This window comes from Leuciscus leuciscus, assembly GCF_965113295.1.
Source record: "Leuciscus leuciscus genome assembly, chromosome: 24".
Classification (NCBI taxonomy): Eukaryota; Metazoa; Chordata; class Actinopteri; order Cypriniformes; family Leuciscidae; genus Leuciscus; species Leuciscus leuciscus.
In genome coordinates this window covers 19,877,646-20,166,003 of record NC_138723.1, presented here as the reverse complement: position 1 = coordinate 20,166,003, position 288,358 = coordinate 19,877,646, and the positions used below count along the sequence as shown (strand labels likewise).

Here is a 288,358-nt window from a genome sequence, read left to right as displayed (position 1 = left end):
TGGCGTTGCTGTTTGAGAAGTGTGAGCAAGCAACACAGGGCTCAGAATGCATCACCTCCGCCAGCTTTGACGTCGACATCGAGAACTTCGTCCACCAGCAAGAGCAGGACCACAAGCCTTTCTTCAGTGAGGACCCTGAACTAGACAACCTGGTAAACACTTATGTCTCTCGTTGCTTTATTTGTGTCAAGTTCAGCTGTTTACCTGCTCTTAAAAACTTGTTTACTTCCTGTACTTAAATGTCATATTTGCACTGCCCTCTGCTGGCATATTTGTACTGTATACTTTAAATTCTGAGGTAGTTTGTTGCTTACAATATCATTAAAACGACTAGGAATAAACAATGTTTTATTGAAAAAAGAGGTGTTAGTCACAATGACACTCGCTCACCTCTAGTCCGTAGCTCTTTTTTCCCCTCTATTGTTCTCGTTTCCTCTAACTCTCTCCCTCATATTCATCATCTCTTCTCTTCTGTGCCCTGCAAGACAGTTAACAGTAATTAGAAATTAAGGGAAGGAGGAAGAAAAAGGTCACTGTTCATCATTACCGGGGCACTCGGCCGACTAGCGCTGCTCAGTCAATTAACTCTGCATCTGTGTGCTTTACGACACACTGGTCACACACACGAGTCTTCCGTTCACTAACTCTTCACCACGACAGTTATAGCGCCCGCGCTGCGCTTCGTTCTCGCCTCAGAGAGATGGCACTGAGCCCTGATTAAACGAGCTGCAGTAATTGGCAGATTTATCTCCTCCTTGGCAAAGCATTTTTTAGCCCATTTGGTCGTCCTTGAGTTCTGACTTTGGGCGGTGACTATTTGAATGTCGGGTAGTTGGAACTGAAAGTTCAGTCCCGTCCAACTGTATCAGCAGAACTCGAAAGTGTTTGTAGCATTAAGCAACGCAACCAGGCAAGCAGTGGCAGGGAGGCCTGGCTAGCTATATATATATATACATATATACATACATATATATATATATATATATATATATATATATATATATATATATATATATATATATTAAAGGTTATGTAAATAATTCCCTTAATAAATGAAATTCCTTTATTATTTACTTATCTTTTTTTTCCAGAATGTCATAGCTGCTCTTTTTATTTATTTATTTTTATATAAATAAAAAAAATCACTATAAAGTATAAAAAGTGACCCATAATAGTGCAAAATTGTTTGAGCTGCTTTAAAACAATCTGTAAAAAGCGCTATATAAATAAATTTGACTTGACTTGACAATACTGTGTATTCAAAGTATCCTGAATTCCTATTATAGCTTAGTTTGAGGAACATATGCTACTTCAAGTTCAAAATCCTCCCTTTGGTATTTAAATGAATGAATAAATAAATACAATTATTTATTTATTTATTTCAGGTTGTATCATCTCCTTTTGGCTGTTTGATGCTGTATCTTAAATTTCGTTTTCAGTACTGGCATCTTGCTAAATTAAATTAATTAAATATAAACATTTGATTAAAAACTGAAATGTTGAGGTTGAAACTAAAGAACTAAAACTGAAATAATTATAAATTATAGCTAAATATAATAAAAAACTAATAAAAAGTAAAAGAATGTAAGCTAAAACTTAAATTAAATTTAAAATGAAAACTGAAAATATTAAATTAAAAGCTAATTTAAAATAGTCTTAAATAAATACTATAGTAGTATGTACTGTATATACGTAAATATCAGTAAAATACCTGTAACACCTTTGTAAACTGCTTCCTGTATCATTTGTTGTGTGTTGACATAGCAATGTTGGGGAAAGTTACTTTTAAAGGTAATGTGTTACAATAGTGTGTGTTACTCCCTAAAAAAGTAACTAATTGCATTACTTAGTTACTTTTTATGGAAAGAAATGCGTTGCGTTACTTTTGCGTTACTTTTTCAAACCTGGGATTGGCTTGGTTGTTTGTTTTTTAATAACACAAAAAAAGTTCTGTTTTTGGCAAATATAAAGGCCCCTCATTAGAAAAAGTGAAATGAATACACATCAGGCTGAAGAAAAAGCAAAATTACGCCTGTACAGTAGAGGGTGCAGCTCAAACAAACCTTTAAAACAAATGCAGAAGAAAATTCAACACTCTTACTTCAGCCATAAAAACAAAAAAAATTGAACACAAATGTGATGTTAAACTAAAGTCAATTTCATATTGTTGAATTGGATCATCGAAGGTCAGCTGCAAAGACATTGGTTAATAAAGTGAGATTAAATCCATAAAGTATATTTGTATTACCTAACAAAATTATTGCAGTTTTGTGTTATATCCTGAATTTGCATTTCAGTTTTTATTTATTTTGAGAAATACTGAATATGTTTTTGTGCAAGTGAGATGAGTAAATGCTCACATTTAGTCTAGAACTACAATAACCCTTATGTTTACGAAGCGCACACAACATTTCTCTCAAAACAAGGACTTTACTAATTACTTGAGTAACAGTAATCTGATTACATAACTCACGTTACTTGTAATGCGTTACCCCCAACACTGTGACACAGATGGTGAAGGCGATCCAGGTGTTGCGGATCCACCTGCTGGAGCTGGAGAAGGTGAACGAGCTCTGTAAAGACTTCTGCAACCGTTACATCACCTGCCTCAAGACCAAGATGCACAGTGACAATCTGCTACGGAACGACCTGGGCGGCCCGTATTCACCATCACAGACCAACCTCGGTCTGCAGCAGGTGACTGACAGACCTTCAGTCTAAAGGCTAAAGGTTGTTTCTAACACATAAACACAGTGTCATATGAATGCACACACTCTCACAGCAGTAACATTTACACTTGCACGAACACAAGCTCTTCTCCCGGGGATGCAAAAGGTCACATCTGGCTTGCCCTTGCTGCTCCTGCTGAACTTTGCTGACCTCTGCGTGAGAAGACTTAAAGCACACACTTTTGGATGTTTTATCTAGGACTGTCAATCAATTATAACGGAATTAAAATGGCAATCAAATGATCAGATTAATCGGAATTAATCACATATGCACTACTGTTCAAAAGTTTGGGGTCAGTGATTAAAAAAAGAAAGAAATGAATACTTTTATTTAGCAAGGATACATTAAACTGATTGAAAGACAATAGCATTGAAGACATTTATAATGTTACAAAAGATTTCTATTTCAAATAAATGCTGTTCTTTTGAACGTCTATTCATCATAGAATCCTGAAAAAATTATATTAAAACAATATTAAGCAGCACAACAGTTTTCATAATTGATGTTAATAAGGAATGTTTCTTAAGCACGAAACTTCATCTAGAATCTAGAATAATAGTGCGTGCTTATCTGTCACTTTAAATGCTCCAGCTCGTTACAGCAGGATGGATTCTGATTGGCTGTTAATGTTTTTATCGTTCATCAGCTAGATAAAATCATTCTGAAAGTGTTTCCAACGATATCGTTTCTCTGTGCCGTTATCGTTATAGCTGTTGGGTTGGACTGTGGATAATCTTTCAAATTTAGAACGTTTTTTAGAACTATATCTTTATAGTTATCATCCTTGGTGTGAACGCGCCTTTAGTTTCCTTGTTTTAATTAATCTCCTTGTTTTAGTAAATCCCGGCCATATTGAACTAATTTGTTCCCTCGTTTTGACTGAACTATAAAAAGGGAACAAATTATTAGAACATGGCCGAGATTTAGTAAAACAAGGGAATTAATTATTATATTGTGTGCATGATTTACTTAAAACGAGGGAAATAATTAGTAAAACGTGCTGACGTATTAGTAATTTGTGGGAACAAACTGTTAATTCATGGCCACGATGTCATGTGCAGGGTTCTGTATAATAGAGAGACTTTTTTCAGAAACATTAATATCAATCTTACCCTCTTACAGAAAAGCCCCCAAATGAAGATAATTTAGGCCATTATATTTTGTTTGTTTTATTTCCATGTTATATCATTGATACCTTATTATGGAATTTACAGGCATAATTATTGTGTGTTAATTTATATTGGGTTCATTTAAATAATATTTAAATAATAAATAACATTATAATGACACATATTAAATAATATTATGTTTACAATGTTCACAACATTTCTTACAAAGTCATATTCCCCAAGAAATTCACACGTGGACACTAATTTCTATTTCCTCCTCCTCTTACAGGACCTGCTTCAAAACTCATCCCCATCCCTCACCTCTGTCTCCAGCACGATAAACCCCTCTGGGATCGTAGTCCCTGCCGGTTCGCTGCAACAGAACAACGTTGCCATGACCACTATCAACTCTCAGGTGGTCTCAGGTGAGGAGGCCAATCATCAGTCCCTTTGCTCGCTCCAAAGTCAGACATCTCAGCATTCGGAACAGCTTTCCTTTCCAAATTCGTGAAAGTAATGCACATTATCTTCATTTGTATAGCTTTTTCTGACTAATTTGACTCCCATTGTGAGTACAGAATGTCTAATTACTGTGAAATCGAGCTAATTAGCAGTAAAACAAGAACTCCTTGTTCTCTTCTTGATCCGTTCCGAGTACACTTTTGTTTTATTTGGCGCAGTGAACAGGAGGTGAATTGGCATTACAGTATTTCAACAACAGGCAGGTAGAGTCTGTAATAACCTCAGTCCTGTGTCTGTGACTGATTCCCACAGGTGGGACGCTGTATCAACCGGTGGCAATGCTTACCTCACAGGGGCAGGTGTTAACCCAGGGGTTACCACAGGGAACCATCCAAATCCAAAACAATCAGGTGAGGGAAACCGCTTGACAGACAACACTTGCTGTTCTGCTTTGATGCAGAGAAACTGCAGGGCTGTATATTCACAACTAATTCTGGTGAATTATTTCTAGACCACAACACCATGTCTACACGGAATCACTGCTGTTGCAAAGAAGCATTCTATAGCCTGAGGCTTTCAGTTTACGGACGCCCTGTTTTTTTTACATTCTACTCCATCCACTTTTTTTCTGTCTATATGAAATATTACTAAATTATTTACAAATGTACACATAAATATTATTTGTTATGCATTTACATGGCTTCAGACAGTTGCAGTGGCATATTTTGATCATTTTTGATGTCTGCTTATGATGTCTATGGCCTACTAATTTAAATTTAACATTGGCCCTTATTCATAAAACACAAGCAGAACAAATTTCGGTGTAAATAATTAATAACTCCATTCATACATTCAACCCCATTGAAGTGGATGCAATTTATAAATTGTTTTACATAATTGTTTTACATAAGTTTATGCAGATTTTTTGTTGTCCTTTCTCTTCACAAATAAGACACAGAGGGGGAGGGGGGGGGATTTATTAATGTAAAACTTATTTGTCAAACATTATTTAATTATTAATTAAAATAAACATTTTATTTAAAAATGTATATATATATATAGATTTTTTTTTTTATTATATACAGTACATGTATGTATGTATGTATGTATATATATATATATATACATTTTTATACATTATCTATATTTTTATATTTTATATTAATGTATATATACAGTATATATATATTTTTTTAAATTATAATATATATATATATATATATATATATATATATACATACATACATACACTGTATATAATGAAAAAAAAATCATTTTTAAATAAATCAGAGTAATCAAATTAACCATAATTAATTACTAATATATATATATATATATATATATATATATTGCAATTAATTATATAATTTATATATTTATCCCACAATGTAAATTAATAATGGACTTTGCATGATTTTTTTTATTTTGAATTAATGTTATTTTAATTTAACTGTTGCCTTAGTCAGAGCTAAACCTGATTGGTCCATTTGTTAGCAAAACCCCTAAGGTGACGTGTCACATTAATGCTCATAGATAACCTCATGATGCATTGGTTGCTTCAAGTATAGACATGATGCAGTTTATTTAGCAAATCTAGAGCTGTTAGTTAGTATTTTCTTTGCTGTCAAGTATGAGTCAGGTTAGTCAGGGTTTGACAGACAGCTGGAGTCTGTGCGGATCCCCAACATTGGGCCGAGGTGCTTCACTACACGCAAGCTGGGAATAGAGTTCTGCCCGTAGCTACTTCTCCGACAAGCTTTCAGTAATAATACCCCTGCATGAAGCCTCCAATTAATTCACCCTGCTTCCTGAATCACACACTCTCCCCCAATGTGTGTGTGTGTGTGTGTGTGTGTGTGTGTGTGTGTGTGTGTGTGTATTTTGAGTAGAGGAATGGGGAAAGAACCACATGACACCCAGCTGCAAATGTAATGAGGAGGTTGTTTTTAGAGCTTGATTATTATTTATTTATTTAAAAAATTTTAAATCAGTGGGGAGCTGCTGCTTTTTATGGCTTTCAGTGGCAATGGTAGCATGAAATTAATTATCCCTATTTTCAAAGTGGAAATGTTAATTTTTCCTTTTCTTCTTTTATTAATTTATTTATTCGCACACAGAGCTCTCGTAGATTATGCATCTTAAACGTCTCTGAAATGTTAATGTGCCAGTCTCAGAATGCCGTAAACCAAAGGAAAATAAATAGTTAATTTAGCACGCATCCTTTAAATAGTCACTCTCGAACTCTTGCATTTTCGCTCGCCTTACATTAATCGTACTTCATAAGTTTGATGAAAAAAAATAAAAAAAATTGACGACGTTTTCTGCAGCTCTTTGAGTTGATGAAAGGCTTCTGTAAATGCACCCTCCTTGGCTTTAATTTTAGGTATCATTACCCATTGCGTTGCTATGGTGACTGAAGGCATTCCTGCCCTTGCCAAAGAAATGGTGACTGGCGACTCTCTTTGTTTCCGTGGCAACTATCCCTTTCTCTCCCCCACTCACTTTCTCGTCTCTCTTCTCTCTTTCTTCCAAGGTGAACCTGGACTTGTCCTCACTCTTGGACGCCGATGACAAGAAATCAAAAAACAAACGAGGCGTCCTTCCCAAACATGCCACAAACATTATGCGTTCCTGGCTCTTCCAGCATCTCATGGTGAGAAAAAGGAAGTTCTCCTCTCCCATTATTGCCCTACAAGCCAAAGAGGAGTTTAAAATGCATTGCATTTCAATCATATCTGGTTCTTGATTTCATGATCTCACTCCAATGAGATAAAGACTAACATATACAGTTACCTCAGAAGACTAAAAATAAAGGCACACCATTTAAATAATACCTTATAACATTTTTGTATCCCAATTTTGTTTTCCAGCATCCTTATCCTACAGAAGATGAGAAAAGACAAATCGCAGCACAAACAAATCTTACCTTATTACAGGTGAACAACTGGTAAGAATGACTAGTTTGTTGCATTAGTGTAATCCACAGCAAAATGGCGCCATCTAATGGTCACGAACAAAATCACAAACCTTGTTTATGATTAGCAAATAGTATCTAATAAAAATCCTGGTATATGTCTTATATCAGTGTCCTTTTTCTCTCTCTCTCTCTCTCTCTCTCTCTCTCTCTCTTTGAAAGGTTTATCAATGCTCGCAGGCGTATACTGCAACCCATGTTGGATGCCAGTAATCCTGACCCTGCCCCCAAAGCCAAGAAGATGAAATCTCAGCACAGACCCACACAGCGCTTCTGGCCCGACTCCATTGTAGCTGGAGTCCTGCAGACACACGGATCCCACTCGGCAAACAATTCAGACAGTCAGTAATATCAACATATTATCTCATGGCAGATATTATGAACATTCTAGATATTATATATACTGAACTGAATACTAAACATTAAAAATGACAAAATATGAATCATTAAAGGACTAATTTAGTGATTTTACAAAATTAGTTTATTATATTTCTGTCTGAGTTGAATATATCCTCAGACTTAAAATCCCCACTGTGTCCCACTGCAGCTATATAAATGGAAATGATATATATATATATATATATGAAGAGTTCAGATGCAAAAGCCTCTAAGTGCCATCTGAAATTTTCTTCTTGAATGATCATTTTTATCAAGCTTGTATATTTAAGTTCAATAATTTCACTTAAATGGCAATGAAAATTACCTATTAATTGTCATTTAAGTGAAATTACTTAACTTAAATATACAAGCTTTATAAAAATGATCATTCTAGAAGAAAATTTCAGATGGCACTTAGAGGCTTTTGCATCTGAACTCTTCATATATATATATATAAATCTTTGTATTTTGTATAATTTATCATATATGTATATGTGAAGAGTTCAGATGCAAAAGCCTCTAAATGCCATCTGAAATTTTCTTCTAGAATGATCATTTTTATCAAGCTCGTATATTTAAGTTCAATAATTTCACTTAAATGGCAATGCAAATTACCTATTAATTGTCATTTAAGTGAAATTACTGAACTTAAATATACAAGCTTTATAAAAATGATCATTCTAGAAGAAAATTTCAGACGGCACTTAGAGGCTTTTGCATCTGAACTCTTCATACATATATATATATATATATATATATATATATATATATATATATAACAACAAGGATGCATTAAATTGATCAAAAGTGACAGTAAAGTTAAAGATATTTATCATTTCTATTTCATTTCTAATTGTGTTTATAATGCCTTTATTATAAAAAAAATGTTTTAAATGCTGTTCTTTAAAACTTTCTATTCATCAAATAATCCTGACAAAAAATAGGACTCTTTCCACAAAAATATTAAGCAGCACAACTGTTTCAACACTGATAATTATAACAAATGTTTGAGTACCAAATCATCATATTAGAATAATTTCTGAAGGATCATGTGATTTCTAAAGGATCAGCTTTGCCTTATTTTAAATACATTTAAAAAATCTTACCGATCCCAAACTTTTGAACAGTTGTATATATATGGAAGTGTGTTGCTGACAATTGATGTTTTTGCATATGTTACTATAACAACGGCCCGGTTTCACAGACAGGGTTTAGATTATGCCAGGATTAGGCCTTAGTTCAATTAGGACATTTAAGTAGTTTTTTATAAACGTTCATCAGAAAAAAATATTACATATTACATATTTTATTAACATTTATTGACATATTAAAACAGATCAGTTTTAAATCAGACTAACTTAAGCCTTGTCTGTGAAACTGGAGCTATATGTAATACGTTTTTGCAATTGACTCTTTGTGTTTCTACATGTGTTTGTTAGATTCTCTGGGCATGGACGGCCTGCAGCCTCTGTCCTCTGATTCCGCCACACTGGCGATGCAGCAAGCCATGCTGGGAGGAACTGACGACTCCATGGACGGCACGGAAGAGGACGACGAAGAAGAGGAGGAAGAAGAGGGAATCGATGAGGAGGAAGATGAAGAAGAAGATGACGAAAGCGAGGGAGGCAGACAGATGGTTCGGAGAGATCTGGGCCTCAATCACAACGAAGGACTCGAATAAAGGATCAGATCGACGAAAATGACATAATTGACTTAACTCTTACTCATCCCCATGGCAACACATCTCAACACTGCCTGAATGGTTTCCAGTGGACACTAAGTGCCATGGATCGTCCAATCAGAATGAAGAGGAGGGGCCTGCTATGGACTTGATGAATAGCTAAAATTCATGTTAAAGTGAGAATTTGAAGGAGGACAGAACATTGTGCAAAGAACGTACTGTACATTGGGCCGTCAAGCAACTGGTCATGCTACTCACATTCATATAATGCATTTAAGCCTTACTTTGTTTATTATGTCTCTTTGGTTCTCAGGTGTCTTAGCATGACATAATGTCTACCCTCTTACAGTCATATTGATAACCATGCAATGAGTGGATGTTTTAGGCATGTTCTTTTTTTTTTCCTTTTCCTTTTTGTAGATTTAACAAAATATTCAATCTTTGAGGTTTTAAAAAAAGAAACAAACAATCTAAATGCCTGACAGCACAATGTATGTACATTTGATAGTGATGCATTTTACCCGGACACTTCATATTTATTTTATAAACTGTCAAAAGGCAGTGGCACAATCAACAAGGATGCTGTCCGCTGGATTCACCGGCTGAGCAAATAAACATCAGCCTTGTTTAAGACAAACGCATGTTGAAAGACTCGACCAGTGCCAAGCATCTCTTCCACGCAAGGAACAAAACTCTCGTGCCCTTCTGAAACCGTATAGGACCTACAAATGAAGTTTACTGAAGAACACTGCAGGAAAAAAAAGACTTATTTACAGGTGCGTATCACACCCTGAAACGCCCCTCTTTATTTTATGTGAAGGACGAAACAAAAAACTGTGAAGATATTTCTGAGCTTTTCAGCTAACTGTGTCTACAGATTTAATCACCTGTGTCTGATGTGATGTTTAGAAAAGACAGAGGATGTTTCTGAATGTTATTGCAGTTGGTCTTTGTGAAGTACATGTTTCTCATTATTCTTTTCTTGTTTTTTTTGTTTTTTTTATTGTTCTTCCAGAGCAAGTGATGATAGGGGAGCTTTTTAATTATTTGTTTGTATACATTGTTGTCATAATCTATTGTGTTTCAGTAGACCATTTTTGATAATTAAAAACTATGACTCGACTGGACCTGGGTGTCATTTTGCAACCGAATGTATTACTAGTACAAATGAATACACACAAATTATTGCTAAATTATAATATTCACCATTTTGTTGGGTTGTTATTGTGAACTAAAGCTAGACATATTAAAACATGTTGGTAACACTTTACAATAAGGTGACTTCTACAGCATGTATTATTCTTTGTTCTTACATGAGCAAACAGTGAACAGCTGTATTTTTATTAACTAACATTAGCAAAGAATAATAAATACTGTAACAAATGTATTGATGTAGTTATTTCATGTTAGTTAATACATTACCTAATGTTAACAAGTAAGACCTTATTGTAAAGTGTTACCAACATTTTTGTTAACTGAAATAAACTAGAAATATTAGACAAACTTAAACAAAAAGAAAATGATAAATGTTTCCTTGGCAAGTTGAATCACTAAATTACTAACTGGAAATAAAAAATAAAATTTAAAAAACTGGTAAAATAAATAAATAGGATAGGCTATTTACAAATATTGATATCAAAAGCACATAAAAAATTAAATAAAAAGCGAATTGAAAATATTAATAAAAACTATAAACGTGAAAATACTCATTTGTTGTGACAATATTTTTTTTACAAAAGATAAACAGTCCCACAGTAGGATTGTATTGCTTGGAACTATTTATTTCTGGAAATGCTTACTGTTATGTTTAATTTAAGCATCATAATGTTCATAAATAATAAAGTGTATTTTTGGTCTGTAGAAGTAATACAAAGATTTCAGCTTTAAGACCTCCTGTAAAGTTCCTCAAATCGCTATGTTTTTGTAACCTAAATAACTATAACCTAAAAGGCAAAGTTAGGCTTTATAAAAATCTCTAGCTGCCAAACAAGGACTAAAAATAAAACCTCATGATTTCCTGCAAGGATTTTTTTTTATAACCCATTCATGGCCACTGGAAAATACAGCTATCTTATTTCAATGGTGAATATTTTTAGCTGACTTGAGATGTTATTAAACACCTTCCATATCATGCGTAGACAACTTACTGGATTCTGTCCTTAATTCATGTTGCCATTTCAGAATGTTTACTCAGATTTCCAACTCCTCAATCTCAATCTTCACAATCATCGAAATCTTTGTTTATACTAAGTTCCACTTAAAAGCTGTACAGTGTGTTCAATTTAATGTTATTGGGCATGAATGGGTTAAACAGCCTTCCAGTGAGCTCTAAACTTCGTGAAGGTCTGTATGCATCTGAAATAGCAGTGTTTGTGACAGTCCAGTACGCACTCTTGAGCATGGCTGCACAGGCAGGGCTGTTCAGGGCCGGAGAGTATTAATAACCTGGGAAATGACAGAGGCAAGAAAAACCACATAGCCGGGTGCATTTGAAGTGGATTGGTGCCACTGGGCTGATGAGCATGTTAGGGAATTCAGTAAACCTGCAGGCCATCTCCACCCTCTCTCTCTGCTTTTACCCCAGCACAGCAGGCTCAAAAGGTCCTCTCGGGCTCTTTTAATTATCCAGTAACCCAGCCCAGTACAGCCTCTCATTTTGCTCAGACCTCCTCCAGTATTTAAGATCCACGCCAGCATCCCTCTCCTCTCCAGTCTCAGGACCAGTTTACCGTTGGATTGATCCACATTCCTCTACTGGACAAGAACTCATAAGGTACTGTAAGAGCAACTGTACACAAATAAGGGCTTTTCACACTTCATTTTTTTAAAACCCAGGTCATTCTAAAGCATTAATACTGAGTTAGAAATTAATCAGGTTTCACACTGTACATTTAACAGGTTAATGTTCTTATTTGCATATTATGTTTCACATTTCACAAGTCGTGTCTGTATCATTGATAGGTCGAAAAAGTGACGCTACCCGTTTAACGTTCGTATTCGAGACATCGGTGTCATTTGCGCTAATACAGCACGTGACTTGTTTAAATAACTGCGTGTCTCGCTCTTGTTGCGTTTATATTCCTGTAAGTAGCCTACCATAACATTTTTCTACTGAATAGACCTTTCGGACCACAAAAATAAAAATACAACTCTTCTTCACTCAAATTAACTTGTGTTCCGTTAGTTTTTTCCCCCCCTCAAACGATCAACCACGAAATAAGGCACGTGACATTTTTTGTGACTACAAAGCTCATCACTATTTACTGAGTTAGGCTACACGCTATTTCCGCTTATGATTGGTTGTTTATTGCTATTTTTCTTATCCCAGGACTAAAAACGGCGCTTAACCTGGGTTAAAACGTGTTTAAAAAGTCGACAACGCTGGGTTGTGCGCTAACAGCCCAATCTAATAATCGTTAACACTTGTGTGTTAAAGTGGCAGTGCATCAAAGGTTTTGGTTAATAAGAACTAGGATAGCTGCTAACGAATTTAATGGAAGACATAATTACTGTTTAATGGAATAATTTCATGGAAGGCTTAATTTGATACATTATCATGCAAGTAGGCTAAGGCTCATCATGTGTTCTTGTATCACATTTGCTATTAAACCACATCATCAAAGTCAAAGTGCGTCTTGATAACTTAAGTTGTCCCTTATGCATTAATATTGATGTTAATAGACTTGTTTTGTGTCAATATGAATGAAAGCACATTAAACCAAGAAATTGCTTACCAGAAATATCCTTTTGATTTTCTGTTGTCGTCCACAGTTGGCAGGATGTCTATAGCCAACACGGCCGCCCAAGCGATGCTCTCTGATGCCCTGCTGAGGGATAATAATGGGGACAGTCGCATCCGACACCTGGAGCTGGATTTGCCATTGGATAAAGTCATCAAGTTCATTTCTGTGGGCCTGCCGCTCCTTCTGGTGTCCATGGCTTTTGCCAGAGAGATTTCTATTGGTTAGCAGCTCTTTTTCTCTCCCTAGTGTTCCGTGCGCAAATCACAGGACATCAGAGCGACACTGGCACTGCAGTAATTTCCCAGACCCTTGAGTTAATTGACTGACCATTAGCTTGAGGGCTGGGCTGATGGAACTCTGGATGTAATTAGTGTTCATCTGAGGTGACAGCGCTATCTGCACTGCTCGGGAAGGGAAACTGGTGAAATATGAGAATTAAGCATCTGCTAATGATTATTATCAATTTATATGACATTGCAAACCAACTGGAATTGCTTTCAGGGGAGATATCTTTAGTGACTTGAACGGTATGGGTGCCAATTGCTGGCTGTAAATGCCACCAACTTGAGTTTTCCTGCCAACAGTGCTTTGGAGAGAACTGTCTGTTTTGTGTAGGCAGTTGACTTTGAGGTTGCAATCAGTTCCTCTGGAGCTGGTCTGCAATCAGCTCACACAGATGTTAATTGGCATGAGGATGATTAAGAGAGACGCGTAGAGATGACAAGGGCCTGTAATTACAGTCAGTCTGCTCTTTCCCAGCTCTCTATTTCAGACTAACGAGAAGATATGCTAATTAAACTGAGACGTGCAAGGCAAGCAGACTGATTCTCTCTGGCTCTGAACGTGGTCTGACAACACTCAGGTTATTTGGTTAGGATACATCAACACAAACTTTACAGTCGAAAGAAAATTACATCACATGCCGGTTGCAAAAAAGAATGCAGGAATATATATATACACAAAAGTCAAAAGTTTTGGACAGTAATATTGTGAAATATTATATATAAAAAAAAAATCTATGTGAATATATAGTAAAGTGTAATTTATTCCTGTGATCAAAGCTGAATTTTCAGCTTCATTACTCCAGTCTTCAGTGTCACATGATCCTTCAGAAATCACTCCTAATATGCTGATTTGATGCTCAGGAAACATTTCTTATTATTATCAATGTTGAAAACAGTTATTTACATTTTATTTCAGGATTTTTTAATGGATAGAAAGTTCAATAGAACAGCATTTATCTGAAATAGAAAGCTTTTGAAACATTAAACGCTACCGTTCAAAAGTTTGGGGGCAGTAAGAATTTGTATTACATTTTTTGGGGGAAATAAAAGAAATCAATACTTTTATTCATCAAAGATGAATTAAATTATTCAAAAGTTAAAGTAAAGACATTTATAATGTTACAAAAGATTCTATTTAAAATAAATTCTTTTGAACTTTCTATTCATCAAAGAATCCTGTTTTCAACATTGATAATAATAATGAATGTTTTTGGAGCATCATATCCACATATTAGAATGATTTCTGAAGGATCATGTGACACTGAACACTGGAGTAATGATGCTGAAAATTCAGCTTTGATCACAGGAATAAATTACATTTTAGAATATATTAAAATAGAAAACAGTTATTTGAAATTGTCATAATATTTATCTATTTATTTTTTACATTTTTTTTTTATATTTAATCAAATAAATGCAGCCTTGGTGAGCAGAAAAGACTTCTTTTAAAAACATAAAAAATCTTACCGATCCAAAACTTTTGAATGGCAGTGTATATCTACATAAATAGATTAAGATTGGAACTTTTAGGAAACTCAGATGTCTATTAATATCTCTCCTGGTTTGAAGAACTTTGGTATCATATAATTTGCAGAGATGTTCTGTGGAGCTCAGTTATCCATAATAGCCGTGGCCCGTGGGTGTGGGGCATGTTGTGTTCAGTCAGTAAATTGGAGGTTGACTGTAGGTTTTGGAGAGTGACACAGATGTTTAAGTGGTCCATATAAAGTAGGCCTCCTCTCAGTAGCTGGGTCACACCCTCTCACCCAGGCAGCAAAACTCCCCGCAGAAGGGTGTTTCCTGGCAGCCTCGGTGGTTTCACCATCTGTGTCCCTGGACAAGATCTAGCATTATAACAGACATGCCACCCAGCTCTTGCCCAGCCTCTCCACTTACACAGCAACAAGTGATGCTTCTGTAGAACACTGTCATTTATATCTCAGCATGTTCATTTCTCTGTTTTCCCTCCCAGGCCCACAGATTAGCTGCTTTCCTCCCAACAACTTCACAGTAAAGCAGGCAGCATATGTGGATACGTACTGCTGGGACTCTCTCATGCACCATGAGTTTGACACAGATGGGAACTTTGAAGAACGTTCACTGTGGGTGCATAAAGTGAGTAAAAACATTCCGAAAGTACATCACAAATGAGACCTCTTTAATATCTTAGTACATCACAAATGAGACCTCTTTAGTACATCACAAATGAGACCCACAAACGTCATATAAAATTCAGAGCAAATAGAAACATTTTCTCAAGTCTCTTGCTTTTTCTCCAAGAGACGAGTGATTTTATATGGAGTTACAGAAGATATCTCATTGTCTCAAACAAAAGCACTGATTTTCCTAAATGTACTTTATAGATCTGATATTTACTTGTCAACAATTTTATTTTGTGTCCATTCTATTATAAATTTGAGAGAATTTATTTTTTAATAAATAAATGCATTATTTTTCTTAAAGGTGCATTAAGCAACTTTTTCATGTTAAAAATACCCGTTTTCTAACCCATACATGCTTAAACAATTGCCTGATGGGCTGAATGAGCCCTTCTCTGATCACTGAGATTGTCTCTATAATCCTGTAAAGTAAAATAAATAAGAGGGATTCGGGCCGGAATTTTAGACTGGGCGTGACGTCATGCGCGTTCACGGCACGCTCACCTGGCTGTCTGGCAGGTTTGTGTATTCGCCGCCATTCTCCGTAGAAGATGGATTCTAAGAGACCGGCGTGTAGTTCATTTCAAACACCAACGCAAACTCCACGTAAGATAAAAAAAAAAGAAAACTTTTGTCCGTGAGCGTGCACACTTCTGGCTGCAGTTTCGCTTGCCGCCAGAGGGGGCATAGTTCTGCAAAAACTCAGAGACTTGCGCAATGCACCTTTAAATAAGTAAATAAAATGCATAAGTACAATAAGTAAATACATATTATTATTACAAATAAATTAATGGATGACAGACAGACAGACAGACATATAGATAGATAGACACATAGACAGACAGGCAGATTTTAGATAGATAGATAGATAGATAGATAGATAGATACTACTGTACTCAATTGTTCTCTTGCTTGTGCAGATGTTTCCATACTCCTTATTGGTCATGGCCATGATGATGTACCTGCCAGCTGTGATCTGGCGGTATCTAGCCGTGCCCAGTCTGATCTCTGACCTGTTTTTCATCATCGACGAACTGGACAAGTCTTACAACCGCTCTGTCCGCCTGGCCCAGAGCATCCTGGACCTAAAAGAACAATCAGAAAACCCACTGCAGTTTCAGGCTGAGCTTGAGAGGTAATGCACAGCAAGTGTGCAATTTCCACTTTTTTTTTTTTGTGCTGTTGTTGGTGTTTCCAAACATGAAACCAAAAAATCATTTTATTTTTGTCTTTTTAGAGCCAAGCGCAAGCGGTACTTTGAGTATCCCCTGCTGGAGAGATACATGCAGTGCAAGCATGGCTCCTACTTCCTGGTCAGCATGCTCTTCCTGCGAGGCTTCCTGCTCCTGACCTTCATGTCCGCCTCGTGCCTGTACCTAATCTACTTCCACCTCTCCGCCTTTCTGCAAGACGAATTCAGTTGCTACGTGCGCACCGGCCTCCTCCGTGACCAGCCCTGGGTGCCTGAGCTAGTTCAGTGTAAAATGACTGGCCTACTTGTGTTCCAGGTCATTAGTGTAGCTAACGGTGCCGTGTATGTGCTGCTAGCTCCTATTGTTCTCTTTAGCCTGCTGCGTTTGTTCTGCTGGGACACAACCTTCCTCTCCCTTTACGAGGTGCTGCCCGGATTGGGGCTCATGAGCGGTCAGAAACTGGGCTGCCCACTGAACGATCTCAACGTGCTGCTCCTCTTTCTACGCGCCAACGTAGCTCATCTGCACTCGTACGGCCGCCTGAGGGCTGTGTGCTCCCTCGCGCCTCCTCGGTTAAAGGGGTCTAAGGGTGGGCTGACAGAGGAGCAGGCGGAGGAGGTGGCGGAGGCCAGAGAGGAGCTCGAGGAGGAGATGAGAGAGGCCAGAGAGGAGGGAAAGCTCAATCTTGTAGACATCATGACTGTGCTGGGAGCAGCCAGAGGAAACGCAGTGAACTGTCCAGAGCAGCGCCCTCTTGTGGAACAAGACATGACGCTTGGTACAGTCACTCTCATCTATATCCTTAAACGCATCGTGCTCGTTGGCATTTTCGTGGCTGTCATATGGGACGTTCAGAAATTCATCAAAGTGACATAAATATGTTATATAGGATGTTGGACACCGAACATTTGCGTGTCTACGAACATCATTATATTTTGTGTGAACTGAAGATAATGTGGTAAAAAAAAATGACACAATGTGACATTTCTTGAAAATATATAGTATATTTTGATTTAAAATCAGTGAAAAAAAGTCCATCTGGGCCTAATACATACCACTTTCTTGAAAGTCTATTACAAAAATTGTACTTATGAAACTATTTTATTCGTTCTAAAGGAGGCTTTAATGAAAAACGTCTCGGTTACGTATGTAACCCTCGTTCCCTGAGTAGGGAACGGAGACGTTACGTCGGATGACGACGAATGGGGTTTCGCTTAGAAATCCTATCATCTTCGAGTATTAAAACACGAGCCAATGGCAAAGAAATGCCATGGGTCTGCGGAATTTGCATAGCGTAACTCCGCCCCACCCTGGGGGTATATAAGGAAGTACGCTGCAACATGCAGATATGTCTTCGCTGAGGAGCCGAGACTGAACTCAGGCGTTCCAGCGGTACAGCGGAAGTGGCAGGGAGACGTAACGTCTCCGTTCCCTACTCAGGGAACGAGGGTTACATACGTAACCGAGACGTTCCCTTTCGTTGTCACTCCGAGTTACGTCGGATGACGACGAATGGGGTTCCCGTATAATCACGCCACCTCTCGACTGTCTTCCAGTGCCCTGCGTAAGTCTGAGCTCCCTGTCGTGAGACTAGCACGGACGAAGGAGTCCTACTTAACACAGGAATACCAAGGTACACTGGGAAGCATATCCAGTGGAAATATGCAATCATGCCCAACCCGAAGGGGGGGACTTGGAATACACATATGACCCCGAAGGGCTGCATACGGAGTAACACTGGGGTGTCCAGCCGCAGGTGGAATATTTCAACCCCAGGGGTGGCAAGGCGGCTTGCCAAGGGAAAGACACATGCTCAAAGAGGCTTACAGTGGAATACACATGTGGGGGTCGCCCGAAGGGAACCATGCACATGGTGGCACCTAGCCAAGCGCGAAAGCTGCCCGTGGCATAACTCTGGCGATGACATCGTTAGTGCTGGAGGAGACTCAGGGCTTATGAGGCTCACCTGAGGAATAATCGCACGTATCCCATCCGAGGAGAGGAATGGCGAGCAAGCGAAGACACCTGAGCAGAATCTATTACCGGCTAGTTGAAGCGAGTACATGAGAAGAAACTGGCTCTACTCGGAGATTGTAAAATCTCGCAAATGTGTTAGGTGTCGCCCAGCCTGCAGCTCTGCAGATGTCTGTTAGCGAGGCGCCATGCGCTAGAGCCCAAGAGGATGCCACACTCCGAGTGGAGTGGGCCGTCACACCAAGGGGGCACGGTCGACCTTGCTGCTGGTAAGCCAAAGCAATGGCGTCCACTATCCAGTGAGACAACCTTTGTTTGGAGAGAGCCTTTCCCTTCAGCTTCCCACCATGACAGACAAAGAGCTGGTCTGAGGTCCTGAAACACTGCGTTCTGTCTACGTAAGCACGAAGGGCGCGTACTGGACAGAGCAGTGCCAAGGCTGGGTCTGCCTCCTCCAAGGGCAGCGCTTGCAGGTTCACTACCTGATCGAAAGGGTGTGGTAGGAACCTTGGGCACATATCCAAGCCGGGGTCTCAGGATCACGTGAGAGTTAGCCGGCCCGAATTCCAGGCACGCTTCATCAACCGAAAATGCCTGCAGGTCCCCTACCCTCTTGATGGAGGCCAATGCAACCAGGAGCGCTGTCTTCATTGACAGGAACTTAAGCTCCACTGATTGCAAAGGCTCAAATGGAGCCCTCTGCAGGGCAGTCAGAACCACTGCGAGGTCCCAAGAGGGTACGAGGGGAGGGCGAGGAGGATTTAGTCTCCTCGCTCCCCTCAGGAACCTGATGATCAGGTCATGCTTCCCCAGAGACTTACCTTCAACTGCATCGTGATGTGCGGCAATGGCGGCAACATACACTTTCAGGGTGGAGGGAGACAGCCTTCGCTCCAACCCTTCTTGCAGGAAGGAAAGCACGACACTGATCGGGCATTTCGTGGGTTCTTGCTGTTTAGAAGAACACCAGTTGACGAAGAGGTTCCACTTCAACGCATAGACATGTCTCGTGGACGATGCTCTAGCGGAAGTGATGGTAGCCACCACCGCTGGTGGTAGGGTACTCAAACCTGCCTCGTCCCGTCCAGAAGCCACACGTGGAGGTTCCAAAGACCGGGACGAGGGTGCCAAAGGGTGCCCCGTCCCTGAGAAAGGAGGTCCTTCCTCAGAGGAATTGGCCAGGGAGGTGCTGTCGCAAGGAGTATGAGTTCTGAGAACCAGGTGTGGCTGGGCCAGTATGGGGCAACCAATATAACCTGCTCCTTGTCCTCCCTGATCTTGCGCAGGGTCCGCGCAAGAAGGCTCACTGGGGGAAACGCATACTTGCGTAGGCCCCTCGGCCAGCTGTGCGCCAGTGCATCCGTGCCGAGCGTGCCCTCGGTCAGGGAATAAAACAGGTCGCAATGGGACGAGTCGTGGGAGGCAAACAGGTCTACCTGTGCGTCGCCGAACTGATCCCAAATCAGCTGAACCGACCGGGGATGGAGACGCCATTCTCCAGCGAGAGGCTGAACTCGAGACAGCTCGTCGGCCGCCTGGTTCAGGTGTCCCGGGATATAAATGGCTCGAAGCGACCTCAGATGCTTCTGACTCCATATAAGGAGGTGGCGGGCGAGTTGCGACATACGGCGGGAGCGTAGACCACCTTGATGGTTGATGTACGCTACTGTTGCGGTATTGTCTGATCGGACTAGTACGTGCTGACCCCTGAGCAACGCATGGAAACGGTGCAGGGCGAGACGTACAGCCAGCAACTCGAGGCAATTGACATGCCAAAGGCGCTGGGGTCCTGTCCAGGAGCCCGCGGCAGCATGACCATTGCACATGGCGCCCCAGCCCGTGGTGGAGGCATCTGTTGTGACAACAACATGCCGAGAAACTCGTTCTAAGGGCACTCCGGCCCGTAGAAAGCTGAGGTTCGACCACGGGGTGAAGGTCTGACGGCAGGCCGGAGTCACTGGGACCCGGAGCTTGCCGTGTTGCCATGCCCACCTCGGGACTCGATCGCGAAGCCAAAGCTGAAGCGGTCTCATATGAAGCAATCCGAGCGGCGTTACTGCGGCTGCGGATGCCATATGCCCCAGGAGCCTCTGAAAAAGTTTCAGTGGGACCGCACTCTTGCCCTCGAACTGGCGAAGACAAGTCAGCAGTGACTGCGCGCGCTCGCTCGTAAGCTGCGCGCACATGGCGACCGAGTCGATTTCCATACCGAGAAAAGAGATCCTCTGCACTGGGCAGAGTTTGCTCTTCTCCCAGTTGACCCGAAGGCCCAGACGAGCTAGGTGCCGGAGCACAAGATCCCTGTGTTCGCAAACCTGGTCTCGAGAGTGAGCTAGGATCAGCCAGTCGTCGAGATAGTTCAGGATGCGAACCCCGTGTTCCCGGAGGGGAACAAGGGCTGCCTCGACGACCTTCGTAAAGACGCGAGGAGACAGGGCTAGCCCGAAAGGGAGAACCGCGTACTGGTATGCCCGCCCCTCGAAAGCAAACCGTAGAAACGGTCTGTGTCGAGGTAAAATGGAGACATGGAAGTAGGCGTCCTTCAGGTCGATCGCTGCAAACCAATCCTGTGGCCGCACACACTCGAAAATGCGTTTGGCCGTGAGCATCTTGAACGGCAGCCTGTGGAGGGAGCGGTTCAGGACGCGCAGGTCCAGGATCGGTCGTAACCCACCCGATTTCTTCGGAACAATGAAGTAAGGGCTGTAGAAGCCGGACCTCATTTCGGCTGGAGGGACAATCTCGATCGCACCCTTCGCCAGTAGGGTGGCGACCTCCGCTCTCATGACAGGGGCATTGCCACCGACCATAGTGAAGCGGACTCCGCTGTAGCGGGGAGGAGATCGCGCGAACTGAATCGCGTAGCCGAGCCTGATGGTTCTCGCGACCCAGCGGGACAATCTGGGAAGCTCTAGCCAGGCTTCCAGAAAGTGCACCAGCGGGGTCATACGAACCACAGACGTTCCGTCGGGGGTGCAGCGAGGCGGAATGACCGGCCCAGGCGTGGGTGGCATAGCGGCCCAGTGCGGGGGCACGGTCATAAGCCGCGTCCTGCCAGAGGAGGCCAGGGGAGGACCAGCGTCCCACAGGGGCGTGCTCTGGCAGGGGTCTGGCGACAGAGGGGGACGAGAGGAGCGTGGCCCGTGGGCGGCGCGTGCTCTCATCCGCACACTCCGTGTGCTCAGAGATGGGGTAGTGAGTTCTTTCTTTAACCATTTTAGGGTGCTGCCCGTCGTGGGACGAGCAGCGGGAATGGGAAAACCAAGGATTCTCCCCCGGCCCTCCACCGGGGGAAGGAGCGGCCCTGCAACCGGCTCCTGAACAGAACTCAACGCCATCTCTGAGCAGCCCGTCTCAGGAGCGCCGCTTAGCCTGGCGTTTAGCGGGGCACGGGGCGGGAGAGGGCTGTGGCGCCTTCCTACGGCTTCCTCTCCGACGCGACCCGGAAGCAGCGGACTGCTGGGGCCGATCGGGAGGGGGGGGAACCGTAGGAGGGCGCCCTCGGCGGCGAGCGGGCTGAGGCACCTGTGCCGACGGCTGCGCCGCCGGAGCAGCGGGCCGCCGGGGCAGGACGTGTTTTAAAGCCTCAGTCTGCTTCTGGGCAGTCGAGAACTGCTGGGCGAAGTCCTCGACTGCACCGCCGAACAGGCCAGCCTGGGATATGGGGGTGTCGAGGAACCGGGTCCGCTCGGCCTCCCGCATATCAGCCAGGTTTAGCCATAGGTGTCGCTCCTGGACCACCGAAGTGGCCATCACCTGACCCAGCGAGCGTGCGGTCACCTTCGTCGCTCGGAGAGCAAGGTCGGTGGCGGCACGCAACTCATCAAAGAGTGCTGGGTCAGACCTCCCCTCGTGCATGTCACGCAACATCTGGGCCTGGTAGACCTGCAGAGTCGCCATGGCATGCAGTGAGGAGGCCGCCAGCCCCGCAGCTCTGTAGGCCTTCGCCACAAGGGTGGAGGAGAACCTACAGGCCTTGGAGGGGTGCTTTGGGTCCCCGCGGGAAGAAGCACTCTGAGGACACAACTGCATCGCAACAGAGCGTTCAACCTGGGGAACCCCAGTGTACCCTTTGGCGGCCGCCTGATCAAGGGGAGGCAAGGCGGAGGCGGTCGCCGAGCGATCACGGGAAGACAATGGTGCCTTCCAGGACCTCGTGACCTCCTCATGCACATCCGGGAAAAAAGGCATTGGGGTTGGCCGCCGACGCGGATCAGCAGCCGCACCCAAAAACCAATCGTCCAGCCGCGAACGAACCGGCCCAGGTGGCGGGGACCACTCAAGACCGATCGCCGCGGCTGCCCGGGAAAGCATGGCCGTCATCTCGGGATCAGACTCGGACAATGCTGGGACACCCGAGGGTGGCAGCACAGCCGAATCCTCACTTCCCGAGGACTCCTGCCCACCTTGTGATGCAGCGATCGACATTGAGTCTTCCTCTGGAGCGCCGAATGAAACTCGCGGCAAGTCAGAGGACTGTACAGCGGTTTCCACGCGGACACTCGCGGGTTGCACGGGAACAGAGGGAAGTGTGGAGCGTGGAATAGTCGGCGCTTTGTTCCACACTGTAACCCTCAGATCACCCTGGCCGCCAGCCGAAGTACCAGCCCTCTCGGGACCAGTAGATCGGGGTGCGGATGAGGGGACTCTCACATTAAGATCATTGAGTCTCGATCTCAACCGTGCGATGGGCATGTTCCCGCAGTGGGAACATGACTCATCCACAAACGCTGCCTTGGCGTGATCGACACCCAGACACACAAGACAGCGATTGTGCCCATCAGAGTCAGATACAAATAGACCGCAACCAGAAGTGCACGGGCGAGGCATCTTTAAAAAGACGTGCCGCGTGCAATGCTCTTTTGTGAAAGGAGATTTCTCCGCAGAGTGTTGAAGCGACCAGGGAGAGAACACACAAACTCTGGCAAATCACTGCACAGATCAGCAGGGAATGTGCACTCGCTGGAACTCGCTGTCACACCAACACCTGGAGAGAGGCTCGTCTCGAAGAGATAAAGAGATGAACTCAGGATTTGGCTGTGGAGTGAAGTAGATCAACTTGGCTCCGAAGCGAAAACATATCTGCATGTTGCAGCGTACTTCCTTATATACCCCCAGGGTGGGGCGGAGTTACGCTATGCAAATTCCGCAGACCCATGGCATTTCTTTGCCATTGGCTCGTGTTTTAATACTCGAAGATGATAGGATTTCTAAGCGAAACCCCATTCGTCGTCATCCGACGTAACTCGGAGTGACAACGAAAGGGAACTAAAGTTTTAGCATCCGCATTATGCACTTTATTTTAGACAAAAGATGTTTGGCACTTAACATCCCAAAATTGATGCCCCTAACAGCACTCTCTGTCTCTTTACAGAGCCTAACCACCAGGGGTACCATGAGTTGAAGGAGACTACAACATGTTGTTTTGCCTAAAGCACCAGCAATGGACTGAACCAGCACTGTCATATTCGAGCCCCTGTAGAACAGCTAAACCTTGCAAGAACTAAAACAGTGCAAGAACATCCAATAGTTACAGCTCCTCTTTTGTAGTCCATTAATATAATCCCTATGGATCTCTTAAACAAATCACCTCAGGAATAAAAACCCAAAGTCTGTATTGACAATTTGAAAAGCCTCCAATAGCTAGCCTTCATAAACTTGATTGTTATATCTTTATTTATTCTTTTCATTCTGATTATCTGATGTGAGTGCATTCTATACTTCTCTGAAAACTGGATTCTTTACTTGACTTTTTGTTTTCTTTTGTAAGTAGGTGAAATAAAAATTGTTTATATTTGTGTTTTCTTTGTTAATTTCTACATTATACACATACACAGATGTATAGACCAACATTCAAAAGTTTGATTTTTATTCAGCAGGGAAAAAATTTATCATGGTTTACACTAAAAAATTGCACTACTGGTAATCAACTGTTTTCAACATTGATAATAATATGACTGCTGAAAATGCAGCATTCCCTTTACAAAATAAATTACATTTTGAAAAATATTCAAATAGAAAACAGTTATTTTATATTGTAATTATATTTCACAATATCGCTGTTTTACAAAAAAATCTTACCGACCACCAGACTTTTAAATGGGAGCATATATTCTAGAATAATTGACTTTCATAAAATTAAATAAGACATTAAGAACTACATAAAGTGACCATATTTTAAGTGTTTATACCTGCAGAATAGTACAGCTTATCCTGTCCCTTAGAGAGAAATATCACCTCCTCCTATGAGAATTAACGTGTCCCATAATTGCCAGACTTTCTGAAGTTTCTGTTCCCATGAGAGCTATCAGTGGACCATAGCTCCGTATCTTATGTTTTAAAGATGTTACTTTCCCCCTACTTGAAGTTTTACAGTATCTACTTAAAGCTTCACACATCCAAGCACTGGAAATGATGGCCTGACATATTGGGAGCACTAAAATAAAACTATACATCCATCTACATAATAAGTTTGCGAGACATTCCAGTCAAGATTTTGGAGATATAGGACAACAGCATTTTTTTTTTTTTTTTTTTTAGAACAATATTTATAGCAAATCTCCATTATCCATTATTTTATAGTAAACATGACTGGGGCTAGTTGTCACACGGGTAAGCATTAAAACCACACTGATACACATTCAGACAGGAGTATAAAACAAAGGCAGATTTTAACCAAAATGCTGAACTTTGTCCTCAGGATGACGGTATTGTTAAAAAATGTCTGGTTGGGGTAAGTTATCACACTTAGGGTGGATTGCCCTAATGTGGGACACCTAAGCTTCAGTGGGTGTGGCTCTTCCCCAAACTAATGAATGTCACTGAAACTATGGGAAAGCCAAAGCTGTAGTGTCATGTGAACAAAATCATATAACCTTTGACCTGTCCAGTCATAAATTAGGGCGGGGCAATCATCAAACAGGAAGTACTTGCTGTGAAAGCTACAAGAAGGTCAGTGACGTACAATTTTGACCAAATTAGTGTTAAGGGTATAAATTAATCATTATCAAAATAATCATGCAACTTTTTATCTTAACGTGTTCATAAAATGTTTGTTCATTAAAAAATAGTATAGCATAGTATATATTTAAGCTATATATTTGTTTTTTAATACATTTTTCTATTGTCCCACTTTAGGACATGTAGTGTCCTAAAGTAGGACAGTATGATTAGCCTAATTTGGGACAGTTGTAAAGCTACATGCCAGTCAAGAATGTGTGGTGAAGCATGGTTTATGCAGCAGTAATGGTTATTTACATGTTCTTAGTGATCTTTTGCAGTATTAAAATACTTTATTACTACAGATATTTAAGGGCAAGGGACATTTTTACTGCGGTTTGAGGGACATTTTTACTGCGGTGTGTGTGTGTGTGTGTGTGTGTGTGTGTGTGTGTGTGTGTGTGTGTGTGTGTGTGTGTGTGTGGGAGTAGGGAGTCCTAAAGAAAATAGCAGCAATAGCAACTCAATAAGGCATTTTATTCCATGAATATAGTGTTGACTTCTGCAGGCCATTTGTTATCTGCTGTTTTTTTCATCTGTTGTTGTTTGATATATTGTAATAAGCCTATGCAACATTTTATATATTTACCTTTAAATATAGGCTACTTCACGAGTTCATAATAAATGCATTTATAATAATAAGTTAATAATAAATTCATGCATGCAAATAATGTTGTTTTATTTGCTTGATGATGCTCAATTGTCCAACGTTCATCTTGGTTTTATGACAGGAACAACATTGCAAATGGTAAAATGACTGAACATAAAAATAAAGAATTAAAGAAATAGACAGAATTACTTATTGAGGACGTTTTACTATTATTCATGAATGAAGGTGCACCAGTTTAGACCTTTTAACATAGACTTTACAGTGTCCCACATTAGGCAAATGACTGTCCCACATTAGGAAGCTGCACATTTTCTCAGACAATTAGGCACTAAAAGCACTGATATCTGTATAATTTATTTTATGAATGTGTTATCTGCAATATCTCTTTTGATTTGATTAGAAAACCACCTGAGGATTCCAAAAAGGTATTGGATGTGGATTTAATGTATTGTCTTCACATCGTAATATTCTACAAAAGTCTGAAAAGCAAAAAATGTCCCACATTAGGGCAATCCACCCCTATATAGACACTGACTTCACAAAAATAGCCCTACTTATTCAGTGGAGAAAAGGCAGTGTCCCTCATATCATTTACTATCAACGGCCTCTTCCTGTTTTCTGTGGCTCATTGAAAGTCTGTTTGGAGAGATCCTACCTTGTTCCCATGCCCAGTCCATCTGCTGCCCTCTCTGCGTGAGATCCATTTGCTCAGCACCAATGTTTGATCTCAAAGACACTTTATTCTCACAGTATGGCCACAGACAGAACCCGAGGAGGGCAATAGGCAAAACAGTCTGGATCTTATTGAGCAAGTGAAAATTAGATGCTGGTCATTTAAATCTAATAAACAATTTCAACTCAACCATGAAAGGGGGTCACAGCTGTTCACATTTCCCTCACACTCAGTAGCATAAACAAGAGCTCCACACAATCATGTGTACCGACGACTTACATGATATGCTATTTTTGCAGCATCATATACTCGTACAACAATTTGAGGACTTGTTATTTACTGTGGTACCGACGGAGAGGAGGGGTCACTCAAGTAACACACCATCAATAGCATGTTTTGTGACACAAGCCGGTTTGCACTGTGATCAGGGTTGAGTTAATGAGCCTGCTAAAAGCCAGGAGAAACTCGATTAGTTTGATGGAGTACTGAAGCAGAGATCTGCCCAGAGGATTTCATAATGGTCTTCTCAGAGGTGAGGACGAAACTGCAAATAGTAAATCAGCTCTAAGAGAAGCCTGAAAGGGCAAAAATACAAAAACACTAACAGGAGAAAGCCATTATGCTGTAGCCTTTATGCTACAAGTATATATGTAGCCCACTCGTTAATATGAAACAGATAAGACTGGAAAGCATAAAAGACCTTGATTCATCAGACCTTGATAATTGATGCTGATATTATGTAGGCCTTTAGGCTTACTCTAAAAGGGATTTTAGGAGAAAACTCACTCGGCAATGTCACCCAGTAAAAGTAAAAACCATTTCGACTATGTCCACATGAGGGCAGAATTTAGTTATATATCAAATGAAGATTACCGGTTTCAAGGCAGAACCTATAGAGAAGAAATAGCTTATATGGAGAAGCATAGTGATTGCTTAGACATGGAAACATTTATTGCTTTAACTGTCATTGAATATGCATATCATCATTATCTAAAAACTATACTTTTTAAACATTGTTCATAAACTCTTTAAAGCCAGATGTAGGCCTAATACATTTTAGGCTATATAATGATAAAAGAACGTAAAAGAACGTTCTATTACAATCAATATGAATAATTTGGATTTGTGTATGTTTTATTCCATTTAAATAATAACTCATTAAAATCAATGTGTATATATATATATATATATATATATATATAATTCCACATAGGCTACTGTACAAAAGAAAAGATTGTCAGGGTCCAAGCCAAATTCCCTTTATTTCTTCATGAGAAGGACTAGCACGCCTTTTTGGAGAACAGTATACTTGGAAAAGAAGATTTGTAATATTTTTCAGGAATAGTTTTGATTGATGAATGGTTATGTACACTGCATTATTATTATTATTATTATTATTTTTACACTTTTATATTGTATATTATGTCCTATTGCAGTTTTGATCACTAGTTTTGACCCATAGAGGGCGCTGCTCGCGGCAGAAGCTTTAAGTCGTGTTATCATTCGTCTGCTCTAAAATGGATAACATTTTAGTGCATAACACTAGTTGTGTTATCGAAAGGCTAGTGAAGGTCTGCAGGTGCAAAGTCGTGGAGTCGTTAGGGGCTTCGGCTTAAAGGTAAGGTGCATATTAGTGCGTGCTGAAGACACTTTTTAGAAAATTCATCTGTTTTTAACGACTTAAAACGAAAAAGGAAAATGAGAGAATATGTTAAGTAAACTGTAGGCCTACATTAAGTAAACTGTACAAACTTTATTTAGTTTATTAAAAATGTTAATTATCGTTATTTTATTCATAATATCACGGATGTGAACACGGATATTTGATGCACCCTTTTGTCACAGTAGCAAGAAAGACTATAGGCCTAGATGCGTGAGTTTGGGTTGGTAGCCTACGCGTTTGTTGTTCATTCACTGGTAGATGTAGCCTACTAAAAACATAAAAACGTAAAACATATTATAATTGAACGTAGGCTACACTCTACATCAGTGTTATCAACATATTTTGTTGTTAACACTAAGGTAGAAGCACCCAACCCTGGTTTAAAGCCTACCCTTGTGAAAAAAAAGCACTTTAGTGTACTTTTATAAAGTGTACTTATTATACAAATAATATACTTTAAATGTATACACTTAAGTGTACTGTGTAACTCAAATGCAATGTTTTCACCGGTCTGAATGCACATTAAGTATAATTGATTTGAAATATATCACATATTAAGTTGAAATAAAATGCAATAAGTTGTCATTAAAGAGTGATTTTTTGGTACCACTTAAGTGGGACTTTAATACAACTTTATATTTACATTTACATTTACATTTAGTCATTTAGCAGACGCCTTTATCCAAAGCGACTTACAAATTAGGACAAAAATTCAGCGAGTCATCATAAAGAGGCAAAAACAACAACAACGCAAGAAGTGCTCAAAATACGAAGTTCAGGTATTATTTAGAGTAGCATAAGCCTGATAAGTGATGTTTCAAAGGGAAAGGATTTTTATTTTTTATTTTTTTATTTTTATTATTATTATTTTTTTTTTATATTTTTTATAAGGTTAAGTGCTCACGGAAGAGATGGGTTTTCAGCTGTCTTTTGAATGTTGTCAGGGATTCTCCATATTTACTTTCATAATTACTTCTAGTGTCTTTAAAATTGATTTAAAGTGCACTGCTCAATGCACTGACAAGCAATTAATGTGAACTAAAATGTACTTTAATGTCAGTTAACAATACATTTAAGTGTGAATTAAATGTAATGTTTTCACCACTTAAGTGCATTTTATTTGTATTTAATTGCAAATGTATCACAAATTAAGTTCATATTAAATGCAATTAGTTGAACTTTTGAATGCTTTTTTTAAACATAAATGGGACTTTAATACATATTTAATAAGTACTTTCAGTGTATTTAAAATATAGTTAAAGTGTAGTTTAATGAACTGACAAGCAATTCATGTGAGCTAAAATATACTTTAATGTCAGTTAACAATACACTTAAATGTGAATTAAGTGTAATGTTTTCGACAAACGTATTGCATGTAATTTATTTCAAATGTATCACAGATTAAGCTCAAATTAAATGCAATTAGTTGAAATTAAGAGTGCTTTTTTGGAACAACTTAAGTGGGACTTTAATACATTTTTATTTGAACTTTGAAATATGATAAAAGTGTACTTCCAAATATACTGACAAGCAATTAATGTGGACTAAAATATACTTTAATGTAATATACATGTACACTATTATATAATTAAATACATTTGTAATTAAATTGTTTTATTTATGTTTAAGTTGAAGTTGTTCAAACTCATTGTGTTGTTACACTCTGTAGCCTAAATTCACAAAACTTGACTCTTTCACCTAACAAAAAATCTATATTTTTGTTCAGTGTAGTGTAGTCTGATTACAATTAAATGTGTGTTTAATTGACTAAGAACAACATAATGATATTGAAAGTATTCTGTTCACAGTTGCAAAGTACAACACATTACTATTATGCTAAGACTCCTCTCATAAATTACATTTTATTGTCAAATATTATGTATAAAACAGACAAAAATGTCAACAATATGTTGTACTTGATTATAATGTACAAGCAAATGTATTGGAAAAATACATTTCAAGTGCATTAATGCACAAGTATATATTATAGACTAAACATATTTAAAATAAATTAAAGGGATAGTTCACTTTGAAATTAAATTTTGGTATGTTTTAGCTTACCTCAAGGGCATCCAAGATGTAGGTGTCTTTTTTTAAACAATTGTTTAATCGTCCAAATTAAACAATTCCCCATCGTAAGTACACATTGATGGCCCAAGACACGAAACGGGCGGGTATAGATATATACACTAGATGTCGCATTGGCTACTGCGAAACCGTAGCCAATGCGACATCTAGTGTACATATCTATACCCGCCCGCGCTCTCAGATCATTTGGACGCAGCTGTGTTCAAGAGGTAAAAACGATATAAATACTGTTCGTTTTCTCACACAAACCGCTCGTTTCGTGTCTTGGGCCATCAATGTGTACTTACGATGGGGAATTGTTTAATTTGGATGATGGGGAATTGTTTTAATTTGGACTCTGTGCATGCTCTTTGAGACAGTGACCATCGACCTGCATTATATGACTGACAGACAAGAACAGTTTGACCTAAAAATATCAAAATTGAAACTACTGCAGAAAAAAAGACACCTACATCTTGGATGCCCTTGAGGTAAGCTAAAACATACCAAAATTTAATTTCAAAGTGAACAATCCCTTTAACAAATTCTTTTTGGACAACACACCTGAGTTGTAATTAAAATAAATTATTTTCCATGTTTTCCATTAAAGTTCTTATTTTATTTAGTATATTAGTCAATACATCAAAATAAATTTCCTTTAATAACTTATAACTTTAACTTTAATAACTTTAAAACACTATAAAATCATAATTATTTAAAATGTTTAAGTAAAACTTAAGTAGACATTATTAAAAAGTGCATTTTTTAAAACATGCACTTAAGTATGTTTAGAAATATTATCATGAAAGTGTACTTTCTTTAAATAAAATTATTATAATGTGCATTTTTTTAAAAGTACACTTAAGTGTGTTTAGAAATATTGTGATGAAAGTGTACTTTCCTTAAGTAAAACTTAATTAGACATCATTACAAAGTGCATTTTTAAAAAGTACACTTAAGTGTGTTTAGAAATATTGTGAGGAAAGTGTACTTTCTTCAAGTAAAACTTAATTAGACTACAATGTGCATTTTTAAAAAGTACACTTAAGTGTGTTTATAAATATTGTCATGAAAGTGTACTTTAAGTTAAGCTTAATTAGATATTATTACAAAGTGCATTTGTAAAAAGTGCACTTAAGTGTGTTAAGAAATATTGTCATTAAAGTGTATTCCATTTAAGTACACTTAAGTGGTCTTTAATTTTAATTATATTATATTATCTGCAAGTGCACTTTTTAAAAAGTATACTTTTATTATTTTAAGCACACAAAAAGTACGCTTTCAATACAATTAAGTACACTTCTTTTTCACAAGGGTAAACTTGACATAAACTGTTAACTTGTCCCTTAAATCTGATTGGTTGATTGGAATGTTGTTCCAGGCTCATCACATATTTTTTTTTTATATATATATATTGAGATGTATAGGCGGCTTGTTGAGCTGCTCTGGTCAAACACTGAAATCCTCTGAACTCCCGATCACACCACATCCAATTTGGTTCACACCTACATCATCTGAAAGCTGAATAAGTAAGCTTTCCATTGATGTATGGTTTGTTAGGATAGGACAGTATTTAGCCAAGTGCAATGTATGCAACTATACAACTAAAGTCTGGAATCTGAGGGTACAACAAAATCGAAACATTGAGAAAGTCACCTTTAAAGGTTTCCATTTATGTTTGCGATTGTGCTGCGTTCACTGTTTTATATATTTACGATTGTAAATTTACAAAATATCTTCATGGAACATGATCTTTACTTAATATCCTAATGATTTTTGGCTTAAAAGAAAAATGTATTATTTTGACCCATACAATGTATTGTTGGCTATTGCCACAAATATACCTGTGCGACTTGTGACTGGTTTTGTGATCCAGGTTCACAGATAAGGTGTGAGTGAATCTGGACACTGAATGCACCAGAAGTACTGTGGACGCCATCTTTTGATGCTTCACAGGCTATTCTAGCGGCTATAGTGTTTGAGTGTACGCTCAGTTATACAGTTATATCAGTTATACGCTTGTTTTTGAGGTGCATTATGGGATGGATTGAGTGCACTCGATAATGTCAAGTGAGAATGAGAGTATATGGTGCAATTTTGGATACAGCCTTAAAGGGATACTTCACCTCTGGAAAGTGAATGTGTATTTAAAATGGGTCATTTATGTAGAAGAAATGTGAAATTATTTTTGAATTTGGTGCTTTCTAATGTATTTTGGGCTTATGTGGATGAAAGACAACAACTCCCAGAATGCACTTGCTTCGCTGCCCTAGGAGGCCACTCCCAAGCCACGCCTCCCGGTTAGAGAGCGCAGTTGAAAACAACAAGGCTAGGCTGCTAGTGAGACTCCGTGACTAGTTTGCCCGGGATTTCGAGATTGCCCAAAATGTCCGGCTTTTGCGTTCTACAGTCGCCATTCATTATGTTTACTGTGGCGAGAAGGATGAGACTGAGGGCCGTGGGAGAACGATGAGAGGCCGGTGGCATGATTACTGAGACGCACCGGTCTCGTATCTCTGACGGAGGAGCGGGGATTTTCTTAGCAATGTTAAAACGCACATCGACCAATCACTTGTTTAGCATTCATGTAAACACTACATTCATATTCACCAATCGGAATGCATTCATTCAATCAATGCGTTAGATTGAAACAAAAGGTGTGCATGTAAACAATGAATGGCATCTGCAGAAAGTAAAAGCCGAATCCCGGACATTTTGGACGATCTCGACGGCCGGACATGTCCGGGAAAAAGAGGATGGTAACCCCTACTACTCAGCTTTCTCCACAGAACAAGAGCTTGCTAGCTTAGCTTCCAAAGAAAGATGGCTGACACTATGTGTACATTCTGTGAGTGAGATCCCACCTCCTATGGGCGGGTTGAAAACATGCGGGACAGCCCCTACTACTGGCTGTAGTCTTCAGCCTCTGGCCAAAAAATGACGATTTTTGCGTCATCGGAGGATTTTTTCAAGACAAAAAATAAATAAATCTCTCGTCTCAGGGGGATATGAGGGTGGAAAGCACGGTAATTCGAAAATACTACAGGTTTTCTACTAATACAAAGCTTAAGGCGAGACACGGCAGGCAAAAACATCGTTTTTTTTTACTGGTCAATTTTGAGATTTTTGGATATTTGTCTTCAATAACATGTCTTCTTTCAGACTTGTGGTGAAAAAAAAGTCCGAAATACACATTAAGGTCTTTATTTTACTACACTTTGTCTGTTCGCGTCAGTAGATTTCTCATAAATTCAACAAAAGTTGGCGTTCTTAATCCTCGCGCTGCTCCGCGATCTCTGTCTGCTCTCTTTCATCACACGCACGGCTGGATAGCTCTCTCTCTCCTTTACAACGCTGTCGGATCCAAATATGGTCATTTCCTTTTTATCAGCAACCAATCGTGAAAGTAAAAGGGCTGAATGCGCAATCTCATTGGCTGATGATAAATCTTTAAAGCCCGTTTTCTCAAAATGATCTTTCTCTCATACTCCAAGTACGAAATCTCCACTTCAGTAGCACCTATATACACCAAACTTTCCAGTCTTGTACCTAGTTATATTATGAAGACATTTACAGAGGGATTTGTAAATATATTATTCCTAGCCTGATTTATATAACATTTTAATCCAAAAAACATGGCGAAAATCTTTTTTTTAAGGCTATTGACAGTATATTCTGATTTACAGGATAACAAAAGTAGATATCCATAAATCCCTCTGTAATTTTTTTTCCATCTAATATGTGAACACAATGAAAAAATCATTTTTAACCTGGCTTTATCCAATACTCAGATTTCGTTTTTTTTAATATATGCAAAATAGCACATATTTAATTAGATATTGCCTAATTTGCATATTTAAACATTAAATTATAGAAAACTTGTAATACATTTTTTTCCTCATCTTAATGTAGGTAATCAACTGGGAAAGTTTCATGGTGATATCTGCTAGTTAACAATTTTACCCTATTCACCTGTAGTGTCTCGCGCTAAATCCTGAAGTATCCCTTTAATTTTTCCTATTTGGTTTGGTGATGCTAGTGGTGTGGAAATGTAACGCTTAGCCTACTTAATGCGTGATAAATGATGAGGAACACTGTGACAATAGAATAGTACTGAGTATGTCACCTTTACTCTCTTTTTGTCAAACAGAAGACGAGTGACATCCCACCTCTAATTACACAGAATTTCTTAAGACTTGCAGTCATTTATCTGAAACCTTTCTTGAGTGATTCGTTCCCATTATCCAATTAAGGCCCGACACGTTATGGCTTTCAAATTCCCATCTTTCTTACTCCTTGCGTTTGTGGTCTACTGACATTAGTTTCAGTGATTTTTTTTTTTTCTCCTCTCCAGAGAGCTTGGTGAAAACAGACGGTGGGATGGAAAACGACAGCCAATTATTCCTCTCGTCAGCTCGTTTGTTTCCTGTATCTGTTGTTGTCGTTCTGAACCAAAGGTCGAGCGTTGCTAGTGATTTCTAGCTAATGTCCAATTAAGACTGATGTGGGCTTTTTGTGCCTGTATCAAGGGAAGTGAACTGGTGTGATGATGGATGCTGTGCATGCCATGTGGGATGAGCTGGAAGCCAGACTCTGTTTGCTTAGGCCCAACATGATTCGGTAATGGATCTCTAATCTTGTTGAGAGAGGAGAGCTGTGGAGGAAAAGAGACTGAGAGAAAAAACAATAAGCAAGGACCTTTGTCATGCTCTGCTGCTGCCTGGGAAACCTTGATTACTGCTGTTAAAAGCTGCTCGCCACAGCTGAAATAGAAGGTGAAAAGTAACTAGACCGTAGCACGATGCACATTATTGGGTCTCTGCATGAACTGATGACAAGATCGATAACTCAGACCTTGTTTTTAACAACTGCTGCTTGAAAGTGATAGTTCACCTAAAAATGAAAATTCTCTCATCAATTACTCCCCCTTATGTTGTTCCGAACTCATACGATTTTTGTTCATCTTCAAAACAAAAATGTCCCTCCATTGAAAGTCTATTCACCCAAAACGTTCCAAAGGAGATCACACACACACACACACACACACACACACACACACACACACACACACACACACACACACACACACACACACACACACACACACACACACACACACACACACACACACACACACACACACACACACACACACACACACACACACACACACACACACACACACACACACACACACACACACTCACACTCTCCCTATAAATATGCCCATAGCAAGTATCTTTTCAAGCATCTCAGTTCAGATGCCCTCATCAAAGCTTAAAAGTGTCTTTTCTAAAAGAAAAGTGAAAGAAAATAGCAGTTTAATTGAAACACAGACCCAGAAGTTAACGGTGTATTCCAGCCTCTGAGCTGTGACAGCGCAGAGAATGTGTGTTATCTGAGCGGTGTAATGTCAACCTGTATGGTGGGAGAAGCTGACCTTGCAGTCACTCAACAAAGCAGAAGGGAAGGTGAATGACAGGCTGCTTAGAGCTGTGTACAAGGTGAAGATATTCCCTGTTTATTCCCAGCGGCCTCACATCTGTGTGGAGGCTGATAATAGGCAGGGAAGAGGAGCACCTGTTCACATGAGTCACGTGAGAGCTAGAGGAAGGAGCAAGGTTGGGTCCAAAGTCAGTGTAGCATTGAACTGGTAAGCATTTAGAACTGCTGAAAATGCATAATCGGGGTCCCGGCAGACCCTGTTCAGTCTACAGCACAATATGATGTGGTATCAGTATACCATATTATGTCCATGTGACGTGATACTCATTTAATTGATAATAAAAAAAAATAAAAAAAAATTGTATATGTCCATGTTTTCAGTTCATGAATCAAAATTAGATTTTTTATGGGACATAAAGTGAAAGAAATGTGATATTTCTTAAAATATTAAATAGTGATTATATTTGTTTAAACAATAATACTTTTATAATAAAATTAATTTTCACTATTTATTATTTGTAATAAATGTTTTTAATTTATGCACCATAAAATATCAAAAATACATTTTACAGTTGAATATATACATTTTTAAGCTAAAATATTTTTGTTAGTATATATTATACAATGTTATACAGTATTGATGTAAAGCATTTGTTAATCTTTTTTAATTATCTACCTTGATTTCTATATAATTTTACCATTAAATGTAAGCATTTGCTAATATATATTATGAACTATCATAATTTTCATAATCATTAACCAAGATTAATAAATGTAAAAAAATGTTTTTAATGAACCATTTAATTAAATAAAAAAATAAACATATAGAACATTATTGCAAAATGCTTTTTGTCATTGACCCAATAAAATCACTGATATTCTCTACACTGTATTTTTTATTTATTTAAATTAAGTACAATAAACTTTGATGTTTAAGTCATTTAAACTTAAATTACATTAAACTGACTTAAAAAAATGACTTGAATCTTGTATAACTTAAATATTTCTTTTTGAAAATTGCTAGTCATTTTGATGTTAAAGCAATGTAAAAAAAAAAAAACACATTTTGTCATAACTTGTCATACATTTTTCTTTTGTGTAGCAGGTTTTGAGGTGTTATCTCAGAGATGGAAAGTATGTACAGTAAATGTCTGACCAATGATCTGAAAACAAAACACTATAGCAATACTCTTATTTTCCCAGGAACAAACTGTGCATTTGGATGTTAAGTTTACAGAAGTTTAATAAGAATACAATTCACTTTTATTGAACCATGAAGGTGTAGAATTATCATTTTTGACATTCAGCTGCAGACAATAAGCAGAACAGTTACATTTCCTCTTATCATTTTTCAAACCACACAGTTTTCAATGAAGTGAACCACATATTTTTAATGCTGTAATGTTTCTAAGTTGTCCTTGTTTGCCCTCCATCACTATTTCGCTGCAAACGCAGAACAGAAATGAAACTGACGACTTTGCAAGAGCTGCAGGATGTTGCTGTGATGCAGTGTGCATGTTGAGAGATTGGCCAAGTGCCCGACTCTCAGCAGTCACAATAGATCTCAAAGAGATTCTGCAAGTGTGTGCTAATGAGCGTGAATGTAAATATATATATATATATATATATATATATATATAAAAGCTGAATATTTATGTGGTCATATATCCAGAAGACACCTGGAAGAAAGCAGCTGCTCTGGGCTCAGAGGCATACACTTGTGATTTACAAAACACGTCTGCAAAACCTTGTGCTGTACAGCTGGGTAAAAAAACAACAAGTGGCGAACAGCTATCATCACCAAAAGCACTAACTCTGGAAGGTTCTGAGATTTCACAGAATTTAGTCTATATCATCTTTCCGGGATTAAAATACTGTCAAAACAATTTTTTTATTATTATTAACACTAGGGATGTAATGTCATGTCAGGATTCGATACATATCGCGATACTGAACTCACGATACGATATTATTGGGATTCTCATTTGGTAAAAGGTTAACCAAAAATGTACAGTTGATTAAAATGCTAAATTTGGTACATTGTGGGTGTAAATGAATAGGCTTGGACTTGGTGCTGATAACCCAATTCACAGGACAATGGTGACACCAGAATAAAAATATTCATGATTCTGAAGCTGAAAACAGAATTATTTTAGATGAATATGCTTGCACTCTGTCACTGACTAGATTTATTTAAAATAATGTTGGTCACTTTTTACTGGTAACATAAGAATTTGGCATTATCAGGACCCACAAATATTCCCCCATTGCATTATTATACATTACATTCAACATTGTATATATAGCAGTTTATTGTAGTACTGACACCAACTCTGTAAACTTAAATTTTTTCTCACAATAATTTTCATTTTCATAAGCAATATATACAGTATTGTCACTATCCACGATACATGTTGCATTTTTATATTGTGACGATATATTGTTACACCCCTGATTAACACAGATTTTTTTTTTCTTTTGTAGAAAAAAAACACGCATTGCTTGTTCATACTTTAATTGTAAATAGTTAGTATAATTATAATAGTAATATATAGTTATTAAATAATTATAGTAATTTTTTTGTGGAACACAAAAATAAATTCTTGAGAAATCTCATGCATTTAAATGGCCAATAAATGCAGTAAAATAGTAATATTGCGAAAAATTATTACAATTTAAAATAATTGTTTTCTATTTTAATATATTTTGTGATGACAAAAAGCTGACTTCAGCATCATTACTGCAGTCTTCAGTGTCACATGATCTGTCAGAAATCATTTGAATATGCTGATTTGGTGCTTAAGAAACATTTCTTATTATTGTCAATGTTAAAAAACAGCTGTGCTGCTTTTGAACAGAAAGTTCAAAAGACCATCAATTATCTGAAATAGAAATATTTTGAAACATTACAAATGTAATTTTATCAATTGAATGTGTCCTTGCTGAATTTTTGGAATGCCTTTCTTTCTTTCTTTTTTTCTTTCTTTCTTTCTAGAAACCTATTTAAGGACTGAATCCGCAATGCCAGTAAGCCCTTGAAGCAGTTACGCTTAAAAGTATTGGCCAGTCGACCACAGCAACTGCAGAAAAGCACCTGCATGTCATGCTTTGATGTCCTTTGATAATAATATTTCCCTAAAGTGGCATTTATAAATAAATGAATTTTCTCTCAAAAGTCAGAAATGGTTTTGGATAATGTCATTGAAAATTCAGTATATCAAGAAGTGAATGCATTTAAAGGATTACATTATTATGGCCTTAAACTGTTTACTGACTATCTACACACATTTCATAAATATAAATTTGAGTTTTGCTCCAAGCGGTAATCCCAGACTGGCCAAATGCAGTCAAGCGGGTCAAACGTGTCACACTCGTGTTAGATAAGGCTTGGCAATATACTTCTAGTGCCTGTAGAGTTGTGTGTGTGTGTGTGTGTGTGTGTGTGTGTGTGTGTGTGTCCGTAACTTAATGCTGATAAAAGAATAAAGATAGATAAAACTCGTCCACCTCAAACTATAGTGCTGTGAACACTAAAACAACACATGTTCACATTGGGTCACTCTTTAAATAGCTTATAAGGATAATCTTCACTTGTAGTACCAGAAATAGCCACCAGACAGAGCAGTTGCTCAAATTATAGTGTATTTGCTAAGACAGAACAAAGTGTTTTAGTATAAATAGTCGAAATAGTGGAAAAACTTGAATGGTTTATTAATTTGTAGATACAAGCTTTGAGTCTTATTTATTTGAGACCTTTCGCCCTCACAGTAAATACATCAAATCATTTAGAAAATAAAAAAGACGAGACAGAAAAAAACAGAATAACAAGTCTTTGGTACGTTAATTGCTCCCCAAAATACAATAGGATGTGGGTGTGCAGTCTCCTTGGTAACAGTGTGCAGACATTCTAGATGAGATCCATACTAGGAAAACAGGGAAAGTAAGTAGGTGAGACTGCAAAGCCGTGTCAGGTAGAACAGTGTAGCTATTGGATGACAATTCAAATTTATTCATAAATGCTGTCAGTCACAAGGTAGTTTTTTTAAATATTGTGTCAGTTTTGAATATATTATGATGAAACTGTGAGATATCAGGACCTAATATGACCATGATTGGCAAACAGGGTTTTTAGTTTGCTTTGGTAAACTAAAACAGAAATTACGACTCTAGGGCTGTCAAAAGATTTCAGTTATTTTTTAATTTACACATTCAGTTTAACACATTTTCAAGAAAGCAAAACAATAAAAGATGTGAAAGTGTTGGGTTCAGAAGTCAGGATAACACTTAGACATCTAATTTGCACTTCTCCACCACCATGGATTGTTCCCCCATTTATTTTAATCATCTCAGCCATTCAAATGTCAAACTTAATGCAGTTACAGTATATTACAGATTCTAAATTCCTCAATTTTCTTGAGTCTGATTGGAAGCTCCTTTGTAAGTCCTGCTTTTCTGTGTCTTTAGCTTTAATGTGATTAATGACAGTAATAGTATTAATGTGAGTTAACAGGAGCACATTTCTGATTTAGTGTTGATGAAAGGCTACTTGAGCCTTATTGATGAAATGGGTGGGGGTACATACGGCAAAAAAGGTTGGAAAAAACTTATGACTGAGTGTTAAATGTGTGAAATGTACAGCAGCTTGGAACTTCTCTGTAGTTAACATAAACACCAGACTGTGCTCAGTTGGGCAGAACAGAATGGGCTGATTCAATTTGTTTCTCAGTCAAATTTTTTTTGTGCCCAGACCTCTCAAGAAAATATTCCATAATCAATATAAATATGCACCGATTTTGTTCTGCTATGTGAAACGACAATAAGTAATAACAGCAAGAGCCAGCCGTGCGGTGTAATCTTTAATTAAGTGTTTTAACGAGCAAGAGGACAGAATGTTATGGTCATCAATAACAGTTTTACCTTGCGCTATGTACATGTTCTGTGCTGTGTGCTGTCCAAATTGTCTTGTGATGATTGAATAGGAATATATATATATATGTATATATATGTGTATATATATATATATATATATATATATATATATATATATATATATATATAAAAAAAAAAATATATATAAATATAATTATTTGTAAGGGGTTTTACAGTCAAAGACCCAGAACCAGATATGATGAATGAAGACCCGGAGTCAGAATTATAATATTAAATAAATATTTACTTAAAGCTACACTGTGTAGTATTTTCTCCCATCTAGCGGTGAAATTGTTTATGACTACCAACCGAATATTACTTTCTAGCCCCTCCCATTCCGAGGGCGTTTTAACTCTTAATGTGGCCGTATCCGCGAGTAATCTCCCCCTCGCATTCGTCACGGTGCCACTGAGTGTAAAAACGCGAAAGGCGAAGCTTGAATTTCCAGGCATGTCCCTCTTTGGCTAATGTATTTTCAAGATGGAGGCGCAACATGGCTGCCGCCATTCGAGCGACTCGCTCGTATGTATTCTAAATGGCAGATTCCATGCTTACGAGAGTACTTGATTAGTTGGTAGAAGTAATTACACATTAATGAGCACATATCATTTTGAAAGAACAAAGTGTTTTTTGCTAAGAATCAACTTAAAAAAATTACATAGTGTAGCTTTAATATAGTTTGTAGTGTCATCAGCAGAAGTCAGCTTCAAGACTCACACAGGAGTTCGTAGGCCATCCCGCTTACAGTTACAAAGATCACAGCAGTTATACCCTACACCAAGGTCTAAGCTACGTCCTTGCTTCAGGTTGCAGTTTCTGATTGGCTAAGAAATGGATAAACATAGTAATTTTCCACACATATGCAGATAGACTGAGGTCTGTCTCCATCGATTATACGGCTGACACTCAGACCCTGAAGTTAGGCACGTCGTGACCTTCCAGGTCGCAGATTTGGGTTGCCGGGCGCCAGTATGTCCAGAACAACAACTCAGTCAATCTCCAATAATGCCAGTGGTTCCTTAACCTGTAACCAAGAAGACCAAGACACACACACCAACACACAGCTTTTCCAAGGTTGGATTTAGCCAGGCTCTAACTATAAACAGGAGAGTCGTCTCAAAACATCAAGATAACACGTTCTTTCTCTCAAGCAGAGCTACACTTTAGTCTAACTGGAAAGTAAGGCTTTAATATAGAAATGGTCCCTTAAACTATTGGCTTAAATGACCCCTATACACTGTAAACAAATTCTAACCCTCCCAAATCAAAAATTTCAAGTGACCGATAACATCTACATTTTTCAATTGGCCCAAGTGAAATTCTTGTTGCAATAGTCTGTTAACATTGGCTCAATGAGAAATAATACGTCAGACTAATTGAAAAATTTTGATGTTATCGGTCACTTGAAATTTTTGACTTGGGGATGTATTTTTTTTTTACAGTGTATGTTTTAACACGTTGAAGACCTTTCTTAAACACAAAACAAGTCCCCGGGCTAAATAAGCAAGCACTGTTACTGCATTCAGATATCAAATACAGACATTAAAGAATACATGAACAAAGTAAAATCTCCAGAGAAGTCATTCAACTTGATATTTAGAAGGAAAAATATTGATTAATACCTTGGTTATAATCACTCATTACATATACATTGAAGCAGCAGTGGATTCCAGTCCACCCCCTTCAATATATATACCTCTAAGTCCATCTGACATGTTTTCTTTTAAATTAGATTTTTTTTTGTGTGTTTAGGTTCAAAGGGAAGTGGCGTCTAGCGGTTTCTGCAAACGAATCGGTATTTCATAATGGGATGACGCCAAGATTTAGCGGATTGGTAAGAGAGCATTTGATGAACGTATACTATGTGTGGAGAGCATTTTATCAATATAATTATCTCATTTTTGACTGAGGTGGGGTTTAGCGGCTTTTGCATCTGAACTCTTCATATAGGCTACAGACACCCACACATACATATATTATATACACATAAACTTTTATGTTAGATGTGATTAATCGATTTTCGGCCTTGGTGTGTTTTGTGGGGTTGTGGGCGAACTGTAAAATGCTGTGCAGTATCACAGATTAGTCTGTGAAATGCTTGTATTCCCCTGTTGTTGCTTTTTGACAGTTGGCATGCTTCTTGATGTTGTGGGCTTATTTTATTTGTGTCTGATTTTTTCTAACTGCAGGACTGTTAATCATTTTCTTTTCTTGTTTTGTTTTAGGAAGTGATTTCTGCTCAGGAGTGCCATTTTGCATGCTGTGAAACTTTCAGTTTGGGCTAATGATGAGCTGAGACTCTCTGATCTACCACCTGTAGTCTGCCATTTTACAAGGTAAGTCTGTGCCTTTTAATGTTGCTTTAATCTGTAAAATAACTGGTTATACCTGATCAATCCAAGCAGAATGCAAAACTTTGAAGTATTATTATATTGATTTATTCATAGTAACACCCTAGCAGCCCATCTGAACATCAAACACTTAGGCCCCATCCACACTACTGCGTTTTCGTTTAGAAACGGAGACCTTTTGCTACGTTTGCACCTCCCGTCCAGACTAAAACGGCAAAAACGAAGACCTAAAACGGAGAAGTTTAGAAACGCTGCTGACCCCGTTTTGCGTTTTGAATCTCCGGAGGGCGTTTTAGTGAAGACGGGTCAAAACGGAGGACTTTAGAAACGATGACACAGAGGCTCACGCTCGGCTCTATGATTGGGTGTCATCAGTCATGGAGTATACACAGGTAATATTCAGTACCAGTAAACTCCACCCGCTGGAACAGTTAATTCTTACAGTAAGAAAGTGAATGGAAAACGCGTGCATGCTAGAAATAGAACCAACACCTATTTTTCATGCGACACGCAAGCGTGTTGGAAGCGTTTCCAGGCAAAATAGATTAGGAAAATCTGTTTATATGTCATTTTGACACAAATACATATTAATAAATGACATTTTGATGTTTGAAAGTCTCTAGGTTTACACCGGCATGCGCATGCCCACTGTTGGTGAATGGTCACGTGATCCGCGTTTTCAGTCGTTTTAATGTGGACGTAGATCAATTCTAATACGCAGCTAAAACGCTGGTGTGGACGGAGATCGTATTCGTTTTAATTCTCAGTTTCTAAACTAAAACGCAGAAGTGTGGATGGGGCCTTAGAAACACCCTAGCAACCCCTAGATTACCATATAACTGCCTAGCAACCACCCAGAAGCGAGCTGCATGCACTTTTTGCTGATACTTTTGGGTGCTTTATTAAGCATTAAAGTGAGCCAAGATATTCTGCAATTGTATTGACTTCAACTCAACCAGATATTTATTAAATTATCTCCTTTTGAATTTTGCAGAAATAAGAAAATAATTCAAGTTTGGAACAACATAATGGAGAGTAATAGATTTTATTTTGGGGTGAACTATTCTATATGGATTGAAATATAGATTGAAAACATTACGCTGTTTTTTTACACATCCCAATCTGTAACGACTCAGCATTGGCTCAATTTAGTAGTCCAATTTGGTGTTGGTTATGGCACAGAAAATCCCACTTCAACTTCAAGATGGACTTAAGAGAAAAGAAAACAGTTGGCTTTAAATAGGTAAAACTCCCACTGACTATAGCATTCATAAAACAGTACGTCAGAAGCAGGGTGTCTTGTGATAATTCAAATGCCTCTTTAATTTACGCTAGCACCCTGGAAGACTTTTGGCTTGCTGAGCTGTTCATAAATCTGAGTCTTGAAAGTATTACAGATACTTTTGTGCTGGCCACAGGATAGAAATCTAACATTTTTAATGAGCAATTACCTTCTGTAATGGGTTGTTTTATGGTTCGTTCCCAAAAGTACTGGCATTAATTTAAATCAATATCTCATCTATGGGACTAACACATTCCTTGCTGTTTCTTTGACAGGAATGCTAATATCTGCCGAACATCCATTAAACTAAGTTTGCAAATTCACTTAGCATTTAAACTCTCTGCTGTGTGAAAGGGTCCAGTTTCTTAATGAAGTAGAAAAAACATAAAACAAGGCTAGTTGGAAAGCCCTTGTTTTAAAATTTTCTAAGCATCAGCATTATTGTGAGTTCTAAATGCAGGTGAAAACTAATCTGATGTACTCATAACCACACCTTTGCTGTGTCCCAATTCAGAGGCTGCATCCTTCGAAGGGCACATTCGAAGGCCGATTGCATCACAGCCAAACAAACAAAACAAGCCCTGAAAATGGATGAAAGAACACATATTACACAGACACTTGATATTTAATCTTATTAGATGATTAGTTAATTGCATTTGATAGCTTTTACTTTCAATAAAACATTTGCAATGAGTTTTTGTTGAATTTACACTTTTTTGACCAGCAGCGTGTGGTGTTTTGAACGTTTTGAATCATTCTGCGAAGCAGTTGGTTAAATTTATTAGAAGCTTTGAAAAGCTTAATTTCTCCCATCCCTAACAAAAACACAGTAAACAGAACAACCACTATTATGAGACGAGATCTGACAAAGAAAGTAACAAACAAAGGGCTATAAATACACAGGGAAACACTAGTAGGGACTAAACAAGAATGAACAAGACACAGGTGTAACACATGAGGGCAAATCAAAAACCATGGCAACTAAGACAAAGGAAACATGAACTAACACAGAAAACTGAACAAAATCAAACAAGAACACAACTCAAACCCAGATAAGACGTGACAAGCATCTGATTGGTCGAGATTATGTTGCTCTTCGCTTTCCTTGTGGACAGACTAGTTACAGTATGCCACTGCAAACTTGTTTATTGATGTGAACCTGATATTTGTATCATATATAATCCAGTGATTCTCAGCTTCATACCATCAATATCTCCTTGTCCGTATATGATGATTAAGTAATAATAAACATGAGCAACAGGATTTTGGTCCAGTGAGTCTTCAGTGTGGGCGGGGCTACCTAGCGTGGCATTGCAGAAATATAAGCAACTGACAAAATATGTTAACTTGTGTAAGGGTGTAGGGCATTTGTAGACATGTGCAACTTTTTCTTTGCTTTTGACTTACCTAAGCGTACAATGTTCCCCTGTGGCAAAAAGGCTCTGTAACTGCAGAGCAAGTATGGTACATTAGATATATCACAGCAGGAGTTTTCTACATAACACACGTTGAAAAATCTATTAGCAATACTGGTTTTAATGGGGGGTCTCTTGTGTGTGCTTGTGTGCTCATTGCTGCTTTTTGTAGCCTGGAACACATGATTATTCGAGTTGTCTTTACCCAAAGTGACATTCAGTGTAATCACGCCACATTCTGAGTTTTGCCTATTGTGCACTTAATTAGTAGGTTAGACACTGTTGATTATATCTGTCCAACCTGAAAGCGCAACGTCACATGTCTCTGTGCTGGTGTGCCATTGAACCTAGCCATTGAGGGTGGATCAAAGCGTATCACGTTTTACGCTTTTTTTTTCTTGCTTTTTTTTGCTAGCTCAAACTTTCAGATACTTCAACCAGAGGAAACTTCAGAGAAATTGAGTTTGTCACACTGCTCCAGCCTCCTACTTTGTTCTCCTCTCCAAAATTGGAGAATGGCTCAGCGCGTTCATGATTCATCCGAGGTAGCGCTGATTTGGAGAGACTTTGGGTGTGCTCAGGTGTCAATGAGCATGTGTGGCATGTCACCAAGCTCATCTGGAGAGAGTACGAGCAGATAGTGCCCCAAAACTGAAGGGCTGCACAACTGAGCAAATTTATTTGTGAATTATGCATATAAGAGGAAGTGTGCCACAAAAAACTGAATCCCAATCAGCCAGCTGTGCAGAAACTGAGAAAAGCATCCAATAATGCAATTTTGTTTTCCAACTTGGAATGGTTATACAATTTCCAATGCCTCTCAATGTATCTTGCTGCTTTTTCCTCCACCCGCCCCACTTAATTTAACGGAATTTCCTCAGTCACCCAGTAGCTGTAAAAAACAATGTTGAACACAAGTTATGCTGGGTGTCAGGATATTTTACACAGCAACAGACTGGAACCGCAACAGTATTGGGCCATTTTCTTTAACCAAGTTATTTATTTTTTTGTCGATATATGAGATTGGAAACAGAACCATTGTTTTTGATTAGTTAAAAAAAAGTTTTTGAAAGAAGTCTCTTATGCTCACCAAGGCTGCATTTATTTTCTCAAAAATACAGTAAAACAGTAATATTGAACTGCTCCGAGACACAAGGGTTGAGGATCCAGATGCAGTTTTAATGAAGGGCTATCCAAAAACATAATCCAAAGACAGGCAATAGGTCAAAACACAGGGTAAACAGTCCAAATAATAACAGGGTCAAAAGGCCACAGGCAAAAACAGAAATCCAATAATAACAGGCAGAAGACAAGATACAGGAATCCAGGGGAATGCTCAGAATTGCAGTATGACACAAGACTTCGTAGAGAATAACTGAATATACCAGGTATATATAGACAGAGTTATCCAGGGTAATGACACACACAAGTGGAAGTGATCAAACAATAATGAGTCCAGGCAGTGGGTTATGGGAAGTGTAGTTGTTGATTGAGTGGCAATAGTCTGGTGACTATCAAGGACACTCCAGCTGGTGATCGTGACAAAAAATTTGTAATATTACTTCAATTTTAAAATAGCAGATTTCTATTTTAAAATGTAATTTATTCCTGTGATCGGAACGCTTCAGTCTGTGTCAAATGAATTCAGAATTTATTTAATATGCTGATTTGGTGCTCAAGAAACATGTATTATTATCACAGTTAAATAACAATTGTATGGTTTGTTACCATATAATATTATTAACCATACAGTTGCTATTTATTGAATCATCCAATATGAGGATGGCATGCAAATAAATTATTTTTCACTATAAATAAATTCTGATATTTAAAAGGCAATTAATCATGAATATATTTGTCCTATTTTTGTTAAGCTCACCCTAAAGGGCAAAAGAGCATCTTGTTCAGCTCAGACATACAGCTTGTAATAATTTTCTTGTTTTCAGCTGCTGTTTTTTTCCCAGCTCCTTTTCTCCAGAGGACAAGCATCAGTTCTACCAATAAAACCTCTCTGTTAGTGTGAACCAACCTATAGCCATCTGAATTACATTTTCTGTTGTTCTTTTCCTGTTTCACATGTCCAGAAAATGAGGTGAGATTTCTCAAGAGAATGACAGTAGATGATATCTGGCAAAAATAGCGTTTATGTGTTTTGTTGGTCCTGGAAAATAGAAGTTGATTGTTTCACCTTTCACTGACACCGCAGCTTCATGTTTCCATGTTTGTGCCTTTAATAATAATGAAAATAATGTCATTATCAGTGTTACTGTTATTATTGTGACATGTTTTTCTGCTGTCATTTGTTATACGTCCTTGAACGCAAATGCTAATCAGTCTGTCAATCATGTACCAGCGTTAATGAAATGGTGACCTATTTTTTTAATGTTAACTTGCAGAGTTGATGTACGCTGACTTTTTAATGCAAAAACAAACTCTTGAAGTCAGGCATGTTAATTCAGGTTAAAGGATTGCAAATCTTGTGCAGACTAAATAACGCATATAAATCAGTTGTTTATGTTTCATGATCCCTGCGGGATTCATAATTCTTTAGTTTAGATCTCAACTCATTTTTACCTTGGAAAATAACAAGCTTTGATTGCAGGCATTTTTTGTTCCAGGCATGTTTCCTTGCATTGCACAGGTTCATAATTGTCAACACATTCTTGTTATAAAACACACGTTTTTGCAAAAAATGCTGTGAGGCAATTGAACCCTTTAAAAAATAAATGTGCAATTCTGACAAGTAAAAACGAAGAGGTTTGAATAAAAACTTCTCGAAAAAGGTCTGACTGTGCAGACAGATAAAAAATTCACAGCCTGAAGTTACAAGTTTCCATTTATCTAGACGACAAATTGTGTACCTGTCTGACACTTCGCCACATAGCCAAATGTTCTCGTCTATAATATTGTTTGGGACGATTACATATCCACAGCTTGATTTGTTAAACTTGATAATCTTTTCCGCATGTTCTTATAAAATAATTGTTCTACTCGGGATGTTCTTCTAAATTGGATGACAGCTTCCCCACCGGGTGGGCATGATGAACTCTTGCCAATAGGGAGCAAACTAAGCAAGCAGAAAATGTCATTAGAGCTCGATTCGAAAGCCTCATCTGTCTCCCTGTCAGCAGGCTTAGCTGCTCCTACCACAGAAACTTCAAATACCTGTAACAAGTTTAAAAAGTAATTTTCAATTTGTCTTTAAATTCCCAAATGATGTAATGTATTTGAAAAGGTTTGGGAGGCACAATGGTTTGATTTCGTTAGGCTCAATGTTGATTACAAATCATTAAGACTATTTTCTTGCTGAAGTTGGATTTTTTTGTAATTATAAACGGTGCAATTAAACTATTAGCCTATTTGATTGATTTTGCATCCTAAAACTATTGTGCTGAAAGTTATTGAAGCGAATCTTGCATTATGAAAGTCTCGTAAACAGAACAACAATAGGTCTGCCCTAACATTTTGTTATTCCAGGTCAATAAGTCTTGTTTTTCTGGAAAATTATGCTGGAAATTGTAGACTTTAGCCCTGACCTTCACATCACAGAGACATCGGATGGGTCTTATCTTTTGATCTAATATCTTGAGACAGCAGAAGGTCCACCTGAAGTTCAAAACCCAGTTAGGATCCTGAATCTGTTCCTTTGCAGCAAAACGTTAAACCTTTAGTTGGTGTAGACTTGACCTTTACTTGAGAACATAAGACTTCTGCTCTTGTGATTGTATGGATAATGGTGATAAGTTCTTTAACGTTTTTGATTAGCTCTTCCTATATGGCAGTAGTCTATAAATATATTGTAATACGTTTTATTTTAAGATCATACTATGGTACTCTGAGCAGTTTCTCTGGGCAAACAAAATCATACATTTTGAGGAAATCTCAAGTTTCACTCATTTGTGACCCAATATCTCCTTCAAAAAGAAGTGAGAGTGACATGCTGTCACAAAATGAAAAGAGTAAAAAAAGAAAGCAGAAAAGAGATTTAACAGAGACAGTGTTTGTGTCCCTCAAATTTGTGTATTTGTGAACACTATTCCCCCTTCTCCATTAAACTCAAAGTCAGTGGTCTGAATTCAAGGGACAAATGTGCTGTTGTCAAGACCCTGAAACTATTTCTGTCATTCTACATTAGGTCTACCCTTTCTTCTTAGATCAGCACACATGAAGAAATGTAAAAACATGGTTAGATATTTTTTTTGAGTATTGAAGGACTGTTCTGAATGGAGACAATCAATCATCTCATTAATGTAAGGCACTATATAGATCATAGAGACATTTTCGAAATGTTTTCTTTTCTTTAACTCAACATAGGAAAAATTCAGGGTTTCTGAGTACTAGATGAGTCATGCATACATATACAGGGCTTGGACAATGAAACTGAAACACTGGCCAATATAGTGTTGGAGATTTCATGCCTACATATGGATGGCTTGGTGGCCAATCTTCACTGATTTTACATTTCATCAGTAGGAACAGAGTCTGAAGGTTGAATTAGCTGAGCAATAGCACAGCTGTACATAAAATATTGCATTCCACACAACATAATAATAAAATAAAATCATAGTTCAAAAGAGGACAAATTGTTGGTGCGTGTCTTACTGGCTCATCTGTGACAAGGACAGCAATTCTTTGTGGTGTATCGAGAGCTATGGTATCTAGGGTAATATCGGCATACCTCCACAAAAGACAAACCACATCCAACAGGAATAACTGTCGATGCAAGTGGGAGCTGTCTGAAATGGATGTCCATGTACTAACCCTAAAACCACAGCTGCCCAACTAACATCAGAATTGAATGCACAATTCAACTCTTAATATTCATGGTCGGGCTGCTATAGCCAAAACTTTGGTCACTTGTTACAATGCCAAATACCGGTTTCAATGGTGCCAACAGTGCAAATCTTGGGCTGTGGACGATGTGAACGAGTCACGGGGGTGGATCAGTGATGGTTTGGGCTGCAATATCATTCATGGCATTCCCTACTGTGCTTGATGGGCGTCAGTGCCAAGAGCTACCGAACCATTCTATTCGAACCATTCACGTAACAGCTTCAAAAAATCACAAGTGATTTTTTTATTTTATTTATTTTTTATTTTTTTTAAGCTGTTATGTGAATGGTTCAAATAGAATGGTTCGGTAGTTCAGTTGGAAAACACTGATGTATTTTATGTCGTAGAATAAAACGTGAAAGTGTCTTGAGCTTGTGTTAACCAAGGACCTTATTTCAGCCATTTAAACTAAAATCCCATCAAAAAAACTCACTGACCTTGGAATTATGGAACCAGAAGTGCTAAAATGCTGTTTTAATGTTTTGGCCTACAAAGTGACTTCATACCTGCTCTTCTTTATTCCCACTCCCATTTACTTCAGTATATAGAGAGAGACGTGCGATCTGCACTACTGCGTCTCTCCTTTGCGCGCGTCCTGCAGCAGTCGCAATCAGCAGCTCGTTGACTCTTGATGGGCGTTTCTGTGTGTTTTTTTTTTCTTTAGAAAAAGTTTCCCCAGAAATACTTTCCTATCGAATTACATTTCTTCCTTACAAATTATATTATCAGCATAATTGAGTAAATGCTGTGTAAAAGGTACATTTACGTTTAAATTGTAGCACATTCAATGGAATGGAATTACAGTGTAGATCATGTTATGTGCATTAGGTGAGAGAACTCTATGATAATATTAGTTTCTCATTTCTTTATCACAAAATGCCCAAACTGGCACAGTTTTGGAGATAAATTGGCTCTTTTATCAATGTGTGCGATGCTGAACTCTCTGAGTTTCTAAAGGTTTTTGTATTCTTTGTACAGTTTTGAACATTGATATTATATGTGCAACAATAGCATGCTCAGGCTCAGTGGCCTTACAACTGATTCTAAATCTATTTTACTTACATTATGATTTAAATGGTGATGAGTGTCCTGAGAACACCTCTTTCATCTTTTCATCTCAGTAATAGTATTTCCGTGTTGTTTTGATGTTTTTTAAAAAGTTGGCGGTCAAAATTAAAACCGTTGGATGATAGATATTCTTCATTCTTTCTGACAAACAACAAAAGATAATGTGAATTACTGTATGTATACTTTTATACATTTTTGCATTGCAGTGTACAGTGTTTATTATAAGGGGTAGAATCCGCAGATCAGTACGCGCTACTCATGAGTACTTTTAAATAAGCTGCTTTTTTACTCTACTCACACTAAATTTTTGGGAAAGTAATGGTACTTTTACCTGAGTATATATATTTTTTCAGTACTCTTTCCACCCCTGGTATTAGGTGGTGTTTTTAATAAATAAAAAAGTGTAGCAATGAGAAATATAGCTGCAAACAGCAATTATCAGGGCCAAGCGCAAGCAGATGAAAAGACATGCCAACATGGCTTTGAGTGTCGGACCAACTGCAGCAAGGAGCAATTAAAGACATTTAAAGATGAATTTAGGCAAAATGGCTGAAAAATCACATATAGTAACTAAAAATATGATTTAATGGTTTATAACTTTCAACCAATTTCGCAGTTATGAAATCAGTGTGATGTGGTCAGAGTGAAGGGACAATGACACATACAAAGTTTGAAGTCAATATGTCAAGGCATTGCAGATATAAAGCCTGAATAGTTATTTTGGCATCATGCCTCAAATTTGCTGCTGTGGTTTACGAAAACGGTTTCGTCTATCAACACGAAATCCATAACTTTTACTCAGCTGGTCTGTAGATGATACGATTCGATTTTGGTGAAAAATGGACGAACGATCTAGGAGAAGTTTGAAAAAGTAGGTTTTAAAAGAAAATAAAGATGGTGGACGGGAAGTTTGGCTGACTATGGCAAAATCAGTATCTATGTTTTTGGCATTACCCAAGGAATGTATTAAGACCAGTGTCATTACAATTGGCACATGTATTCAAAAGTTATTAGCATTTTTGGAAATTGAATTATAACTTTTGACCAAAAGGTGGCACTGTCTCAATCTTTTGAGTACCTTCAGGGCATGGTGCTGATGGCACATACTGAGTTTCGTAATGTTACACCAATGCATTTAAGTATATCATTTTACATCACAATACTTTATTGAAGTCAATGGCAATTTCATGTTTTGTTTTAGCGCCAACAAGTGGCACAATCCTACAATTTTTTTATGTGTCCTCATAGTGAGCCCATACATTTGTGTGTCAAATTTGGTGAAAATATCTTATTTCATTTTGGAGTTATAGACATTTATATGTATAAACACACAAAAAAAGACCCACACCTGACTTTGCATTTTTATCCCACTTACTATTAATATTTTGACATTTTAGGCTTTAATATTTAGCCAACGACCTATGTTTCTAAACTTGTGATGGTGGTTTCGTCTTGATCGGTTTAACAGTTTAGAAGATATTGTCAAATGTTTTTTAAGCACTAAATCACAATGCTACACAAACCGTAAGGCGAAACCTTGCATGTTTGGTCTCGGCAAGGATTCAGGAACCTAATGAGATGACTCCCGTGAAAATCAGTCAAGCACACCCAGAGTTATAAGCATTTGAACATTTTATTTAACCACTAGGTGGTGCTGGTTCGAAACTTCTCAGGCTCTTTCAGGGCATCGTACTGATGACCCATACCGAGTTTCGTAACAATACGATCATGCGTTCATAAAATACAGCATTTTGGTATAAAATTCAAAATAGCCGACGCCTAAAATGGTCGATATTGAAAAATTGGATGTAAGTCGACTCGGCATGACGTCCTGAATCTAACGAGACCACTTTTAGGATTTTTGGACAAACTGTTCAGAAGTTATTTGCAAAACTAGCCATTTTTCGTATCTCCAGACCAGTAGGTGGCGCTGCGCCGAAACGCAGCATGTAGCCTCAGGTCATGCTTGTGATGACACATACCAAGTTTGGTCTGAATACGATAAAGCGTTGCGGAGATACAGCCTTACGTCTGTTTTCTCAAGCGTTACGTAAAATTAGTTGGCGCAGTATTCGAGATCGGTTTGACGAATCGACATGAATTCCATAACTTTTTGTCGGCATGGTCTGGAGATGATCTGGTTCAATTTTCGTGAAAATCGGAGCAACCGTCTAGGAATTCAAAATGGCGGAAAGAATTTTGTTTCTAATGATGTTTTATTAACAAGGTTCGGGAGGAACACGTTCTAATGATCAAGCAATCAAGTCATTCTAACCAGCTGTCATCAATCAGTAATCAACAGGTCCACTCAATCAGCATGAGTTAAACCTATAAATATACGCAGTCGACTCACCCATATTCCTCGACAGTTTTCAGCATCCCTCCACCACCCCATCTCCTCACACTTGCATGGTTATCATCCTAACCAGAGATGGGGGGAGTACTCTGGGTTTGGGCCCAATTTTCAGAACTCGGAGTCCTCCCCCCGGACAGCACGCCAAATACGCATAACCGTTTACTCTCTGATCATTCGTAAGTGTGAACTCGTGAAGCCTTTACGGTTCTAAAGTTATTAGCATAAACATGAGTGAAACTTTGGACAGTTGGTGGCGCTAGAGGGATTGAGTTAGAGACTCCAAATTTGCTATGGTGACTATTCAGACTGTCCTCTATCAGTATGCCAAATTTCCCGCAAGCGGTTCTATGGGCTGCCATAGACTTCCATGAAGAAGAAGAAGAAGGTCAGCGATTTCAAGAGGTGCCTACGCACTTTCAGTGCTTGGACCCTAATAATGCTGAAACAACAAGGCATTTCTCAACAGTTTCCGGTGCTGCTAATGAACAAGATGCTCTGTGCGTACATTAACACGGCATGACTGTCTGAGACAGCAGATGCCTTGTGCCACAGCTGAGGGCCGTGTGTGATGAGTGAGTGTGTGTGTTTGTGTGTGTGTGTGCGTGTGTCAAATGACACTCGAGTGGCGGCTCAGCAGAGAAATCTCTAAGCTGGATGAGACATCACATGTCAGTAATCAAAGAGAGGCAGAGAGATTGAGGGCGAGACTGAGAAATGATGGTACAGGCTTGGCGGGGGAAGGAGGGTGAAGTGAGGGATTGGGAGAGTGATGAGGGATGATGATGATGAAATGATAGGCTGGGGGTTTGGATGCTCAGATGGTTTAAAGCAGCCAGTCGGCCCCCCCAGAGAGGTGGGAGCCACGGTGGTGGTCGCGTCTCTGTTTGTACTGCTAAAGCATCGCGCACACACACCGCTCTGAACAGACTCCATATTTCACACAGGGACACCAAATTATTTTCAAATGATCATGTTTATCTCAAATGATCCAATCACAAGCTGTCAGTGCTAGGTATGAATGGTTCCGTTAAGAGTGTGTATATGTAATACAGTATATAAACTCAAACTTATTTATATCAGTTAGTTTCTACATTTTTAATTTTCATTTGTTTACGTTTTTCATCTAATAGTTATATTTTATTTTATTTCAGCTTTATTTTAATTACCAAAAGTGATTGTAAATAGTTTTATTACATGGCTTGGTTGAATTCTAATGTAGAATGCGGTCTGTTATTTCTTGATAACAGACCGCTGACACACCGTTGCCATGAAAAACAGAGCGTTGCTATGGACGCAGGATTCTAACCGTAGAGAAAGAACGGACTATTTTCTTTAGCGGAAGCAATACAATCCTTTTTAAATCAATATTTTGTGTCAAATTATTGATTTATTTGGTAGGTAGCCATGTAATAAGCACTTCGTGTCGGGGTCCTGATCAGCCTATCGGGGTTGTATTCGCTATAACAACCGCCTCACACTACATTATCCCTTACTTAGTTAACGATAACAACATTGGTTCAGACTGGTTTTGTGATCTATTGTGTGAATGGGGAGTATACAGTAATTGAGTTTGAGTTTTTATTTGACAAAAAAAGTCAAATGTATCAACTTTTTTTGTCAAGGATAACACAAAGTTAAGAAGTTTTTTTTCCATTGTGGTCCTTGATATGCAAAAACGACACTCCTGTCCACGGATAAACTGGCATTAGCAGCACAAATACAAATGATAAAACACTTGAGGTAACTACAGTATTCCATTCTTGTGCTACGGAGTACTCGAAAGACCTCTGGCCATACATGGTCATGAAACAAGTAAGTTCCAAGTAAACTATGCCATTCCAGACTTATTACCTCTCATTGATGATAATCTGAGTTACTGAAATAGTAAACCAGCTGTAAACGTCTATCTGTCTTGGTAGATTATTTGTGATCTGATGCCTATTTACAGCACAGATTCTGAAAAAACCGTATTGATTCTGGACCACTTTAACTAAGATCTGTGACAGTCTAACCTGAGCATACTTCTTGTACCCTGTGAGCAAATGTAGATTAGATGTAGTAGTGAATTATTGAAAACATAAATTAGATTTTATATTTCCTCGCTGAGGCTGGCGAGCAAATGTTCCCTCCCTTCTGCCCAGACTTGAATACACTAACTCCCAAAGCAATGTCTATCTCCCCGACACTATTCCCCACTTTTTTTCTCCCCTCACCCCCTCAGTTCACACCCATGATGCTTTGGATTTGCAGAGATTGACTGATTACTGAAGTGTAAGATAAAGATGGCTGTATCAAGCAGAATTTCATGAGCTGGCTTTTATTTCCCACAAGGACACACATCATTGTTTGGCTTGTTTTTATTATTTTACATTTGCCAGTGCTTTTCTTCATAATTTCCTTTTTAATCCTTCTGAAAATCTTAGATTAAGTTAATTAATTGTCCATCAAGGGATGCACCGAAATGAAAATTCTTGGCCGAAACCGAAAACCGAAAAAGAGGAAACTAAGGCCGAAAACCGAAACACCGAAATTTCGGTGATAAAAGTCTTTCGGCCGAAAACCGAAAATACACTTTTGGGCCATTTTCGGCCGAAAATTTTCGGTGGCCGAATATTCGGTGCATCCCTAGACAATTTATTCTTGCAGACTTTGTCTAGGTAAGAGTTTAAGAAATGTTCACCCAAAAATTTTATTCTACCATGCTGTTTTTGATTACAAATTTGGTTAAACTTTTATGCATTTCTTTTGATGCAACAACTGTTCATAGTGACCACACCTGGCAAGCTCTAAAAATGACTCCAAAACAAGTTACACAAAAGTAGTCCATATGACAGATTTTGAACACATTTTCTTTTTTAACTGGTTCATTCCAATCATTTTATCAGTGGAAAAAGCCATTGAACATATGTACTTATTTCTCTCACAACCTTATTTTCATTCCTGTCAAAAATTGTATTTGGTGTTGTTACCCTGCCTACGGTCTATGAGCCAATGGATTTCCAAATTAGACTGAACTTAAAGGTGCTCTAAGTGATGCCGGGAGTGTTGACATTCGAATTGTTGTCAAACAAAACGGAGGCTAGCTAGACCCTCCCTCCTCCTCATCCCGTCTCCTCCCTCCTCCCCTCCCTTCCGGCATAAAGGAAAGTCAAAGTAGTCACTAAAAACAAAGTTAAGTTTTACTGATACTTCATTCAATGTGTAATGTCACCAAGTTAGATAAATGCTTTTATATATTGCAGAACAGAATGCAGAAAAAGAGAAACATTGTCTTAAAATCGTTTTGCCACTGAGGTTATAACTATAGCTCCCATACAAGGACGCAATAATAGCAAGATAACGTAGCTTCGCGTTTCCCAGTGAGCATAAACAACGGCGGCGTCGTAAACAAATTTAGTCAAAGTTGTCAATAGCCTATAAATGAACATTCAAATCCATAACAAACCGTGGGTGAAAACAATAATTCACACAAATTGTCGCCCTACTGTGAATTTGCTTGACCATTTACAATAGAGATTGATCGCTAGCTGAAACATATATGTTGTATTCACCAAAGCTAACGCTGACTGCATAGTTCTAGCTAATTACATCCTTGTGTTGGTTTGGCGAACATGAACGTCAATTTAGAAAGAAAAATGGATTTACCTGTTCTGCAAAAACAGAGCAACTGAATGTCTGATTGGAAGCCCTTCTGCCGGCGGAGTTCTCGCCACATTTCGAGGGTTTTTCCGATGTAAATTCGGGACTTCGCGCGTTCCTTATCCTTGTCCCTCTTCTTTACAATTTGTTCATCAGAACGTCTTCCCTTTAATCGTGTGTCGGCCATAATTCAAACTTCCCTCTTCATGCTTCTCTCTCGTCTCTCCTCCACACCCCCTTCATGTCCACGCGCACTAACCCCCAAACCACACCCCTCAAATGCTTCTTGTCGGTGATTGGCTGGAGCACTGTTTGTTGTGTTTCGTGGTGCGGGTGAGCCCAGTTTGTTTTTGTTGCCGTTTGTGGAGCCTGTGGTGTCTAGAGAGACCGCGTTTTTTTACAGTGTGTTCAGGGGACAGGCAGCTAGCGGATAGTGAGGAGATGTTTGCTGTATGTGACAAAAAATGTTTTGGCCTAAAAAACGCGTGACATCACTTAGAGCACCTTTAAATAAATTAAACTCACTGATTTAATGATCTACTCACAGCAATTCTTGAATTTTCAATGTGTTCTTCATACGTTTATTTATTTATTAACTCCAACACCTCATTGTCATTAATGCTCCATAATTTACATGTATTTTGCATAATAAGAAACATTATGAAATGATTTTAAGGTGAGTAAACGATGATTGGTTGAAATATTCAAAAATAAGATACAAATAACAGTAAGATCCACTGAGGTAAAACAAGTGCACTCACCAGGCAGCAGCTTTTCTCCAGCTTGCAGTATAATTCATTTATTATTGCTTCATTCATTATTTTAAAGATGAGCTGTAAGTCGCTTTGAAAAGAAAGCGTTTGCTGAGAGCATAAATGTAAATGAGAGTTATAAAGAAATCCGAAGCTGGAATTTGGAATTATTTGACTCCGCCATCATGTGTAAACCCTTAGGGAGGAATCACACACTGTCACGGCAACAGACACATAAAGGTGTGTAAACAGAAGTAACATATCAGTCTACATCCTTTCAAACAACCATGTTGAAGTACGTGAGTTACTTTTTATGTAAATGTTTTGTGATCCTGTGGATGTTGTTTTTCTAGTTTTCTAGAGATTTTTTTTTTCATCTCGTGTCCCCAGTGGATTCATTTAGGTATTATGAGGGTGGCATCCGAGAGGTAAACATTAAAAATGATTTCCATGTCTGAATTAGTTTTTTAATAAAGCGAATGGTTCACATTGCGTAGGAGGATTACTGACAGCTGACAATACTTTAATAGATGTTAAGGATTTAGAGCAACATTAACTTACTTGGATATTCCTATTCAAGCAACTGCCGTCATCATTATGTAGTGTACGATTAAGGTTTCACATGTTAAAGAGATAACTGTTTTGAAATGAATCAAGGAATGGGAAGAATGTGAAAAAAAGATTTATTAACCATGGGAAAATATTAATTCTTCTAAGTTGTCTTTTTAGGCTGCCAAAACTATGCCTTTACAATTACATGTTCCATCTGCCTCTTCCTCTTGCCAAATTAATTTAGGCCACTTTTGCTTATTCAGATGACAAACTGGCAGCATAACCCGGCATGAAGAGGCTGCAGGAGAGAATAAAAAAAAAAACCAGACCCAGAGTTTGCCTTCGATTCGACCTTGTTGAGACTCTGTGTGATTTCAGCACAGGGATATTTAATGCTATATCTTAATCATCTGTTTGACAATAATTTAACATTTTATTTGAATGTTTTACTATGTCAAACATGATTAACATGCCAAATTGATAATTATTTTCAAAATATTTCATTTCTAAAAGATTTTTCTTCTGATTATAAAATGTACATTAGATGTACGTAGAAAGGCATAATGCCTTGCTTTTGTTCTTTGATCAGGGATTTTGGCTTTAAGAGACTATAGCAAAAAAAAAAAAAGTCCTTTCAATCCTTTATGCTGTTACTTTTTCTGTAAAACATATATATATCTTTTTTTTTTTTTTTAAAGATCTTTACGCTCATATGCTTATAGTTCATACTTGCGTCTTGTCAAGCGCAAAGGCCAAAAAAGGCACAAAAAAAATAGAAAAGGAAATAATAAAAGTAGTCTATATGGCTTTTGGGCTGTATTTGAAGTTTTCAAGTCATACAGTAGTTTTGTTTGAGTAACAAACATCTGTTACTATCTCTGAAAACAACCACAAGTAGCGTAGTTCATCACTTAAACAGGCATGACTGACAAAGTGCATTAATGTTATTCAGGGCACAAAAAAATACAAATCTTACCAGTAAATGTTTTCAGACATTTCCAAACAACATCAATACGTTTTGGTTGAGCTCTTGAAATTACAGCTTCCCTTTCCTATAAATCATTAGAAAGGTCTAAAGTTTAATTATGAAATAATAAATTATTATGATAAAAATCTGTGATGGTAATTTCTTAAATTACATTTGTCAGAAAAAACGTATGGATTTGCATACGTTTACTTAAAATTCGACTTCTTTCTAAAGAAATTTTTCAGATTTTTACCCAAAATAGGGTTATGTTTCATTCATGAAGCCTCTCCTCCATTGACATCCATTAAAAAAAAACAGCCTTTTGTCTCCTTCCACTTGTCTTTTACCCTGCGTACTGTAGCGTTTTCAGCTAAGGTTGCAGGCTTGCCTTCGAGTGGCTTTATGACTTATGACGTTCCAGGAAATCCCAGAGTAGCAGAATAAAATGCAGATAGAGACGTTTTGACTGAAACACGAAGACAAACAATAAACATACGATTGTGACAATACATGGTTTATCTGTGTTCTAGACATCTCGGGTATTTTCATCAGAATAAGAATAAATTTTAAAAGGAATGCTAATTGAAATATATAATCACTGTATAGAAAACTATAACATAAAATAACTTATGCCTTGTCCTGTGATATGAAGCCACGCCAGATCACAAAAGGAAGTTATTTCAAACATGTGAGTTTGGAGCAAAAATGTCATTAAATGTTCTCTTTCACTGGACAACATCAGGTTTGTAAATGCTTCTTGTTACAAGTTTTGAAAGATGTTTGGCGAGTGTTGATTTTTCTAATGCTTTTTCAAGTGACTTTAACTGCGAACCGATCGATACGCTCTGATCCCAGTGCTAAACTTTACCATGAAACGCGCCGCGCATATGCTAATTTGATTAAAACTTTGCCATTTTATATTTGCAATAAGCCAATCACGGTTTGTTTAATTCTGGTTATTCATGCAGCCCTAGATTAACCTCACAAACAAACAAGCTGCTCTGTCTCACACATGTGCAAAGCTGTATCGCACTATTCCTGGCTTTAACTTTTGGTCAAACTACAGAGTCTGCGATAATCATTCTGTCACTCTCTTTTTATCTGTATATGTTCTTTCTTCTCCTTCAGGGGTGATATGTGAATGGAGAGGCTAGAGCCATCTGTGTTACTGCTGGAGTGCAGAGTTAATAGCTCCGCAGTAGATCAAACACACATCGCTGAAGTCCTGAAGAGCTTGCACACATGACCATGTACACACATAGTCACATGCACACAAATATACAAATGCAGTGCTAGGTTGCCTTGATGGAAGCTGTTTACAATTTGTAACTTGAGCACGAAACTCACAGCATTGTCTGAGAGGATGATGGGAAATGTCTGTTTTGGGGTATTTTTTGAATGGTTTATTGTCTCATTTAACTGATGCAATATTAGATTTGAGAGGCAAGAGGCTAAAATGCATCTGAGAAGCAAAAATAAAAAAAATTATAATGTAAAAAATCATAGTGGTGCTTGGAATTATTTGAAAATCAGAACAAAGCAGTGGCTTTTCTATACAGTAGGACTGCACATTATAGAAAATTGTCAATCTCTGTGAAATAGGGTTAGGTATCCAAAAGTGTTGTAGTCTTCCTTGCTCTGAATTGAGAAATGCTGGTTTCATTTTGACTTGCTTCTTCAAAAATGTATGTAATGCAAGTGTAAAAATGTAAACGAGATAATGAAAATAAATACACATGTGAATAAAAAGGTATTGATACAAGTTTATCAAGTCATTGTTTTGCATGGGCCCAAAAGCTATTGTTTAGCCCTGTGATGAGATGTATATTGATATTTCATCAGCACAGTTGTATCGTTTCATCCTGGATACCTCAGGATATGGTAGATTGCTGAACTAATGAGTACACTAAAAAAAGGAATTGCTGCGAAAACGTAAAAATATATAACACAACCTGATTTTTATGTTATCTCAGCAATTGTCCTAAAAATGGTCAAGGCCTCATCCAGCCAAAACATTCACCAAGTCCAAGGCAACAATAAAATGATCTCTCATTTTGTTAGCCATATATATAGTTTTATAGGACACTTAAAATGTCAAGTCAACTATCTGAAGGCTAATAAATTATTGTGATTGCACTTTTCTGTCTATGTTTTTCTTCATAACTGTACGTAGTTTTAAGAAATGGTTATGGGTAGGTTTAGAGGTAAGAGTATAGGATTAGCGGCTCAAAATAACTTTTTAATGCTATATTGTTACTAAAATGATCCCTCCACTATATTTTATTCTTTTTATTCCGTATAAAATAGGTATGTTTAGGTTTGGGTGTAGGATTAGGGGATCTTACATTTATCTATAAAATGGTAAAAGAGAAATTATACAGATATCTTTGATATAAAAGATTCATAAATATTTAAGTTTTGTAGCTGTAAAAACGTAATAATGCTATATGTTTAAATGTTGCCGATACGTCTATATTGTAAATTTTAGCATCTATCCAAACGTACAAAAAGTAAGTTTTGTGTCTTTGAAAGTTAATAAATAATAAATATGTAGGCTACTAACAATGAGACCAGGCTGCACTTGGCACACTAACTTCAAAAAACTTAACTTGACAATCAACTACATGATTATATGATTGATGTAAAAAGATGACCTCACAACACAAAAAACATAATATAACTATAACAATAATGACAAAACATTTTTTGTACATGTAATACATGTTACTCCAGTGAAGGTGGAGTCATGTTATCAGAGTATTTGATATCCGTTCAAATAAAACAGCTGCTGGATTGTGGACACAGATGTTATTTATCCTAGGTCACAGCATGTAAACTGCTGTGTGTGTGTGTGTGTGTGTGTGTGTTTGGTCAACACAGAGTTGATTTTAAAGTCAAACCCTTCTCATCCCACAGATGTCTGTGATGGGTGTGCCATTTATTGAACAACAACAACTAATGTCATCTTTGATACGCCAGTGTTTTGACTGGGATTGGAGAAAAGCTATTGAATGCATAGACTTTCAAAGAATTTCAAAGATCGAACAGTTTTTAGGCTTTCATGTCAGGGACATTTTGAAAATATTTGGGGTTACTAGAGGGTTTAATTGTCTGTTTCAGTTAGATAAGTGATTACATGACTGAGAGAAAATGTCACTCAGTAGTCAAATAAGGTTTTTACTTGAACCTCCCGGGGCTCCTGAGTAACTTACATTTTCATGAAATTCCTAATTAATTTCCATCTTTCTAACTAATATGCTAAGAATTGTGTAATATATAATATATTTACAAAGAATATTTATTTGTTCATTTATTTGGGTCGGTGCAGTGGGGATATTTTTGGGGCCTATTGAAGTTCAAACATTACTTATAGGGTATTTTAAGTTATTTGAAGGGCAAATTAGTTCCTAATTTTATTTTAATCTCAAATAAATTCATCATAAATTTAATTACGTGTCATCAATATTATGATTCTATTGAGCAGTATTAATCATCCAAAAAGGCTTGTCTAAAGCTCTCAAAGAATATGTCCTTGTCAAATGTTAGTACTGCGAACATCAATTATGATTCATATCAGCGCTGCTAACGGGACACTGTGAAATGACAATCTAGTTTATCTGCGGAGTTCGGCTGGTGCTCTGTTACTCACAGAAATACACTCTTCTCTCAAAGAATGGAAAGGTTTGGTGGCATTTGCATCACATTTTGATATACATCAGTTTGATAAGCTCTTTATGAAATATGGACCAAATTTCCAGTGTGAGTTATTGTCATGGGTTGGCTTGTGATTGCACTATATTGTGGTTGGCCTCTTCGGGACACTGCACAGGTAGGGCAGATTTTGAATTAGCCTGACAGTTTCACCATTAAAAATGTGCAATTCAGTGACCTTGCCGGATTTGATTTAGTGTTTGGTTAATAGTACTTGCAGTGCAATTCAGACTTGTTAAGAGCTCGGGTAATATTTCGATTAAACCCTCTGCTTTTGCTCATTTTTAATTCATAACTTGACAGTAAGAGTGCAATTAATATTCAAGGAATTCATGACATTCTCTGGAAGTGAGATCACACTTCTGCTTTGAACGGAGTGCAGTGGAAGTGAGCATAAGAGATTGTCCAAAGGCATAAGTGTTGCAGCTCTTCAACTTATGAACCATAAACCCTGCAGCAGAACAGCAAAATATTTGTAACAAAATCATCTCGTCCTGGTGGAAAATCCTGCTTAGTACTTAGTGAATCAACTGCAAAGTAGTTTGTGAGGTCAGATGTTCCTTATGGAAAAGGTACTGTGGAAGTACTAGGGTACAGTCAGATGTTCTTTATTATCATATTCATATTCCATGGATTTTTTAATAGTATTCTACCCTACGCAGAGCCACATTTGTTATATTTGAAATTATAGTTATTGCTATAGTCTTTTGCTGCAGTCAAACAATCATTGATAGACTCACTCATCACACTTTGTGGCTTATATAACCTAGCCCCATATGGCTAAAGAGTACATCAAATATTTGAGTGTGAAGCCTTTATGATTGAGTTCTATCTTGGACTGCTCGCTAAACACAAGACTCCCTTTGAGTTGTCAGAGTTGTTACACTGTGGATTGTCCACATTCTTGTGGTACATAAAAAGCCACTGTTCTCTCACAGGACAAGTGTGATGCTCTGATCTCATTCCCCCTCTCTCTTTTTTTGCTGTTACTTTACAGCAGGGTTTCATGATTTGTTTCTTCAGCTGAACCTCTGTGACCTAAATTATATACTTAAAGGACTTCATGAAATTTTATGTTACTGTGCACAAAACAACTTGTGCATAATTGCAATAATTTGTATGTTAATTGCAAACAATTAAAGCTAACCGAATCATTTTATTAGATCCTGAAATGTTTTTTAAATGGTATGCTAGTAACACTCTACTACAATAAGGTCCTACAGTAGTAGTTAAGTTAAGCATTAACTAAAATGTACTAACAGTGAGCAATTCATTTGTTACAGTATTTATGGTTACACTATTTCGATGGTCCACTTTAGATATACTAACTAAAAGTAATTTCGCAAAGTAAACTCTCATTAGAGTATTAGTAGACTGTAGCAGACTGTTGCAGAGGTTAGTGTTCGGGTTAATAGAATAAGTTGACACGTAGTTGCAAAGTTACTAATAGTCAGTAGAAGGTCTGTTGGGGGAGTATCAAAATAGTCTTAGCTGATATTATGCATACACTACTAATACTCTAATGACTGGTAGTTGACGTAGTTGCAAAGTTACTTATCGTTAGTCTGTTGGGGACCATCAAAATAAAGTGTTTGCAGATATTAAGCAGACACTGCTAATACTCTACTGAGAGTTAGATGGCATGTTGCAAAGTTACTTAGTTAGTAGAATTTCTAAAGTTGACCAAGAAAGTGTTACCGTATTTATAAATCTTTGTTAATATAGTTAAAAATACAACTGTTATTTTAGCTCAGGTCCATTAATTAACAGATTAATTTAAGATGGCTTTAAAATTATTTTCATTGTTAGTTCATGTTAATTAATGCAGCTAACTAACATTAACAAACAGAACCTTATTGTAGTGTTACTGGATTTTTATTATACACACAAAATCATCTCTCACAAACCCCTTGTAATACTATTGGAGAGTTAATTGTCCGAATATAGCAGACTCGCGAGAGATGGATAAGTGATAACAGTGCTTTATTTGAGCAAATTCCTAACACAAGTAAGTAATAACACAGCAATGATCAAGGCCGGTATTAAACTTCAGTTTTTAGGATTGGCAAGTGAAGATAGTGATCGTGTCTTCAACGGGTGAATAAATGCACACACATGCTGCTGTTTATCAGGCTGAATAGTAATCAAAGTCTTTGTCTTACAGGTCTTGGGGGAATGCTGGAGAAGAAGAATCGACACATCAGCAAGGAGACAGGAATTTGGGAATCACAGGAGGTAATATTTGCAGGTGAGGAATACAGGTACCAGACAATGAGTGTGTTTGAGGTGTGTGATTATTTGCCAGAGGTGATGAGTGTGCTGATGAGGTGCAGGTGAGGAATAGGAAATGCACTGCTAAAGCTGGTGATGGGAGTTTGTGACATTAATAAGTATTTTTTTATAAATTATTTACACATTTTCCAGTTAAACAATTTTTAAATACATATTTGTCTGTTTGTTATGTGTCTTAAATATGAATGTATTATGTCTTACTGCACTGGCAGACTTGTGTTTTAAATAAAAAATAAAATAAAAAAATGCTAGTGTAGTAAGACAAAATACACTTATATTCAGGATACAATATATCAAAACATGTCCTAATAGCTTATTCAGTCCCAAGAAAATGTATCTTGATTGTTTTAAAGATATCTTTACTGTTAAAACAAATAACACAGATTTTTAATAGACCGTAGGCCTATTGGTTTTTCATTGTGCTTGACGTTGATCTTGTTTTGGTGGTCTAGGGAGTTACTATAGTGATTGATGTAATTTGAAATGAAATTAAGTGGTTCTCGGAGATTTATTTTTTCACCACAACATAATTGAACAATTATTAGATCTGTTTATGTTTATTCGGATGCATTTAGGATGGATGAGATGCACATTGTTAATCTTTGCCGCTAGAGGTTTACAGAAGCTGCCCAAGGTCACCTTGAGAGTTTTGTCGGAGTAGTGATGACTATCACATCGAAGGGACTTCAGCGTCTTGGCATGAACCCAATACTCAGTGTTGACAGCAGGCAATTACACAAATAAGAAAGGCATGATCTTTAAATAGAAGCAACATTATATAAGGGAACAGAGCAATTCCAGACGTGTCTATCAGTTTGTGGTGACAGACCAATATTAGGAGGCTTGCCGCCAGTTTTATTCAAGATGCTACTCGTCTCGTTCTCTCATCTTGCAGAGCTTTGCATTAGTGGTCCAGTCGAAGCATGAACCCCTTGCTGACAGGCAGCCAATAGTCCCGGCCAATGAGAGCTCAGAGGGGGCGGGGCGTTCCCTTCCGCCAGCCTGCTGAGCGCGGTCCTCTTATGAAAATAATCAATGGGAGCTCAGTCTCTCTGCCGCTTTAACTTGTGCTGGATTTAAATTGCCTCCACTCCACTCCATGCCTATCCAAGGGTGAAAATAAGCCGTTTTCTGCTGTAATTACCCGGTGATCAAAGAAACAGCTAACAGAACACAGGTGGTTGTGTTTCTGTGCAGAAAAGCAAAAAGGAAAGGAAGAAATACCAGCTGCTGCATCCAGAGAACAGTTTGAAGAATGTGCAATCCTGCCTGCTTTATCTTCATGGTGTGGCTGATTGCTTTGCTTGTGTATCCAGGTACTGTTATCATCCGTTTTATGCATGCTGAAGCTGGGAGATGATATTTCCTTAAATCTAAACTGGGATATGGGGGAGGGATGTTGTGTTTCAGTAAGTCAGCAAGTGTTCTCTAAGCATGGTGCATTTCAAATGTGATCAAAGTTGCAAGAAGTGTGCCGTGCAGAATTCCTGTGAGGTGGCAGTGGCATGCTTCAGAGGTTGCATGCAGCGTAAGGGTGTTTTTTAGCCGAGGGACATCCCAGAGGAATGTCGAAACTCACTTCAGGTAGACTAATCGAGAATGACAGTGGAGACAAACTGAACGGAGTAAGCACAAGACATCACGCAGACACCGTTTACTCGCTTCCATGAGTCATATCAGAGGACGAGGAGTGCTCTTTTGGCATTTTGATAAGCTTATATTGCAGATATTTTCTATGCATTATATTTCAAAGTCATTGCAGTCTGATTCCATGTGTTATTGAAGGTAAGAAAAAAGCTAGGCTATCTACAGGTTTACTTGAGGCAGAATATTGGGCTTTTAAGCTAGGGACATTTCAAGCATACAACTGCAACAAAAGAATAAAAAAATGCATGAATGTGAGTCATGGTCACAATAATTGAAATTTGAACCTGAGATTCTCTGTGACTCTGCATTCACACAGAAACACATACACAGATCAATATTCCATTTTGAAAGAAGTAAGGTTTCTCTCATTGCAGTAACCTCTTTTAGAATTGCAGTAGTGATTGCAACATTTAAAAAACGAACAAATAAAGTCACTAGGAGAAAAAAGTCCTCCTGTCAGGGTCGTTCTACTCCATTCACAAAGGTCACTCTGTACGTTCTGCGTCACATGATTTAATAAATTACCTTTTCCTTCTTCCAGGTTGCCTAATTAATAGACTCAGCTAGTGGTTTAGAGAGGTAAATACTTCAGGACTGGAGCCATCGGTTTGATACTTTTAATCACAGGTGGTTGTTTGCTTTGACTTAATTAGCAAACTGCTGAAATGTATTTGCCAACCATCAAAGGGCTGGCCCTGTTTGATCACAGTTAGGCCTTGAGCTGTGATTTAATTTCATAATCAGCGGGAACCAAAGAAACGATATAAATGTAATAATAATAATAAAAAATACACTTAGAGCATTACAAGTCACAATCAAGTCTTAAGTCTTAATTGACCCCTTTAGCCCAGTAAACTGCTAATGTATGAGTGTAATTTACTTATAATATTATTTATTTATTTATTTAGAATAATTATATTTTTAATAATATGTATTTATGGTCACACTTTAGATTAGGGTCCAATTCTCACTGTTAACTAACTATGACTTTTGCCTCAGTAAACTCCTAATTACTGCTTATTAATAGTTAGTAAGGTAGTTGTTAAGTTTAGGTATTGAGTTGGATTAAGGGATTTAGAATATGGCCATGCAGAATAAGGCATTAATATGTGCTTTATGAGTATTAATAAACAGCCAATATCCCAGTAATATGCATGCTAATGAGTAACTAAATAGTGAGAATTGGACTAACCTAAAGTAAAGTGTTACCGTATTAAAAAAAAATATATATATATATTTATGGTAACACATTAGTTTAGGGTCCAATTCTCACTAGTTGCTTATTAGCATGCATATACTAGAATATTGGCTGTTTATTGGCACTTAAAGCGCATATTAATGCCTTATTCTGCACGACCATAATTATACTAAATCCCTTAATTCTACCTTAAAAGGATGGAATGGACTTATTTTCTTTCTCTGCTGCCCTTGATGTCACAGCTCATGATAGTCACTAGTGATGTGAAGAAGTTTTTGGTGTGTTCTTGTGGTTTCATCAGCCAATCAGCACTGTCGTGATGTTATTGGGTGTGTTCGACCCCAGCTGTGACTGGCTTTTACCGATCGTGGGAATATTTGCCAAATACACAGACCATGGACCAGTTTCATAAACAGCCATTATGTTAAGACTGTATTATGAACTAGTCTGACCAACTAGCAGTTAGTTCGGGCTAATCTAAATCTTACAGTAAGTATAAAGTCGTACTTTTTGGTTTCAAATTAGACCAGTCTATGTTTTTATGTAACTGATTTAAAAAAAGTTATGAACAATGTTAAAGAAAAAAATTTGATGACTAACTTTTAAGACTAGTCTTAGTAGTTTATGCAACCAGCCACAGATCTTTTCATGTTGCAAAAAGAAACACTTTTCATTCAATTTTTAATGTACTGCTTAATACAACGTCTGTGTGTACAAGAATAAAGTTACATAAGCCTATGGGGTCTGTATTATTATTTTTTTGGGTGCATTTTTTTGCATTTTTATGACCATGACACAGTATTACATGAAAAGGCTTTTTACTGTTATAAAACGTTATATAACATGGATTTGTGAGCATTATCTGAACTGAAGGTGTCAGAATAAACACGCAACCAACGTCATCGTTGAAGCCGGCCAGTCGTGAAATAGCTGTCGTAAGATGTTTCTCGAATCGCTTTTGCTGTACTTTGATGGCATTCGCAGAGCCAAAACCGTGGAAAGACATTTTTAGTGACATCATAAGAAGATCTTTTTTCACCCCAATCCACGCTTTCAGAACACCTTGCGTCTGAAAGATTAGATTTGTCTGCTTAGTCTGCCTCTTTGAGCCATCTGTTCAAGTCACTCCACCATGATTAGTCAGGTCTGTGGTATTCTACAACTTTTGACTGAAGTTATATTTATATACCAGCATACATTCCTCAATAATTTAGACAGAATTTCGACCATCTGAAAACTAGTATCTGCCTGAAAATGATGGCACTTGAAGCATGACATTTTCAAAGCCTCAATATAAAACTTTAATGGCCCCCCATTAAAGTGTCATTTTTGAAAGTGTTACATCATCCATGTTGTAACTTTCAGACCAGTGAGATTGTTCCACCCACAGAAACAATAGATTTATTGTCAGCTGTAAACAATATAAGTAATTCATAATGATTGACAGCTCAGTGCTTCTGGAAACTTGTGTTTGCTCCCTCAGCCTTTGGAGGCATAATGAGCCTTGAAATAACATCATTCAGGCACTCAGAAACATCTTACAGAATCATTCTGATGGAGGCTGATGGTAATATATTTATGGAGTAAACAAAATGCAGATTACTGCTTCTCAACAATATCAAAGTCTGTGATAGCGCAGATAGCAAGACCTCGATCAGAACTTCAAATAAAATGTGATGCAGTTGGCATGCTACTTTTTTAACACTTGGTTTGATTGCTTGCCCATTTAGATTCAGAGTCTTATGCGTGGTCAAAACTTCGTTGAAAGTATGTGGCACTGATTGATCAAATGACTTTTCAATGACGCTGTACACTATGCTAAATATTTTGCAGCTGCTGCAGGGCTTCTCTTTGCAATTTTTGATTCTGTATTAATAGATCTATTAATCAAACTGGCAGCTAAAGGACACATGCATTCTTACTGTTCCAGTCACGACAGTTTTTTTTTATTTATTTTTTATCAATGACAGCCAAGTGAATAAATGTAAGAAGGTATGTGAGAGATCATGGATGCACTGTAAAATAAAAGCTTATAACTTGAAATAAAAGACTTGGAATGAGCATTGCACTCACACCATAGACTGTAAAAAAAGATGGATGATGTATTCACTTCTTTCCACTGTACTGAAAATGAAGCCAAAATATACCAGAAACGGTCGTTGCCGATTAAGTCATTCGGAGCCTGAGTCTGCGCAGTAATGATACTAAAGTGGAGCCGCGGTATGAAGGTCCGCTCCCGCAGACTCAATCGCAAGCAAAGCTGTCAATCATGACGTTACACCCCGTTTTTATAGCATCAAGTAACTAAATAAAACCAAAGTTGTTGGAAAAAACGAACACTTGAACATACATCAACGTGATAAGAACTATACCTAAAATGACAGACGACATTTTTTTTTTTTTTTTTTTTTTGAAGTGTAATTGGATTTTTTTAGTTTGGCTTGCATTCCATTTAATTGCATGGAGAGGGCAGGGTTTATGACCTATACTGCTGCCAGCCACCATGGGGGTGATCTAAACGTTTTGGCTTCACTTTTCAAGTGTGCACAATCCAAGAACCAGGAGGGCAAAAGAGGATGGAGATCCCCTAGTCATTTATTTTTAAAATCATTATATTATTTAAACACATTTGTTGTTAAAGCAGCCAGTTGACACCTTCATGACCTTGAACCTACGATGAATGGTTTAAAAAAACAAAAAAAAACAGATGCGACAATAGATATAGTTAGTAACGTCATATATTTGAGAGTGTGGTTTAGCATGTTGAAAGCAGATCCTGGTTACTACAGTTGATAGAATAGTAAATGCTATAAATCATAAATCACACACAATTGATTAGTCGATAATAGAAAATCGACTGCTGCAAAATCATAAGAGATGCCTATGAAATCACATGTTTGCAGCAGACTATATTTTGCAGATTTTATTACATGTAACATATGTAAATTCAGACTAGGAGTGTTTCCCACTGCAGTAAATAGCTCTAATATATGATGTATTGCTTACTGTAACTATGTTGCCACAGCTAAAATATGACGAATTATGTTAATAATAAAACACTAGAGGACAAGTTTGCTTCGGTAGATTAGTACTGGTTTAGTATTCAAAGCTGTGTTAGGAACACAGCTAGTTTAATTTTGTAATAATTAAAAACAACTAAAGCACAGTGCAGTTAAATTAAAAATGTTCTATTGTATGTGCTGGGTCTATCATGCGAGGACATCCTGGGGTAGTTGGTATGCTCTAAGAGTGTTATCTAATGCCCCTGTTCAACTGGGCTGTCATTTAAAATAATGTTTGTGTGACCTTGCCAGAGGTGGTGAGTGCCTCATGACAGATTCATTCCTTCCTTTTCTCTGACTCAACTCAGCATGTGCATGTATGTTTTATGTGCACATAAGTGGCAATTCGAAAAGCTCAGCAAAAAAAAAAAAAAAAAAAGCTATTGCCCCAGCCTCATACCTACTATAGACAGATAAACATTTGTTCACTCATCCTTGCACAGTCCGGGCCTGGAGGGGAGGGGGATGCAGGGGAGGCAAGCTGGCTTGCCGCAGAGCCTGGTGTCCATATGCCATCACGAGAGCCCTGTGCCCTTCAAGAGTGGCATGGTTTGTTGAGCTCTGGTCATTTGTTGCCCAATCTACTCAGTAGGCCACAGCTTGGGCTGGACAGTTTCTGCTCTTGTGGAGGTTAAAGCAATTTTGAAGAATTGTTTGCAGATAATGCACTCAGTGTGTGGCTGTCTGCCTTTCCAGATTTTCACAAGTTTAGCTCCATGCAGATAAGCCAATTCAACAGAAGGAAGTATAGTGGTAGACGCTTTAACACTGTATGGTCTTTAAGACATTATTATTGCTAATTATTTTTGATGTTTTGTTAATACTCATGAATCATATTTTGTTAATGCTCCTGAATCATGGCTAGTTATTAATATGAATATTTGTGTCGTATTTTGTTTATACTCCTGAATCATAGACATATGCGACCAATACAGAGAAATGCATATACTGTAGAACAAAATAAACATTAGCTCTACACTGCAAAAAGTATTTTTCAAGATACTGTATTTGTCTTATTTTCTAATAAAATAAATTGTTTTAAAAACAAGGTAATTTTTGCATAAGCTTTATTTCAGAGAATGTCTGCATATTTAATTGTATTTGTCTGACTTTCATGTTTTTATTTATTTAATCATAAATCTAACAAAAGAAGAAAAGAAAAAAACTTTTGATTAACAAAATGATTTTTGTTGGGAAAGTTTTCATTTGAAAACATCTGCTACACAGAATTCAAGGACAGCATAGGTCACTGGCACTGGAAAGAAGAAACCAGCGGTTGCCAGATTAAATACTTGCATGTGGCCTGCAAATACTTTTCAGCCATTTCTGTCAACTGATATTTCATCCACAAAAACTGTGCAAACATCTCTCTGTAAGTCCTATTAAAAATCGTATTAAACCACAACAATATAGACATGCTGATTAAAATCGTTGCATGGACAAAAACGCCATGAAAGTCACCTTGTTGTTGCTGATGTGTTTATTTCTCCTGGCATATTTCAATAAAATTCAATATGTTTTTGAAACCATTCATTTATTCCAATATTGAGGGTTGTTGAATTTGATGTTGAATTAATGTGTCTGGTTAATGCTTACAAGCTGTCCACACATGTAGCCCTCGGGCATTCGTTAGTTGCTGCTTTTCCATATGTTAACAAAAAGCTTCAGCTGGTTGTCCAGTGACATCTGAGATTTCTTTCGCTGCATACTTTCATATGATATATGTGAGCCGCGTAGTATGCCTGAATTCATAGTATTCATAAAACAGTAGGCCTATAAGACGAAAAGTACCCAGATGACCTATTACTTTCAGTAAGGTGTGTATTTCGATGGACAATTTACTATCCCATGACGCCATGGAATATGTGCGTCCATGCTCCTATAGTGTGTGGTGTCAGAGAATGTCTAATAGGAAGAGAATTGGCACTCTCTGGTTACTTCCGGTTTCTGGACTGGCTGCAGTAACACGTCTCTGTCCATGCGGGGCGCTCGCAGGCGAGTGCAGAATGAATGGTGGTCTATGGCGCTATACCCATCAAATTCCACTTTTCTCAGGATATGATTTTTTGTCTAGTAATTTGAATGTTGTATTCGAAAGGAGATGCAAAGAAATTACACATTGCTGGGTGTTTGATTTTTTAGAGTCACTTATTTGCTTTAAAAAGTCTTGTAAAATGTCTATGACGTCATACACATCGTACGACCAGAGATACTGCTTTACAGCAATCCTTCAGTCACTTTGGTGCTTTCGCGCTCTGCACTTTCTTTTCTCTCGAGGCATCGACAACACAGCTGACACAGGTAAATACACGTGCTAGAAGAGTTTTTGTTTTGTTTGTTTCTGGTCCCGCTTCGGATGCCACGATGCCATCAAGCGGCATCTCTGGTCGTAATCAGTCCTTCACTGACCAATCAGCGTTCATTAGCAGAATGCTAGCGTGTTATGGGCAACAACAACTCAACCTGTAAGAAATCGAAAGGACATAAGTACTCGTTCATTCAATTTTCGACCTATAACCCATGTTGAACTTGCAAAACCTACAATAAAATCTGAGATTTCTCAACGGCAATCGGGTGAAAGAGACAAATTTAGCCGTCTAGCCCCATAGACTCCCATTCAGTCTGCACTCGCCCGCGATCACCTCCAGTGGAATTCTAATGGAACTGCAACCAAGATCGATACAATGGGGCTAATAGGAAGTGCCAAGGCTCTCCGTAGACAGGCTCTGGTGGTGTGCCATGATGTGACAAAGACAGCACACCACACACGAACAGATTTTCAACCAGAGTCTCGACTGTGAACACAGGAAATCTCGCAAAAACTCGCGAGACTTCAGAATAAGCATGGAGGATGATATGCAGGAAGAAATTGCGATGATAGTGTTTGGAATGATTTTCACAGAAAATTCACGTGAAAAAACCCATTGTACCCACCATTATAACCTTTTATACAGAAATATATTCATTCTTGATTGTCTCTATTTATTCTTTAATGGATTTATTGTCTCTTTAGAAAAAGTTATTTAATCCCTCTATAGAACCTCACTGAACCCTTAACACTCAGCTTCCTGCAAGTGTGTGTGTGTGTGTGAGAATGACGTGTCTTCCATCATCTCGCTTTCTGATTGGATATTGTTTTGTTTCACGTGATAATCTCCAGAACGTGTGCGCGTTTGTCCACGGAGTTCCCCCCACACATTAGGATTTCTGATCGTAAATATTAAACATGTTGAATATTTACGATTCGCGATCGGGGCGGCTCCGACGTTCTTCCGAGCAGGTTTGGACACTCTTAACACACCAAGGGAAAATCTGATAAGATAATCTGTTGAACCATCAAGATACTCGGGACATAGCTAGGATTGTCGGAAGGGGGGAAATCGGCCCAAAATCAGCCCAATTATCTTTTGGTGTGTACCCAGCATAACACACTGAGAAAACTTAAGCCTGGAACACACCAAGCCGACGATCGGCCGTCGGGCAGTTTTTGTGCGTCGGCTGACTAAGTGTGTGGAAACTGACACAGTTTCTCAGTGTGTTCCGCACGGTTCCCCACCGTCGGCTACAATTGGTCCTCGACGGCATTTTTTCGGCCGATTCGACATGTTGAATCGGGGTCGGGCCGTCGGTGAAAGAGGGAACTCTGATTGGCTGTTCAGCTTAGTGAACGAGTTAGTGCACGAGAATAATAGCAAAACAGCGAGCAAAGAAGTCAAAACGGTACAGATAGAAGGCTGTTCTGTGTTATGTCATCTTATCTGAGTGTTCCTTGGCGAATATTTCAATATTAACACAAGCGGAGTGGAATAAAGAAAGTGTTAAGCAGGATTGATATTCAAAACGGTAAGCACACGCTGCTTTGTTTACGGTTTGTGTATCTGCAGCCTGCAGCATCGGTTTCCCTTTTTGAATGGCGAATATAGACGAATATATCTGCAGAAATAGACAGTTGTCTCATTCACACGCAGGTGCAGAACGCGCATCCTAGCTAACAGTCAGCAGTAGTTCTCTCTGTGTGTTCAAGAGCAGCTTTTTTGGCTTGGTGTGTTCCAGGCTTTAGTCGGCCGACGCACAAAAACTGCCCGACGGCCGACCGTCGGCTTGAGGCTTATGACTTTAAGTTTGGATAGGTTCGTTCGGTGATAAAAATGGCAATCTAAACGATAAACAGATAAGGACTAAATGTTTTTTTTTTTTTTTTTTTTTGGTCCGTGCCAAACAAATCAAGCGAACCGAACTACAAATGTGAATGCACCCTCAGTCTTGACTAGCCTGGTTAAAACCAGACCCTTCTCAGTTGAAACTGAGTGTAGGGTCTGGCGAAGCTATGTAGACAAATCATTTCCAAAGGGGCGTCACCAACCGACGTAGCTCAAATTCCTCTGGGTGCAATTGGATAGTCATAAAACCAATCAGATCGATGAAGGAGATGACGTATGCTTCGAGTGTTGTTCTTTGCTCCGGTTTAAACGAAAACGGTAAGTTTAAATCGCTCAAAACAGACGCGATAACTGATTCGTTTATATACGGTCTATGATTCGAACGAGTGATGTTCCACGGCGGCATCCATCTTTGTAATGAAATCTCCTTCAGCGTCGCTGCGCTGTCGTCATCATGTAAATCCCTCCCCAAACGTTTCTGATTGGTGCCGCGATTTCGGCAGCACAGAAATGAGTTTGAATGGGCTCTTCTCCAGACTATCCTGGAGAGAGAATTCAAATTCGCCGGAAGTAGTCTGGGTTTTCCCAGGCTAAGTCTTGACGGCTCTCATCAGATTTTGTGTGGTTTATGTAACTTTCTCACAGCACATACAATCTAAATGGCAGATGTTGTTAGGAGACGACAGCATGGAATAAAGCCACGCATACCAGCCTCCTACGTTTCTGCCACTGCCTCATAAAATGCAGCAGTCCAGCGCGGTGGCTATAGACATTGTCATGTTGTAAACAAGACAACATCTGCATTGCAAATCCCTCCATGTTGATGTTGTTGTTTTAGGTGTATACCTACCAACGCAACGTCATTACCATATCCCGGAAAACGAAAGAGCGGAATGGGACACACAAATCGGGTCTCAACAGTTGCTATACACAATGTATATTTTGGACTGACAGTGCGTCCGTTAATTAGTTAAATCAAATTACAAGACAAGAATATATAGCTTTGTTATACAATGTTATTAAATAAAAAAAACATTTGCTCATCAGATCAAAGTCAGTTTAAAATTTTAACATATCCATAAAATGTTCTAATTAAAAATGGTACAAACAATTGGTACAAATAATTTAGTTATTTTTCTTTCTCTTTTTATCTGCTTATATTCACCTTGTTTGTCGGTGTAGAATTTATGCAGATTATCTTTTACTTATTATATGTTAAACGTTGATGCTCAGGCTATTTGTTTGGTCCTGTTTGAATGCACTTGGGCAATCTCCATCATGCCTGCCCCTTTCAACCAAAACGTTTGTTTCTGTTGCTGTCATTAAGTGCATGGAAGCATGTTTTCTATAGTCTTGCTATTACGTGCACTGTTAAATGAATAAACGAAAAAGAGAGGTCAGTTTTCGCCCAATCAGTGAGTGCAGCTGATCCTTTATTCCTACAGCTGTCAGTTTGCGTTTAGTGTTTCATTGCTCTTGGGTATTCTGTCAGAGAGACTACACAAAAGGCCGTTGTGATTGGAGGAAAGCTATTTTTCCAGGGCAATCTGCACAACGTTTGATGTCATCGTTCTAAAAAGGAACATCTTCCAGTGGGCAATGTCATTGGGCTCCTTTTTGTTTGGGTTTGTTTTAGCCCTAAACAATCACTATATAATGAGGCACAAATGGAGTCATCTGTTGCATTGTCAGGGGATTGTTATAATGCTGTTTTCCTTTGTCTTGTTTATAGTTTATGAAATACAGCATGTAAAATGCTACTCATAATGTCCTACACTTAATTAAGATTCAACTCGTTCATTGCTTGATTTCACAGTCTAATCACAAGGGATGTAGGTCAGATTGTTGCCCCCAAATTTCACACGTTTTCTTTTAAAACAGTAATGTGTTAGGAATTATGAACAGTTATCTTCCTATTTCAAAGCATTGTTCAAGGATTCTTTCCTTCTTTTCCTTTTGTTTTCATTTTCATTGTCTTTCCTTTTTCGAATTTCCTTATCGTTTCCTGTTTTCTCTTTTTTCATTTTCCTACTTTTGTTTGTCTTTTGGATTATTTTCCCTTTTCTTTTTGATTTGCTTTTGTTTGGTTTCCTTTCCCCTATATTTTTATTTTTTTATTTTTTTATTTCCTTTTCCTTTGTCTAGTTTTTATTTCTTTTTTTCTGATTTCCTTTTTCCTCTACCTTTGTTTTTAATTTTCTATTTAATAATTTTTTTCCTGTTCCTTTATTGTTTTTTATCAAATTTTTTTGTTTAGATTTTCTTTTTCCTTCCCCTTTTCCTGTTTTTGTTTTCCTTTTCTGTATCCCTCTCTCTGTCATCCTTTTCCTTTTTCTATTTCCTGTATTTTCCCCCCTTTTCAATTTCCTTTCCTCTCTCCTATCTTATCAAGAGCATATGTGGATTAATTTTGCATTGCAACATTATAGCTGTACAGAATTAAACATTTTCCAAACTCCTAAATTCACCATATGATAATCAGACTAAGATCTTGTTAGCACCATCTGTATGCAGTGATGGAACTGTACAAATCTCTAACTCACAGGCGGATGCTGTTCAATTCCAAATTGAAGTGTAATTTTCACACCAACCTTTCAATCTGCAAACACGTTTCATTTGGTAACTGCCAACTAAGGGAATGATTTTTATCTCAAATTTGGAGCATCCAGATGTTCACCTAACTCTCAAACTGATCGTACTCATGTAAATAATGGTATAAGTAAATCATTGACTAAGGTTTTTTTCATGAAAAATGCTGCTGTAGAGAAAAACATAAATACACATAGAAACACACTTATATTGATCGACATACTGTCTTATGTCTGCAGGGAGGGTTAAAGAGGGGAATGAGCTATTAGGGTCACATGATCAGTGTCTACTGGAGAATCACTGTGAAGATGGAACCCAGTGCTCGGAAGGTCATTGATTTGATCTTCAGCGCTGGAGTGCTGACAGTGTTTAAATCAGCCGGTGAAGAGAGAAAAAAAAAAGTCCTCATACTAGTCTTCTGCCTTCAACAAAGTTCCTGACCCCTGTCTGCCCTACGGATGTTACAGAATAGCTGATTCTATCCACTAAATGCTCTGTTTGTATGTAAATGTCCATTTAAATAAAAAAATAAAAAAATGCATCCATACAAACTAATACAAACATAAATATCAGTGTTGTTCACCTTTAACAAACCTTGAAAATATGTACTCTTTTATGTGGCTGGAATAAAGCATGTGGAAAAGAAATGTTCAAGTAATCTGTATTTAAATTAGAATTTTAGACACACAAAGTGTTCAACTAAAGGTCTTCAGATCTCCTTTATTATTTCCATAGCTCAATATGCCTCGTGAATGCGTAACGAGGCAGAGGTGCTCAAGCAAAGGCAATTGCATTTTGCCTTTCTCTCGAATGCTCATTGAAATGTGGTAAAAACGTTTTACCATGCAATATTTGAGTAAGTGCAAAGTGATCTGTACTTTTTGAATTTATGTGGCCTTGTTCATCATTTCAAGCAGCAGGGAAACACATGCACCATGTCAGTCAGTTGCATCCCCTCGGGGAAGGAACAGGCGCTGTAGCTGGGGTGCGCTACTCGCTCTGAATCCGGATTTCTTTTAATTAATGTGAATTGGAAAAGTGAGTTTCTGTGACATAATGAGGCCATACATTTTCGATTTCAACGCCTCAGTTGCATTTGCAATACTCCAAAATGATCTCGATGCAGGTTGGGTTGTTTAAACTAAATGTTTAATCTTTAGAATTACATATAGTTGTATAGGTGTTGTCAATGGTTTGATTAATTATGCTGGACAGATACCTGCAAAGACCTCTGACTGAAGACCTTGCCCGACTCACATCAGGGTCACTGGTACTGCACCACCAGCTGTAGTGTGCTGCCAATGCTTTGGAAAAGCATTGATTCATTAGGCTGGACAAATAAAAAGAGACCTTCTAAAATTGCCTTAAGACTCGGTTGGAACAAGCAAAATGGCTTTGAGGAAGGACTGCCCGACCTCTGCCTTCATGTTCGCAGCTGTTTCTATCTCTGAGCTATAGCTAGATGTAACAGAAAAAAAAAGAATATGACTCAAAAAAGAATGTACTATGAGTGCATGGGAGGCACAGAGCATTCAGAATAGGATTCAAGTGGAATTTTAAATGTGCGCCACTCTTGGGAGTTATTGGAACTAGGGCTGCACGATTTGGGGAAAATGTCATATCGCGATTATTGAGGTCAATATTGCGATTGCGATAGCGATATAATAAACAAATGGTTTCATGAGTCAACTTGCTTGGTTCTCAAGTAAAATGCACACACAGATTAGTGATAATGCTGAAATGTGACCCTGGATCACAAAACCAGTCACAAGTAGCACGGGTATATTTGTGGCAAAAGCCAACAATACATTTTATGGGTCAAAATTATCGATTTTTCTTTTATGCCAAAAATTGTTAGGATATTAAGTAAAGATCATGTTCCATGAAAATATTTGGTCAATTTCCTACCGTAAATATATAAAACATTTAATTTTGTGAATGGATGCAGCACAATCGCCAACATAAATGGACAACTTTAAAGGCGATTTTCTCAATGTTTCAATATTTTTGCACCCTCAGATTCCAGATGTTCAAATAGTTGTATCTCGGCCAAATATTGTTTACATTTACATTTACATTTACATTTACATTTACATTTACATTTAGTCATTTAGCAGACGCCTTTATCCAAGGCGACTTACAAATTAGGACTAAATTCAGCGAGTCATCATAAAGAGGCAAGAGCAACAACAACGCAGGAAGTGCTCAAAATACGAAGTTCAGGTATTATTCAGAGTAGCATAAGCCTGATAAGTGGTGTTTCGATGTGTGGTGTTTTTTTTCTTTTTTTTTTTTTTTTTCTATAAGGTTAAGTGCTCACGGAAGAGATTGGTTTTCAGCTGTTTTTTGAATGTTGTCAGGGATTCTGCATTCCGGATGAGGGTGGGGAGAGCGTTCCACCAGCATGGAACTGTGAATGAGAATGTTCTGGAAAGTGATTTTGTGGTTTTCTGTGATGGAACCACGAGACGTCGCTCGTTGACCGATCGTAGGTGTCTGGTAGGGATGTAGACTCGTAGGAGTGAGTGAAAGTAGGAGGGAGCTGAGCCTGTGATAGTTCTGTAAGCAAGCGTCAGTGCCTTGAACTTGATGCGAGCAGCTAGAGGTAGCCAGTGCAGAGAGATGAACAGAGGAGTGACGTGGGCCCTCTTGGGCTCGTTGAAGACAAGACGAGCTGCAGCATTCTGGATCATCTGTAGGGGTTTGGTCGCACATGCTGGGAGTCCAGCCAGAAGGGCATTGCAGTAGTCAAGCCTAGAGATGACCAGGGCCTGGACGATAAGTTGTGTTGCATGCTCAGTTAGGAAAGGCCTGATCTTCCTGATGTTGTGCAGTGCAAACCTGCATGATATTGTTATATCCTAACAAACCATACATCAATGGAAAGCTTATTTATTCAGCTTTAAGAAGATGCATAAAGCTCAATTTCCAAAAATGTACCCATGTGACTGGTTTTGTGGTCCAGGGTCACAAATGTGTATTTCTCAACTCAAACAACTAAATGCACTTTTTTCAAATTAAAAGAATGTTTTTACAAAATTAAATATTGACATTTTGCATTACTGCAGACTTGTTATTTGTCTCAATAGTAGAATAGTAAAAAATGTCATATTTACCTGTGCCCTTACTGTCTAACAGGTAGGCCTAGGTTATCAGAAGTTATGTTATCAAAAAAAAATTTGGTAAAAAAACGTTTTACCATGCAATATTTGAGTAAGTGCAAAGTGATCTGTACTTATATATTTCCATCAGAAAACTCCGCTCAGTGCCGCTGGCAACGCTATAACGCCTCCGCTTTGGGGTGTGTCTGTTGTGAGTGTGTTTAATCTGGGGGTTTTTTCAACACACACAGTATAATCATCAGAGATGCATGCGATTACATTTGGAAATAGACAAGCTTTTTTTTAGAAATGAATGTTCCCAGCCAGTATAATCACAATGAAAACATCCTAAATGAAATATTTAACATATATATATTTAGCCTATATATAACAACTGCAAAGCGTCTTATTTGTAAACAAAATGACTTACGCACTAAATCCAGCATAAACTCCGGCACAATTTGCATATTTTTAAACTCTCAAGACAGACGTCACATCTCGAAGCTCACAGGAATTGCCTGCCGACCGCGTTTTTCGCTTGATATTTGCATAAAGTCGAACCTTTTGCCCTTATTTTGACGCTCTGGTTCGCTCTCAACGCTTTCTCCGGTCCGCTGTCAATCCCAAAATGCACTGCGCGAGCGTGAAGCTCGACTTCCATAGGAATAAATTGAAAACGTTCGCTCCACTCGCACCGTGCCAGTGGACACGCACCGTAAATCTTTACTGCCGCACGCACGCGCCTCAGGCTTTTGCTTGTCAGTCAAGGCCGCACACCCGCAACCAATGCCATTCATTCTCCACCATAGATATCATATAATAAAGGCTAGATAGATGTCTTAAGGCGGAGTCTCGGCATCACCGGCGGCCATCTTGTCAAAGGGAAGCTTTCTGGCGAGCTCTGTGGTATCTGAATTAAGGTGAGTGATCAGCACGCACACAAATCCTCTTATCTCGCTGAAATCTTGACGGATTTACAAACGGTTTGGTTTCTTAGAAACGTTATTAACGTGGCTATAATTCTTTCATATGGAAGTCCATTGTTATAATTATTCATACATCTCTGACATTTATAACAAACCAAACCGTTTGAAAATCGGTAGAAAATTGAGCAAGTTATGGTTATTTAAAAGTACATGCAGCATTAAAACACAATGTTACGAGTGAGCGAGCTCCCTGTGGCAAGATGGCCGCCGTGTGCGGACATCGACCTCCATTGGCCAGCAGCGCGGACGAGACATCCAGCCTTTATTATATGATATCTATGATCTCCACGCCACGGTAACTTAAACTCAATAGAAACAAGGATAAGAAAACAGAAATAGTACCACGCAAGCCAATAAGTGTGCACTCCAAACCAACAAACTAAGTATTAAAATGTATAAATAAAGCTTTGCAAATATGTCAAACAAAATCTGTGTAGGGTTTTTATTATACTTACCATACACCTTAAATCCTATTATAAACGATAGATAAAGAGGAAGAAAATAACTTTATCAGTATGTGAATGAATGTATAGTGGAATGTATGCGAGGGGAATGTATGCATCGTGAATGAATGAATGCGGGTTACTCTTATCAATGTGTGGCCACAGGTTTGGCCATCACAGTTAGCCACCATTTCAATCCCGCATGTAATGCAGCTCACTGTCACCGAACGTGTCATTGATTGATGATGTAAAACTCGTCTTGACTGTCGTACTCGTACAGTCTGACATTAATGACAACTGACATGGCTTACAGCGAGGATCGTGTTCGAACAGTCTGACAAGCAACAATCGTAAAGGACTATTATAAGCACAGTGTGCACCCGGTTGTACACATTCTGTTTACATATTCTTAGGCATATGTTCGGCCGTTGACAACAAAGAGAGATATGTAGCGTGCTTCTCCTTTTCGAAATTCGAAGAACCTCTTTTTGTGCCACGAGAAAGTGAGTTTGCATGAAATGTACCACAGACCACCTTTTCAGACCACTCTTATATCTTGTGGAAAAATAACATGTTTGTGAATCTGACAGTGAAAAGACGCTGAAGCTGTCGTTATGTTGTGTTTTGATAGCTGAGCTCAAGTCTGACAGATTACAAGACAACTGTAAAGTTGTTTTTGTGGAGACTAAGAGTCTTGAGAAAAAAACACCCTAGGTAAAATCCTGCGGCTAATGGTTTAAGACCTGGGCTGGTTGTGACCTTGAGCAAGACCCTAGTCTAAACCATCGACCCCTAATGCTTGCACTAAATTTGATTTCCACAAAAAAAAAAAAAAAAAAAATTTGCTAACTTTTTTAGTGGTTTCAAGCAGATGCTTTCAACTATTGGTATAGGTGCTTGTAAGCTAGTGGAAAAGATGGCTTCTCAGGATAGAGTGCACAGAATCAACCAGCACCAATTACATCCTCAAATTACACAGCGGGACAGAGTGCACGCAAATACCGCAAATACCTCTATCTGCCAAACCACCCATCTAATGAGTGGCTAACTCATGGACCACTGCACACATTCACACAGCACCCACCCACCGTGTGTGGCATCAACGAGGACGATTCAACTCCAGGTGGCTTGCATGTCTCATGCCATTTCAAATAATGATGTTATCTTTTCTCATCACTCTTGATGGCACCATACATAAAGTGATCACATTCTTCTGCTGCCAGGAGAGTGGAATGTGTCTCATCTGACCTGACTTATAGCTTGGCTCTCTGTCAGTAATCACTGTATATTATTTTAATCTAAACTTTTTATCAGAATACAGTTTACACAAACCAATATGCCATAATGGGTCAAAATTATTTTACTTTGCATTTTGTTTAGGGATCCACTCATACTAAATTAATTAAAATGGTTATTTTCATGTTATTGGCTGATAACTGATAAGTGGTGCTATTTTGTCTTAATAAATTAAAAATAAATATCTAAAATCAATGTTTTGTCAATAATCAATCATTTTAAATGCTACAAATGAGTTTAGACAATGTACAGGATGAAAACTGGAAATTAATTTTAAGATTTGTGAAAGATATAACAAATGTAACCTGTCCATGTTGGCATTTATAATAATAATTACAATTGTTACATTTTATATAGTGCTTTTCTGGTTACTCAAAGCGCTTTCACAAATGAAAGGGGGGAATCTCTTCAACCACCACTAATGTGCAGCATCCACCTGGATGATGTGACAGCAGCCGTATTGCACCAGAACGCCCTCCACACACCAGCTTACTGGTGGAGAGGAGACATTTGTCTCATTTGACTTGGTTCTACTAAGTTGCATATGAGTTTGCACCAAAATACAGCATAGTTATACAGCAATGTTGTTTGAATGGTTGCACTGCCTTTGATCAGCAACTAAAGATACAGAAAGTGTTTTTTCCACCTTTTTTCAAGTTGATAAGCCAATTTATATTGCAACCATAACTATTGTGGTTCATTATCAGCATTTAGAATTATTTTCCCAATTGTGATCCTCAAAGAACAGACCAGTGACTAACCAGTTGAGAACCACTGACCTTAATATACTGCCACTAAAGAAGTTTTGATGTTGTCTTTTGGCGGTGTTTTATGTTGGTCTATCTACCACCCTTTCCAGCCCTCCAGAGACATGGCAAAAAGACAAAACTCTGCATAAAAAGAGCAACGGTAGATTGAGTATTTTTTTAGCTGAACGTGGCATGGCAGAGCAGATGGGCCTGTAGAGAGAGGGCTGTGAAAGGGGCGCAACGTTGTTCTCCAAACAGCCTGCAGACAGAAGGCAGAGCGTAACTACCTAAACCGAGGCAGTTAGAACCGACACGTTTAACTCCTGACCTCACAGCGAGGAATTTTACTTGATTGGAGGAAGATACACTATCATTTCTTTAGGTAGCATCTTTTTCCCTCTGATTCTCAGTGTCGTCAAGAAGACACTGCATTTCTTTTTATACTAAGTCTTGTTTCATTGTCTCTGATCTGTTTTTATCCAAATTATATGTAATTAATGTAAATGCAAGGCATTGTCCATATTTTAAATATTTGCAAGCGCTGCAAGAAGCTGGCCTGTATTTATACAGCCATTGTGCAAAATTATTATTGTATTCCGTGCGCTTTCTTTTTAACGCAAATTACAGTGTGGTTGATGTCTCGAACTTTAACTACATGCTTTAACTATACACAACAGAACCATGTTATTATTTCTTTGAAATTGCAAGATTCCTATCATTTCAAGCTTTATACTTATGTTTATAAAGTAATATCTTTTTATGAATTTAGTTGGAGCAAATTTCTATATTTGTTGCATAATTTTAAATTATTTTAGATTCATGCTGAGAACAAGAACATTTTATTTGCCAATTGGGTAAAAAAAACTCAAACTAATCTAAGACACACTCTAAAAACAAGTCTTAATATCTTCTGCAATTTGGCTTCTTGAATGTATCTTATTTTAATAATGTTTATATAGTTATTTGGAAAATAAGACAAGAATATTGATATAAAGATTTTTTTTTTTACTTTTCCATCTTATCCTAATGTAAATCACATAGGACTAATTAAATGCAACAAATTAAGCTTATGTGCCGTATGTAACTTTTTTACTCTATTAAAGCATGAAAATACCATAATATGTTTGTAGATATTTAGGAAACATGCTAAGTTCACATACTCGTTTCTCTGAAAAACAGTTCTACAGCCAGTTATTTTACTTTTTATTTGACATCTGTGTGATCTCGCCCACTGCCAGTTCACCCAATAGTATTTCGACACTCCGGGATGCCAGTTGGCAGGAAACACAGTGTATTGCAGCCTTGGAAACGAGCAAACAATCTGGTTTAGAGATTGCAGATTCCACACAACCTAAAAAGCCTCGATATCCATCTAAAAAATCTCTATGATCGAGAGCATATTAAAACGTGGATAAATCAACTCATCAACTTACAAGTTGAGCAAGTCTCCTCGGCTTTCATTGTCAATTGCGCTCGTTCCTGTTGCGTGTCCTCAAACTGGCAACCCGCTTGACCGTCCAGTCTGAGGAGGAGGGGCCGGGGCAAACAACAAACACTCAATCTCTGATATTTTGAATTTGGACTGCAGTGCCTATTTCGACCACTAGCTGTCATTCTTACAGACAGCACTTTTAACATTTCAGTACAGTCGAGCAAGTTTATTGTATAATAGAACTAGTTTTATATTTATTTAACTGTACTGTAGCAGGGCACATGGGATAATCTGATCATAAATTTAATTTGAAGAATTTACGTACTGCTCCGATCGTAATCCATATAACAGGCAAGAGGTCAAACACACGGGCAAACAATCCAAATGAGCAACTGGGCAGAAAACACAGCCAAAAGGGGAATCCAGAAAACAAGCATAGAATAATAATAATTATAAAAAAAATTATAAATAAAAACAATAAATAAAAAAACAAGACACAGGAAACCAGGATAACGCTCAGAAATGCAGCGCAACAACATACAAGACTTCACAAAGTGAGAATGAAAAAACAGGGATTAAATAGGCAGACTTTAAAAAGGGGAATCACACACAGATGAATGAAATCACACAATCATGAGGACAGACCATAGACTATAAAAAAAAGATGAACGACGCCCCTTCGCTCTCTTCCATTGGTGAGAACTGAAGCCGCCAGTGTCCTGATATGGCGCTGACATCTTGGGACTTGAGTCTGCACAGTAGCGATCTCGGGACCAGACCTGCGCAGTATAAGTAAAGCTGCGAAATCAACGCCCCGCCCTCACTCTCGCAGAATGCACTCTCCCTGCACTTTTTTTAAGTGGACTATGCCTGCTCCGTTCCTCCATTCTGCTCCAATTTTGATGTCTGTTGATTACAGTACGACAAGAGGCTTGTTCAAATAAAGTAAATACAATCTCCTCAGTCCTCCGATGATCCCGAAAAAAAGTCTGTTGGTGCTTCAGTGACTACTTTGCTCAGAGAACGCCTCGGTTACGACTGTAACCTCGGTTCCCTGAAGAGGGAAGGAGCGTTGCGTCGAAATTGACGCTATGGGGAACGCTTTGCGTGATGACGTCTTGAAGCACATGTAAAATCAGTCCAATGGTGTGGCGGAACGTCAGAGGCGGGTGACGTCACGTACCAGGAAGCTATAAAAGCCAGCCCGAAACAGAAAACGAAAGCTTCGTAGAGTCTGAAGTCGTGCTGACAGGCATGAAGGAGATATGGCAAGGCGACGCAACGCTCGTTCCCTCTTCAGGGAACCGAGGTTACAGTCGTAACCGAGGCGTTCCCTTTCAAGGGAACTCGCGTTGCATCGAAATTGACGCTATGGGGAACGTCTATACCAACGCCACCATAGCTACAAATGTCTGTCCTGTGTGAAATCAAGTGAGCAGCACTAGGAAGACAAAACCTGAGACCCTGGAGTAGAGTCTAGGTCTAAAGAGTAGCACCTGACGAAGGTGTGCGGTGAGGACCAGCCTGCCGCATCACAAACGTCCTGCAAAGATAATCCTGATATAAGGGCCTTAGAGGCCGCCATACTCCTAGTAGAGTGCGACCGGACAGCCCAAGGAGAAGGCTGCCCAGCCGCCTCATAAGCAAGTGAGATAGTCTCAACCACCCACTTGCTCATCCTTTGCTTAGACACTGGACCTCCCTTGTTAGGGGACCCAAAGCATACAAACAATTGATCGCTTTTCCACCACAGGGCAGCTCTGTGGACATATGCGTCTAACGCCCGAACAGGGCAAAGCAAATAATTCGCCTCCTGGTCCGCTTTTCGAAAGGGAGGAGGACAGAAGGCCTCCAAGTGCCACGAGGGAAACGAGATACCAAAGGGTCTTTCCCCACAGACATTCCACCCAAAGGACTGTGGTAAGCACCTACGGCCGCCACATAAACCTTTAAAGTGGACGGGGTCAGACCTGCAGTGAACCGGTCCTGCAGGAACTCCAGAACTGTACCAATTGGGCAGTTGACTGGATCCAACCGACGGTCACTACACAAAGAGGTGAATACTCTCCAGTTCAGGGCATAAAGTTTCCTCGTTGAGGGAGCTCTGGACTGTAGAATGGTCTCAACAACCTCGGTTGAGAGACCTGACTCTATGAGCTGGGCCCCCTCAGAGGCCAAGCCCACAGGTTCCACAGTTCCGGTCGGGGGTGAAAAATCGAGCCCCCTGCTTGGGACAGAAGGTCCCTCCTGACGGGTAGCTCCAGAGGAGGCCCGTCGAGGAGGGACACAAGATCGGGAAACCATACTCTGCCCGGCCAGCGCGGGGCTAAAAGAAGCAGGCAAACCCGGTCCCTGCGAACTCTCTCCAGAACTCCCGGGAGCAGAGCAACTGGGGGAAAGGCGTACAGACGTAGCCTCGGCCATGTCTGTACCATAGCATCCAGTCCCAGAGGAGCTGGATGCGTGAGGGAGAACCAAAGTGGACAGTGAGACGTCTCTCGAGACGCAAACAGATCCACTTATGCTTGGCCAAACTCCGTCCATATCAGCTCCACCACCTCGGGGGTGGAGCCTCCATTCCCCGGGCCTCGGCCCCTGTCTCGACAGAGTGTCTGCTCCTATATTGCCAGGAACGATGATGGTCTTCCCACAGACCTTGAGATGAGCGACCCTCTAGGATCGCTCCCCAACCCGTGAGGGAAGCATCCGTCGTTAGCAGTTTGCGACGACAAGGAGCTCCCAGCACTGGGCCCCCAAACCACGCCTAAAAAAGTGGTCCTCTAAAATGGAGAAAGCACACTCTTCTTGGCGTTCAGCCGTAACCCCAACTCTTTCATATGGGCGAGAACAACATCTCGATGTTGAACCGCCATCTGATGCGACTGAGCTAAAATCAACCATCCGTCGATGTAGTTCGTGATGCGAATACCCCGGAAAGCAAACCTCAGGAACTTCCAATGACACGGACGGATGGAAATATGCGTCCTTGAGGTCTATCGTGACAAACCAGTCCTCAGACCTGATCTGTGGCACGATTGTCTCAATGTTAACATTTTGAACTTGAGCTGCATGACTGACTCATTCAGAACTCGAAGATCTAAAATGGGACGCAATCCCCCGTCCTTCTTTGGAACTATGAAGTACCGGCTGTAAAACCCGGTTTCCCTGTTGGAGGGAGGTACATATTCTATGGCCCCTTTCTCTAACAGAGTGTTTACTTCCTGTTCCATAACCAGAACCTGCTCGGGGCCCACTACTGTGGGCAGGACCCCCATAAACCGAGGTGGGCGTTTCTAGAATTGTATCTGATACCCCTTTTCCACGGTCTGCAGGACCCAACGAGAAACATTTGACAGTAGCTTCCACGCTGTCAAAGATTCTACTAGAGGTACCAGCCTCTCGAGACTGGTTTCTGGATTGTGTTGCTGTTGAGTAGTCGGTTCGTCGCCCTGTAACGGCGCACCGACAGGGAACGACTGAACAGACTGCTCTAACACCCTCCTCAGAGGAGGCGGGCATCCCGAGGCCACTACGTTTCCGGGTGGTCCTTGAGATATGTGCTCGCCGGAGACGGCTGCGCCCTGAAACACCGGAGGCGGCAGGGTTGGCAGACCGGTCCCCTGAGGGCACCGAAGAGAGACGGGCACCGTAAAAAGAGGTGTTGGCCGCTCTGCTTCGGGGGGGACTACCCTCATTTGTCCTGAGCCCTCAGACATCAGGACTTTTTCCCAGCAGCCTTCTTGGCGGTAATAACGGTCCGCAGATCCGTTTTACCCCTCGAAGACTGCTGGGTTTGAGAGCGCCCTCCGTGTCCCCGAGATTTTTGTGGGGGAGCACGGGAGGAAACGCTCTGTTTCTGAGTGGCACGGTGCTCAGCGCTCTTTTTAGAGGAGTGAGGCTGCTCTCGCTCAGCAGCCTCATAGAAAGAACGGCGGGGGAGAAGTTTCTGAAGTGCAGCTGCCTGTTTTGAAGCTTCTTGTGACTTCGCTACAGCACTATTAACTGCGTCTCCAAATAAACCTTCAGTGGAAACCGGTGCATCCAAAAGAACATGTTTTTCTTTGTCCTTTATATCACTTAGATTGAGCCACAGATGTCTCTCAGTGGCCACCAGGGCTGCCAAAGAGCGGCCGATGGATTTGGCCGTCTCCTTGGTGGCCCTGAGAGATAAATCTGTGGCTCTACGCAGTTCGGACACAGTATCGGGACCAATAACCCCGCCCTCCTCACAATCACCCAATAATTCTGCCTGGTATGCTTGCATCAATGACATAGTGTGCAAACATGCTGCAGCTTGGCCGGCGGCGGCATAAGCTTTATGAACCAGGGAAGAAGTGAATTTTACTGGTTTGGATGGTAATGCAGGAGCTTTCAGAGAAGATGCCGTTGCTGGAAAGAGATAGCTCGCAATCGTCTCTTCCACCCTCGGCATCTCCCCATAACCATGCTCTTTATAATTGTGTATAGAAGAGTAGTGGGATGTTTGTGCAGTATATACTCTGTATGACACTGGTTTCCCCCACGATCTCGACACCTCGGTGTGGAGATCGGGGAAAAACGGAAGGCTTCTGCACTGAGGCTGTGCACGAGATGGCAGGAAACGTTCGTCGAGCTTGCTTTTCGAACGAACGACCTGCCTATCTTCTGGCCACTCAACAGATAATCGCTCGACAGCTCTTGTAACAACATCAAGCAATTCCTCAAACGCATGAGACTGAGGTGGCGAATCCTCAGACTCAGCGTCAATACTAACAACGTCCAACTCCTCAGAGCTGGACAATTGCAGTATTGGTGCCTCCATCGGGGAGGAAGAAACCGCAACGCGTGCTTCCACACCCTGATAAGAGGCAATGGATCTATCAGAAAGAGGCTGAGATAAGGCAGAGCCCGTCTCAACATCCACTGATAGATCCATTTGCGAACCCCAGGTCTGTGATCGACGCCGTGCCTCGGCAGCGGCGGGACCAGAGCCCTGGGGAACGCGATCCTGGTTAAATAAAGCCAGGCGGGATCTGAGCGTACGCATAGGAAGCGCATCGCAATGCTCACAGCCAGCACCCTCGAGTGTTGACTGGGCATGCTCTTCACCCAAACAGACAACACAAAGAGTGTGAGTATCCCCACTCGTTAAATAACGCGGGCAGGGGTGAACACACACTCTAAACTGCTGCTGCTTACTCGCCATAGTTCTGAATATATATATATAAAATACAATATAGACAGACAACACCAAATAACAAGGACAGATTTCACACAGAGCGCAACTGAAGACTCAGAAAGCTTTCGTTTTCTGTTTCGGGCTGGCTTTTATAGCTTCCTGGTACGTGACGTCACCCGCCTCTGACGTTCCGCCACACCATTGGACTGATTTTACATGTGCTTCAAGACGTCATCACGCAAAGCGTTCCCCATAGCGTCAATTTCGACGCAACGCGAGTTCCCTCTTCAGGGAACCTGTCAATCACAGCTGTCAATCATGACGTCACATAACCGTTTTTTATAGCATCACGTAACTAACTAAAAACAAACAAACTTATTTTAAAAACAGACACTTGATCTTACTTCAGCGTGAAAATTACGACAGCAAATGACAGAAACCACCTTTGGAAAAATTTAATTGTTAAGTTGGTCTCACGTCCCGTTGTTTTTTTTACTGGATGAATCAGCGTTTTTGAATGAATCTCACAAATGATTCAATGACAAAAACATTTTTAACAGTCACTTGTCGCCACCTACTGGTAAATGATGCAATCTTTATTTGAAGTGTCAAGTTACATTCAAAAGCTGATTTACTCTATTTTGACTATACCGTAGACATCAGTGTTTATATCCGAATCTTAATCCTTTATCCAATTTATTCTGTGATCATTTGAATTAGTGGCAATGTAGATTTGAATGTTCCGCTGTGATTGTACTTGTCAAATCTAGTAGAGTTGCTGTCATTTAGGAATAAGATTGCGTGGGTGGTTGAATCGATATTTTAATTATTAATTGTGTGGCTCTAGTTTGATATGAACAAACATTCCAGTTTAAGGCTAATTTACATGAAATTATAATCTAACGTGATTTTTTCCAGATACTGTCCAGACACAGGCTCTGTGGGGGGAAAAATATTCTTGTCATTGTCATCCATAATGGAAGACCTAAGTTCACAGGTGCACAGGTGCCCTGTCATCTCCAAGAACTGGGAACACTAAGGAACACTTCTTAAACCTCTGTCACGAACACAGTCTTCTCAGAGCTGACATCACATTTCTTTAGGGATGCTAAAAGGCACTTTAGCAGAACTGGTGAACTGTAAAGGAATATAAATTAATGTACAGCTGAATTCTGCAGTGCTCTGCAGTCAAACTCAACTCATGTTTACCAAGAGTGATACATTATTAATATGCTTTTCGGGTCCTGCAGGAGCTTATTTAATTTCTCAAAGGGGTCCCTGGCTATTAGATAGTAATGCAGGTAATGCTGGTAGACATCAGCGCATTTATTAAAGATAAGCCGGTTTGATTGCTCCTTCAATGCGATGTGCTCTTATGAGATCCACAAATAGAATATAATGCATTGATCACAAAAGCTGCATCATTCAACATCTGGGATGAAATGAGCCCTTATTCAGTCCAAACAATGGTGTATTGTTTCTTTCAGTAGATTCACAGAATATCTCATAGATAACTATTGACCTACTTAACTACTGACCAATCCTACTCCAGCAACATTTGCCATCTGTTATTTTCAAAACTCATTTAAAATGTAAATATATGCAGGATATGTGTGTTTGGATAGTTTGGAACACTTTTACAGGGATTATATGGTGAAACGTTACTTATAAGTCAAATCAAGTCACATTCATTTAAATAGGCTAATGCTTTATACAATACCGATTGTTTCAAAGCAGCACAGTCATAAATGAGGAAATAACAGTATTAATGTTGCAAATATCTTCAATTATGAAGCTAACTCAAGTCAACGATACAGCAGCTCTAAGATAATAGTGTCATTATTTAGCTTAGGTCAGTTCAGTTTTGATTCAGTTATGTAATATAGTACTGTCAATGATGTCATATCCCCCCTACCCTCATCTGTCAAAAGAAACCGTGAAAACACAGTGTGCTTCCTGAAAAAATGCTGAAGTAGTAGTTGTAGTGTCAAAGTCGACGATCTCTGGTAGCATCTAGCAAGTGACAGTTGTTTGTTTTACACATTCGTGATTGACCACAATTATTCACTATCGTTTTGCTACGGGTTCTGTCGCCAAAGATAACCCATATAAAGCAAAAACAGCTGTGGAGGTGAACAGGACAATTCCCATGATTCCACATTCCATCACTGCGTCATCAAGCTTCGTCTTTGTTATAGTTTTGAATAAGCAGCCTCTAGCGACAGAACTTACTGTCTTTAATTTAAATAAAAACAACAGATAAATATCCCTTGCAATGTCATTCCAGCTCACATAAGATTTTTTTTTGTTCCCTAAAGAACCTTTCAGTTCCTAAAAGGAACTGTTTTTTTCTTAGTGGGGAGAACATTTGAATAATCTTCAAATTGTATTCCCCCACTATAAAGAACATTTTGTACAAAAATATATTCCATGGATGTCAAAGGTTCTTAATGGAACTGTAGATGCCAATAGAGAATCTTTATTTTTAATAGTGTATGTTTATTTCTTTATTATAAATCATCATGATTATTCATCACCATAAAGCACTTGTGTGAAGAACCACCATAATTGGATCTTCCCTATAGATTAAATTACTCTGATGCTTGTGTGATGTCACAGTAATTTAATCTGTAGGGAAATTCACAAAATGTCAATATGATGTGGGTATGAGAGTTTTTGTCCTCTGACTTTTATGTAATTGTCTCAACGTCTGGACTCTGGTCAATTATCAAAGCAGATATAGGGCCTACCAATTGAAAGGATTGCTGATGGTTTTGTATTGTCTCACCCACTCAGCGTTCCCTCTGTAGACGTGCCAACAGTGGTCAGTCATGTAAGGTAAGGCTTGCATCTGCAGCCACTGTAATCAGTGTGTGGATCTCTCAGCTCCCAGCAATCAGTCATAATTGAGGCATTCTTCAGAAGACTGCGTCGTTCTCAGGAAATAATCCTGATTGTGCATTTAATTTCACATTCTCAGGATACATAATTTGTTACCTCTAATAATTCTAATTTGAATGAAATCAGACATCTAATCAGAATCAAATGGATGATGACATGCAGCTGTGTTTGTGTTGTAGGTTGATATCAAATTCTGTGCACAGACTATATTGACTTACAAAAAACAAATGTACTGTGAATACTGTTAAAATGTCTTATGGGATATTGTGTTTGCCCATGTGTGCAGGTATTTTGAAATGGAGAAGGGCAAATTTTGTTCAATTTATTTGTATAGCAATTTTCCCAATACATAGTGTTCCGAAGGAGCTTAAAGACGAATGGTGCCCCAGTCAGATGGTGACAATGACAAGTAAAAAAATAAAATAAAGAGTAGGATGAGGAAGAAACTCTGGGAAGAACAAGACTGTAATTGCCAATGACCCTACCTTTCAGTATAGCATTCTCACTGTATCCTTGAATACGACATACTGCCCATGCTGAAATTATGGCTAACAGAAGTGTTAGAGTTTGGGGCTTTTCTTTCTCTTTCTTTCTTTCTTTCTTTCTTTCTTTCTTTCTTTCTTTCTTTCTTTCTTTCTTTCTTTCTTTCTTTCTTTCTTTCTTTCTCTGTCATTCTGTCTATCGTTTTATCATTCGTTCTATCTGTTGTTCTTTCATTCTGATCGGATAGATCGTTTTGTCTATCCATTGTTTTATTGTTCTATAATTGTTCTTTATGTCTGTCATTCTGTCTATCGTTCTGTCTATCTAGCCTTCGTTAAAAAAATAACTTTATTCAACTATTCATTTTCTTCTGTGTGGGCCTCTGAGTGAGTTCATGTATAGTGTAACAGCACAGCGCTTCTGGGTTGTACGCACTGATAAATATAGAATGACTGGATAGCTCATGACGTCATAAACAGTGAAGTCACCGCGCCGCCATATTGGTATTCATAGATATCCATATAAGGCTAGATGTCTTAAGGCGGAGTCTCGAACGGCATCACCGGCGGCCATCTTGTCACCGTGTGCGTACGTCGACCTCCATTGGCCAGCAGCGCGGACGAGACATCTTGCCTTTATTATATGATATCTATGTTGGTATTCCCTTGTGAGCTCACGCGTTCTATTGAATCAATAGCATTTTATGGCATTTTATGATTTGACTGAGAAAACATTGCCTAACGAGACACCGTTTTAAAATCTAAAGTCTCCCTGTACATTCTTACAACGCAAACATATTTAAATTGGTATTTTTTTAAAGTCGAACATTTTTCCTGCAAAAAAAAACAAAAAAAAAACGGCAATTTCTTTTCAAAAGGAATAAAAAGCTGTACGAGAACACTAGTTGGCCTTCACTGAAGAGCTATCTTCACAGGTAAGAAAAACAGTTTGATACTATTAATTAAATAGTGAATGCTAAAGACCTATATTTTGGTGAAATGGTGAATATTCAGTTGAATATTGTTTTGTGGCTACGAATTAATAATAGGCTACCTCAGCACGTTTTACTAATTTGTTCCCTCGTTTTACTATATTGTGGCCACGTTGTAATTCGTTAAATCAAAATGAGGGATGGAATTAGTTAAACGTGTCCACGATTTATTAAAACGAGGGAACAAATAAGTCGTCTTAACAACAAATTATTTAGATCAGTGGACAGGGCGCATATAAGAACGAGCAGAGAGAGAGACTTCAAACCACGACTCACGACTTTGTAGCGTTCCAGGCCAGTCACGCCAAACTACCTGAGCGCAAGGAATTGTGGTAGCTAGATGTAAACAAACCAGCATGGCGGACCTTACGGGGCTTATGCACATTTGTGATCATTTTGTCGCCAAAGGTGCTTACTCCTTGTTTATTTGAGGGTTAGACTAAATTACACTAAAGTAATTTTACACTAAAGTGTAAATTACACTAAAGTGTATTCTCTAAAGTGTACACTAAAGTGTATTCTCACTGTGTACCGCCTGCAGAAACACTGCATCCGTAGGGGTTGCCATTGTTGTTTTATATGGTTTCGCGGGCTATGTGACGTCAGAGCTCGTAACTGGGAGTACATCGATCTAGTACGAGTTCACGGGTGGGAAGTCACGGGTTTGACTGCTGTTCCAGTGCACTTTCACGGGTATAAGGTTGGAAAAACACGGGTTACAGGTTGCCTGGAACGCACCATTAGTAACGGTAAACGGACTCTTTTGAACCTCTTTTGAAGCTGTCAAATGGTGTCGCTAATTGTACACTTAATTGTGATTATTGCTGCTCTGAGGTTTCTTATAGGCTGAATATAAGAATAATGAGAATAAGAATATAATATGTAGACTCTTTTATGTTTGTTTGTTTTTTTGAAGAAGAAGCATTACTCTTGCCTCGGAGAAAACAACACGGGAATAGCGACAATTGTGCATTAGCCTACTTACTTACAGGGCTTGAATTGCAACCTTTGGCAGTTTTTCTACATCCTTTTGTGAACGTTGTTTTACACTTGTATGCTGCACAGCGGATCATCTTAAAAGTGCCGTCGGAGCTACCAATCTCTGTATAATGGCCGTTTGAGCCTCTGCTGGTAGGGAATCGTAAGATGGCCGCTCGAACACTTCCAGTGGCTTCAATGCCTGCTGGATGTTTAGAACGTCATGAGCTATCCATTCATCATATAGACCTTATGCGCCAGAGAAACGAGGCCGCCGCCATCTTTAGAATATTGTCTTTGAACTTCTGTTTTTGCAGTCGCTCTGTGTATCTCTATGGCGCTGCTGTCCAGGAGTAATTAGCTTTTGAAGTGGATTTACTTAATATAAATTTTACGAAAGTTATCATGAGGATTGTAATGTTAAAAGCAGATGTCGTAACAAATGTCAGTAGACCGGGAAGATTTTAAAACGAGCCGTTCATTCATAAATACAGACAAAAGAGCGCAGCGCTGAAAAGTTATTGTTATCTGGCAGCTAATTTTATTCAGTTGTACAGTATATGATAGAAAATTTGACTATTAATTAAAATAAACTTTTTAATGCTACTTTTTAATTCTACTTTTTGATATTGATATGATTATAGACCAAAATAATTATCAGGTCTAGCAAAGAAGGATTTTATCTTACAAAGCTATGAAATCAAGTGGTAAAATCACAGCTTAAAAAAAAACAAAAAAACAAAAACAATTAGTGCAAGAAAGGATCGGCCACCAACCGAAGACCAATTGTGGCCCAGGAAAAACCCTGGACATTATGGGGAAATGCAAGTTTTCGGACCTCTGGCTGGAGGATTCTAGATTTAAAGACTGGCTTAGGCCAGTAGTTGGCAATTCATTCATTCAAATGTCCAGCCTGTCTTCTAATTGTTATGCACTTGTTACTTTTTGACATATTGATTAAAAACTATGGACAAAGGCCCATTGTGACATCTTCATTAATCTAACTCCTATGGTAGAGTTCCCTCTGCTTTACTTAAATGTATCAGCTTCATTTATGTTAATAACACCTGTGCTTACTTCATGGCCACCTCTTTTTTGATTGCTCACACATCAGACTTACTGACTATAGTAATGACTTTATACCGCTACAGTTGCAACTTGAAGTCGTGCTGGTATTAAAAAATATTGTGAAGGTATTAAAAAAGGTATTAAAAGGTATTAAATTCACACTTAAGAAGTTCTTTATATACCCTGTTCGTCCTTTCTTTCTTTCTTTCTTTCTTTCTTTCTTTCTTTCTTTCTTTCTTTCTTTCTTTATTTCTTTCTTTCTTTCTTTCTTTCTTTCTTTCTTTCTTTCTTTCTTTCTTTCCTTCCGTCCATCCATCCATCCATCCATCCATCCATCCATCTGTCGTTTTGTCATTCTGTCTATCGTTGTGTCTATCCATTGTTTTATTGTTCTTTATGCCTGTCATTCTGTCCCATTGTTTTGTCTATCCATTGTTTTATTGTTCTATTGTTCTTTATGTCTGTCATTCTGTCTATCGTTCTGTCTATCTAGCCATTGTAAAAATAAAATTACGACTTTATTCAACTATTCATTTTCTTCTCTGTGGGCCTCTGACGTGAGTTCACCTATAGTGTAACAGCGCAGCGCTTCTGAGTTGTACGTCAGAACGTAGGCTCACTATTGGCCGACGCTGGTCATGTGTGATGCGTGTGTTGCTGGCCAATACTGAGCCTACATTCTGACGACTTTCTTTCTTTCTTTCTTTCTTTCTTTCTTTCTTTCTTTCTTTCTTTCTTTCTTTCTTTCTTTCTTTCTTGGATCTATCATCCATCCATCCATCCATCCATCCATCCATCCATCCATCCATCCATCCATCCATCCATCCATCCATCCGTCGTTTTGTCATTCTGTCTATTGTTGTCTATCCATTGTTTTATTGTTCTTTGTCATTCTGTCTATCGTTTTGTCTATCCATTGTTTTATTGTTCTTTATGTCTGGCATTCTGTCTATCGTTTTGTCTATTCACTGTTTTATTGTTCTTTGTCTGTCATTGTCTATTGTTTTGTCTATCCAGCCATCGTTCAATCAATCATTTTAGAACTATCTATCATTCTATCGATCTATTGAACTATTGTTCTATTGTTTAACAGAATCCTAACATTCTATCAATTTATCATTCTTTAATTTTATCTATTTTTCTATCTGTTTATACCATATTGTTCTCTCTGTCTGTAAGGTCTACAAACCTCCAAATTTACTTTGTAAACTATTTTTAAACTTTTAAATAAGGCCTTGTCCAGCCATCAATTTTCTTGAACATTAGACTTGCTTTTAAAAATTAAAGTCATGTAAATGTATTTATTTTAATACATTTTCTAACATTCAATGTTTGTTACATCAAATTCAATCATTTAATTGAATTGGAATTGAAAAGGCATTCTCAAACCAATTCTCAGAACATTGGTTTTCCTTATCATCATGGGTTTTCCATAAGCAAACTTCAGAAAATGTCTGTCTGTTTGTTTGTTTGTTTGTTTGTTTTTTGGACTATAAGTAAAAGTCGGAAGCAAAATGAAATGGTAAAGGTAGAGCTTCATATAAGGGCAGAACAAGAATTGAGGCAGGTGGGTCTAATCTCTGGCTGGATTAAATTCACACCCAGATGGTCATGGCTGATACCATCAATGTAGTTCTTCCTTATGAAGATAATGTCAGGCTGGAGACAGGTGAGAATATGAGAACCTCCGAGTCATTCATCTGGTTGTCTGGTGCTTTGTGGGATTGGTTGTAGAGTTGAAGCAGGTTCATCACTGAGAACTGTTGTAAAATTGAGTCTGAACTCACACCTACACCGTAAACTCTGACAAGTTCAGAATTTGAGTATCTCACAATGGAAATGGGGGTTTCTATTGTGGTGATGAGTGAAGCATGATTAGGTCAGAAACAAGCTGCTATTAGACAAAACTGCTCAATAAGTTCAAAGAAAGAGCAAATTCTGACCCATTATATTGCTTAATGCTACTGTATTATTACATTGTAGGACCAAAATCTAAAAAAAAATTTGAACAAAGTCTGTTCTTCTACAAAGAGAAATTTTATTGAAACGAGCAGGGTACATCAGGTTCACCATTTCTCATTGATCAAAATAAAGGGGACTTCAAAGGAAATGACAAATTGCAACAAAAAGTATAATGACTCTATTGGAGCTAATGACTCTTGGTTCTAAATGGCAATTATTTACATGTCAGACTTAATTTCTGGACTGGTTAAATTCAGTCAAAATGCCCTAATGATGATACAAAATTGCAGTAAAAACCTTGTATGTTGCTAACAAAAACTACGAATTGTGAACCTTGTTGCCCTTCTGTTTTTCAACATTTTCTTTGAGTTTTACTTTTAAAAACTTTTTTTCTTGTAAAAGAATTAGAGCTGAAAATCTGTTCCAGAGGAGGTTCTTTTTTTTTCTTCTTTTTTTTGTGTGTGCTTACAACATTGTTTTTGCAACTGAATACTGCTTTGTCTTTTGCAGTACTTTTATTTATTTATTTTACAACTGCGTAACAAGGTTGACATTTTGACATTAGAATGTGTTCTCAACTCTGATTTAGCCAATTAAGTAAGCTACTCTTCTAAAACTTACCTTCACTGCTTGTTCAGTTTACTTAAAATGAGCAAAAGCATCACAATTCTTCTAACATTTTAACAACTTATAGTTTCATTACATTCAGTTCACTTGAAAGTTAACTTAATCCTTTTGTGTTTATACTACTAATTTTGATGGCATTATCTGAAACTTGGCAGCGTATTTCAAGTTCCCAGCATGTTTTGCATGGGACAGGAGAGCAAGGCTGCGTTCCAGTCCACTTTTAGACACGCACTTGCAAACTTCCCCAAGCACTTCCCCTCGGGGGAATCCCTGCCATCATTTTGAAGTGCGTTCCACTTCGTGAAGTGGATGAGGGAAGTTTATATGGACAAACCCTCGTTCCCTCGATTTTGACAGAGGGAGCGAGTCTACTTCATATGTACACTTCAGACACCATGTCCCACAATGCAGTACGATTGTGACGTCACCACAGATCTAGTAATCACCACCACAACAAACAACTCTATGATATATTAATTAAAAAATGTTTTATGTAAAACAACCCAAACACAGCTATATACATTTGGATGCTGCATTAAACAAATTCTTAAAGGGAAAATCTTTTTAAATAATAAATCAACTCCATAGCTGATTCCAATTGATCAAGGGCTTAGGACGTTCCAATTCAGCCCGTTGCAGTTTCCGCCAGTAGTGGGCACTCATGCAACGTAAGCAATGACGTACATCCGAGTGAACGAGACGGAGGGAAGTTAGAGAGTGAAGGGAATGACAATTTTGGACTGGAACGCAGCCTAAATCTTGAAATTAAGAGCTATTTTGTGTGTTTTTGAGGGAAGCAAGACCTGTTGTTTCAGTTATGTTGAAGATTCACACAGTTTAAGTTCACTGTGTGAACTCCTTTTAATTTGAATATTATTTATTTAATTTATTTAATATTTAATATATCTTAAGTTAGACCAGTTAACTTTTAAGTGTTGAGTTTTTTTGTCTCACAATTTTTTTTTTAACCATGTAATACATACAATTTGAGTGAGATATCATGAAATTGTTAGTACACTGTTTTAAATAAATAGAACATTAGTGTATAAGCTAACATGATATAATATCTCTCTAAAATTTTAATTACAAGATGAGATAACTAATTCGATTTTCAAAATTTGCGCTCTCTTTGTATGACACTAACAATTATGTCCTGAAAGCGTTGCCAGGTTTGTTAAATTCAAGTCAATTTGACATTATCTGTAGTTCTAATAATTCTGAATTTGCAGTAGCCACCATCAATAGCGTTCACTTCCATTAGGATTGAACGGTTTGTGCTCTCAATGTAATAAGTGCTTTCGACAACCTAATTAGAGCTGTTGATGAATGAAGCAGGCTTGTTTTGGCAACCCTGCGCCGCTTTATGCGGAAGTCTGTTGGCAGAGGAGATGACAGCACAGAGCTACCTTTGCTTTCTCCCTTGTGCTTAACTTCCAATCTATCAGTGTACACCAAGCTTCTCTTTTATTACGGGAGATATGGGACTGTTAATCATCCCCATATTCATTAGAAGCAGACATATAATCAATCGGGAGCAGCTCGCCAAAGACACACTCTGATGGTTCTCAGAGGAGAAGGGAGAGTTTGCAGAAGAGAGTTGAGATAATCAGAAGTACAAATCTTGACATACTGGGGTTTACAGATGAATAATACGAGAATGATATACTGAGGTTTTAATTTGCCATTTGTATTCCTGACGGATTCTTCATGACCATTTATCTTGCCCTACACTGACATCTTCTGGCATGTGTTCTCATGTTTTTCCTTGTATCTGGGTGATGTAGGCCCTTGTCTCTCTTTGTTTGTTGTGCGATATGGGTGATTGTTTTCTGTAATGTAATAGTTTGATGATTTCATTATTTATTTATTGGAATTGCATCAAACCTCCTACTTGTCTTATTGTTAGTCAGTTAGAAGCTGACACACACATGCCCAGAGATTTCAGTGTCTCCAGAACTTGAGAAGCAGAAATTGATAAATAAAATTCATGATTAAAATCACCCACTCCTTGTGGTGTAGGAAATTTGGTAAAAGTCAGTCTGGGCCTGGTTATAAAACTTATATTGAAGTGAAGCATCAGCTGACATTTATAGTTAGACCTTCTGTCCCAATTTTTCTAGTCTTTGTCTCAATAAAATAGTAATAAAGACACAGCAATGACTCAGGCTTTGCTTTGACCTTAACTGACACCTGAGGGCTGTGATGAAAGTGTGTGTTTGTGTCAGGACTTGTGTGTCCTTTTTCCCATTGACATTCAAATCTCATTAAATCTAAATTCCTTTTGCAATATTTCTGTTTAACTGAGTTTGGTAAAAAAAAAAAACAAAGAAAAAAACATCACTGTATTAAGTAAAAAGGATTTTTGATATGAGGCAAAGGAGACAATACCTTCTCAAAATCGGGATGAAAAAAACAATTGGTGAAACCTCATGAAAGGTTATTTTTGCAGGTCAGTGCCGCTGCCGTCAGTCTGTGCTAACAGACACTTGGATTTTGTACTGTTTTCTTTTGTTCTTTTTTTCTAGTGATAAAATTGACTACAGACGACAGACAAAATGAACCCATCAATCATAGACTGAGAGCGGGTCAAGAAAACTCTAATTTTGGTTTGCCTATGAAAGCTGTCCATCTGTTATGAACATAGGTCATCAAGTCATGTCCCCTGTTTTCTCCCATCATTTATAAACGTACACTATTGGGTGTAAGGGGTAAAGTCTGGATTCAGCAACCAAGCAGAAGCAAAGGAGGCCTGAACCCTCTCACCTCTTTCAGAACTCCTTTCCTGTGATACCTCCTTCCCACTGGTTTACCGTCTATGTCAAGCCGATCCCACAGTGCCTGCAGATCTAACCCCACTATCTGCTGTGAGAGGTGAGGGAAGAGACTCTGTTCTTCAAACTTTCTTCTAGATGGCAAGTTACTCTTTGTCACTCACCGCCCGGGGCTTGTTCTGAAGGCAATGGATTAGAACTCATTTCTCAGTTTTTAAAGGTTAGATTTAGCATTTCACTGGAATACATGCTATTTGTAAACCCCTTTAATTATTTGTTGTGGTTTTAATAAATGTATAATAAAACTTATAAGAATAATATAGGAAAACATATGTGTTTTTATTTTTTTTTACTTTAATAAAATGAATTTATCAATAAGAATTAATTCTGCTATTTATAATAAATAATACATGTTATTAGTTTTTCTTAATATTAATTGTTTTATTTAATTGTTTATTTTATTTTATTTTATAGTTTATTATGATTAAATAACACATTATAGAATAAATAACACATAACCAATGTGTTGTTTATTTCATGAAAAACACATTACAACTTTATTTTTATTTTAAATTATATATTACAATATACTCAATGTATTCATAGTTTTAAAGGGCTAAAAGTAAAAATAAAATGTCTAATTTATAATTTATTACACACACACACACACACACACACACACACACACACACACACACACACACACACACACACACACACACACACACACACACACACACACACACACACACACACACACACACACACACACACATATATATATATATATATTTGTTTTTTACTCTATATTTAATTTAATAAATTCTTTATTAATACATAAATAATACATTGACTATTAAAACGTAATAAATTATAATACATTTAATCAGTTTGTATTGTAATTTGGTGGGGGTTTTGTGTTTAATTTATGTTGTTTAATAATGTTGATAATGGCATGTACGAAGCTGAAATTTGAAAATCTCTCCTATAATTGCACTTCTGGTTTCATGTATTGTTCTGGGTTGCATTATTTTTTAGCACTTTTCAACAGAGCATTTCATTCCACTCTGTAACAAATAACAACCCTCCCTATCGCCAAAACCCCCCAAAAAAACTAATCCCAAGCCATCTCCGCATCCAGTGCAGAGAGCAACAGCTGTGGTGGGCCACTTCTCCGCTGCTATTTTGATTTCTGTCTCCATTTCCTCTTTATCACACTTTGATAAGGTCACCCCACGCTGTCACCTGCTTTAACAAACTCCATTTACTTTCCACTGCAATGCTATTATCTCTATAAGATGTTGTCTGACAGACAGTATACCTACACAGCGAAGCTCATCATTTTGCTGCTTGGGAATCAAACCTTCCCTGTTCTTGTTGCTATTTTGTCCTCTTAACTCTAGAAATAGTCTATTTTAGATGCCTTCTTGAGATTTGTAATCTGCCATGTTTGCTGTGCAGGTCTTCGTGTAGCAGAATGGAAAAAACAAGTGTATGGTTAACTACTTCTGAATGGTGTATTTCAAGGCGGTTTAATGTTGATGTGTGAAAAGAATATACGTGTGTTGTGTATTAATATTATTATTTCCCTGGCACCCTGTCATTATCACAGATTTCATTATGGTGTGCAACATTCTCGCACTATATTTAGTTGAAAGAAATGTCAAATATGAGAATCCAGCAGTAATTTCAATCAAGCCACCTATGGTTAACCAATTGTCACAAACTGTATTTTGGAATTTTTCCCTATTCATTTAGGACACAGGCACGGCACTGTGCAAATCATTGCCTGTTGTTGTATGCCATCGCATTCCTCCCCGATTGTGGCATGTTTGTACACAAAGTATTATTGTGTACTGATGTGTGCAAAAGTAAACATTATTCTGCCACTTTCAAAGGCAAAGAGCAATCTCATTAAATTGCGAACGCACAGACCTTTTATCAAAGAATTAATCGCGGTCCCTCCACCCGATCGCTGCTCTCACTCAAGCGTGAATATCGTTTAACAGTGTGTTAATACATTGAGGTATATGGGGAACCGTTTCAGCCTACAGGTCTTTGACCCGATTAGGCCAGCTGTGGGATAATTCCATGTAAATCACCGACTATGAGATTGCCAGACAGAGCTGCTAACTAGAGGAGTGGGCCATTTGGATTTCATCCCCGTCATTCATCCGGCCTTAATGGAGAAGCAGAATTAACTAATTGTCAGTAGTGAGTCAAGGGTGTTATCCTTTGCTTAATTTGAGGTGCTTAATGTGTAACAAAACTAGCGACCGTGTGACGGCCACGCCTTTACTGTGAATTATTAGACCGTTGTGATAGATATGCTGGATAGCAGTGTGCAGATTAATTTCTTTGACTAAAAACGCTGCCGTACCTTCAGTCATATATCATATTGCGCATTGCTTCATGAATGATACTCTCGCAGATAAAAATCAATCTAGACATTACACGCTCTAATCGGTGGTAACGAGCAAAGTCTGCATGAGATCGGCTTGGATGTGATTCTGATCTGAAAAATCTTCATACTTGTACGTTTTCTGATTGCATGGTTGAAGTGAGTTTTACCTCAAAAGAATAATCATTGGCTATAGTGCCGGGGTAATAATTTGGCAGGGAGTCGAAATCGAAACACCTGTAGCTTTCATCAATTTCATCAGGCTGAGAAATGGGTTCAAAATGAATGTAACAACTAAAGTGTTATTAAAGTAATTGTTTGTAATCAGTATACCAATTAATATGCTTATATTAGAAGCCAGGGTGAGGCTCCTCTTGTTATTAAACTGACCAATAAAATGGGTATTTAAAATGTGGTTCATCTAACAGACATTCAGAAAAGGAAACTTATAGTCGTGTAAGTCAGATACTGAGATTTGTTTTTGTCACAGTTATGTTTAGTTAGTTCAGTTTGTTTTCACACATCACATGTGTTCCTTTGTTCTAGTTCTTCGTCATCTTTGGATATTAGCTTTTTCAGAATACTGGACCATGAATTACGCTGCAAAAGTTTGTGGCCATGGCTTAGAAGAACCACGATTTTTTATCATTTTCTGAGGAGTTTTACCGTATCGCTGCCACCTGCCCTTTCGACGACGAGCCCCTGAAGTCACTGTTCTGGATTAGGGCTAATTAATTGCCCCGATCCAGGACACAGCCAGACCCAGAGCCCGAATCACCACCTTCAACGGAGAGCTACCACTCGCTGCGACGCGTCAGCCAGAGCCCGAGAGAAAGAGGACAGAGCCGACCCTTGCCCCGGAAGTGGAGCTCCACTATGAGTCTGACCAGGGGTGTGAGCCCACGACATCAGCGGACAAGGGGGAAGTGACTATGGACAATGAGGACTGGCTGATAAACTTCAGTGAGGAGCTAGCGACTCCCACCCTATTCCACCAGGTACCTTTATCATCACTATTTCTAGACAGCACCATGAACTGTGACTTATTTTCATCGACCTGCATGGACTGTGTTATATTTACCGTGATTCTTTCAAGATTTCTGTTGCCGCCATCCCCGCAAAGCTCAGCCGGTCCTCCTTGCTATGACTGCGGCTCTGCCACTGGCCTCGGATCTCTTCGCTCCATCTCGGCCCATCGACCTGTCGGCTCTGCCTTGGCCCCTCCTATCTTCGGCTCCACCGGAGACCCTCGGACTTGCAGCTCCACTGGGTTCCCTCGTCCAGTCGTTAGACTACTTCTGTCACGGACTTGCGGGCCGACAGCTGCACTCCATCCCTCCACCCCTACGGCTGCAGCGGGTTCCTCCTTCCCCTCTGTCGCCTCTGTCCTCCATCACACCGGCTCCACCTCAGCCCTTGGGTACTCTGGGTTCACCTTCGTTGCCGCGGCATCGCCTTGGTCTCCAGTGCCAGCGATGTCACTCGATTCCATCGGTTCTCCGTCTGCGTCTGTGGATCCATCGACCTCGTCTCTGTCGGTCATCCTCCTGTTGTTGTCAGCCTCCATACCATCTTACCTCCTCCCTCCCTCTACTCCGCCGTTGGCTGTCGGCACTGGCAAGCTCTAGGTCTGTGCTAATGGACTTTCTCCAACATTGCCGCCAGGGGATCGTCGTCCTGCCATCACCGTCACTTTGCCTCGTCTGCCATCACCGTCACTTTGCCTCGTCTGCCATCACCATCCCTTTACCTCGTCTTGCCACTATCCCTTCACCTGATCCATCCCTCCCTCTTCTCCGTATGTTTACAGCCCAAGGTTGTGCCTTGCTGTAGTGGGGTGTACTGTCACAGTTATGTTAAGTTAGTTTGTTTCCATACATCACCTGTTCCTTTGTTCTAGTTCCCGCCACTAATCAGTCACCATGGACATTAATAATCAAAGCTCTGTTCGGCTTTTATTAATCATCACTGTGTATTTAAGTTCCTCCCTTCATTCTGTTAATTTGTCTGGTATTGTTTGTGTTAAGACACACTGTCTCGCATGTTGGCTTGTTAATCTCGTTCTTATCATCATCTTTGTCTTCTGTGGATATTAGCGTTACAGTTTTCATATTTATCTTTATATATTTTTTTGTCAGCATAAGCATTTACAAAATGTTATTTACTGTAATATTTTTTTGTTGTTGTTTCTTAATGTAGTTTTTTTCCTCACCTAAATTTATTGAGGATGTTTTAAGGATGTGTTTTTATTTTTTTTATTTTTTTTTTATAATGAAGGAATGGGTTGTAATGTTGGAATCATGTTAGATGTAAAGTGTCTCCATAGTTTGTATAGAGCCATGTCAATATAGTAAATGAACAGGACAATCCACAAATTGTAGTTTGGCGATCAGAAAGATTATAATCTTATACGATTTATAAGATTATATATATGTGTATATATATATATATATATATATATATATATATATATTATATATACATACATACAGTAATATATACTGTATGGTGTAGCATTACTGATTTACATATCAGCATCCCTAACACACCACCATGCACTTTTCCCAGTGTAGCCCACTGGTTATACAGCACTTTTCACTCTGTACTTGACTGTAGAAAAGCATTGCTGATGAGCATACTGAACTATCAAGCATTATTCAATTAGCATTTCTTTTGAATAACATCTTGGAAAACCAAACATCCGAATTCTGCTTTTTCAGCATTGTAGAACCACATCTCTCCTGAAGCATAGAAAAACAAGAGACAATGCAGTTTACTTATGATCCACTGGGGGGCAAAGGCGTACCACCATCTCATTTAGCACAGAATGACAATGACCTATTTTGCAAAACTACGTGCAAAGGCGTTCGTTTCTGTTTCTTTGAAATGCGGCGTATCTATTTGTATAGTAATACATATGCATATCCATTGACATGGCGTTGTGCCGGAGTGTCGCATCATAACTTTAAAAAGCCAAGGATTATTTGAAGAGTTCTGCTGAATCTCTTGAGGTGCCGAGGCAGATTTCTTTACTTCTATCAAACCCAGTTATACCCCGAGGAAGCATGCAGCACAAGCTTTGCTAGTTCTGTGAGTACTGGACTGACCTCATACTCACTGCTGGATCCAGCCAATGATAGAGGGATTAAAACTGCATCATCTTTAGTGCTATAAATAATCTGCCCCAAGTTCTGTCTTCTACTTCAAAGAGATGTGGCAAACAGATTAGCATGTGTCTTCAGTGGGGTGACAATTATTAATAATGATGCCAGTGAAGCCCACTGTGATTTTCACTGAGGTTATTTATATCTAAAGGGATGTTTATCCTCAAGGGCATGCGGGACGGTTCCAGGGACCGAGCAGGTTGGCGGCCTTGGAGCTCCACCGGGCCTGAGTCAGGTCTCGGCAAATGCGGAACACCTTGAAAAAGGGAGACAGCAAAATGTACTGAGAAGGCACCAGGGAGCTGGGTTAAATCTTCAGAGACACACTGCAGACAGACAGAGAGAAAGAGAAGGGGAGGGAGGGAGGGAGGGAGGAAGAGAGAGTGAACAGGATACAAGCGTTAACTGGGGCTCAGACCATCCGCTGGTGGCAGGATTAAACCGAGGGAATACAAGGAGCCCCGGGCGAGGGGAAAATTAGCTGGGGGTGGGGTGAGGACACTTTGCTTAGGTCACAGTATGATTTGGTCTGATGGTGACTGTGGGAAGTCCAGACCAGCAATGACACAACTGAGTATGGTAGCTTATTTGATATGCTCTACATCCTCTCTTGAACTTGAGCGTGTTCTCAAAGACTGCAAGTCCTACTTACAAAATACAATGTTCTCAACAGTGTTTTCAGGTCAAGTATTGACCTCTAAAATCAGAGCCACCAATTGTCACCAATTTTCCATCTACTAATCTGAGCACAAACTTTAAAACATTAGTCAACATTCAATTCACATTGTTGGATTAAGAATGTAGACGCACAGTAACAATAATAATGATTTTAAATTGTATATGGAACAGTGTCATTTTTATATATTAATATTAAAGTCACCATGAAATTAAAATGGACAATTACTATTTTTATGGAATATTGCAGTATTTCTTATACATAAATCGTAATCTTTAATCAAAATAAATTCCCCTGACTCTGGCGACATCTCTTCTCTTCTCTGATGGCGTGTTTACTGGAGCGAGGGCGGGACAACCTGTTACTCACATGACATCACAGCAATAGCAAACGAAGCAGGCGAAGAAGAAGATATTTTCCAATACAAAGTTTGAATCACAATGCAGAAGACAGGCAAACAGGCTGAGCAACACACACTCGAACAAGGGGTGAAGGAACGGGTACAACTTATAAGGCAAGCACAAACGAGATAATGAAGGGTACACAGCTGATGAACTCATATTGACGGTGACCATAGTAACGGAAATGCAAACACACAAGGAAAACAGGAACTGAAGAAATGCAAACTAAAAGTCCATGAACTAAACAGAACACAATAGTGACATATCCAATGATCCAATCAATTCCTGATGGACAAAATCAAGTCCTGCCCCTTTCACTCAGATATACATCCCAATAGGGAAGAAAAGATTATCGCAACATCTGTTTATTTTCAAAGGCTTTTTTTTAAGGTTTTTTTCCTGGGTCATCCTTGTTTTTGTCAGGTTACTTTAATAGTTCTTTAAATATTCCTTCTTTTATTCAACTCAGGATAATGTAGGCCTTCTTAATGTTAAAAATGTGAAACCAAAATAATTTCTTAATCTGAGTAATTAGGCTGAACAATTAAATCAGCATCAGCTCGTATTGTATTTGATGATGCATGCATATAGTTGACTCTGGGATAAAATATTAGAAAATTTTTTTTGCAAATACAAAAAGAATAATTAATTATTGTGGAACAATTCATTTCTGGCCCTGATCCAAAATTATTAAAAATATATGTGAAAATGTATATTTTATACACAATACTGTTCAAAAGTTTGAACTGTTCAAGAATTCTGAATAAATGTATCACAGTTTCCACAAACATTTTGAGCAGTACAACTGTTTTCAACATTGATAATAATAATAAGAAATGTTTCTTGAGCAGCAAATCAGTGTATTAGAATGATTTCTGAAGGATCATGTGACTGATGACTGGAGGAATTATGCTGAAAATTCAGATTTACATCACAGGAATAAATTACATGTTCAAATATGTTCAAATAGAAAACAGTTAATTTAAATTGCAATTATATTTCACAATAATCAAATAAATGCAGCCTTGGTGAGCCTTATTTAATGCTAATGTAAGCGCCTTGCATATCACCTGGAGTTTATATGAGATCTATTGTTCTAGAATTTAGAAGAGTTGATTTTACTCCTGTCCTCCACTGAATACAGCTTATTGTTTTATGCTTCAAAAGCCTGAGGTAGACGTTTGTCAAAACCATCCACCTCCACAACATTCTCAACAATGTGGGTGCATTCATCACAGTGAATTTGTCATCATAATAGCAAACCTTATCCAAAGACATCAGCTGGGGAGAGCATTCCTGTAGTTACCTTGACAGATTTTTACACTTCCTTTCAACACTACTATAGCTAAAGAAGATGACTGATGACATTCATAATTCAAATTTGTGAAGATGTTATTTCAGGGCTCTCACCTCAGAATGACATGCTGTTGGCCGAAAAGATGGTAATAAGAGAATATTTGCATTTGTAGGAAGCTGAGCAGTTGCTCAGTATAATCAGTTTATTTTTATTTTTTTTATGAAAAGTGAAAAATATTATGAGGCAAATTTCATACGTCTTCTAACAGGATGTGAAACTCCCCCATCGGTGGCCCTGTCAGTTTTCTGTGAGCAGTTGCAGTGGTAAACATATCATTAAAGCTCTCAGTCCTTGAGAGCTTTTCTTGTCTCTAGCCACGCTGCTGATGCAAAGGGCTTCGGGGACTTTTTCAAGGCCTCAGCCTACTTCTCATCTGCAGACAGAAAACTGTGCAAGAGGAAAAGAACGGAATAAGGCTCTGTGTGGTGCCTCTGTTTGGTGAGAGCAAATAACATGAGTCGACCGTTCGGCTTTGAGGCTGAACACAAGGCTTTGAGGCTTAAAAGAGTTTTCCAGCCCTCAGTTTTTGTTTCTGCAACCAGATCTTGGTTTACTATTCAGAAAGGCAGTTATATGAATGACTTCCTAAAATGGTGATGTGGCGTATAAAATACCTAGAAAAAAGTATTGAACGTTTAATCCGAATATTTGACCAAAATCAAGCTTAAATGGATTTACAAGGTTTCTGACCAATGAAGTTCTGAGAATTTCGAACATACGTGTTTTGCCCGTTATTAGAACGGGCGCATCTGAGGCAGTGAGTGCATTTTCATCAACTCACAAGCTTATTTTAATACTCTTCATTGGTTAAATATTTGCAAAACCATAGACGTAAAGGATGACCAATAGTAAGGATTTATAAAAATACAAAATAAAAATGACAAAATATGGAGATATGAGGTCTCAGATGTTTCTTCTAAAATTATTTTGGAAGCTGCAAATGAGACAACGGTTAGTGTTCTACATTAAGTATTTGGATATTGTGCATTGCTCATCTAATTTGATTTTGGAAGATTTTGATAGCAAACTTTTGAGTTGAAGTTGAGATCTGAGACTTTCGATTGCAGTATTTGATATCTCGGCAAATCTGAGCACAATTTGAGACGAAATTATGAAATTATTTACAGTAATTGAAATTATAGATTGGATACATGTGAGATTACCTGGGTCTGCTTTTTATGATCAGAAAAGCAGTATCCATACTTAATCGCATTGCTCATGTTAAGAGATCTCATTTATGATTTAGATTTCTGACACGTTTGTGATTATTTTCTCGTAGATGAGGCATTAAACACTAGATTTTTGTATTTTTTTTTTTTTTTACCACACATCAGGACAGGGTGTTTAAGGGGTGATTCCCTCATTCCGTGAGAGACAGGCTTGTTGCCTGAGGAGCTACTCAATTTTGCCTGTATAATCAGTTTTTTGTCTCTGAAGGCAAAAATCACAGCATTTTCCTAACTCTTTGAACACAGTCACAGACTTTAAATGAGTTTTTAATGAGCATATTTTGAGTTACAAAGCAGCACTTTTGTCAGAAATCATCTGATGTTGAAAACGGTTCGTAAATTTCTTTGTTGCGCAGCGGTGCTATTTCCAATACATTTAACAGTAAAGGACTTTTATAGGCCTAAACTTTAGGTATGTGTAACACGTTCAATGTATAATGTTAAGAATGGTGGCTTGTAAAAAAAGAATGGTGACACAAGCTCTGAGGCGGGGAGGCGGTGTGGTTTTATCTTCAATATGTTCTCATTCCCAAGGCATCTTGGACGAGCCCCATTGCTTTTTGGCATCAGTGCCCTAATGTGAAGGGCATCGGAAATGTATCATCATGACATTTAATTTAATATCCTGATCATTTTACTTCTAGATCTTTACTTATCTCCAAGTTGATAATTCCACATGTCCTAGATTCCTGAAGAAAGATGTATTAGCCTATATATTGATTATGCATTTTCTATACATTTAATGATACTTTGGTGTGTAATTTTCAATTTTAACTCAAAATGTTATTATTTTGCAGTGTTTAATCTACTGTTTTCTCTAAAGTTTTGCTCTGCTTAGTTTCCATGGTTAATACATTTAGCTATACAGTCAAATGATCAAAACATATCATCAGTCAGGAACAATTTATTACATACATACAATTTAAATGCGTAATCAGTATTTTTACGGATGTATACATACAGAAATACACATAATTACAAGCCTAACACATTTTATCCAGCAAAATTGTTGGTTAAATTTATTAAGATGTAACACTTTACAATAAGGTCTCGTTTGTTAATGGGTTAACTAACATGAACTAACAATGAACAATATATATTTTTAAAGCATTTATTAACCATTGCCAATGTTAGTTAATAAAAGAAAATCATGTTCATGTTATTTCACATCAGATACAACTTGTGGTCTGAAAATTGTATTACTGACTAAGATTAATAAGTGCTGTATTGTTCATTGTTAGTTCATGATACCAAATATAGTTAACTAATGAAAGCTTATTCTAAATAAGCTTATTCTGTGTATTGTAAAGTATTTTAATTGAATTTTTCAGTGTATTTCTGACTTAAGTTTCTTATTGAAAGCATTTATCTCTTTTCTGCTTTCCAAAGCCAGACTGAAATAAAGGGATTGACCACAGACCATAGTAGAGTTGTGTATTCTCTTTTGTTTGGCATTCAAACTTGAATTTTTTTTCAGGAAACTTAAGTTGTAGAATTCTCTGCAACAGCACGATGGAAATGTGTCCTTGATTTTCTCATTACTTACTCTTGTACAGACTTCAGAGTGTCTCCAGTTTATTCTAGTTGGATGGCATTATTTCCATGCCTCCAGAGTGATATGTTTATTTACACTGTGCAACAGATGTAAATAATAACCCCTCCTGGGCCACGCAGGTGTGCTGTGCGGTACTGCTCATGAGGGAGAATATCAAATGAAGATGCGTACTGTGTTTGTGTAAATATCTGTAACCAGCAAATGAAGTCATCCACTTTCAAACTTGCAGTCATCAACAAACATTGCAATATCAACACCTCAACAGGATCTGGATACTCAGTCTCCACTTGTAGGTGAGTTTGCACTGCTGGCCTTCAAGGGTCTGCAGTCAATCTGTGAAGACCATATTTCATGGATGCCAGGATTTTACTAAGGGGTGATATTCACTTACAGGTTATATAGAAGATTTTAACACACTTCCCTGTTATTTGACCATTATCTGATGAGTAACTGCTGCCATAATCAATGCACAAACATCTCTTTTGTATATTTTGGGTCACTCAGCTTAAGGTTTTTTTTTTTTTTACTCTTTGAGTCACTGCAGTTATTGGATATTATCATTTGTTTAATCGATGCAAAGAGTGTTTAACAAAAAAGTGTTTTATTTTATTTGTACAGTTGCACTACTGTTCTAAATTTTGGGTTGGTACAGTAGGTCTCTTGTGAGAACAAGTCTCATTTGTTTTAATCAAAAATACAGAATTTTTTGTATAATTACTCCAGTGTCTACTCCAGTGTCAGTGTCACATGATCCTTCCGAAATTATTCTGATATGATGATTTGCTGCTGCAAAATTTTTCTTTTTATTATTATCATATTTTTTTTGTGGAAACTGATATATATATTTTTTTAGGATTCTATGATGAACATAATGTTCAGTATTTATTTGAAGTAGAACATGTTAGTAACAATGTAATTGTCTTTACTGTAACTTTTGATCAAATTAAATAATTATATATTTACTGTAACGTTTGATCAAATTAAATAATTATATATATATATATATATATATATATATATATATATATATATAGTATACATATACTGACCCTACATTTTCGAATGGTATTGTACATTATTTTATAGATATTTTTGAACACCATCAATCAGAATTGAATTGAAAAAGCAAAAAGGATGCAGAACTGAAATTCCAACGCTATCTCACGACCAATTCGTACGAATTCGTACGAATGATAAAAAGTTGGCTAATTCGTACTAATTCGTACGACCTCACTCGTACGAATTTGTACGATTTGTCTAAACCCACGTGATGGGTAGGTTTAGGGGCAGGGTCAGGGGTAGGTCATTCGTATGAATTCATACGAATTGGCAAATTCGTAAAATATGTACGATTTTGCAAAAATCATGTTTAAATGTAAATAAGTAAAGTTAGGACTTCAGACGATAGATAGATAGATAGATAGATAGATAGATAGATAGATAGATAGATAGATAGATAGATAGATAGATAGATAGATAGATAGATAGATAGAATGACATTGACTGTTTTCAGTGTGGTCAAATGGCTGGTCTGTCAGCTACTGTGATGTTGGAGCTGGTGACTTTCTCAGAGTTTTGAATTCCACAACTCTTCCTCATCCCATCATTTAGCAGAAAAAGCTGTTTAATAACCATTCCTAAATGCTTCAAACTGTGACGCGACCGTCGGCTCAAGTTTCTGTTGCCTCTGCTTGATTTTTAAAGCCGTTGTTTACTTCATAGCCCAGCGTGTCTATCTGAAGCCGATTTTAAGTCAGTAGCTTTAGAAATATATATTCCTAAGCCCCAAGGCCGCGTACCTCATGCCTCGGGAGTTTGATCCGCAAAAAGACCTTTCATCTCCAGACAGCTCACACATAAAGTGGGCAGTGATGGTTGTACGTTTTACCGTTGTCTCACAAAATTGCTCCCGCTTTCCTTGAAATGACTTGAGCTGAGGGAAAAATCATGTAACATGACAGGCGGTGTCTAATCCCAGGAGGGATCAGAGAGGTATGGTTCTGGAATGATCTCACCTAATGAAAGCAAGCAGGTGATGAGAGACACCTACAAGTCTCTCCTTACCACCTCCTCTCACAACACACTTCATTAATATTCTTAATTCCGACACCAGCGATTCAGATGTCACTCACTCAGCTTCAGGTTATTAGAGGGCGGGGGGGCGGATCCTAGCGCAGGTATAGCCTGATGGGAGAACATGTGGCGTGCTGCTAAGACTCTGACAGGGATCGCGTCATGCGGCAGCATGCAGAGACGATGTTCACCTATCATCTCCACTCAGCTGAGGAGAGAGACGCTGTCTGGCAGATCACCGTTGCGGAGACATGAGACTCCACGTTGTTTTCTATGGGTGGGTGAGCTTCCCAAGTGAGATGCCGGATTGACGTTCCTGTGAGAACTCCTCTGTTTCCGCAGAGGGGGGTGAGATCACATACTTGTTGTGTTTTAAAAAAAGTTACTTTTCGCTAATTGGAAGATATTGTTACTTTAATGCGGAAACGCACCATTTAAATGTCTGAGGCCTTGCCGGTAATGGTCACTACACCAGCTGTTGTTTGTGTTTGGGACTGAATACCACTGAAGTCACCTAGAGGAAAATGATAATGCCTTTTTCATTGCTCAAGAGACTTAACTGAAGTCTCATTCACTTACTGATATATTATATTTAACTTGAAGAGCAACTTTGTCCCAGATGTTTCCTCAGTAGAATTAGAAACAGATAAATAAAATGGATATAATAGCTGATTTAATTAGAAATATTTGAGGTAAAATTTAAACTGTACACCTGTTATCATGCATCATTTCTTTAATTAGTTGTATTTAATTTAAATGCAGTGGTGTCCAATATGAGACCCCAAGTGGAAATGTGATTATTAAAATATATTTACATAGTGTACACTGGTGGTTTCACTTTTTTTTCAAGGTTTAAATTAGATTTTGAATCCAAGATTTTTTGTGTTGTCTCATTTTATAGATTTGTAGTTCAAATGAAAAACAAATGGTAAGGCTTATAGTTAAGACTCCTTACCTTCCGCTTACCCGCTCTCATTCTTTCCCTTGTGCTTTAAAGCAGAAGCATTCTAGGAAAGTGCACAAAGTAAATGAAGGTTAAACCTTATACACTACATACTTAAAGCAGCACTATTCTCTGATAAGAGACAAAAGGCTAATGAGAATGTAATTCCCTTTAGTGGCTAAAAATACTGAACAAAATGGACATCAAAAACACAGTTGATAATATAAAGCAGCTCTAGCTGTAGTTTCCCAGCATACTTTGGATTTCAATTTTGCCCAGCTGGACAGAGGACTGGCTTAATTCTTAGCGCCATGTTTCTGAGGGAGTATACAGGCCTCCACACAGCATGCTGCTAATTTACTAACCATTAGCACCATGGTCTGAAACATCCCGAAAGTGTTCTCATGTAAACAGGAGCCTGTAGTACCCACACATTTCCTTTCTAAAGTTGGTAAAGGATCTAACAGGTAAATATTTTGGCTGCTTTATTGATAGTGAGATCACTTATTAGAGAGAGTGATTATTCTGTGCTTATGTTGCTGCCCTGAGCTGATGGAGGGGAGCAGCAGGGGAGATGTATTATCTACTTGAAAAATGCGCTTGTGCTCTTCGTGAATAAATATTAGGTACATGTTTTGGTCCTGGAGTTCCCAAAGAGGAAAGAAACAATAAAATGTTGTTAAGAAGGCCTCTGTGTTCAAATAATCATACTTTCCTATAATACCATTAAAGGTTTGAGATCATTACATTTTTTGGGAAAAAAGCATCTTTTGCTTACCAAGGCTTCATTTATGTGGTTTAAACATACAGTAAAATATTGTGAAATTTTATTAGAATATAAAATAATTGTTTTCTACGTAAATTTATTTAAAAATGTTGTGCTGTTTAATATCTTTGTGGAAACCCTGATACATTTTATCAGGATTCTTTGATTAATAGAAAGTTCAACAGAACAGCATTTATTTGACATCGTTTTTTTTTTTTTTTTTTTTACAATGTCAAATTCATTACTGTCACTTTTGATCAGTTTAATGTATCCATGCATTACTTGAATACATCCATTAAAACATTCTTACTGACCCAAAACTTTTAAACAGTAGTGTTGTAGGAAAAAACGAGTACGGCTAGGACATCTTAGTACTCAGAATTCATAATGCACAATACACAGATGAACGGGTTTATTTGAGTTTGAGATTATTTATTTGTTTATTTTTTCATTGTACAGAGCCTGCAGCATTGTCCAATGTTCATTGTATAATGAAAGTCAAAGGTGCTCAATGTTGTTTTAGACTCCACTGTCTTGCATTGTATGGACAAAAACAGTTGAAAAATTCTTCAGAATGTCTTCTTTTGTGCTCTGCAGAAGTAAAGAAAATCATACAGGTTTTGGTAAATGAGTAAATGATGACAGAATATACATTTTTGAGTGAACTGTCTCTGGGTTTAACAAAACCAGGTAAGTTGATGTAGTATAATTCCAACACATTAGGGAAGATATTTATACTAAACCACTTCAAAGAAAAAAAAAAACTTGTTGCAAAGTTTTTCAGTACACACTAAGTACAGAAATTCGAATATAGCCAGAGACGTTTACTTTGACAGAGAGAGATCATTTCGATTGTCAAATTAATGTGGCGTCAAATTCACAGGCAGTTACTCTACTTCAATATTTGACCTTTTAGAGTGGGCCACAAATTTGACTTGAAAGCATTGGCAGTCTTTAACTTCTTAGAGAGTGTCTCGCATCAAACTGTCCATTTGGTTTATGTGGAAATCGGTTCTAATGCATGGTCTTTTATTGAGGGCTCACTTGCCTCCTGGCGGTCTCGGTATCCATGTATGCTCAGCAAGCCTGTCTCAGCTGTCTGTACCTTCTTTTTTTATTGCCAAGCAATTAAAATCTGTATAGAAGCAGAGAGACCCTCGGCGACGAAACCGAGAGGAGACGCGGCAGAGGATCTCAGCAGCTGAGGGGGAGAAATGGTGTTTACGACGTAATCGCCGAGGAGCATGACTTATCTGTGGCACGCGCTCGTGTTTGTGATGAGAGGGCTGCTGGGATGTGCCAGCGTCTTCACTGGAAGAGGCTTACGGAACACTCTAAGCTATGGAGGTGTCATTTCAGCACAGTGTGGTTTTTCACCAACACCAGAGCCGTGAATACCAAACCAAACGCTTTGTAGAACGAGAACAAGATTAGGGGATCTTTATTTTTTTCCAGGAAAAAATCTGAAAGGCAGGAAACTTCTTCCTCTGCTCTCCATTTCATCGTGTTGTTGGCTAGGAGAAACAATCAGTTGAGAACAACCAATTTTTCTTCTTCAATGAAATAACTTAAAATAGCTCTTGTGTAAAATAATACTTGCAAGTGTCACAAGCATCTTGGGCCTCTTCTTCGCATCAAGCAAGAACATGTGACTTTCTCTATTATATTCAGTTTATTTTAATTCACTTTAACATTGTTTGTTTTTCTATCAGTAGAGGCATGAATACCAACCAACTGGCTAGAGAAAAATAGAGTGAGCAAGAGAGTGGTAGAGTTGGTGCTGTCTGCTGTCAGCTTAGTGAAAAGGTTGATGAGTCATCTCTTGAACTAAATATTTTCATCTAAAAAAAAGGCTTGTGTAGCATCAAAACATGCTGTGAGAGCAGTAACAAAAAGAGGTCATGCCAAATATCAAATACAAATGTGCAGTTCTGATACCTCCTTTGCTTCAGAGCAAAGACGACAGCACTAAGTAAAAAAAATAACAACAAACTCTCTTTTAGACAGCTTCTCTTGATGTGGATGTGCACAGTTTATATATAGGCCTATAGACTATATATATTTAAAAATCTTAATTATTCCAAACTTCTGACTGGTAGCAGTGTAGGGAAAAGTTACTTTTAAAAGTAATGTGTTACAATGGCCGAGTATACTGCAGCTAAATTACCTTTTAGTGCTTAATCCTGTTGTGTACACACACAGTGCAGTGATTTACGGGAGTGACAACCGCATTCTACAACCGAATTTACTCAACCACATTTACAAAAATTCTGTGCAGTGTGAAGGCCTGTGGAAGGGATACATTTTAACGTGTGCATGCGCTGTGCAAGAAATCACAGGGGAACGGTACGAGCCTGACTTATTCGTGTTGCCAGATCTTGCAAGCAAATCAGTGAACAAGAACAGCTTTATGCTGAAAATAAGAACGAAATATTGCGACATGCACCTGCTCACTTTAATAACTCCATAAGCTCGATTGCTATATGAGCCAAGTTTAAACAACAATCCCAGTAACACGTATAATAAGTGGTCATGGCAGCACTGCAAGAGCACACTCTGTGAAGCAGCCTTTAAGCATAAACACTACGCCTCCGTCAACTGTGCTTTAGTTAAAATTGCTGAAAACAATGAGTCTTTTGTCACTGTAATATTTCTTTGGTCAGAATTGTGGATACCAAACAAAATGAAACACAAAAGTAATGTTTTTGCCTAATAATAGTATGGTTGAATTGGATCATTGAAGGTCAGCAGCAAAGACATTGGAAAATAAAGTGAGATTAAATACATAAAGTATTTATTCTTTATTTAATATATTTCCTTATTGCAGATTTGCATAATATTCTGAGTTTGCATTTCACTGTTTTTATTACTTTTGAGGAATACAGAATCAGTTTTTTATGAGTAGAACTAATAACCTTCATGTTAACAGTGCACATAAGGCCTCTACACCTGATTTCTCTCAACACGGGGACAGGAGAGGTTGCAGCCAAAAATTGGAAAACTAAGTAACTTGCGTTACTTATTTGAAAAAGTAAATTAAATATGTTGTAAATTTAAAAAAAATTCGGGAGCACGTGCATAGAGTGGTGTATTGATAACGGCTAGAGCGAGAGTAAAACCTGAGTGCTGAACACTGAGGAGCGGCATTTACTATGTTATGCCGTTTTTTCTCTTTCGGCCAAAATCCGAAAATGTTCAGAGATTTTCGTAGACCGGAATTTAGTAATCTGATTACATAACTCAGAACTCATTACTTGTAATGCGTTACTACCAACACTGACCGGTGTGTGTGTGTATCAAAGACTATAGATATAGAAAGACTGTTCACTCTTATTACTTATGAATGGGAGAAACTGCAATGCGCAATATGGCGTAATACATCCCGCCTTTTTATTTAAAAGAGCCAATCGCTGATTGGTAAAGTCATTGCGTCACTTCAGCTGCCATTAGAATCTCCGCTTCCCATAAAAACCTGAGACTCGCGCTTAGGCCTGCACATGTGCTTCGGAAGCTCTAGCCTGAAAAATAAGCTTTTTTTAACCCTATTTGAGCATAAGACACAACATTTATGGGACAGTTCATGTCAGATTTTGTTTGTATGGCATTTAATTGTGAGTTCGGCAAGTAGTTTTTGAGATTTCAGGATCCCCCCCCATTCAAATAGATGGGACTTGGTCTTGAATGTCCAAAATAGCTGCTTGGAGGCATTGCAAATATGGCCGCCGAGTGAACAGACTTTACTTGAAAGGGACTTTAGTGTATATACATTAATTCAGTGCAACTTTTAAAGCATCTTCTATGTAGGTTGTGTTCAAGTGAAAACAGTTTGCTGGTGTTGATTAAATATGTTTTGAGGATTAAATCATCCCTCTCAGATTCAGAAGCATCAAAATAAATCCATTTGACCTTGAGCTGTTTTCATCAAATAGAAAACAATTGAGGAATCATCGTCTAGAGTGTGTGACTCTCCCAGAGACAGACGTTTTATCTGGGGTTGGTGCCACCTCTGTAGTAAACATATTGACTTATAGATAACATCTTACAATGCTGGGAAAGTTCATCTACTTGGCCTGTCATTTTATTCATTTATTGCGCTAACTGAAGACATTTGTTCTTAAAGTCTTTAATAGTGGATTGAGGAATAGCTGTATTTTATTATGTACTGAGATGGCTCAATGCACAAGCTGTTGACTTCAGAAATCAGATTTTTTTTTATTCACCTGGTATTCATCTCCAAAAGCTTCATTGACAGTGAAATGAAATGAAAAAGGAAGCCCAGCTGTTTTACAGACTCATTGAAAATTACACACTCTTCCTTGTTTCTACAGAAATGTGTTATACTGTACCTAAAATAAAATGTGTTTAGTTCTCCTAATCTTTATTGTCACAGACTTTTTTTTTTTTTTGTAGGACTTTAATTAAATGCAAATTGTATTAAACCAAATGGCATCTACAAATAAAGAGAGCTTTTCTCCACTGACTGAGTGGTTTTTGCAATTAATTGTATTATGCAAAAATATTTGTTTTAATGTATAAAGTCAAATCAACGTTTTAAGACCAAAATATGTAGGCCTACAGGTAAAGAAAAAAAAAAAAAAAAAATGTAGCATATGTGCTTGTGAGCGAAATTCATATTTTTTTAAATGTCCAAATACGTTATTGTGTCACATTTAAATGAAACAAACAACTTTTGTTAATATAGTTAATTTTCTAAAGAGTATTTTAATGGCATAACTTTTATACATTGTGTTACCTTTTATTTTCCGTTGCATTTGATTTCTTTTTTATTGAATGATTTCCATTAGAAATTTGGCACAGGCACAGAGATGGTTCATTAGCAGTGTTCTCAATTACCTTTCCTTATGAGAGCTTTTGTGGCTATTATTCTTTTAGATCTCAGTGTTTTGTGGCAGCAGTCATCAAAAATGTATTCTCATGAAAGTGTGCTGGAGTCTATTCTTAAAAATAAATTTCTTCAAAGTCTTCAAGTGTCATACTGGGACAGAATCTAAATTTGAATGGGGGTGGAGAAAGTGTGCCTGTGGATTGCTGATGACAGTCTGTTATCCACACTCACACTTAAAAAAAAAAAGTTATGTGAGGATAACTCTGTTTGGTCTGACACCACCATTCCAATTCAAATGTAAAACCCTTCACTACAAACAACTTTTAAAATCGGAAAAAGCCCTGCAGGATAAATAAAAGTGGCGGTTGGTAAAGAGCGACTTGGTCTAGTGAGCAGTAAACAGAATAAGATACATTAAGGCACTTCCTTAAGCCAATAAACATATGGCATCATATTGAGCCTTACGATAAGCCCCCAGTGAATACCTGAACAAGGGGTCTATCTCTAAACGTCAAAAGCTGGTCTCTTAATCATGACTCAGCAGAAATCACACATGGACGATCTGTAGATTGTGTTCCAGCCCAACTGCAAGATACTAGCTTGCTTGTGGGAGAAACTCAAATGAAGCATCTTCTTTTGTCCCGCCGTTGAATCAAACCTGCCTGGTGTGATTGGACTAGATGGCTCTGCAAAATATCCCCAGTCTCTCTGGTAATCTCGCCAGCTGTCTGCAGTGGAGGTGCACCCCTCAGGGTTCCTACCGTGGTTTGGCCAGGGATTATTTTTTCATGATAAGGTCTGTATCTGCTCTTCCTGTGGCATCTGCGGCCCATGCTCCAGTGAGGACAGCTTTTGCTTATTAGTCTGGGTGACGTGCTGGAGCAGAGGGGCTGTGTTCTGCCTTGAGGACGCCACAGCTTTAAAGAAGTGGAAATGAGAGGCATTTCCATGGCCGAGTGGGGGAAGTAGACCAGAAGTGTGATATTGCATTAAGTTTGGGGTGAAATAGCTTCACCTCCTCATTTTCAGCTACCCATATGCATCCAGAAAGTCTCAGAACAAAGTACAATTGCCGAAATTAGAGTGATATTTCAAAAGGAAATATTCGTTATGAAGGAATTCTTTGGATACCGTAGTGATTTTAGTTCTGAACCTCTGCATTTGCAGTTTGTATGTTGCATATTATTTTCCTATTGAACAAAGTGCTTTCTTCAAAATAATTTTCTTAATCAGTATGCTGACTTCTTTTAAGGATTTCTAAGTATCCTTAAAAACACAAATATTCATAAGAAGCAATACACACACACACACACACACACACACACACACATATATATATATATGTCCATACAGTATATCAAAACTGATAATATATTTTACCTTTATATTGACGCTTTTATTCAAAATGATACATTAAAATATATATTTTTTCCATTTCTTAATTTATTGTATATATATATATATATATATATATATACACACTATATATATATATATACATACATATACATAATTCTATGAAATTGAATAATGTTTAAAACAACCAAAACATTTACAGGAATATTTATTTTAATTAAATATTAGAAATGGTTAGAATATAAATATATAAATAAATATAGATACTCTGAAAATGAGTCTTAAAAGCAAACTCAATTTTGCGTTTCATGTAAATTTATGTTGTTTTAAAGATGTTTTGATATGTTTACTGGAAATCCAAGACAAAATGCTGTTTTGGAATATTATTTTTGCAGTGTTTATCATATTTATACCACTGTTACTTGTATATAAAAGTACAGGTGAGATTTTTGTTCCTTTTCTTTGAAGATATGAACCAATGCATGCTGACTTCTTTCTTTGTAAATCCACTTACTTATATACTCCCATTATCATGCATTCGTTGTTCATGTTCACTCACTGCCTGTTTTTAGTCACAGATTTCGTATCCTGCTAATGAAAAAAGGAACCAATTCCATGCACTACTGGTCAAACACACTCCATTACGTCTTCTTGGATCGGGCGAGCTCGGTCCATACAGCACATGCTGTTTACTTATCCCTTTCTCCCTCAAAAGGGCAAGTTAAGTGGCCCTGGAAGCGGGAGTGATTTCTGTCTGCAGTGTGCCGAGGTAGAAAAATGATGGTAAATGTAGTGGGGTTACTGATCAATAGTTCATTTCTGCTTCGTGTGAAAACAACATCACTCACGCTGGAAGAGAACAGTGATTTTTATCAATATGTTATTTTTTTTCTGCTTTTCCTCCACCCAAGAAAGTCTAAAAGGGTGGGTACAGTACATTTAGCATTTCATTATTGTGTACATCAAACCTACAAAGCGCTCCAACTCTGATGAAAACTTTCTAATACATATTGAATTTCCTCCAGAATGGCTTCTGAAATTTTGACTTACATAGTATTTACCCCTGAATGCTCCTTTAAAACATATTTTATCACCGTTTGCAGCTTTCTTCATATCCTTCTCTGTTCGTTTTGTTCAAGCATAGCATGCACTCCACAGTCTACGAACAATGCTTATGCATGATGTATTGTCTTAGAGCTCCTTAATGTAGTATGGATGTAGACCGAGTGAGCTTTAAAATCGGTGGAAGAATCGTTGCCTTCTAAGCCATGACTAATTTACGACCAAAGCCTCCAAACACTCCAAAGTAATCCCCAGTCTTTCACTACGGTCTGCAACCTTTGATGAAAGTCAATGAAGATCAAGGGAGCCTGTCAAGCGCTTTCCAATTTGTCAAGCCTAATATAAATGAAAGTCACTTTTCCGGAGAATATTGCGTTGTTGAGCTCAAAGTTCCTTTCAACAGGTTATTTTCTATACCTCTAATCTCCACTGAACAACAGAACAAGAAACAGGAGTCCAAAACAGTCTATGGATATGTTTGTCCCATTATTTAATTTAATATGGTTCATTTGAGATAAACTATGGTTCATTGAAAGATCACTGTTCCCCTTTCTTTGCCAAGCACTTACAATATATTTAAAGGAATAGTTCACTCAAAGATGAAAATGTTGTCATCTTTACTCACACTCGTCAAAAATCATGACTTACGACACGAGTTGAATATCCAGGTTATTCTTTTCAATATAATGAAAGTAAATGAGGGCTATAGCTGCCAAGCTCCAACGAGACAAAAAAGCAACAAAGTTATCATAAAAGCGATCCATGTGACTTATGCACTATATTCCAAGACTTCTGTATTACAAGCCATATGATAGCTTTTTGTGAGAAACAGATTTAAATTAAGTTTATTTATGATTATTAATATTATTTAATAATGAATAATTATAATAATAAAAAATATTTTTTTGTTTTAAACGGGTCCTATTATTACAGGGTCTTGATTTTGTATGTGAAATATGCTTTCATGCTTGATTGTTAAAAAAACACATTATTTTCCACATATTTTGATGTGTCACATAAAATGACTTGTCTTTGGGTTAGACACGATGTTTGTGGACAATTCGGATATTACATAATATCAACACAAACCAACCCTGGGTATGGGTAAGTGATTGTCTGCCAAAGTGTCAAGAAATCAGGGTCCAAAAATCAACCTTTCCATCTTTTTCTTGAACATGCAGCGTAAACGGTAAACAAACTATTTCAAATTTGATTGTGTTCACTAATGAGACAAGGTCAGAGAGAATAATCAGGTAACATACAGTACAAGGAATCTTAATCACTTCATTGAAACTGTCCTCTCAGGAATAGTAAGTCAATTCTGTATCATGCAAAACAAAAATTGCTTTGAATCTCCAGCATTAAAATGCATGATATCAGCTCATAATTACTGCTTAGCACAAGGAGCCCAATTATAGCCAACGAGGACTAATTTGAAAAGTCACCTCAGCAGTTTGGGTAATTAGACACCTACAGTACAGTACAAATACAGAAATACATTTGGGTCGGTTGTAACTTGTATATTTTGCACTAATTAGACATTAGACAGCTTAAAGAGCAAACAACGTGAAATGTTGCCATGACTATGAGGAATAATATACAGCTAACTGAGTTGTAGTCTATAATGACAGCTAAACCAGATTTAATCAGAGTTGGTTACATAGCAGCTTGGCTTCTAAATTAATTCAGCAGTTCATTTTGATTTAAATTGGGGAAAAAGGGATTATACTGACAGTCCTGGGCATATGTTTTATCTGGGAAATGGAAATGTAGATAAAGTGAGTGCACATATAGCCCTCAAGATTACTCTATTTTAGCATTTTCATAATTTTATTTTAGTGCTATTTTTAAATGGATTTTTATATTTAGTTTACAATCAATGTTTTTTTGGGGGGGGGGGGGGGGGGGGGGGATTAACAACTATTTTGTTTTGTATATTTTTGTTTTATTTTTTATATTTATTTTTAATTTTAGAAATATAGTTGAAGAATCAGATGAATCAACAGACCATTACAGATTTTATATTTACACCTAAACTAAGTCTTTGAGGGAGTCTGTGGGTGCTTCTCAAACAGAAGGCTGCATCCCGAGGCGGTGTCCTTTCTAGTCCAGTCCTTTGGAGGATTGTAGGCTAGAGTCCTCCTCAGCATTAAACGCTAGAATGAGATGGAATAGGATGTGCGCATGGCTACGTCATAAATGTTTCCGCCCCGCAGTCACCGCACGAAAATACTATTCAAACTTAGTTGTATTACAGATCTCTGGCAACCGTATGTGGTCTCCCAGTGGCTTACATTATTGGCAGTTTAGTGTTAAGGGAATACGCTGACTTTTTGGGACTTTAGCTTATTCACCGTATCCCCCAGAGTTAGATAAGTCCATACATACCTTTTTCATCTCCGTGCGTGCCGTAACTCTGTCTGACGCACCCACCGCTAGCCTAGCTTAGCACAAAGACTGGAGGTAAACGGCTCCAGCTAGCATACTGCTCCCAATAAGTGACAAAATAACGCCAACATTTTCCTATGTTGTGATTTGTATAGTCACAGCGTGTACAAATAACAAGGTCACATGAGACACAGCCATCTTCTAACTGTATACATACTGGGAACTATATTCTCAGAAGGCGAAGCACTGCTACTTTGGCGGAGTGATTTGCTCGCAGCACCTGAGAAGCCCCGTGGTGAGGAGCAGAGAGTTCGCTCAGAGTTGGAGTAAATCACTCCGCAGAAGTAGCAGTGCTTCGCCTGGCTGTGTCTCATGTGACCTTGTTATTTGTACACGCTGTGACTATACAAATCACAACATGTAAATAGTGTTGGCGTTATTTTGTCACTTATTGGGAGCAGTATGCTAGCTGGAGCCATTTACCTCCAGTCTTTGTGCTAAGCTAGGCTAGCGGTGGGTGCGTCAGACAGAGTTACGACACGCACAGAGATGAAAAAGGTATGCATGGACTCATCTAACTCTGGGGGATACGGTGACTAAGCTAAAGTCCCAAAAAGTCGGCGTGTTCCTTTAATTGATTAATTTACAACAACACAAAATATAACATCTATACTTTCATGTCCGAAAACATTATTTTTGCTTCAATTTAATAATAAACTCAGACGAGCTTTTTCCGTCAGTTAATTTTCGTGAATTTGTGTGGATTCAAAAGGAATTGTGGGTGATTTAAGGCCGTGAAGGATACACCCGTTGCGTCCTTCCAAACAGGCCAAATGAAGGACACGAAATGAAGGCTGCCTTCCAAGGATCCTTCAAATTGAGATGGCCTTTGGTTACGTTTGATGACATGGCAGCTGAGGTAGGCTGTCTTCGTAGGATGTAACCTTCCGATTGAGAAACACCCACTATGTGCACAGGAATCACAATGGCAATCTATTAGCAAAATGCTTCTATAACTTGATAACTTTCATGCACAGATGACAGAAAGATCTGGATTGATTGTGCAAATTTTAAGGCCCTAATGTGCAGTTTTTTTGTGTTCATTTTGCCAACAATCTTAATGGCATCACACACCATCTGCAGGTAGGATGTGTTCTCACATGCAGACACACGGGTCAGATTATTCCATGAAGTAATGGAAGAGTAATAATTATTAAATATTTCTGTAGATAACTGTTTTAGTGTCGATTTTTTAATAGTTTTGTTTTATTTTGTTTTTTATTTTGCATTGTACATTACAATTTTACTTTACAAATTTGCACTGCATTAATTGGTATTTCAATGGTCAACTTTACACATTTTACTAACTCTTATTAACTTTGCAGCTACATGCCAACTAACTCTCATTAGAGTTTTATAGACTGTCTGCTTAATATCTGCTAACACTCTATTTTGATGCTCCCCCAACAGACATTCTACTGACTATAAGTGACTCTGCAACTACTGTATGTCAACTTAACCCTAACACCTGACCTAACAGTCTACTAACAGTCTTCTATACCAGAGCTAGTTAACATGTAATTGCAAAGTTACTTGAAAAGTTTATATTTATAAATCAGTAGTTTTCCATTAAGTTTTAGTCTACAATACCTCTTTTATCGAATTGCAAACGGCCATTCTGCACTGCATCTCCCAAAGGCTGGGTTTATTGACTTTTTATCTTAACACCTGTTTCAGGCTTTCACAATAAAGCCAACATATTCCGTCTTGGTTGCAAACCTCCATCAATCATAAAGGATGTTGAGATAGACCAACAGAGCCAAATGGCCAGGGCTGGATCTAGTTATAGCTCTAGTTATGGCTATTGTTTTCTGTACGGGACAGCTGTGCTCACATCAATTTATCTTGTCCTGCTGCTCTTTTTTATTTTTTTGTGTAGTTTTCCTTGTCTTCATGGGAATTAATATCTATCTATCTATCTATCTATCTATCTATCTATCTATCTATCTATCTATCTATCTATCTATCTATCTATCTATCTATCTATCTATCTATCTATCTATCTATCTATCTTTCTTTCTTGTCGGTCTGTCTGGACAACAGCAGGTGAATTAATGTCAGCATTTTGCATTGTATTTTTTTATAATTGAAATATATATTGTGTCCATTCAATTATTTTGTTGGAAATGAAATTATTTTCCTTATCTGTGGCAAACTGCAGGTCATTGTGTCACTCGAAGTGTTATCATATTTTATCCTCTGTGTAAAATCCTTCTCATAAAACATTGATAAACTCATTTTGATGGCTTAATGTGAGTAATAGTTCACATATGTGTCATCATCACCACATGGCTTTCTAAAAAAGTTCTTGGGCCATCCTAGATCAAGTTTTGATGGTGCATTCCTGCGGTAAAAGTCATTATAAACTGGGCACACATTACAAGATACTGGGGCAATTTTGACAATCCTAGGTAAAGTCCAGAATATTTTAATGGTTCTACAGATTATCTTATCAGATTTTCCTGTGGTGTGTGTGTGTGTTAAGAGTGACTAAATCTGCTCGGAGGAACGTTGGACCAGTCCCTATCCCAAATTATAAATATTCAACATGTTAATTATTTACGATATCCTGTTGTACACTGAGGAGAAACGAGTGTACGCTCTGGCGATTATCATGTGAAACGAAACAATACAAAATCAGAAAGCAAACTGACGGAAGACTCACCTACAGCTCGCGCTGTAACATATGTTCAAGTCTATATTCACACCATCTCCACGGCTTCATCTAAACATTTTTCAAGTCCGACAAAGTTAAATGTGGCAAAATAAATGTATAAGTAAATACTCAAACCTGAAAAGTTGTGTGGCTCCCTGTTTTCATTTCATTATTGTTGTACACTGTGCTACAACTAACCCCGCTGTGTAAAAATGATCTTAAGCCTAGCTAACAGTTGCTAGAAGTTGCTGACATGTTTCAAAATGGTGCTATGTTTTAGCCAACAAGACAGTGATTAAGTTAATATAAAGTTAGATTTGGTGATGTACACACCCAACTCAGAAACCGAAAAAAAACTATGATGAAAAAATGTACTTGCATGGTGTTAAAACACTCTTTGTCCAGTATCTTCATGAAATCATATCAAAATCAAAACTTTCCACAAATCCGCGGGAGACCGTCTTCTGGCAGCGAGAGAAAATAAGTGGAAACACAACCTGCTTGACCCTGACTAAGGTATGTGTTACATTTAACCCCGCATTAGGTTGTGCCCCGCGCTCCCCTACACACAAACATTTCCATTATCAGATTATTAGTCACTTTAGTAGAGCACTTCACCTTGCATTCACTTATCACTTAGGGCCCTATCACACACCTGGCGCAATGCTGCGAAAATGCTGTGCCAGGCGCGATGCAAGTGTTATTTTGCTAGTTTCAGCCCGACGCAGTTATCATTTTCACGTCCTTCGCCACATTGTTTAAATAGCAAATGCCAATGGGCGTGCTGGTCTGAAAACGAGGTGTGTTCAGGCGCATTGTTGGTGCGTTGCTATTTTGAGGCAACTGAAATAGATTGTGCCATTGACCAACTGAAACCTGCTCTAAAGTCAATGGCGCAATATATTTTTTGTTATTTAAAGAGCTCGTTAGTAATGTGCGCCTATAGGCAGGTGCACAACACGCGTACACTCTGCTTATTACACACAACAGCACACAAACTTGCCAAATATTAAAAATAAAAGGATTACAATGTAAAAGATTATTATTGTGTACATAAAGATATTGTGGAATCCGACTTGACACGTAGTGTAGATGCTCACGCACAAGCAGATCCGTTTGCTCTCTGGAGACGCGTTCAGTCTTTCCGCTTGGAAATTCCGTCATGTAAATAGCGAATCCGCCATGGTGCAAGCGCAACTGGCTTTTAAAGGGAATGAGAAATTACACTCTGATTGTTTTTTGCAGGTTATGCCCAAAACACACCCATTACTCATTAAGAGAATAGGGACAACCCTTTAAGACCATGCGCCAGGTGTGCTGACCATTTTTCCCGTCGTGAAACTAGCAAAAATGGATTCAGACACGCCCTAAGTGCACTTGCGGCATGCGCTTTAGACCATGCACTTAGATCATTAAAATAGGGCCCTTATTGTTTATTTAAAACATTGATTGGTTGCAGTACCTAATAAACTTAATGGCGAAATGACATGTAACTAAATTTACAGTCTCCTATTTTATTGGTATTTGACAATGTTCTTCATGTCATACTTTATAAAGTCATCTTGGTCAATCAACACAAACATAGCTGTAGTTTTTCCTGATCTTGTCAAATGTTTTTCTCATCAAAATCGTAGCACTGTCGACCTTTATCTTTGTATGCTTTGTGAGCTCTGGCCCGTCCAGGTAAAGATTAAAAACAACAAAGGAAAAAAACAACTCTGTGAGGGATACAATATTACAATGCTACAATACATTTCATATCTCACTTTATGTGTCGCTGACATGCCATTGCCACTTGTTTAGCTTCAATTTATCATTGATGAATGTTCTGGAGAATTTTGCAACCGTTTTCTCGATGTTTGCTGATTAATAAAACGAAGTTAAAACGGTTACATACCCCCACGGTGCTTCTGCCTGTTATCCCGACACAACTTTGTGACAGATAAAAATGTGCAGGCCATGAGCCACTCCCTGTATGAGATTTGTCATCATATCCAGTCCAGTTGCTTCAGGGTCAGGACTCAAATTAATTCCTAACTGACTACAGCAGACTGCGTGAGTGATGGTGGAGGCTGCTATTTTTGAACAACAGAAATGCATGTGTCTCCTGGCTGGATGGATGCAATAGTAGCACCAATTGCCCTGTAATTTACTAACATTTTGTGAAACCGCACAGAGGAGTTCATTACTGCGCTGTAGCACTGCAGGAAAGGATGCCCCTTTTAAACCCATTAAAACTTTGTACCATCCCTACACTGTAAAAAAAAAAAAAAGAAACAACAAAAAAAAAGAAGATTTTCCCAAAGATGTAAAGGAAGACTACTGGAGTATATTTTAAAAGCAAATACTATATCAGTCTTTCTACTTGAACATTTCACGTTTAATTCAATGTGTTGCTTACTGTTTGTTTGTAATTAATTGTGAATTGCAATTTCTGAGTGAAAATTTATTCTACACAGTGCGGTTTTTGCCTACCAAAGAGTCAAGCAAATTGATTCCATTGCATAAAACAGCATTGCAAACAATGTATATTTATCCAATGTGGTCTTTTTTAGGATTTTATGCATAGCCATTCACTTTTTATTTTTTTATTTTTTTATTCACAGCTCCCTATCCTTTATTATTACAAAATGGTGATGGAGACAGGTGTACCAGCAAAGAAAAGATTGCCTTTTGTTTGTTATCATTGGCATTCAAAACAACATGTTACCAGAAATATTAGAGGTCTCATTATATATTTCAGCAAACAATTCCATGTCTCAAATGGAGGAACTTCAAGGGGGAATATTTGCAAAACACCAAACAAGATGCCATTGTTTTGCTGCACAGGCTGCTTTGTGGGTGTCAACAATATTTCTCAAAATGAAAAAATGAAAAAAAAAACTTTCTTGTATTGCAGTTAGAGGAAATGAATGAGAATCACCATAATATGTTCATTTCTCACTCATATTGATGTTTAAAAACTAAAAGACATGACGGCAGTACATCTGTGCGATCTGTCTCTTGCCTTAAGGAAACTGTAGCTTAGGCATGAAATGTATTCAAAGCAATTAAATGTTCAAGATCAAGTGCAACTGTGAACATACATTAAACCTCTTCGTAATATCTTTGATTTGATGTTTTCTCAGCACTTTGTCATTTGAAATGAGAAGAAGCAATCTCCGAACAAGTCGTACAATAGCACCTCTTTCTTCTCTTTAAGTGCAACAAAGTGAAATTAATTCCCAAGGACACAACACTCATGGTTAGTTTAGCAGAAGTTATCACAGGAGAGGAGACCTCCTCAGTTCACTGCAAGGTTAGCAACTCTCCACTGGGAGAGCGCTTCGTTCTGTTCAAACAGATTTTCCAGACTGAAGATAATGGTAGTGTTGCGCATCCTTTAAACATAACCTTGAGTCAGGGACTTTGAGGTCAAAGGAATAAGGTTTTAGAGAGGTTCTTTAGTGCAGGTGGCCTGTTGAGGGGTCAGCCGAAGAGCTTCTGTAATGATTCACAGTCTGGATTAGAAAACCAGAGCACTGTAAATCACACAATTCCTTCATGCAAATGTACTTGTCGCTGCTGTCTTATTGTCTAAAGACATCTGTTTAGGAGTTTTCTCAATATCATGATGAATATTCAATGGAATATGGTTCAAAATGAATTATTTCATCATTTACTCACCCTCATTTTGTTCCAAATCCATTTGACGGTCTGTGGAACATAAAAGCAGATGTTTAGCAGAATGTCAAAGCTGTTTTTTCCCAAATAGGGTTTTTCACACTGCGCTTATTGGGGTTATTGTCGTTCTAAACCCCACTCTTAATCCAAGGTAGAGAAACGTTGCACACTTGTAATTTAACCTGAGGTTATAAAACCTTGTATTGCAATGCCAACATTTTTCCAAAATGTCAAATGGTGACTGAAAATGCATCAATTAGAGTTTAATTCTTGCCTTTACATGATAGCAGTCAGCAATATATTATGAGGATGTGCAATGCTAAAGAGCCTTTATGTAAACAGTTCACATGCTGCGTTTGTCCAATCGTTCACACCGCAAATAGGCAAATAAGAACGTTAACCCAGGGTTTAGAAATGTAGTGTGAATTGTCAGTATATGAATACCCAGGATTAATTGTTAACCCTGATAAATTATGACAGGTATGAAATGTGATGCAAGATAATTTAGGATTCTGCATTCGGGGTTTAGAATGACTCAGGGTGTGAAAAGCCCTAATGAAAGTGAATGGGGAATAAGGTCTGTTAAGCTCTATAAATGACAAAAAGTGCTATAAAAGCTGCATAAAATATGATTCACATCCTATATTACACATTCTGTCAAATATCTCCTTTAGTGGTATATTAAAGAAATAAAATCATATGGGTTTGGAACGACAATGAGAGTGAGAAAATGATGGGAAAATATTTATTTTTGAATGAACAATTCCTTTAAATTAAATCCACCGATTTAACTTGTCTGAATGGTGACAGACAAACTGGTGGAGTGTGACAAGCATGAATGGTGCACTCTGGGATCAAGGAGTTCAGAATCAGTCTGTGTCGCATGTCTCAGACTTTGTGACACTAATGAATAGATTTTGTGAGCTTTGCTTCAGTTTTGGTCCTGAAAGGTCAACTGGGGGATTATTCTTTAGCCAGATATTTTTTTAGGGGATTCGGGTTTTTTTTTTTAACTGAACATGGAAGAAATGCCATGTCAAGAATACATCCTACTGTTGTGTTGCCTCTGTATTATTACAGGTTCACTTTTTGCCAGTTCAAGCTGACCTTTGTTAGTGTTGTTTTTCATTGCTACTCAACAAATAACCTTTAATAAAGACATTCTAAACTATTTTATTAAAGGTACCTTTTCGCCCTCCAGTGGTTAAAAAACGAAATTGCATGCATTTTGCAGAGGAACATTGTTTTGGTTCTTCTTTGGCTCTGGTTCTTTCTCATAACTAAAAAGAGACAGATTATCCTACTGATCATAAAACAGGCTTATGAGATAGTATAAGCAGTTTAGATGGAAATAATCTCAAGCTCACTAGCTGAAAACCTAGCGATACCCTTTACTATACACGGTACTTCCTTGAAAACAAATCCCAGCACAGCACTACAACAACCATAATGAAATGAGTCTTCACAATAGATAATGCTTTACAATGAACTTTGTTAGAAAGCTATATGACAATTTATTTGTTCAAAAAAACATACCTTACTCTGTTGAGTAATAAAAATGCATCGCTTTTACAACACTTCAAATCCTTCAGTTCTCGCCATCTCTGAAAAATCAAGCCAATGTTGAATCTCATTTTATTATGAGCTCTATCACATTCTATTTTTGCCAGCAGACTCTCCTCTGTTCTGAGTTTTTTTTTAAAGGGTGATCCTCAGAGGTTTGAGATATAGCATGCTCCATGTCAACTTTGCTCGCTCGTTGTGACAACTATGCCACTCCCACTCCATACATGCATCGAAGTAGCGTGTCTACTTTATCCATCCATCCATCCATCCATCCATCCATCCATCCATCCATCCAACCAACCAACCAACCAACCATCCATCCATCCATCCATCCATCCATCCATCCATCCATCCATCCATCCATCCATCCAACCAACCAACCAACCAACCAACCAACCAACCAACCCAACCCAACCAACCAACCCATCCTATCCTACCTACAGTATAGCCTAAAATTATACTAATAACTTGCACTACTACTATAATTGTGTAATTATCCAATATCATACCCAACAAACAGTACTGTTACTGAATCAGTGTTTTTGAATGAATTGTTTGAGTGTTTCAAAAGACTCAAAGTCATAAACAGTCACTTGTTCCATTCCTGCACAGATCAGTGTTTTTGAACAAATAAGTTAAGTGAATGATTTATTGACTCGCTCATGAAGACAGACACTTGTTTTGTTCCTTGTATGAATCAGTGTTTTGAACCAATCAGTTGAATGAAGGAGTCCATGACTCACTCATAAAGACAGTCACTTGTCACCACTCACGTACCGTGCCGAAAGACTCAATAAAAAATCCCACCATTTACGCACAGATTGAAAGGAATCTTAACAGATTTGTAGTGTGTTTAATTTTAACTATAGTTGCACACACAGTTTAATAATAACAGAGTATAAATCTAATCTAAACTATGCTAATTTGTTCAGTTCATCTGCAACAGCTCTTCAGGTTTAGCCTATTGTTTAAAAATAAAGTTAAAGAGCTATTTTTCTCCTCTTATACTGGGGCATGTCGAAAATTAAGTTAAGGCCCCAGTGATTGCAAAACATAAACACTATTTCAGTGATACACACACAAATATGTGCGGAAGTCACTTTTATTGAGTCTGCATTTGACAAATTGATAGTTTAACGTTAGACACTTCAGACGGGGACATTGAACATCAGGTGACAGTACGAAAGTGAGCGCGCATGAATAGTTTTGAGTGACTCTAAATGCCAACCGGAGATTGAGCGTTGGATTTTTCCAGCTATACCAGCTGTATTAACTCGTCGTCTCCCTCAACATAATTTGCATAACCATGCGGAATAATAATTGACATTTTCAACATAGCTTCTCTCAAACTGAAGTGATTTTAGCCCTCATTCCAATGCATCTAGCTGAATTAATGTTATCCAGCAGGAATGGCTCAACCGGTGTAACATTTTTGATTGAAAAGCTAAAGCGAAATGTGTTTACCTTGAAGACAGTGGCAGCCTCCTCTAACACAGTTACTGACTCCGATATGATCGCAAAGTCTGCAGTTGCCAGAGATTTAGTTGTTGAAATAGTATGCTAATGTCCTAGTTTTCTGGCCCAAATTGCTTTCGACCTTGAGGTTAAATATGGACATTTGCAGTGCACATATATAAGTATCTTGCCATTTGATAAGAAATTAAGAGATAATGAGCAAGATATGATATGCCAGAGTGCATTTAGACTAGAGGTGTCATACCACACTAATATACTTTGGAATAGTTCCATTCTCACATAGCTGGGTTATTACTACTATTTAACAGTAATTTATAAATCACAACTGATGTACAAGGTAATTTGCTACTATGTTTATCCAGTTGATTGGCATTTAAAAACAATTATATAGGAAATACACAAATTCTGATTGGATCAGCCATATTCAATATTTAATGACTGAAAAAAATTACTATAAATACACACACATGTGACTGTATATTCCATATTAATGTGGCAATTTTCTAGGTTCCAAATTGTGTTACATTATTTAAAGGGTTGCTGGCCATTTTGGCAAGAAGGAAAAGAAAATGGTCAGTAATTTGGATTGGCAGATGGATAGCTGGATAAATATAGATGGATAGGTAATTCTAAATAATTGCAGCCTTTGCAACTAACAGAACCCCCAGCACAAGGCAGACAGGAGTTAATCAAAAGTGACTGTAGTTATATCGCAAACAGTCTATGTGACCCACTTCGTGCCATATCGGTCTCCTTCATGGTGATATTTATGTCTGTTTATATTAGTGGTGTTCACTGACCAAAAAGAACTATGTGTAGAAATAGTCACTGTGCAAGACCTTTTGCTTACAGCTGAATATGCACATAATGGTGTAAGATCATCAACTGACCTGAATTGAAATGCTAACTATACAGTTATAACGTAGATATGAACTCATCATGACCCATTCAGAACAAAAACAGTGAAATGAAACATTCTTTCATCCGCCCACCCAAAGCAATGGGATTGAACACAACTGAGCTTCCTCCAGAAAAACAAAAAAACACATAAAAACAATTAAACAAAGAAAGATAATTGGCGCATTGTGTCTACAATGGGGGTGCGAATATTCTTATGGATTTTCCACATTTTTGCTAAATCAATCAGTTCAGGTGTTAAGGATCAGTAGACTTCTGTTGTTTTCCCTCTTCCCAGAATTATCATCAAATCAAGGGTATCATTTTCAACACATTACACTGAGGCATGGATTCACAGTACTAATTAGCTAAACTGATCTACAATTTGCTAAGGTCAGCCGGGTTTTAATTAAAAAGCAGTTGAATCAAATAAGCTTTTCGAGCACCAGGTAACATCAGAAGGAAGATATTTATTTTTTAATTAAATCTTATCACATGCCATACTTCCTCTTGGCATGTTCATCATCATCATCATTTTAATGCAACAATTTCGGTAAAATGGTCAAATAACTCTTTTCCACCAATAAACCCCCTTTAACCCTTTCTTTCCCCATTTCTTTTGCTGTAATGAATCTACCATCAATGTAAACATAAACTAGTTTAGATGGAGTGATTAATTTAGGATTAGTTAAAGACTGTGATGAACATGAGAATGATAATCCAGGATAAAGCACACACCACATAAATATATTTGGATACTGATCACTGTAATCTCTTATGAATGAAGTGTAATGGAAATATGCAAATAAGGCTAAATATGATGTTTTTAACAATTGAATGTTGCTGAAAATGATGTTTACCATAGGTCTGATTGCACAATCACATATTAAATCATGATTACAATTTTTTGGCTGATGTTGTATGCAGTACTAATCTGCCGATAATTTTTTTTTTTTTTTTAAATTACATATAAAAAAACATCTTAAAGCAGCCTATGTGGTTTGCAGTTCTAAAAAAAGCCATGGCTGGTCTGTTTGCTGGTTTTACAGGGGTTTTGGAGGGACGCTTTTCATGTGTCTTGGTGGGAGACAGGCTTTCTAACCATCTAAACCAGCTGAAAACAATTTAGTATGGTGTGTGGTACATATATGAAATATGAAGAGTTCAGATGCAAAAGCCTCTAAGTGCCATCTGAAAATTTCTTCTAGAATGATCATTTTTATAAAGCTTGTATATTTAATTTAAGTAATTTCACTTAAATGACAATTAATAGGTCATTTGCATTGCCATTTAAATGAAATTATTAAACTTAAATGTACGAGCTAGATTAAAATGATCATTCTAGAAGAAAATTTCAGATATCACTTAGCCTAGAGGCTTTTGCATCTGAACTCTTCATATATAACATATATAATTTGAAAAAGGATGTTTGACACTAGGATGTTTGGTTCTATATCAGGACTATAGCCTATATATCTTTAATGTAAGGAAATGCTGCTTAAAAAAAATAAATAAAATTTTCCTTTTTTTATTGTACGTCATCAATACCATTATGATAGATAGGCTAGATGAAGTAAATATTTTCTTCATTCTCTGTGTTGACCTGCTGCGCGTGCACTGTCTGTCTTCTCCGCATGCGTTCACCCCGAGTTCAGCTCTAGTTAGGGAGAGACAGGAACTGATGTGCAGTCAGTTTCCTCACCTATCCGAGCGCGAGAGCACCACAGACCGCGCGTCGAGCGCGTTCTCTCTGTTTCCAGGAGTGTTTCTGCCTTTTCCCACACTGCACTCACAGTCAACCCCGGAGCTGTTTACGCACTGAACATCCACTCGCAGTTGCTATCAGTTTGTGCGGGTCCTATTAAAGTGATTTTGAAAACGACAAGGATCAGAACGAGGCTGAAGCATCTTTAAGAGCGCGCGCATCTCCCTGAGAGCGCGAGCAACATATGTGCTGTCTCTGAAGACTCGGTATAGCACCTCTTGTGTGTCTGAAAAACACTTGAAAAAACGTTTCACTCCGAACGCTGAAAACTTTAAAGGAATATTTATGAGCATTTGAGTGGATTTTCTGTCAGTAGCACTAAGTATTACTCGTACTTTTGGAGATATTTAACGGACGGAATACGAAGTGAACGCTGCGTTGCGAGGGGAATCGCATTTACTCTCCTTCAGTTATACGGTTCTTCTGTGCGGACGGAAGTTTCTGAATTTTCTTACGAAAAATGGGCATAACTGGTTATTTTGAGCTGCAGTGGAAATGCCTGGTTGTTGTGGCTCTAAGACTGCTGTTCCTTGTGCCCGCAGGAGTGCCAGCGAGAAGCGGAGACTCTTATTTAAAGGACAACATCACTGTCAGACAGGGAGACAGTGCTGTCTTGAAGTAAGTCAATGATTTATATTATTTACATTATGAGAAGTGTATATGTTTCATATTACATGCTTTTTGGATCGTCTTGCAAATATACGATTGTTAATTTGTGTATAAGCAATGATGTGGTTAGAAGGTTAAACTTCATATTTAAGCATTCCAGTATCAAATTAGTAACAGCTTTAAGTTTTCGTCTTTACTTTTTATTGAAATATAAATATTGTTATTAATCTGGCTGTGTTTGCACAGCAAATTATTTTTCTGCTGGAGTTGTTTTGGGAATCCGTGGTGAGATGCGATCTGTCTGGTAATGCAATCAGCATGCAGTCTCGTCTATGCAATCATTTTGGTGGCCTATTTAGATAAGTAGTTCATCAACAAATCAAATTTTACTTCGAGTCAATTCTCTATTCCCTCTCTTTCAGTGATTCTCCCTCTCCCATCTCGCTCATCCCTGCTTTTTCATTCCCCCTTCCTCTCTGTCTCAGACACACACACACACACACACACACACACACACACACACACACACACACACACACACACACACACACACACACACACACACACACACACACACACACACACTCATTTATGGACGCCCACATGCACTTACAGTAGACTCATTGTTTTCTTACTTTTCCTCCAATGCTTATTCTGGGAAGTTATATAAACGTGGGTGAACACAGGCAGTCGTTATTCCTGCAGGGGGAATCGGAGTAAAGTAGCCTATGTCTCTCCTTCGTTTTCGCCTTTGCTCTGCGCGTGGTACCAGACGCAGCAGGGGACGTTTTGTGTAGTGTGAGACTAGTGGCCTGTGCGCGTGTCCTTTGGCTTTCCAAAAGAACGTTTGGAACAAAGCTGCAAAACAATACTAGCCTACTGATGACGTCAAAACTCCGTCGATCTGTACCTCATTATAGAAAAGTTTGATGCATGAATAAAGAGTCATTCATGTGCAGAATGTGCCTTGTTTTATGCTAAATATACATAAATGCATGTCGGGAATAGGGATAGATAGATAGATAGATAGATAGATAGATAGATAGATAGATAGATAGATAGATAGATAGATAGATAGATAGATAGATAGATAGATAGATCACCATTTTTTGTTTAAAACAAAGATCACGATTGGGGCAGTCTATTTAAAAAAAGATTTAATTAGTTAGAATGAATTCTTTTTTTAATAATTGATTCAATAACTCACTTAGAAAGACTTCACTTGCTTCATTACTGGATGAATCTTTTTTTTTTTGAACGAATCTCTTGAATGAATCGTTCAATGACAAATGCATTGGGTGCTTCTGAAAGCCACTTGACTTGTTGCCTCACTGCTCTATCAGGCTGCAGGCAATGACATTTGTAGGCAGCGTTTGCGCTCAAAGGTACCTCACAAAACTGATTTCGGACAGGCTTTTGTGGCAGCATAATGGTTTAAACTTTAAAGATCTACAACAAAATAGAGAGAACTTTGGTGATAGCTAAGCGAATATTTAATTACTACAATTGTAATTTCTCGCTAGAATGACATCAAAAGTGGAAAACGCTGGTCAAAAACGTAACTGACCATCAACCGCAACTTCAGTCAAACGCCATCTTTATAGTTTAGTTTCATAGAATGGAACACAGGATTGTGGGAAATCAAAGGCAGCGAAGGATACATCTATGCTGCCTTTAAAAATCGATCAGATAAAGGTATCTCAGGAGACAAGAAGTGTAGCTGACATACCTTGATGCTGACATACCTTGGAATGCATTGTCCGAAAGCAAAATTTTGAAGCTTTCAGACACAGCCTTTTTTTAACAATCACTTCTTACTGGCGTAACGATGTAATCGATACAATCTTTATTTGAATTTAAAGTTACTTTCAATAGGTGATTTACTCTACTTTGATCGCTAACATAGACATCAGTGTTTATATCTGAACCATAAACCTTTATTCTAGTACTTATGTGATATTTGAATTAGCAACGCAGATTTGAATGTTTCGCTGTGATCGTACTTGTCAAAGGTTTAATAGACATCTGGCCGAATTGTTTTCATTTAGGAATAAGAACATGGGTGTTTAAATCGAGATTGCGAACTTTTAATGATTAACCGTGCAGATAACATGGATGTATGTATGTATGGATGGATAGATGGATTGCATGTCTGATTGACACTTTATTCCACCAATCAAAAGGTGAAATAGTAAATACAGTGGATGAGAACTTCATAAACCTCCATACTGTATGTGTGTGAAGAGTAAAGCATTTTCTCATTTATTCCTTTAGTCTTTCTATTGTTGGATGAAATGTTTGGTGTTGGGCTAAATTATAAAAATGCTTGTGGTTTAATAAACCTGTTGAAAATGTATAACCCTTAATTTTCTTGAGGAAACAAAGACTGAAATTTAATAATTGCTGTGGATAATAAAAGTAGTTAATAATAGGATATCGTTACTCTTACTGACACCAACATCTCACTGTCAACTGTTAATAACAAACAAGCCAAATATTTGTCAGAAGGTACATAGTTATTCATTTTGTTAGCAATGTGTAATGCTGCAAGTGTTGACTTTTGACTTTCCGATCTGTGAACTGTAGTAGACTCATGTCTGACAGACACAAGAGAATCTCTGGACCTCATTTCTTAGTCCTTTTTTCCACTTGAAGTCCTTCCACTTGAGAATTAAATGTGTCATACCATCTGTCAACCCAGAGTGCTGCTTTACCCCCTCTCTCTCTCTTAATTTAGCCATTCAAATATACTTAGATTTTCTCAGCTATGTGGCACACTTTGTTTTGGTTCTTTCGCGTTTCATTCACACTTGCATTTAGCTCAAACACAAACCATCTCCTTGTAAGAACACAAAACAACTGGAAAATAGTACATTTCCATATAGCAACATTATATATTTTAAGTTCATGATTGTATTGATGTCTGGCAAAGCACATTAAGCACATCTTTTTTTGTACTGATTGCCACCAGTCATGTATTTTACTTTTGATCATGAGTTCAGCTTCCCCATAATGGAGAACTGTTGAGACAACCTGTCACAAACACTGTCACAGTGATGGCAGAACGCTCTGCGTGCTCCAACTCCTCCGTAGCACTGATTCAAATGGCGACTGTTGCTGTGTGCCTGTGCACACCTGGAGATGTGTGGTGATTTATCTATCCCCCAAAGAAAAGCCATTTCAACTCAGCCAAAGCAAATGAAGGGTGGCAGACTTTAGCCAAGCCAGAAGCCATGGTTTCTACTTGGAAAAAAAGGCAGCATTTTTAAGGCAGCATTTTTCCTCTTTTGTTTTTGAAGGAAAAACACAACATTATGGCAGAGCCTGTTCACTCTAACCGCATGTGAAAGGTTGTCACTTTTTTGATGCACCGAAAAAAAATTAAAGTCTGACTTTTCGATGTAGTGTGAAGCTGTAAGCTGTTGCATTCTGATAGTGTTTTAAAAATACATAAGCAGTGATAGATTGATTGACAATGTATTGATGTCAACAAATTATTTGAATACCGACTGACATTTCAGTGCATAATTTGCCAGCAACACTTCAATTTTTTGTTGTTGTTGTTGGCTTGATGAATATTAAGTGAGTAATTAATAGAAGTAATGAGATTATTCATCATCTGGTGGCAGAAGACACATCTATCTATCTATCTATCTATCTATCTATCTATCTATCTATCTATCTATCTATCTATCTATCTATCTATCTATCTATCTATCTATCTATCTATCTATCTATCTATCTATCTATCTATCTATCTTTCTTTCTTTCTTGTCGGTCTGTCTGGACAACAGCAGGTGAATTAATGTCAGCATTTTGCATTGTATTTTTTTATAATTGAAATATATATTGTGTCCATTCAATTATTTCAATCTATCTATCTCACATTTTGGGAAGCTGAAAGCAAACCTTCTCTAGTAAATGTTAAGGTATTGCCATTATAATCACAAAGTAATTATAGATTGATTCAAACAAAAAGATGGATAATCTACTTTGTCAGATTACTTAACGTGGTTTCCAATATCCATGTGTTGTCACAGTGAGCAGTATGTGCAATGAAAAACAGGTTGTTTACCCTGATCTCTCCAGTGACACATCCAAGCAGTTTAATGGTATTTCTAGCTTTTATTTATAAACAACCAATTATGTTCATCCCTCAGGAAACACTTTTATGGCCGTAAAAATAATGTTAATGCCAGTGTAGGAGTTATTTGTTTGTACTTTATTAAAAGAGAGGAGAAAGAGCTGTCAGTCAGAGCATCCTAAATCAAGAATTCAATATCACTCTTATTAGTAAACTCATTGATCATAACCTGAGGTGTTTGGCTAACAGAGAAGCTCAATTGCCTGTCCTTTCTTATTCAGTTTATTAAACCTCTGGTTGGATTAAATCAAATAGAGTAACAAGCACCCAACACACAAGGAAAGTGGCACCCAACACACAAGGAAAGTGCCCCCCATAGAAAATTATTTCTTTATTACCCTTTCTATGTTTTAATAATATCTCTAACTGCTGTAAAATGTTGAATTCAGATCTGTCTAAGCCCTGAACAAGTACCAGCACCACTGATTGAAATCAAACAAAACACTACAACATGTTATTAATTGAACTGAGGGTCCTTCTCTGAAGCAAGCAGGATGATGAAGTCTTAAGTGGACGCCCCCTGACCCGACTGTCAAAGTGACAGATGGTTGAAAGCTTCTCACAATGGTGATCTTCCTTATCAACATTACAGCACTAGGGATTTCAGCATAGTGTTTCTAGCAAAAACACAATTGTCGTTTCACACAGTTAGCTTATATTATCTCGAACAGGAACATTTTGATATGATTGTACTGAATTGAACTGCAGTGTGGTTGTACACAGTGGGAAGATTGATGAACCATCAATCTTCCCACTGTGTACAACCACACTGCAGTTTCAATTCAGTCAACACAGGTGGTTACTGGTGTTTTCTGTTTGTACTTCATGTAATTTTTGCTTGGGTCAGTAATTGTGTGGAACAAGACTCTTCATAATGGCACTTGAACTCAAATATTTGTTTTAATCTGCAGGATATTTGAAGGACTAGTTCACACAAAAAGAAAACAATTCTGTCATCATTTGCATACCCTCGTGTTTCAAACCTTTATTCATTTCTTACGTCTGTAAAAAACAAAAAACAAAACAAAAAAACACAAAATACGTTTTTGTTTTTTTTTTGGTCCAGAAAGTAAATATAGCATCTAAAACATTACTGGGCCCCATTGATTTTAATTGTATAAATGCTGAGACATTCTTCAAAATATCTTCTTTTTTTGTACTAAGGTTTCATACAACATGACGGGGAGTTTTTACACAAATCACAATGAGGGTGAGACTCAACAATCAAAAATTTAAGAACATATATTCAGTTAACAACACATGAAACATACAGTAACTTATGCAACAAAACACATAAGGCCAGATTTACTAAACAGGGCAAATTAGCATGAAAGCGCAATTCCAAAAAAGCGCAGAAGGGAGTGAAAAGTTCTCCGCGTGATCTACTGACCTGCAAATTAATTAACACAGACGCAGTCAGATCATTTCCATAATGACCAACACAATCTTCCAGGTAGCGTCTGGTTTAAGACGTGCTTTTTTTTGGGCGGCAAATAAAGGATCAAATAACTCTAAATTGACTAGCGCAAACCATAGTTAATCACAGTGCATGATTCATTTAAATACTCTCCTCCCATAAATTTTGCATCTGAAAGGGTAACTCCTACAAATGCAATAAGGTCAGCCGCAAAAATATCTGTGCCCATGCCTTTTTAGCGCTTACTTGCAGCGTATCTTTTTCACTGCGTGTCTTTAGTAAATCCTGACAGTTGTTTTTAAATGCCAAAAGAGGGATTACGTTGGCGCAAACTGTTAGTAAATTTGGCCCATACACTCTTAAAAATAAAAGAACTATTTTAGGTTCCTCCAAAAAAATAAAAAAAAATAAAAGAAATATTGTTTTAGTATCAAGACAATTTTAATAATCAGAAGAACCGTTTTTCACTATAAAGAACCTTTTGTGTAATGAAAGTTCCATGAATGTTAAAAATTCTTCATGGAACCATCGATGCCAATAAGAACCTTTAATAGTAACCAGTGTAAATATTGTAACAAACAGTAAAAAGTGAACAGTAAAGCAGTATGTAAGCATGATTTATTCCTGCCCCAGGACATGCTGGGAACTGTTCTCCTGCCCTCAGCACAATTTAATCGTGCAATTGCACTAGACGGTGTGAAATAAGCAAGTATTTCTTATATTCTTCCCTATTCTATTCCAAGTCCACCCACTTTGAGATTTGAGGTATGATATTTGTTCATTCTTTTTCAGGCATGATGAGGCAGATATGCTGGGAGAGGTTGCCTTTATCAAAGGCGTACCTGAGTCACCATCATAGACAGTAAAGTTAAGTCTAGGTTGTGTAGGTGTGTCCTCTCTATGCACTATGAATATTTTTGTCTTTAAAAACACACATTTCAAATAGATTTATTGCTAATTAGATTCACACAAACATCAAGCTGCTGTTCACACCCCATGCAGCACACTCCAGACAAATGATTTTTAAGAATGATTTTTTAAAATATAATATAATATAATATAATATAATATAATATAATATAATATGACCCAAAACATTGGCTTAGCAGTGTAATAATTTTTATACCCCAATATGTGGTCCCAACCAACAATCCTGGAGCAGCAAATCAGAATTCACTATCATTACTAATAAATTCATATACAGTATAGAGTTAATATAGGAATAATCAATAAGTGATGTGATCATGCCACTCTGCTGTTAAATTATGTATTTTAGCGAACATCCTAAAAGGGACTCTATTGTCATGGGATGTGAGCGGTCATTGATGTTATTCTTTGTGGAGTGCACAGCTCTGATTTGTGTGCCTTAGGGTACTTGTCTTATAAAATTAGCACAGGAGCAAGGACAGGCCATACTGTCTCTGTAATGCTCCACCGGTCACTGTCTTATGGGTGCAAGTTTAAGGTAATGCTTCTAATGATTTGCACACTAGTGATCTGAACTGTTCTGGTTATTACTTAACAGGTCCAATAAGCAGTTTTACTGGCAATCATAGTTCAAAACATTCATTTTCTGAACTAATTTCAGATTTTATATACAGTATATATATATAAATATATGAAAAAAATTTTTTTTTCACAGATTGTTAACACCACTGCTTGGTATTACAGTAAAAAAAATAAAATAAAAAATCATTTCATGAATTCTTGAATAAATGAATGCACAAATTTTGATACTGCAGAATCATGGACTTACAATAATATATACTGTAGTCTCAATAGGAATTCTGCATTTTCCAGATGTTCGGTATGGACATGAGGATCTTTCCTATTCAGACATTACATTTTTATACTTGCGAAAGGTTCATTCTCTAGGGTTTCTAGGGACAGTGAAGTTGTATATACATAGACAGGTCTTTTCCACACCACACACAGGTCTTAGAAAAGTGTGGCAACATATGATTGTATTTTGGTGACAATAGTCCCTTTCACAGATACAGTCTTTACTGGTAAATTACCGGTAAATTACTGTTAAAGATCATGTGTGAACAGGACCTTTTCAAAAATACCGGTAAATTGGTTCCTGCAATTTACCAGTAAGGGAAGTTGTAATATTACCAGTAAATTACTGGTAATGTGCTCTGTGTGAATGCGGAATGATGATTACCGGTATGATCACATGCGAGGTCAGAACGCACTGACGTAAGAAGTCTGCTTTGGGCCAGTCATAAAGTTCATATTAGATGACGTGATTGCTCAGCGCTGTTTACAGTAGGCTTTTTAATAGTTTTTCTTTGTAAATATGCGAAAGATGATCATCTTTGACCGTTGCGCCACATATCGCAGCTTTTTCAACGTGTCGCGCTCGAGACCCAGCCATCTTTTCCATTCATCAGCAAAAGCGTGTTCTGTTTGATCATTTCCTTAAGCCTTTCACTTAGACGTAAAAAAAAAAAAAAAAAAAATTGTCAAATTGAACTGATATTGAAACTAAAACTCTTCTCATGCGGGCGAAGAAAGAAAACGGCGCGGCGTTAAAAGATCACTTCCGATGACTGACATCACAGAATTTACCTGTATTTTGGAGCTGATGTTTGAATGGTATCTTACCGGCAAAAAGCCAGAACGCAGTGTGGCTGTTGCTTGTGTATACAGCATATTTGTGTATTTACCATTAAAGTCATTCTGGCAATTCTGACTAAATCTGCTACTCTGCTGTCAATAAACGAATTAGCTACTGCTAATATATACACAGACACGCTGCTGTGAGCATGTAAGATATGCTGCTGCATAAATTGACATACATCTATCCTGTAGATAATTCCGTTGCAGATCTAGGTAGGTGGAGCTGGGGAAGGTGGAGGGTTTCAGATGAACTCTGAGTAATGATTGCTTGAATGTTGCATGCAAAGGACCTATAAGTCTGCACCCTTTAGAGTTTATGACTGAACTAAATATATATTCTGATTTGGGGTAAATGGGAAATAGATGTAGGTGTAACTCCTCTTACATTAGGGTTTACTTGTGTCTGAGAGGTCACTGGCCTGTTCCATCTTTTGCTCATCGATATAAATCAAAACCTTGCAGATATCTTCTGTGATTTGCTTTACTCCCTTTCTGGAAAAAACAGTCCAGCCACTGTGATTCTCCATTCTCAGTTGTTGCTGAGCAAATCAAATATTAATGCTTTTTCAGTTTTTTTTCAGAAGATATGGCAAGATTAAACTTCACTAAAACAACAACAATCTAACATGACTTTTCACCGTAAGCCCTTTTATGATTGATGAATTGCATTATGACAGTTTTGATATCTCTGTACTCCTTTCAGATTATTCTGAACATTTTGCTTCAGCAAAATTCTGAAATCTGATGCTTTGCAGTCACGTGTTTGTAATGTGTGAGAGAAGCTAAAGTCAGTTTATAAAACTCATTTGCAGTTTTATCACTTGGAACAAAAACAGGCTGAGACATTTTCACATTTTCATAGTCAAGTAGGTTCACTCTGTCTGATTTATTTGCATCGTTAGCATACGCTGTACAATGTTTTTTTTTTAAGTTGTAAATAAAACAGAGATTAGTGAAGTGTGTTTTCAAGAAAATACTATTTCAGTCTTTCTACAGTACTTAAATGTAATGTTTTAATTCAATGTGTTGTTTCTTTGCAATGATTTGTGAAATTTACTAGCAATTTCTGAGTGAAAATTGTTTCAAGTAAATCCTACACAAAAAAAGTGCAATGCAAGATTTTTTTTCCCAACTTGGCTTTTAAAGGTGAACTATGTAAGATTTTTGCAGTAAAACATGCAAAAAACGGTTTCCGCTCACACTGCCATAGTAACCATGGCGACAGACGTGGACAACTGGGTTACGCCTAGCGGCACGCTCACGTTGTTGTTGTTTTGTTCAAACATTATGGACCATGGCAAGCAGACTTTGGTACAAATGGAAAACTAAAACTAGGATCAATATCAGCGTGGCGTTTTCGAGATGCAGAGAGCTCCACATCCGCGACTAACTTCGACTTGACAGAGACGCGAGTGGCGTCTCTGTCAAGAGTGTTGCATGTACTTTATTAGACAGGTGAGCAAATGTACATAAAACTAATCAATGTTATATAGTTCAACATGATGAAATGTTAGGATATGATCAGTATGTTATTCTAATGTTGATCTAGCTTACTGCTAATCTCATTCAGCCAATAAACTAACACATATAAAAACACTCAAATGCAGTTTAGTGTGATAGTGCCTGTTAGACCAAGTGAAACAGCGCTGCGTTACCTCACAAGTTTAATTCGTCTAATAAACTGACTTGTGTGAGTAGTAATTCTGCACTTGCGTGTAGTTCGGTAGAATGAAATGTCCTCATTCCTTTATATCCGCGGGACTCGAGTGTGGCGCTGATATCTGTCTCTCATTAGCAATCGTGCCCTGCTTCATACCACAGTCATGTTAAAAACATCAATGTATTCACTCATCCATAAACATTATAAGATCCATCAGCTTGACTACAAGATCCATAATTCCGCTTAAAGCTAATTTGTCATCAACCTACCCCTTTGTTATTGTAAGAGATTAGCGACTCCTAGCGGCAAAACAAATTACATATTGTAGCTTTAACACTGTTGTATCAAATGCTGATTTGCAAATGGAACAACAAAGATTATATTACTTTATAATATTCTTTATCACTTTGTGTCTCATTACACTCTACATTAGAAATTACTCTCAGTAATGTACCCTGGGAACTGCCAGAGAGCTTGTGTGTTTTTTATTTTTTTATTTGACATTCACACAAGCTTTCTCTGCACAGTTTACTGTAAGTGCCTAAAGTACGTATAAAGACAGCAGATGCACTTTGATGTGCAATGAAGCCTGCAGCTCAGCATTGACCAATACTGACAGGCTGAGAGAATAGCTATGCTGTCGAAGGCTTGTGTTGCCTTTAGGGACATTAAAAGCATTCACACTTTGATTATCTCTTAAATATACTGTCTGATATTTCTGATGCAATCCCCTGAAAGAAAAAAAGTAGTCACAGTTTGTAGTCAAAGTTTTGCTGACTTTCCCCAGTTTGGCCTGCCTATTTTTGCTTCTGTGCATGCGTTATATAATGCACAATGATAAAGCGTTCTCTGCATAAATAAATTATAATAATATGAATGTGAAGGGTGCCTTTTTTCTTACTTTTTGATGTTTTCGCAATGTTTGAAGCTGTATTTATCATAGGCCCATGAGTCCTGAGAGTATATGCAATATTACCCTCATTGTGCAAAGAATATTAATATATACTGTATATTAAAACTTATATTTCATATTTATCCAACTGGCTTAGGATTAGATAATAAGTGAATAAAGAAATATAAAGAAATATTTTATCATAATATTTTTAAGTTGGCTTGGAAACAACAATGTAACATGTAAAACAACTGTATGATTTCATATATTTTGGACACTAGTGCGTTACAGGATAAATGTGCATTTGTTTAACAGGAAGTGGGGTTTTTTTTTCATCGTCATGCTTTGGAGGCTGAATCAGGAAAATAATAGCTTGTAAAATGTTTTCATTTGAAAAAATTCAATAGCCCTCAGACTCTATTTGTCTTAAGTAATCGTGATATGCATACCCTCAGCTGGATTGCTAAACATTTTAACGGTACGCTTCTGCTCATGCCTGAAGTTCTGATAAAAGCAGAAAGTAGCAAGGCCAGTCTGTGCAGTTATTCAAGCATAGATCCTTCAGACCCTGTCAGTTTTACCTGAATCTTGGCTTCCTCTTAATTCTTTCTTTAAGCCCGAATGGATCTTTGATTGACCAGGGGCAACAGCAAGATAGAGCGAGGAAATACTAACTGCTGGCCCATCTGTCTAAATGTCAGCGGCAGGTGGGCAAAAAACTGTCCAAATCTCAGAAGGTTTTGTTTGTTGAAGTGTTTATTTTTGGACATGTAGCAGTAAATATCTATGTACATTGTGCTTTATATCTATTTTTTCCACAGCTTACATACATAAAAGGGATTGTTCACCCAAAACTCACCATATTCAAAACCTGCATGCTGTTATTTTCTTTACCATGGAACACAATAGGTGAATTTTTGCTCTTATTTGTATATATTCTTATTATAATTTGGACTATTTTATGGTGTATTTGTTGATTTTGAGGCTAACATGCTCTGTTGTTGTGTGACTGTGAAGAAATAAAGTCAAATGAGTTTGGAACAACCTGAGGGAAAATACTTGATGGAATGAATGTTATGAATAAATAAAAAAATTGATTTTTCCCAGTGGAGAGAATATACACATAAGATAGGTTACCTCATTTGTGTATTGCTTTTATATAATAGTTTCAAAAGACAGGTATGTAAACAAGTAAGGAAAAAACAACGAGTGTCACAAAAACCCTCTTGTGTGTGGAATTTCAAAAGTCCAAAATTGCTAGTTTGAAAGTAGCAACCATTATTTTCAGAATTGACAGTTACTTTGTCTGTTTTCAGTCCGTCAACGAAAATAGCAACACGGTAGTGGTGTTTCGTTCCTGAATGAATAAGCCTTTTTGAAAAAAGAAAAAAAAAAACATTACATGACTCACTTACAAAGACAGTCACTTGTGTCACTTCGTTCCTGAATGAATCAGGGTTTTGATCTAATTAGTTGAATGAATGATTCAATGACTCAGTCATAAACACTGTTGCTTGTTTTGTTCCTTAATAAATCAGCAGTTTTGAACAAATTGGTAAAATGTGTGATTCAAGGTCAGTGACTTACACATGAAGATATTAACTATACCACCTACTGGTTCAATGATGTAACTGCAGAAAGATTCTTTGAATGACAATGTTTTCTTTGAGATGATAGGCAAAACTGGGCATGATGAAGTGGCAGTCTCTAATTTCGATGCCACTCACACTAATGGCATTTCGGAGTTTAATAGAGTGACCTCTGGGGGTTTTTCTGTAGACATGTGCAAAAGGAGATTAATCAATGTACAAATATGCATTTGTTTTGTAGAAAATTAAAGGTTTCCACTGGAACAAAGGAAAACTGAATAGTATGCACACCCCTTTTCGGGTGACCTTTTAATACAGATTTCATGGCTGTAATTTCAATATGAAGCAGAACAAGAACAAAAGAAACTCAAATGCAATTTAAATGGAATAGCAATTGTTTCCTCACAAGACTAGATCTTCATATACTGCATGTACCGAGCATAACGTATCACTGCCTGGCAGCGCAAACCTCAGCTTGTGCCCTCATTTCCTTAGAGGTGCAAATACAATCTTTTTGCTTTCAGCGCTGTCTGTGGTATGAGTGTGTGTGCGTGAGAACTGATGAAGTGCCAGGGCTTCCAAAAGGAACACGAATTGGCTCTCAGGTGTTTTATGAAAGATTGCGGTGCGGTTTTAGATTAGTGTGCATCAGGATTTCCTTTGAAGACAATGGTGTGGTAATTAGGTAGAGTTCTGCAGTAAAATTGGACTTGATTGTATCAGGGTCTCCGAAGAGCATCATCAACAAAAGCCCAAAGTACTGCAAAGTCAAGCACTGGAATTCTTGTGCTATCAAAAACATTAGGAGACTTTCATGAAGCAGGATACTATCTGATGACGCTCATGATCAATGACTTTTATTGCAGTTTCATGCCCTGGCTGTTATGTAATGCGTAGTCTCAGCCTCATACAGCACATCCACTGTCCAACCAGTCAGTTCGCTGGTCGTCTGATGCTTATTGCACACATCTGATCTGATTAGCTACATTAATAATCAGTTTTAAAGTTGGTCATCTTACTTGTCACTTCCTGAGTGGGTGGATTTTGGCCAGAATAATCTGCATTGAAGTCTTGAAAGTCTTGCATTTACAGTAACTTAGCTTACCACATATTGTGCTTTTTATTCAAACTGACTTTCTGTGGATTAATTGCAAGCTCACTTCTGGCGGAGAGATCTGAGGTTAAGTGCTCAGCTCAGGGGCACAGTGGTGATAGAGCAGGACTGTGATATTAGTAAGTCCCCAGTTCCTGTCCCACTCCTGCTCGGGGCTGAACCTTTGTGTCCGCGGTTCAGAATCATAACTATTAGGCGACTACAACCCATGTTTTTGCTTGACAGAGAGTTTGACATCTTGAGAGCTAAATCATCTTGAGGTGAAACCTCACAGGCAGCTTGAAGGGGCTATTGTTTTCCCTAGGAATAAAATGTGCTGTAATTAAACTGAAATGGGTTCTGACTTCCTCTCTGTACGACTGCCTCAATTTTCATTTGGGTGGTGTGTGAGTGGGCTGGATAGATTTTTAATGTATATGCAGCTGTCAAAAAAGTCTCATGGATTTATGAGAAATGGATTGTCGCAATCCCCAAAAATGTGTATTTTTTTCTAGGAGTGGAAAAGAACATTTCTATTATTATTATATTTATTTTTGTCAACTAGAACATCCATCTGAAAAATGTGTGTGACTTTCAGACACTACTCTTTTTGTTCTGTTCTGTTCTATTCTATTATATTCTGTGCCAGTTCTATAAGTCTCATTTGTTAGCATTAATTAATTCATTGAGCAATATATTTTTACAGCATTTATTAACCGTTGTTAATGTTAGGTAATAAAAATGTTCTTGTTAATGTTAATTCACAGTGCAATAACTAATGTTAACAGATGCAACATTTGATCTTAATAATGTATTTGTAAATGTTGAGATAAACATGAATTAAGATTAATAAATGCTGTAGAAGTATTGTTCATTCTTAGTGAATGTTAGATAATGTATTTAACTAATGTTAACAAATGAAAACCTTATTGTAAAGTGTTACCAGTTCACCACTGAACTTCTGTCCTTACAAAACTTGTGTACTGGCATATTTTAGGCGTTGTAAATTATTTGTTCAAACCAGACAAATGTAACTATTACTAATGTCTATCATACCAGGTTTTTAATGTGGAAATATTCACTAAGTATACACCTAGTAAATAATATTGTATTTACACGGGTGATTTTTTTTTTTTCACACCGCCATTCAAAAGTTTAATTCAGTAAGCTTTTTTTTTATATAAATTAATAATTTAATTATGCAAGGAGGCATTAAATTGATCAAAAGTGACAGTAAAGACACTTATATTGTATCAAAAGATTTCTATTTCAAATAAATGCTATTATTGCTGTAATTTCTTATTAAATAATCCTGGGGAAAAATGTATCACTGTTTCCACAAAAACATTAAGCAGTACAACTGTTTTCAACATTGATACACTCTAAAAAATGCAGGGTTGTTTAAACCCAAATTTGGGTCAAACATGGACAAGCCCAACAGGTGGATTACATTTTTTTTTTTTATAAAATGTTTAACTCAACGGTTGGGTTTGTCCATATTTGACCCAAATTTGGGTTGAAACAACCCAGCATTTGGGTTGTGTAATGAGTGTAATAAGAAAAGTTTCTTGAGCACCAAATCAGCATAGAAAAATTTCTGAAGGATCATGTGACACTGAAGACTGAAAATTCAGCTCATGTTAAACTCTATTAAAATATAAAACAGCTCTGTTTTTACTGTATTTTTTGATTAAATGAATGCAGCCTTGGTGATCTTAAGAGACTTCTTTAAAAACACACACACACACACACACACACACACAAAAACAGTTGTGTATATTTGTTGCGAATCATTTCTATTTGGATATGAAAATATATATATTGCATTTAGGCAGCTATTTTTCGAAACTTTTACTTTTTTTCACCAGTCTTTCTTTAAATGTTCTTGAACGTTCTTGAATGAATGTTCTTTCCACATAAATGTTTTCAGACATTTTTACGCAATTACTTTAAGAATAAAAACATTATCCTGACCCTGTGCTTTTTGGAGGTGAAACTGAATGAAACAGAATGGTGTTATTGGAGTCGACTGTGAAGCATCGCCTGTCTCACTCGGCTCGATTCTGTCCTTCACTTCCTTTATTTTTAATGGCAAGGCTTTTGACTTGGCTTTAATACTTTAGGAAAGAACGTAAACACTTCTGTCTGTAAGTCTTCTCAAGATGAGTTTGCCTGAAGAGGGAGAAATTGATTTTCATGGAAGGAGAGGAGAGAAGGTTAGAGTTTGTTCTCTCTGATCACGAGTCAGTGCTTCTATCTAATGCAGAAGCTGCGTTTCTGGGGTCTTACAAAACATTTCATATTGTTTTGTTGATTTGTTGCTGATTTGCTTTGTACTACCCCTGGTGGAGGTTCAGACTTCACACTCACTGGTTGCCATTTATCATTTCACCTGGCACATTATGTGTGTGTGTGTGTGTGTGTGTGTGTGTGTGTGTGTGTGTGTGTGTGTGTGTGTGTGTGTGTGTGTGTGTGTGTGTGTGTGTGTGTGTGTGTGTGCGCGCGCGTAGTCTCTCTTACTTGCAAACCTTCACTGAGCATGTGCAGAATATTTCTAGAAAACAGAATCTTCCTAAGTCATTGCAGACAGTGGGAATTATCTGATCTTAAAGATCAAATATGTATTTTTTTGAATGCTGTAGATGAATCGCCCACAAACAACATTGCAGTGGCTTATCCAAACCCTATAGGTCTATATCAGCAGATCTTCGCATTTTTTAATGTTTTTTTTTTTTCTGCTTTGCAAAGTCTGGTAATTATTTCCAAGTGTTTCTTAGCACAAAATGTCTTTGTCGCAGTGGCTGATTGGTGAATCACAGTTAAAAATGACAGAGCAGGAAAATGAAGATTAATCAGGCCTCCCGACGGCCTACATTCTGTACCCGCCAGACACGCCACGCTGCTCTCAACCAATCAGAACAATGATGACTTCGAAATTTTCCGGACCACCTGTACAGATTTTATTAGCAGCACTTGCTTTGGCTTTTGATTGGCATAATAACCTCCCACGATTCCTCATGTGTTTCATGCATTTGGAGCTAATGATTATGTTGTGGAGGCAATATCGTTCAGAGATTTTGCACTTAGATAAAAGATGATATTTTGTTGATGTGCCGATTACCCAGCTTGGTCTAGATTTAAGCAGAGAGAATCGGTCTCTGTACTGTATTGAAACAAAAAGGAAAAGCTTGCCTGTTGTTTTTGCTAGAGTAATATTGACTTGCTGTTAAGTTTCTCACATGATTTCAATAGAGCTTGTAACACATTTTGAATTTCTGTCAATACTACTTTCTCACATAAGAGTTAAATTCCCTTACGCACCTAGTGCAAATGTTAGTTGTGCAAATAAGCATATTTGCTTTTCTGTAGTATTAGAATAATTTACCTCATATGAACTCCCATTCCACACAGCTGATTTTTTTTTCTCTTTCATTCTTGCATTCTCTCTCTCCCGGTTCTTACCTTTCACTTGATCTTTTCAAAAAAAGAGAGAAAAGTTAAGCCCAGAGTGCTGTACCCGCTGCATTATCAGGTATCAGAATCGTATCATTGCAGCTAGATAAAGCAGAATTGAATCAGGCTGATGATAGGCAGTAGGTGTATCTTGGCTTTATCAGTTATCTACATTTTCACTCTCACACTGTGGGGACTTGTTTCTATTCATTGGCGTTGCCGGCAGTCATTCTGCCCCAGTCATGCGTATCTGGAAGACATTTTAAGCTGTCAATTGTAGACAGAGAAATGCACAGTGCCCGCAAGAAATGGTTGGGAAACATGCAAATTTCTGAAGTACACAATGATAGAAAAATCACACCAGAAGGAAACAATATCGATCTACAGTATCTGTCTGTCCGTCTTTTGTTCTATCTATCTATCTATCTATCTATCTATCTATCTATCTATCTATCTATCTATCTATCTATCTATCTATCTATCTATCTATCTATCTATCTATCTATCTATCTATCTATCTATCTATCTATCACCATCATTCTGTCTGTCTGTCTGGCTTTAAAAAACATCTTTACCACATAGTATGTCTTCACCGTTAAACACTGTAAAACATGCTTCCCTCAGTTACATTCGTACCATGAAAGTGAGCTGCCTTGGGTATTTGTACAGCATCTTTATGAGATTCTGTCGAATCGCATTTTTAAGACAAAATGAACCATTCAGCTCATATATTTTCCAGAGTGCAATCTTCATAGATGTAAAGTCCAACCAAAGGTTCACTAAGTTTGGAGAAGAAATAAAAGTTCAACCCTGCCTCTCTGAGTTCATGTGCACTGGACCGCAAGATCACATACATAGAAAATTTAATTCTGAGCTGTAGACCAGGAATTTTATTAAAACCATTTATACTGTCTTAAAGTCTATGACTATGTTGTGTGGTTTGGTTTAAATATTGTAGAACATCATGGAGGCTGAAAATGAGCTTGTACCGATTAAACCTCCCATCCAACTATTACCTCGGGAACTATAAATAGGTGTCTACAGACAAGGGTTCCAGATAAAGAGAGGATCATACTGGATATCTGTCTCTGGGGAAATTCTGTGGATTGTCATTCCATGCAGCTCTCTTTTACTGAATACTGCAGAGTTTGTAGGGAGGGCTGGCTAAACACCCTCAGGTTCTAAGACCAGAATCCTTTGTTTTGAGTCCAGCTGCCTGATGTTTCCGGAGGGGGGATTTCTTCTTTTCATCTTTAAATGAGACCTTGCCAACTCTTTTCTGGTGGCGGTGACCTGCAGCACCTCATGCTGATATTTTTGTATGTATAAAAGATTTGCAAGTGTGTTAAAGTGCTGTTGGCTATTTCATAAAGGAACACGCCACCGTTTTTTGAAATAAGGGTTAAATTCAACGTCTCCCCTACATTTAGATAGGTGGACAAACGCATTTTTGTCTTAGTGCATGCATTGTCTTAGTCTGGCACCTCCGCCGCTAGCTTAGCTTAGCATAGTGAATGGAATGCTTTGTTGCCGGATAGCATGTCGTGAGTAAAATTGATCCAAAAAACAAACAAAAAAAACACCTGATTATTTCTTGTGGCCTGCGTATTCACAACGAGTACAAATAGCAATGCAAATTAAGACTAGGCGATTTCCTAGGCAGATATTGATTTGGGACTATATCTCTGCGCCCAAGTAGCAGTGCTTTGCCTGTGCTTCCCCCTCAATATAATCCCAAGTCAATATCTGCCTAGGAAATCGCCTAGTCTTAATCTGCATTGCTATTTGTATTCGGGAGGGATGGAGGGTGCAGATTCAAGGTACATTTTCTCAAAAAATAAATAAATAAATAAATAAATAAATTCACACATAGCTTGCTTGGTGGGTCTCAGTTATTCAAGCTTTATTTTTATCTTTAGTTTGTACATTTACTATATAAATGTTAGTTTTTTTTCTTGAACAGTATTAAAGTACGGTTCTCTGACCAACTTCATCCTTTCGTAAACCCTTCCGACTGATGGATTATGTCTGGTATATGCCTTGTTTAAGTGATGTTGTTCACTTGGTGCATTTTCAGTGACTTGACCTTCCTCCAAGGCATATTCAACATCTAGTTTTTCTCTCCTTCATGTCTTTCTACTGTTTTATCCTTTTATGGTGCATTTGCTCTCTGTTCTGTTGTAATGTGGCATTCGGTGCACAATATAGAGACAGTGAATACTCCCGCTTAGCAGTATGTCCTTCAAGGTTTATCAAGAAAATTTTACCAAAATGACAGTCTGTCGCATATATAGTCCTATACGTGTGTACACTGGATGTGATGTTGCTTGAGGTTGAATACATATCTCAAGGTAAGACTTGAATGCAAAAACATGAAAAAAAAATACCACTTATCTTATACACTTATTTTGATATATTTGATTTGAACTAATAATGAACTCCACTTATACAGCATTAATTCATCTTTGTTAATGTTAATTTCAACATTTACTAATACTTTATTAAAATCTTGTTAACATTAGTTAATGCACTGTGAAGTAGCATGAACAAATAATGAACAGGTGAATTTTTAACAAAGATTAACAAATACAGTAACAAATGTATTGCTCATGGTTAGTTCATGTTAGTTAATATATTAACTAATGTTAACTAATGAACCTTATTGTAAAGTGTTACCAAAAATACTTTTATTTCAGACTGATGGAGAAAATTAAGTCCATTACTGTAGCTCAAACAGCAGAGAAAGCGCTAGCAATATCAAGGTCATGGGTTTGATTTCCAATAAATGAAGTGATAAACTTTGTGAAAAAGGTACATATGTTAATAATTCATTGTAAATATATAAACTATTGTGGTAACACTTTACAATAGGGTTTCATTAGTTAACATTAGTTAACATGAACTAAGAATTAACAATAATTCTACAGCATTTATTAATCTTAGTTCATGTTTATTCTAACATTTACTAATACATTATTACAATCAAAAGTTGTATTTGTTAACATAATGCACTGTGAACTAACATGAACGTATTTTTGTATTTTTATTAACTAACATTAAAGGTATAGCGGAGGATCTTTCCAAATTTTAGATAAGACCCGCCCTCTCCACTTTTTGAAAAGTTTGATTGATTCACCGGAATGATTGACAATTAGGAGGACCAATAGTATAGGTTACCCACCAGGAAGTAAAACATCCTCCGCTATACCTTTAACGAAGATTAATAAGTACTGTTACAAATGCAATGCTCATTGTTAGTTCATGTCAATGTTACCAAATAAGACCTTATTGTAAAATGTTACCATTATTGTCGATGTGTTTTCTTTTCTGTATTATTTTCATTCCCAATGTCACATTTTCCAGCACTGTGTCTGGTGAAGCTTCTGGTCTTCGATGTGGAGATACTGCTGTGTGGGACAAAGCAAACAGCTGCATTTATCGGGCTTGTCTGTCTCTCGTGTTTTTGAGTGATGGGCCAAAAATGGCAGTTTCTTTTCATACTTCTGCAGGCCATTCATCCACATGACTAGTTAGCTATAGAGGTGGGCTGAGGCCTTCAAACGAATCCTCTGAGGACTGACACAAATAGAATGTTAGTGCATCCACCTTGAAAGCAGTGACAAAAGTGGCAATCACAAGTGGCGCCCCGTACTATTGTACTGTTATTTCAATTCAAACGAGGACCACGGCTCACTCAGGAGACTTGAATAGGGTACAGAAAAGCAAATGCTTTTGCTATTGCAGTGGGACATTTTTTGAAGCATCCTGGTTAGAAATCATGTTAAAGGGATAGTTCACCCAAAAATGAAAATTCTGTCATCATTTACTCATCCTCAAGTTGTTTCAAACCTGTATGAATTTCTTTTTTCTGCTGAACACAAAAGAAGATATTTTGAAAAATGTCGGTAACCAAACAGTTGATGGACCCCATTGACTTCCATAGTAGGAAAAAAATAATACTATGGAAGTCAATGGGGTCCATCAACTGTTTGGTTACAGACATTTTTCAAAATATCTTCTTTTGTGTTCAGCAGAAAAAAGAAATTCATACAGGTTTGAAACAACTTGAGGATGAGTAAATGATGACAGAATTTTCATTTTTGGGTGAACTATCCCTTTAAGAGTCATTCTCAGCAAAAATATGATGTCTTGTTTAGCAAGAATACTATTATGTTCTTCCTCAACATAAGTAAATTCTAGTTCGACTCAAAGTCATAATACTTTTTAAATATATTTATTTATGATTTGCTTGTATTTATTTTTATTTAGCTTTATTTAACTGTAATATTTCGAAATATTATTACAATGTAAAAAGTATGTTTTCTATTTCAAAATATCTTAAAATGTATTTTTCCCCCCTGTAATGTTCAGCATCATTACTCCAGTCTTTAGTGTCACATGATCCTTCATAAATCAATCATTCTAATATGCTGATTTGGTTGTCAAGAAACCAAATTTTTTTTTCAGGATTCTTTGATGAATAGAACATTTAGTTGAAAAGAACAGCATTTAGTTGAAATATAAATTTTACATTACAAAGTAATAGTCATTTTGGTATTTAAGTCACACTGACATAAGAAAACTTTCTGAATTTCATTTTTCTAAACACCTTAGCCTTAGCTTTTAGTCTGCACCTAATGGAACATACCGTAACAACCATTTTTCAGGCAAAAACATTTTTTTTATATAATGCCTACAGTGCTGTTCAAAAGTGTCGAATGGTTTTAAAAGAACTATCAAAATACAAAAAATATTGTGAAATAAAATATCATTACAATTTAAAATGATGTTTTTGATTTGAATATATTTTATGTAATATATTTCTGTGATCAGCATCATTACTCCAGTCTTCAGAGTCACATGATCCTTCAAAAATAATTATAATATAATGATTTGCTGCTCAAAAAACATTTCTTATTATTATCATTGTTGAAAACAGTTGTTTCTTATCATTTTTTCCCCCAAAAGTACAGATTAACAGCATTTATTTGAAAAATAGAATCTTTTGTAACAGTATAAATGTCTTTACTGTCACTTTTGATCAATTTAATGCATCCTTGCTAAAGAAAAGTAATAATTTATTTCCAAATAAATAAATAAATAAAATTCTTACTGACTTCAAACATTATACGTGTATAATACTGAATAATAAACGTGTATAATATTACAAAAGCTTTCTATTTCAGATAAATGCTGTTCTTTTGAACGTTCTATATTTTCTTTTCTTTTTCTCACATTAACCATTTTGGAGAGCTCAACTCAAAGCAGGAAGGTCTTGCTGAAGGGTTATGTGCATTCACTATCTTAAAATATGGTTGTCTGTGTGACAATGTTTGTGACTTTTTATATATCCCACATTCTGCTAATCCCAATATGTAACTCTCGACACTGCTGTCTGTGTCTGGTTGGGGAAATCATTCCTGTTTCCCCTCTATCTGAAAGCCCAAAACAGAGTGGCCACCATTCATTGCCCCTGGTGTAATGGCCTTCATCAGTCTCCCATCACATAAAGCCTGCCTGTCATTAATCTCACCCTGAGACCACATGGACGTCTGCCGACAATGATCTGCAAGCACCGAATCCCCACAGCACAGAGTCTCACTGACCTACTCATATCTTAAAAAGGCATAGCAGCGATATGAAAAATATGGCAGGTGTCATTATATGAAATGGCCTCTTGTTCTCATCGCCAAAGCAATAAAAATTGTTGTGCCCTATGTTTGTCACCGGTCTAACCCCTATAAAGGCCATCAATTTTTTCTTGATTTAGTAAGAGAGTTAAGAGTGTTAAATCCACAATACTAGATCTAGAATTGAAGAGTTTTGTTCCAAAACGTGATAAATCCATTTTGATTAATTTGAGTAAAGAGTAAAAGAGAGTGGAAAGATGAAAACCACTATTTTCTGTTTCAAACTTTCACATAGCATCTTTAAGTTATAATAACATAAACAATTCAAATCCAGATTTAGATTTTCAAAGATTTATTATAAAAACTGATTTCCCCCCCCCAAAATACAATAAATTCATGACACTTTTTTTTTTTTCAAAATTAAATTAATCCATTGAATCAATATAAAAGTTATTTTTCATATTTTAACTGTTGAAAATACACAACAAATTAAGTTGATTCACATATGACAACCTCTGAACTTGGTCAATACTAATCTTATATACAGGCACTGGACTAAAAATACATTCAATCAGCCATCGCTAGGAAATACATCCTGAACTTTTTTGATGGCGATCAGCTGTAAAATGGCTTGGCCCTGCTTGGTTTTAGTTGACTTTGAGTAAAACATGTGAAAGTTTTTCAAAAGATCCCCTGTGGTCAATGTGTCAGCGTGAGTGACATAAGTTTGATGCTGTCGTGTGAGAACAAGCAACAGCCGGCATTTTTCCTCCTCCCGAGTGCCTCATCTTCTTAATCTCCTCACATAAATGATTAGATTTCGATGGCTTACGTTTCTTCCTCACCGCAGAAACCACCACAGGGTTCATCAAAGCCGTCAAAATTATTCATTTATTTTGTTTGTTTGTTGATCACAAAGTACAAAGTAGAAGGAAAACTAGGATGCCGGGTGTATTCAAAGCGCCGCCGTTACTGTTTACAATGCGCGGAATGGTGCTCTGTGATTGGTTGAGCGGATGTATCGCATTCTGCAGAGAAAGGAGATTGGAGTTTATCGCGGTTTGGAAAGAAAGGGAGAAAACATGACAGAATAACACGGCAGAAATCGCATTTTACGTAAAATTAAAAATTTACTTTTCAATACCGACCAGATACAATACTGATTTTTGCGGGAACTAAATTTGTTTTTAAATGGCGTTTATCACATTTTGGAACCAAGCTCTTCAATTTATTAGAATATACTTCATCTTTAAAGCACCAAAAAAGCACCTACTGGTTTTAGTTGTTGTAAGTTGGTACACTTATTTATGATCTACGAAACGTCTCGGTTATGTATGGTAACCCTCGTTCCCTGAAGGAGGGAACGGAGACGTACATGGTGATGAATAGGAATCTCGCTAGAGAGGCCAATCTACTTAGAGTGAAACTAAACGAGCCACTGCACATTGGCGTGCAATCATTTGCATCAGCTGTTCAGCCATGCAGCGTGGGTATATAATGAGCAGAAAGTGTGATTGCACTTCAGTTTTTTGCTGAGGAGCCGAGCCGATGAACTGGTTGCCCCAGCAGGTCGCAGCAGATGTGCGACGGGACATATGTATCCGTTCCCTCCTTCAGGGAACGAGGGTTACCATACGTAACCGAGACGTTCCCTATCAGCCGGTCACTCTCAGCGTACGTCGTGACCGATGAATAGGAATCCCTACCAAAGCGCCACAGCTGCTGCACCCCATCCAGTGCCCTGTGCAAGCCTCTACCCCTTCTTGCCTGGAAGGATGATAGGAGAGGGCTTACACAGAGTGTATCTGTCTCTGTTGTTCCGTGATAACCCATACAGTGAGATTATTGGATAACACTGGGAAAGCGTGCCCTTTCTATGGGAAGGGCAACGCTGCGGAAGCCACATTTTTCGAAGGAGTTATGTGGAAAAATACATATGGATTAGCCCGAAGGTTGTACTGCATATGAATACTGGGTGACTTAGCCCAAGGGAAAGACACTGGCTTCTATTAGGAGCAACCGTGGAAGGATACACATATGGGATCCCCTAGACTGGCAGACCGAGGGTGTTGGAGGTTGCACAGTAGGTGCAGCAAGCCGACAGAGCCGGGCCTCTCAGTGCTTCTACCCGTTTAGGGTGAGAACACGGGAGGAGACCGGCTCTACACGTAGGCTATAAAATCTAGCGAATGTGTTAGGTGTCACCCAGCCCGCAGCTCTACAGATATCTATTAACGAGGAGCCACGTGCCAGCGCCCAGGAGGATGCAGCGCCTCTCGTGGAGTGAGCATGCAACCTGAGCGGGCAGGGCACGCGTTCTGCTTGGTAAGCCAAGGCAATGGCATCCACTATCCAGTGGGCCATCCTCTACTTGGAGACAGCCTTTCCCTTCTGCTGGCCTCCGTAACAGACAAAGAGCTGGTCTGAGGTCCTGAGACTTTGAGTTCTGTCCACGTACAGACGCAGAGCGCGAACGGGACAGAGCAAAGCCAGGGCTGGGTCTGCCTCCTCCAGGGGCAGTGCTTGCAGGTTAACCACCTGGTCCCTGAAGGGAGTCATAGCCAGGCCGGGGTCTCAGTACAACATGGTTGTCACCCGGCCCGAACTCTAAGCACGATTCGTTGACCGAAAATGCTTGCAGGTCCCCAACCCTCTTGATAGAGGACAGTGCAATCAGCAGCAAAGTCTTCAAGGGAGAAGCTTTAAGTCTGCTGATTGCAAAGGCTCAAAGGGAGCATCCTGAAGTGCTCGAAGCACTAGGGAAAGGTCCCAAGAGGGTATGGAGGGAGGTCGAGGAGGGTTTAACCGTCTCGCCCCCCAAGGAATCTGACGACCAGGTTGTGCTTTCCTACTGATTTGCCATCTATGTGGTCGTGATATGCTGAAATAGTGGCAGCATGTACTTTGAGGGTGGAGGGAGACAGCCTTCGCTCCAACCCTTGCTGCAGGAAGGAAAGCACGGATCCTATCGAACATATTCGGGGGTCCTCTCTGCGAGAAGAACACCACTCGACGAACAGGTTCCACTTCAAGGCATACGCACGTCTCGTGGACGGCGCCTGTGCTGAAGTGATGCTGTTAAGTACCTCTAGGGGTAAGTCACCTAGAACCTCCACGTCCTGTCCAGGGACCAGACATGGAGTTTCCAGAGGTCCGGATGCGGGTGCCATAGGGTGCCCCGTCTCTGAGTCAGAAGGTCCTTCAACAGAGGAATGGGCCAGGGAGGGACTGTCACGAGGAGCATGAGTTCTGTGAACCAGGTCCGGGTGGGCCAATAGGGAGCAACCAGAAGGACCTGCTCCTCATCCTCCCTGACTTTGCCCAGTGTCTGCGCAAGTAGGCTCACTGGAGGAAACGCATATTTACGGAGGCCTCAGGGCCAGCTGTGTGCCAGTGCATCGGTGCCGAGTGTTCCCTCGGTCAGGGAGTAAAACAGCTGGCAGTGGGAGGTCTCTGAGGAGGCAAACAGGTCTACCTGAGCCTCCCTGAACTCTCTCCAGATCAGTTAACCACCTGGGGGTGGAGTCGCCATTCTACCGGGAGCACAGCTCGTGACAGCTCGTTGGACATACATGGCGCGAAGCGACCTCAGATGCTTCTGACTCCAGAGGAGGAGATGGCGGGCGAGTTGCGACATGCAACGGGAGCGTAGACCACCTTTTTGGTTGATGTACGCTACGGTTGCAGTGTTGTCCGTATGGACCAGCACGTCCCTTCCCTGTAGCGGCCTTTTTAAGCGGCTCAGAGCGAGACGTACTGCTAGCAACTCGAGGCAATTGATGTGCCAATACAGTTGGGGGCCCTTCCACACCCCTGACACTGCATGCCCATTGTACGTGGCACCCCAGCCAGTGGCAGAGGCATTTGTGAATACCACAGCATGCCTGGACACCTGTTCCAAGGGCACTCCTGCCCGCAGGAACGAGAGGTCTGACCACAGGCTGAAGGTCTGGTGGCACGCCGGTGTGATTTTCACCCGGTGAGTGCCGTGATGCCATGCCCATTTCGGGACTTGGCCGTGAAGCCAGTGCTGATGCGGTCTCATATGGAGCAGCCCGAGCGGAGTTACCGCTGCTCCAGGAGCCTCTGAAAGAATTTCAGTGGGACCGCCTTCCTGCCTTTGAACGTGTTCAAACAGTTCAGCACCGACTGAGCGCGTTCCTCTGTGAGGCACGCTGTCTGTGCGACCGAATCCAACCGAGAAAAGAGATCCTCTGCACGGGGCGAGTTTGCTCTTTTCCCAGTTGACCTGAAGACCCAACTGGCTGAGGTGCCTGAGCACGAGGTCCCTGTGTCCGCATAACTGATCTTGAGAGTGTGCTAGTATGAGCCAGTCGTCTATATAGTTGAGGATGCGCACGCCCTGTTCTCTCATGGGAACAAGGGCCCCCTCCATGACTTTTGTGAAGACACAGGGAGACAGGGACAGCCCGAAGGGCAGGACCTTGTACTGATATGCTCGACCCTTGAACATCCTGTGTTGAGGAAGAATTGAGACATGAAAGTATGCGTCCTTCAGGTCGATCGCTGCAAACCAATCTCGGATGCATTCGAAAATGCGTTTCTGTGTGAGCATTTTGAACGGTAGCTTGTGGAGACTCCGATTCAAAACTCGCAGGTCCAAGATCGGTCGTAACCCACTGCCTTTCTTGGGTACAATGAAGTAGGGACTGTAGTACCCTTGCCTCATATCGGCTGGAGGGACCGGCTCTATCGCGTCCTTCGCCAGTAGGACTGCAATCTCTGCAAGACATGGGCATCGGCTGCTCTCACTGTAGTAGAGTGGATGGCCGAAACTTGGGGGGGGGATGCCGGGCAAACTGAATCGCATAGCCGAGCCTGATGGTCCGAATGAGCCAGCGAGAAGTACTGGGGAACGCTAACCAGGCTCGCCGAGACCGTACAAGCGGGACCAAAGGGACCGTAGGCGTACCCGCAGTGGGGAAGCGAGGTGGAACGCAGGGACGCGGCTCGGGAGGCTCTCTCTGGGAGGCGGCCCGTAGCGGTGTCTGAGTGTGCTGTGCAACACTTATCTGGTTCCACGGGGCAGGAGGTGGCTTGGATGCGTTCTCGAACTGCACGCTGGTGATAGAAGAGGCGGATGAGAGTGGTGAGGATTATCTCCTACCACTGCTCTCCGGGCCCTCTTCAGACTCAGGGATAGAGGAACTGCTCTTTTTTATTTTATTTTTTTGGGTACCACTGTAACTCCAGTGGTGGAACAGAAGTTTGACTCAAAATATTTGTCTCCCGGCCCTCCACCGGGAGAGAGCAGCTCCACCCATCTCCGGGTCACCCATCTCAGGGGTGATTGTTTAACCGACCACTTAAACAGCGGCTGAGACGGGCGGTGTCATCCTCCTGCGGCGGACACAGTAGAGCAGGCAGGCAGGCTGTGCCAAAGTTGTTGTTTTTTTGCAGGGGATGACACCATTGGCAACGAGTAGACTGAGGGGCGGGTGGTACGTCGGGGGAAGCACTTCAGTCTGCTGCTGACTGCAGATAACTGCTGGGCCAGTTCTCAACAGTGTCGCCGAAAAGGCCACCTTGTGAGATGGGATCATCGAGAAAGCGTTCTTTGACAACCTCTCGCACCTCTGCAAGGACAGCCAGGGGCGCTTCTGGACCACCAAGGTAGACATTGTCTGACGAGGGCCTGCGCTGTGACTTTGAACACGGTCAGTTGACAAGCGCAGCTCAACCCCGGCTCAGAACTATCCTTGTGCAATAAGAGTGCCTTGGCCTCGCATGCAGGGCTGAGGTGGCCTGCCAGAGGCACAGCCGCCCCACCATCGAGGGTAGTGAGAGAGGTGAAAACTTTTATGCAGAATTTAGCACTTTTGCCGTTCCATATTTTGGCACCAATATAGCTCCATACTGCTAAGTTTTCAATGCACATTCGAGAAAGACCCGCTAAAGCATGGCTGTCAGCTCATGGATGTCAGCATGGCTGTCATGGCTGCAGAATCTAATTCAGCATAAGCACACACACTATTACAGTGGGAACTCAGCATCACCTTCATTTCCAGAACAAAACATCCCCTTTCTCCGATACAGCAATCGGCATCTGCCCTCAGCTGGAGCCCTGAATGAAACGCTAGGTCCCCCCCCCCCCCCCCCCAGAGATGCTCTAGAGAGGGAGGGGCCCTAGGGGGTTGGTTCCCCGAAGGAGAAGCCCTCAGCTCTCAGATCACCCAAGCTATTCTACTGAAGTAGACCTCTCCTGGTAGCCACCAGGGAGGGCGCTATAACGGAGAATAGACAAGAGGACTGCGCATCTAGAGCGCAGAGTGAGCACTGGGTTGCCGTTATAACCCATGCTGCAGCCCGGCAGCTCGACGTCACACAACACACTGAGGAGCAAGAGACCCGGCGGGTTTTTCCCGGCGGAAGCTCTCGCTGATCTCTACGGTCTCCCAGAGTGTCGAGCAGACCTGCAGCTGTGCTTTTACACACCGGCGTGCCGACGTGGTCATATTCCCGTGCGAAAACATGAACCACCCACAAACACAGTCTCACATGTTTCCCAGGCATACGAGACAGTGATCGTGGCCGTCAGTGAGGACAGGAAACGACCGCATCCAGAAACACACGGGTTGAATGTCATCTTTAGAAAGACGCAACTCACACCCATGTAAGCTCTTTCAGGGGAATGCTCTCCTTGGGACTGGAGCACGCAGGGGAACGGTCGCAGTGAACACAGACAGGAAATGTGCAACATGTCGTGCGCTGTCTCTCTTCACGGCGGTCTTACCAGCCGTAAGAACGGCTATTCAGTGCTCTTGGCGCACCGTTACCAGCTGTGAAAACAGCCTTTTTGTTTTGCTCGGTAACACAAAAACAAAAAACAAAAGAGAGATAGAAAGAAAGTCGACCCCGCTGCTGCACTGTATCGCCCGCACCAGACATAAGAGATCCTCCTGAAGAGCTTGCTCGTTGTTTGATCACTCAGTAGATTAAACAGCATCGAAACACTCGGCTCCGAAGCAAAAAGCTGAAGTGCAATCGCACCTTCTGCTTATTATAAACCCACGCTGCTGGCTGAACAGCTGATGCAAATGATTGCACGCCAATGTGCAATGGCTCGTTTAGTTTCACTCGAAGTAGATTTGCCTCTCTAGCGAGATTCCTATTCGTCGGTCAAGACGTATGCCGAGAGTGACCGACTGATAGGGAACACACATTAACCAAAACAATAACATCCCGTATTTAGCCTAATTTGACTGAAATAGACCAAGTTCTATAATTAAACAACACCAAAACCAATACATTTTCTGATCATAGACGGGGGGTGAACCAACACCATGAGGATATGCACTTCCCCTTTAAAAACATGGATTTACAATCCATACAGGATTTAGCACGGCAGAAAGCTTTTTTTATTATCATTAAAAAGCAGTTATACAACTTCATCGTGATCTCACAAAGTTCCATTATAATCAGTGAAACTGATGCACAATAAATGTCTTATTTACATAACTGCTTTTTATAACAAGAGAATTTGTGCGTGTGTAGAACTCAGAATCCACTCGCCACTCAAAACACCGGAGTTTCGCCAATATTCTTTTATTGCGGAGAAACTGATCGTAGACCAGCATTTATGTTCATCTTTTCCCTCTAAAAGCAATCAGAAGCATATGGAAGCTTGTTTCCGCCACGGAAAAAAAAAAGAGATAATTGCGACTTTTTATCTTACAACTGCGAGTTTATCCCACAATTCTGAATTTATAACATGCAATTGTGACTGTATATCACGCAACTCTGACTTTATAACTTGCATTGTGAGTTTATATCGCAATACGCAATTCTGAGTAACGCAATTCTTTTTTTTAATTCAGTGTGGAAACAGCCCCCCAACGCTTTTAAGGATTTTAATTGATTAAAAAGGTGATTGACAGGGTAGTTTACGGTTCCAGGATGCACGTAACTAAGCTACAGAGCTGTCCGTTAAAGATGACGAAGTAGTATGTCCCAAAGCTTTCCTACTGTTTTGCTACACACTCAAAAGTATGTACTTTTTCTTCACAAAAAGAGTACACACTTTTAGGGTGTAGTATAAGTAGGCGAATTGGGACGCAGCATAAGGCTTCAGGCAGGTGAGATTTTTTTTTCCAGGATTGGAGCCAAACTCTGCAGGACAGCGGCTCTCTAGGTCCAAACTTGCCTACCCCTGGCCAAGATGATTTCCCTGTCTGATTTCTGATTTGGTGCTCAGCTAGTTTAGCTAGTCATCTAACTGGGTTTCCCCTCTAAAACCAGCAAAACATACCAGTCTGGCCAGGCTGGGAATTCAAACTAAGAGGCAGGATGCTGTGAATTTTCATCTGGAATACTAATGAATGTTAGAATGACATTTAACAGATGTTTTTACAATGTTTAGGATTTAGAATATATGTAAATCTGGTAATTAAGTGTCTGTCAGATGGTTTTAAACAGAAAGATTTCAGAAAACCTTAATATAAAGGTGCACTCAGTATTTTTTTTCCTCATTAAAACACAGAAATGAATAGTACCTAAATATGTACCTAAATATTTAAAATCAGGTACACTCTCATGGAATGTTGTTTAATGTTACATATGTATTTGCACAATTTATATACTACTATGTTATTGTTTTTTTTGTATTGCCAAGAAACATTGGACCAGTCAGATTCTTTTTTTTTTTATCTATCCATGTGACGCATCATGATAAGTCTGCAAGTCTATTTTTTTATATTTAAAGAATACATAAATCTCCAACACATAAAGTAAAAAATAAGCTTTATTCAGACAACATAGCTTTTTTTCTCTCTGAATAAGACTGTTGTGGAAAATATTAGTAATCAATCTATGTATTTAGAACATGCTTGAGTTGAGAAGATATTTCTTCATATAAACGATCTCGCACCAATGTGGCTGACAGTCCATTAGGCTGAAGTGCAAGGGACTGGTGTGACAGAGTCATTAGTTCACTGAATGAGGCCTGATCTCACCGTGTCAATGCTGGATAATGGAGGCTCTGCCTTCCAAGAAACACCTCTTACTTTTTAGCACTGAGTGGAAAAATCTATATGCTTTTCCCTCAGCCTTAAATTTAAGTGACAGTCAAATCGAGCACAGTGAGGGTGGTCTTTTTAGCATATTGCATTTATAATGGATCCATTGGTTGATATGCATATGTAAATGTGTGCGGTGACTGTTTGAAATGGATCGTTATAAATGTATGCATGCTGTTTGATGTGAAGCATATACTGCGTGATGCCATTGCAGTGTTCTGTTTGACCTGCTATTGCATAAACATAAATATTTGTTTATTTGAAGATTCAAATCAAGTCCTGGACCTAATTGTTTTAGAAATGTATAATCACCTCCAACACTCAAGCTAAGTTTGTATTAAAATAACGGCAACTTTTTTGCCTTATTTTGTAGGACTTTGCACCCGTTCAACCAGCCACTATGCAAAGTCGTTATCTTGCATTTTGCTAATCTAATCTGTCACAGGCAGATGCAGAAATTCAGAGCACGCAATCATCTGTCCCACAGCACCCCTGGAGCAGATGAGGTGTGAACCGTCCTGCTCAGAACGGCCAGAGAAGGTGCCCATGGTGGGATTGGAACCATGACCTTCCTATTCACACTGCAAGGCTTTCACCAATAAGCCACTTAAAATGTAACTTTTGAACAGAAAATTAACTTTTGCCGCAGCCTCCATCATGCTAATGTCATTATATTGGTGTTTCAGGCTAAGTTTGTCGCTTTCAGCCAGAATAAGGGTATAAATCCATGCACTTATCTACTAGACACATATTGGGACATGATGAACAGTGCGGTTTTGGAAGATGGAGGGTGCTGCATACAGAATTAATGTGCGTAATAACATTTTGCGGGACGTTTTTCTGGTAGTTATAGAAATTTTTTGGTATGGAGGGGAAAGCAAGCATTAATTTGAGGGAAATTATAGGCCCACAGCACCAAGACGTTAAAATATGAACAGTAGATTTTGCATCACTTTTAAGGTGTTAAGGCCAAGCACGACTGTGGGGTTATTTTTAGACCGAAACTTAAAAAAAAAATCCATTCTATTGTTTGAATGTACACAGTGATTCCCAAGCAAAAACTGCAGAGCATGCATGATTATAGACCGGAGCTTAATCTTGTGGTTTTCAATGGTTCAAATCCTCTGCAAGCTCTCTTGCGCTCCAGCACTCTGCATAGATTAACAGAGTCTGAATGAGCTTTTCCCTTTGAAGAATATCCTGAGAAAGCATTCACTTCACACTTGCAATTGTTGCCCTCCAGATTTGCCAAAAGAGCGCTCTCTTGTTGACTAATTTTCAGAGCCAGGAAAATCACCAGTAAAGGGTCTGATAATCCATTTACTGATTTTGACCTTGAGTGTGAAGCCCTCTTAAAGACTAATATGAATTACTGCAGTGTTTTGGCATGCTGACGTGAACGGTTTGGCAATGGTGTTTTGAAAATTGATGTCGTTGATGAAAACCATGTCAACACAGCACATTTTGTGCCATTGTTAGGTCTATATCAAATAACTATTGACAAATAAACCAAATGCCAGATAGTAATGACAAATAAAACCATGAAAACAGTGTGTTCCTTTTGAGAAAGTATATTTCTGTGCATGCGATTATGGCCTCCATTTTTTAATATGTAGCTCTGACTTTCAATTAGTCCTAACCTTTAGAGCCGTCACTCAAAAGTTTAGAAAAGGGTAAAAAAGATAAGTATAGTGAACGCCTCTAGGTCTTTTTCTGCAGTTTTAAGAAATGTCCTTTCCTGTGAAGGAGACAAATGTAGTGTCATATCCAGATTCTTCTTAACTGAAAGGTGGCTATTGCCCAGAATTGCTCTAATTTTTTCTCACGGCTATTTGAAATGGATAAGATGAAAAGCTATTGTCATTTTCCAACTGGTTTTCAAGATATGTAATAGAAAAGGAGAGAAAAAGGACAGATATATATTTTTATATTACCTGTTGCCTTGTCACATGTTGTTTCTTTTGCATTCTAAGGAAGGAAGTGGAAGTGATATTATGGACATTATGATATTTCTCCAGTAAAGTCTTTGGATTGAAGTTTCGACCCTGGGTTTCGACTCCAGGATTGCGTCTAGAATATAAATTGTTTTCTTAGCTTTTTCTTCAAACAGAAGTCAGCTTGACCTTTTCCTATTGTTAAAAAGACGTTAAGAAAGTGTAGCACATAATTGAACATGCTGTCCCAATATGACTTCTTCATTTAAACTATAACACTTTGACTTTCATATAGTTCCTCAAAATATATCTGAATCATTTCAAACTGAGTTGTTAAATTGCGTAATGATGCCTTCTTGTGTATGACTTGAGGATCTTATTTTTTAAATGTTGCGTACAGCAAATAATCATGTTTTTCTTCTTCTGTTTGTGTCGTTCAACAGATGCAGTGTTGACAACAAAGTATCACGGGTGGCATGGCTCAACCGAACCACTATCCTCTTCACAGGGAATGAAAAATGGTCGTTGGACCCCCGGGTGGTCCTACTAAACACAGCAGTCACTGAATACAGTATAAAAATCCAAAACGTGAACTTATACGACGAGGGACCGTACGTATGTTCTATCCTTACGAACAAGAAACCAGAATCGACAAAAGTGCACCTCATTGTACAAGGTAAATCTTAAGAGGATTTTTTCATGTCTTATAAAGTGAAATCTTTACATCACATGATGGGTGGATGAGGAAACCCTGTCAAAAACTAGCTTCGCGTTGGTTTGGGATTTTGTGGACATTTCAGTGTGTGTAAATAACGGTTGACAAACAACTTTGATTCTCCTTTTCTAGGCTGATGTAATTAAATGAAACTCAGCAGATGTGACTCCTGGTGATGAAATTGGGGTTTAATCTGGGTGTAATTTCAAAATCGTTGATGGATATTGATTGAAGACGTGCAGCCCAGAGAGCAACAGAAAAATAGAGCAGATGCTTTGTTTTCTCCTCACTAAATCAAGTGTCAATACTCAAACCTTTGTCAGGATTTACAGTGCAGTCGATTGCCTTCATATCTGTAAGCAAAAAAAATGATTAATGTCTCATATGGCCAAATCTATCCCGGCTTGGGGTACACAATTCTGAAATGTGGCAAACACCATTTTTATCACGTTTCTCAGACCATCTGTGGAGTCAGAAAAAGTGTCAGATTTTCTATGTTTCAGCGAGGGAAAAAAGTGTTTTGGTTAATAAAATGGCGCCTTATCAAATGCTCATTAACCTGTAGTACTTTGCCCTGACACTAATCACTGCAGGCTTAAATAACTGAACAAATAGCTTATTTTTTTCCTGATTAGAAACACAAATCGTAAATTGGAGTTTGACTCTCCTGTTCAGTTCCCGCTTAACCTGCAATTCAATTGATTATTAAGTCTTTATCCCAGTTTTAATGAATTAATCATTTGCCTTCCTTGTTTTATGGTGCAGTTCAACACTCTGCGTCTACGTGGCACAACATAAACATGCTAGAGTCTGTGTTGTTGCACTCAAAAGTGCACTTAAGATATTGAATTGTTTGCAGCGCTCCTTTTCCCTTACACCCTATGGTTGCATGCTGAGTGGTCTACAATTTCCGCCTAGTGTTCTTGAGAATGGATCTGAGAGCTTTCTGAACAGATGGGGCCTCAGTGTGTCTTTACTGTAATGCTTTGTCTCAGCTTTGTTAAATCTTGCCGCGCTCAGCTAAAGTCTGCCTACACAAACTGTAGCGCCCTGTCTATTCCTGTCATCAAGTGTGGCTCTATTTCTCTTAAACCCTTAGCCTATGAAGCTTGTTATTGCCTCATCTCTGCTAAAAAATCAAAGAACGCCTACGGTAGCGTTCTCACATATCTCGCTTGACATCTGCGTGCTTGTTTTTAAGTGTCCTAACATATTTCACACTTGCTCTCGTTCCGGTTTTAGGTCACTCATTAGCATTTCACGAACAGGACAGTGTTCCATCCGATTTTGCATTTGTCGTCCTGTAGCATATCAGCGCTACATCTATTTATGTGGTTGATGACTGCAGCTGGAGGTATGTGTCTCTGTAAATGGCCTCATCGTCTTCCGCGATATCGATCGGATGCATCGATCAGATGAAACGCGAGAGGAGACATGCGACGCGTTAGCGTCCAGCGCAATTTGAAACCTGAGGTTTTCCTCTGAGCTCCTTCTCTGAGGTACACAAAGCATTATTCTTATAAAACCACTACATGGAGAAGACAAATGAAGGTCATTATAGTCTAGGAAGGAAAAAATATTCTTATTTTATACTTGCATTTAGCAGAACATTGCTGCTGGGAAAAGCTGGCAGCAAACTATCTAACTTGTTTGTAGATTTGTAGATTCACTTTAAAGTAACACTTCTGAAGAGAAGAATCATTTTGATAGCATGTACGTTTGTTGAAATGAAAAGCAATAGCTATTTTAGTTATTGCTACATTTGCGACTCAGCAGAGACAAAATATCCATCAACATTGTTTTTGGTGAAAAGCGATCGCACAGTATATGACTAAATATGATATCCAGCTTCAGTTTCAACATATTTTTGTGATATAATAAATCTGTTTTTATCTCTCAGGCGTATGTTTACTGAAGCACAGTGCACGAAAAATCTAAAAGATAAATACAACATTTTTAGTTTATGAACCGAGAAATACAGCTCAGTGTAATTTTATTTCAGGTAACTCTAACCCAAACCCTGCTCTCAACTGAAGTGTCTTTTAAATGAATATCAAAATGTCCAAGGTAAGGTAAGGTAAGCAGACTAATATGAGATCATGGGTCCATGATTTGCATATTTGTGGTAGGCACAGCACATTAGCTTGTTTCAAGGTCACAGGGTAGTGAGATCTGTAATGGATGAGCTCACAAAATTGTGTTTTGTCTCTCTCAGCTTGCATCAAAAGAACAGACATACACAGGTGGTGTGTAGACTGAAGTTGGCTAGAATGAGGCTGTTGAAATGAACTCACTCACAGCCAATTTGGCCCTGTATTCTCATTGAAGAATATCTCCAGTGTTTGGTCTATCACTTCTTCACCAGTGTCCTCTAATGATCATTAAAAACAGTATATGCTTTGTTTTAGAACCCAGGTAATCATAATTGTACCGGCCAGCTCAAAATGAATGATTTCATTGTTGCATATTTGTGTTTCATAGAGCAGTGTTATATGGGTGGCCTATATGCAGAATATGACGTAAAGGCCATCTCCTGATTCTTGAAAGAGAAACGTTTTAGAGCAACCAAGGCCATGACGATGTTGATGATTTTAAATGAAGAACTATTGTCCTTGTTGTTATATCAACAAAACCTCTTTGCTTTTTTTCCCGAATAACAATGAAAACAAGTACAGAAACAAAGAAACAGTGAGACGACTCCCAAGACGTCATTGCACAGAGGATTTGTTCAGACAAACACAAAAGCACACACTTGAGCAAACACATTTGAGTGATGCTTTGATGCCAGATGAAATTATGAATCCTCACTACAAATTACCATCTAAACTAATGAGAGAAGTGTTGTTATTTTCAGATTCTTGCTAAGATTATTATTTAATTTTTTTTTCACCTGCCAATCCCAGTTTTCAAGATGTTTCTCCATCTGCTTGAAGATGATTTTGATAAACAGAACATGGTATACATTTGTTAGTTCTCACTTGTTTTTTCTCCAGGATTGATTGGGCATCAAATGGCAGCCCAATACAGTTTTTGTTTTATGTATTTTTTTATGTATTTCATATACAGAATAAAACAAAAATGTGCTTAAAATTAAACATGGGCATTTAATTTTGGTAACACTTTACAAAAAGGTTTAATTAGTTAACTACATTATTTACATGAACTAATAATGCACTTCTACAGCATTTATTAATCTTTGTTAATGTTAATTTCAACATTTACTAATACATTATTAAAATCAAAAGTTGTATTTGTTAACATTAGTTAATGCATTGTGAATTAACATGAACAAACAATGAACACAATTAGAACGTTTAATAGATGTTAATTAACTAACGTTAACAAAGATGAACAAATGCAGTAACAAATGTATTGCTCATGGTTAGTTCATGTTAGTTCATACATTAACTAATGAAACCTTATTGTAAAGTGTTACCAAAATATTTAATATAATTTGATAATTAGATGTATATTTTTTGTTGATATTACAGTGAAAAACTCTCTGCAGACAATAAGTCACACAAACCATTTAAAAAAAAAAGATCCTTCAATATATATTTACCATATACTATATTTTTTTGTGTGTGTGTTTTTTGAGAATGTAGGCATTTATTAATTTGGCTAGTTTCTACCAAGTAACAAATTCAGGATTCCTATACAGTTTGGAAAAGTATGGAAAAAGAAAACCGTGTATGAAATATTTCTAAAATATAAAATTAAGAATCTCTAAAAATAAATTTATCATGCAAGCAGAGTGATTTCATGGCAAAAGTTTCGTGATCTTGTGTGAAATTTGAGCCTGGAAAAGAATGGAATTTTGAAATGGAAAATGAATAGGAACCCTGCTAATTAATTAAAGATTGATTCAACATACAAAGATAAACGTCAGCCATAAAAGTTAAAAGTGGCCTTTTAAAAGTTAATAAGTCTGTTTATTATTCTAATAATGGGCAATTAAATGGTTAGTTGCATTTAACACATTTTTATTATGTATTTATTTACAATAATTTTGTTTTGATTTAAATAATGTATTTGTTTATGTATTCATAATTATTTATTAATAATATGAATTTTATATTTTGTTAATAATTTGTTTATTTTATTAACAATAATATAATTATTATTTTTATTTATTTATTTGAGAATGTTTTGTTTTGTTTTTTTTATACAGATTTTTCTAAAGCAGATAAAAAAAAATACAAAAAATAAAATAAAATAAAGATTAAAACCGTCCTTCACCTTCCTCAGTGTGCAAGCCAAAGGTAGAGGATGAGATGCCAGTGCAGGTATAAGCAGAGGCATATGTAGGCCATGCGGGAAGTCCAAGACTGTTAGCAAGCGAAGAAACGGTGAGGATAAGAAGCAAAGTGCGACTCAAGTGGGAAAAGGGGAAGGATGAATACGGCTCAGAGCTGGTAGTGCATCAAAGGTGATGATCACACTCCATATGTTCTATTAGCTGGAGGTCTTTGCAGGAGGCGAAGAGGATCATCAGAAGTTTAGCTTGCATTGGAGTTTACAGTTATTTGAGGTGGAGCAGGAAACAAAACAAATGTGGTGTTTTGTGAAGAATATCTTAGCTGCATTCCAAAACCTAGTTAGTTTTCGTTAGCGCTATTTGTGTCGCTTATGAGGTTCTGACATTGCCGTATTCAGTAGAGCTGCTTATTGCTGAATTGAACTGGTTTCATTTACACAATTATTGAACTGAATTGAATCAACACTAAACTGAACTGAGCTGAATAATGACACTATTGTCTTGCTACAGCTGCTTTACAGCAGAATTTGAATCTCTCTCATATTTGATGAGGTTTGCATCATTGATTCTGTTAATACTGCGAAGCTGTTATGATTTTTGTTGCATATAGCGCTATAAAACATAAGTTGGCTTGACTTGAATTGATTTAGGATGCTCTCCATGCAGGGAGCTGCACTAGGTTTTGGAGCTCTTGAATGTTCATCCAAATCAAAGCACCTTTGTTGCACCATTTCATTAAAATCGTTCAACATGTATTACCTGATGAGCAGGATGTCATAAAGTCTTATGTATCACAGGGCAAAAGCATGGCAATTTAATTAGATGGCCGCGCAAACAACAAGCAGGATTATCGTCTTTCGTTTGCTCAAGTGTAATGATGTGTCTCTGTTTTAGATTAGTCTCGAACTTTCTCCTTCCATGGGGAGAAGGATAAGACGGCCTCTCAATTCACTGCACATTTGTGTAATAAGCTTCGCCTCTTGTTACTGGATTGAGGAGTAGCTCTTTGCCTCATTTTAAAGCAGTAATGAGCCATTGGAAAGATTCAGTACGGTTATGAGAATATAAATGGGAGGACAAAACCAGTGCAATTTGCCAGGGTGACACATTAGCAGCAGCTAAATCACCAGAGGCAGTGCAGGGATCTGCTATTCACCCACTGAGTTCTGTGGGTGCTCTGCCTTCTGCTTCAGTTATTTTAACCCTCTGCGAGTTTGAATATACAAGTGAAAATACAGGTTTTGTGGGAGACTGTGGGAGTTTGGACACATGAGGCAGGAAGATCTAGATCCATCTATCTATCTATCTATCTATCTATCTATCTATCTATCTATCTATCTATCTATCTATCTATCTATCTATCTATCTATCTATCTATCTATCTATCTATCTATCTATCTATCTATCTATCTATCTATCTATCTATCTATCTATCTATCTATCTATCTATCTATCTATCTATCTATCTATCTATATCCATCCATCCATCCATCCATCCATCCATCTAAAATGGACCAGACTTTATGCCAATAACAAAACACCAGTCTAATGAATAACTGTCGATAATGAGGCACAGTTGATACTGCTTTTATCAACCTCGAAACAGTGTCATTGTGAGTGTTTGAGCTGTTTCAGCCACAGCAGTGCCAGTCAGATGTGATAGAGATGGGATTGCAGTGCTGTGATTGCTTTTCTCCACAACTGTAATAACTGAAAGCGGCTAAACGAGCTGCTCTCTTCAGAAGCGAGAGACCTGTAGCTTGCACTGATGGCACAATGCGACTCATTAGTATTGTTATTAGAAAGGAGTGAAGAGGCAATCACTGCACAAAACACACCATAATGTTCACTCAGCATGTGTTATATGAAAACACCCTAGTTGTTTGATTTCCCCATTGAGCTAAGAACAAACCACCAATATTAAAAATAAAAAATAAATCCATGCAGGCAGACAAGGGTAGTCATATAATATGTAATGCACATTGGTCTAAATGTGATTTACAGTTTTCTTTCTTTATGGACTTTCTAATGGAGCATTTAAAAGACATTTAGATTAAAAAAAATAAATAAATACAGGTTTCTCTGGCTGTCTTGCCTTTTCCTCAGAGATCTATTAAAAGCTTTTCTCATGCATAAGAACAAGGTGAATGATATGCTAAATGCTCTGAAACATTCCTGACAATATGTAAAACCCACAGGCATCAGTGACTTGACATTGCAATCTTTTAGACATTGAGATGTACTGGAAGCTTTTGGTGGTATTTTCATCGCTGTAGTTTTACAGCATAGTCTACAATGATTGACGCTGTCACTCCATAGTGACGGATGAAAAAACGATTCCAATAAATTTTTCAATTTGATGATTGACACCTTTTTGACCAATGAATTCTCCAAGGATATAGGCTTTGTCATTTCAGAATAGGAAGCCATATTGAAATTGATTGCTGCCAGTCTTTATCCTTTAAGAGATCTCAAAGGAAAACACAAGCATCTTGGTTGACTGCTCTGTGTCAGTGGCAAAAACTTTTTTGTCATATTGCTTTGTACTGGCCTTCATTATAGAGACTTATTAGCAGCTGCAAAATATATTTTGAAGTTTCTATAGTTTGCTTATTTGGTAACACTTTACAATAATGATACATCTGTTATCATCAGTTAACTACATTAACTAACAGTGAAGCTTTTATGTTAATTTTAACATTTACTAAAACATTATTACATTATCAAAAGTTGTGTCTTTTAACATTATTTATTAGACCTTAGCTAACATGAACTGCATTTGAAGTTGACAAAGATTAATAATTATTATAACAAAGGAATTGCTCATTGTCAAGTGTTACCATGCTTACTTTAAAAAACGCAATAATAAAGAATTTAATTAAACAAATATGACTTCTAGTGACATTTCCTTACTTTGATAATCTTTCACTTTCAGAAAGACTTATTGGAAGTAGGGCTGTAACAATATATCGTGTCACAATATATCGCAATACAAAAATGCAATGATATGTATCATGGATAGTGACAATATGTACTGTGTATAGTTCACCCAAAATAAAATTTCTGTGTGAGGAAAAAATTAAAGTTTTCAGAGTTTTACGGTCAGTACTACATTAAAGGGATACTTCAGGATTTAGCATTAAGCTTTGTATTAGTAGAAAACCTGTAGTATTTTCGAATTACCGTGCTTTCCACCCTCATATCCCCCTGAGATGAGAGATTAATGCATTTTTTGTCTGGAAAAAATCCTCCGATGACGCAAAAATCGTCATTTTGCGTCATCGGAGGATTTTCTGGCCAGAGGCTAAAGACTACAGCCAGTAGTAGGGGCTGTCCCGCATGTTTTCAACCCGCCCATAGAAGGTGGGATCTCACTCACAGAATGTACACAGTGTCAGCCGTCTTTCTTTGGAAGCTAAGCTAGAAGGCTCTTGTTCTGTGGAGAAAGCTGAGTAGTAGGAGAAAGCTGAGTATTAGGGGTTACCATACTCTTTTTCCCGGACATGTCCGGCCGTCGAGATCGTCCAAAATGTCCGGGATTCGGCTTTTGCTTTCTGCAGTCGCCATTCATTGTTTACATGCACACCTTTTGTTTCAATCTAACTGAATTCATTTCGATTGGTGAATCTGAATGTAGTGTTTACATGAACGCTAAACAAGTGATCGGTTGATGTGCGTTTTAAGTTAACATTGCTAAGAAAATTCCCGCTCCTCCGTGAGAGATTGCCTATGAGACCGGTGCGTCTCAGTAATAACGCCACCAGCCTCGCGCCGTTCTCCCGTGGCCCTCAGCCTGGTCCTGCTCGCCACAGTAAACATAATGAATGGCGACTGTAGAACGCAAAAGCCAAATCCCGGACATTTTGGGCGATCCCGATATCCCGGGCAAACTCGTCACGGAGACTCACTAGTCGCCTAACCTTGTTGTTTTCAACTGCGCTCTCTAACCGGTAGGCGTGGCTTGGGAGTGGCCTCGTAGAGCAACGAAGCAAGTGCATTCTGGGAGTTGTTGTCTTTCATCCACATAAGCCAAAAATAAATTTTCTGGCTTTTCTCAGTCTAGAAAGCTCCAAATTCAAAAATGTCTTCACATTTCTTCTACATAAATGACCTATTTTAAATACACATTCATCTTTCCAGAGGTGAAGTATCCCTTTAACCTGTTATATATAATGTTGAATATAATGTATAATAATGCAATGGGGGGATATTTTTGGGTCCTGATAATGTCAAATGTCTTATTTTACCAGTAAAAAGAGGTCTACATTATTTTAAATATATCTAGTCAGTGACCGAGTGCAAGCATATTCATCTGAAATATTTTCATTCTGGTGTCACCATTGTCCTGTGAATTGGGTTATCAGCACCAAGTCCAAGCCTATTCATTTACACCCACAATGTACCAAATTTAGCATTTTAATCAACTGTACATTTTTTGTTAACCTTTTACCAAATGTCTTGGAGTATCGCAATAATATCGTACCGTGAGTTCAATATTGTGATATGTATCGATTCGTGTCATGAGGGTATCGTGACATTACTTTAATGATAATGAAATTACTTTTAGATAACATTATTTTAACTTAATTTAATTTTAATGTAAAACTCAAACTATGGAATTATTGTGCTATACATTTTTGTCTTTCATAAGCTTACTACAAAAATGTATTTGTAACAATATACTGCTGCTTTTCTAGCCCTTTGTTGCAGTTTTATATATGCTTTAGTTTTCAGCATTGCATCAGGAGGCAGCTCTTTTTCTCATTTTAAAGAGCAGTAATGAGCCATTGGAAAGATTCAGTAGGGTTATGAGAATATAAATGTAGAGCCGAAGCCAGTGCAATTTGCCCGCGTGGAACATTAGCGGAAGCTATATCACCAGAGGCAGCTTAAGAATTAGTTTTTCTCCCACTGATTTCTGTGGGTTTCCTGCCTTTTGCAGTTATTTTAGTCCAATGCATGTCCAATTATAAATACAGGTATTGCTCAGAGATGGAGGGAATTTGGACAGTATAAGCTACTCCATCATGAACTTGAGGGATGGTTGAGCCTTGTCAGTTGGCAGAGAAGTGATGGATTGATTTTCAACAGTTTACCACAAACACACACAGTCATGGGGAGAGGTAACTTGAGTTATATAACTCCACTTGTGTGTCTGTTTGGAAAATGTTAGCATAGTCTTTTTCTTGTTCATGCTCTGAACTCTGTCCTCTCTCATTTTTGAGAAGCTCAAACCGGCCTGTTTGAAACAGTGGCCTGAATTTGGGATTCATGGTTAGAAAGCCGAAGCCATCCATTATAGATTGAGATACAGGGATGAAACAATACCTTTGATGTAAGGGAGGGAAGTGGTGAGAACACAAGGAATGTGGGATGGGGAAAAGTACAGTGACTCAAAGAAAGTGCTCATCACAGGATGAAATATTCACCAGAGAGAAGCGGAGAGCTTTCTTGCACATCTTTTACTGTTATTGTGGTCTCTGGAATATTGCAGAGGTATGGTCATTGTGTTTACCCCTCATTATATGTACAAACACATACGCACATAGCAGTGTTGGGGTTTAACTTTTCAGTGGCTGTTTCTTTAGTAAAAAGCAAACAGGGATTCGTTTTGATTTAGTGTAATATCCAAGCAGAGAATTGTATTTAAATGTGTAATTTAATGTTTTCTTAACTTAAAGGGGTCATATGATGATATTTTAAAAGTACATCATTTTGATTATTGGAATATCATCATATGACCCCTTTAGGTGTGAAAAAAAAAATGTTAACCAATTCTATTATATATCTTTTTTCACATACTGTACATTATTGCAACTCCTCTATTCCCAGTCTGTCTGAAACACGATGATTTCTACAAAGCCCCTCCTTCTGAAAAGCTCAGAGTGCTCTGATTGGCTAGCTGACCCAGTGCGTTGTGATTGGCAAAACACCTCCAAAGTGTGCGTCAGAAATGTAAACTTTTTTACATAAAGTTGTAGTTTATCACTATGCTTAAAGGGATAGTTCACTTTGAAATTAATTTTTGGTATGTTTTAGCTTACCTCAAGGGCATCCAAGATGTAGGTGTCTTTTTTTCCGCAGTAGTTTCAATTTTTATATTTTTAGGTCAAACCGTTCTTGTCTGTCAGTCATATAATGCAGGTCGATGGTCACTGTCTCAAAGAGCATAAATACTGTTCGTTTTCTCACACAAACTGCTCGTTTCGTGTCTTAGGCCATCAATGTGTACTTACGATGGGGAATTGTTTAATTTGGACGACGGGGAATTGTTTTAATTTGGACTCTGTGCATGCTCTTTGAGACAGTGCCCATCGACCTGCATTATATGACTGACAGACAAGAACGGTTTGACCTAAAAATATCAAAATTGAAACTACTGCGGAAAAAAAGACACCTACATCTTGGATGCCCTTGAGGTAAGCTAAAACATACCAAAAATTAATTTCAAAGTGAACTATCCCTTTAATGCTGTCACCCTGAGATAAAAAACTTGATAACCAATACGTATGTGATTGTGTGTGTGTGTGTGTGTATATATATATATATATATATATATATATATATATATATATATATATATATATGCTTTTTTGTACAATATTTATTTTTTTACAGTTTCAACACTGTTGTATAGAAAATATAGAATATATTGTATTCTATATTGTATATATTGTTGTATAGAATATGTATAGAAAATGCAGACAAATATATTCAGACACGCACATACACACATTTGCTTTTGAATGGTGATTTTTTTTTGCCAGTTTTGATCCTTCGACCAAAACACACAAACTCACCAAAGCTGTAGTAACTCACGAAACTTGGTTTTTTGAAGTATTTTCAATTTTATTACAGGCAGAAAATGATTGTTCTGCAGTAAAAAATTAATTAGTCCCATCAGGACTTTCCTCCTGCTGTTATGATTTGATAGATAAGACACAATTTTGTCATACACTGGTGGCTGACGTGGATAACTGGATTTATTTAAAACAAAATTAATTTATGTTTTCCATAACACATTTGTCTGAATCATTGCCATTAATATGCTAAATATTTAATGTCATGTGAGCAAATCAGCAGAAAAATTGCAGAAACTTACTGGAAGTCTCTGACCTCAGTATCTGTATTAGCAGATGTGTTGTGCTCGCAGACCAGGCTTTTTATGCAGGTCAATTATTCAGTCATATTGGAGTGTGTATGTGCATGGTTGGTGTACCTGCGTATGTGTGTGTGCGTGCGTGCGTGTGTGTTTGTGCGCGTGTGCGTGCACGTGTGACATCCCTATAAGAAAATTCTGGTGCCTGCGTGGATGCTTCACTAAAACTTCAGTAAACAAAATTTTCCATAAAATATTTACTTTTCCAGCAAACATAGATAGCAGGCGCTCCCGTGTGAGGCAGGCCTGATAGGACGCCAACTAAATAATATCTCTCTGAAATACTGGCTGGCTGGTTTATTCAGACTAAAACATGGAACACAGTCAAGGAAACTGACAGACTGTCTGGGTACCACTTCCAGTTTCAGTCAAGTTATAAACAACATTACCTTAACAGAGCATGACCTGCTCATCTCATCACGTCAATCAAGCGACGGCATGTAATACTGAGGCTCTAATGCGTTGTTCTAATGAAGATTTATCGAAGTTTAAAGAACCATTTGATTGACAATATGAAGTAAGAAATGTACAATCAATTAAAATACTGTATGGTTCTAAAATGGGAAGGATTTCAAAACTCAAGGTGGGGTAACACTTTACATCAAATCAATGTTAGAGGATAACCACCGAATTGAAATGTTGTCAGAATATTTGGAGAGAACAGGCATTGGATTCCAGAATCTTAAAATCATATATCATTCACCAGTCTCTATGGATGGGAGAAAAAAATGATATATATAATACTTTTATACTTTAATACTTTTTTGATCAAATAAATGCAGCCTATAAACTGTGAGCATAAAGCTGAGAACACACTACATGACTGCCGACCGGATTGACCTGAGTCAGTGTATACAGTCGGTGGTTAACTTTTTCCCTTCCAGCTTATGTTGCATTATTGTTTGTATTTCTTTTGCTTTGTACACTGCTTGTATTTTGTTTGTTTTTCTTTGTAAAATCATACAACCCAATAAAATATGAATAACAGCATGCCCTGGAATATTGTTGCAAGACTTTTGCATAAGAATTTTCTAGGGAACACAGAAAATGTGGATGTAACTTGCATCTGCTGCTTGAAAGTTGCATAAGTGAACACAGTTCAGCCTTACACATCAATTAAATCCTCCCCATAGGACTCAATAGTGAAAAATACATTCCTGATCAAAGTGACTTCAACAATAAATCGAAAACATCCTCTGGGTGTCATGATTGTTTTGCTCATTGATGATTAATCACTTAAGTGCCACAATTGTTTTTTTGCAGAAGTTTTATCAAATGTGTGATTAAAATGTTGCAATATGTTTTTTTTTTTTTTTTGCAGTTCCTGCCAGGATTGTAAACATATCCACAGATGTTTCGGTGAACGAGGGCAGTAATGTAAGCCTTGTGTGTCTGGCCATCGGAAGACCTGAACCCACCATTTTGTGGAAATTCCGTACTTCAAAAGGTAATGTTTGACTTTAAATGAACTCATAAAGACTAATCCTGCTTATTTTATTTGCAGAAGTCTTCCTTCATGTTGCAGTTTGCTGTTTATAGAAAATATAGCATTAATCATCTTGGCAATTATATTTCTTAAAGGGATAGCTGACCTAACATTCTGTCATCATGGACTGTAATTTCAGTTCAAATTATTATTCAAAATTTCTCCTTTTGTGTTCCACGGAATATATAAAGAAAGACATACATTACAGTTTGTAATGACATGAATGTAAAAAAAGAGTCTATATTGAAGATGGTCGTGGGATGAATTCATAGGGCTGAATTATATCTTGTTTCTTGAGAGAGATTACCTAATTTTGGTATGCAAAAGTTTTTATGTTAATATCTCATTTTCTATTCATCAGTAGGCTGCAGCTCCACACATCAACCTTTATACTTTCCTTTCAATTAGATATTTAGAAACATGTACAATTTTAGTTGAAGGAAGTAAATCTAGGGCAATTTTTTGAAGGGGTTTTGGATCTGACATCAAATAATGTCAAGCAGTCTCAGAACAGCTGAGTAAATCCCTCACGTTTACCGTGTATGCATGTCTTCCTCCACTACCCGACTTCCAGGACACTGGCTGCATTTTAATTCATCTGTTATAATGGAAACCATAGCTGTACACGTGTCAGGCAAGAAAAGAAAAGATTCAGCCGGCAAAATCACTTTGCAGAGAAAGCAATATAAAAGTCTGTGCACGGGGTGTCATTTAATGTCAGACAGCTTGCAGGAATAAGACGTTATCTGTGTTGACATTTATGTGTAAGGCCTAATGAAAGAAATAAGATGTGGGGGATGTTTCTTTCTCTTTTCTGTCAACTTTTACAGCTGAAGTAAAAACTTGAATATTAATTTTTCTGGATTGTTCAGCAGCTCTGTTGACATAGCTAAATGCTGATCTTCTCCAATCACAGAATCCCAAAGATAAACTGAAATTTGAGTATCTAAATAAAAATAGTCTTTTCATTCCATGAATTGCACAATGGATCATTTGAGACTGAGATTCTGCAGCCACTGATCTAGAGTCAGCTTTTTCCATCCAACTTATAGTTAAGGTTAGGATTTGGGTAGGACAAACTGGTCCTAGACCAACTGGTCCTAGACGCTCTTAAAAATAAAGGCACTTTATTGTCATTGATGGTTCTTTGGAGAACCTTTGGAACCTTTCGACTGCACACAAAGTTTAAAGTGGAAAAGGATTCTTAAGAATATTCAAATGTTCTTCACAATAAGAAAAAAAAAATTGTTCTTTTGAGAACTTCAGGGAACCAAAAATGGTTCTTCAATGGCATCGCTGTGAAAATCCCTTTTTGGAACCTTTATTATTTATCCCAATGCACCAATCAGAAGTAGCAGGATGTAGACTGAGAGATGATTTCACATCTTACAGTAAAAGGAAAATATAATCATCAGGGATTTGAATCCAGACCACCTAAACATTTATCATCACTGATGATTTTTTTTTTTACTTAAATGTTCTGCCTTTTCAATGTAAAACATCTAATGCATATCAAGAGACAGTGAAAATCAATATACATCATTTAGATTATACAGCAGAAAATAGTTTGTATTATGTGCATATACCACTCATATTGTGATGGGTTGGCCCAGAGATGTATTCTCAGTGCATCAGTGGAAAGACTAGAACAATCCTAACAGACACATTAGTACTAGAATTATCTCGGGGGTCAGTGCAAAGCAAAGCACAATAAATCAAGACTTCAAGAAAATGCGCTCGTTGTATGTGCGTAGCCTGCATATGATAGTATTTAGACCCACTGAGAACTCATGACGAGCTTATAAAATGTGTAAAGGAGTCCAAACAGGATCAGGAATCCCTCCGTCACACACACAAACGAAGATCTACTGTGAGGAGATACGGTTCTGAATGCCTTGTACCGAACTGTGATGGGCAACATCGCGACTCTGACGATAAAAAAACTATATGCTTGAGCATTCTGTCCTTTTTAGGGTCTCATCTTCCTGTTTTTGGTTTGTTTACATGTCTTTGGTCCGTGTTGCATTCATATATTATTCAAACCGCACCAGAGTTTGTTTGGAAGTGGACCAAGACCCATCTTTTTAGCGGTCTCGGTCCGCTTGTTTGGTGCGCACCAGGGTTCGGATGGCAGCGTTTACACTTATTCAAATAAACCACACTAACAGAGCAATCGCAGCAGGGTTCATTTTAATCAAAGCAAACATGCCAAGTGTGAACACACACTTAGATAATTACAATTTCTTTGGAGAACCAAAAATGGTTATTCTATGGCATCGCTGAGAAAACCCTATTTTGGAACCTTTAATTTTAAGAGTGACAAGCCTTTTGTACATTGTGAAGGTTCCATGGATCTTAAAGGTTCTACATGCAACCATAAATGTCAATGTCGACTGAATGAATCATGAATAATTTGATTGATTAATAAATAAAATTGACATTTAGTAGATCTTTCTCATTTACAGCAGAATAAACAAGAGCTTGGCAACAGCATGAGCACGTGCGTTGTTTTCTGACCAGCTTTGAAAGGCATAAAAGAATTAAGCAGTTTTAATGTCAAATTTGATCAATGTTTTAATTGCATCAAATACACGTAATGGTGTAACAGTTATTTAACTAATCTCATAAATGAGCATTTAAATAGGAAATGTTGCCATAACACATACTGCATATTTCATCATTTTTGTGTGCCATTGAATTCTTAGTTTGAACTGATTCCATAACCTGTTATGTTGGCAAGAGAAATTCAACCACTGAAAATTGCTATTGACAAACATTGGCATGAAAAGATGTCAGTAAATGAAAGGCAGTTGCATTCTTCGGAGTATGTAATACTTTGTTGGAAACAGAAAATGCATTTAGAAAAGTGCTTATCAAATTGTTTGAAGTGCACTGCACTGACATTGAAAATAACTGTTTTTTTTCCCCCAACGTGCAGTGGAAAGTTCAAGGCCTTTAATTTGGCTTTGTCAAGATTTGATTGGCATGCTGGTAGCACCGCGGTCTGATATTGTGGTGTTCTTGTTGAATGGCAATCATACTGTTATTGCAGTACATACCATTTGCAGAGGTAGAGCTGTCATAGGCAACAAAGAAAGCATTGTATGAAAAAGTTGGGTTGTGAAAACCAGTGTCACTGTTATTTTTCTACTGTGCTTGTCCGATGAACATACGGATATATCATCACTTGCATGAGTGAACTTGTCTCGTAATGCTTTGTAGCAGGGTGTCTAAATGCATGCATGCCATGCATTTGTACAGGAGCAATATTTTTACGCCTTTAATGATAATTGAATTAGACGGATCTGCAGTTACACGATGCAGCAATGAAAATTGTGTTTTCAAGTGGCCAGCTGTTGTAGTTGTTTTCCGGTTCTTCATTTGCAGCATATGGCAGACAGGATTTGTCCCCTACAGATGACATTGCACCATTTGGCACTTTAGAAAATGGATTTGCACTCATCATGCACAGTTTGTGAGCACCCACAGGCTGCCGGTGTCAGTGGGAATATCCCACTCTAATGGGTTTAATTCTGAGGGCTCCTGTTTAACTTGGCGGGTTCTCACACACTCACACAGAACTATAGAAAGCTCTTTAGACAGTTGCACATGTGTGAATAATATAAGTAATGATTAATATGTGTTCTATTGATGTTTAGAATTTACACAACATTGTACAACAGCATTTACAGGCATAGACAAGGTCTGGAGCTGCACGGAATAAGCTTCTTTTTATTTTTTGCCTTAAAGCCAAAGTTTGAAATGCTGACAACATGAACTTGCTTTCATGCCCACTTGAAGTAAGAAAGTACTGCCTCAGAGTAAGAAAATAAAAAAGTTAATGACTTTAAATCTCACATTTGGGATTTTATATCTAACAAATGTGACTTTATATCTCACAAATCTGAATTTATTTATCACAGTGGTGATTTATATCTAAAAAAATTTGACTTTGTCTCATAGTTTCAACTTAATATCTTACAATTATGATTTTATATCTAACAAATGCAACTTTATTTCTTACGATTGTGATTTTATATCTCACAATTGTGACCTTATGTTACAAAAGCGACTTGATATCTCACAAGTGTGACTAGATCTCACATTTTCAACTTTATATCTCACAACTTCAACTTAATATCTCACAAATCTGAATTTATATCTCACAAATCTGAATTTATATATCACAGTGGTGATTTACATCTAAAAAATTTGACTCTGTATCATAGTTTCAACTTAATATCTTACAATTATGATTTTATATCTAATAAATGCAACTTTATTTCTTACGATTGTGACTTGATATCTCACAAGTGTGACTAGATCTCACATTTTCAACTTTATATCTCACAACTTCAACTTAATATCTCACAATTGTGGCTTTATATCTAATAAATCTTACTTTATATATTACAATTGTGACTATATCTTACAAATGTGACTACTTCTCAATTGCAACATAATATATCACAAATCTTACCTTATATAATCACATTACGACTTTACATCATCACAACTGCAACTTTATATCTCACATTGTGACTTTTTATGTTAATATACAAAACATTTCTCTTAGATGTTCTATCTCTGTGTTTGCATTGCTAAGGTTGAAACCATAAAAGCCATTGTTCATGAACAATGGCTTTTGTGGTTTCAACCTTATTTCAATGAGTAATCATCTTACCCTTACATATTGGGTTGAAATTTTTTATTGCAGTTCTTGGATCACATATATATTGAACCAAATACTATTAAAGTATTCTTCATGCTGATTTTCAGAGATTTTCTACCAGCATTGTTGGATTGCCCTTTAAACATGTTACGTTGTTTTCTCACACCTTGGGGGGAAGGGGGGGATCTCATTATTTTATAGCCGCAAAAGAAGGTGCTTCATTTTGCTTTTCCTTGCGTGTGTTGCATCCAAATATTCAGCAAGAAACATGCGTCAGTGGCGATGTCAAATAAGGCTTGTTGTCTGCAGATGAGGTTGTCTGAGGTAATGCAGGCTTAGCTCTGCTTCCCAGCGGCCACGCGTAATGGCTCAGAGAAAAATGAGAAGCCAGTGCCTGAAGAGGAAATGGGGGTCAAGGGGAGAAATTAGCTTACACGCAGTGCCAATGTTTCTCAAAGGCACGTCAAACCACGGCCGTTTTTCAGCTGAGAAGCGGACAGGTGTGCGAGACCTCCACTCCATGCTCTCTGTGCTCGGCCACCTAAATCACCAACCCCACAAACTCGGCTCATTCCACCTGAACTTTGATCATTAATAATTCAGAGGTGGTGAAACGGCCGCTGCCTGTGTCTGGAGTGTATTTTGCGTGGAGGCGATGGAATCTCATTTTGCCTGACATGATTGGTCTCGGTGGGTTTCTCCGTGTGGCAGCCCCCCTGTGAAGCAGTTGGATGGAGCGTCAGCCTGGAAACTCGGCAGTGCGAGTGCTTCATAACAGCTTAATAATGTGTCATCGTGCGCTGCTCCTATGAGTCCGATTCTGACTAATTTTTAAACATAGCTAATTCATCATTGCGTGTCCCTTTGTAAAGCCTGTTAAAATCCCTTCACGGGCTTATGATTCTGACACTGCAACAAACAGAAGAGTTTCTGTGGCAAGATATTAGGCTCGTCAATCTGTTTTTCTCTTCTGTGACTGCCTACTGCAAGCTGAGAGAGATTTGGAGATTAGCGACTTTTAATGTGAGAAACATTACAGTTTTACCTAAAATGAGTATTGTTGACAGAATTATCATGTACTGCTTGGTAACTCCCATTATTGCTTGCAGAATGAAAATGAACCTAAAACAACATCTATTCAAAATCAGATCAGTCGTAGTGTTTGAAATTTCAAATAAAGCAATGTCATATAGAGCAAAATGAAAAGAAATGTGTTTTAATTTACCAGGAAATTCAGTTTGAGCTCTGCTGACAGCTTTTGTATGGAAAGCGAACCCGGGGTATCTGAAAATCAGTGTGTGACAAATATAATTGCAGCAAATTATGCTTTCTTAGTCGTTTGAGTTGACATCTTTTTACTGTAATTGTATTTCAAGAGATGCCCTGTTGTATATTTAAACACACTATATATATATATATATATATACATACACACACACACACACACACACACATATATATATATATATATATATATATATATATATATATATATATATTACTATTTCAAGTTCAAGAAAAACATTTTTTTTCTGTTTATCTTTAGCAAGACATTTTGTCGATAACTTTGCATCTATTTCTGCAGCGTCAAGCCAAGTATGCTTGCTCATCTTAAAATGTCATTGGTGCAAAGTTACACTCCGCAGAAATGTACATTAAACCTCAGATATCTTCTATGTTTTTAATACTAATCTATCGTGTTAAATATAGACAGATAAATTGCTTGTCACAGGAAATTTGTCACATTGCACCTGGAAAAACTTTCCTAAGGAAAACTACATGCCAAAATAGTAACATCTGTGTAAACCTTGCTAGTATTTTGTTTCTAATAGCACTGACTTCATGTGAACTGCATTTTATCATTTGCTTAGTCAGACACATTGCAGCTTATTTTAGCCAAGCACCTTCTATTCAGACTGCAAGAAGCCATTTGACTACATGTGCAGTGACCAACCACAGTTAAGTTATTTTTCCTGAAGGTTTAGGGATGGATCATTCAGAAACTCAGAGGACAAACAGCCCAAATGCTCCATGTAAATGTCATGTTTACATATGAAGCAGTCATGTACTATATACTGTTCATGCTATTTTCTCCCAGCTCCCTCTGCCCTTTGAGTCACCCCGTGCTTGTTTTAATTAGACTTTGAGGAAGCAAAGCTGCTTATTGATTGGTCATTGTTTTCGGGAAAGGTCATACATCTAAATTAGAGTGAATGTGAGAGCTGATGTCAGATTTCAGATTAAGTTTTGATGCTAACAGGGGGAGTAGTCAGGGATGAGTCAGAGAAGTGTAGGCTGATCAATGCCATTGTTAAAGGTAGAGGAGGCTGAAATAAATGAGTGCATGATTTGAGGTGTTGGAGGCCTCTCGGTTGAGCTGCGAGATTGGGAGGTTGCAGTCATTTTTGTCCTCCAATGTCATTTCACACTGCTCAGTGAACACATTGCAGGCCACTGTTATGCAACAGTGATAGATCTATCTATCTATCGATCTATCTATCTATCTATCTATCGATCTATCGATCTATCTATCTATCTATCTATCTATCTATCTATCTATCTATCTATCTATCTATCTATCTATCTATCTATCTATCTATCTATCTATCTATCATATAATAGTGTAAATAACAACACAACACAATCAATGCTCTCTGTTACCGCTTTAATCTGCATGAATATACACAATTCAATACATACTGTACAGTCTATATAACACTTCAGTAGGAGTCTATGGCAGATACCATTGATTTAAATGGAGTTAAGATCAATTATCATTGGACAAGAGGCTCTAATTTTTGGATCTCACCTAGACACCTTTCTTCACTGAGTATGAAGTGTTTAATATCTAACATAGAAAACATGTCTCTGCCCACATTTTTTCAAAACTCCAAAAACCTATACTTACAATTCACAACTTTTATTCCTTTTCACTCAAATTATGATTACAGAGGCAAATTATCAATTTAATAAAGAGATTTTCATTCAGTTCTTTGCACAATATTATGTTATGCCACCAAAACACTTCTATTGTGTATGATTTTAAACTAAAACTTTTTGATGTTTGCATCACAGTTCCATAAGGGCTTTTCATACTTCAAATGTATTTGCAGACTGTGCTGAATACAGAAATAATAACATTGGCTCGACCTATGGCTTGAGTTTGGGACTGGACTACCTGTTTGCCTGACCTATGCCAGAAAGGGATAGGTTGTTGCAAAACATTACATCTTTTTTTAGTTTTTATTTATTTAATCATTTTTGTCATTTATTTTTGCCATTCTTTTTTTGTAGTGCTTCTGGTACATAAATTATACACTTCATCTTTTAGGAATTTAACTGATTAGTGATCATTTACAAAGCAGCTTTTAGGAGCAACATTGTAAACACAAAATAAAAAAGGATCTTCATACATATTTTGCAATAGACAAGAAAGATATGTAAAAGAACACCAGCAGCACTCTTTAGACCTCTTAGACCCTCTGGGGTCTGAGCTGTTTTCTGGCCCTGGAGGTGTTCTGACATGCTCTGACATTTGTGCTTATTTCTGTTACTTGTGACATTTTCATGGCTAAAGTCTGAATACACTGTATTTAGCACAAACTCTGCTACAATAATATGTCAGCAGCATGTATGTAAAAGTTTGTAGTTTTGAGATAATGACATTTATGCATGGTTTGTGAAAATACACAAAAAAAATGTCACTGAAATAAGGCCATGAAACCCATACTGATTATTTCTTCACAAGACTTTTGAAAATTGTATCACGTAGCCTAGAATATTTGCTCCAAAACTATGTGAAAATCATCCTGACTGCTGATTTAAAATTTGTAAGACGTGTTTTGTGTAAGAACGCTTTATGCGAAGAGGCGTGATCACATCATTGATATGTATGGCTTTCACACCTGAGAAAGACAAAGACCCACCCCTAATGCCCTATTAGGAGCTATCAGGCCCTATCATTCTGAGCAACCTTGCACAAAGAATGAGGAGATTTAAAAAAGAATGGCTTTTAGATTGTTTGGGATTTATTTACAACACAACATAATCCAAAGATACACAACAAATGACAAAAAAGCACATTATTGAAAACAATGATCCAAAGACAGAAACCTTTGTGCCATTCCTAAAAACATTGTACATACCTTTCATTTCCAAGGTGTTTGATTTTCACTTTACCATGTTCATGTACAGAGACTCATGTGAATGTTGAAGTCAGCAGGACTCAGTGGCATCTGGTCCCTGTATAAAAATAAAAAAAAAAGTTAAAATTGCTTTTTAAAATTCACAGAATACACACACAAATGTTTCCAATAATGTTTAATGAACACCAGGTTTGTTGTGCCTTGTAGGCATAGGCTACGCGCAGTGCTGCATAAAATAATACTAGGAATAGCCTAAGCAGCCTATCAATCTTCCAGAAGATTTCAGTAACAACTACGTTAGAGAAAAATATATTGATTATCATATGTTACTTCAAATGTTTCCATTCGTTATGATGATATGAAATGAGATTAGAGTAACATGAAGCCTTTGTTTGGTGCGTTTTGCTTTTCAAACCCACAGCGCGCTCCAAAATATGATGCATTCAAACGCAGAGCGCACTCCAAAATATGATACATTCAAAACGCAGAGCACGCTCCAAAATATGATACATTCAAACGCAGAGCGCACTCCAAAATATGATACATTCAAACGCAGAGCGCGCTCCAAAATATGATACATTCAAATGCAGAGCACGCTCCAACATATAAGACACATTCTTCAAATCGCGTTCTTCTAATTCTTCTGAGGTAAATCCAAGTGAAACAGCAGGGCACAGCACAAACACAGTCTTCCAAACTCGATGAAAAACAGAGGAGTAAGTTACTGAAGTTTCTGATTCTTTGTTTTGAGGTAATGAGGGCGTTTACAGGTCTGCGTTCGTCGCGTGGATCATTTGCATGTCCATCGCTCGTGCGCGCTTGGGCGTGGTCACATTAGAGTTAATTAGGACGTGTTTGAGAAACTGTACATGCCGCTGCTTTCATACGGATTACTTAAACAGAGAATATGTGTTTTTTAAATAATTTACATACTTTAAAAACAGAGACTCCAAGCGTTGTATAGACATACGTTTCAAGTCTATGTGACAAACATTCGCTGAGTTACAGGTCATTTTCTGTCGCGTTTCAGAATGAGTTTCACATTGAGAGAGACGACAGAACGCGCATCATGTTTATTTTCTTTGTTTTACGAAAAACACAACATTTTGTTTTTATTATGAGTGGACATAAATAAAAGAAGACAATTAACTGTTTTTATTGGTGTACAACACAAGCATGTAAGATCAAAATCAACAGAGTATTTTGAGTCTCTTTTGCACTGATCTGGAAAAAAAAAAGGTGCAACCACTACTACTATTACACCATCTCCCCCACACTTTATCTTTCCACCCAACTCACTCTTTCATTTAGTTATCTGTGAAATGGCTAAACTCAACACCACATTTGCTAAGCAGAAGAAACGCTTTGCTTCAAGAGAATTTGATAACTATCAGATGAAGGTGAAGGTGTTTTCTCAGGTTTGTGTCATAATTATTGTAGTTTCTTTTTGCACCAGGCTCCAGGCGCAAAGTGACCTCCGGTGAGCGGCCCCAGGATAATTGTGTAGTTATTTTGTGGTAATTAGGGCATTGTAAAATAAAGCGTTATCATTTTTCCTCATAACCTTTCTTTCTGCTCTGCTGAGAAGGTGTGATTGTATCACCATACATCAAATTAAACTGTCCCCATTCTGTCTGTGTCTAGAAAGCCCAGCCAGGAAAGTGGAAGTAGTTTCCTGGCTCAAAAAATATTTTCATGCCTTTTTTTTCCACTTTGAAACCGGATGTGGGTCAAATGCAAGTATGAAACCAAGCAGATGTAGTCTTTAATGTAGAGGCACTAGAAGGAGCAGAAGAGGCTTGTTTACCTTCATTGCTGCCTGTCTCTCTCTCTCTCTGTGTGTGTGTGTGTGTGTGTGTGTGTGTGTGTGTGTGTGTGTGTGTGTGTGTGTGTGTGTGTGTGTATGTGCATGTGGGTGGTTGTGTGCATGTTCATGTATGCATTTGCTCTCATCATATGAGTGGGTTATATGTGAGCCAGGCAGTGGTAGAGCTCTAATCTCAAGTGCTGTGTTTTTACAGTTGTCATATTGTTTATTTATCGCATTATCTGTCCTTTTTCAGTCTAGCATTATTCTCTTACAGGATAATTAATTAAACGCTCCCTTTACAGCTACAACTCCGAATTCAATGAGATTGCATTTAAGCGCTTTAACGGCACGTTTCTGCCTACCAGGTACGACTGCTGTAGCAAATTGGTTTAAAGAGAAATCATTTGGATTACTTTTATATCTCCATAATTCTCACTGTGTTCTTACAGGGTTTTGTATTCGCCAAAGAGATTTAGCATAATACGGCCTCATTTTACATGCCACAACACTGAGAGGATCAACACTGGAAATACAGAAAACAACCGAATTTAAGTTTCACTGGTCAGTTGGTAACTAAGAGAGATAAAATATAAATGCTTGCAAACGTAAGCAAACATAGAACATAAATGTCTTTAAACCTTAATCGTTTAATCAAAAGTCCAATTACACAAGTGGTTTTTGTTTTGTTTTGTTTTGTTTTGTAGCAGTGGTTTTGTATAGTTTCAAGCAGCCATATTAAATCAGGATAATTTTGTGAATTGTATCCTCCAAAATAAAATAGCAGTATCATCAGTTTTGCTTCAGCTCTTGGGTAAACAAGTGAACTGCAAATAAAAACACTGGCATACGTTCAGAAAAGAGAAAGCCATATAATTAAGGTAGATTGTAACCGAAAGTTGTTTTTTCTTTTCTCATAAAAAGTCATATTTTGAATTCATATATAAAACCTCAATTTACAATATGCCAAAATAAAATAAAACTCAGTGTGACAACATGCCCTCTGTCCAGAGGCTATTGTTCAATGAACTGTTTATTTTTTTCTTGGGCAATAATGGTGGAAATGTTCAGTAGCTTTTTTTCTTTTAGCTAAGACTTTAAGGTGTATGCCTATAGAAATGAAGTTTTAAAAATATTAAATTAGTGAATTTTGACAGGGCAAGTAAAAATTGGAACCGGTCTGACTGGGCACTGATATATTGAAGGGCACAGGTAAACGTAATAATTTAGTATAATTCACTTAAATTAAAAGTTGTTATATTATGTATGTGACGTAACATAATAGAAACGACAAGGAATACTTCAAGTAGACAGGCTTTAATACCAAATACTCAAGATACAGGAAAAACGCAAGGGAAAAACCACACATACATTGACGAGAACGGACGAAGACTGAGGGTGAACACAGGGACTAAATACATGGAGATATCAAAGGAGCTTGATGAAATAATTAATGAACACAGGTGGAGACGAATTAACTAATCAACAACGGGGAAGCTAGGTCACAGAGGGCAGAACTAAAAACACGATGGCTGTGTTCGAAATATAGTAGGGGAAAAGCACTCATAGTACTGAATAGTACATTCGAAACCACATACTCAATGAGAAGGTACTTAATTTCAATAAGTACTTACTTAACGAGCGCTAAAAGAGTAGGTACTATATAGCCAGATCTCGTTAAGTATGAATGTGATCCGACATCTGCCATGTTGACGTTTTCATGTGACCTACGACGCGTTATCACAAGCGCAACCACTTAAAGGGTTAGTTCACCCAAAAATGAAAATTCTGTCAGTAATCACTCACCCTCATGTTGTTCCAACCCCGTAAGACTTTCGTTCATCTTCGGAACACAGATTAAGATATTTTTGATGAACTACAAGCATGTATTTACAGGCGCTGAAGCCCAAATCATACTGCGATCTCAACACAGCGGTTCCCATTCTGCGGGTTTATTCTGATGAATCAGCTGACCACAAGAGGTGTATGAAGGTAAAAGAGTAGCAAAACTCGAGAGCACGTAGATGTGAATTTGAGAACTTGTACGTGAACATTTACACTCACAGCTCCAATGTGAAAACCTGTCAAATAAAAATCTGAAGTTGAATGTTGACATTTGCACTCGCAGACAATAGTCACAAACCTGTATTCTGAATTTGAAGCTGCAGACAAGTAGTCACAAATGTGTAAAATGCCATTCACAGAAATACAATGAGAGACACAAACTTTAATTGCATTTAATCTTACATTCACATTCACAGTACAACCTCAATTAGGCACTTGCAACTTCTCAAATCTGTTACTGCAATTTCAAATTTCGTGCCTGCCTTGACTTTTGCTACTCTTTTCGCGATATATTAGGTGCAAAACTAACTTGTGCACTTGAAACTCAGTGACGGCGAGAGAGAAAGGGGGGCAGGAGCGTTCTATTGGCTGGCGCCTAGCCAATGAAATGGGACTTCTATTGTACGCGATGATGTCACGAAACCCGTGTCCCCAGGACACTCTGAAACGCTAACATGGCTATATCAGCATTAGACTGATATTAAAATGAATAAACGATATTATCAAACTCAGTAAACACCATACTAATAATGCATACTACAGAAAATTGTTTTATTAAATGATATCATTTTCGGTATTAAAAAAAAAGTAATATAATTAAGTATTGGTTAGCATTTATTATTATTATTATTTTGTTTAAGTTTTGGGGTGGGCTAGCAATGCAATTTAAATGATTGTGTACATCATAATATGATATTTTATACGCAGGAAAAAAGAACAATGACATGGCTAAATTAGTAAGTAAGTAAGTAAAGTTTATTTATTGAGCGCTTTTAACAGATAAAATCACAAAGTGCTTTACAAGGTGCAACCACATTAATATACAATCAATAAAAATTAAGACATTTAAAAAGCCCAAAATAAAATAAAACCCAGTTAACTAAAAGCTTGTTTAAATAACAGTGTCTTCAGTTGCCTTTTAAAAGAATCGACAGAGTCAGCCACACGGAGGAACATCTTTAAATATCTTTAAATAGTTCTTCAAAATACATAACAAAAATTATTTATATTTATATATCTAATTAAGCCTGAGGGATGAAATTAGGTAAATTCAACTAGAAAAAGAGGAAAACTTAAAGGAGAAATGTTTTGGATATAAAATAAAGAAATTATCAACATATTCAAGAGATGACGATTTTGGGGTTTCTTAATAAAAAATTATATCGTTATAAGGATAAAATATAACAACTTAAATCAATCCTAAATGTATTCACAAAATAAATGGCCAGCTGTTTCATCAAATATCAAGATATTTACAGATAGATGAATTAAACATGTCGTTCGTATCTTTTAAGTTGTTGCGCTTGTGATAACGCGTCGTAGGTCACATGATAACGTCAACATGGCAGATGTCGGATCGCATTCATACTTAATGAGATCTGGCTATATAGTACCTACTCTTTTAGCGCTCGTTACTTTTAGGATTTGAACGCAACCAGTGAAAACAGGAAAGACCAGACATGTTACAATTTAAAGCCTAATACATGTAACAAAAGATAACTTTCAATTATACTGTAATGCTGAATGCCTAATTAATGGCAACAATTTAAGGGGAACAAATTTCATAGACATCTGTAGCGGGATTGGTGATCAATGATGCCTTCTATTCATAAAAAGATACCATTAAACAAATATTTATAATACAGACTACTGTCTTTATGTTGATTCAACATTCATTTGGAGATTAAATGTGAAATTATTACAATATAAAAATATATAAAAACTTTAAAATTAGGTTGTATTAATCGCGATTAATTACAGAAAAAAATGTGTGATTAATTTTTTTTATCGATTGACAGCACTAATATATATGTATAACATATATTGCATTCTTCTATGAATCTCGCTATCTCTCCCTCCTTTCCATATGGATATCTAACTTTCCTTACTATCATTTAACCTAAAACTTTAGAATCGCTCTTTTGCTGCCTTGCAAACACGGGTATTTCCTTCAGGGTATGCAAATCTAGTTTTATAAACAACATTTATTCAAAATGCAATTATAATGAGGAAAAACGTATAAAAAACAGACAAGGGGAGGAATACATGCGAATGATGGGAGTTCAGATTCTGCAGAAATCTGCTGAGCTTTGGCAGATTTGCTGGCCTAGTTATATCCATTATATAACCTACACACATATAAGATTATACTCATAGTTAGTCTTGTGAGAAGTTATGCTGCCCCGATATATGTAGAGATGTGACCCCTAGAGCAGGGCTGGCTTGGTTATCAGCTATCTGTCAGATTAACAGTAGGATCAATGAAGAGCTGCCAGGACAAGCCTGACTAATCCACTGTAGTTTTACTCTGATGGGACGAGAACGAGTGCGGTCACTATGAGACTGTTTAAAAGTCTTTACAGAAGATATTTTCTCTCTACTATTGTGTTGAGAATCATTTTGTCAGTAAGTGCACATTTCCACAGCAGCTTCCTTTAGCACCAGCATAATTTACAGCACATTGTCTGGATATTGTTTCAAATGCAAAATGATATTGCAAGTACAATTGCAGTGTACATTATTTGTTACATTATTCATTCATGCAATGAGCAACCCTCCCTGTGTGCTTGGGTTTTTATGTGAAACATCTGATGGAGATGGCATTATCTGACTGTTTCATTATTTGCTAACGATGAACATTTTGAATAATGCTTTCACACAGGCTCTTCTCTCTTCCCACTGAGTGAGAAAAACGGAGTGAATATTTCACAACCCAACTGTTGCATTGTGGAGTAACGAAGTAGCAATGCTACTAACTTAAAGCTGCAATCGGCAAGTCTGGCAGATTGAGGGTACTTAGCCAAAATTTTGAATGTTTACAACTCTCATGCCCCTCCCCCACTACCAGCGAGTTCGTGCTCGTCAGTGCGTGTGCACCAGATTTTCTGTGAACGCGTCCGTCTCTTCAGCATCTATCAACACCATGGACTCGGAGGTAGGCTGCCCTGGCTAATCTACCCATAGATAGCAATAACCGAGGAATTGGAAGCTTGTTAGTAAATTTTCTCTCCGCCATCACGCTTCGTACAATCCAACACACCTCCGAACTTCAGGCGTGTGCATGTGATATTGTAACGTGCGCGGGGGAGGGGGGATCTGTGGCGTGTGCACGAACTGTGATTGACAGTCAGCTCTCACACAGCCCTGCGCTGATTGGACCAGAAGAACCGGGAGCGGTGGATTTTTGCAAAACATATAACAGGCTCCAGGTGGAGGTAGAAGCAGGCCCGTCGCGACAAGGCAGGCAAACCAAGCAATTGCTTGGGGCCCCGAGCTGGCCTGGGGCCCCAAGACAACGACTGGTTAAGAATAAAATGCAACGACAAACTGTGTGAGCGCCCCTTTGATAGTCAATGCAGTAAAGTGCAATGACACTGTTATCGGGATCCCCCTCAAGGGGGCCCCTCTCAGTAGTCGCTGACAGCAGCCAGCCAACCACGTGATCTCTGCTGCCGGCAAAATACAAAAACTCATCGGCAGTCATCATGAAGCGGAATTATGCTTCAGGAAGCCAGAAAAGAATGAATAGAAAGGAAGAGGAGGATAAGAAAAAACAAGATAGTGGTAAGTAGGTGTGTAACGATACACGTATTCGTATTGAACCGTTCGGTACGAGGCTTTCGGTTCGGTGTTCGGTACGCATTTTCAAACCGAACGGTTCGTTGGATTATTTTTCCTGCCGACCAAAATTTTGTTATTTCAAATGTAGGCGCGTTGCGCGTGGCAAGCGCGCTCATAATGTAGAGACGCCGGCGCGACCACAACATTGCCCAACATCAAATGGCAAACGTAATGTAAGCGGAACGAAACTGAGCTACTCGTTATTGTGTGGTTGACGGACCGTTGTTTATCAGTTTGGACCAGTGCAGCGCGAGCCGATTGTGATCATGCGACACTGTTACTACACAGCGCTAATAAGAGATCCAGTAAAGAAAGCATTTGAATTCGCCACAGAAGTAATAACATCGCTGTGAGATCTAGTGAGAAACATTCACATAGTTTGGCAGGAATATTAGGCTATAATGCCTTCAAGTAACATTACGTCGGTTTTATTTTGACATTATGAATACAATGCAAATGTTAATCTTAACTAAAATAAACATTTGTTTAAACTACTACAATATTACATTTAATTTTTTCCAAGGAGCTGTTTTGTTTTATATGCTCCTAAGAAGAGCCAATTATAGCTCCAGAATTGCTCAAAGTAAAAAGAAATCATATTTTATGATAAAAAAAAGAAAGAAAAATAAATAAATCAAGGAAATTGGCATTTCTTTCTTTTTGCTGTATCGAAAACATAGCAAACCGTAACACATGTGTATCGTATTGAACCGAACATGTCTATTTTGCTTGGGGCCCCCAAATTCCTTCAAACGGCCCTGGGTAGAAGCGCAAGTTTTTTTCTAAAACCGGCTGATTTATGATGTTCTGTCGGAGCATAGTGTCGGTTTCAGTTAATATGATCAAAAAAAATCTTGCTGACTGCAGCTTTAACTAAAACAAAATTCTCAATTTCGTGACAGTAGTTAAAATGACTCCCTGAATAGAATTTTAGTTAGGCTATATTAGTTGATTTAGTCGTTTTGAAAAAATAAATTAACACATTTATTCAGCAAGGATGCATTAAATTAATCAAACTTGACAGTTACAGTTAAGTCATTTATACTACTTGCTACAAAAGATTTCTATTTCAAATAAATGCTGTTCATCAAATAATCCTGAAAAATATGATCACAGTTTAAACTAAAATATTGAGTTGGACAACAATTTTTTTTATTGATAATGATAAGAAATGTTTCTTGAGCAGCAAATCAGCATATTAGAATGATTTCTGAAGGATCATGTGACACCGAAGACGGGGGTAATAATGCTGAAAATTCAGCTTTGTCATCACAGGAATGCATTTAAAATATATTAAAATAGAACATTTATTTTAAATTGTAATAATATTTCAAAACATAAAATATTTCAAAACTGTTTTTACTGTATTTTTGGTCCAATAAATGCAACCTTGGTGAGTAGAAGAGACTTCTACACATAGTGTCTACACATTTTTAAATAAGCATTTTTTAAAGCTATACATTTAAGTAATAGCTAATACATTAATAAGTGAATAAATGAAAACTGCTTATATTAACTGGTTTTAGCTGGTTAAAGATGGCCTAGCTGGTCTCCCAGCATGGTCAAAATCCTTCTAAGACCAAATACAAAGAGAAACCAGCTAAGTCCAGTTAATAAGCTTATATTTCTTTCGATCAAGGTATTTTAAAGTATCTTGATAGTATAACTGGATGAAATGATGAATATCTTAGTCTAAACACACCTAACAGTTTGAAATCCAACCCTGAGGTTTTTGTTTCTGCATTTTCCCTGTCAGTTCAGATGTCTCTAATTTGAACTGCTGCTGTCCTTTTGTGATGTGATGAGACTGGGATTGTAAACATCTAGAGGAATCAGGCTGATGTGTGCATCTCCATTTTGTAGTGTCTCAGCTGTGAGAGGGCTTTGTTTAGTCCTGGAACCATGCCAGTTTTCACATCATTCTCTCTCTCTCTCTCTCTCAAGCGCTCCTCTGTCATGCTTCTCTCTCTCCATCTCACTGCCACTGTCATTTCTTCCTCTCCTTCTCTCTTCTGCTTTTATACTCTCTGGTTACACTTGACAGAACTGCTCATGGTCAGTTAAAGACAAAAGAACACAAGTAAAGGCTTAAAAGGACAGTTCACCTAAAAAGGACAATTCCTCATGTCATTCCAATGTATGACATTCTTTATTCTATGGAAAACAAAAGAAGATTTTTTTTCTTGTTCGTACAATGAAACTCGATGGGGTTCAAAACAACATGGGACCCCATTGACTGTTATTGTATGAAAAAAGAAAAGAAATCAAATCAATGTGTGTTCCACAGAAAACAAAAGTATATCAGAAATATATCAACTTGCCACTCATGATAAAAGAAACACAGATAATTAATTATCTATAATAAATCATAATTTGGGTTGTATGTTCGTGCACTGATGTGACAAAGGTTACATACTCTAAGTAGATGTTTAATTACTATACAGCGTGTAGACGTAGAACAAACAGAATTTAGATTTTCTTTCTGTGAAATTACACATTTAGCTAATATGCTCTAGCGTTACATCAGTGACTGTGCCATCCCTCCCTCGAGTCACATACTAACTAGTTCATATTCCCTATCCCAAAACCAGTGTTATCAAGCCATGCTCATGTGTTTCAAGCACAATCAACCTCTTCTCCATCTTATTAAACCAGTCACATAGTCGATGAAGCCTGAAAAGAACGCGTATTCCCTGGATGCATTCCTGCCCTCTTATCTTTCCATTACAAACTCACACATGTGTCTTATGGGGCTGAGGGGACGGCGTCATGCTTCCCCGTCACGCCAGCCAGGAGAAAGAACGAAGGAGGGGGCAGCAGAAGCTGGGAGGCCTTGGTGATAAATCATTATTTATTTCTATTTGACAGAATTAACACTCTGATGAACGCACAGAGCTTGACTTGTTTTTGGCTGCACTGATTTATGGGGCAAATTTGCCAAAGGTTTTTTAGGGTGGACGGAGGATTTTTTTTCTGGCGGAATCTGTTGACAAGAGCAATTCATTGTTACACTGTACACACAGGTGAAGCTAATATTTTACACATGCATCAATGGAAATGTGGTGGTGTAAGGGACGTAGGCCAGTAAGAGCTGTGTGTGTAAACCTCACTCCCCTGGCCTCAAGAGGAGCACTAGCGACTGACGCTAGAGGCTGCGGTCTTTAGCGTCCTTGTTAGCGTGCCTGCCTCCCACGCCAGAGACCCTGGTTAGAATCCCGCTCGGAGCGGGTCGAGTAGGGCCGAGTATCATTTGTCAAACAAAGGGTTTAGCTCACACTGTAGTAAAACTGCAATACTTGTTTACAACTCTTTGGAATACTTGATTCTGATTGGTCAACTTCAGAATTCTGCTGGTTTCATGACTCTCATAGTATTTTGTGATCTCTTTCTTCTAAAAAAAAAAAAACCCTCATCTTTCAATTGATCTATTTATTGTATAATAAACCTGTTTAACAAGATGAACAAGACTTTAAACAAGACTGTTTTATGTTTTGGCTACATGACACTACAAGGTGGCTAATTCGTACAATGTAAGTTTTTGTATTTTCGAAACGTACAGTGAAGGTTATGTTTTGGGATGGACCTTCATGTTTACTTTTTTCTAAAAATCATACATTTTCATATTATTCACTTTTTTCCAAAACTTCTTTGAGATCGGGTTGCTGACTGTACATACCTTTCATCACCTACTCAGACTCTGAAATATATATTAACAACAATTTTGGCAAAAATATTTACAATTTGAATGTCCTAGAGTGCTAATGTGTCACAGCCTGCTGACACCGTTTCCAACTGTTTTGTATATATATATGTGTGTTCGAATACATTCGAATGTTGCACAAAATGCAACAGTTGGCATTGGCAGGCAGCATTTTTTGGCATGTTATTAAAGCAAACCAGTCAAATGCAGTAAATCATAGACAAACTACTAGTAATTATTTAAATGTAAAATGAATGAAATAGCAGTTTCTGTTCTTGAATATTAATATGCATTTAGGTGTAAGGTATACAAATATTCCAGGATCATAAAACTTTACAGAGCGTCAGTGGGTTTGTATGATAAACATACTGAAGTTTCAGCCTTCTAGCTGATTGCGAAGGCTTCAAAGTAAATGCGTGTCTATATACTTTTAATAAGAATTTTTTATGCAATGGAAAATAAAATAACCCCTATAAACAGTTCTCACTGTTCTTAAATGGAGAAGAGGTCTGACCGGTCTCTTTGACAGCCCCAGGCTTTGAAAACTACAAAAAAGTGACTTTGGGCCACAGTCAGATCCTATTTCTTTTTATGTTTATGCATATAAATCATGATTTTCAAAATCACTGGCTTCCTAAAAACACTTTCAAGGGGAATCAAAGAAAATGCATAATAAGTATCACTACTTGGGTCTCTGAGGGTTAAACAAGACCAATGGAAAATAGAGTATAATAATGTTAAATAGATGTATGTGCCAACCAAAGGATATGGTCAATCATAGGAGCTTTTCACTCCCATCTTAACTTCACCATTACTGCGTCAAGAGGCAATGCAGAATGACAACCAAGAGAGCAGATCCATTAGTTGTAAAAACGACATCACACCGAGCCGTAATGGCCTCTTCCCTCTCAAGGGGCCACATTACTAGACAGTAATTGATTGGCAGTTAGAAACGAAATCTCTGTTTTAATTAGTGTGGCTTGACTTTGACTGGCTTAATGAAGATGCGTTCGTACATAAATTATTCTGTAGAAAGTTATTTGTTTGGAGGAACTTGTTTAAATGTGCAAGAGTAAAAAAGAAGCAGAGAGAGAGAGTAATAAAAGAGAGAAAGGTCATTCAGGAGTGGAGGGCCAGCAATGATCAGTTTCACTGAACTGTGTAACCATGGTGACCTGCTGCCTACCGGGGCATGATTGGAGGATTTAGACATTCTGCTTGAGAGATGACAGCAAAATACAGACGGCGTTCTCTCAACAGCTGGGGTTCAAGTACTGCTTTTCTTTCAGTCTGCAGGCAGTGCAGGTATTCATTTAAAGATGCGTTGATATCCTCAAACATTCCTTTCCTATTTTTGAAAACAACCTTTGTTCAATAATGAAATATCGGCTTGCTACAAATGTCTCTCAAATATATATATATTTTGTAAGGTTTTATTCCAGTGGAACAGTAAAGTAATAAAGCAAGATTTAGGCAAGAATAATGACATTTTATTTCATTGATTTCATCATTGTGTTTCTCACACAAAGCTATCATTTAGCTTTAGAAGACATGGAATGTGGAGCACCCTTTGTATGAAAACTAATTTTGTGTCCCACAGAAAAAGACAAATCATATGTGCTTTGTATAATAAAGATATACACTGTACACACGCACACACAAACACACACTTCGCCCATTATTCAAATATTTAAAAATGTAACATTTTGCAAACATAATGCATAGAGCTTGAAGTCAATTGTTTTATCTGTGATAATGCAATTAAAAAGGTGGTAAATTGTGCGGACAATATATATATAATTTAAAAAGAAAAAGAAAAGCTGCAGTTTTAGGGCTGCTAAGAAATATTTATGACCGGTACATACCATCCACCCTCCATTGTAAAATGTGGCTACAAGTAAATTTGCCACTCTGAGGGTGAGTAAATAATTACAGTTTTAATTTTTGGTGTACTGTCCCTTTAAATTTGGACTCTCTTTCTCCCTTTTTACCTTGTTTCCTCTTTCTTTCTTGCTCTCTCATCCAAATGTCAGACCTTTCTGCCTTGCAGCTTTTCTAGAGCCCAGGTCAGATTGAATGGGGTAAGGTGAGATAAAGCACTAGTGTTTTTAACAATAGCCCACAACAAAGTGATAATAGAAAAGGAAACATATCAATTCTGTGAAGCTACCGCAGGTCCTTGGGCAGTTTTTGAGGGTGGATTTCAGCTCCCAGCCTGGTTTGCATTTTTTTTTTTTTAAACCTGTTTATCAGAATCGGTTTTTAGGACTTGCTGCATGTAATGAAAGCAAGTTCTTGTGACATCCTCATTTTCCAGTTATAAACATTACGACTTCCTGTAATTAGCTTAGTCATTGCTTTACAATCTGAAGTAATCATCATTTGAATTTCTATTAAGGAGGTAGTCCATTTAGGGACGATTGCAAAACGCAATTAGGTATGTTGACAAACAGTAATGACGGTCAGTGGCTTATTACGAAATCATTAGCACACTGAAATCTCATTATATGTGTAATATCATTCCATAATGTGTTTATTAGTTGATGAAGGAGCTCAGAATGCCTGCTGTGGAGTGTTAAAGCACATGCTCAAATGAAGCAGAATACAATGAAGCAGTAGGACAGCATTTGAAGCTCAGTCATTGGCCTAGCTAGCTTCACGTCGCATTACCGGAAATATTGAATGACCCGTTTTAATGCATGAAGCCATTGACCCACTTCAGTGTATTTCGTGGGTGCCTCAGAGTCTGGACATTTTCTGATTCCATTTCACTTTGATACATGGATCCCCTGCTTTGGGGACCAACACACTTTAAAAGCATGCTATTACAGTTAAGGATTGTTGACTAGTCTTCTAGATTAGCGAGGCTGATTAGTTTATCTACTTCTTTCCCCATATGTTTTTGTTTTTCCTGTGATGTAAGAGTATGGAATTAGTGATGAGAAGGTTTCAGCATGCTGATATGGTGTGCTTTAATGTTCTGAAATTATCAACATAAAACTCTCTCAGAAAAGTTAAACACACACACACACACACTACAGGTCAAAAGTTTGAAACAAGCCCTTACTTTACCTTATCAAGGGAAAATTTATTAAATGACAGTAATTAATTACTTAGTAATCAGGGGTGTTACAATACCCTCATGTCATGATTCAATACATATCGCGATACTGAACTCACGATACAATATTATTGCGATTCTCCAAGACATTTGGTAAAAGGTTAACAAAAAATGTACTGTTGATTAAAATGCTAAATTTGGTACATTGTGGGTGTAAATGAATAGGCTTGGACTTGGTGCTGATAACCCAATTCACAGGACAATGGTGACACCAGAATGAAAATATTCATGATTCTGACGCTGAAAACAGAATTATTTTAGATGAATATGCTTGCACTCTGTCACTGACTAGATATATTTAAATAATGTAGACCTCTTTTTACTGGTAACATAAGACATTTGACATTATCAGGACCCAAAAATATTCCCCCATTGCATTATTATACATTACATTCAACATTAATATAAAAGTTGAATGTAGTACTGACACTAAAACTCTGTAAACTTGAATTTGTTCTCTTACAGTAATTTTAATTTTGGGTGAACTATACACAATACAGATTGTCACTATCCACGACACATATTGTTGCATTTTTGTATTGCGATATATTGTGACATGATATACTGTATTGTTACAGCCCTAATAGTAATGCATTACACCCAACTCTGTCTCTGATTGCAGTAGGGTGCATAAAACATGGATACAGGTTTATAGGAAAATGATTCCTGATGGATTCGGATAAGGATTAGTCAAGGTCTAAAAAAGTGTTCAGTGACATTCATTAAAACTGAGACTGAAAATTCAATGTGTCTGGGAAATATTAAATCTTTTTTTTCCCTCTCTCTCTCTCTCTCTCTCTCTCTCTCTCTCTCTCTCTCTCTCTCTCTCTCTCTCTCTCTCCGGTCATCATGTAGAATAGGAAATGTAAAAAAAAAAAAAAAAAGGTAAAAAGACGAGTCAGCTTAATTCACTTGTGTGGATATTCAATAATACAACCATAATAAAGTCAGACATCTCCTAAATAAAGCCTTATCTTAATGTTGTCCCGTCTGCTTCAGTGGCGTGATCTGTATAAACTACTTTACTCTCCGACTGTAACATGAGAGCGAGTTTTCCCCCTTGATCCTAATCTTCTAAATTTAGTTATAGGAACATTTCTCACTCGCTTCTTTTCCCTCTCACTGACTGTACGCAGACAGCACAGACCGTTTTATTTATTCCTTCCTGTTTACACTGTCATTCTCCTTTACATTCTAATAATCTTCTGCTCTGTTCAGGAAGACAGTCTCATGACAGCAGCAGGATTATTACTCAGTGTTGGATGTAATTGCTATGGGCCCGGTGTTTGCTTTCTGTCTCTTAAGTAAACATTATAAATCATTGCTGTTCACCGTGGCTATCTACACTAACCCCATCTCCATTCCAAAATCAAACTGACCCCTTTAATAGCTCAATATAAATCAAAACTACATGAGAATAAATACAATGTTGTATCACTATCCGAGCTACACGCGTTACTGTATGTTCTTTGCCCAATTCAAAACTACAGAAAGGTAATGAGTGCTTTTTTTTGTATGTAGAATAAACAAATTCTCTTTGGAATAAAATCAATTCCCTGGGTGAATAAAAACTTGCTCTGTAAAACTTAGAAGCACACTTCTTTGTGGTGAATGTAAAAGAACAGCTGGGTCAAACGTACAACTGCAGTTGATTCAATAAGTGTTGTCTGTGAAAAATTGGAGGAAAATCCTTTTGGCTGTATGGATAAGAGTTTATGAAGTGAGAAACACTATGACCTTTACTTGTAATTTTCAGTCTTTTAGTGGTGGTTTTGACATCCATACAGTATCTTATAAAACTTAACTTTTATACAAGAAAACCAAAAGGTTGCTGGGAGTGAGGTTTTTAGAAACTTTTATTTCTGGCTGAACTTCTTTTTTTTTTGTGGTCTTTTCCGAGGCTTTTGTAAATAATAATACTCAATAATCTAAAATGATAAATAATCTAAATACATTTTGGCTTGAACACCTGAGCCCGCTGATCATATTCAAAATCATAAAGGAAGTAGATTTTCTTCTGTGGAACATAAAATATATTTTGAGGTTTTCGACAGTTGAAAGTCAGTGGGGTCCAAAACAATGTTGTATGGACAAACTTTGTTCAAAATATCCTCTTTTGTCTTCCACAGAGGGAAAAAAGTCAAGTTTGAATTATGACATGAGGGTATGGAAGCTTAATTGTGATTTTTTATAACTCGCAATTCTGAGAAATAAAGCTTTGGGTTATAAACTCACAATTGCAAGAAATTGTGACGATAAAAAGTCACAATTAACTTTTTTATTCCATGGCGTAAACAAGCTTCCGTACGAGGGTGAGTAAATGATGACAGAAATACTTTACTGTGCAGAAAACAGCTGTATCATATGGTTCACACTTAAAGGCCAGTTTATATTTAAAATATTTAGTCTCTTATTCTCACATTGACAGATTCTTATATTATGAATAGTACTGTTTAAAATTAGGGGATGTAATTTTCCGGCTTTGGCTCATGTTGAGCGTAATCTGGGGTGAACCATACTCTCAAAATGTTTGCTCAAACTTTTTAAGCATTACGAAGCTGAGTCACATAAGAAGATATGCATAATTACCAACCTCTCCCACAATCCCCAAGGCCGTGTTATTAGAAACAAAATAACAACCTAAGTCCACTCCTCAACCTTTTCACTAAATGAAGGACTGAGGCTGTATTAATGAGATGCCATAATGTGCAGTTTGTGCAGTGAGTGGCATTTGCACTAACTGGCTGTCTGAACCTGAGGGTGAAACTTTATTTCATTCCCTCAGAGGAATAACTGAATCATTTCTTTGCTTGATAATAGAACTGGAGATACAGGTGGGTTTTGTGTAATGATCGAAAACAACAGCAGAGGGTTAGTCCAGGTCAGCCAAGCGTAACATATTTGTCTTATTGACATTCACCAACCTTTTTCTTCCTACAGATTGAGATAATGTTAAATAAATGCCGTTTTAGACAGATCATAGCAGAATAAGTGCGCCTGCTTTAGGATTCCTGAACAGTGGCTCAAACTCTGTATTTTCTGATGTTGCTTGAGAAAATACATTCCTCATGTTGGAAATTCATTTAAGCAAGAATGATTGTGGCATTATGACACTACTATGATATTTTCAGCTGCTGTCCTCAGAAAAAATAGAAGGACATAGGTTTGAGATTGAGTTATGAATGTATAAATGGGATGCAGAATGCTTGTGGCCATAGGGTATATATATATATAAAAATGTGTGTGTGTGTATATATATATATATATATATATACTGTGACAGATGTTCCTTGTAGCAAACGTACATCCCTATATCTCCACTATACCACTGTAGCCCCTCAGGCCTTTTACCCAGAGTCATTTTTATAATGCATTGGTTTTATAATATGAATTTATGTATGTTAATAATACTTTAACCTCATGTGTATTGATACAGGTAACAGAATCATTACCGAGGGTGAATATGTTGAAATGACTGGAATCACCAAAGACATGTCTGGCTCATACGACTGCATCACCTCAAACGACATCTCGCCTCCAGACGTGAGGACTGTTCAGGTTACTGTAAACTGTGAGTATCTCATTCACCCTAAGAAAATTCCTGTTAATGCCATACATTTATCATGTTTTTTTTTTTTTATATGAATTCCTCAATTACACGTGATTCATTTCACAGACCCACCTGTCATCTCACGAGCTCAGAGCACAGGAACGGCCGTCGGCCAGAAAGGAGTTATGTGGTGCGAGGCGTCTGCGGTTCCTCTGGCGGATTTTCAGTGGTATAAAGGGGAGCGCAGGTGAGGCTAGTAGTTTATTATTTAATTTTTTTTGACAGTGAGAGTCAAGCAATATTTAGGCAGAGAGAGGAGAAAATGGGATTGGAACCAGCATCTCCTCAACAAACTGCTAGTTCAGGGGTGTCCAGTCCTGCTCCTGGAGGGCCACTGTCCTGCAGAGTTTAGCTCCAACCCCAATTAAACACACCTAATCCAGCTAATCAAGATCTTACTAAGCATTAGTGTTGTCAAAAACACAGATATTTCTATATGTATCGATACTGAAATATCTGAAACTGTTCCAATACTCCTTTTCTGCAGTTACGATACACCGTTACAGGCTGTGTGTTCTTGCTCTCTTCTCTCAGGCGGCGAAGTGACACACACTCGCCTCCTGTCACTTACTCGTCTCATTTGCTGCGGTTGAATAGTGCTTGTATTGTGCATAATTTTACTCATTCCCGCAGGTTTCGTGCTCACACCAAAAGTGTGTGCACCACATATAAGTGGTGCCCTCATAAAGCTTCCTCTCAAACAGCTTGAGAGTACCAAAGTGACTTCTTTTTCATGGCTTATTGCACTTAAACGGTCAAATGCATACAAAAGTATGTCAAAATGTCCGTCCTGCAGATTATTCAGGTAAATGCAGTCAGTTTGGAATGTAAATAGTTGAGATCACACATGTTGTGTAACAGTATATTGGATCCGTGCATAAACTCTTAAAGTGACAGCAGCCTAATACATCTGTCATGTAATCAAAGAACAAAATACTCACTGCTCTTTACTCATTATTTTTTGTAATTTTAATTGTAAGCATTAATCAGTATTTAATTTTTACATTGAAAACTATCCAGTGTTATTTTACATTTGACTACTTGTATTTCTGTAGTATTTCTTACCTGAATACAGTTAGACCAACCTGAAAAACTTAAAGGTATAACGGAGGATGTTTTACTTCCTGGTGGGTAGTCTAAACTATTGGTCCTCCTAATTGTCAATCATTCTGGTGAATCAATCAAACTTTTCAAAAAGTGGAGAGGGCGGGTCTTATCTAAAATTTGGAAAGATCCTCCGCTATACCTTTAAGTATAAGTATAAACGTATATGACAGTTTTCCCTGTGGTGTGTTGAGGCAAGATGGAGCTGAACTCTGCAGGACAGTGGCCTTCCAGGACCGAGTTTGGACAATCCTGCGCTAAGCCATGGTTCCAACAGAGTTTGTTAATTAAAAATATAAAAAGAACTGTATTTGTTAGACATTTACGTCACATGCAGCTGCGAGAGAGCGATATGTTAATTTGTACCACCACCCGTCTGCTTACGTAGATTTAATAACGGCTCATCTTAACGCGCTTCTAACTTGACCTCACATTTTCCAGACTCCTCAACGGATTTAATGGGGTCAAGATCGAAAACAAGGGTAAACAGTCCATGCTAACATTCTTTAACGTTTCCGAAGAGGATTATGGGAACTACACTTGTGTGGCCATGAACACGCTGGGAATAACAAACGCCAGCATTATTTTGTACGGTAAGAGGCTCCTTCTAATAACTAAATGCATGTTAATTTATGCATAAAATCCATGTCAAGTATAACTTGGCACTATCAACGAGCGTCACAATGTGTCAAATGTTTGCCTAATGCAATTACATCAGCTCTCGTCTTGTCACCTTCAGGCATCCACTAACTCTGACGATGTTTGAGAGGTGTATTTGCAGCAATTTCTTTGAACAGCGTAATGCATGATGATACACACGTTGGATGTTTGGGAGGTTGTTAACATGTGGGGTTTCTATTCCCGCAGGCCCCGGAGCGATACACGATATGAACAACGCAGCCTTATCGCCAACCAGCTCATTCTTGCTTCTAACTCTGGTTTTAACTCTCTCGGTCCTCAGCAAGTTTTGATGCTAAAGCAGAGCGTCCGCTTCTCCATCCAAACACAGACTCACAGTCCCACACTCAGAGAAGGAGAGTCCTTTATCGGTTATTAGCATCATAATCACCATTTAAATATTTTTTCCTTTTGTTTTATTTCTGAAGGGAAGTGTCAGTGTGGGTTTATGGGTCTGTAATAAGATGCTTTGGGATTTAACCGTGTTTTGAAACCGTGAACTGGACTGTGAATGGAGTCAGTTTGTTAGCTGGGTAGAAATAATAATAGAACCACTATATGTGTCTCTCCAACCTTTTGTATGTGAAAAGAGAAGCAAAAATTCATGTAATTGTGAATAACTGAATGGTTTTTTGCTCAGTATTGAACAGTGTGAATTGAGGTTACTGGTGTGTCCTGTTTTCCTGTAAAATAACATGATTTTCTTTCTTTTTTAAAAAATAATTGCTAAAAATGACAAACAGCAAAAAAGAAAGATACAAAGAGATTTAAAAATGCTTCAGTGCGCCCAGAAAGTATTTGGACACTTAAGTCACACTTAAAAATGTATGAATGTCATTTAACCAAGTGGCATTTACAAGCAAATTATCCCTTTCTTATAAAACTAACTTCACTTTTCTTGCATTTCCATAATCCTCTTTTTACAATTCTTTAAACTTGTTTTTTTTAGAGGATGTATGAAGTCTCCTGTTCTCCTCCAGTGTAGTTCAGCACATAAACTGTTCTATAATTAAAATAAAAACATTAACATTTTAAAATAGTATTACAATTTATTTTATTTATTACAAATTCTTTTCTTTTTTTTATATAAGTAATTTATTCATGTAGTGGCAAAGCTGAATTTCCAGCAGCCATTATTCAGTGATAAGAATAATTTATTTATTTGATCCAATGTTTTGTTATCTAATGCAATTACACTCTAATTTAGGTCCAAATACTTTTTGGGGAGGCTGTATGTGATTATTTGATTTACTGTACATGTACAGATGTATGCATATACTGTTCAAACACACACACACACACACACACACAAGACCTATGCGTTCAATATAATATAGCACACAATTCCTAAAAACATCCATCAATGCTCATCTGCCATTAATGGTGTTCAAATGATAAAGGAATCACAAAGATAACCTGCACGTGTACTTGTACTGAGCTGACATAGTTACAAGCAGTAGGATAGACTCCTTACCTGGTCTAATACGTTTTACGCTGCTCTTAGATATGTTTTTAGCGTAGACACAGACAGTATGCCCTAATGTAAGCTACATCAAATCTGTTCCTCATATAAAGACCCTTTAGGTTGATCATAAACGTACCAAATGGGATAGAGGAACATTTCCTCTATAAAGTCCAAAGGGTGATTTAGTCTCGATATCCACAGGTCAAATTTCATACAACCAAATAATATCAGTCATTGTATATTTTGTTGTAAATCCCTTTCCAGATACTTTTGCATTATTTAAAACGGATTGAATTTGCTTTGGATGACTCTACTGGAGTGTTTAAACTTCTTTCTCAGGTTTTTGGTGCTGAGTTTCTTTTAAGTGTGTATGATTTTGTATTCTTGAGTCTTGGTGAAGTAAATTTGACAGAAGCCAAAACTGTTATCGCAAATTATATAATAAAAAAGATGATATTTAATAACTTCTGAGGACAAAAAAAAAATAAACCAGTTCCAGTAAGAGACACATTTCGTTGCATATATCTGTGGGTGATAACCATCAATTTATCCGTGATCTTTAGCACTAATTTCCACACTAATATAATGTCATATAAATGTCAAATTGTGCATGTCTGAGCAGGTGACAGAAAATGGTAATCTCGGTTTCCATCTATTTCATATTCCATATCTTTCCTTTCATAAGTCTGCAGATTTAGCATACGCACGTTCGTACTCCTTACTCCATGAAGACCGACCCGTCAACACACTCATGAATGATTTTGGATACCTACCAGAAACGTCCACTTATTAGAAGCTAACGATGTACGAGAGCTAAAAGAACCAGTAAGGAAATACAGACAGTCACATGCACTCAACCCACACAACTAACTTCACAGCGCTAAAATGAGACCTTGTCCGTGAGCTGTCTGCATTCAGCTTCAGTGAGCACTGTCAACAGCGCTAGACAAACACACTGAAGACGAATGCTTCAAGTCCAAGGTTTGCCACATCATTGAGAAAATAAATATATGCCCATAGATTGTAAATGCCCTTTCAGTTGATTTCAAAGTGAGATTCCTGCACTCATTTGAAGGACGCTGCTCTGTGAATGGTTCACAGAATGGTTTTTGTGACTGACGTTAGCATGGCGGACTCTGCAATATCGCTCTCATGGATACCAGATCATGTCATTGAAATATTAATTGGACCTCATTGTGATCATGACATTCATGAGCTCTTAAGTTAAGTACGACACTGTTCTTAACCATGCAGTGTGTTAAAAATGCTGTATGTGAACAAAAAAAAAAAAAAAATATGCAAATGAATATTTGTCCTGGATTTATTTGATTGTTAAATATAAGGACGGTGTAATTGCGGAGATCAACACACCTTTTCCTTGTTAGCGTTGTGCCTTGCGTGCATTAAAAAAAAATATCATGTGGTAGTGCAATCGAATAGACTCAGTATCGACCCTGGAAACTTCCGCTTGGGATGCATTTTTGTAAAGAGCCGGCTTGGTTTCAATGTTGCGGAAAAACATCAAATCATCTTTTGATAAGTATCATTATACATCGGTTTCTCAAATGTGTTTCGAGTGAAATTGCCCAATGATTTCTGGTGAGTTTTGTAACAGGTTAAAGTACATGAATAGGTTTTACTGTAGATTATTAGAGTATAATTTTGGTATGTTGGTTACCTTTTTAAAACGCTTATATTGTGACGGTGAAGACAGCGATGTCATTTTAACTGCTGGGATGAATGCCACAACCTTATCAGTGATCAGCAGTAGTGTACATACAGTACAGTATCTGAAATGGCATTGCAAACCCATTTAAGTTACAAACAGAATGTAATTGTTTTTCTTTGTTATTTTTATTTATTTATATATTTATATATATCGTCATCTGAAGGGAACAAAATGGCAAACATTCAATAATAGCACTCTGGATTTTTGCTGACCTGATCATCGTTATTTTAAAACTGCTGAAAGTATACATGGTACATCTAATCATAGCAACAGTGTTTCACCCAAAAGCTCTTGGCGAAAAATATTTTGCCCTCCCTTGCAAAACTGTATTGTATGTTTGTATTTATTTTTCTGACTGTCTCTATCTAGTTACGATTGTAAAGTGTATGATACCTTAACATTTGCAACACACAGCTCTCTCAATGTGCATGTACAGCCGTAGTTGTATTTTTCTTTTTTTTACTATTGGAAAATGAGTACAAGACTGTTGTATGTGTTCTGTGTAATAAAGTTAAGAATATTTTCTTCTAGTTTGGAGTTGTTAGTTATCTAACGTATTGTCATGGAATCTTTCACCATATAGGTTATTGATATTTAATAGTGCTTTCTCATTTCTCCTACATTTTTATTAGGTTACCCTTTATTTTTAAGGTGTCCTTGTTAAAGTGTAATTATACATTTTAGTGCTGAGTAATAATAACTAACATGTACTTACTATAGGGTTAGGGTCAGGAATAGGGTTTGGTTTATGGTTAATTGCATGTAATTATGCATAGCTTACTGTTTTCACTACAGTAAGTAAGTGTAACATATGTAACAAGGACACTAAAATAAAGAGTTATCTGATTACCTTTGTCATCTAATGCTCACTTAGTTCATATTTAAAAACACTTACAAATGTAGCAAATAAAATCCATTTTTCACATTGTACATTATAATATTGTGATGTCTAAATTCACTTGGAGCATGTAAAATGATTGAGTTTAGATTTTTAGTGTTTGTAATATATTTATAAAATAGTATTGAATTTTATCATTGGCATTTTTATTGGTTTATCAGCAATAACGTGAAAATAAGTATTGATTTAGATAAGAATTTTTAAGTCACAATTTAAATATCACTCCATCCCTACTTTCAATAGAGTGCAAAAGCTGGGTTCCAGAAGTAAAAACTCCATGCAATGTATGCATAGAGGTAATGATTTTTAACGATAACTTATAAACCTTTAAAGACAGATCTACTCTGAGCTACGAGGTTGTTAATACACATTTTTTTGTGTGCTTCTATTGAAGCCGATAGCCCTTATTTTCAAAAGTATTTTTTTTAAATAATCGTGTTTAACAGCAGAAAACTACATTACCCATGATGCTTTACAGAAAATTCCACCAATCAGAGAATTGAAAGAATGTAAGCTCAATTTGGTCTCCCCACACTCTCAAAATACTTAAATATTTCAGTAAATATGCATATACAATGCTTTATGGGATTGATTCTTTCTATCTCTAAAGCTGATAAGTACACTATCTTTGTAGTTTTGTCTGATTTTTAATACTTTTTTGCTTCAAATCAAAGTTGTCAAATCAAATTAATGTTATGATCCACCTTGTAGCTGGTTGCCTTGGTTCATGGCTTATAAAATCCCTAGAAATGAAGGTCATAATATATTGTGAATATATTCACGACTTACCGATATAGCACAACCTTGAGTGCCTAATTGCTTTTATAAAAATGTTTTTATTTATTAAGGCATTTTATTAAATGCTATCCCTGGCTGGAAGACCCAGCTGCTGAAAAGTGAGCTCTGTTGGCAGTGGTTTACTAGTTGACTTAATCCAGCAGCAGCTAAATGATTATTGTAGTCTAATCCGAATGTAAAAAGTCATTTATTAACCATTGTACCCTAACTGATGTGGTTCAATATTCCACAGAGCACTTTTAACAAGTTTCCCAGTGTTGACATGCTGCATGTTTTATAAAGACAGTTTACCTCGCACATCTCTCCCCACACTGGCCCTGCTCTATTGACGATACGCTCACGGTTTGGCTGCCGTCCTAAAGATAATGCAGCCAAGAAATGTCATGTCAAGTTAATGCGGTCTGTAGAAATGCTTATTTATTCACATATTTGTCTTTCCAAATAAGCAGCGCTCATGGCATGTTCCAGAGGGGCGCTCCTGGGCACTCAGATAAAGACGTCCACCAGGAGTACAGAAGGCAGAAACTGAGCAGGCCTTTGTTTGCTTCAAGGGATGTGATTGTACCTTCACCTCCAAGCATAAAAAGGTGATCATTCCCAGGCTTCCATCTTTTGTTTTCATGTCGTACATTAATAGCTTGTAGACAAAGGATTGGCAAGAAATCGTCAAGTTATGTAACATTTTTCTCACCTCCTCTACCCCCGTTTTAAAACTCGATGAATATTCAATTTCAACATCTGCCGTTTGTTTGTCGAAAGCCAAATTCTACTTGTGACATCTTCCCACCATTTTTCTTGAAATGCAAGTTAATTCTTTGTATATTCATATCTATATTCTCATGGTATGATTATGGTCATTTCTGTATAGGCACATACTACATTAAAGTTGTTAAACAGTTTCATTAAAAACATTAAAGTTGTTAAACATATATATATATATATATACACAGTATATATATATATATATATATATATATATATACATACATACAGTATATATACAGTATATATATATACAGTATATATATATATATATATATATATATATACACATATATTAACACAAATACATACATACATAGTGCGTGCAGAATTATTAGGCACGTTGATTTTCTGATCATATTTTTTTTCCAGGCACATTTTACCAATTCCAAACCACATTAATCGTAATAACTACTATTCATTTTGTATTTAATCATTTATAAGTGATATGTAATTGTTCATGAAGGCTGGAAATGAAAAATGCCTTATATTCAGGTGTGCAGAATTATTAGGCATGTTTTCTTTTACAGATAAAATAAGCCAAAAAAAAAGATTTAACACAGACTTGAAAGTAAAAAAAAAATATTAAATGCCCATGAGAAGAATGCAATACTAATGCAATACTAGAGATTGCAGTTGAGACATGACCATTGAAAGTGAAATGCTCATTGGGTCAGCAGGGTCAGACAAATACAGGTGGAGAAGATAAGTTAACTGCAGAATTCATCTTCTAGAATACGTTTTAATAAGTTTTGGGAGTTTTTTTGTTGTTGTCCATCTCCTACCCTGATGTCTGTTTTGCAGAGATGGACTAAAAATGAACTCCCAAAACTTACTGTCAGATTCTAGAAGATGAATTCTTCAAACAGTGGTAGAAGAGGATGTGGTGCTGGTCCTTCAAGAGTCACTCTCAACCTGTCTGTCTATAAAGCCTATAAATACATCTTCATGTATTATACACTTCAGCTTGTGATTCTTATTAAGTGGGGGTCATTTTTAGGATTCTTTACCTAACCCAAGTCTCTGAGACCCTGACACCTTGCACTTCTGGAGACTCCAGGTAGGTTGCAGTTCTGGAAAATAGTGGCACTGGAGACTAAAGGGTTCCTGATGGTTTCACACTTAATTCTTCACCTTCATTCTTCATTCTTTTGCAGTTAACATGTGTCTTATCTTCTCCACCTGTTTTTGTCTGACCCTGCTGACCTAATGAGCATTTCACTTTCAATGGTCATGCCTCAACTGCAATCTCTAGTATTGCATTAGTATTGCATTCTTCTCATGGGCATTTAATAATTTTTGACTTTTCAGTCTGAGTTAAATCTCTTTTTTTGGCTTATTTTATCTGTAAAAGAAAACATGCCTAATAATTCTGCACACCTGAATTAAAGGCGTTTTTCATTTCCAGCCTTCATCAACAATTATATATCACTTATAAATGATTAAATACAAGATTAATAGTAGTTATTAAGATTAATATGGTTTGGAATTGGCAAAATGTTCCTGGGAATAAAATATGATCAGAAAATCAACGTGCCTAATAATTCTGCACGCACTGTATATATATATATATATATATATTTTACATGACTATTTTCAACATTGATAATACCATTGATAATAATAATAAATGTTTCTTGAGCAGTAAATCAGCATATTAGAATGATTTCTGAAGGATCATGTGACACTGAAGACTGGAGTAATGATGCTGACAATTCAGCTTTTCCATCACAGGAATAAATTAATTTTTAAAATATATTCAAATAGAAAACAGTAATTTAAATTGTAATACTATTTCACAATATGACAGTTTTTTTGTATTGTTAATCAAATAAAAGCAGCCTTGGTGAGCAGAAGAGACTTCAAACTTTTGAAAGGCCAAAAAACCCCTTGTCCTTAGAACACAAATACATTTTTCATATGAAATTCTTCATAGTTCCCCACAGTAGAAACTCTTAAGATAACTAGCTCCGGTCTCTCCTAAATAAAAACTCAATGCATTCATCCATCCAGCTTTATATTTTGTGTCCGTCATTCTCTTACAGATATGTAAAGCTGATCCGGCTGTTTACCCACTTTTTCAGCTGTCTCTCAGCGCCATTCTAATAGTCTTCCATTCTGCAGTGTTTGTCACCTGTGCCTCTCTAACAAGCAGCAGCGAGCGACACTACAGCCAGTCATTCACAATGAACAATCAAGCAAGAAAAAAAAAAGAAAGGCAGGGAAATGCGAGTCTTTAATTAAGAGTCTTCACCGAAGCCTTTCTTAAATTCAATTACAGCAGCTCTCGCGTCACTTTTCGAATGGATCTCACAGCTTCATTCTCAACCTCAGCACTTAGAGCTCATGTGCATCATCACTCCCACAGACTGTCTGTCAAATCCCTTTAAAACACTTACAATACTGACACCTCCTTCCTTAACCAGAACACAAGTGGAGGATTGAGACGGTGCTTAAGTGCTCTCCGAATCTGGGCTTTGAATTATTGATTTGGAATCAGCCTGCCGTGGTGTGGGTTTGCTTTAGTTTCAACCAGTTTTCATTTTTCAAGTGGATAAACAAGTGAACATATAGGACATGTATATATATAGGCAAGAATCAGAAATATTCATACACTACTGTTCAAAAGTTTGGGGTCGGGAAGATTTTTAATGTTTTAAAGGAAATCTCTTATGCTCACCAAGACTGCATTAATCAAAAATACAGTAAAATTATGGAATGATTTCTGAAGAATCATGTGACACTGAAGACTGGAGTAATGATGCTAAAATATCAGCTTTGATTACAGGAACAATATTAAAGTTTAAAGTAACTGCTTTCTATTTTCTGTGATCAAAGCTGAATTTTGAGCATCATTACTCCAGTCGTCAGTGTCACATGATCCTCCAGAAATCATTTTAATTTGATGATTTGGTGGCCAATAATTTATTGTTGTCAGTGTTGAGTTGTGCTGCTTAATATTATTGAGGAAACAATTTTTTTTATTTTTTTTTACTGTCACATTTGATTCATTTTAATGCTGAATATAAGTATTCTTTTTTTTTTTTTTAAACATTGACCCCAAATTTTTTAATGGCATCATATTATAGGCCTACAAATTTGTAAGAAAATAAAAGCTTTTCTTCAATAAATCCTCTTAAATATAGAGAGATGAGGTATATAGATTCTTTAAGAATCACAATTAGACTGCAGACCAATTCTATTTAGATACAACATTTTATTATTGTAAGTCTTAAATATGAACACACCATCGCCATTAAAGGAAAAACATATGACGAAACAATTTCTTTACAGTACAAGGAGTTAAAATACTTAATTTGTTCCTCTCTAGGGAACCATAGAGATCAGCGGAACGAAGTGAACTTCTCCAGGCTGGTTGTTTTAATGGTTGAAAAAAAACGAAAACAAAAAAGTCAATTCTTTGCACCAAGTTGGACATGATTTGCATTACAGCCATGCGCAGACAAGCCCTGTATTTCTGTTAATACGGTGCATTGATTGATCAGCCGTGATCCAAACGCTGTCTTCCCCAGAGGAAATCACAGACATTATTTATCAGGAGGAGCTTCTTTTTGTAGTTTCAAATTTAAATAGTGCTGTAAAAGTGTGGATTTCTGACAGGTTAGTCTCACTAATCTGTCTATATACGAAATATGTTGACTGTCCTTAGTCTGGTTGTGTTCCCTATATCTTAAAAAAAAAAGATAAAATGAAAATTGAAATCATAATATTGAATAATACACCTTTAGGGCAAGAACACACACTGTCACCCATTACACTTTGCACATTCATGACATTCCCTTTCATTAACATACACCTTGTGCTTAAAATCCACTGATTTGTATCTGATATGTGGTTTTAAAAATATGATATTTAAAGGGATAATTCATCCAAAAATGTAAACTGTCATCCTTTACTCATTCCAAACCTGCATCATTTCCAGAAATCGCAAAATAATGTCTAGACTACAACAGAAGTGAATGAAGACAGATGCTTTTGAGCTCCAAACATGAAAAGAAAAAAAATCATAAAAATGGTGCGTACGAATTGAGCACCACATTTCAAGTCATCCGAGGACAAATGATAGTGTAGTTTGCAGAACAACATTTAAGTTGTTAGTGGCTAAATAAGGAATAGTTACTTATGATTGGTCAATCTCAGAACTCCATGGTCAATTTTTTTTTTTTTTGAGGGTGAATTAATGATGACAATTTTCATCTTTGGCTGAACTATTCCTTTAACCACATTGGAGATAAAATGGAAACATTAGGCATAAATCCTATCAAACATTCCAACAAAAGAGAAGAAAATCTTAATATGGATTTGAGGTCAACCAACACCTTAATACTGCGATGGTAAGTTTCAGAAACTATTCAAATCAAATGTCACTTTTTTTTTCTTTTTTTCCCCCTCCAGAATATGGATGGTAACGGGACATCTGCTCATGATGAAATGATGACAGACAAATGAGTCTCATCTGCTTTTTCCAAAAGCACAATATTTAGACATCAGATTTCACAATGAGCTTGTATCTACTATAATACCCTTTGAGAAATAAATTACACAGCTTCTGGAAAAGGGAATAACAAAAAATAGAAAACGTTGCATTGTATTAAACAGGTTCACAATTTTAGTAAAAACAAGTGTGCATATTTTCCCTTTGTACAAGTTAGATATATGCATATACACACAGAGAAGTTAGCAGGAACGATTACGAGACGTGTTTAAATAAAGAGCATTTAAGCGCCCGGTTTGGTTTGTATAACTCAAAATCTGGACAAAATTCAACAAAAAGCCATTTGAAAAACTGCCATTGTAATAAAAATAACATTTGATGTCAAGTTTGTCTGGAAAAACAACATTACACCTAGAAATCGACAGGTATTAGCAGATTGCTCTTTGGGCTCTCATATTGGATCCAATAACTTGGAGTTACACATAACTCCAAATGTAACATTTTTCAACTTTGATTCATACATTGTCATCCCATATATACTAACATGACTCCAACATCTGATTTATTCCTTTGTGGTGTAAACAAAACATTTTATAGAGCTTTTGGTTCTGCATAGTCCAACTGTGCCATTCTGGTTGTCAAAATAAAACATACTGATATATATCGCATTGTTTTCGGTTGTGAGTGTTAAATGCTAAAATGCAGATTAGAAGTACTCAAAACGAAACATGATGGGATTATTACAGAGCAAAACGAGTGTTTGTGTCTTTTTTGCTGCTTATTTTGATTTTGCTGTATAGTAAAAAATATAGTGACAATTCAAAATAAAAGAGAGACATATGCCCTTCCTTATCGCATGCCTTTGACTTGAATTATTCCCCTATCACACTGTATTCTATATGAATTCTTAAGGAGTTACAGAGTTAAATTAAAATGACAGTCACAAAAATAAATTAAATTTAATATTTAAAATTAGACATGCCTCTCTGTCATTTGCTTTTACGGAATACAAAACTGTATTCGCTGGGGCAAAACAGTGTGATGATTAGCAATGTAAGAGAAGTTACATTATTAAACTCTATTATAAACAAAATAAATGCATGATTACTTCATTAAAAGGAAGTACTTGGGCACCCCATGCACATTTCCAGGCATTTTTGGTAACCCATGCACGATTTGTGACTCCAGGATGAGAGTGATGTCACACAAACAGTGATTTTCCTCCACTGAAAACATCTTCGGCATCAAAACTTGAGCAAGAGATGTAGAAGTACGATGAGAAGTAGACAGGTGGGTGTGAAGACCGTTGACGTGCCGCTGTTTCCATCCTGAACTGCTCCGGGTCCTAAAGCATTGAAGAGAGTCACATGTGTCAGGAAAAACAGCTCAGGTCTCCAACTGTGCTGTAAACTGCCTCGCTTTTATTCTTGAGACTGTCTGTAACGTCGCTGAACTCTCACCTACGCATCTGCACTTCTGATTCTATCTTACTTCCTCAATATTATCTCTTATTTTCGAAGGTGTCAGCTGTCAGCATTTCCTAGGTTTACTGCACTAAACCACTATTTTTTTAGTCAAGCGATTCTTGTTAAAAATCTATGTTAGTATATTATAGCAACTCCTCTTTGTTGATGAGTTTGTAGTGATTAGTAGTTCAGTACTGTATTTAGTAGCTTGTGTATCACAAACCTTCCAACAAATCATTGTTTTCAAAGGCTGTGTGCCCTAAATCGGATGAAGTCAGTTCTAAAACAGAAGCCGTCTCCACTAAAAGAAAGATTATATAACAAAACACTTTATAAGAATACAGAACATACAATATGAGCGATCAAGTAAATAATTTCCATTGGTGCTAATAGGCAAATATTTTAGTCCAAATGAGATGTTTTTGCCTAAAAAATATTCATCAAGTCTAACTAGAGTATTCTGGCATGGTTCTGCTGTGGTGCCGGGTCATCTAACTGGGACGAAAGCGCTCCAGATTGGCAGATTAACATCAAAGCGAGGGTCTTTAGTGGTTACATTTGTATAGTAGGAGCATCTGTTCTCCTCATTTCAAACCAGCACACCTTGTCTCCCTGCGCTCACAGCATTATTACCCTACTGTACGGCACATCCTTGACCAGTCAACCACTGAGGTCAGCCGGAAATGCGCTTGCTTATAAACAAGCTAATCACTGAAGGTGCAGTTTAACCAGATTACTAAGGGCAGATGAGTAAAACAAGGTGCATGGACAACTGTGTGATTGTCATAGTAAAAATAGGGAATGGGAAAGAATGAATTTACTGCGCTGGTCTGATGAAACCTTTTGCACTCGTATTCTGAGATGATAAAATATTAACATCAAAGGTTTACATACAGACACATTTAGCAGAATCTGCAAAATGTTAATTATTTTGACAAAATAAGAGGGATCATACAAAATGCATGTTTTTATTTTATGTAGTACTGTCCTGAATATATTTTACATAAAATATGTTTACATATTGTCCACAAGACAAATGTAGGGGACAAAAATGACCCCATTCAAAAGTTTACACACCCTTGATTCTTAAAGTTTTTCTTGATTGCTTAAACACTATAACCAGGCTTTTGAACTAAAATTTCAAAACCATAACGCCATTTATCAAAAAGCACACCCATTTCCCTAAACTATAAACACTATTCCCCTGTTTTGACACATAAGTCAGAGTTGTTGAACTGTCACTGCAAAACTCTACACACAAATCCCTTCATTTCTCATTGCCTATACCATATTGTCATTTAGAAAGAACTAGCATTCAATATTGTTCACTCAAGTCAGCACAGCTTCAGCTCAGTTAGCACACAATTAGATTGCATCCAATTTCGTTGTACAATACGTGTATAATGACAATAAAATTCTATTCTATTCTATTCTAATTACCCAAGTGGAAACACTAAGAGTCAAAATTACTACTGTAATAAAAAGAAATGCATCAAATTGCCTCACATACAGATAGAGTTTTCTGAATGCTTCCATTCTGTTAAAAGGATGTGTTACAGTTACAGTATCAGTACTTCTATTTTTCTAGAACACAGAGACGATGAAATGGAAGAAGCCTGCCAAATATTTCAGTTGATGCGTGCCAGCGGGGAACAGGCATGCGAGTGGATTTTACCCCCGCTGCCTGGCTAGGGCCAATATAGCCTGTGATGTGGACGAGATTCTCTGGCCGGTCCCAGACCAAAGACGGGATGCTGGGGCAGAGTATTTTTGTTGTTGTTGGTTTGTTTGGTGTATTGTACTGTACAGTACATTAAGGAATAAAAAAAATGTGCCAATGTATCCATTGGTTGTGTCTTTTGTGTCTATCATGTGAATAGGTTTGTGAGGGGGGGAACCACAAGCAACATAACTTACCAGTTTTGGAAATGTTGTTTTGAATTTATTGCAGCAGTGTGTAAGACTATGTTGTAGTGTGTGTGTTTGTGAGGGCTTGTGTGTGATGTCTGAGGGCAAAGTTTGGGTTTTCAGCAAGAGTGAATGGTTTGGAGTGTAGAGCTTCATTTTGACCTGAAAATAGGATGTTTGGGGAATTGGGTGAAATGTTACGGATTTGTGTTTACTGTTTTGAGAATACGAGGCATAGTTTCAAGAAATGTGTTTAAGCAATCGAGAAAAACTGTAATACTGTGTTTGTGTACTGTGTCTGTGATAGTTGTTCATGAGTCCCTTGTTTGTCCTGAGCAGTTAAACTGTCCAATGTTCTTCAAAAAAGTCCAGCTAGAAAGGGTTCAAATACGCAAAAGATGCTGGAAAACTGAAGAATTTGTTCTGAAGAACATTGGGCAGTTTAACTGAAAACAAACACAAAACCAAAAAACAGTTGTGGATCATCCAGGTAACAACACAGAGTATTAGGAATCAAGGGTGTGTAAACTTTTGAACAGGGTCATTTTTATGAATTCAGCTTTTTTTTTTTTTTTTGACACTTCATGTAAAATATCTTATTCAGGACAGTACTAAATAAAAAAATAACATGCATTTGGTATGATCTTATTTTGTTAAAATAATTAACATTTTGCAGATTCTGCAAGGTGTATGTTTGTGATCATGACTGTAATCATGCCAATAGACTGATCAGTAAAAATGTAAAGTTATATGGGTGAATTTCATGAAACCTGTCAAGAACTTGTCTGGATCATATTTCATCATACAATCAAAATATATATTTTTTAATATATTTTTGCATGAACAAAATTAAGCAAAACATACAGTTTTAAAATAAATATATTATTATTATTGTTAATAATCATTCAAAAGTCTGTGGTCAGTTAGATTTTTTGTGGGGGGGGTTAAATTAATACTTTGATTCTGCAAGTATGTATTAAATTGATCAAAAGACTTTTACATTGTTTTATATATATATTATTTTTTTTATTTTTTTTCTATTCATCAACGAATTCCTAAAAAAAACAAAAACAGCACAGATTCAGCTCTGTATAACGGTTTAGCAGGAGACGTGTGGCTAGTTCTAGTCTTTGGTTTGTTACCTTGTCATCAGGTAGAGTTTTAGTCTATGGTAACAACAACTAACGTGCAATACATACTCTTTCTGACCTCCAGTTTCCATCTTTAGACATGTTCAATGTTGAAATGTACTGTATGTGCGTATATTTATATTTAGGGGTTGCACCGACTAGTCAACTACTCAGACTTCAGCTGCATTTGTTCAATAGTGCGCAACAGTCAAGTTCCACAGGTAAAAAAATCCCATTCATTTTCTCCATAGGGATTTTTTTTTCCATTTCTTTTTTTTCATTTAAACCTTTCAAGCCAGACCTACTGTACAAATCACTCCATGGTTAAGTGATGCAATATGTATCAGTGAAGGCAACATGTCAGTGTGATTCAGCTTAATTTAAAAACATAAAAATAATATTAATAAAATCATGCTTGATAGTCAATTTCCCAATGAAGTAATATATTACTCTCAATCCTCCTTGGATCTAACCATAAGAAAGTATGGTTACCATGGAAATGAGATCCATGGCAAAATATCTCATTAATAACCACCCACTTCCATGAAGCTTTGCGAATGACTTAATGACTACACTCAAAAAATTATTTTATACTTCACATTTTATACTTAAAACTATTGACATATATGTAAGAATGTTCATGTATTAATCACTTTTTTACTGCCAATGTGTGAACATCTTGTAATGAAACTTAAAAGAGCTTCCCAGACCTCCTAGGTTGTCTATGAAAGACTGACTTTTAGGTGAAGGGCTCGGGTTTTTGCAGATGTCAATGTTTCATGCAAAGAAATGTGATTAATTCAACCTATAGTCAGAGCATTCCCAGTAGTCAGTCAAGAGAATGACTGGGATGAACACTTCCGGAACCAAGACCACTGAAACAAAATTGGCAGTCACAGACTGTTAACATCATGTGCAAATTATGCACATAAAATAATGTTTCAAGTATTGTCTACCATGATAATCCTACACACACTGCGCTGAACACTTTCCAGAAGCTGAGTGAGGTGCTTGACTCTGACAGTGGAGATATGCCACATATAATCTCAGCGCCATGGGAGATATTCTTGTTATTGAATGTCTACAAAGCAAAGACATTGCACATAACACAGTGTAGACAACTTGTTAAAATAAAAATAAATCTATTTTGTTTCTACGGTCTAGATATGGTGTTAGCCAGGATAGATTTGGACTTGTTTACTGCTGATTGCATGTGGCGAGTCATTTACATAAAGGACAACACAACTGACTAGTTCTGGCCAACAAGTCAATTAAACATGCAACCCCAAGTATATAAATATACACATGTAGTTTACTTGGTTAAATTTACACTCTTGGTGGAAACATATATTTACAGAGCCCTTAAAAGGACATGGTAATGGGAAAAAATATGAGATGAGAGGAAAAGTTATATTTCAATGCTTTTGTGTTCACTCGCAAAGACCTCAAAAGTTTTGCGAGTGAACGCAAAGTTTCTCGGGGGAACGCAAAAGCTGTTAATGCTACAGGTATGTCAATGCTGCAAAAGCTATCATTTTTCACCATGTCCCTCTAGGAGCGCTGTAAATATTTGATTTCTTTCCCTTTTTTGTTTCACGTTTGGTGTGAAAGATCAGAGAGCACTAATATTCAGTCCCAACAAAACAATCGTTGTGTCATGGCATTAGTTTGGCTGTCTATTAAATCCTTCTCTTTGATGGGCCGTTTAGACTGAAGTCTAATTTCCCCTGGATTTAGGGGAGTACAGTACTTTCTTTAGGGACAGCTATCCAATTATTCTGCAGCCACAGCTTAGAGTAAATCCTGCACAAGTGTAATTATACTAATGTGAGGTTCTCACAATCAAATTCAATGCAATTAATGACTCTCCGGAGAGGACATGGTTACCAATCCCACGCTTTTTTTTTAGGTCAGACAGTGGAGAAAAGTTGGCCAGGACAAGATTTCTATTCTTGGCAGAGAAGAAAGATTAAAGGACAATACAAGGACAAATCAGTAACAACCATCAACAACATATGCAGGCGAGGAATGACCCCTTACAAAAAAGTAGGAAAGACCAGAGGCAAATATAACACACTAGATGTCTTCAAATCACAAACAATTTAGAGTGATATTTATTCAGTATATATTCAGTAAAGACTCTCGATGCCACAGAAATGAGCAATAGTTTGACAGAAAAATACAAATATGTTGAGGTTTTAAAGGAGTGTATTTTTTTAATGATTATTTTATTGACAGACTATAAGTATATACATGATAATGTTTTGCTCATTTTCATCTGACTGAATTAAAAGGTTTAAAATCTTTTAATCTTTAAAATATGCAATGAACATTATTTCTGTCTGGCTGAAGGTTGTTCTTGAATTGGCAAATAAGAAGTATATTTTAGTAAAAAAAAAAAAAAATTCTCAAATAATGTAGCTCTCACTTTGACTGTTGCTTTAATCATATTATCCAACATACAATATGCAAACTATTCTAAAACTATATTAAGTATTAAATCAATGGCACATTTAGATTTATTGGTTAATCTCAACGTGTGTTGTTATAACTGCAATTTTAACATGACTTCTCGTCTGAAAATCAATATGATTATTCTCAACTTAAGTGTATTAATGGTAGTATTACTGTTGACACATTCATAGTTTTTACACCGAAAGTCAGAAAAAAATGTGTAGTAAAAAAAAAAAAAAAAAAAACTTGACCCCGGTTTCTCCTACTGTGGCAGTACCATGGTACATTGAGTTGTTATATACTATGGTACTGTATGATTTATGTTATTATGTCCAGGTAAGACCATAACACTTTTTGTAAGGGGCAAATGTACATTTATAGGAATAGTTCACCAAAAAAAATTAAGATTCTGTTATCATTTCACCCTTATGTCATTCCAAACCTATTTGACTTTCTTTCTTCTATGGAATAATACACTGGTCGTTCTTTTCCATGCTACTATACAGTGATGAACAGGGACTGAAGCTTTCAGGTTTCAAAAAGAATGCAAAAGTACCATAAAATTATAATTCTGAAAGTGTTCTGAAATCAAACAATAGATCTGTGTGAGAAACAGACTGAAACTGAACAGATAATCTTCACCTCCAGTGAGCTGTTAACCGCCACAACTAGACCATTGTGTCAGAGAGTTCATCTTGAGGACCGAATCAGTCCAATTCAAATGAATCATTCAGGCTGATTTTGTGGATCGAATCAACTGAAAATCAAACTCAAAAGAATGATTCTTTCATGATTTGGGCATTACTAATGCTCTCAAACTATGGTTTGACTTCAGAAGTCTTGGACTACAGCACTTTTATGATATTTTAATGGTGTTTTGCATCCTGTTTGAAGCTTGAAAGCTCTAGTCCCTGCCCATTGTAATTGCATGGGCTAGAAAACGGCATTTCATTTTCTTTTCCTGTTCTGTGGAACAAAGTATGAGTGCAAGTAAATGATGACAATTTTCCTTTAAGTACATTTCTCATCAACTGAGTAATAATGAAGCACTCACAATTCCACAAACATCAAAAGACATCATATGATGCAAACATGTACTTACAAACGGCGGATGAGAGCATGCATTGACATAATGAAGCCATGCCATGGTGGAGGAAGGTTAGACAGGAAAGAAAGTGAAAGAAGAGAAAGAGAAATATGTTTAGGCTAGAGAAAACAGAGACTCGTTCATCAACCCACAGTGACTGAAAGCAGAATGAGGCATGTCAGTACCCCGCCAATCCCAGAGCAGCAATTGAGACTGTCACTCAATGCGCTGAATATATTATTGACATTACAAAATGGGATTTTAAGCTAATAACCCCTTAATAGGAATAGCTAGTGGCCAATTTAAAATCTGACAATCACATTCTGTCAGACGAGGCATGACAATTATATTACCCTGTTCAAATCAGGGAAAATTTGTGCGTCAACCTCGCCGATAAACTTGAGTGCCATATCAACAACTTGGCTTCGTCACATTGCGGTTGATGTGAAAATAACCATGTTTGCATCTTCTTTGCGTATTAAACGCACTGTAACATGCTTTAGGAGGTGATTAGGATGCCACATTCCCATGCACACTACTAACCTTGCAATAGCGTTGAACTAGTGGGTTCAATTATTTCTACATCAACAAAAACAAACATAAAAACATGTATAAAAAGCAAATGAAGGAGAATCCTGTGATGGAAATCTCAAAGATTAATAGTCGCACATAGAGTTGTCAAAACAATACAGATTTCAGTACCAAGTTGGTACTGAAATTTTAAAATGTGACGATACCAGCAATTCCCTCTAGCATTTTGAGCGCTGTTGAACGGATTCTTAAACACCTCTGATTGGCCATTGCGTTCACACGCTCAACATATATGTCTCTGATTGGCCATTGTATAAGTCTGTGACCATAAATGTCTGTTATTGGCTACAATGATCAACAATATATATGTTGAGCGCGTCAACACAATGGCCAATCAGAGGTGTTTAAGAATCCGCTCAAGAGCGCTCAAAATGCTGGAGGGAAATGCTGGTATCATCACATGTTTAAAATTTCAGTACCGACTTTTGACAACTCTAGTTGCATGGGTCAGAAACTACCAAGTGGAAATTCATAGTGTTTACAGGAACATTACCAGCTTGAAGTTTTGCTTTCGTTTAGCTTTTTTGAACGAAAGTTTAAGCAAAAAATGAAACATAACTATCTTCCGAACCACCTTTTGTACAAACTAATTTAAGAATTGTGAAGAGGCTCCAAACCGTTTTAAAACTTGATTAAAACCATCAACTACCGATACTTACCGTATAGGACGATGCTTGTGTTAGCGCTCCCAAGTTTGTTGACAGCGACGCAGGAGTAATTGCCATAGTCTGCCTCGGACACGTTGAAGAAAGTCAGCTTTGAAAGTGCTCCGTCATCCTCGATCTCAATGCCATCAAAGCCATTGAAGATCCTGGGAAACAGTCAGCAAATGGGGAGACTTGAATCAGCCCAGCCTTGTTTACGCTACATCAGAGCCTCCTTTGAAGCTTGAGGTTACATTTATGACAACATCAACGTTTTCGGACGCAGATTGCGGCGGGCTTGGATACATTCAAAGGAGGCAAAACTGCAGGATTGAATTACTGGCAGCGGCACGCAGAGGGACATGCACACGCTCTCTTATGCACATTTAATTATGATACAACATTGTGACAACTTATTCTTCACTTGACATCAAAGACAGTTTGAGAGAACCAACTGAGACACATCCAGCCAAAGGCACTCAAATGTGAATTATTTTCCGTTGAAAACAGTGAATTTATGACAGCACATCTAGTCAGACATGTACAGCTACTGAAATACATTTGTCCTTCACCTCTTAGTGTCAATATTATAAATCGGACAGACATAGTGTACAGGAAATAAAATAAACTCTAGTAACTAGCTGTTACTGAACATATCAGTTGTAGTAAAAAAAAAATAAATAAAAAAAAAATGGGTCACAATCTCTATTAGGTGCCTTTAACTACCATGTACTTACATCAAACAATTGTTGGGTACAATGTACTTATTATATTGAAAAAAGGGTTAACATAATAATTGTATTGTTTGTATAATTATTGATGTGACTACAGAAATGATTTTCAGATGTAATTAAACATGCAGGTATTTATTTTATTTTATGCAAGTACAATGTAAAGACTAATTTAAATGTTAGTACATGCAGTAGTAGTTCAAGACATTTAGTGGGATTGAAATTCAGTTTTGTTATTGTAACCATCTATGATTCCATAAACTTCTAGGTTACGGTTTTATCCTTAAGAAAGGAACAGATGAAACAGAATATCCTGAAGTGATATGCCATACCTCCTGTCATCTCTGTACCACTCAAAATCTGCCTCGGGTACAGCATCTGCCTCACAAAGCAGGACACCTCTCTGACCCAGGGTCACGCCAACATCTCTGCCATCTGAAATACTGGGAGGGACTAGACACACAAAACCACAAGAAAGTTAGTGAACTTGAGATTATTTACTGACAAGTTTAACAAGATTATTTACTGATAAGGCAATTACTTAAATAAATAAATAAAGTACATTCAGAAGTCGTAAAACAAGTTATGATCTGCATAGTCTTCACTGTGTAAATAATATTTAATATAATATTTTTTTCTTATTAAAGTTACAAAAGTGATTCAGTCAAAAGCAGTGAGATATTTTCACATGAAGCTGTCTCTCAGACAGCGCCCGCATATAGTGAAATGAGTTGTCTTTTGCTGCTTATTGCACTTTAAGGGTTTAAAATCACTTGTAAATGAGAAGCTTTTGTGACCACGCAGCACAGCAATGTCATGTGAGCATAACCGAGATAGACCAGTCTCTACCAGTTGACATATTTCTACTGGCTAATCGTGTCTACCGGTATATCGCCCACTCCAGATGTTTTAGTTTGCATTTCAAGACATTTCATTACAAACTATATTATCATTTTATATTTATTTAATAAAATCCTAAAAGTTTCTGTTCCTTTATAGGTTTAAATAAATCAATAAAAAATAAAAAATAAGTATTTTGGGCACATGTTGTAAGCTGCATATGTGTAGAATATGTTGATATAAATTCATGAGACACTTACAGTTGACTGTGAGCTCAACAGTCTGTGTGTCCACTGCAATGTCGTTCGCTGCGGTGCATTCATACACTCCTGCTCTATTTCTGCTGATGAAGGGAATCTCCAGAACCTCATTGTCTGATCCTAGGCTGTCATCTAAACAAGAAAACATTCAAATATGATGTTTTGATTAGGGATACAAACTCATCATGGGTGAAAAAAGTTACAAACACGTAAGAAAGAGAGAGAAAGAGAAATGGAACCAATACACATTCAATTCTGGTACTGTAGTTAAAGTAAATCACAAACATTGCCACCAGGGCTTTTACTTACAAGCCAATTTGGCTTCTAGACTTTTCAGTCACACTGAAAGAATAGTTGAATCTTGTATAATTTAAAAGCTTAAAAATGGCCTAACTTATTTCTAATTTATTTTGATGAGTTGAAGTAATGTTAAAACAAATCATTTTTTGTACAGTGTACAGGCCATTCAGAACTTTTACTAGCCATATCCAAGTCACAGTTTATATTTAAAGTTCATATTATAAAAAAATGGCAGGCATCCTTCTATGCACTAAAAAATTATTTTAGGTGGACAAATAAATTCAAAGAAAATCAAACACCACCTGAACAAAACAAACCTGTCGTCTCAAAAAAAGGACAAATAGACAGGATAGGCCAGGGTCTGCAAAACATTGGCAGATGTGCTTCTTAGTTGCTAGGTTTTTTTATTTAATTTTTTACACTAATCCCAGTGGGGATTAGTTACCCCATTATTATTATGTTTTTTTGGGGTCTGCGCTATTCCCTTCAAAGCAAACATACCAGCACACCTTTATTTGTTGCTTAGTGGCGGTTGTGTCGAAGTAAGCCAGAAATGCGCAAGTGCTGCGCAATTCAACTATATTTATTATTTACATTGACTCATGAGAGTTCAATATGTTCGCTAATAACAGGCATAATTTGTGAAACATTACCTGCCAAATTGCCTTGTGATTTGCTTCCACATTTTTACCCACATTTGCCGTTGTTTCATTGCCGTTGTTAATTTCAAACCCTGTGACATTATGAAACTGCACAGAAGATCTTGTGTGTGTAAAAGCAAACTGTTTAATTACGCTGTGGTTATGACAGTTTTGTATAGTAGAGCTCAACTAAAGTTGTATTCGTTGGCAAAATGTTTTTTTCAAACTATCATCGGATGTAGACGAATCACAATAATTACCTATAATGTATTTAACGGCGAATTTCGCCGAAAGGTGACAAGTTTGCATCCCTGTATGATCTGTGTTATAATCTTATTAAAGCTCTCAAAAAAAGTGAAGGGTTGTCCAGCTTTACTCATGATTCCTTAAAAGACAACTACAACAAAAACAAATGACTGTGATTGGTTGTTAGGAGTGTTAATACTGGAACAACAAAGTGTTACTTGGCTAAATCACATCATATCGCATGTGTCTCATTATCACAGAATTTTTTAAGTATTGTCACATCTATACTTTTCTTGGGTACAATATGCCACACTGTAGAGCATGTTGATGCCCTTCTATGCAAATTCAAACCTCATCTTCCCTGAAATACCGATGCTCTGATTTATTTATAGTCATTTGTGTCCTATTGTGGGAGAGAAGACACTAGAGATATGAAATTTGATTCAAATATGAGTCTCTGTCTCTGTGCAGCTGCTTTGAAGTGTTCACATACACACTGGAGTCAAACTGCTAAAACACACGCCACCTTTTCATGTTCACGAAATCCAGACTGAAAAAAAAAAAAAAATTTAGTGGAAAGGGATCCTTGTGATGCAGTTCTCAACGTCAAGCAGTAATATGCGGTTGGCTTAAATAAATAAATATCGTCCCCAATGTAGTTTCTGACAGCAAAATAACACACCGCATTCACTTAAGTATGTTCTGAAAGACAATGTCTTACACCTGGGAAGGCTGTTAACGAGAAAGAAAGAGGCACTTCCTTTAACCTGATGAGGAGTGTCAACCGAGCGCTCTGGAGAAAGAAGCTCATTACCGTTCAACACGGTACACACCTCGTTGCACTGAAGAACAGCTCGGAGTCTGCTCAAAAAGGGTCTTGTATAATTGTATTGTTTTATTGTTCAAAAGTATTTGATTTTAAATTCAAACACTCAACTATACCTTCAAAATGAGCCAATTAAACCCAAACGTTTAAATAGAGCAAGCCACAAGCGAGCACAGGTATAGTTTAATCTCCATTCAAGATGCTCATTTTGATGTTTCCCACTGGAAAGTCCACATCATTGGAGCTGCAAAGGACTGGGAAAGCTTTATGAAAAGCAAACCATCGGCTTTGATACCCGGTCCAGCAGAAAGTAAATGTGGTGCTTTGGCATCAGGTGCATTGTGGACTGTCTTCCATCAAAGGGAAGATTGACAAAATGGGACCGTTTATTTCCATCAGGGGCTCTGGGTTTCACGGCTGCCATGGAGGATTGTATCAACGCGAAGTACTTGAAGACTGACATCTCAGGCTTTTTTCTTCACCAATACACTCCTGAAGCACATTCATTATGCATTTCTTAAATAATGCAACCGCTTTTGTATATTCATGGCCTCTGATGGCATTATGAGCATCAGTCAATAGTACGCGCCAAGGGTTTGATTTGCGATATTATCAGAAGTTAAAATCAAATGCCTCTTGAGCTGAAATGGTACAACGTCCTGGTTGTCATCAAAAATAGAACAAGCGCCAAACAACTCTATTAATGGAGAAACTAAGCCCACAGAAGTTAAACAGTTTGGCCTCCACAGTCACATCCTCAGATAGCTTACTCACTGAAGAATACTGCACAAAAATGAATCACCAGTTTGAAACGTTGACCAGAGTGTTTTAGGAGTGCCCAGATGACAAAAATAAAAGTAAAAAGAATACCCATAGACGATAGAGTTGGCAATCTTTATACACAGCTTCAGATGAACCTCGCACTCTCCACATACACAAAAGAGAGTGGGGTGAGAAATACAACAGGAACACTCTAGCAGAATTACAAATAAAGAGAATAAAATAATCAGGATTATCATAGTTATCATTTTGTGTAAATATGTTGTATTTTGGGGTAAAATCATACCCTATATATTGTATTGTTATATATTGTATTGACAACTCATCAATTAAATATTTACCATCTTATTATTCTGCATAATTGGATTTTTTTATAATTTTTTTTTACTGATAAAAACTATAAAATGTTTAGGGCTGGACGATTTGATATATATAGATATATATAGATAGATATATACATTGATATAAGTGATCACCTGGATTTAGACTTACCTATATTGTATTTTTATAAAGAGTTTACAGGCAAATTTACTTTAGTATGTATTTCCCCGGTGTTGAAATCAGGCACTTGTAAATGTCAGGAAACAGAATGTCAATATCCATGCAACCCTGGATCTTTGGTTAGTTGTAAGGAACACTATCAAGTCTAAATGTTAGTTTAAACTGATATAATCGTTTGTTTTTCGTTTTCGCAGTTTCCAATATTAAATCCAGTCATGCAGCAAGCTCTTTTGCCACTCAGAACAGCTGAGGGGGGCTGTTCTGGCGGAAAAGTGATGTCAATGCATACCCTCTATAATGAAAGTCAAAAGGGATCCAAAACCAATACTGGAGTCTGAGAAAAAAATTGTTTTTACCATGAAAATTTGTTATTGTTGTATCAATTGTTTCAGATAACACCATCTTGAAATTGCAAGTAAAAACAAAGTAAACTGTGACTGGTAAAGTCCTTCCTATATAATTATAAAAAAAATAAAAAAAATGTTTTACTACAATAAACTATAAGCTGGACCAGATTTTATATTGATATTCAAAAGTATGACTATACTAGATAACAGGTAAATCTAATCTCTAATCTACATAACACTGTTTTAAAATCCCATTCTACAACTATTAGAATGTCCTAGACCTCTAGCTAAAGTAGCTCAGCCCAGTATGAGTGTAAAGTACTGCAGCAAAGCAGAGAGCATGCCACCAATACTGCAGAGCTGTTGCACACACACACACACACAAAACCCCAGAGGAAAGCAGAGTTGGGCAAGGTGCTGAATCAATCCAGGCACAGCTGAATGTGTCATCTTACGAGGGACAGGTTCTCTGTCTGATCCCTCCAGACAGCAGGGCAGGAACACCATTACCGCACCATCTGATTTCCTTAGCTTCTCTTCTGAATGTGAACCAAACAACAGATTTGCTTAAATCAGAGGTCAGATGATACCCCCGTTACCCACTTTTGGTGCACGATACACCTTGCTATGACAATTTATATCCATATCGTTTTCCAAGTGAGTGCCATGCACATTCTCAGTTATAGAAGATTTAGCTGCTAAATAATTTAGGAAACAAAAGGTCTATTAACTGACACAAAAAATACAGACTTGACTAGCGCAAAATCTTATCTACAAACAGAGATAGAATGAGTCACACATATGCCCTGCAGATATTTATTGGCTTTATTCAGCTGAGATTCTTGTCAGCAAAGATAATGCGGTTTGACAGGCTTGCTTTGATTCCAGCCATCAAATATCATCCAGTCCTTGATTCTTTGTTTGACTTAAAAATGTGAAAGCCACATCTGTTACTAATGCTGAAATATGCTTTTGTTTGTGCGAGCAAGTGCAAATGTGTTTGCGGTATATTTGTATGTGGCATATCAATGTGTAAACAACGCCCACAATCCAGTTTAATCACCTAATAAATGTGCTGAAATATCTTAATTAGGTCGTTGTTATTCTTTTCAGCTTAAATGCATGTGCAAAATGGGTGTTTTGGTAAATTCGGCTCTTGAATGGAGACGAGATGGAACAGCGTGCTGTATTTGATTTGAGAGAGACAATACAAGCTTGAGTAAGAATGAAAAGATATAAACACAGCAGAGTGCATTAGCATGAGGTAGTTTGCGGTTCCACGAAGTAGTTCACAGATCCACATCCATCTAAACCCCTGAGGCCATTGCTCAGGAGAGAGAAACAAACCAGACCCGACCAGAGTAATATCAATCTATAACCCCACTCCAAATGCATTCATTTCACTCTGTGTTTCTGTCATCCCCCCCCAAAAAACTCTCGAAAATAACTGGAGTCAGCATAGAACCGAGGAGGGGAGGGCAAAAGAAAAATAGAGAGCGAGATCAGCAGAGTAGAACTGTATTAGCAGTTAGGGCTAGCGCTCAGAGGATCATTTGGTTCCTGAAATGAGCTGCCGAACCCAAACACACAGCAGCCTCATTACATAGATGGTTATAAACAGGATTAATGCAATCACAGCTCAATAAAAACCTCAAGCAATGTGCTCCACACAATGTGCTCTTCACTGAGCCAAAACCCTAATTCACGCTGATGTAATAGGAGTGTTAGCTCCTGGGACACAGACGCTCATTAAAAACAATGTTTATTCAAGTCGATTAAACAGTAGCAATGATAAATTAGCAACATTATTGACCCTGTTCCTCACCCAAAGGTAAAACAAACAACAACAACACGTTTACTCTTCCCATACCCACAATGCAACTTAAACGCTGCTTGGTATGAATTGGATTTTACACAGAAAGAGAAATATGGGACAAATATCCCTTTTTGAAGATTAAAAAAAATAAGTAAACAACCCTTCCCACCACAGGCTTTTGCTCGGATCACATGAAAGAGAGACCACGCACAGCCATGCAAATTAACTCAAGTGTGTAATATGTCTATTAAACAGTATCAGGGGATAATAACATTAATATCTTCTATTTATAATTTCTTTTAAGCATAAACGATCCATTTCTTTGCATGTGGAAGGCAGAACACGCAGTTATACACATCCTCCACAAATGCCGACTACTAAATATTCAAGAAAGCCAACTAGTGCAATGCAACTAAAATATTTTATTTACCCTAGAATGCATTGACAAAAAAAAAACAAAAAAAACGCACTACATGGATTTATTAAGGGGATCAAAATGACCCGTTTTGGGATTAATGCTTTTCTTTAAATAATAGGTGTGCTAATAACTAAATAATTGAAATAACTGATGATACACACGTTTTAATATGAAACATACATGTACATTTTTAATTGCACCACCATATTTATGTTATGAATAATTTTAAATATCTTACACTTCTATAGATGTAAATATGTAATAATGTTCATGTTTTAGATGCTGTCAAAATGACCATATTGTACGTTTCAGTATTTATCAGAAAATACAAAAAAGTTAGTTTTTGTCCCTGTAAATGTTACGTACTGTTCAAATACCTACGTATCAACAAAGAGACACAGGGTCAAAGAGAAAAAATTTAGACACATGGTTGATGTCTGAGGCAAATACAGTCGTGCTCGGAATTAATCATACCCCTGGTAAATATGATAAAAAATGGCTGTAAAAAATAAATCTGCATCGTTTATTCTTTTGATCTTTCATTAAAAAAATTGGCAAAAATCTAACCTTTCATTGAAGTAAGAGAATTGAAAGTGGGGGGGGAAATCACATTATGAAATAAATGTTTTTCTCCAAAACACGTTGGCCACAATTATTCATACCCTTTTATTAAATACCTTTTTGCAATCTCCTTTTGCCAAGATAACTGCTCTGAGTCTTCTCCTATAATGCCTGATGAGTTTGGAGAACACCTGACCAGAGATCAGAGACCATTCCTCCATACAGAATCTCTCCAGATCCTTCAGATTCCCAGATCCATGTTGGTGCTTCTCCTCTTCAGTTCACTCCACTCATCAGGTCAGGGAACTGGGACGGTCATGACAGAAGCTTCATTTTGTGCTCCCTAACACATTTTTGTGTTGATTTTGATGTTTGTTTTGGATCGTTGTCCTGATGGAAGATCCAACCACGGCCCATTATAAGATTTCTAGCAGAAGGCGTCAGGTTTTGATTTTTTATCTGTTGATATTTGATGGAATCCACAATGCCATGTCTCTGAATAAGAAGTCCAGGACCTCCAGCAGAAAAATATGCCCACAACATTAAAGATCCAATGGTATATTAAATTGTACACATGGGGTACTTTTTATCCTTGTGTGCACCAAACCCATCTAGCGTGCTTGCTGCCAAAAAGCTCTTTTTTTAGTTTCATCTGACCACAGAACCCTGTGCCGTTTGAAGTTCCAGTGGTGTCTGACAACTGAATATGCTGGAGTTTGTTCTTGGAGGAGCGAGGAGCATTTTTCTGGAAAACAACATGTGGGGATGTAGGGGTTGTTTGATTTTTTTTAAGAGGTTTTCTGACCCCAAGACTCGACTAATCTCTGCAATTCTCCATCTGTGATTATTGAAGAGTCTTTGGCCACTCAAACCATCCTCCTCAACGTCCATTAAGACAATATAGACACACGTCCTCTTCCTGGCAGATTCGTAACATCTTTAGTTGATTATAACTTCTTTATTATTGCCCTGATGGTCAAAATGGGGATTTTCAATTCTTTAGTTATTTTCTTACAGCCACTTTCTATTTTGTGATGCTCAACAATCTTTTGCTGCACATCAGAACTTTATTCTTTTGTTTTACTCATTGTGATGGATGATTAAGGGAATTTGGCCTTTGTGCTTCCTCATATTTAACCTCCTGTGAAACAAGAAGTCATAGACAATTTCATGTTCCTAGTCACCCTGGTGTGCTAAAAAAGGTAAATATTAATGGGAATATACTTCAGAGATATGTTATTCATAAAAAATTCTAGGGGTATGAATAATTGTGGCCAACGTGTTTTGGAGAAAAACATTTATTTCATAATGTGATTCCCCCCCCACTTTCAATTCTTTTACTTCAATGAAAGGTTAGATTTTTGCCAATTTTTTGAATGAAAGATCAAAAGGATAAATAATGCAGATTTATTTTTTACAGCCATTTTTGATCATATTTACCAGGGGTATGATTAATTCTGAGCACGACTGTAGTCACAACAGTTTGAACTAAAGGAATATCAAACAATTCAATGTTTTTATAGATAAAATATTCAAAATGTACATCATGCCAGATCAATTAGACCTCTTTCATGCATTCATTATTTTTTAGTAAAAATACATACATTTATCTTTAAAGTAAGATACATTTATAAGATAACTCATTTTCAGAGAATACATTTTAAATTAAGTTTATTTTTCATACCTCATTTGTACATTTTTAAGCATAAAAACTTTAAATATATGCTTAAAACAAGAAAACAATGTGGTAAGAAAAATAAAACTTAATTAAAGTCTTACTATTTTAAATGTTTCTTATTTAATGGGTGTTTAAACATTTTGAATGGAAAACAAGACAAAAACAATTATGAAAGTGATTAGGCCTATTGCAACATACAAACAAATAAAGAGTTACAATTAGCAAATACAAAAATAAAGAAAATTCATAAGAGTAAAAAAATCTTCTAGATCTCTAGAGCTGCAACATAAATAAACTGATTCTGTGAAAGGTAAAGTTTACTTAAAGTTTCTGGGAAAATAACATACTCTTCAAGCAAAATAATAGAGCTCACTATAATATTCAGGATTTCAGCAAAAACAACTGGTCCTATACTAAGTTTCAGTTCTTGGTTGTTTAAGACTTTGGGCTTTATCAATAATTCAAATTGCTAATAGCCAGACCCACACTGAATCTTAGAATTTGTGCCTGCAGAACTCTGCACATTTCCATATCCACATCCCCTAACCCTAGAGAAAATATGTTGGCTAATCTGATAATGCATGAAAGTATAGCACTAATGCTTAAGCTAAATTACGGTACTTTTCCAACATAAAGACTGCCGCTAATGGCCTTGAAATCACATTTCAGTGCTTTTTATGTAAATGCATTTTCCCACAAATTCCATCTAAACAACGTGCTTAATGATCTATCAACCTTTTCTCTATGACATCATCATGATATTTCGCTGTTAGTGTTCACTACAGAGTTCCACACATGAAGGTGAACTCTAGAAAGTCATTAAAGCACAAATAACATTGTTGCATGTTTCTTTAATGAGAATGGATGATAGCGGGCCTAGCTGCCCTCTTTAGATTGAGATCTAGATAAGAAAAGGACTCGGTATGATCGTAATCTAGAAAAGAAAAAAAAAACGTACAAGCGAGTAATGCGAGACTGGAGATACGGCGCGGGATCACGAAATCTCTCGGGTTTATATAGAGTCCGGCGAAAGAGCCGTGCGGCTTAGAGCGAAGTGCCATTTAAAGGTCGGAGATGTGTACTTACAGAACTAAGTGTGACTGGCAGACTTATTTCAGCCCTTTATTGAAACAATGTGGAAACGCTGCGGTAAATCTAAATGACTGTAGTACGGTGAATGCTCGAGGGAGCAGGTGTGCTTCACATCAACAGGCTCTCTTTGTCTGTCTAATACAAATTTTTAAAAGAAACAAATCTCTGACAAGAAACAAATCCTGGTGCTATCGAGATATTAAGATCTTATCGCAGGGGGGTCTGTGTCTTAATTAAGTTTCACACATCGTTTGGATAGCTTCCCACTGATTCCGGCCCCATCAAGATTTCTGGTTGCCAGCTCTTTGGAGATTATGACATGCTTTTACAAAAGCAAATCAGATCTGAGAACCAACAAAGTGTTAAATTGAACTAATGGCACAAAAGCATGGTGTTTATAAGTGGTGTAATGTTACCAATGCCAACACGCCCCACTATTTCAGAGACTAATTTGAGCCAATTCAAGTTTTTGAATCAACATAAAATCCAAAATAACCCTATTTACTTCCTTAATGCATCTTTTTGGTCTTATTGTGAACAATTCATCAGTGCATGGTGCAAATGTTTGTCTGTCTAATATTTAATTAAAACAATTTTGGCCAAGCTATTATAAATTGTTTTAGTAAATTTGCATATGGTCTAACTTCATTCTGGTATGTACGGTTTCCATTTATTCCCCCCTATTGTTCTGTTTCTAAACCAATATTGCTTACTTTCATCAGTGGAACACAAAAGAGGATGTTTTGAAGAATGGTTCATTGGGCTTTGGCCATTCAATGAAAGTCAGTGGGGTCCAAAACAATATTGGCATAGCTATACAAAGATAATTGTATACATTTCTAAAAAAATATCTTCTTTTATCACAGAAAAAAAGAAAGTCACATCAGTTTGGAAAGACATAAGAGTGAGTAAACAATGTCAGAATATACATTTTGGAGTGAACTATCCCAGATCGAAATCTGGAGACAATGGAAGTATGTAAACATAGCGTCCACCTACTAAATGATGTGAGGAGCAAATAGGTCGATCCTGTGGTCCAAAAAGGCCCTGACTTGACTGAATCCATTCTGAAAGCTGATCTTTTATTCCTAAAAGCAGCTGAAGCTCTTAGCAGATACATGTACTGTATCATAATGGAATCCTATCTCAAAGTCTTTCACTTATCTCAAAATAAAAAAAAGAGCAGTCATTTCTGTGTCACATTAACATTTCAATTACCTGATCCTTGTAACAACACAAAGGAAGAAAAAGAGGAGGGGTGCGGCGTGCATGAGCAGGTACGGCAGTCCAATTGCACCCCATGAATCATAGCGCATTAAAATGCAGTTTTTTCCCTGATTAAGTGAAATGGTGCACAGCAGAACAGAGCTGTAGACAGGCCCAAATGGAGCTGATTTGTTCATGTGGCCTGAAGATAAGCAAAATGGACCACTCAGCTAGTACTGTGCATACACAAACACACACATACACATGTACACATCCACACACACACACAGACGCATACAGCTCACAGTGAAAAAGACACCTGATATATTATCTTACTCATGCTTAATATGACAGTGGGATATGGTATTTTGCTAAATCATCAAGGGAAAAAGTGCACTGTTCTTGTAATGGGAAAAACACATCAGCAGTGCTGGACCATTACTGAGGATTCTGGTTTCATTTTGAAGGCAAAAACTATTGACTAGAGGTTTGCTTACTTTTCAGAGATTATGTTAAATATGTTCTTCCCATAGAGGTATGATATGCATCTTACCAGGAGGTGATATCATCCTCCAAACGATGGCAGGTTCTGGTTTTCCGTTAGCCAGGCACATCAAAGTGACGTTGGAGCCTTCGTTCACCACAAGATCCTTTGAAAGGTTCACAATCTTTGGAGGAACTGTAAAACAAAAAACAAAGTTACGTTAAAAGCCCAATTTCGAATGTCCACTTTAAACATTCTACTAACTATCTATGAGTAACTTTGCAACTACATGTCAACTCGCACTCAGAGAATTTGTAGACTGTTAGGTTAGGGATAGGATTAGTAGAATAAGGTGACTTGAACTTGCAAGTTACTTACAGTCAGTAAAATATATTTTGGGGAGCATCAAAATAAAGTAAGCAGACATTCTACTAACACTCTGACTGTTAGTTCACATGTTGTTGCAAAGTTAGTAAAATGTCTAAAACAATTTTTTTTTTTACAAAAGTGATAGTAATGATACACAAAACTCTTTATCAAGAATATAGACTGCCATAGTTCAGAAATCAATGGTCTTTTCCACAGAGCATGCAAACGTAAATTTAACATTTAATAAATTTAACAGTGACAACTTACATTCAAGGTATGTTCAAGCACATTTTTAATTAAAATATACATTATTTAAACAGTGATCTCTCTTCAAGAAGTTACGTTTTGGTGGGTCTTTAATTTTTTTGGTGGGGCTTGACATTTAGATTTTTCAAAAATGTACAATAAATATTACAGAAAAGCTCTGTAACATATTTGATGGGTACCATTTCTTTCTGGTGAAGAGAAATAGCAAACTAGACATTACACAAAGTTGATTTATTGATTGCCTTTGCACTTTGAACACAATTTAAACAGACTGCAGAGCAAGCCACAATTCAGGCCTTTATGAGGGCCTTGCAGACCTAAAGAAAATCTACAACTCAGCAAAACTAAAGATGTTACAAATACTTTATTTAGTTACCCTACAGGGAATGGTGATAAAGGGTGTCGACATCCTCCCTTCAGGAGAACAAATTATGGCCTACTTTCAAAAAGGAGTGTTAAACATTTACTAGAACATTCAAAGAGAATATGTGATTGCAAATTAACAATCAAATGTTTTTTTGTTTTGTTTTTTGGAGTTAGATGTTAGATGTAAAGGTGTCAAGGAAACTACTTTAAAACATACTTTTTTTTTTTTTACTTTAAACGCCCAAACCACACCTATGAATAATGAAGCTACTTCAGACCAACCCCTTTTAGATTTGCGCCGGGCGCAAGAGTCATTTATCCCGCCGGGAAAATAGCAACAGCGCCCAAGACCCGCCCACAAAGTTACTTGCGCTTTGCGCTTGACACTTGCGTTTCAGATCGTTAAAATCGGGCCCATTGTGTATTTTCTACAATGTTTAGCGCTATATTTTAGTCACCAGCACTGATTTAGATACAAGCGTTACACTTTAGCCAAAGCACTTGTTATTTGTATTGCACTTGTACATTATTTATTTATTTAGCCTACACTATCATTAAAAAGTTTGGGGTCAGTACGTGTTTTTTATTTTATTTTATTTTTTAAGAAATGTATACTTTTATTCAGCAACGATGCATTAAATTGATCAAAAGTAACAGTAAAAGACATTTATAATGTAAAAATAAATAAATAATTTATATATATATATATATATATATATATATATATATATATATATATATATATATATATATATATATATTTCAAATAAATGCTATTCTTTTGAACGACTCAATAAAGAATCCTAAAAGTGTGTACCACGGTTTCCACAAAAATATTAAGCAGCACAACTGTGTTCAGCTGTGACAATAAGATAAGTTTCTTGATCATCAAATCAGCACATAAGATTGCTTTCTGAAGGATAATCAATTCAGCTTTGTCATCACAAGAATAAATTGCATTTTTAAATATATTTACAACGAGTTAAATTATAATCATTTCACAATATTACCGTTTTACTGTTTTGATCAAATAAATGCAGCCTTGATGAGCATAACATACTTATTCAAAACATGAATAAATCTTATTGAGGCCAAACTTTTTAACAGTAGTGTGGACAGCCTTTTTCCTTCTGGTTATTATGAAAATCCTTGAAGAAAACATTAATATGGATATTCAAATGAAGTGAAATCCAGTTTGTTGGAGGATCTTAAGAATCAAGATCGTTGAGTTCTTGCTTTTGGCACAGGCACCCTGAGGATTTCATCCACACACACACACACACACACACACACACACACACACACACACACACACACACACACACACACACACACACACACACACACACACACACACACACACACACACACACACACACACACACACACACACACACACACCATTTTGAGTACTATGCCATGAACCTTTACAAGTCTTTCCTCACAAAACCTTGGCTCATATTATAAAAATTGTCCTGCAACATAAAGGTCTGTTAAGTTAAAGGTCAGTTTAGTATAATGTTTCCAATCTCTGGAGAGGATCCTGCACTTTTGCCTCGATGATGGCCGGCAAAATATGTTTGACTTGACTGCCGTAACGGTAGAATAAAGTCCTTTAGAGGCCATTAACTAATTCCCTCCACTGTAAATGAAGATCCACAACGAGCCTTAGCAGAAATGCTTCTGTTGAAAATGAATTCAACAAATGCCTTCAGGCAGTGTACGCACGATATCTCATTACGTGAAACCTTACAAAACAAAACACAGTGTATGAGCACGCTGCTTTAAACAATTAGCATTATCATTAAGCCTTCATACGTGATGTTCTCAGTAAATGTAATAATAGGTGGCACTGATGGTATGATCAGAAAACTACCAGTGTCGTTTGACACATTATGTTCTGCCATTGAATACAGATGTTATTTTGACACGTGTACTCTGTCAAGAGATTTGGTTTTGCATTTCAAAGCTGAGACAATTCAAAGGTTGCCGTAACCGTCAGAGCTGGTACCAACAAAGCCAGGCAGTACCACTGTTTTATCCTGTTTTAGTCACTAAAGACATGTTCCTCCAGAGACACTCCGCTATAAATAATTCATTTAATGTCAGTCTAAGTGTATGTCCTCTTCAAATGTGACAGAGAGCCATAGTCTTTTTTGACAAGTTAACAATGTCTCCAGTTTGTAACATACAGGGTAAACAATCTGTTTGTTTCATGACAAATCAGAGAGAGCCCTTAAAATATTTTTTAAGTTTTGTGGCTTTTAGTCCATGTCAATTAGCTTTGAAGCTCATCTACACACCAAAAGACAAAATAAAAAAATCTGTTTGCAAATGACATTTCTGACCTAACACAGCCATATACAAATTTTAACCCAATAAATAGATATTAAGAGAACATACACCTTCCCACTAGCAATAAGCACATAGAAAATCAACACCTAACCAAAGCACATTCTCAGTAATCACAAGAGTCAGATTGTCTTTACAGACAGTTTGTCCAAATCAAACCCAGAAACCATGTTGAGCAAAAGTTATGTTATTTCCAAACTTTGTATAGTGAAATTAAAACATCATCAAAGTTCAACAAGTTAGGGAACATTTCATTCAAAGATATACAGCAGACTGCTTGAATTAATATTATAAAATATAATTATTATTAACAAAAATGATTAGGCAAGGATGCATTAATTTGATCAAAAGTGACATTAAAGACATTTATGTTACGAAAAATATATCTAAAATAATAAATGCTTCCTTTAGATCTTCCTATTCATCAAATAATCCTTGAAAAAATATATATATCAAAGTTTGCACACACAAAAAATAAAATAAATAAATTACAATATAAATAATATACATACATACAAAATAATTCTGCAAATCAGCATATTATAAACGATTTATGAAGGATTACGTGACACTTAAGACTGCTGAAAATTCAGCTTTGCCATCACAGGAATAAATGAATGTTAAAATATATTCATACAGAAAATTGCTATTTTATATTGTAATATTTTAATCACAAAATAAAATAGGGTGCTTTCACACTTGGTCCGACCCAGAGTTCGATTGCTCCACCCTCCACCTTCTCTCGCTGGTCTCTGTTCACATTACATTATTTGGGTCCGAATCTCGGTACATTTGCGTCAAGTTGCAGCCGTGTACCCATGATGCTAGGTATTGGCTATGAAGGAAACGGTGCCAAAATGAATATTTTATTGTTGTTGTTTTTTTTTTACTTTTGGTATTGTTTCCAAAGGATCAGCACATAACAGCATATGCGTCTATATACCATTCCATTTCTACAAGCAGAAATGAGATAAACACTCTCTCTGCTTATAGTGTGTCAGCCCTGCTTTATAGGAAAGTGAGTGAGAAGAACACACAAAAACACAGTTTTATCGAAACAAGTGTCATCAATGGTGGTTCACTTCCACTGGTACTGGAGTTCACATTAACCGAATACTTTTTATGCGGACTCTGCTATGGTTTGTGGGTGCGCACCTAAGTTCGGAAAACAGCATTCACATCATCCAAACGAACTGAACTCTGACGTCAATTGAACCCGGGTGCGCAACCAAAAGTGCAAGTGCTAAGGCACACTAAGAAACCTTTTTCAAAAACATTTAAATTTAATTCCAACACTAAAACTTTTGAACTGTAGTGTATGCAAGAGTGTTTTGTGCAGATTCACAAAAAAATTGAAATACAAAATTTAAACCTAATGATAACAAAAAGTTACTTTTCTTTTCTTTAATAAAATGAACTGAATGCATTAACAATTAACTACAAAACAGGCGGATTAATTCTTATTCAATATTTTAAACGACTGGAGGCTTCATTCATGAAGAAATTATAATTGCGGAATTTGCAGATTTTTGAAGAAATTCATTACTTCCATAATGAAAGAAAAAAATATATATAAAAACTTCATCTAAATGCAAAATGCTAAATCTTCATCCAGCAGCAAGAAGATACGTTTGATTATCTGTAGCCTAGAATGTTAAATGTGTTTTGCTTACTATTCTAAATATGGCAAGCTTAAAGTCATCCTAAAAAAGAAAAGCATAAAAGGCTTTGTGCACTATTTAGAGCCTCCACACAGCTCTTTAACAGCAGATTCCAGCAAACCCGCAGCACACAAGCTCTGTTTATCGACAAACTGTAACAGTCACCAAAGGAACCATATGAAAGTTAATAAGAGAACTGTTTACAACGGCACAGTGACCCTCTGTATGACAATGACAGTCAGAGTGAGGAATGATTCTATCACTGCATTTATGACTTGTGTCTTGGAACGATAGCGTGTATCTTTGCGAGCCATTTTCCTGATATGGATGGACGGAATGCAACTCAGAGCCATTTCCAAAGCCAATAAAGGGCTTACAATGAGTGTTCTTCCTTTATATTGCACAGACTCTCACACACTCACCAAGAAACATGGCCGTTTGGGGATGTGTGTGTGTGTATGTGTGTGTGTGTGTCTGTCTCACCAGATTGGATTCTCCAGCCTCTGTATGAGGTAAAGCATGTTAAATTGCATTTTAATAGAGTCGTACCATCCTCTTACTTTTGATGCTGGATTTCTGAGCTTCAAAGAGATCCTCAGTTGACAGGAGGAGCAATTGAATAGAAATAACTTGGCATATCGCAGTCTATTCCCAAGATTTGACCTCAGCTTTCCATAGCTGAGATGTGGAAATCCTCAGTAAGGCATGATATGGATGATGAAATATGAATAGAAAACTCACTAGCAAAACAAAACCACAAAATAAACCATATATGTGTATGATTCAGAATATTAGCGTTTTGGTTCGGTTGAACAAAAGGACAAAAATCTGGCAGACCAGATCCACTGGCAGATTTTCAACAATCCATTAATGAGCACTTCATTATGATGATCAGCAGCAACTGAGAGCACCATTAATACGGTTAAGTTTATCACAAAATCATCACCACTAATTGTTTTAGATGAAAAAAGAATTCAATAATGACAGGACAGACATTTATCCTAGCTATAATTCTACAGGGTTAGGGGCTTCTACATCAGTGTTATTCACCTTTCACCTATTCACATTCACCTCTGATTTTAGGGATAAGTTATCGGTAGGTTTAGGGGTAGGACAAAGGGGTAGGTTTTTGGACAGGAACGTTTTTCAGGATCAAGAAAATATGTTGATCCGGGAACATGACTTATTTGGCAAAAACACTGTGACCATATTACTTTTTATGTTTTAAAAAGGGTGTGGGATGGCAAGGGGGGTCTGCCAATAAAATACTATCAAAAATGTACGGAGCCCCTAAAGGGACATGGTGGTGGAAAAAATGTGGGATGGGAGAACAAAATATTTTTCAAATCTTTTGCGATCTCTCAAAAAACTTTTTTGAAAGTTTTGTGTTCTCTCACAAAGATATTTGTGTTCCCCGCAAATCTTTTGTGTTCCCTTGCAAAACTTGTAAGTTCGGAAAACACTTCCTGTTTAATGTCCTGCTGGCAGTGTTTCAGACTGCTCTGTACATTAACAATGGTGCGGTTCATAGTCAAATATACAGACATGCGGTCAGTGCTTAGTTCAAGGAGTTCACAAAAGTTGCCAATATATTCACAGATTCGAACTTTCGCGGATCAATAACCCGTGAGCCAAACGTTGTTAAAACACAAATGACAAATATTTCCAATCATAGTAACGTAGACAACAAGCTACAACCCAATTTTCCTCAAACCGAGCTTTATAATATAAATTGATCTCTATGAGCAGGCGGCTGAGAGACAAGTCCGAAGGGACTGTCTGCAATCACTAAGATGGATTAGAACCCAGAACCTCTGGCCCGCTTAACACAAGTTCTACCACCAGTTCATTAGGAAACACGAACATCAAAAGTACATCAAGATGTCAAGACTCTCAGGACTAACATTATATTAGCTATTTTATAGATGCAAGGATAAAACTATCACATTAAACATGAGATCTATGTCGATAAATTAAACTCACTGTACTATTGAAATTGATTTCTGGAATTTTTTTGTGCATATGTTATTGTAAAAATGCACAAAAAATGCAGAGAGTGATTTTCTTTGTCTTTTGTTCTTTGATTAACATGACAGACAGCAGCAGGAATATTAGACTGCTGTCACTTTAAGAGTTTATGCATGGATCTAATATACTGTTACACAATATGCGTTCCAAAACTGACTGCGTTTAACGGAATACTCGCCAAGACGGGAATTTTGAACATTATTTGTGTGTATTTGACCGTTTAAGTGCAGCAAGCCACTCATTTTGGTACTTGTGCTCCACTTGCTTTTGGTGTGAGTGAGAAACCTGCTGGAATTAGTCAAATTATGCGCAATACAAGCACTATTTAACTGGAGCGAATGAGGCGAGTGAGTGAGAAGAGATGGGTGTGTGTCACTTCACCGTCAGAGAGAAGAGAGCGAGAACGCGCAGCTGACGGATCGGCTCGGAATTGGAAAAACATGGGACTGACCGATCGGTGCATCTCTAATATTTATGTATATATCAGGGCTCTAGAGTGCGAGTATTTCACTCGCATTTGCGCCTATAAATAGTTATGTGCGTCTCAATACACTAAACAACAGCGCGATGAAGTGAAGCATACCATTGATTTTACATGGAAAGCAAGGCAAGAGGACAGGGTCACAATGATTTCACATGGAAAGCAAGGAAGAGGACGGGGACGCAACTGCGCGATGTGAACATAACATGATGACGCGCTTAACTTTATTCAAATGAGGTCGACGATTCGCAACCAATGAGCCAATCACTGAAATAGTGTGGGAATGTGCGGGAACTGCTGGATTTTAAGTGAGAGAGTCAAGTGACTCCTCCCAACAGTGCTAAAAATAAACGTGTGAGAGCGTGTTATTGGCTATATGTCATGTTATAGCCAGATATGATGACGCTACTGCAACACGCATCACGACAGATGAGCGATCTATTCATCAAGCCAACTCGCAAACTGCCGCAAATGAAAGTGAAAGTGAATATATATGATTATGTTTCATATTTGACTGGTTTTCTGCCAATAAGCCAGTGATATTTCTGAGTCAACACAAAGGATAACAATTAGCCTCGTTCCAGCCAGATGATCTCTTACTGCAAGTGTCCACTGGTGCGGAAGAAACCCGCTCAATACTGCTTAAAACTCTAGTGGTCTGCAGCTTTGGGGCTGTGTCTGTTAAATGCAGAGCAGTGTGGATGCCTTCAGAATGGTTAATGATTGCTTTCAATATGTGGTCAATAAAGTCATCATATTTATGCACAATAACAGTGCAAACTTTACCCTTGTTTACCCAAAGTATAGAGTAAACTTAATAAACTTTTGTTAACCTAGCCGCAACGATTTTTCAAAAACTGAATTCAATATAGCAACAGTGTGCACTGAATACACCAAAAAATCCAGAACTATTGGTGGATTTTGAAACGTCTGACAAACTGACTTTACCTCACTGGCTGCCACCCTCTATTTCTCTTTTCCCATTTGAATAAAGTTGTACATTTCTCAACTTTTTGATGCTCTTGGTGGTTGCTCTTGCTGGTTGCTCTGCTGTCAATCCCCCACGTGAGCACGTCACTCAACTCCCATGGAGAATGAATTGAAAACACCTGCTCAACTCCATGCCAGTGGACCCATATGGTTACGGACTAAATTACATGGAGCCAGAGATTCTGGAAGGGGAGTTAGCTGATAAAACATCTACCATCTGAAAATATATCCAGTATGCTACGGCTCCATTCTTGTCATACAGTCATGGACACGTGTCATATTACAGTAAAACCACTTGTCGTTTTTGTCTTCTGTGGCACAATAAACATGTCAGTGTCACCAGTTGTTTGATAAGCACAGCGAGTTTGGGAAAGAGGAAATCAATCTGTGTTTCATTGCTGTCACAAGAACCTAAAGACCAGCAGTGGCAGAGCTCTGTTCCAAAACCTAGCGAGTTTCCTCGCTGCACACTGCCAAAATAGCCAGGTGCCTATACTAAAATTTGAACATATCTCCCACCCTATGTCACTGGTCAGGCTAATAGTTAGGCCCACCCCTAACCCCACACCATAGGCTGAACCAAAGTTGCTGTTGTCAGGCTGAGCAGGAAGGTTTTTCGGGGAAATCAAAGACAACAAATTACTTATAGCTGTCTCTGCATCTTAAACTGGGATGGGAAAAGCATTCCAACATGAAAAAAAAAACAAACAAAAAACATATTTCTGATTCAAAAGCATTTGACAAACATGATCTTAGTTAGAAACCAGTTTATTGTTCAGTTGATGTAACTAAAACTAAATAGTTAAACTAAAAACTAAAACTATATAAAAAATTATATAGATATATTATAGAATATACAGTATATACTTAATTTTCAATATTAAAATAAATAAAGTTTTATAACCAACTTTCACCTTGAGTATTCAGTGCAATGCATTCTGGGATTGGCTACTTCATTAAGGATAGCTACAACACATTTCTATCTTAAAATTTGTTTAGAATTTTCTCTCTTCGTTTCAGATAAAAGCATCTGCTGAATGCATACGTAAAGTACAGTAAATTTAGAATTTGGGCAAACCGAGGTATCAACAAATATGTCCGAAAGCTTTTGAAATGAGCTTTGAACAGAATGATTCTGAGGAGAAATATCTTGATTTTTGATTTCTGTCTGAACAAGGAGTTCATGTTCTGAACATGTTTAGAGTTGCTTCCTGGTTCTCATAATTCTCATAAAATGACTCATTTCTATTGATTTACATTCATTAATATTTCACACACTTGTGCACTCTTTCTTCAGGGATCAATAGTCACACGATCAATAGTGAAACCAGTCACAATGCACGTGAATACAAATGAAATAACATGTTGCTGTTCTGTTGTGTACAAACAGCATTTGACTTTGACTAGTTCCTATGTAAAGCTGATATAATGGCTCTGCTCTGTGACCAAAATAAACATCTACATTATGAATACACAAGACCCTTATATTTGAAACACAGCTGCAGGAACCATGTTTGCATCCAGTGAAAATGTCAGATAATTTGACATGCAAATGATGACCTCTTTCAGACGCTGATTACTATGCAAAGTCTTTAATCAGGGAATGAATTTTGACTTCATCTGCTTCTTCTATACAACACATTCGCTGGATTTTTGTTCCTAAAAAAAAATAAAAATACGAAAAGCAGCTTTTGCCATCCCCGGCTCTTTGCTGGGCTTGGGGGATATCCCGAGTATCGTTGCACTCTCTCCCCATCACAGCTTGGATATAATCCTGTCCTCTAGGTATGTGACTGAAACAATTTAAAGACAAATGCAGATGGGCTACATCATAGTCCCTTAAGAAAGGCTTTTATATATCAGCTTTATGGCTTTTAGGAAATACTGTTCACGTTTCTCTCCTTTTTCACACTTTCTACTTTAAGTGCAGTCATTTGTCTTTGAAAGTAAGTTTCTTCCATTTCCGTTTATTTAAAGTGTTTCTTCCAGTGTTTCTTCTCACTCATTTGTCATTATAGTAGTTGTCGATATAAGCTACTAGAAGACACAATGAATTGGTAGAAATATGTAGAAACATCAAGTAACAACATTATTTCAAGTAAAACTAACTCTATTGTTATATATATATCATTATCATGAAATAAAGTTACTCAAGACTTTGGTCTCCCACCCTATTTCACTGGTCAGGCCAATAGTTAGCCCCGCCCCTAACTTCACGCCATAGGCTGAACCAAAATTGCTGTTGTCAGGCTGGTCGGGAGCTTTTTATAAGGAAATCAAAGCCAACAAATTACTGTCTCTGCATCTTAAGTTGGGATGGGGAAAGCATTCCAACATGGAAAAAATAAATAAATACACATTTCTAATTCAACAGCATTTGGCAAACATGATCTTAGTTAGCAACCAGTTTATCCAATAAACATAGGAAAATAACCAATCTATAATGACATGAAACTGAGGCCAACAGATTTCTCTAAGAAAGATGCTACGGTGAGTGTGTATGACATGCTACATCTGCAGGAAGACATTCTAAGAGTGCAACTGAAGCCAACAGCCGTGAGGCAAACTGCTGTCTTTCCCTTCATAAATGTGGATGGCAATGGCAGTGACAGCTCAGACCAGCTTTATAAAGATTAGGAGGAGCTGGCTTTGTTTCTCCTTGACCTTATTATACATCAACAACTGCATGTAGGGAAATATGACGGTTTGACTGGTATTCTGAGCGAGACCTCTGGAGCACGGCTATTTTGATTAGCATGAATTAGTTTTGGTGTTAACACGGTTCGCCTCTGCAAACATGATCATAGCGCAGTTCACTCCCACGCTGACACGATGTGCCGGAGAACATAAATTAATGGCTGTGCGGAAAAACAGGAAATGCAGATCAGATCTACTATTTTTATACTTAAATTAATGCTTTTTCATTCAAATAACATTCAGATATTGTGTTATGGTATTAGAGTAAGAGAGAGAGACAGACATATAGTAAGAGAAAAAGAGAGACTGAGAAAGAAACAAGCATAAAGATGAAAACATCTTTGATGTTTAATGGACTTCCCACTGAAGCACTGTGGTACGACGTCGTGATTCAATCCGCGGACAGTTGCATGATGACAGCACGGTCAAATCTTATTGTCATGATGATTTCACGCTCACACACACTATAACAGCGGTTCTCAACTGATTTGGCCATGGGACCCATATTTTCCCATGGTCATTAAGCTGCAACCCAAATTTTTAGGAACTTGAACCAAGAAATTATTTTAAAAAAATGGTTGACACACACAAACACTTTACTTAACATACACATAAACTGTAAGAATATCACTAACACTGATGCATTTAACAGTATAAATTAAGGCTATTAAATAGCAGTCTCAAACTAGTTTTTGTTAATATAATGAAGTAAGTTGGTATGAGCCACCACAGTTAGCAAAAATAAAGAAAAAAACACTAAGTGAAAATAAAGGGTTAAGGTTACAGAAAATAGTTACCTAAGTAAATACACAATGCTAAAATGAACAGTCAATAAAACATATGGACACTGATCCTGATGAGTAGAATGAGCATCATACATGATGTACCAGTTACATAATTTATTGGTACTTTTTGGTATATCACATGTTCGTAATTTAATTTGCTCTTTATAAATAGTAGGGCTGCACGATTAATCAAAATGAAACCCCACGCGATTTGGCAAAGGCTGCGATTATTTTGTGCGCAGCTTGTCAGTGCAGCACGGCTCTGTGATCAGCAGTAAATGCTGCTACATCTGAAAGCCAGAGGGCGCTCTTGCACAGAAACTTCAAATATGCCCTGCAGAAGTAAGATAGCGCACGTCATTCCAGGGACGAAATCCCTATATGGGCATCATACTATCGCTGTAGCTAAATAAATAGAAGATTGAAACGCTTTGATTAAAAATGACTAATAAACACACTACAACAATATATGGTTTATCTGAGTACTTCAAGCCTTCTCGGGTATTTTCATGATGACAGGGCTCCAGACTAACTTTTTTTACTAGGAGCGCTGGAGCCCCTGACTGAAAATTTTAGGAGCGCAAGCAGAAAATTTAGGGGCACACCTTAAATCAGCTTGCAATGCAATTATTCAGATTTTCCCCTGCAATACTGACAAATTATTTAATTATAAATAGACTTAACGTACAGATATTACAGTATGCAGTTTTATTTTAAGTTCACAGGCTCCAGACTAACATCTGAGGGCAGCAGCACCGAGTTCTACAAAAACATATCTGGTAGCACTGGGGCTGACAATAAAGCACTAAGCTTAATTTAGGGTGTAGATGAAGTTAACTTTAATTATTATCATTCATAATGTCTTAATATTAATTAAAAAGCAAACCGAGTGAAAAAATGTTTTATATTTAGGGAGTGAAAATAGCCAATAAGCATCCTACTGTTTACAATGGTAATTTATTTATTTTATTATTTTTAAATAAGTGTTTAAATAAGAGTTTAAATAAGACAATTTTTTAAGGATGAACAAAAAATGTGTTGGTCATCACATAAAAAATAACATTTATGTATGATAGTTTTGAAGTGCTGGAAAAAGATGAGTAGTACTTGTAAGCGTTTGACTATTTCTGTCACATTATGGTTACAGTTACTACATTAAATCCATGGTGAATGTTGCTGATTCAACATGAGTGTTTCTCCTGGTTTCCACGTCAGCGCTGTTTGATCTGATATCTATGGTTTAGAACAGAGAACTCTGCACCGAATCGGAATGTTTCTCACTGGATCTCGCAGCTATGATGTTATTAATTCTGAGGCGAATTCAATGGATTTCTTCACTGGATCTCCTAGTAACAGTGTCGCGTGATCGAGATCGGCCCGCGACTGGCAAGTTCGGAGCGCTGCGCTGTCTATTATTGGTCCGAACTAATCAGAGGTGGACAGTAACAAAGTACATTTACTTGAGTACTGTACTTAAGTACACTTTATGAGTATCTGTACTTTATTTGAGTATTATTATTTCTGGAAACTTTTTACTTTAACTTCACTACATCTGAAAGACAAATATCATACTTTTTACTCCACTACATTTCTGTCAAGGTCCTCGAGTAGAAAGTAGTAACGTCAGTCAGGGAATGATTTTAGTTGCATTGTGGTTGGAAATGAAAGTCAGGTTGACGTTAGAACTCGACTGATGTTGGTTTCTGACGTCAACACGATTTTCATTTTCAACCACAATACAACATCTGTCCAACGTTGGAGATTAACGTCAATCTGACGTTGGATTCTGACATCAACCTGATTTTCATTTTCAGCGTCGGGTTTGGTCTTCTAAATGCAAATTTTGTCGTTGTTTTGGAGCACACTAGCTTATAGATAACAGTAAGGCTAACATATTCATACTAAAAGCCAACAAACTTTAAATAGGGCAGTATTTGAGGGAACAGCCATTTGGGTGTCCGAAACCATTGTGGACGTTATTGAGTGACTTATTCAATCTCACATTCAATCCCACTACTGGAACTGTGTTCTAGAAATAAATGTGATATTAATATGAGGGTATGCAGGCATAGATTCAACAGCATAAGGTACTGTAAGTATTACATACAACAATGCAACAATAATAAAACAATGCATTGACATTTACTTTTTACTTTTGATACTTAAGTACTTTTAAAAACAAGTACTTCTGTACTTTTACTTAAGTAAAAATCAGTCTTTACAACATTTACTTGTAACGGAGTAATATTTGACCAGTAGTATTTGTACTTTCACTCAAGTAAGGAAGTTGTGTACTTTGTCCACCTCTGGAACTAATAAACAGTCCGTGAAGCATAAAGGAGTAGCGCATTTTCGTTCCGCTTTCATTTTGTTTGGATTCGCTGCTCGGCGACGTTGTGGTCGCGCCAGCGCGATCTAAATAAATATTTGGTCGCACCGGCAGGAAAAATGGTCGCAAAATGCGACCAATTGGTCGCAGTCTGGAGCCCTGGATGATAAAGTATATTTATTCTTCAAAGCTAATTGACATAGCCTTTATCACTGTACAGAATACTATGAAATATGTTGTGTGCCTTATTCTGTGTAAGAAGCCACATCATCTCACAGAAGGATGCTCAACTGTTGTTATGAAGTGAGTGTGGAGTAAAAACATGTTATAAAATGTTGTCTTTTGTTGGACAAGATAAATGCTTCTCATGTTTGGAAAGATGTTTGATGCATCTTGCTCTTTTAAATACACGTAATAAGCGACTCAAACTCGCAGTGCTTTCAGATGGAGCAGCATTTACTACTGACCACAGAGCCATACTTCACTGACAAGCTGTGCGTAAAAAATAATAAATAGTGAAGTGATGTACATCACTAGCCTCCACATTTGCACGCGCAATCGAAGAGTGCACACCGCGAGCACATAACATCTGACAGGACAGGAAAGTTTGTTGAAAGGTGAATTTTTTTTATTTCGAAACAATTTCCAAAAATAACAATAGAATAATGACACTGACATACAGCCTGACAACATCTAATCTAAAGCGCAGATACTGAATAAGGAAAACACGTTTTTCTCAGGCACTCTTTTCTTAAACTGCATCTGACAGAAGCGTCAACAGCTTTCACGCATGTCTTTCAAAATAAAAGTCTGCCATCAGAAAAACATTAAGAATTACGTTGTTGTTGTTTTTACGATGGGTCTTTGACTGCGCACTCGGCTACCCACTCAGAACGGTCTTGCGACTTTTGGGTCGCGACCCATCAGCTGAGAAACACTGGTTTATAAAACCAAGTTAACTTACATTACAGGCAGATCTCTGCTTCTGCTACCTGAAGCTCATTAATAAACAGCAACAGCTTGAGGTGTTGTCTTCTTAATGCTCTGACCTTTCTAGAGGCCCTATGCATGCAATTATTCATTTTTATTACATTCCACTTTTAATCACATTGTCCATTTTTGCACATTCAAGTATCCCTACATGATTTTAATAACTTAAGGTATTTGCGGTGCGAATGCCGTGACCAAGGCACCCAACCGCCTGTGGTTATTAAGGATAAGGACACTGTAGTCGGGGCATTTTGGGGAGTCACAGTTTGGGGGAATTTGATGGAACACATGGCAGGCACACTGTAAAAAATTGTGTTCGAAGAACTTAAAGGCAACAGATGGCATTTTGTAGACTTATTTACTTAATTACTTTAAGTCTTGTCTGAACTTAAAAAAGTCAAGTTGCCCAGACTTAGAATTTGCTATAATTGGAGCAACTACCAAAGATTGTTACGACAGGCAGCAAAACATTTATTTGTTATGATTTGAATCTCTTTTGGATTGGAATCAGACTGGATTTGGAGACTTTATTAAAGCATTGCATACAGTATGTCTCTTTTTCCCATTTTGCCTGATGCTGTCTGCAAATTAATGAAAATGCTACTGTAAAGTCAACACTTTAGTCAATTACTATGACAACCAATGCAAACATGCAAGAAGCAAGTGCCATTAGGGGGGAAAAAGAGATCTGGTCACATATATATTATTTAGCAATATTATTGATTTGACCACACTGACAAAACTTGAAATCAACTGAGCTGGATGATGCCACTGTTTTCTGCAGAACTGCTTTATAGATGATTCGACTTTGTTTCATAATTGAAGAATTTTGCAACATCGACATTGTTATTGACCTGAATTGAATCAACATTGAACTGACACTTTTGTCTTCTGTAGAGCTGTGCTTAGCTAAATTAAACTTATTTCATAATTGATCAACTTTACACAGTTATTAAACAGAACTGAATTAACACTGAACTGTCTTCAGCTGAATAATGACTCTATTGGGAAACATTTTACAATAACAGGGCATAAATAATCATGTAGCCGACTAATACCTGAATTAATAGTTACTTCAACATGAACTTATGATTAGTGAAGATATGAACTAATCATGAACCAATGAAAAGTGATCCTTAACTACGTCAGGAGTCATAATGATTCATGAATTAATAACAGCAGCCTTAAACATGTTAGTACATGTTTGATAGTTAATGCATTAATTAATGTTTAGGGGTAAACTAAATCAATCAGGCTCCGTAAGAATAAATAAGAAGTAATCTAAATTTGAATTAAACATATGATTTAATACATCATTTAAACTTTAATATCATAATATGCCATCTGCAGCTTTGTGACAAATAATTGAATTGGCACATGATTATTTAGCCATTAATTACACAGATCCGTCTTACCAAACGTGGAAAATAGACTAATATACGGTGGCTGAGAGAGCTCAACGTGATTGTTACGTCCTTAGGGACGTTTAGAGAGTTTTTGGGGGTGTTTTGTGTTTCTCTTTTTGGTTTCTTTTGTCTCTCATACTTTCACTTTAACAGGCCGTCACTGATTGGCTGTTTTGCCTGTCAGTCATTCGTAATGAGTTGAATGGGTGTGTCCTGTGAGGCGGGATCCTCATCATCTTGATGCTTGACATCTGGGGAAGCGCTACTTAAGGGACATGCTACTGCCAGCGTGGGAGAGAGACTTTTTGTTTTATTTTGCCTTGTGATGTGTTTTGTTTCTCTTTGCCTGATTTAGTTTTGTTGAGTGTTTAGTCTGTCATGTTAATCGTGCCTTGTTTTTGATTGCCCAAAAACTTCTTTCTTGTGAGCTCTGGAAGATTTAAACAGCTCTTCAAAGCTGGGTTAAGCAGGAAGGAGGAGAGGGGATAGGTAAGGCCGTCATGTGACATACATTTACACATTTAGTTTGATTTTTGTCTATATACACTAGGTTAGGGATTGTGCCACTCTCTGTATTTTTGTTTTTGTTAGTTAGAGTAGTTTTAGTTACGACATCATGGACTTAAGACTTTTTCTTTGATCTTTTTTTTTTTTTCAGGATTAGATTGAAATGGTTTAGTTTAGTTCCATTTTGATTGTTATTTTTGTTTGTTTGGCACAATCCAGTTTTCCCCTTTGTTCCTTCCGTTTTGCTTTGTTCATATGTAAAATAGTTATTACTTTACCTTTATTAAATTAAGTTCATTTGATTTTGTCGTGTCTCTCGTTTTTCTCATTTCATTCAGTGCTCAATGGTGACAGGTGTCCAAACTGGCTTAATGTTCAGTGTTTAATTGTTTAATTCCTAGAGGGTTGAGAGCCAAAGAAGGGTTGTAACAGCGCCGCAACTGAAGAAAACACATGCAAATAGAAAAACACCCGCAAATTAAGCAAACATATTCATCAGTTTCACAACACATGTGTGCTCCAAATACAGAAACGCGCTGCAAAAGTTCACAACACAACCAAATACAATGATGCGCTGCAAAAGTTCACAACACAACCAAATACAGAAACACGCTGCAAATAGCACAGACCACGACGGAAAGTTTCATAAGAAATGTTAGGTAATGCAGGGTCCAAAGATGAGATGGCAAGTTTCAAAGTTGAGACACTCACACACAGATATATGGAGCACACATGTGTTGTGAGACTGATGAAGACGTTTTCTTAATATGCGGGTGTTTTTCTATTTGCATGTGTTTTCTTCAGTTGCAGCGCGTTGAGCGCTCTTGGCCACCATACTAATACATTTAATTTGATCTAAACCGTTTTCTGATTTTTATAGTTCATTTAGGCCTATGTTTAGTAATAGCTACTTTTCTTCCCAGAACTACAGTATGTAAGGTATGATTTGTGTGACACACATTAGTGGCGCACTCTGTGCTCGCTTGCAGTAGTGGGAAATTTGGATCATTTCGAATCTTTTTTCCGAGTCATTTCGTTCATTTCGTGCATTTCAGCAGAATGTATTTAAAATGTTACATGTTAATAGCCAAATTCCCCAAACACATCAAATGTTGATCGCATTTAGAATAAGAAAAATATTGCAATTAAAGGAAAAGGCCAATTTATGAGAAACAGAAACAATTAATTAATTTATCTTGGTCTTCAGGATAAAGTCTGTTAGTTTACCTCACCTCCCAATCTGAGTCGTTCGTTCATCACGTGATCCTCATAAACTGAGCTATGCAGTCTGTAGTACCGGATACAGAATTGATTAGTTCACGTTTCGAGTTTATCGACTTCGGGTTCGACTCATTCATTCATCACGTGACAATCCCATTGGCTGAAGCTATGCAGTCGGTACCGGATACAGAATTGATTAGTTTCATCTCTCGACTCTTCAGGTTTGAGTCGTTCGGTTTTATGTCACGTAACTGCATGTTGTTATTAGGCTATATATCAAAGTGATTTTTCCCATGATAGATAAAGTTTAAAGCATTACCAACTCTTTAGTACCACATTCATATGGAAAAGAACCATCATGACAGAAATACTAAAAATTATAAATTGAAATAAATAAAAAAGCTACAATTTGAGACCAAAAATGCAGCATGAAACTGTTTAAAAAAAAAACGGACTATGCGCTTGTTTATGAGAATATTTTGGAAATATTAACTCATTTATGTGTCCAGTGCTGATACATCATGTTAGTGACAAAAGAACGAAAGACTCAGAAGAATCAGACTCGAAGACTCGAGAGGTGAACTAATCATTTCTCTTTCCGGTATTGACAGCATAGCCTCTATGAGACTGACAGGAAGAACGAAAGACTCGGACCCGAACCTGAAGACTCGAGAGATGAAATAATCATTTCTGTTTCCAGTACAGAACCTATAGGATGTTGCGCATGCGCCGTCAACACAAAATGAACGAATCACTCTCTGAGACAACTCGGTAGTCCAGAGTCCTATTAAAGATTCTTTCAAAATGAACGAATCGTTCATGACCGACCCATCACTACTTGCTTGGCACATTAGTTGTGTTCCTATGGTAATACTGGCATTTTAATCTCATAAATGTTGACTGCTTTGGTAAACAGAATTAATAATTAAAGACATGTCTGCATGTATGTTGTATTTGGGAGTTTTCAGGAGGTTATGTACAGTAATTAACTGTTTTTTGTTGTTGTTGTTTTTTGTGGTGTTTAAATGTGTGTGTGTGTGTGTGTGTGTGTGTGTGTGTGTGTGTGTGTATATATATATATATATATATATATATATATATATATATATATATACATACATACATACATACATACACACACACTGTATATTCGTCATTTTGAAAATACATTAATCCAATTCAGCTGCAATGCTTGAGATTTAAAAAAATCAATTACATCAACATCAAAAAAAATTACGTACAGAACATTTACTAAACCCTTAATGAGCTAATCTCTAGTTGATGCTTTTTAACAAGGTCAGCAATGAGTTGTGCGGCTGTAAATATTTGCCTTCCAGTGCCCTCACAGGCACTGAGAAAGACGAACCGCGTCCTTTATTTGTATTCGTGACGACGGTTGAGTTTTACGCTGTTTATCACAAGCAGGTGTTCGCAAAACCACTCCCAGTGTTTACATAATACCTGCTTATTCAGGTTATTACAAACTCATTTCTCACAATAAATTTGATGTGCGGGGCTGTGACTCTGCATGCGGAGCAGCAAATTGGATCTCTATTCAAATGTGCAGTTTACACTGTAAAGATAGAGAGCAGCTGAGGGCTTTCTCTGTCTGTCTGCCACCAACTGCGGTTACAGCCGCGCACCCCAATCAGGGACGCGAGATTCCCTCCAGCTCTCTATGTGCTGTTTGGTAACTGTGGGTTACGGTTGTATTTCTGTTAGTGTGCTGTTGTGTCCAGGTATTGTGCAGAATCTGACCTCCGTGCCGAAACATCTCTTCACACTCTCAATCAAGGCAGTATTCTGGAACTACGTTACCAAGGCAACAGGGCAGATGACTTGGATCTGCTAAATGCTCGGCTTGAACTGACCGATTGTGCTATACGGAATGCTAAAGCAAAACATGTCTTGATGCTAACTGGAAGTCTTTGATATAATATTGCACAAGATTGTTTGATATTTTAATACGAAAAGTAGATTTTTACGTTTCTTACGTTTCTACGTTTCCAGGAGGCTACTTAAAAATGATAACATGATGTTTTAAAAAAGTAGACATTTGAATGAAATGTTGTTTGGTCAATATTAAACAAGGATTTGATCATGCTGTAAAGTGTAACAACAACAATCACCTGCAGTTGGCTCCCTCTGCAGGCATTTGTTATAATACATAATGTACATAAATTGATTATGTTTATATTATGTATATTACATTATGTATTTTAACAGTAAAAAAAAAAAAAAAAACCATACGATCACTTACTTTTGATACTTTCTTTGAACCAATTACCTCATTTATGGGATCAATATCCCGTCTAAATTATTGCAGCCATGGATCAAAAAATAATAAGCGTGAATCAAAAATTTAAAAACACATGTAAAAATATATTGCACAAACTGAAAAAAATTATGCAAAATGATCAGAATAGCAAACAACGTGATCAAAATATAATAAGCATGAATCAAGAAATAACAAGCGTGAATAAAAACTTTAAACGCATTAAAAGTTAAAAGTTTGCACAAAACTTAAACTTATGGTCATGCTTTCTTAAAAAGTATGTTCCTTTACGAGATTGTTCTCTCATACTGCATTAAAACGCATTGCAGCTGCACAGCGAGAGCATCATAGCCCGCAAAGCGAGGTGATTGGCTGTGCGGCGGAAACTGCATAAACCTATGGCGAGTGAGCAGGAGCGCGCGATCCAATAGGAGCGCTTGGCGCCCTCCCAGACTCGAGCTCGCCAATTTGGACGCGTCAGGAGAGTATAAATACGGAGAAAACTCGCCATATGACAGATCTTTCTCCTTCAGCTCAGAGACATACCTCGCTGATTCTCCGGATAGGAAGCCGCTCGCCGTCGAAAAGCCCCTTCAGCGGAACAGCTTTGCGTCTTCGGCGGACACCGCCCAGCAAGCGTTTCCCTGTGGCATCCGGCGTGTATCCTTTTAGTATTCCTAAAAGAGCTAAAACGCTGTTTTAACAGCGGAGCGCGTTGATCCAAATGCCGCTCCCCATCTGTGAATCCTGCAGGGTTCCCCTGCATGTGTCAGACCGACACACACAGTGCGCTGTCTGCCTCGGTCCTGAGCACGCCGAGGCAGTGCTCACTAAAGGTGGCTGTCGTTTCTGTGACAGTATGTCTGTCTCCGTCCTCCAATCAAGACTCACCCTCGCTACGTCAGAGAGTGAACCCGCCCATCTTCCGTCTTCGGCGCCCCGCGTGCCTCGCCGACACCCTCATCTCCGGTTCTGTTCGCCAGAAGCGACCAACGCCCCTCTCTCAAAGCGGCGGGACGGCGGATCTGCTGAAGAACTGGATGACGCAGTTTCTATGGCGGCATCTGAAGGCGAGGATTGGTCAGGCTCCGCGCCCCTCCCTCTCAGTGTGAACGCTCTGACACTAGAGCAAACATCGACGCCGAACTTCTCCGCGTCATGTCTCGCGCTGTCGACGAGCTGGGTCTCTGGCTTTCTCCAGCTGAACCCACTAGAGGCCGCCTCGACGACTGGTACCTGCCGGGGCGCCAACAGGCCCCTCACCAACGCGCCGCTCCATTTCTGCCCGAGGTCCACGAGGAGCTCACTAAGTGCTGGCGCGCGCCCCTTTCTGCGCGTACGTGCTCTACTTCCTCCACCACGCTCTCTACCGTGGACGGCGCAGAGGAAAAAGGCTATGTGACGCTCCCGCCACTTGAAGAAGCATTTGTGCCCTCCCACTGCAGGAAGTTGGAGGTCAAAAGCGGTTCACCCGTCTAAGCCGTGTAGAACCACTTCGGCTATGGCAAGCCGCGTTTATGCCGCCGCCGGTCAAGCAGCCTCTGCACTTCACGCCATGGCGACGCTTCAAGTGTTTCAGGCGAAACTCCTCCGCGCTATGGACGAGTCAGGACCTGACCCAGACAGCTTCAAGGACCTCCGAAGTGCAACGGACTTGGTGCTACGGGCTACTAAGACCACTGATCAGGCCATCGGCCGTAACATGGCCAGCCTCATTGTGTTGGAGCGCCATATATGGCTCAATTTAACTGAGATCAGGGACGCGGACAGAACCACCTTCCTCGACTCACCGGTCTCCACAGCTGGTCTCTTCGGCCCATCCGTCAGCGGCTTCGCTGAGCGCTTCACCGAAGCTCAAAAGGCTTCCAGTGCCATGAAGCACTTCCTTCCGAAGCGCTCCAGTTCGGCTTCACGGCGCCCCAAGAGCACGCCGCAGCCAGAAAAGACTGTGATCAGGTTCATCAGCCCCGCCCAGCGGCTGAGGCCAGCCAACGTCTGAAGCCAGCGAAACGGTACCCGTTCCCCAAGCGCCAGGGTCCCCGGCCGAAGCTCACGCTCGACCACGAGCCCAAGAAGCCGTCCTAGCTGGCTTAAAGAGGGGTTTATGTCCCGCCGCGGCCGGACCAGCCACGAAGATCGCTCGAGTGCTTCTCACAGCCCCCTCTTCAGCTCAGGCGGCTGGAGCAGTAGTAAATGCAGAACATGGGCCCGTCTTCTGTCACGCACCCCTGCACCAAAACTCTGTTTTTACAGCGACCCACAAAATGCACAAATCGAGCAAAATTTCTCTCATAAACCCATGTCGGTTCGGGCCCCCGAGTCTGGGCGTTCCACCGTCAGATATGATCTTACCCCTGGCTCAGCGGGCTCTGGCATGGCAAGCCATCCCCGGAGTTTCAAATTGGGTAATGAACATTATAAAGCGCGGCTACTCGCTTCCGCGCTGTTATCCAAACTTCAGTAAGGAGCACAACAGCTCATGTCCTCCGCGCCGAAGTTTCATGCCTGCTGGGGAAAGGGGCTATCGAGTTAGTTCCCAAATCTCAGAGCGAGTCTGGGTTTTACAGCCGTTATTTTCTCGTTCCGAAGAAAGACGGCGGCTTGAGGCCCATTTTAGATCTCAGACATCTGAACAAGGCCCTAATGAGACGGCCATTCAGAATGCTTACAACCAGACACATCCTAGCGCGAATTTTCCCAGGAGACTGGTTCTTCTCAGTGGATCTAAAAGAAGCGTACTTTCACATCCAAGTGAACCCCCACCACAGGCCATTCTTGAGATTCGCCTTCGAGGGGCAGACATATCAGTACACAGTCCTACCATTTGGACTGGCGCTAGCGCCTCGTACTTTCACGAAATGCATGGATGCGGCTCTCTCCCCCCTAAGACAGCGGGGAATGTGCATTCTGAACTACCTCGACGACTGGCTCATACTGACTCAGTCAGAGGCGGAGTCCCATACTCACAAAGCCTGGCTCCTCAGCCATCTGGAATGTCTAGGGCTCAGGGTAAATCTTGCCAAGAGTATACTGTCCCCCAGCCAACGTATCACGTTCCTGGGAATGGTTTTCGACTCCGTGCTTATGAGAGCATGGCCCACAACGGTCCGAGCTCTGTCAATTCAGCGGCTCGCTGCGTCGCTCAAAGAGGGCATCTATGTACGCCTCCGAACGTTTCAGAGGATTTTGGGCCTTATGGCTTCAGCATCATCAGTACTCCAACTAGGCCTACTGCGTATGCGTCCTCTTCAGCTTTGGCTAGCACCTCAAGTACCATCCCATGCATGGCGCTCGGGCCTTATGAATATCAGGGTGGATCAGCGCTGTATCAAAGCCCTGGACCCCTGGAAGAACACCGGCTGGTACCAGCAGGGTGTGAGTATGGGCTTGGTCTCAGAGAGGAGGGTCATTTCAACAGACGCCTCCAACTCCGGTTGGGGAGCCCTGTACGAGGGCAGGCCTGCCTCCGGCCTCTGGTCGAGCTCGGAGCAACGCCTTCACATCAACTGCCTCGAGATGAGAGCGGTTTTTCTTGCCCTAAAAACCTTCCTCCCATATCTGGCGGGACACCACGTCTTGGTCCGCACGGACAACATGTCGGTGGTGTCTTACATAAATCGCCAAGGCGGCCTCAGGTCTCCAAACCTGTTAGCCATAGCCACACAGCTACTGCTATGGGCTCAAACCAACCTGCGCTCACTCAGGGCAGCTCACGTGCCAGGCACGATGAACGTAGGAGCAAACATGCTTTCTCGGGGCAATGTTCGCCATGTGCAGGTGGATGGCTTGTCCTTAGGCAAGAGCTACCTTATAGTTCGCTTCCTTAAAGGAGCCAGAAGGCTTAACCCGCCTCGACCACCTTCAGTGCCGGCTTGGGACCTTTCACTGGTTCTACGGGCTCTTAAAGGAACCCCTTTCGAGCCATATCAGTCGGGTGATTTAAGACCTCTCTCTCTGAAAACCGCTCTGCTTTTAGCACTGGCATCAGTTAAAAGAGTAGGTGACTTACAAGCGCTCTCCACAAGCCCTTCCTGTCTTGAGTTTGGGCCTAATGACTCTAAAGTCTTCCTTAGGCCAAGACACGGATATGTACCTAAGGTGCTCGCAACACCGTTCAGAGCCCAGGTTATTTCTCTATCGGCCCTCCCAGTCTCGGGAGAAGATAGTGATGCTCTCACACTCTGCCCCGTCAGAGCTCTGAGAATATATTTGGAGCGTTCGGCCTCCTTCAGACAGTCGGAACAGCTCTTCGTCTGTTTCGGAGGCCGCACCAAAGGGTTGCCGACTACGAAACTCACGCTATCTAGATGGATAGTGGATGCTATTGCTCTGGCATACACCTCACTGGGCCTTTCGTGTCCCATAGGTGTAAGAGCTCACTCCACAAGAGGCATGGCTTCCTCTTGGGCATGGTCCAGTGGAGTTCCTATCGAAGACATTTGTGCGGCGGCCAGCTGGTCCGCTCCGTCCACATTTGTAAGGTTTTATAACCTTGAGGTCCCTGCTCTGCAGGCACGAGTTCTCTCCATCTAGGCCCTGGCTCTATGGACCCAGGCCAGTGTATAACTCAGACACTTGTTGTGACTTCACTATTTTATGTGGGAATATATTCTAGGTCCCTGGCTCTTCGACCCAGGCCTATGCACACTTAGTGGCCTTCTGGCTTCACTACATGTTTACATATCATCTTAGACCCGACATTCTGGTCTGTGATATTCAGACTGCTCTGTTTTAGTCCCGGGGCTCCCTGGATTCTCAGAATGGTCACAGGCAAATAGCACGGCGTTTTAAATTGGGTTCCCACAGCGTTTGCAACGCAGTACGAGAGAACGTTCTCATAAGGGAACGTCCTAGGTTACTTACGTAACCTTGGCTCCCTTAGCGATAAGAGACCGAGTACTGCGTTGCCTTGCTGTACTATTCGCCCATATCACGTGCTTCGCTTCAGTCGAATAAACCTGTCATATGGCGAGTTTTCTCTGTATTTATACTCTCCTGACGCGTCCAAATTGGCGCGCTCGAGTCTGGCAGGGCGCCAAGCACTCCTATTGGATCGCGCGCTCCTGCTCACTCGCCATAGGTTTATGCAGTTGCCACAGCACAGCCAATCACCTCGCTTCGCGGGCTATGATGCTCTCGCTGTGCAGCTGCAATGCGTTTTAAAATAAAGGCTTCAATATTCTCGAGAAAAGGAGTTTTCCCACAGCGTTTGCAACGCAGTACTCGTTCCCTTATCTCTAAGGGAACCGAGGTTACGTAAGTAACCTAGTACGTTTTCCTTGGTTTTTCCTTGTTCTCTTGAGTGTGTTTGAATGTGTATGTATGTGCAGGTGCTGCTTCTTAGACACTTTTCCGTTTGGTTTATTGATTTATTTTATTTTTCTTTTTTTTCTTTTCTTTTACCACTAGCCGGCGGGCTGTAAGAGATATGTGTTAGTGAACTGATGGTGGCCACCGGCTAGCGGTTTCTTCTCTTTGTTTGTCCCCCCCCCCCCTTCCCTATTAACAGCCTAACGTGGATTGTGCCTATAGGATAGATTAGCCTACCGGGCTCTAGTCTGGTTTCCTTAGAGTGTTTCACCCATTTGGAACCGATGTGTGCAGTGTAATGCGGTGAAGTGTGCATCTGTTGTAATAGCTCAACCAGCAACGTTGCTGTGGTGTGTAAGCTGAGTTTGTAGTGTTTGTTCTACTCTAAAGTGGTGTGCTTTAGCTCACGTGTGGTATCGAAACCTAGGCCTGTTTAAGCTTACATTCTGGTGGCTCACTCTACTATGGCTTATCCCTGTTAAATGATGAATTTGTGTGTTATTTATTGACTATCTAAAGCGACTCATTTTTAACTAAGATAAAATAAACATTGTATCTTTTTACTTTGCTAAACCAAGCCTGTGCGTGTTTCTTTATAAAAGAGTCCCCTTGCTCTCACCAGTCTTGTCCAAGGGGTGGCGTAGTCAGCACTGCCATCGCCCCACCAGGGGGGCGACAATTACTCTGAAAGTACTCTGTACTTTGTGCTCTCTTGCATTTTCTGCTCATATTTTACTCTTTTGTACACTTGTGCTGTTTTTCTCTTCGCTCTTCTTTCTATGTTCTGCGCTTGCTTTCCCAAATGTTGCAGTTCAAGTTTCATGTAAATTAGGGCGGGCTTAAGTGTAACCATTGGTCCACTAGTTCTAGAGTTGACGTCACACCAATGCGACTCGTGGCTACTGATGCTTACTTATACAGGGGAAGACGACAGTTCAATTTAACTCTACAAAGACTTTCAAGCAGTAAAGCTATCTGAACTCTGGACATAAATAATTAAATTAATATTTTTTGAGATACATGAGAATGTTAATGTGCACATATATACATAGCTATGTGTTATGTATTTACATAGCTACATAATTGCATATTACTTTAGGATTAATGTTATATAGCTTCAAATTTGAATACAGTAACATCTCCATCAGGGATAGGTAACGTTGTTTCTGGAGTGCCGCTGTCCTGCAGAGTTTAGCGTCAACTCCGATAAAAACCTCACCTGTCTGTAGTATTAATTATCCTAAAGACGATGATTAGCTGGTTCAGGTGTGTTTGATTAGGGTTGGAGGAGCTAAACTCTGCACCCAGGACCGACATTGCCCATCCTTGTTATTGATTAAATATGAAAGTAAAACAGTCAGTAGGTGGTGGCAAGTTACTGTTTTTACGAGTGAGTTATTTGTTCAAACTTCTCGTTCAAATCGGCATTTCTTTGATGAAACTCTGTTGTGTTGCTCGGAGAAGATCGACGCTCGCGGTGCCAGGTCCAGAGGTAAGTGCATTAGAGGTGAATGATGGATCATCAGACAGGCACAACTGTGACAGGTCGTCGTTAGGATGACGAATTTAACGATAACATATTGCCAGGTATACATATATACCAGCAACAGGTTGAGTTGCAGGCACACATGCAGTTTAAAGGTGTCCTGCCACGGAAAGATTTTTGCCAGCTGAGTTGATGGTCGTCTTCCCCTGTATAAGTAAGCATCAGTAGCCATGAGTCGCATTGGTGTGGCGTCAACTCCCCTCTTCGATTGATTGGCTAGAGGAGGACCTGTCAATCTAGAACTAGTCGACCAATGGTGACGCTTAAGCCCACCCTAATTTACATGAAATTCAAACTGCAACATTTGTGAAAGCAAGCGCAGAACATAGAAAGAAGAGCGTAGAGAAAAACAGCACAAGCGTACAAAAGAGTAAAATATGAGCAGAAAATGCAAGAGAGCACAAAGTACAGAGTAATAAAACCAAGGAAAACATACTTTTTAAGAAAGCATGACCATAAGTTTAAGTTTTGTGCAAAATAACTTTTAATGCGTTTAATGTTTTTATTCATGCTTGTTATTTCTTGATTCATGCTTATTATATTTTGATCTGTGACCACGTTGTTTGCTATTCTGATCATTTTGCATTATTTTTTTCAGTTTGTGCAATATATTTGTACGTGTATTTTTACATTTTTGATTCACGCTTATTTTTTGATCCGTGGCTGCAATACTTTAGACGGGATATTGATCCCATACTCATTGTTATTATACATGTATTTTAAGTCATTTTAAAGGCTGTTGTTCACTTAGGTCTAGGGGTGGGCGGTATGACCAAAATTCTGTTTCACGGTATGACTAATTTTATTTCACGGTAACGATATATTTCACGATATAGTTATAACTTATATATTTATATAGTTATTCTCGAAAAATCGACAAAAAGGGCTTTGTATAATAAATAAACCCAAATACTTTATAAATGAAAAGTACTTCGCTTTGTTTGAATTTTCTTTTTCTTTTCTTTGGTAAATTATTTATTTGGTAAACTATTTTTAATAGCTAAATATAGTAAACAAAACACTCATCAACTTTTAGATTAACTGCCCCCAACTGATTGATATTAAATACAACTCAAACTTTAAATAAAGTGTTGCTGAATAATTTTTCAATCTCATGTTATTGCTTTAATTCATCAGTCAGTCTGAATATTTTTTATTGAACTATTCTATTCATAATAAATGAGTTACTTCCTTTTAATTTGTTAGGATATTAGTAAATACTAGTTATGTTTAAATGTTTTCCCGGTACATTATTTGCAATGTCTGCTTATACTGCGTTTTAAAGGGCTTGTTTTGCTCTTTTTGTGATAGGTTGGCAGCTGTCACCTAAAGCTTTAATCAAGAGAGTTTCAGAAGTGTTAAGTTCATCAAATTCATAAGTGACTAGGAGAACAGCAGTATGAAAACCGAACAGCAGCTACTGTTAGTGTTGACCAAGTAGTGTAAATTATACACACCTTGTAAATGCGTCATTATTTTACCATAGCCCGGTGAACACCGACACACCGCGCTCCCTCTCAGTGCGTGTAGTAGCCTACACTGCACTGCACGCGCGCGTCTTTTGCATCAGTAAAATGCGATCGGTTAATTTGAGTGACAAGTTGTAATCACGCATTGAATCAAAGGAAGATTGTATCAGCTGGTTCAGTGGACAATTGTTTGGAGTTAGAAACATATAACTCGCGCTGCATATTTAGTAATTTTGCCTCAGATACAGGATTATACATTCGCTTTAACAAGCAGGTTGTTCATTACCACGGCAACCGCTCGCATGTCATGCTGAATGCGATTTTCGTGTTTAAAAAGTAACTATAATACATAAGAAACACTTAGAATGATATATGAACTGTTGTTGTCAAGTAAGCTTCATGCTTTCCCCGTTGCGATCGTGCACACCTCTAAACTGTAGCCTACGGGTGCCGCACTGCTCTAGTTGACTGCTGCGCCTTTTCCCCCGAAAATATCACGTTAACAACAACCCTTTAGAAAACGTAATTCCTTTGTGAATCCTCTTGATCTGCTTTTTCCATGTTTCTTTGACAAATCTCAGTGTCTCCGTCTCACGCACGCTGCACGTGAGTTAACCACGCCCACTTATTTACATGTCGCGGTATCACGGAATAAAAAAATCTGTTACGTTGACATTTTCTACCGCGGTAACGATATATACCGTCATACCGCCCAGCCCTACTTAGGTCTATTTTTTTTTACCACAAAATGTATTATCAGTTTACTCGATTAATCTTCAAATAACCAACAGATTACTCGATTACCAAAATAATTGTAGGTGACAGCCCTAATTCAGATTATCTAGACAAACTTTGTCAAAAACTATAGTGATGTAAATTTCTTTGGATTTCAACTGCTTTCTTTGAATTTCAGTTGTTACTTCAATTAAGATTTGCACTCATCTAATACTGTGACTTCGTTCCGCACTGTTTATGCTTTGGACATGAATTATAGCTCAAAGTATGTGGGTTTGTGAGAATAGGTGTGATATTACTTCTATAAGTTCTGGAAAAAATACTAACCATAGACTAAAGGAGGGAACTGAGCCATATGTAGTAGTAACTTTCTGAATTTTACATTTTAAACTCTCAAGTCTAAGCAACAGTGATGCCTGCCTCAGCAAACACCACTAATACAATTTTCATAGATGTGAAAGATATTTCTTGCAGCTCTTCCCCAAATCCTGCCCATTCTTTGATCTCACGTTCAGTTTAATTGATGATGTCTTGAGAGGTCTTCTCCACTGACGCAAGTATGAACTCATCTAACCCAACGTACAGGTCTTCCTTTTTAGATCAAAGACTCTCTCAGAACCATGTGTCAGTGAGGCTAATTACAACAAACAAAGATTTAACCACAGCTTATCAACTAACACAAATCCAGGTCTGAACCATTAGCCATAAGTTAATAACTGGACCTCTTTGAAACAATTCTGGGTTATTTGCTATAGGTGCTTTCCCTCAACTTGCTTGCCTTTCAGGACAAAAACTACATCACACTGCACTGTTGCAATTAAAAGGGAAAACTTTAAAGGGATACTCCACCGAAAAATGAAAATTCTGTCATCATATACTCACCCTCATGTTCTTTCAAACCTGTATGAATTTCTTTCTTTTGCTGAACAGAAAGGAAGATATCTAGAAGAATGTCAGTAACCAGACAGTTTTAGATACCATTGACTTCCATAGTATATTTTTTTCCTACTATGGAAGTCAATGGTATCTAAAACTGTCTGGTTCGGTGGAGTATCCCTTTAAATAAACCAATAGTATGGTGACTATATATGTTAAATAGATGTTTTTGCCCACAATTCAGCTTTGTGTAACATCATATTGCAGGAAACTTTGAAAATGTAACTTTTGGAATTAATTATAACAGTTTTTTAATAATTTATTAATTTATTAATTTATTAAGTGTTTAATTTAATTTACTTTAAACAAGTAGGCTATGACTAAGGTTTCATGTGTTAAGAACAATTAATAGCTTTTATTCATATTCAAACTAATATCAAAAATGTCAAAAAATATTATGGGAAAAATATTAGATAAAATTAAAACATACTAAAGAGGGTTAAGATTTGGGAACAAAGCCTGATGGGTAAACATAGTCAAAAGCTAATTTTGTCATGTAGAATGACTGAACATTTATTTTTAACAAATTATTTTGATACATCATGTTGGTTAGGAGCCACCATTACTATGAGTTTGCCAAGTACAACATATTTTGTTTGCCTTATCATTCATTCAATGGAGAATTAGTGTTGGAATAAACATTTAACTACCAAAAAAGACTCACAAATTCCCACAATATTACTCAATGAGTTTTGCATTGAAAGCTCGAATTCTGCAGTGGTGAGCTGCTGTGCTCTAAATCTCTAGCCAGTGTACAGTACCTCCAGTCGGCACTGTTATGACTTACTGCATCACTGCACAGGAATGACACTGCCATCAATCATATTAACACTGGACCCACAAATCAGGAGCAAAAAATGCACCCCCAAGGTTTTACACAATCAGCATTAATTACATAATTATCCACTTCATTAAAATACCCAATATCGTAACTGGAGTTCAAGGTGTTTCAAACCGATACTGAAAAAGGGCCTCCAGAAATGATATTATACCTGTACAAACATACAGACTATGTGCACACATTCAGGCACAAGCATATTAAAGAGATAATTCACCTAAAAATGAAAATTCATCATTTACTCACCCCCTCATAGTCAGTACGAAACTTTAATGACTTTGTTTTACTTGAAATACAAAATAAATGATATTGCAGAAAGCTGCTTGTTTTGAAAGTGACTTCTTTGTGTGCGGTGCTTCATACATACTGTACATTGCTACACTATTGACAACAGGGCAATGGGCGTTTTTGCTCGTGAAATTTTGCTAATGTGAAAATGTGACCTTTACTTTATAATAGGAAACATAAAAGTGGTTATTTATACAACTTTATATATTGAATGTCTTCTCAAGTCATACGATGGCTTAATATGATGTAAAGACTAACATTTAAGTAGTTATTTGCAGAAAATCTGTTTAACATTTTACAGTTCAGTTCAATTATGATGCAACAGGACACAGCACATCAGGTTTGACATCCAAGATTTGAAACATTATTGGTTCTTGTAAGACTAGAAATACAACTCACAAGTCAAATGGACTACTTTTGTGTCACTTTTATGGTCCTTTTTGTCATTTTAGAGCTTCACTGCTCCAATCCCCATTATAGAAAACGGCACTCTGGATATTCTGCAATATTTTTTCATTCAGAAAGATGATTGAAACTCATACAGTTTTTACAACGACGCAAGCGTGAGTAAATGATGACAGTATTTCAATTTTGGATGAAGTGCTCCTTTACAAAAGCGTATAAAAGCATTCACCCTCAGTGCTCTGCACCGTGACACATCAGAAAACTCACCTTGAACGATGATGTGCACGGAAGTGGTTCTGGGTCTGCTGCTAGTCTGCACCGCGCAGATGTATTGGCCCTCGTCTGTCAAGTCCACATCCTCTATCTTGATGGTGAACTCATCCTGGTTCAGAGTAACCAAACTCACCCGGGGGTCCACAGACCACTTATCCTCTCCGGCGTACAGTATACTTGATCTGTTCAGCCATGCTGTGTGTGTCACAAAGTCCCCTTGTGAGCAACTACAAGAGAAGAGAGAGAACCAAAGAGAATACTTAACCCTTAGCATTAGCATGTGCGCTACGAGCAAAGTTCCCCGCTGAATTATTACCGGTGTATCCCTTTGTTACTAAAGCACTGGGATTCATCATTTAAATTCAAATATTCATTAGCATTCATTCAAATAGTCCCCCTGGTACTGTACGTCGGAAGACTGCATCTGTTTCGGAAGCGAGTGCGAATGTATTCCCTAGATATTAAGCAAGGAAGAACAACATGGTTAGACATCGATCAAACCCTCCTGAAGATTGAGTTTATTAAATTCAGTGACCCCCAGATAATATTTAAAGCTAAACTGGCTGGGAGGGGGGAACAGCCTCTTAGTGCTTTTGACTTAAAGACAATGCCATCTCTCTTTATTACGGATACAATGGAATTAGATGCTAATTACTTACAGGCCTTCCTTAAATGAGGACATGCTGTGTCTAATTACAGCTATGCCTAACAGTTAGCAGCAGAGGCCAAAAAGGGCCTCTTCATATACTGTAGGGCTATTAAAATCAAAAGCAATCATGCGCTTAATTGATTACTTGCCTGATTAACCATTCAATAAAACGCAGGGACAATTTTCATGCAATCTTTGTTTTATCTCTGGTAGCATCACAGCCCAAAAATCTTTGGCACACATTCGAATAATAGGCGTTCGGTGCTCATTAAAGCCCATTATGGTTATAATGCTTGCGCGCTCATCTTAGTCGATTCAGTGAGAGGCACAGAGCTGAACTACTTTAGCTTCTAGAGGGCAAAATCCAAAGCACCAGGGACAGATGTGGTAAATGTGCTTCTTTGTGTCTTTTTTTTTTTCTCCCTAGGCAGGCGGGCAGAAGTACTGGGGTACAAGCAAAGGCGTTCGTTTTCACGGGAGTGGAAACTGCGGCACTGGCCTCTACCTCGTCTTATAATAGACTAAATGAGAACGCTGGAGATCAGTGGAAAGATCAAGCCTTTTCCCTGTGGACGGGTTCATAATACACTGCAGGGCATCCTACGCAGAAATATTAAAGTCGCCCGTCTCCAATCTGTCTTCCCCTTGCTCTTCTCTATAAGGTGGCAATGTGTCATTTCTGCAGCAAAAACCAAACTGACCAAAATAAATAATAAAAATAAAACATGAGATTAATCAATTATTTGCATAAAAATAAAATAAAACAAAATAAAAATAAACATATCTAATTCTACAGATAAAAATGAGATTTTAAACAACATTGAAAAGTGTCAGCACAACTTATTAGTGTGTGTGTGTGTGTATATGTATACAGTATCTTCATTATTATTTTTTTCAAAGTGTTAATGGATCAAGCTGCCTTTTTTTAGGAAAAATATTTGAGGATCTGTGGCATCAAAAAGTAAAAAAAAACCCTGGTTCAATAAAAATCTCCCTAGGTCAATGCAAGAGAAGCAAGTAAGAGGCGAGCCACCCATAATAGGAGGAGGAGACGCGTCGGCTGGCATATAAAGCACACGGTTGCCAAACAGGGTAACAAAGCACACTCAAGGGCATTCAAAGTTGGCTGGAATAATAGAAAAAAATGCAAAGCAAAAGCAGCTGTTGCACCGGTAATTGAACGAAACCCCCGATGAAACAGTTTATGGGATCAAAGAGCAAAGCTCTCACACATTCGTCATGTAGACATGGATGATATGGTAACAGCATTGCTGTTCAAATAGCCTTTCGCTGCACACGGCTGGTGTGCTTGCATGTACACACAGATGACTGAGTCTGCACTTATGCAAGACTGTATGTTTAAGGGAACTGTTCACCCAAAGACGAAAGATTTGCCATTAATATTTACGCAAAATCAAATCGGAATGACTTTCTTTGTTCAGTGTGAAACACAATAGGTGAATTTTTGTTGAATATCCAGATTTTCTTGTCAAGTCTTCTGAAGCCATTTGAAAGTTTTTTGTGGCAGACAGAAAATTTATTTATCTAATCTATTCACTGAAAAGATCAGACAAATCAGAACAATCACGAACATACCAAAAATAACTAGGAAGAATTTAATTAAACAATGATAAAAATTTTGTAAAAAAATAAAGAAATTACACTTTGACCGGTATCACTTTATTTTAATGTGTCTTTGTTACACGTTACATGTACTTTAGCAATAACTAGAAACTAGGCATAATTACATGCAACTAACCCTAAACCAAACCCTAATCCTACCCTAACCCTATAGTAAGTACATGTAGTTAATTACAATTACTTAGTACTTCAATGTATAATTACACTGTAACGGGGACACAGTAACCCTTTGACCTATTCATCACACAAAGCTATTATATGACAGAAGACTTACCGTTTGAGGCTGTTTCCACTATAGACGCAATAAAGCGACCACTACAAATATATTTGTTTCTCATGTCAGAAACAGCATCACTGATTATAATGTGTTCTATTTGCTTTTGTCTCATCGCTCACATCTGGTGTAGACACTGTGTTAAAAAAAAGTCATTTTAATTGTGGGGTGAACTATTGCAAGTACATGTGCACTGTAGGGACTGCACATTGTTAGTTCAGCTATCATATTAAAATATTATTTACAGCATCACCATAAAATGCTGTGCATTATAATAACAGCCTCTTGGTAAGACACTGAGGGTGAATCCAATCCAATCAGTCTTAACCTTGAGCAGTCAGAACCTTCTGGAAACCTGTAGTGCAGCATCTCTGGCCACTAGAGCATGTCTGAGCTGCATGTTCATAGCGCCACACTGAATCAGCACAATGCAACAAATACATAAATTAAAAATAACTCCGCCTTATATTCCCTTATCAGAGAAGAGCAGACAGCAAACCATTTTAATCCAAATAAAGTGTCTACCCTTTCAGTGCAATGAAAAGCATCCAAGGGCGGGGAAAATTAAGCATGCGGAATAAACAAGCATGGCCCTCGTCCATTTTTTTGCCTTGACACCGAAATGCATGCGCTCTGGGACAATAGAAGCTTTTTTTTGCATCATCATGGGATGTTTGACTATTCTCATCCTAGTACAGATTACAAAGCGTCAATTTTTAATGCAATGTCATCATGTTATTGCTAAATGTTTTTTTAGTTAGTTTAGAATTACTTTGGGTATTCATTCTCAGTGCACGTTGCAATCGAGTCACAGATCCAACTCTATTTCAGCTAGAAGTGCATCAAGCATATCCCACTGTACTTGTGGAGGGCAAAAATATATCGAGTATCAGACCAAGTGCGGTTTTGAAAATAAATCTTACCGCAGCCCCCTCTGGCTACCTTGTGACATGAACAAGAGAGGGCATTCATTATTAATTTACTTTGGAGAAAGGGATTGATTTGGCATCGAAGTATATAGAGGAAAAAAAGCTATAATATATAACACTGGATTACCTCCAAATAACATTACTGTCAGGGAGTTAGAGTTCAGTCAAGATAGAACATTGCTGCTACCTGGACGGTAAGGATGTATTGATTTTCGTCCGAAACACACACACCGTTAGGGCAACATAGCATGTGAGGCAGGGGGTTGAATACACTGTCAACACAGACAGATGGAACAACTTGATTGTTTTCATGTTTTCTCAAGAACAGTGCTGGATGTACAAATTTTACTCCCAAGGGTGTCGAGGGTCTGCGCGCTCACTCTTTCACTTTAATTTCAGATTTTAAGAGCTGACTCATTCCTCTTTCTCTCCCATAAGTGGATACTGAGAGTGATTGAGTTATTTTCATTCATTTTGAAGTCTTTAAGTGCACAAAGTGCTAATCAATTATTTCATTAAGAGATTTTAAAAGCACTGAAATTTACAACTTCACAGCGCTGAAATATAATGGCGAAGAAACTCTTCAAAGTTTAAAGGAACAAGAGGTGCTAAAACAATTTGCTATGTTGAACTCATGGCTGAAATAGAGCTTTGGTTCTCAGACTGACTTGCACCATAAGGCATTAATTTGCTCCCTTAAACCACACATCTCGACATCACATGGTGCGGGTTTGCGTTACTATGGAAATCTCTCAGCCTCTTGGCTACCACGTGAGGTGAACAAACTTCACAGACCACTTTCCCATGATAATTAAAAGTTAAACACAACACAAGAGACATTTCAGTACACTTCAGTGCTTAAAGGATCATTTGAAGAACACTTATTTTTCGTTCCAAATTTCATCTTTTGAAATCAAACAGATCGATGTACTGTGTAAAAACACTAGGCCTACAATTATAGGTTTGCATGTTAGGATAGTGTTTAGTATGATCTTTGTGCAGTTCATATGGCACATTCAGCACTGTTTATTTTGTTAAATATAACTCAAATGTGTAAAAACTGCTATTAAAGTATAGGGCAGAGGTAATTATATTTGACCTGACAGCAAATCGCAACCTGTAACAAATCGTTGTCATTCATTTCACAACAAAGTTTACATAAATGTCTTAAAGTCCCCTGTAATCATTAAAGGGATACTTCAGGATTTAGCATTAAGCTTTGTATTAGTAGAAAACCTGTAGTATTTTCGAATTACCGTGCTTTCCACCCTCATATCCCCCTGAGATGAGAGATTTATAAATTTTTTGTCTGGAAAAAATCCTCCGATGACGCAAAAATCTTCATTTTGCGTCATCGGAGGATTTCCTGGCCAGAGGCTAAAGACTACAGCCAGTAGGAGGGGCTGTCCCGCATGTGCTCAACCCGCCCATAGAAGGTGGGATCTCACTCACAGAATGTACACAGTATCAGTCGTCTTTCTTTGGAAGCTAAGCTAGCAGGCTCTTGTTCTGTGGAGAAAGCTGAGTAGTAGGAGAAAGCTGAGTAGTAGGAGTTACCATACTCTTTTTCCCGGACATGTCCGGCCGTCGAGATCGTCCAAAATGTCCGGGATTCAGCTTTTGCTTTCTGCAGTCGCCATTCATTGTTTAGATGCACACTTTTTGTTTCAATCTAACTGAATTCATTTCGATTGGTGAATCTGAATGTAGTGTTTACATGAACGCTAAACAAGTGATCGGTTGATGTGCGTTTTAACATTGCTAAGAAAATTCCCGCTCCTCCGTGAGAGATAGCCTATGAGACCGGTGCGTCTCAGTAATAACGCCACCAGCCTCGCGCCGTTCTCCCGCGGCCCTCAGCCTGGTCCTGCTCGCCACAGTAAACATAATGAATGGCGACTGTAGAACGCAAAAGCCGAATCCCGGACATTTTGGGCGATCTCGATATCCCGGGCAAACTCGTCACGGAGACTCACTAGTAGCATAACCTTGTTGTTTTCAACTGCGCTCTCTTACCGGGAGGCGTGGCCTCGTAGAGCAGCGAAGCAAGTGCATTCTGGGAGTTGTTGTCTTTCATCCACATAAGCCAAAAATACATTTTCTGGCTTTTCTCAGTCTAGAAAACTCCAAATTCAAAAATTTCTTCACATTTCTTCTACATAAATGGCCTATTTTAAATACACATTCATCTTTCCAGAGGTGAAGTATCCCTTTAATTTAAGCACTTAAAGTACCCCTGTAGTCAATAAGGCTACGTTCACACTGCAGGGCTTAATGCTCAATTCCGATTTTTTGAAAAAATTCGATTTTTTTGCAAGGCCGTTCACATTTCCAATTAAATGCGACCTTTCGTGATCTCCTGTGTGAACGTGAAATGACCCAGAAGTGACCCGCATGCGCAGAAGAGTACTCAACGGTCAACGACGTCACTTGTTGTTTGCGGAAGTAGCTAAACTTTAACTGTGATTCTCTCACACACACACACACACACACCTCATTTAGTATATGCGGTTCTATGAATATGCAAATTAGCTCTGCCTCCACTCACTCACACCAGGTCAGAGATGCACTCGTTGATGATCACACGGTTGACGTGATTGGTTACAAGGTAGTTTGTGACGTCAGAAACACCAGCAATTTCAAACTGCGTTTTTGAGACTGTCTTTTGTTCACTGCATTTTTAAGGAGAAAATACTCAGCAATGGTGTTGACTTGTGAATTTGCACATGTCTTAAAGCACATTACAAACATCACACAGACATATAAACAACAACATTAAAAACTGGATTTTTAAAACTAATCTTTGATCACTAAAATTACATATTTAAAAGTTTTTTTTCCCTATGAAAATAATTTCTTCATGCCTTAAAAATAGCTTGAATGCAACTCTACAGCTACATCCTTGCTTCATTTAGTAAACAGAATTAATATCCAAATTAATCTCCGCCTTCACTCAATTGAGCAGCTCAAACTACCTGATCCACTTGGTCAACTGTAGTACATGCTACACAATGGCATACTGGTTTAATTCAGCCTTTTATGTTTGAACCAGAAACTGATTCAGAAGAACAGGAAGATCAAATTATATAGGTTCGTCTACAATTCGATGTATCAGAATGTATCAGTAGCGTGTTTTATGTATCGCTCTATACAACATCGGACACATAACTGTAATTGAAATGATTAGCCTTTGGCTTGACTACATTATCAAACAGCTAATTTTGCTAATGTTACACAAACCATGTTCCCGTTTGCCATCTCAGAGTCAGACAGCTGCTAAAAATCAGCATCCATCAGTGGCATATAGTTAATCATAACATCGTAATATACATCATATACATAATTCACTCACTATATTGCTAAACCTACATGATTTGTCATATTACAGTAACAGAACAATACACCGGGATAACCTGGCTTCTCTTGAGACTACCTTGCTTTGCAGCATAGATAATTATATGCTAAAAACTGCTCCGCACATTGACAAGATTGGTTACAAAATCTTTGTGACATAGAGAACAAGGGCAATTTCAAACGGAGAGAGAGAGAGATAGAATATTTTTTTTGCAAATTCCATATATAGAAATTAAATATCCTCTCTAATGTTTACAGATTTAGTATGTATAATGTATTTAGTATGTATCTTCAACATTATAAGTATCTGGAATGAAGTAGCAGTTGGATTATGAGCCAGAATCCTGTTCCAGTTAAAATAAGATTAATATAAACATATCTGTGTAAAGTATTCATCTGGGTACGAGTCCCAGTTTTAAAATCCAGTCCGTCTCCGAAGGCACGGTGAGATGAGCACT

At 37.9% G+C, this 288,358-nt stretch overlaps 4 protein-coding genes and 1 long non-coding RNA gene across 13 annotated transcripts in view; 3 read left to right on the top strand and 2 right to left on the bottom strand.

Annotated features, from left to right (window-relative positions):
• Nucleotides 1–10,456, top strand: part of LOC309489469 (homeobox protein PKNOX2-like) — a 75,480-nt gene extending 65,024 nt beyond the window's left edge. For both annotated transcript variants that reach the window (XM_082158266.1, XM_082158267.1), the window contains exons 5-12: nucleotides 1–152; nucleotides 2,512–2,697; nucleotides 4,129–4,264; nucleotides 4,614–4,711; nucleotides 6,835–6,954; nucleotides 7,172–7,248; nucleotides 7,438–7,616; nucleotides 9,093–10,456. The exon at nucleotides 1–152 is cut by the window's left edge and continues 20 nt beyond it. In XM_082158266.1, coding sequence (XP_082014392.1) covers nucleotides 1–152; nucleotides 2,512–2,697; nucleotides 4,129–4,264; nucleotides 4,614–4,711; nucleotides 6,835–6,954; nucleotides 7,172–7,248; nucleotides 7,438–7,616; nucleotides 9,093–9,334 — 1,190 coding nt within the window. In that variant the 3' untranslated portion in view covers nucleotides 9,335–10,456. The remainder of the gene's footprint in view (nucleotides 153–2,511; nucleotides 2,698–4,128; nucleotides 4,265–4,613; nucleotides 4,712–6,834; nucleotides 6,955–7,171; nucleotides 7,249–7,437; nucleotides 7,617–9,092) is intronic.
• A 666-nt stretch (nucleotides 10,457–11,122) lies between these two features.
• LOC309489472 (pannexin-3-like) lies at nucleotides 11,123–24,481 on the top strand. The gene is made up of 6 exons (XM_082158271.1): nucleotides 11,123–12,107; nucleotides 13,106–13,297; nucleotides 15,334–15,476; nucleotides 16,441–16,655; nucleotides 16,758–17,491; nucleotides 24,062–24,481. Exons 2-6 carry the CDS (start codon nucleotides 13,114–13,116, stop codon nucleotides 24,118–24,120), a joined length of 1,335 nt encoding a protein of 444 aa, XP_082014397.1. The 5' UTR covers nucleotides 11,123–12,107; nucleotides 13,106–13,113; the 3' UTR covers nucleotides 24,121–24,481.
• A 42,854-nt stretch (nucleotides 24,482–67,335) lies between these two features.
• opcml (opioid binding protein/cell adhesion molecule-like) lies at nucleotides 67,336–220,118 on the top strand. Of its 2 annotated transcripts, XM_082158293.1 has the most exons (8): nucleotides 67,336–67,607; nucleotides 140,736–140,811; nucleotides 174,718–174,950; nucleotides 187,728–187,853; nucleotides 214,459–214,593; nucleotides 214,699–214,819; nucleotides 216,178–216,329; nucleotides 216,604–220,118. In XM_082158293.1, the coding sequence occupies exons 1-8, from the start codon at nucleotides 67,547–67,549 to the stop codon at nucleotides 216,705–216,707; spliced, it is 1,008 nt and encodes a 335-aa protein (XP_082014419.1). In that variant the 5' UTR covers nucleotides 67,336–67,546; the 3' UTR covers nucleotides 216,708–220,118. The 2 variants fall into 2 exon arrangements, with proteins under 2 accessions (XP_082014419.1, XP_082014418.1); XM_082158292.1 differs by lacking the exon at nucleotides 67,336–67,607 and having other exon boundaries at nucleotides 140,057–140,811.
• A 5,972-nt stretch (nucleotides 220,119–226,090) lies between these two features.
• Nucleotides 226,091–288,358, bottom strand: part of ntm (neurotrimin) — a 352,115-nt gene continuing 289,847 nt past the window's right edge. For 2 of the 7 annotated variants that reach the window (XM_082158282.1, XM_082158281.1), the window contains 8 exons: nucleotides 281,048–281,280; nucleotides 248,599–248,724; nucleotides 237,634–237,765; nucleotides 236,866–236,986; nucleotides 235,818–235,969; nucleotides 235,111–235,146; nucleotides 228,212–228,289; nucleotides 226,091–227,867 (listed from right to left, as the gene is read on the bottom strand). In XM_082158282.1, coding sequence (XP_082014408.1) covers nucleotides 227,767–227,867; nucleotides 228,212–228,289; nucleotides 235,111–235,146; nucleotides 235,818–235,969; nucleotides 236,866–236,986; nucleotides 237,634–237,765; nucleotides 248,599–248,724; nucleotides 281,048–281,280 — 979 coding nt within the window. In that variant the 3' untranslated portion in view covers nucleotides 226,091–227,766. The remainder of the gene's footprint in view (nucleotides 227,868–228,211; nucleotides 228,290–235,110; nucleotides 235,147–235,817; nucleotides 235,970–236,865; nucleotides 236,987–237,633; nucleotides 237,766–248,598; nucleotides 248,725–281,047; nucleotides 281,281–288,358) is intronic. The other 5 variants (XM_082158283.1, XM_082158285.1, XM_082158284.1 and 2 more) reach the window with 5 other exon arrangements.
• Nucleotides 263,367–268,014, bottom strand: LOC309489499. Its single transcript, XR_014202429.1, has 3 exons — nucleotides 267,817–268,014; nucleotides 266,595–267,645; nucleotides 263,367–265,290 (listed from the first exon to the last, which is right to left on the bottom strand). It is a non-coding gene; the product is annotated as an uncharacterized lncRNA (long non-coding RNA).

What these genes read in the sequence shown, in the direction of transcription:
- LOC309489472 (XM_082158271.1), top strand. Translation starts at nt 13,114, where the DNA reads ATGTCTATAGCCAACACGGCCGCCCAAGCGATGCTCTCTGATGCCCTG. An exon ending in TTTCAGGCTGAGCTTGAGAG is followed by an intron (nt 16,656 to 16,757) that starts GTAATGCACAGC and finishes TTGTCTTTTTAG; the next exon opens with AGCCAAGCGCAAGCGGTACT. An exon ending in GGAACAAGACATGACGCTTG is followed by an intron (nt 17,492 to 24,061) that starts GTACAGTCACTC and finishes GTCTCTTTACAG; the next exon opens with AGCCTAACCACCAGGGGTAC.
- opcml (XM_082158292.1), top strand. Translation starts at nt 140,654, where the DNA reads ATGGGCATAACTGGTTATTTTGAGCTGCAGTGGAAATGCCTGGTTGTT. An exon ending in TGGTATAAAGGGGAGCGCAG is followed by an intron (nt 214,820 to 216,177) that starts GTGAGGCTAGTA and finishes CACATTTTCCAG; the next exon opens with ACTCCTCAACGGATTTAATG. An exon ending in CGCCAGCATTATTTTGTACG is followed by an intron (nt 216,330 to 216,603) that starts GTAAGAGGCTCC and finishes CTATTCCCGCAG; the next exon opens with GCCCCGGAGCGATACACGAT.